Source organism: Neofelis nebulosa, chromosome 4 (assembly GCF_028018385.1).
Source record: "Neofelis nebulosa isolate mNeoNeb1 chromosome 4, mNeoNeb1.pri, whole genome shotgun sequence".
NCBI classification, from domain to species: Eukaryota; Metazoa; Chordata; class Mammalia; order Carnivora; family Felidae; genus Neofelis; species Neofelis nebulosa.
Genome location: NC_080785.1, coordinates 21735304 through 21976424, shown reverse-complemented (window position 1 = coordinate 21976424; position 241121 = coordinate 21735304). Strand labels below are relative to the sequence as shown.

General features: G+C 47.0%; 2 long non-coding RNA genes across 2 annotated transcripts in view; both read left to right on the top strand.

Moving 5' to 3' along the window:
* The first annotated feature begins 6206 nt into the window (after positions 1-6206).
* LOC131508973 (uncharacterized) lies at positions 6207-140391 on the top strand. The gene is made up of 4 exons (XR_009260239.1): positions 6207-6342; positions 97030-97190; positions 138892-138947; positions 140156-140391. It is a non-coding gene; the product is annotated as an uncharacterized LOC131508973 (long non-coding RNA).
* Positions 140392-239028: 98637 nt separating this feature from the next.
* The window catches only part of LOC131508381 (uncharacterized), a 2737-nt gene continuing 644 nt past the window's right edge, over positions 239029-241121 (top strand). Inside the window, exons 1-2 of the long non-coding RNA XR_009259986.1 lie at positions 239029-239125; positions 240466-240561. This is a non-coding gene — a long non-coding RNA (uncharacterized LOC131508381). The remainder of the gene's footprint in view (positions 239126-240465; positions 240562-241121) is intronic.

Here is a 241121-nt window from a genome sequence, read left to right as displayed (position 1 = left end):
GGAAAGAGCTTGTCTCAGAGGAAGGCCTGAGGTTCCTGAGGAGAAACAGTCTCACTTCCTCATTTCTCCAGTTGAAATGCTGTTAGAGCCCCTGGGCCCGGCCCACAGAAGTCTGAGAGGTCCTAACGCAGGGGATTGGAGGTGAGGTGGTCTGCAGGAATGCAGTTGCCCCCCATGCCCTAATCCCCAGGGCCTGGGGGAGAGGCAGAGTGTGGCTGGTACCAGCCGGGACTGCAGTTTCACCACCACAGCCCCTCTGAAGCCAGGCCAGAGTGTATGAGTTATAGGCCAAGCCCAGCTGGGTGAGGGGGCTGAGCTGGGGAGTTCTGGGCCTCACAGTGCTCTAGGGTAGATAAGGATGGATCAAAGGGGCCAAGGCCTCCTACACCACTAAGTCGGGATCCACCACCGGGTGGGTGGAGTGACAAGACAGATCATATGTATATACATGGAGGGGATTTTGTGTTTCCTTTTGAAGCCCTTTGCACAAACATCTTGTGTGTGAAGCAGCCTGTGCACCTTCTGCTGCACAGCCCCCCACCCCTCTGCTGTTGGGTCTTACCCCCCTGCCCTCCCCCAGGTCTTCCTGTGAGGCTGGTCCTGTGTCCTTTCAGGTTTATCCCCGGGGGCCCAAGTTGGCTTGAAGTTAACATCATGAGCAGCTTTTGTGAGCCTCAGTAAGACCCCCGGGGGGCCCTGTGCCCACCCATGCCAGTCTTGGGGTCAGTGGACACTTTGTTACAGCCTGTAATCTAGCCTCTAAATCCTGGAGGAAGAGTGGATTTTCCTGGACGTTTTGTGGAGGTCAGGAAGAGGGCATTTCACACACCAGTCCCCCAGCAACTCTTCCCTGCCCAGTAGACATCCTGGCCCTCTCTGCATCCTTGTTCCTCAGCACTGGCTGCCAGCCCCTTCTTCCCTTTCTGTTCCTTACTCAGACTCTAAAACCCCCTCTCTTCTCCAGTGCAACGGGGCCTTTCCCAGGTCCTTCCCTCAGGCCTCCTCGGGATTTCCCTGCAGTCTGTAGACTACAGGTTTCACCCAGCGAACAGATTCAGAGTCGCCTCAGTCAGCAGCTGCCCTATAAATAGCTGTGCTTTGAGTGCCTCCTTAAACCTGCCCAGGGTGCATCTGGCCTGCCTCATCCCACCACTCCTTTGTTGTTGTTGTTGTTTTTTTTAATTAAAAATTTTTTTTCTCTTAAAAAAATATTTTTATTTTGTTTTAGTAATCTCTATACCCAGTGTGGGGTTTGAACTCAACAACCCCGAGATCAAGAGTCACATGTTTTACCGACTAAGCCAGTCAGGCACTCCCTTCGTCCCACCACTCCTAAAGCAGAGAAGAGTTTAATTGTGGGGTGTGCAGTCTCCTTTGCAGGGTGCAGGGCCCAGCTGGGTGGATGGCCGTCCCAAGTTCCTGCATGCTCTGGGGATATTTCCAAAGCTCAGGGCTAGGGTCTTTGTCTGCTCTCAGGTTCCAGGAACCCATCCCTGCCTCCCCTAAACCCTAACAATCTTTCCTTCCTCCAAACAAAGAGCGCTTTTGATCTTTATCACTCTCTTGGAACATACATGCCAAGTGTCTTGGGTAATAAAAATAAGATTATCAGCAAACACACAGAGAGCACTTACTATGTTCCAGGTACTATTCTAAGCACTTTATAGTTACTAGTTCATTTAATCTCAGTAGTTGGGGTTGAGGGAGTCTGTCTAATTTCTTTAATTATATAGTGAAGTCCTCAAGGACAGAGACTAGGGTAACACATCTTTATATCCCCCAAATTCCTTGCGCTCCAGGAATGTTTGCTGATTGACTCGGTCTGTCCTTGGGAGGTGACATCCCATCCTGGTTACTCACTTTCCCTTTCTCTTCAAGTGGGACTAGGATTTCCTTTCTTACTCCCTTGGGTAATAGAAAGTGACCTGGGGAGGCTTTGGGGTCATTGGGACTTTCTTCCTTTGACTGCAGATGGCACACCTTCCCTATCAAGGAAGGCACATGCCAGAGAGGAGCAGAAGAAGACAGGTGAGCTTTCTGAGCAGGAGGGGAGAGAGGTGCCGTGTGTGTGTGTGTGTGTGTGTGTGTTTGTGTGTGTGTGTTTGTGTGTGTGTGTGTGTGTGTGTTCATGGTGGTTGTCTCTGGATGGTGGATTGTGGATGATTTTGGTTTTCTTTTTATGCTTTCTTGCATTTTCTACCATGAGCAAACATTACTTTTACACTCTCAAAAGAGGAACTAGAGATGTAAAAAGAGAAATGTTTATTGAGTATTTTGTTGAGTAGTGACTGTTGAGGTGAGCTTTAAAGGATGAGCACAGAAGCCCCAGAAGCTGGGCTGGCATTCAGCAGGCATCCAGTGACCTGTTTTGACTGACCAGTGCCTGTCCCACACCCATTAATAAATACTTTAATGTCTGCCCTGCCCACGGGCACCTGGGCAGCTCATATGGTTAAGCATCTGACTCTTGATTTCGGCTCAGGGCATGATCTCATGGTTTGTGGGTTTGAGCCCTGCGTCGGGCTCTGTGCTGGCAGTGTGGACCCTGCTTGGGATTCTCTCTCCCCCTCTCTCTGCCCTTTCCCTGATCACTCTCTCTCAAAATAAATAAATAAACTTAAAAAAATATATTAAAAAAACCCTCCCCAGTCCAGAAATGATATCTCTTCTTTGAATAGGAGGAAGATTGTAATCTGGGGTCAGTTCCCTTCCCCAAGCCAGCATCTCCCATCCAGTGATGTTCTCTTTACTTCCTCTAACAGTGGCTGCAGGAAGGGTTTCTGCCTCCTCTTCCCTGGATTACCTGTTTCAACCTCCCAGCCTTTAGAGTGAGCAGTCTTTGACTCCAAGCTGGCTGCATGTTTTTAAAATGTCAAGGTCTTAAAAAATAAATAAATTAAAAGGCCAAGGTCTGAGTCCCATGCCACACCACTTAAATCAGAACCTCTGGGGTGAGCCCTCAAACAGGGGTGATTTTTAGGTTCCCAGGATGCCTCCAATGTGTGGCCAGGGTTGAGGACCACTGAGGCAGATGCAGAAAGTCCCCGGAGTGGACAAAGGGGCCAGTACAGAGATGCCTGCCCGGCCTCTGGGGACTTGTAGTTGACCACAATGTTGGTGAGCAAGCTAGAACCTGTGTACAAAGATACAGGAACACTCGGTGTGATGCCCACCGTATCCAACTTGTGCCAATTCAGACATGGCTGTTGAAGATGCTGAGGAAGGAGGCAGTTCGGGTGTCCTGAGGGTAATCAGGCTGGTCTTTCTGGAAGAAGTTCTGGAGGCAGTTTTGTGGCGGGGAGAGGCCTTCACAATGTTGCACTGACTCTTCTGGTCCTTTCTAAGGGTTTTCTCTCAGGTTCCTTATCTGATGAACCAGCTTCTTTGTAACTCTGGTCCCAATTGGGTGTGGCTGGCCACTCTTCAGTCACTACCCCAGCTCTCCAGGACACCCCGGCAGACTAGGCTCTGACAGATAAGAACTGTGCTTGTTAGCACAGCTGTTCTCTGCAACACCCAGTGTTGTTTTCAAGCCTACGGAAATTTGGGTGCGGAAGTGTGGCTACATCCACCCAACTTCAGAGTTGGGCTTGGTTCCAAATAAAAGGAAATTTAGTCAGTTTTCCCAGACACAGGGACAAAAATAGAGTTGACAGGAACCTCAAAGGGTCTGCTGAGGTACGAGGGTTACACCTAGAAAAATCAACTGGATCTTTGGTCTGGATGCTGTCAGATGCCCTGGTCAAAACTGGACTTTGAGCATCAACAACTGATGTCTGGTGCTGTACAGGTGCTGTCTCACAAGAAAGTGATTTTGTTCCTGCTGCTGTTAAGTGTCTTAGAGATCTGTGTGCTTTTTGGGCCTTTTTGGTCAATAACCTGGATTCTGGGGTTAATGAGGTTCAGATTAGCTACATGTGTGGCCGAGGAGATTGTACCTGAGGGGGAAAGGAACTAGGTGGTATAACTCATGTTTGGATAGATGGGACCTGGCATGATTTGTTATGCCCGCCTTCAGCCTTGGATCTTGCCTCAGGTATGTGGGGGTGTCCTCTGTAAGCTCATGCTGTAGAATGGGGCCTCTCGGGAGAACTGGTTCTGCCTTGACATCCCCAGCAGGACTGTGCCGAACCAGTGTTGATGTCACCGGTGTCCTTCCTCACTCTGTGGAAAGTGTCCTTCTTTTTCCTGTGCTTTCACTAGCTCAACTCAGCTCCAGGTGCTTTATACACAGTGGCCGGGAGGGGGTCTCCCACTCATCACGGGCCTTTCGAACACTCCTCTGTGAGCAGGTTTCCCGGCACCCAACACATGGAGTTACGCTGCTGGTGAGCAGCAGAACTGAGCTGCAATTCAGATCTCTGGATCGCCACCCTGCCCTCCTCCAGGTGGTGAACTGCCGGCCCAGAGACTCCAGAAACTGTGGCCGTTGCGTAAAGCAGAAGGTGTGTAATCAGGGTCGGAAGAGGACAGCACAATTCCCACATCTCTGTACATTTGTCGTTGTGTCCATGCTGTATGTGGCCTGGCCGGGCCAGAGGTGGTCCCTGTAGGCAAAACAGATACCCCCATCCCCTGCGAAGATTTCACATGGCTCCAGGCTCCTGCTTGTGTCGATGGTGACGAGAACGGGTGTAAGGTGGCAAGGCTGAGCTCATTTTCCTTTAAAATTAGAAATGCTGCACTGAAGTGACTGGGGCGATTTGACCCTTCTGAGCTTTATTTCCTCATCTGTAAAGTGGGAACAAGAAAGGAACTGGCTTCATAGGGTGTGGCGGAGGTTCAACTGAGATGATATTTACAAAGTGCCCAGGGAGCACAGAGCACAGGAAACTTACTAAGGCTGAGAAACCATTTTTCCTAAAGGGTGCTCCTTCGGAGCCAGCCTGCCTTCTTCCTTGCCCTTGTCTATCTCCTCACAGCCTGTGAGGATGGGTGTGGGTGACTGTCCTTTGGAGACAAAGCTGTCCCTAGGGGAAGTGACAGGTCCCTGAGACATAGTGAGTCAACGGCTTGGGGGTCCTGGAGCCTACATCTCCCTGTGGGCTGGTCTGCTTGCTAGTATACTGAGTTTCTGCTTTCCACAGGTCAGCCTGGGGCCCTGCCTCCCGTCTTGCTGTCGTCCCTTGCCGGAAACCCCGCCCCATTGTCCCAGGCAGCCTGGGCCTGGGGAGCCCAGCTGCTGGGCTGACAGTTTCCTTTTGAGGCCGAGATAACTTTGAGAGATGTCTATCTATCAGGTTCAGGGAAAGGGTGGAGGGTCTGAGTGAGCCCTTTGCTGCCCTGAGATATCTGGTGGGCCATACTTAGAGAGATCATTTAACCTCCCAGCCTGTCTTCTGCCACTTTCTCCCTTCTTCCTTCTCCCCTCATCCTCACCCTTACCCCTCAAGGCTTTGATGAATTTCTGGGAAGCTTTGGTTGAGGCTGGACAGGCCTCATTAACTCCATCAGTGCTGTCGGTATAGTGGGTAGGAAAAGTACCTGGGGGAGGGAAGGGGGTTGTAGGGATGGTCTAGTTGCTCTCGTTTTGTCCCTTGAAAAAGCTTCAAGAGTCCAGGCTCTCTCTAGGGGCACCTGGGTGGCTCAGTTGGTTAAGCATCCGACTTCGCCTCAGGTCACGATCTCACGGTTAGTGAATTTGAGTTCCGTGCCGGGCTCTGTGCTGACAGCTCAGACCCTGGATTCTGCTTCAGATTCTGTGTCTGCCCTTCTCCTACTCGCACTTTCTCTTTCTTTCTCAAAATAAGTAAATAAACTTAAAAAAAAAGCATATTGGGGTGCCTGGGTGGCTCAGTCAGTTAATTGTCTGAATTCAGCTCAGGTCATGATCTCATGGTTCATGAGTTTGAGCCCCATTTCGGGCTCTGTGCCGATGGCTCAGAGCCTGGAGCCTGCTTCGGGTTCTGTGTCTCCCTTGCTCTCTGCCCCTCTCCCACTCACACTCTGTTTCTGTCTCTCACACACAAAAAATAAACAAAAAAAAGAAAAAGAAAAAAAAAAGAATCCAGGCTCCATCATGGATTAACTCAGTGAGATGGGAAACTGAAAGTTTCTTCTCTGCGCCCTGGTTTTATCATTTGTTAAATGGGGATGAAAATGCCGCATGTGTAAGGTTGACTACAAGGAGGAAAAGATCTATTACGTGTAGGGAACCTGGTAGAGGGCCTGGCACAAGGAGACTAGTATGATGGTCATTCCTGTGCTGCCATCTGGTAGGTGGCCTTGTGACATCAGTGAATAGGAATTCTCTCACCTCACCCTTTACTGGAAATGGCAGCTATTCTGATGTAAGTCAGATGGGTCATCTTGGCGTGGAAGGAATGACACTTCATTCATTCAGTAAGTAAATACCTATTTATTCAAAGTTACTATGTAGCAGGTACTTGGGATCTTGTATGTATCAGGCATCTTGGGAAACAACAGTGAGCAAGACAGTCCCTGTCCTTTGGGGTGCACACATGTGCAGGGCTGGGGCTTGGGGCAGGGGTGGCTGGGGAGGTGGGAACAGTAACAGATTAGCAAAACATAAACATATAATATTCACATAGATGTGGGTGCTTAGAAGAAAATGAAAATAGAACCAAGGGTTCGATGCTGGAGGGCCGCACGTGTGCTATTTTAAACAGGGCATGTAAGGAAGGCCTTTCTAAGGAGGTGATTTTTGAGTGGAGCAGTGAGGAAATGAGGCAGGAATGTTTTCCAGCCATTGAGAGCAGCAAATTTGGAAGCCCTGAGGTAGAGACCCAGCTTGGCAGGTTCTAGAACGTGAAGACCGGAGAAGATGGGCTGAAGGGAGAGAGGGTGCACAGGACCCTAAGTGGGCACACTTGGAGCTGGGGAGCCCCTTTCCTCCCAGGGCTGTGACCTCCGTCCGTCCACAGGTGGCTGTTGCCTGTGTGTGTGGGGGGGTGCCAGGGAGGCAGAAGGCTGACTGGCCGTGGTGGGCTGCATGTTTATTTTAATTATGGTGATGGCAGGCAGCTGTCACTGGTTTCTTTTTATTTATTTATTTTGTCCCTGGTCTGTGATGGAACTTTCTGGTGCTATTTGCTGATGCCAGAGGCAATCCTGAGTTCTGAAAACACAGCAGGGCCCAGCTGCTCCCTTTGGGCTGGCCCTGGTTGGGGACCAGCTCACGTGAAACAGCCGGCAGCCAGGGCCATGCCCTCCATGTGCTAACAGCTCCAAGCTCTGTGTGGCAGCCTAGAGCCCTGATTAGGACCATAATTCAGGGAGAAGAAAGTCCCTTCAGTCCCCAAGTTGAACCTACTACTTAACTAAACTGACTGATACTTTCTTTCGACCTCAAGTCAGTTCAAAGCAACAAATATTTCCTGGGGCTGAGCATGGCTTGGGATACAAACCCAGCTGGTAGCTGTGGGTGTGGCGTGCTGGCTGACAGCTGTTCTGATGGGTTTTTACATCTATAACTTAAAATATCTAAAAACCCATCAGTGCAGGGTGAACCAAAGATGTTCCCTGCCCTCCAAGAGCATGCACCTTGTCAGACCACTCATCTTACTGTCCATCTTGCCTGGTGAAGCAGCTGTTTTGACAACTGGATAAACTAAGCATCAGGACATAAAGTGCATCAAGAAACTGACTTTCCCCAGTATTTACCTTCCTGAGCGAAACCCTCACGTTGCCCACCCCCTCTGCCCCTACTCACCTAGGAAAACCCATTTCCAAGACCTGTACTGTTTTTCTTTTATTTCTTCTGGGTCTTTTCCCCTCTGAAAAAGTGGTGCTTGGGCTGGATTGCCAACCTTTGCCCTCCAAGGACCTCTTCTTGCATACACCTCGGGGCCTTTTGGGGTTTTCATTCCTCAGATCCCCCACTCATACCGCTCCCTCCTTCTCCCTGCAAAACTTCATGTTACAATGCTTGGCTTCTGGACCTCTCTGGGGAACTTATTCCTTCCTCCTGTGAGTATGCCTCTCCCTGCCCATCCCAACTCTTGTTCTGTTCCAGGGTCTCCTTGGAAAGCCCTCTGGTCTCAGGGGACCATCACGGCTGCTGTTTTGCAGCCCGCAGACTCTGTGGGCTCCCAGGGACCTCCGGGCATCCCCTTCCCTGCTCAGTGTCCCAGCTCCCCAATTTGAGCCATGATGAAGTAAAGTGACTTTATGCACTGCCAGCCATCTGGGGCAAGGAGAGAGCAAAAGGGGCAGTGGCATGTGTCATGGGGTTTTAGAAAGTCCCCCAGTTCCAGGGGTGGGTGGAGCGTCCCTGTGATAACCCTCAGGCTGGGCAGGCCCAGCATTTCAGTGATGAGCCTGGGGCAGGGAAGCCGGTGGGCAGTGGCCAAAAATAGAGCCTGGATTCATTCTGGGGCATCTGGAAAGTGCGGTGGTGTGGAGCAGGGTGGGCCGGCACTTTCCTCATCTCATCCCGGGTCTGTTTTCCTTTGTCTCCCAGTGCGGGGCTGCCCCTGCTGCCTTTTATCAGGGCCTGCTCACACCAGGACAGCTGTGGGCTGCCCCTTTTCCTGTCCATTTTCTCAACCTGGGCCCTGGGAGCAGGCGGGGTAGGACTGGACTGTCCCCTATGAGTGGGGGCTCGTCAGAAAGCCCGTTGTGGCTGAGGGTGTGTACTGGGAGGTGGTCCCAAACTTCCCTTTCAGACTCTCCTTGAACTGGACAGTGACTCGCCCAGAACAGTCCTGTGATCGCAGGAGCGTATGTGGGGCTGAAGCCAGGTCCTCGGGTTGTAGGATGTGGGGTGCCCTGGGGCCATCTGAAAGACTCTCGGAGGGTTGCCCCCAGTGATAAGCCCACCAGGTGATGCAGACCAGAGTCTAGAGGAGGGTGCTGGATACAGAAGTAGCAAAGACAGAGGGGAGTGGGAGAGGATGACAAGACCTGAACCACACTGACCATGAAAAGTGCTAGCAAAGCACCACGAAGGTAAATTTGCATGGTGCAGCCGCTCTCCCTGCATGCTGGTGGGAGGCAGGGGAGGGGCTGTGAGTAGAGGTGGAACAGGCATCCACATCCATCCACCTCCTTGGGGCACAGAAGAGGAAACCGAGACCCACCCAGGGAGGTGAGGGGTTTGGCTCGTGGCCACCCTGCCATAGAGAGGCCGATGGCCCCGCCACTAAGCTCCTGGGGTCAGGCCTCTTTCAACCCCCGCTTCAGACACTACTTGAACTGGAAGGCTGAGAGGGTGGGGTTTCCTCATGGGGGACACTGAGGCCACAGCAGGAGACAGCAAGCAGGCCTTCATGGCCAACCTTGGAATGTCCTTATTTCTCTCTGTCATCCTCTGTGTTCACCTGTCTTGTCTTGTTTGTCACCTCTCTTGTCCCTCTCTTCCCTACTCGCCTGGTGAGCATCAGTGCCTCTTCCCTGCTCAGATCAGTTTCGGTTTGCAGTTGGCAAGCACAGATTGAGGGAGCAGAGTGAAGAACAAGGGAACCAGAGGACGGGGCGTCAGGGCTTCTACCCTTGATGGGGGTGGCACCCACAGACCTTCATGGAATGGCTAGCGTGTGCTGCGTTCTGGGCTAAGCACTGAGTTACACGTACAGGGGAGACCTGATCCCTGCCCTCAGCTCGCTCTTGAGTGGGGAGCCTGACAAATAAACGAATACCTCAAGTGTTAAGGAGAACCGGGGGGTGGGTGCTGCGCAGGTGACATAAGCTGTGTGGTGGCAGGAATCCATTCAGCTCCCCTCCTTCCTTCCCTGCCTTCTTCCCTCCCCTACTTTCTTTTTACAGTCCTGGGTGTGTCTGTTGAGCACTAGACCCTAATTGCCAGCTTCTTGCCAGGTACTTCGCTTGGATGTCCCACAGCCATCCCCGTTCAACATGACCTACCCATGTCACTCTTTCCCCCCCCCCCACCTGCTCCTCTGCATTTCCCATCTCACGTGAAAGCACTGCTCTGTGGCCCCAGCTAGAAACTTCTGGTGGTGTTTCCACGTCCTCCCTTTTCCTCATACGCACACATGGGGTATCAGATATTTGAGGGCTTACCTCCGAAACGTTTTCCAGCCCACCTGGCACTTGTCTGTCCACACGGCCACCGTTGACACGGGCTCTCACCGTCTCTGTCCCAGTCCTCTTCAGGGCTCTCCTGGCCCGTGACTTCACTTCCCTCCTTTAATGCACAGCCCTGCTAGGAACGTTTCTAAGACACAAATCAGGTTGTTTATTTGATAGCGTGTATATTGGAATCACCATTTGCCAGGCACCATTCTCAGTGGTTAATATAAATACCAGTTCCTTTGATCCTCCTAACAGTTGTGTGAGGCGTATGTGATGGGCTTGAAGATGCTGTCTGTTGTAAGATGCACCTTATGTTTGTAACACTGAGAAAGAAAAATTCTTTTTTAAAAATTTCTTAAAAATATTTATTTTTGAGGGGCGCCTGGGTGGCGCAGTTGGTTGGGCGTCCGACTTCAGCCAGGTCACGATCTCGCGGTCCGTGAGTTCGAGCCCCGCGTCTGGCTCTGGGCTGATGGCTCAGAGCCTGGAGCCTGTTTCCGATTCTGTGTCTCCCTCTCTGTCTGCCCCTCCCCCATTCATGCTCTGTCTCTCTCTGTCCCAAAAATAAATAAATGTTGAAAAAAAAAAATTTTAAAAAAAAATTTATTTTTGAAAGACAGAGAGAGACAGAGCATGAGCAGGGGAGGGGCAGAGAGAGAGGGAGACACAGAATCTGAAACAGGCTCCAGGCTCTGAGCTGTCAGCACAGAGCCTGACACAGGGCTCAAACTCAGGAACCATGAGATCATGACCTGAGCTGAAGTCAGATGCTCAACAGACTGAGCCACCCGGGCGCCACAAGAAAGAAAAATTCTGACACAATTCTTTTTTTTTTTTTTTTTTTTTTTTTTCAAAAATTTTTTTTTTTTCAATGTTTTTTTTTTTATTTATTTTTGGGACAGAGAGACACAGAGCATGAACGGGGGAGGGGCAGAGAGAGAGGGAGACACAGAATTGGAAACAGGCTCCAGGCTCCGAGCTGTCAGCACAGAGCCCGACGCGGGGCTCGAACTCACAGACGCGAGATCGTGACCTGGCTGAAGTCGGCCGCTTAACCGACTGCGCCACCCAGGCGCCCCTGACACAATTCTTTATCACTTCAAATTTTTATTATCTATTTAATGAAAGAGCTCTTTTATTTATTTAAAAAAAATTTTATGTTTATTTTTGAGAGAGAGAGAGAACGAGCACGTGCAAGGGGGAGTGGCAGAGAGAGAGGGGGAGACACAGAATCCAAAGCAGGCTCCAGGCTCTGAGCTGTCAGCACAGAGCCTGACATGGGACTTGAACTCACGAACTGTGAGATCATGACCTGAGCCAAAGTCGGATGCTTAACTGATTGAGCCACCCAGGCACCCGAAAGAGCTCTTTTAGACTTGTTTAGACATAAATTTTCAAAGTCATATATTTATCTAGCACATACTTAAGTTCACAATGAAGTAAATTAGTCTAGGTGTTCTCCACATTTTCTCATTTTCAGGCTTCCACCCTTCTGAATTATTTTAACACTCAGAGCCCTCAGAATCTATGTTCCGCCCCGCCCCCATAACATTCTCTGTGCCATTAGCAATGATGCAGTATTTCTTAAAAGCATGAATTTTCTGGGGCGCCCGTTGGCTCAGTTGGTTGAGCATCTGACTTCATCTCAGGTCATGATCTTGCAGTTCCTGAGTTGGAGCCCCACAGTGGGCTCACTGCTGTCAGCACAGAGCCCATTTTGGATCCTTTGCCCTCCTGTCTCTCTGCCCCTACCCTGCTCATGCTCACTCTCTCTCTCTCTCTCTCTCTCTCTCTCTCAAAAATAAACATTTAAGAAAAAAAGCATGAATTTTTTTCTAGACAGCTGACATTGATTTTGTAATATTTGCTGTGCATGCACAGCTGATGTTACTGTGTCATTCTTGCCACCTAGCCAACGATACTAAGATGATTTTACACATTTGATGTATGTGTGTTTGTACGTACGTATGTGTGTGTTTAGGCTCCATGCGTGGAGCTCAAAGTGGGGCTTGAACTCACGACCCTGAGACAAAGACCTGAACTGAGATCAAGAGTCAGATGCTTAACCGCCTGAGCCACCCAGGCACCCCTTTACAGATTTTAAAAGGTAGAAGAAAAAGGATGTATCTTGTAATTGATGAAATACATTATCCCACATTCATCCCAAATGATGAAATACATTTCCCAGGGCCCACATAGTAAGTGGCAGAGCTGCGACCTGAACCCAGGCTGTCAGCCTCTTGGATCTCTGCTTTACTAGAAAGCCTTTGCTGGAAACCCTCTTCCTGGAGCAAATGAAATTCAGACCCTCATCGCCACACTCCAGTCCTCTGTGAGCCGGTGCTTTTTCTGTAGGCTCGTCGGCTCTCAAGTAGCTCGCGCTGTAGCTGCTCTGCCTGCTTCCACGCAGGCTGTGGTGCCCTGGGCTCACACCCTCGTGCCTGCCTTGGGGGATAGTTCAGACCCTCCTCCGAGGTGAAGGCTTGGCCCCAGTGCCACCTCCTCTGGGGTACCTCCCTTTGACCCCTTGTAGGTGCTCTCATGGGATTCAGTTCGTTAGAGCCCCGCTGGCAGCCTCCTGTGTGTGGTGCTGGCTCCTCTCAAAGGCTGGGGGCCCCCGGGGGTCAGGGACCGGCTTCTTCCTCAGGGCCCCCATCTCAGCACAGTGCTCCGTCTGAGGACTTGCCTACACCAGCCACCTTTCCTCGCTCCGGGACTGACAGGAAGTGTGATGGTTTGAGGAGCATTTGGGAGATCTGGGATGTTTATAGTTGCCACTTGAACGTTGACCAGCTGGGGACTTACTGTTCACATAAGTAATATCCTGTCCGTGGGGGTGTGTTCCTAGCGTCATCCTGAGTTGTGGGAAAACACCTGATTTGGCATGTTCCAACCGGGGCACCTCCCTCGAAACCCCTCTCACTTATGAACTCATGGACACCATGACTCAGGCCCTGCTGGCTGGAGGACTCAGGGGCGTATGGGGCGCGCGCGCGTGCGGTTGTACACACAGGGCAGGCTGGAAGTGTTGGTGGACAGACCTCCTTCTTTTCTGCTAAAATCTCATTTCCTGTGGCTGATGGATTCCGGGGAGGCTCCAGGACCCTCTGTTCCCAGTTCTTGCCCTGGGGCTGTGGGCCAGCTGCCCCAGGAGGAGACACTCAGGCCAGCTAGCTTGGCACTCTCACCGTCCTCCTCCACGGAGGGAGATGGCAAGAGCCCATGTGGGAGAAGAGGAGGAGGAATGTTGCAGGCCTGCTCAGTTATTAAAGACCTCTCAAGATAATGAGGCACGGGGAAGAACAAAGAGACAGAAAGGCGGCAAAATGAAAAAACACCACCTTCTGTGCTTTGACCTTCAGGCCCGGGCAGAGGCATTTGGCCGATATTCAGCTGTTTGGAAGAGGGAATTTCTGGCCTCATCAGGCTGGAGGGTGTCCACGAGGGTATAGGAAATGCCATGTGGGCTAAGGTCTGTGGTCTTCTGATGAAGAGCTGTGTCTGATAAGGGAGCACCCTGGGTTTGTGGGTGATCATTCCCCTGATGTCACCCTTAGGATCAGAGACAGCCTCCAGATCCCATTTTGCTCTTAATATTCCACTATGGATAGGCTATCTATAACTTTATCCTAAACTTTTGCTGCCAGTTTATATACCTACCTGGACCCGTCTCTTCAGAGTACTGATTACTCAAGTGGTGTTTTCTTTTTTCTTTTCTTTTTTAAAAAATTTTAATGTTTATTATTGAGAGAGAGTGTGCAAGTCGGGGAGAGGTGGGGGTGGGCAGAGAAAGAGGGAGACACAGAATCCGAAGCAGGCTCCAGGCTCCGAGCTGTCAGCACAGAGCCTGATGTGGGGCTTGAACTCATGAACCGCGAGATCATGACCTAAGCTGAAGTCGTATGCTTAACCTACTGAGCCACCCAGCCGCCCCTCAAGTGGTGTTTTCTTTCCTGTTCTTTCCTCTCACTAAGCTTTCTTTTTTTTTTTTTTTTTCAACATTTTTAATTTATTTTTGGGACAGAGAGAGACAGAGCATGAACGGGGGAGGGGCACAGAGAGAGGGAGACACAGAATCGGAAACAGGCTCCAGGCTCCGAGCCATCAGCCCAGAGCCTGACGCGGGGCTCGAACTCACGGACCGCGAGATCGTGACCTGGCTGAAGTCGGACGCTTAACCGACTGCGCCACCCAGGCGCCCCTCACTAAGCTTTCTATTGGTGTCCTGGAATTTGGAGAACCAGCTAGCCATAGCATTGATCATAGCTGTCCTAGTTCGGACAGATTAAATAAAAAAAATATGGGGGTGCCTGGGTGACTCAGTCGGTTAAGTGTCTGACTTCGGCTCAGGTCATGATCTCTCAGTTCATGGGTTCAAGCCTCGCGTCGGAATCTGCTGACAGCTCAGAGCCTGGAGCCTGCTTCAGATTCTGTGTCTCCCTCTCTCTCTGCCCCTCCCCTGCTTGTGCTCTGTCCCTCTGTCTCTCAAAATAAATACACATTAAAAAAAAATTAAAAAAAACATGGGTGTGTATATGTTTGATTAAATGCGCTGCATCTGTATTTTAAGTTTGGATATTTTACATTTGATGTCAAGCCACGTCCCTTCAACCTCCTGAGAGGGTTCTGTGGTGGAGTTGGGGCAGTGATTTTTTAGGCATTAAGTCTTTCAGAAGAGCTAAATTGTGCTGAGGTACGAATCACTGGCAGATACACAAAGTCACAACCGTTTTCTGTCAGTGGTACGTCTGCACGCACGGTGGTTTCAGCGGGGCGTACCTGCAGACAGGGCTCACAGACGTCAGCCTCGCTCCCGCCTCCCTTCCCTGAATGACCATCACTTCCTCCCACCACCCCAACATTTACTAAAGAGACAGGACACCAACCCAGCACTTGGCAAGATTGAGGAAATCTTTAAGAAAAAAGCAACCCCTGACCTCCCCTTTGCCAAAGTGATTACAGATGAAAACGTGCCCGGATGTTCTTGAGAAATGGTAGAGGTCAGCTTTTAAAAACTGTTTTCTTGTGATGTCCTGGGGCTTAAGATTGATGGCATCTGCCCTGTGGAAGGGGGTGTTTGACGACCTCGGTGTTCTCCTGCTGGAGGACTCCGGTTGAGCCTTTTCACACAGAAAGTTCAGGGTGGCTTTGGGCTGGCATCTTTCTCTCCTGTCAGTTGGGAGCTGTTATGGGTGTGGGAGAGAGATCTAGAGCTGTCATGGCTGTTGACCAAAGTCAGGAAAGAAACTATATAGTTTGGTCTTGGCCTCTGTCCTCATGTGACCTTGGACTACTGGAAGGGGGATAGGGATCACCAAGGAGCCTGTGGGAAGTGGGGCTCCCTGGCCCAGAGTTGGCAAGGGTCTCGCAAGCCCAGGACTTGGGGTTTGGAAGTGCTGGAGGTGAAGGTGAAGGAGCTCAGGACTTGGGGCTGTGGGGAGGCCTGAGGAGAGGGCTCTAGGGCAGGCTGCTGGGCAGCAGCCGGGAGAGCAGCCCTGAGGGGAAGAGCAGCTGTGGCTCCCCAAGCCCAGCTCCCTCGGTGACACACAGGCGCGATGTGGCATTAGAGGTGGCTCCTGGAAAGTTCATGTCCAATGAAGGACAGACCCTGGTGGCAAAAGACCTTGCTCCTATATGAACTTGGGCTGGAAGACCATTTGATGCGGGGTGAGGGCCGAATCAGGTGTGGGTCAGAAGGAGGAATGAGACCTGTGGCTGGGGCCTGGTGGGAGGGGCCTGAGGGCCAGAGGGAAGAGGTGGGGGAGAATGGAAGCGACTATTGGATACGTTGAACTTGAGCTGCAAGGGGGAACGGCCCGCAGCCTGCCACAGGGCCTGCTGGGACTATGCCTCTCTGGTCCCCGAGGATCAGGACCTTTCATGGTGGAGCCTTGTGGCGCCGGGAGGAAGCCTGGAGACCACTCATCCACCTCCTCAGTTTAGAACTGGGGAAATGGAGACCCAGAGAGAGGAGCGACCTTCTTACGCTCACACAGCCTAGGATCCACAGCTGCTGATCCTTGGCTCCTGCTCTTTCCGTGACCGATTTGATCTCGATGGGGCCAGCCCACAGCAGCATCTCTTCAGTAGCGGGCCACAACCCCATCTGTGCTAGGACTCACGTACTCAGGCAAGGGCAAGATTATTGTCTCTGGAGAGCTGCCTTCGGGATGAACAATGAACATGTGGCCACTTGGAGGGAAGAGGGGGGCCGGTCACGCCTCTCTCTTAGAGAACTCCTGATGATTAAGTGTTTTAAGTGAAAAGAATGAAAGTCTGAGGGTGGAATTTCAGGCGTTGGCCAGTATGTGAGAGTGCGCTTCCTGGGTGCCTTCAAGCGTCTGCCCAGTCCTGGGCTTCTGCGCTGACAGTGACACAGGCCCTGGTGCTGCCGCGGTGCAGCCTGTCCATTCAGACCTCACACTTGACAAGGCCACACTGTGCATTGATGTGTGGCCTTAGAAGACAGAAGCAGCACACAGAACAGACAGGAGGGGACATGCTACAGAGGCCTGGGCATCCTGCTGGGGGGCTTGACCCCTGCGGGGCCGCCTGGGGCTCGCAGAGAAGAGCGGAGGGTTTGGGGAGAGCCTCAGATGAACCTGCTGACTGGGGTTTCCTTGCCACGAGCCCTGCGGGCTGCTCAGTGTAAGCACTTACAGGAGACCAGACAGAGCCTCACTCCCCCAGAGCCTCCCTTATCACCCAGAGCACCACCAGAGCTGCCGGGAGCAGGTACCTGGAACCGCGGCCCCGGGTCACATTCTTCTCATAAGTGGAATAACACAATGGCCTTTTTAACTTTCTTATTAATTGACTGTGTTGCAAAAAAAAAAAAAAAAAAGCAGTCCATCACCTCCTCTGCCTCCGTTCCCCACCCCCTTCTTAGGGCCCTGTTTATGGTGCTCGTGAGGCTGGGCTCTTGGCCGGCCTGACACGAAGGGCAAAGCCCCACACCCCCTGCGAGCTCTCATGTGGGGGCTGTGGCTGGAGCTGCCTTGTATCCAGGACTCTGCTGTTTAGAGAAACTTCAGGTAGACTTATGGGCTCCCGTCGTTCCTGGTACAACTTGGGGAGTGATGTCAAATAGTGTTGGTAAAGAGCCCTGGATTTCAGCGGCCCCTTTCCCGCAGCCTCCCTCTTAGACGTTTACAAGCCAGGTGATGTGCTTTCTCTCGGAAGGAGAAACATTGGCACCTCTAGAAAGGGGCAACATGGCCCCAGTGTTGCACAGCCCGGGTGCTGGGGGGCAGAGCCCAGAGTGTCTGAGTAAGTTAGGGCAAGCAGATGATAAATTCATGGCCAGCACTGGGTCTTGGCATCCGGCAGATGGGTTCCTCTCGGTCATCATCAGGGTCTGTATCAGCACTGGCATTTGGAGGAAGCACCTCCAGCTCCAGGTCACCTCTCTGGTCCTAAAGGTGCAGGACAGTGGGTGGCATGGGGGTGGGAGAGCGGGGGAAGAGGGTGGGAATAGAGCCTGGGTGCTGGCTAGGAATGCCAGCTCTGCCTGCGTGGATCCTGTTTGACCCCCACCTTCCAGGGTCCAGTGAGAGTCCTTTCCCTCAGCTCTTCAGTTCCAGGGTTGTGACAGAGCCCTGGGCATAGTCCCATCTCTTCTGGTTCCTCTCTAACCCGTCCCTCATTGAAAAACTCTCCTACAGTCATCCTCATGCGAGTGTGCTGTTTGTTCCCTGCGGGGTTACTGACTGATGTGAACAGCAGGACCAACAGAAAATAAGCAGCGGAGCGGAACTGTACACAACCCAGAGGAGTGTGAGCGCTATAGGAGTTTGGGGCCATGAAGGTTCAAGTGGTCTGGGGCAGACAGGGAGGACTTCAGAAAGGATAGGGGAGCTGAAGGATGGTGGGGGCCGAGAGGGCTCTGTGTGGCTCCTAGCATGGTGCCCCAAGAACTGAACAGGGCTGAACTGGGATGCTTGATGATGCTTGGAATTCATCAGTGCTTGCCAACCCCTTCCCCGCCCGGGGTCCCAGTGGGCCACTTGGATTGTTAAGGTGGAGGCAGCACCTGTGCTGGGAAGTTTCCATCCAGGGAGCCCCTGTGCCCGTCTCGTGGTGTCCGGTGGCGCAGGTATGAGGACACACGTCTTAGCTCCCTGGTAGATTCTGGGTCAAGAATCCTTGCACACCTCCCTCCCTCCAATGCCTAAGACTATGCTTTGCATAGAGCAGGGTCTAAATAGATATTTATTGACTGAATAAGTTAGCATATGAACAGATGAATCTAATTCTGCCAGGGTTTGAACATCAAACATACTCCATACCGAAAGGGGCCGGGGACACAGAGGCGGGACCAAGGCAGTGACATCCAGAAGAAAGAGTGGCCATCTGGGAATAGGGCTGGGCGGGTCTGAGAAAGCACCTCAGAGCTTCGACTTGGCCTAGTGGGAGGAGGGTGGAAGAGCAAGCCGGGCAGAGGTGCAGCATGAGAGAGATGCCTAAAGAGTGCATGGCTTTAGACAATGACTAGCGCGGGCTTGCTGGAGAGTAGGGTGCTTTTGGGGAGTGGTTCGAGCCAACACCGGAAGGTGGTGGAGTCGCATGAGGAAGGGCTAGAGGCTTGGGGAACCAGGAAGGGATCTGGAGTAAGGGAATAATATCACCAGATCTACGTCGTGGAAAAATACCTCTGGTAGTAGGTGTAGCAGAGGACTTGGAGGTTTAGGGACCATTTGAGATACACTGTAGTGATCCAGGCAACAGATGGCAAAGCCCGAGTGAGGGTCCTGATGGTGGGGACGGTGAGGACAGGAGAGAGGTATGAAGTATGTTGGAAGTAGAACTGACCTCATCTCGTGACCTCTCTTGGGAAGTGAGCACTGGCGAAGTCAGAGATGATGCATGTCTGGCTGCCACCCGATGTGACTTTTAAGGGAGATGGGGAACCCAAGAGAGGAGCCCATTTGGGGAAGGAAGTGACTACTTTCATGCCTGTCAGGCTAGGTTTAAGGTACATGAAGGACATTCTCTGACCAAGAACTGAATTAAGGATGGTGCTTTGGTTTTGGGCTCACCAGCAGAGGGGTGAGGGTTACAACCCAGGAGAGTGTAGAGTGAGGACCGGAGGGCCAAAGGTGGAGCCTTGACTCCCCCTCAACTTTTAAGGGGCAGCCATGATAGAAACCAGAGAACGCAGATGGCAGGAGAGTCAGGGGTTAGAGTGAGGAGAGCTCAGAGATGGGGTCACTGAGTATCAGGAAAGAGCAAATGATGAGCCCAGAGTCTGATCCCACAGGGAGCTTGCTCAGCACCCCCACTGACACTGGGTCATTTCCATGTAATCCATCATGGTGGTCAAGGAAAGCATTGCTTCTCCCCCATGCAGTTCTGACATTGTGGGTAGATGGAGAGAGGTGTAATAGCAGGGCTGGGAGCTGATAAAGAGGTCAGAAGGTCCTAAATGGGCCTTGGATGACAGCACGTGTCATAAGCACAAGACTGATCAATCTGGGAGTGCAGGCTCCTGCTTGCTGATGAGGTGGGCACAGGGGACCCTGGGCTGACATGCTGGAGGAGCGGAACACGTGGGTTCTATCAGTGATAAGGGGCTTCAGAACCTTTACTTCTGCACATCAGCTGTCTAGTGTGTCAACAGCTCCTGACTCTGTCGAGCTTTTTAGGAGGCTGAGGTTGATGGTGCTAAGAACACTCCACGTTTCAGTGAAAGAGCAGCTTATAACTTAGGGAAATCAATGCCCGTGTTCCTCCTTAACTCATAATTTATTAGGGATGAGCAATATGGAGAACTCATCCATACTGACCCCGTATTATAGATGGAGGAAGCCAAGGCTCGGAGCAGAGCATTTCCCCGTGACTCTGGGGTGGCGATGTTATCTCTAAGCCCCTCTGCTTTCCAGGGTGGCCCTGCGGAGATGTCAGTTTTCCCCCATTAGGCAGGTGTACAGAAAATCCTGGGCAGTGTGTGTGCCTCACAGGTCACTCTGAGAGGTCCTGATCTGAACCCTGAGCTCCATTGATTAGAGCCGAGTTTTGATGACACCCCATGGGAAAGTTAACTTCACATAGGGACACTGCCCACCTCAACTCAATAACCACGAGTTATTTCTAAAGCAAACATCAAACCATGTCTCCCTCTGCTTGCTATCCTCCAATTGCTTCCTATTATCCTTATAAAACCCAAGCTGTGCAGCAAGTCCTGTGAGGTCCTTGGTGACCCTGCCCTGCCCTCCGCCCCAATGTCTTAGCTCTTCTGTTCTCTTTCCCTCTGTGCCAGCCACTCTGGCCATCCCCTTACCAGCTTTGGAGCTTGTTCCTGGCTTAAAGTCTTTGTGTGAACTGTATCCTCTGGTTGGAATACCCTTTCCGGGTCAGTCTGTGGGACCTAGCTAAGATGTCCCCTCCTCAGAGAGCTCGTCCCTGACATGTCCAGCTGAAGCCACCTGTTCTTTCCTCCAACCCTCACTTATTTTCCTTTACACTCACAGTTACTCCTTTAACGGTTCTTATCACTGCCTATACTTTCCTTGGGTATGTATTTATGTACCTGTTGTCTGGCTCACCTCGCTAGAATGTAAATGCCATGAGGAAGGGTTCTGCTTTATTTATCCATCATTATGCCCTGCTGCCTAGCACAGAGCCTGGAAAAGTGCTTAGCAGGGACACATTGGTTAGCAGGTGCACGTGCCCGGAACTGTGCTGAGAGCTTGTCATCTAGGATGAGACTGCTCGCGCTAGCCAAGGGCACAAGCTAGGAAGGGAGTGTGGCTGACTCTACGAAAACCTTTGGCTCCAGGGAGGTTGGGTGCTTGAAAGCACATTTTCGCCCCAGGAGATGTGAGTTCAGATCTCAGTTCTGCCCCTCAGGAGAGTTCCTTTATTGGGATACTTCACTTCCCTCCTTTTCTTTTTAGTTTTAATTATGGTAATTAAACGTCACATGAAATTTACCATTTTAACCATTTTAAGTGTACATCTCGGTAGCGTCAAGTATATTATATATTCACATTGGTGTGCGACCAGTCTTCTGAACTCTGCGTCTTGCGAAAGGGAAACTGTGTGCCTGTTAAACAGCAGCTCCCCGTTCCTTCCTCCCCCCAGCCCCTGGCAGCCGCCATCCTACTTTCTGGTTCTGTGAATCTGACAACTCTGGGTACTTCATGTAAATGGAATCATACAATACGTATCTTTTTGTGACCGGCATAGTTCGCTTAGCATAATGTCCTCAAAGTTGATCTATGTTGTAGCATGTATCAGAATTTCCTTCCTTTTTATGGCCGAATAATATTCCATTGTATGTATGTACATTTTGTTCACCTGTTCATCTGTTGATGGATGCTTGGGTTTCTACCTTTTGGCTAGTGTGAGTCATGCTGCTGTGAGCACGAGTGTACACGTATCTTTTTGAGACCCCACTTTGAGTTCTTTTGGGTGTATACCCGGAAGTGGGATTGCTGGATCATATGGTAATCCTATTTTGAGTTTTTTGAGGAGCCACCATACTGTTTTCTGTAGTGGCTGTACCTTGTCACATTCCTACCAGCAGTGCCTGAGGGTTCCTTTTCTCCAAATCCTTGCTGCCACACCTGTTTTCTCCTTTCCTTCCTCCCTCCCTCCCTCCTTCCCTCCCTCCCTCCCTCCCTCCCTCCCTCATTCCCTTTCTTCCTCCCACCCTCTCTCTCTCCCTTCATCCTTCCTTTCTCCCTCCCTCACTTCCTTTCTTCCTTCTTCCCTCCCTTTTTCCCTCCCTTCTTCCTTCCTTTCTTCCTTCCTTCCTTCCTTCCTTCCTTCCTTCCTTCCTTCCTTCCTTCCTTCCTTCCTTATCTCTTTCTTCTCTTTTCCTGATAGTAGCCATCCTAATGGGTGAGGTGTTATCTCCTTGTGGTTTTGATGGGCATCCCCTGATGATTAGTGATGTTGAGCATTTTTCCTCATTTTTAAAGTGAGTGTGACACCAATCTCACAGGGTGGTTAGGAGGCTTAGAGGAGAAAAACATATGCAACATCCCTGTAAGTGCTCAGTAAAGGCCATCGATTACTATTTTTTTCTAACTTATCTTAGAGATTGAGCCTGAAGCCCAGGTTCTGAGGAGGCATGTATGAAGGGACTGTGTGTAGCACTGGGTCTCTCTGTTAGACGCTGGAGACTCATTCTGTCAGCACTATCCCCTGTAGCCTGGGAAGTTGAAAGGCTCTCAGTGAGACAAGAAACTTGTTTGGGTCGGGGGAGCGGGTGCAGAGAGATAGGCCCAGTGTGTCCCAGAGATCTCATTGCTCCATGAGCACTGGGTACCACCTGTCCCCTGCCTCAGTTTCTCTCTTTGTCACAAAAGAGGCTACCCTGGGAAGAGGCAAGATTCACAGTAATGACTAAATAGTAGTTCTGAAACCGGTCCTGAAAGCCTCGGTTCTGTGCATGGGGCTCAGGGTGACATGGGCAGGCTTCTGGCTCTGCTCCTTCTCATAGGTTTACTGCCTGCCCAGGGGGTAGGCTCTGACTGCCAGAACCCACAAAAAGGGCCCCTAAAAGCCCCTTTGAAGTGAAGCAACTACTTTTAAGTGCAATCAGCTCAAGATAACCCTAGACTCTCTGCCCCCAATCCAGGAATGTCTCCTGCCCCCGCCCAATGCCCATCCTTGGGAGGGGTTGCTCCCGGTGCTCTGGAATCATCTGTCTCTGTGTGTGGTGACTGTGCTGTTGTGTTTTGTGTTTCTCTTCTGTGAAAATGAGAGATGTGTTCCTGGTAGGAGAACTCTGAGCAGGATTACAGAGTGGTCCTATGAGTTGACAAGGAGAGGCCAGGGAAGAAAAGGAAAGAGGGAGGATCGGCAGACTCAGAGCTGAAGCAGAAGAAACTGGCAGGACGTGACATGTGGGGTCAGTTTTTCCCTAAGGCTGGGGGCATCTGAGGCTACACAGGGAGGAAGGTGAGGTCTGGAAACCTGAGGGCCTTTGGGAAGGTGGGGGGTAGGGAGCAGGAGTGAAGGAGCTTGGTTGTGAAGCTGTCAGTTTCGCACATCTACTGCCTGATGGGGGGGAGGGTGCTCTTCATGCTCTGAGCCTGCCCTGTCTGGGGATGCCACATTGGTGAGGTCACCACTGGTGAGGTCCAAGGCCCTGGACCGCCACAGCTGACTGTCCAAGTACAAGGCAGGGCGTGAGGGACAGTGCTGGGGCCTGAGGGGCAGACCTGACTTTCAGTTCCTCCTCTTACCCACCTTGGCTGTCTGGCTGTTTGTCAAGGTATCGGAGCCTTCGTCTCCACTTCTGTGAGATGGAGCATGCACACCCACCTCTTGGGGTGTTAAGAGGACTAAATAAGGTGAGCTGTGTAAAGGGTCTGCCGTATATCATGAGCTCTGGAAGCATTTCCTCCTTAAGTGGTAGGACCAGGGCCGGTGGTGATGGTTCTTGGCCTCCATCTCTAGCCCCTGGCTACCGCAACGGGCTTGCCTCTTCAAGCTCCCGCACAGGCTCTTTGCCCAAGGGGTCAGAGATGCCGTCACCACTTGTCTTACCGATAGGTCCACCCTGGTCCCACCTTGCCGGCGCACTTGCTATCCCAAAGACCAGGCGGTGATGTTCACGTTCCAGGATAGTGGCTTCAGGTGGACATAGGTGGAAGCTGTGCAGTCACTAGGGGGCGCGGGCTGGCCACCGATGGTGATCCCTCGGTAGGAGCTGCCGCTGAGGGACGCCTGGAACCACCAGTGTGTTGAGGAGCCCTGGCTGTGTGTCCCAGGCCTGTGCCGGGTGGGGAACTGGGCATCCAGGCAGTCATTCAGCACCGGGCCGGCACCTGCCAGTCCAGTCCAGTTTGGGGGCTGGACTGTGGGTGGCGGGCTGGCCGGTGTGCCAGGGAAGGAGGGACATGTTCAGCTGGTGCTTAAAATGGCCTTTGACCCATGTAACAGACCGTTGCCTCATAAATTCTCCCAAGCATCTCAGAAGCAAACTCCTGTCTCCTTCACGGTGCTCTTTGTGACTTCCTTTCCCCTTTGAAGTGGGTTGTGGGGTGGAGGGAGGGATGCTCTTGGCTGCCCCACTCAGATTTCAAACCCAGTGCTCTCTTGGGCCCCCCAAGAGAGTCTTTTATTTTTCTTTATTTTTAATTGTGGTAAAAACCTAAAGCTTACTACTTTTAAAATTTATTTCTTCATTTTAAGTAATCTCTATACCCATTATGGGGCTCGAACTCATGACCCCGAGATCAAGGGTCGTATATGCTCTTCTGACTGAGCCAGCCAGGTGCCCCTAAACTTTACTATTTTAACCATTAAAAAAATATTTTATTAAAATTTTTTTTAATGTTTATTTCTGGAGGAGAGACAGAGCATGAGTGGGGGAGGGGCAGAGAGAGAGGGAGACACAGAATCCAAAGCAGGCTCCAGGCTCTGAGCTGTCAGCATAGACACTCACGAGCTGTGAGATCATGACTTGAGCTGAAGTTGGACACTTAACCGACTGAGCCATCCAGGCACCCCTGAAAGATTTTATTTTTTTTTTAATTTTTTTTTTTCAACGTTTTTTATTTATTTTTGGGACAGAGAGAGACAGAGCATGAACGGGGGAGGGGCAGAGAGAGAGGGAGACACAGAATCGGAAACAGGCTCCAGGCTCTGAGCCATCAGCCCAGAGCCTGACGCGGGGCTCGAACTCACGGACCGCGAGATCGTGACCTGGCTGAAGTCGGACGCTTAACCGACTGCGCCACCCAGGTGCCCCGAAAGATTTTATTTTTAAGCAATCTCCATACCCAGCGTAGGGCTCGAACTTAACAACCACGAGATCAAGAGTTGCACGCTCCACTGACTGAGTGAGCCGGGGCCCGTTTTAACCATTTTAAGCATTCAGTGGTGTTAAGTGGATCCACATCACTGTGCAACAAATCTCCAGAATTTTTTCATCTTGAAGAACTTCTCCATTTCCACCTCTCCCAGGCCCTGGCAACCACCATTCTGCTTTCTGTCTCTATGAATTTGACTAGGGACCTCTTATAAGTGGAATCATACAGCATTTGTTTTTGTGACTGGCTTATTTCACTTAGCAGAATGTCTTCAAGGTTCACCCACATAGTGGTACATGACCTGATGGCCTTTTTTTAAAGGCTGAATACTATTCCATTGTAGGGATATACCACATTTACTTACCCATTCATCTGTCGGTGGAATGTTCAGCTTGGGTTTTGATTCTGATCCAGCTGGCCATTGTTGAGCACCGACTCCATAATGCTGCTGACTGTTGTGGTGTCTTGGGAACCCATTACTGGGATGTTCTCACACTGTCAGGAACATCCACTGCAGACGGACACAAGTGGGGTCTTTGTACTCTCCCACCTTCCTGACCCCTAAGATCCCTGTTGCCTTGCCAGAGGAACCTTCAAAGGATTTAGCTGTGAACCTGTACTGCTTTGATAAGCATTAAAAAGAATCATAAAGAAGAACAAACAATGGAATTTGTAGCTGAAAAAAGTTTGGAAACTTCAGCTTTATCTCCTTTGGTCGTCGCACCACCATGTGAGATTTGCACGGTCCCCATTTTTCAGAGGAGAAAACAGAAGGATTAAGATTCTGAGGAGTGGGAGGATGAAGACAAGAGGAGGCTGGGAAGGTGAAGGGAGGCTGTGGGGCTCAGCCAGGGTGAGCGCCCGCCTGAGGTGGGGGTGCCCCTGTGTGTTGTGCCGTAGGCATCTTGTTTCCCACCCTAGTCCAGGCCCCGGCTGGAGGCTGAGCCTGAGAGAGGCCTCCCGTGGTCGGGAGCAGCTGGCCACAGCCCTAGGGTCCGAGAGCCACCCTGAGATGGGTTGGAAGTCGGGGATTCCTCTGTGATCTGGGCTCCTGGTAAGCAGGGTTTGGCCTGAGAGCAGCAGAACCCCAGGACCTGCACGGTGCCTGAGTTCCAGGCACATTCTCTGCCTGTCCCTTGTGTGTCCCTGAGTACTGCTTCTCAGTGTCCCCGAGAGGGGCCGCCTGAAGGGGCTGCGGATGCAGATGAAGACTCTTGTGCCACGTAGAGCTTGTGCTCGTGCCTCATGCCTCCAGAAGGAGGTGTGGCCCTCTCTGTTGCATTTAAGCCATCTTGAAGTTAGGAACTGCAGGTGGAGGTCTCAGGCCCACGGAGCCCTCTCCCCAGCTTCTCCCTGTGCTGCGGCCAGGGCCCGAGGGAACCTCTGTGCCGTGGGGCCTCTGCTGAGTCATAAACACATGGGACGCATTTCTCAGTCTTTTCTGCTTCTATCCAAGACAGCCCCAGAGAATTTAGCTCTGGTCACAAGCACCTCTTTCCGAGGGCAGAGACTTCTGGAGAAGCAGGTCTGACCTCTCTTTGCCTCTCTCAGTCACGCCTCCTCTCCCACAAATGAATGGGGCTTGGGAGCCAGACCCTCAATCTCCTCACCCCTCCCACCCATCACATGGGGACAGAGGGCAGACATCCTGTGTCAGGAGAGGGGGATAGTGAGTGAGAATGTGGGTGTCAGCTGTGTGGAGGGACAAGTGCTGAGGTATTTGGGGGCTGCAGAGGCAAAGGGACATCCCGGGAGCCTGAGGAGTTGGCCTGTAGTCCTGACCACCGAGAGTGGGCAAGGAGCTCAACCTCTCAAGACTCTGTTTCCCCATGTATAAAGTGGCAGTAATAATATTTGCCTCTTCAGATTGTTGAGGCAATCAAATGAGAGGCAGGTGAGAAAGCACTTGACAGAGCAGAAAATGTGCTGGTGGGAGGCTTTATTTTTACCCCCTGAGGAATGGATGGTGGAGGGAAGACAAATGTTGGTATTTGGGGGGAGGATGGTAGGAGAGAAAGGCATGGGGTAGGAGTATTAGGGAAAAGATGATGAGAAATTTGGAAATTATAGATGCCGAGGAGAAAAGGGGAGGGCAAGAGGTAGATAAGCTGGAAAAGGGTCACGCCAGCATCTACCAAAATGGTGTGAAGGATGGTGTATGTGCATGGTGTGTGAGGTGTGTGTGTTGGGGGTGGTGGAGGTGATGTGTGTGTGGCATGTGGGAGGTGTATGTGTGGGTGTGTGTGTGGTATGTGTGATACGGGGTGTGTATGTGGTATATGTGTGTGGTGTGTGTGTTGGGGCGATGGTGTGTGTGTGTGTGTGTGTGTGTCCATCCCTCTTAGTCCGCTTCCCCCCCTGTTAGAGCTGCCTCGGCCTCAGGCTACACTTCGGGCCTCAGTTCGGTCAGTGGTTCAGTCGGCCTGGGCCCGCCACCTGGTGGCCGAGAGTGGCAGGGTGACGGGAGTCTCACCAAGGCTGTGGTTTGGACACATCCTCTTGCAGAGTCTGTTGCTGTCCTCCTCTCCTGTTTCTTTTTGCTTCTGCTCTTCGCGGCCTCTGTTTTGTACCCTGTGATTCCTCCAATTCTGTTCCAAGGAGGGTGGGTTTCTCTCTGGGTTCCCCTGAACTGCTCAAACATAAACGGGGGTGATAACTCCAAAGCTTTCTGCCTCCCAGCATAGTTGTGAGGATGAAATAAATGGGGGGGGGGATGAAAAGGATTTTGTAGATCTTAGGCCCCCCCTGCGAATGACTGTACCAGTGTGGCACCAGGGTGGAATCATTCTTAATCAGGTGGCCATTGTGGAACGATTCCTTTGGGACCCCAGAGGACTATCCATCCCTGCCAGGACTTCAAGCAGTGACTGGGTGATGGGGAAGGGTGGAGGATGTCACTGGGTTCAAGTATTTCTACTCCACACAGCACCCAACGGCTTTGTTTTTCCTAAGAAGGAGTTTTAAAGCAAACAAAGCGTGATTCCAGACTAACAAAATTACATTGTGCAGGTTTCCGAAATAATTGAACACACTGGGACTAACGGCAGGTGTGCTGCACAGGTGTTATTCTGCGTTTAACTCCTGCTCCCTGCTCCCTTAAGAGCTGGCCCTGGACCTTAAGACACAGCCAGTGAATGGTATTTTTGTCCTGCTCGCGCATTGATTCATTCACTCATTTGTTTCTGATGCAACAGATATTTACTAACTGCTCAGCACCCATCTGGCACTTCGCTAGATGAGCGAGGGTCAAAAAGATGAATGAAACACACCTTCCCCCGAGGGTCTTGACTGCAGGCTAGGAAGTTTCTTTAGGACAAACGCTCCCATGAGGCTGTTAGCAGGGGCCTCCACCTGCACTAAAGCCGTGGTCCCTGAAGGGCTCTGTTATGGGGGGTGGATTCAAGATTTGGCGGCTTAGTGGTACACGAGCACGGGTCTCAGCAGACTCATTTGTGTAAAAACTCATATCGTGATGCTCAGAGTTCTTAGTATATCAGGTCTGGGATTGGATTCAGGAATCAGGAGTCAGACTTCTATAAAGTTAATGGAAAACCAGGTTTATAACCCCTTCTCTAGGCCATGACTGGGATAGGATAGTGGAGACAAGGCAGTGGATTTCCAGGTGACTGCCTAGTGGCCTCACGGGGGAGGGTGACTCTCTAAACTGCCTGCATCTTGCTGGGGGACGGAGAACTGGGTCTGGGCTGTGTTTTCTCTGGGCCGACAGAGCTCTGCGGACTGGCTGGCCTGGCCTGACGGTATCAGGGAAAAAGCTGTTTATTCACCTTCGTGGCCAAACATCACCAGAAAGATGCGCTTCAGGGAAGAAAGCAGCTCTGTATCTATGGCAACATTTCCAAAAGTGTGTTCTGGAAGCACGAACTGAAAGTCATTTATAAATATTAACGCATAAAGAGTAATTTCAAATGTAGAGACAGAGAGAAGAGATACTGATTCATGTTCAAGTTAAGATGCACTGCTGTAAAAATAGTGTTGTTGTTTTTTTTTAAAGTAGCTACTCAGAGATTTTGATCAGATGACTTTCCAGGAGGGTAGGGTGGGGTTGCATTCAGCGTTTCCCAGACGTATTTGGCCAAGGGGCTCTTTTTGCGAACTGTCTCCTCTCTTCACGTAAGGGTTCTGGGGAGCGTTGGTTTGGAAGAAACTTCTTTATGGTTTTCCCATCCTTCCTCTCCACTTCCATCCAGTGCAAAGGGAACAAGTCAGTGAGGCCTCGGACCAGGCGGGCACTCCTAACTGGAATGCTGTCACCCTTGAGGGGATGAAATTGGTTGTTGAAGAAGGAAAAAGCCTTATTCTTTTTTTTTTTTTTTTTTGTATTTTTTTGAAAAGTTTGTTTATTTTGATTTGAGAGAGAGAATATCCCAAGCAGACTCCACACTGGCAGTGCAGAGCCCAGCACAGGGCTCGAACTCATGCACTGCGAGATCATGACCTGAGCCGAAACCGAGAGCCAGATGCCTAGCAGACCGAACCACCCAGGCACCCCAAAGCCTTATTCTTTTCATGTTTAATGCACAGATATCCTTATAATACATAAAGAGATATATGGTATATACCTGTGGCATTAAATTTCACTGCGCAGGGAGCAGTTAGGGAGGAAACTCTCTAAAGAGGCCCCTTAGAAGAGCAGTGCTGAGGAATGCGGACACAGACTTCCAGCAGGTCAGACTGGGATTGGCTGCCAGCTCTGCCTCTGGGTGACCTTGAGGTAGGTAATTTACCACGGAGCTTCAGATTCTTCGCCTGGGGACTAGAGATTCTCACCACCTCGTGAGATCTCTGTGAGCTTTACAGAAGGTGTTTGAAAAACAGAGGCTATGTACCTTTAGGCCTGAAACTTTGCTAGCCATGGTGGATTTGTGGCAGAGTTGGCTAATAGGCCATCGTGTTGGGCTTTTCTGCCTTTAGGCTGTAGACAGAAGCATAAAGATACCTGCAACTTCCTACAGCCGGGTCTAGGGGAAACGGAAATGGGAAAATACTTATTTTAAAGCTTGTAAGATAAACAGAAAATCAATTCCACCTGGGGTGGTGGTGGGGGGACCCCAGTATGTCAGAGCTGGCCATCAGAGATAGCTGTAGCACTACCTGCTGGGTGGGACACTGCTCCCCTGGGCATCAGGGTCCCAGACCCCAGGGAAGAGATACTTGGTCTTATAGGCCCACACTGCTGGATATCAGAGGCTGGGATAGACACTGAGGTGGGTGGGGCAGGCCAAGGCAGGAAATGTCCACTGCACCTAAAAATAGCGTGGGAGGGAACAGGAAACAGAAACTTTGGGCCAACGTGGAAATGCTTTCTGAATTATCAGGAAATCAGGATTAGAGCTGTGGGGGCAGCCACCACCCTGTGGCAAAACTGCAATTCCCTGTGAGTCCTCTCCATGGAAGGAAATGGAGGAAGCCAGAGTTGGGCTAGGGTGGGGAGCAGGGACTCACTGGGAAAGCATTAGGTTCAGTCCTTTGCTTCATTACTTACACAGTGTATCTGTGCCCCCTTGATCTTTAATTCCATGGAGAGGCAGGTTTTTACCAGGGTGGCCAACAGGCCCTTTGTTCTGCACTAAAGGGGTTCTCAGGAGGTGGAACTTTGAGTTTCAAAACCAGGGACATCCTGGGCAAACTGCTAAGTTGGTTACCTGACATTTAACACAGGATGCTTAAATCTCCGGAGCTTTAGTGCAGTGGGTACAATCTTGCCTACACACAGCATCACCTGGGAGGGTTCTTAAGAATCCTGGGGCCTGGGCTGCAATCAGACTAATTAATTTAGGTGGGACCGAGGCATCTGCATTAAAAAAAACTCTTCAGGGGCGCCTGGGTGGCGCAGTCGGTTAAGCGTCCGACTTCAGCCAGGTCACGATCTCGCGGTCCGTGAGTTCGAGCCCCACGTCGGGCTCTGGGCTGATGGCTCGGAGCCTGGAGCCTGTTTCCGGTTCTGTGTCTCCCTCTCTCTCTGCCCCTCCCCCGTTCATGCTATGTCTCTCTCTGTCCCAAAAATAAATAAAAAACGTTGAAAAAAAAAAAAAAAAAAAAACTCTTCAGGTGGGTGATTCCTATGTGCAGCCAAAGCGGAGGCTTTAGCGTGGATTAAGTATCACTTGGGGCCCGTTTTCTCGGCTTCACCCATAGAGATTCTAAGTGCATGGTCTGCAGTGGAGGCTGGGGACACTTCTCTCAAAACTGTCAGCAGTGATACCCATGCAAAGGTTCCCCGGGGCACATTTTGAGAAACTCTGGCCTAGGGTCTTACACTTTTGTGGATCTGTTAGCTCTGAACAGAAAGGAGTGTTCTGATCAATCAAAACATTTACTCAGCATCTACAGGCTGAAAGACTGTAGGGGTTACAAAGATGACTCAATCAAGGCCCCTTTTCTAAAGGCAATTAACTTCTAATAAGCAAGACAGACACACTTTAGGGCAGCTGGTGGCAAGTGATCCCTGCGGAAGAAATCTACACTTGAACCAGTGAACAGTATTGGATTGAGCACCAGAATTCCTGGGTTGTTATCACGACCCTTACACAATAATGAGCTGTGTGCAACCCTGGGAAAATGGTTTCCCTTTCCTTGTCCCTGTCTTCCTCATCTGTAAGTGGCCGAGTTTGGACGACCTGACTTCTAAGGCCCTGCCTTGTCTGAAATGGACCGTGAACCTGGCCAGCACATCTTGTTTGGAAAGCAGAGTATGTAGGGCTCTGTGCAAGCACTCCCCCATGTTCTGCGCAAACTCCTTGTATCCCGGGAGTAGGTAACGATACTTTTTGCTAAAAAGAAAACGGGGGTGCCTGGCTATACAGCATGTGACTCTTGATCTCAGGGTTGTGAGTTCAAGCCCCGTGTTGGGTGTACAGCTTACTGAAAAAAGATACACATTTGCATGGGAAGAAGAGCATTAAACTCCTAGGGTCCCATGTGTAGGGGGGAGGCCTAGGGGTGCCTGTTGACTGTAGGATTTGTTGCAGAGGGAGAAGGAGAGAACAAAGCCGTCCAGTGGATGTGCTAGCTTGCTAAGGCTGCCATAACAAAGTACCACAAACTGGGTGGTTTAAACAACAGAAAATTTTTTGGAGATCATGGTGTGGGACCGTGTTCCCTTGGAAGGCACTCAGGAAGACTCTGTCCCAGTCTTTTCTCCTAGCTTCTGGTAATTGCTTGGTTTGTAGAACCATAATACCAATCTTTACACAAAGTTCTCCCTCTGTTCAAATTTCTCCCTTTTATAAGGTTATCAATCATATTGGATTGGGGCCCACCTACTGCAGGAATGACTCACATTAACTGATTATATCTGCTGTGACCGTACTCCCAAATAAGGTCACATTTTGAGGTACTAGGAATTAGGACTTCAGCACATGACCTGTGGTGACACAATTCAACCCACAAGAGTTGAATGGGGAACACACTTGAACAGGGCAACAGGGGATGCGCTCAGAGTAGCAGCTGAACAAATTCGAGGACTAAGGAGGGCTCAGAGGTCCAAAGTGATAGCCCTTGCAAACCTACAACTTATCATAGCACAGCAACATCATCCAAGTAGAGATACCATCACAGCCAAAGGCCGTTTACCGCAAGGGGCCTGGAGAAGCCAAGGCCCAGATCCTGTTGCCTCCCTCTGTTAGGGGCCATGGCAGGACATGCTCTTTCAAATTAGGAACCACCAACGGGTACGTGGAATATTTCAGGGCCCCAGAGTCCTGGCCCAGGTTTCTCATAATGTTGACACGCAGGCATCGTCTCACTATGTAACCACCTCTAAATGATAGAGCCTCGGGTGCATTGTGGGGCGGGGTGGGGGGGGGGGTGCTCATCTAAACCAGGTGTAAATCATCAATCTCAATGCTACCAAAGCACATTCTGACAAGCTTGTACAAACCACTCCAAACTCCTCGGGGGCATCGTTACAAAGCAACACTATTAATCAGTGTGCTCATGTCTTAACCCAGGTCAGTCCCAGGTGAATCCCACACCTGCTGGACGAGGTGAATCCCACACCTGCTGGAATTAACCCTTCAGCCCAGGGGCTGGAGGAAATCACACAGGTGATCCTCCACACTGGGTGCTGAGTTTCTCCTTCTGTGTTTCAGTATGTATGAAATTCACGTGGAGCTCAAGGATAAAAATCTGAGGCTATTTGAGAGACCGTGCCATGCTTTGTCACTGGCCTTCGTTTAGGGGCTGGTGGTTTAAATCTAGTTTGTATGTGCATGTTAAAAAATTTTTTTTTAGTATTTATTTTTGAGAGAGAGAGAGAGAGAGAGAGGGAGAGGGAGAGGGAGAGAGGCAGAGAGAGGGAGACACAGAATCTGAAGCAGTCTCCAGGCTCTGAGCTGTCAGCACTGAGCCTAACGCAAGGCTTGAACCCACAAACTGTGAGATCAAGACCTGAGCTGAAGTTGGAGGCCTAACCGACTGAGCCACCCAGGCCCCATTATGTGTATATTTTTTAGTTCTTCTGTAACTCCAGCTACTGGAATCCCTTCATCCTTCTTTCTGCTTTCCTGAATCACTGCCCAGGCATTTTGGGCCCAAGATGCCCTCAGCATATTATGTGTGGGACAGAGGTCTACATGCCCGACCCCTGGAGCTATGCAGGCAGTCCCATGCTGTCACAGGGAAGTGAGGATGAAGGGAAGTCTATTGAGGTGAGCCCAGTGGCCTGGGTGGGTGCTGATGGGTTATTGCCATGGGCATCTAGCTTCAGGAGGGCCATCCAGAAGTGGGGGTACAAAGAGCCTGGGCAGCCCTTGGGAGCAGGAACAAGAATGAGTTGGAGTCCTGGTGCAGTTGGCTGATGGCCTGTGCAGGAAGCAGCATGCCAAAGGCTCCTGTAGGTTCAAGTAGCAGTAAGAGCCCCAGATCCCAGGTCTAGGGGAACCAGAGGATCCAGCTGGTTTCCACAGCCATTTCTTCCACATGGAGCTAGAGCGAGAACCAGAATTGGAAGTGAAGCCTGCAGAGTGGATAGTGGAAGGAGGCAGAGCAAGACAGCTGGCAGGGCTGATGGATGCTGAGTCCCCAGAGGGTCTCCTTTGTTTCCAGCCCACCAGGAACAGGGTCAGCCCAGAGCTTTGGGGCCTGGCTGAATCCACAGAGATGGTAAGGCGCAAAGGGAGAGGTTACAGGGAAGGAAACCAGGCAGGCCCTGTGGTCAGAAGGCCCTGAGACAGGGGCAGAGAAGACTGAGGCCTCAGTGATGTTTCCTGACAGTGCTGAAGCAGTGCCAGGCTGGAAGATGTCAGGAGCCAGAGGGAGTCTTGCTCCTTCTGGGAACGCTGGCAGCCCCGGCTGGGAGCGGCCTGCCTGACCTTCCCGGGGCCCCAGCTCCACCCATCCCACCCACATTTTCTTTGCCTCTACTTCATGGTGCCTATAGCCCAGCCTTATTGGCCCCTGTTCACTTCCACCCCTAACCTGGACAGACACAACCGCACTGTTGATGAATTTAAATTTTGTGGTCAGGAAGACCAAAGTAACAAAAAGGCATTGGAGAGGGTTTGGAAAAATAGATAGATTTAGGTGGTCTCAGTGCAGTTTTGCATTTCCTCCAGTGGAGTGAATGATTGTCCATGAAGCCTTTATGTTGATGGTGTAGCAGTTTTGGATACGGAGCTTTGTGGTAGGTAATAATGATTATTTATGTGTTCTATGCCTGCTTTATAGTTCAGGGGTCTCTTGAGTAATGAGTATGCTCATTTGCCAGTTTTATGTGACTTAAGAGTAAAATTTTACAATTTTAAACAGTTGTGCAGGCTTAAGTTCTAGAAGCTTTGCATTTGATGAACTTTTCGTTAGGTGTATGATTCAGTTGAAGCTGAGACCTGACTTAGTTAAGGGGATGTTGGAAAGGCTGCTGAAGTAGGCAGGTCCCTATTAGCCATGTGACCTCGAGCAAAACACTTTTTTAAGCCTCAGTTTCTTCCATCTGTGCAATGAAGAGAACATGTTGCCTACCTTCCAGGACTAAAGGCAACAGTGTATGTGAAAGTCCTTTTTGAACTGCAAACGTTTTTGCAAGTGCCTGATACTATTCCCGCTGTTATTATTCAATATAACATTGTTTCCATGGGAAAGCGCAACTTGCTTTATGACAATTGGATTTACAATGTCGTTTCCAGGAATGCATTTATCTCGAAGCAGTCTTTGGCCAAAAGCAACATAACCTGACCCAAGGATAAAATGCACTGTGGCAAAAGACAGGAACTGCCCAAGCAGGTTTTGAAATAAAAAGAAAAAATGAAAACTTTCCCCAGCTATGATGCTCATCTCACTCCACCTTGCCCACCTGCAGAGAAGTCCTTGTGTTAGGTTTCTCCAGAGAAATAGAAAAAACAGGATGCATGCGTGTGTGTGTGTGTGTGTGCGCGCGCGCGTGTGTGTCTGTGTTTATTTCTTTATAGGAATTGGCTCATGCAACTGTGGAGGTTTGGCAAGTTCAGCATCTGCCGGGTAGGCCAGTGGGCTAGAGACCCCTGGAAGAGCCAATGTTGTGGGTCAAGTCCCAAGGCAGTCTTCTGGAAGAATTCCCTCTTCTTTGGGGGAGCTCAGTGTTTTTCTGTTAAGATCTTTAAGTGATGGCGTGAGGCCCACCCATATGATGGGGGGTAATCTGCTTTCTCCAAAGTCTATTATTGATTTAAATGTTAATTTCATCTAAAAACACCTTCACAGAAATGGCTAGGATAATGTGTGACAAAATATCATGTGGCTTAGCCAAGTTGACACATGAAATTCACCATCACACAACCCCCTCTGTCCCTCTTGGATGCTCTTCTCTTTCTTTACCTCCTTCCCAGGGCTGTAGCAACCATCCTGAAGTTGGTGTGTTCCTTCCCCATGTTTTAATTTTTTTAAATTTTAATGTTTATTATTTATTTTTGAGAGAGAGAGAGAGAGAGAGAGAGAGAGAGAGAGAGAGACAGAGTGTGAGCAAGGGAGGGGCAGAGAGAGAGGGAGACACAGAATCCGAAGCAGGCTCCAGGCTCTGAGCTGTCAGCACAGAGCCCGGCATGGGGCTTGAACTCACGAACTTCGAGATCATGACCTGAGCTGAAGTGAGATGCTTAACCCACTGAGCCGTCCAGGCACTCCTCCCCCATGTTTTCATACTGTTACTGCATAGGTTTGTGTATCAGGGTAAGGTGGAAGGTTCAGTTGAGGCACCCAGACAGCAGATGAAGTGTGAGGCCATGTTAAAGAATTTACAAAGGAAAACCAGCTGCAGAACCCTTAACCCTCATCTACCATGACAGTATAAATGAGTCAGGGGTTCAGGATTCAAGGAGGACTTAGGGCATCAGCTGTTGTTAGTGAGCTCTGAGCTGTGGGCACCATTCTCTCACCGTAAATCCAAAAGGCATCAACTAGAACTCTGAAGATCCCCAAAGACCCCGGAGAACCCAAGGAAGGGAGTGTTGGTGAGTCACCATGAAGTATCTCCTGGCTCAGAGACACTGATGCCAGTCTTAGGCAAGTAAGAGCTCTCCTGCCCCTTTCTTCTCCTCCTTCCTTTGCATCGAGGACTTTCCTCTTGTACTTCTGCCGTCCTCAGGAAAACATGCCCCAGGTAGTGTGGTTTCGAAAGGATGAGAGACATGGGCAGCCCCGGACAGAGCTCGCAGCCTGGAGCCAAGCGCAACTGAGATCAGCAGAACCACCACAGACTTGCGAACGAGAAATAGTGCTTATTTCCGTGTGCCACTGGTCTTGGAATAGTTTATTATGTGGCGTTAATCCTGAGAACAATGGCAGTAATTGACAAAAGGAGTAATCAAGTAAAGTTGAAAATTGTAATGATTACACTAAGGTAGACATTATTTACTGACTAGAACCGCCTAAATTTCATTCTGGGTTGGGCAAGAATATGCCTAACCAAATAAATTTAAAAAAATTTGTATTAAAAATTTTTTTAAATGTTTATTTATTTTTGAGAGAGAGAGAGAGCGAGAGCGAGCATGAGTGGGGGAGGGGCAGAGAGAGAGGGAGACGCAGAATCCGAAACAGCTCCAAATAAATTTAAAGGAGCATCAATAGGGGCGCCTGGGTGGCGCAGTCGGTTAAGCGTCCGACTTCAGCCAGGTCACGATCTCGCGGTCCGTGAGTTTGAGCCCCGTGTCGGGCTCTGGGCTGATGGCTCGGAGCCTGTTTCCGATTCTGTGTCTCCCTCTCTCTCTGCCCCTCCCCCATTCATGCTCTGTCTCTCTCTGTCCCAAAAATAAATAAAAAACGTTGAAAAAAAAATTAAAAAAAAAAAAAGGAGCATTAATAGACAAGAATAAAGTTGTTTTCTGATTGTCCCCATGAGTCCTGCTTGGTCAACTTAACAGTTACATGTATTTCCATTAACAGTATATAATGATACTATATATGTTTAAAAATTTACACAAATAGCATCACGTTACATTCTGCAAATTGCACTTTTCACTCAATGTTATGTTTTTGAGATTCATCCAGGCTGATGCTTGTAGTTCAAGTTTTTTATTTAAATTAAAAAAAATTTTTTTTAACATTTACTTATTATTGAGAGACAGAGAGAGACAGAGCATGAGCATGGGCAGGGCAGAGAGAGGAGGAGATTCAGAATCCGAAGCAGGCTTCAGGCTCTGAGCTGTCAGCACAGAGCCCAACGCAGGGCTCCAACCCACAAACTGCGAGATTATGACCTGAGCTGGAGTTGGATGCTTAACCGACTGAGCCACCCAGGCACCCCTCATTTAAATTTTTGAAGGAGTGTCTGGCTGGCTCAGTAGTTGGAGCATGTGACTCTTGATATTGGGGTTGTAAGTTCGATCCCCCATTGGCTGTAGTGATTACTTAAAAATAAAATCTAGGGGCGCCTGGGTAGCTCAGCCGGTTAAGTGTCTGACTCTTGAGCTTGGCTCAGGTCATGATCTCATGGTTCCTGAGTTTGAGTCCCATGTTGGGCTCTGTGCTGACAGCACAGAGCCTGCTTGAGAATCTGTCTCTTCCTCTCTCTGCCCCCCCCCCCCCCCGCTTATGCTTGCTCTCTCTCTCTCTTTCAAAATAAATAAACTTAAAAAAAATCTAAAAAACCAAAAAAATCAACTGTTGACAAATATCTCATTATATGAAAATTATATGAATACACCACAAATGAATATAATATTCACCATCTGAATATACCACAATTTTTAAAAATCCATTTTCCTAATAATGGAGAGATTGTTCCCCCATTTACTATTTTTGTTATTACAAACTCTGTATCAAGAAATGGGCTTGTAGTTGAGTCTTCCTGTTCATAGATGTGACTCTTTCAAGGACATACGCTACAATGGAATGGTAATCACTTGTGCTATTTATCACTCACCAGTATTTCCATTGTCCCCCTGCGGGGCACAGGGCAGAACTGCACTCCCTCTCCCCCTGATGTTAGTCCTCGCTGTGTGACTTTTTTGACCAACAGATAGAAGTGGTGGTGGTGCATGCCACTTACAGGTGACAGCTTTGGACAGCTAGTGAGTGGCTTGCCCTTTGTCTCCTGCTGCCGCGGCGACCAGCATTGTTCCGGGTGCTGAGGTCCGTCAGCCAGCTTCTTGGAGTGAGAATGATGTGGGGCCCAACCCCTAGGATCCCATGATGGTTGTGTAGCCTGAGGAAGGGATTAACCTTAATCTGAATCCCTGAAATTTAGGTTAGTTTTAAAAGCCAACACAACTTTTCTATCCTGTCTGAAATATGAATCAGTACTAGGAGGGTATTCTTGACACGGGCATCCCTTAACAAGACACCTGACTATGGTTACTGGCTTGGTAGCTGCGTGATGTGTAGTGAAGAAACTTACTACCAGCTGGAAAAATAGCCATTTGCATTATGCAGTGGAGAGAGACTTTTTTATTTTTTCAACGTTTTTTTTTTTTTTTTTTTTAAATTTATTTTTGGGACAGAGAGAGACAGAGCATGAACGGGGGAGGGGCAGAGAGAGGGAGACACAGAATCGGAAACAGGCTCCAGGCTCCGAGCCGTCAGCCCAGAGCCTGACGCGGGGCTCGAACTCACAGACCGCGAGATCGTGACCTGGCTGAAGTCGGACGCTTAACCGACTGCGCCACCCAGGCGCCCCTGAGAGAGACTTTTTTAAACTGCACTTGTAGGAATGTGGGAGGCAGATAATGAACTTGGAGATTTAGGAAAAGAGTTTGGAAAGCAGAGTATTCGTTGGGTTAGTCACTCTTGACAGTGTTTGGTGAGCTATTACAAGAAAAAGATGAGGTCAGGGAAGAGTTGGCCAGTTTGCAACACTTTATTTATTTTATTTATTTATTTATATATTTTTAAAGTTTATTTATTTTGAGAGAGACAACAGCATGAGTTGGAGAGAGGGAGAGAGAGAGAATACTAAGCAAGCTCTGCACTGTCAGGGTAGAGCCTGATGTGGAGCTTGAACTCACGAACCATGAGATCATGAACTGAGCCGAAGACGGATGCTTAAGCAACTGAACCACCCAGGCACCCCTATTTTATTTTATTTTTTGAAAATTCATGTATTTAACTAATCTTTACCCCCAGTATGGGGCTCGAACTCACAAACCCAAGATCAAGAGTCCGACTGAGCCAGCCAGGCACTCCATGTGCAACACTTTTAGGGCTAGAAAAAGCAAGTGCTTCTGATTTTGAAACAGTAAGAGAAAGGCTTAGAGAGACAAAGGATGATTGAAATTCAGTTTCGTAAGCAAGGGTTGCATCAACGCTATAGATATCACATCTATATTTATTTATTGAAGAAATTTTTAATGTTTTATTTTTATTTTTGAGAGACAAGAGTGGGAGTGGGAGTGGGGGAGGGGCAGAGAGAGAGGGAGACACAGAATCTGAAGTAGGCTCCAGGCTCCGAGCTGTCAGCACAGAGACTGATGCAGGGCTCGAACTCAAGAACCATGAGATCATGACCTGAGCCGAAGTTGGACGCTTAACCGACTGAGCCACCCAGGTGCCCCTACCCAGGTTCTTTCAATTGAACAAAATGTATGGGGTGGGGGGGAAGACTAAGGGTCTAGACCAAAATACCTTCAATTAAATCCAGAGTGGCATGGTAGTTAGGAAGCAAAGAAATACAGCAAATAGATTTATGTATGTACATATGTATATATGTATATTTATTTTAGGAGATTTATTTATAAAGGAAATTGGAGTGTGTCTGTTGGTACTTAGTGCTTCCTGGAATCATAAAATAAGAGACTGTAGGTTTTAAGAGAATTATACTGCCCCCAAACCCACTGGCCTGATCTTGACTTTGAATCTTAAAACAGCATCTGGGTCCCCCAGGAAGTATACTGGAAGGATGTTCAGTCCACGGGGAGAGCAGATTCTCTGGTGTCTGCTTTAGCTTTGGCCAAGGAGCGTAAGGAGAAAGGGAAATCTCTTGGAGGTTAGGGCCAGAGCCTACAGAAAACATTTCAGGAGGTGGGATCAGGATCTAATCAAAGAATATTCTTCATTCATGGGGAAGAATGTTCTGAGATTTTGGAATTGCTATGGACCAGTGTCTGCTACGTCCCATTGTTCTTCTTTTCTGAATGGGAGTGTTTATTTCTATTTTCCTATCCCATGTTCTGTCATTAAGTATTGGTATGTTGGAGAAGATAACTGGCCTTCTTAGTCTCCTGATGAACAGGCATCACATCTAGATGTGGAGACAACTGCCCACTGATGTTGAAATTATTGTGAAAAATTGGATATCTTAGACTTCAAGCTTAGTGTTGTGCTGGAATGGGGCTTTTGGGTTGTCTCCCTTGGGGAATGGGTGAATATATTTTGCATCCAGAATGAGAGTAATCAAATATTGGGTGTTTGGCTAGGCAGTTGTTACTGCTGTTCACCAAGATTTCTGATTCTCCCGGTCTGAGCTCTTATACTAGGTGGGTCCCTCTAGTCTGACATTCGTCAGAAATGAATCCCACAGTTCACAAGACATGCATAAGGAAATAGGCTTGGGGCAGCCCAGGTGGTTCAGTCAGTTAAGTGTCTGACTCTTGATTTCGGCTCAGGTCACGATCTCATGGTTCTTGAGCTCAAGCCCTGCATTGGGCTCTGTACTGATGGTGTGGAGTCTGCTTGGGATCCCCTCTCTCCCCCTTTCTCTGCCCCTCCCATGAGCCCCCACTCAAAATAAGTAATAAACATTAAAAAAAAAAAGAAATAGGTTTTACTGAAAAAAGGAAAACCTCACAAGACCAGGCTCAGCAAGGCAGAGCTGCATGTGCCTTCTCTTTCCCCATCACCTCTGGGAGAGGCATGCCAGGCCAGGCCACCTGCCGGTCATGGTGTGGGTTTCATTCCAACACGGTTTCCCTTCACACCGAAGTCTCCCTTTTCGTAGGGAGTTTGACAATGTGCCCTTCTTGCAGAAGAAGACGCAGGGTGTCTGATGTTGGGCAGTCTGGATTTGGGATGCTGGCATTACTGGGTTTCTCTAACAACCTTGAGCCTGTGAGAAGTTCCATCTTCTCTGCTGAGGGAGGAAGGTTCCAGTCCAGGAAACAGAACTCAGGTGCTATCTTTCCATTTGAGAGAAGGGGTCATCTCCCCACTACCAACCCATGGGAGAACCTAGGATTGCTCTTCCCTGTCCTCTTGCAGATTGATGAGTCCATGTGACTGATGTGCTTTGGCCAATGGCTGAGCATTTGAAGCCTCCTCAAGCCTGTGTGTGTCACTTGACCTTTCCTTCTCCGTGCTACACTGACTGTTGAAGTTCTGGGTAAGGAGGCTCTGTCAGTGTTCCGGAGTGAGGACTGTGTGGGTCAGACATCCCAGCTGAGCTGTGATGACAGGTAGCATGAGATAGAAATAAACCTTTGTTGTTTTAAGCCATTGACACTTGTGAGTTGTTTTTAGCTGCTGCAAACTGTCTTAATCTATCCTGACTGCCACAAATGGATCTTCTGGGTGATTGGGGTGCACACATCCTTGGTTTCACTAGACATTGCCAAATTGCCTTCCGGAGTAATTGTTTCAGTCGATACTGTTCCTTATGGGAGAGAGAATGCAGGGCTTTGTCTTGGGTGTTCCCTTAAACTCCCTGAAGTGGCCATTGTTGACTTCTGGCTGGTCATTGAGCTGCTACTTGTTATCTGGGACTCAGCCAGGAATTAGATTTATTGAGGAAGAAGCAGGAGAATCTAGGCGGATAGGAGGAAGACTGAAAGGCGGACATGTCTGAAGTAAAATGGGGAGGTCAGCCAAGACTGGGAGAAATGAGTGAGTCCCAGGTCTGGTAATAGAGGGCCAGCCCACTTCAGCTGAGGCAGCTGCCTGGAACCCATGCTTGGAGCCTGGAGAACAAAAGAAGGATCAGATGCCAAGACCATGGGCCTGGGCAGCTAGGTGTCAGAATTCTGGCAGTGTATTCCCAGCTGGCATGGAACGCATGCTAAACCAGCCACCTTCTGGGTTGGTAGCTTCTTACATGGCACCCAAGTAGATCAGTTTGTGGAAAGATAGACATCTGAGTGGAACAGAGGTTTGAGGAGAAGAGTCTGTGCTGGCTTTAATACATATTTTTTAAAGTTTTTATATTTTGAGAGAGACAGAAACAGCCTGAGTGTGGGAGGGGCAGAGAGAGAGAGAGGGAGCGAGAGAATCCCAAGCAGGCTCCACACTGTCAGCACAAGAGCCCAATGTGAGGCTTGAACTCATGAACCTGTGAGATCAGGACCTGATCCAAAACCAACAGTCAGATGCTTAACCAACTGAGCCACCCAGGTACCCTGTACTGCTTTAATGAAACCGGCTAAGAGTTGGCTCAGTCTAGATGCTTTTCTTTCTTTGACCTCTCTGGTCCAGCCCTCACTGGGGCTTGGGCATTTCTCCTCTGCATAGAACTTTTCTCTGCAGTCATCATTTTTTATTCTTTAGATCTTCGTTGGTACCTGGCCCATTAGGGAGAAGGAAGGCGAAGGGACGTCACATTTATAAAGTACCAAGTACTAGGTGTAGGTGTTGAACCAGGTGCCCGATATGTACTGTCCCACTTAATCTTCACATTACGCCCTTGCAGCTGCTGTTTGTATTATTCCTGTTTGATAGTTGAGGAACCTGGGGCTTGGAGAGATGAGTGATTTAACCTGAGGTCTTAAGAGCAGAAAGTCTGTGTGGCAGCAGAGCCCGTGCTCCTCACCTCGGCGCTGCATCTGTTCTTATTAGTGGAATGACTGTCCTTCAGTCCTGCGTCATTACCCTTGAAGTCCCCTCTGGAGTCCCTAGATCATTTGCATAGGGCCCGACCTGCCTCTGGTCTAGTTCACAGTTCACCTGCTCTCTCAGGTGGGAAGGCTCACCCTCACTGGCACCAGAGTCCCTGGGGAACAAGCGTTGCCCACATTTCCCCCCAATACTCGCATGGCATGTTTCAGTGTATGATTAGCAAGCCCACATAAGTGTCACCAGGAAGGAGGAGCTGCTCCCTCACTTGGCCCCCAGTGGGTTCTGTCGCCCTGGCAAAGTATTTTTGGGAGCCGTGGGGGAGTGAGTGATAGTCAGGACAGGAGAGGAGGGGGTGTGGTGCCTAGGTGGCTTCCTCAGTTAAGTGTCTGACTCTTGATTTCAGCTCAGGGCTCAGGTCATGATCTCACGGTTCGTGAGCTTGAACCCCGAATCGGACTGTGTGCTGGCAGTGCAGGGCCTGCTTGGGATCCTCTCTCTCCCTCTCTCTCTGCCCCTCCCCTGCTCTCACACACACACTCTCTCAAAATAAATAAATAAAGTTAAAAAAAAAAAAAAGACAGGAGAGGATAGGTACAGAACAGGATAACAGCTGCTCCTAAACTAGCCCGTTCTTTTCCAGATCCTTGGTGGGCTTGCTGCAGGCTGCCTGACTGGCTTATCTCCTTGTAGGCATTGCTTTATTCCTTTCCCCCTTTCCAGTCCTCCCTTTTACATTCTTTTACTAGAATTGGCTTGCTGAGAGGTTAGATAGGGTCACTTAAACGTGGGCTGAGGGATGGAGGGGGGTACTTAAAGCTCTTACCTTTCTCTTCCTGTTCTTAGGAAGTTTTACCATTAGAGATTAATTCTTTTACTAGAATGCAACTTGAAGTAGTCTTATCAGCAAAATGTATCAGATTTTCCTCTGAAGACAGTATATTTGCAACACACACAAATAGAATTATCATATAATTCTACTACTGTGTAGTGTAATGATGTCAGGTAATAAGGTTGCCTCCTGCCACTGTTACTCCCCCAGCCCCTGTGCCCTATAGTCATCATTTTTTCTTCTTTAAATCTTTATTGGCCCATTAGGGAGAAGGAAGATGAAGGGATGTCACATTTATCAAGTACCAAGTGTTATGTGTAGGCATTGAACCAGGTGCCTGATATGTACTGTCCCATTTATTTATTAAATATTTTTAATGTTTATTTATTTTTGAGAGAGAGAGAGAGAGAGAGAGCGAGCCAGAAGGGGAGGGGCAGAGAGAGAGAGGGAAACACAGAGAGTGACGCAGGCTCCAGGCTCTGAGCTATCAGCTCAGAGCCTGATGTGGGGCTCGAACCCATGAACCGTGAGATCATGACCTGAGCTGAAGTCGGACACTCAATCGACTGAGCCACCCAGGTGCCCCTGTCCCATCCCATTTAATCTTCACATTACGCCTTTGCAGCTGATAGAGGGAAGGAGCATCAGGGCTCTGAGTTGAGAGGTCGAGGAGGGACTCCGACAGAGGGAGGCAGCAGAAAGGGCCGTCTGGGCCATCCAGACAAGTCGGCTCTCAGCCAGCTCTGCCTGGCACTGGAGCTGGAAAACTCATCTGAGCCTCACCTCTTTCACAAACTTGGTGCGGGAAGAAGCCGAGAACTGCTTCTTCCCGGGCCTCTGTTTTCTTCCCCTCCTGCCTGGCCGACCGTGGGGTGAGTCTACGATTTTTCTCCGCAAGGTCTGCACCGCAGAGCGGCTCTCGGAGTCTTGGCGTTTGCTGGCTCAGCACTGTAGCTGTCTCTGGTGAAAACTAATCTGTGCCCCACAATTGATCTTAAAAACAAGGCAGAACACCAACCAGCTGCTTTCCTTATTAACTCTGCAAACAACAGAGGCAGTCTGGGAAGGGGCTGCTGCCAGGTCGTGTGATGGAACTGGGCGCTCCTCCAAGGTGCAGGGTGGCGGACGCCCTCCCGGGGGTGGCCTCGGCTGCACCTAGTGTCTACCTGCGGCAGTTGGCTTTCTGCATTTTTGACGTTGTCTAGGAGACCCTTTGGGGGTCCTGTCTGCCTGGGGTCCTACCAGTTAGCCCATCACTCGGACCTGAGTTCTCATTGGAGTCTTTTCCAGGGTAGCTCATTTCTGTCATGGTGTGTGCTGCTTTTATATTTTCAGTTACTCCTCTTATGTCTCACCATTTTAAATAATCCCAGTTTTATTGTCTCTATCAGTTTTCCCTTTATCTGAAAATTTTGGGTTTCTAGTACTCTTGTGCGTTTTTCTTGCTGGCTTCTGCTCATCAGGAGCTCTCACTTTCAGAGAGCTCGATTTGTGGGTTCAGTGCATGTTCCTTCAGAGTAGTTTTGTAGGTGCTTCTTCGGGGTTCCTGGGTTGGATCTGGCCATGGAACCAATTTCATGTTAATGTCTCTCCATGGGGATTCCCCGTGTAATTTCAGATCCCAGACCCTTGTGAGTCACAGCCCTGGTGCCTAGGATTCTCAGGGGAACTTCCCTAGCAGGCTAGGAAGGAGCAGACACGTGTCCTTGCGGTCTCCCTCATGTCCCATCTACTAGGCGTCGATTCTTCTGACCTCTCCCTTTACTGAGGCTCCAACTCTTTGGGAGTCCAGGCTTTCCGCAGGGATCTTAGTTCCCACTCCCCAGCCTGTACCATACAAAGTCTTGGGTGTGGGAAGCTCCTGAGCTGTGACAAACAGCTCAGATTTAACTGGGGCAGATTAACAGCCTCGCATTAACTGGGGCAGCAGCCGTGTCAGCTCAGACTTGTACCGCCAACACATTTCAGCTCCCTCTTGGTTTCTGTCACTGGGGGATTCCCTTTACTTTTTCTTATGTGTTCAGCTAAACCAAAAATATTTTGTTACATTTTCTCCAGAAGTTTTAAGAGTTTCTAGGTTATTTTAGTCCCCACCTTGCTGGAATCTGAATCTTCCAGGCCCTCCCTTCTGCTGGATAGGAATTGTGCTTCCTGCATACGTGAGAAGGGAAGGCAGGACCAGAATTGGTTGTGTTAACTTGCAGACAGCCTCTTTGGAACAGGGGGATGTCATCCATTGCAGTGGTCTTTACCTCTTTTACCTACAAGAATTTTGAAAAATGATGTGTTTTGTAGCTCATTTTTAAGTTCAATAATGAATATTTTCACAGTATGGTGAAATAAATGCAAAAGATATAACTTCCAGCATATTTGAAATGTTTTCATTTAAAAATAACACTGTTATATGGCTTTTAGAAATGCTAGTGATTTGATACCTACCATTATTCATTTAAACATGCACATAAAACCTCTTTTTTAAACGTTGGAAACTTTACATCAGCTTCCGCTTTGAACTCATTTCTTTTCTGCACCATTTCCTCCTAAATAATTTTATCCTGATGTAATGTTTTGCCTTTAAAAGTGTTTTGTTGATATCCTCTTATACTTCTCAGCAACGCAAAGATGTTTATGAAATTAAAGTTTAATTTTTTAATGTTTATTTATTTTTGAGAGAGAAGGAGAGACAGAGCATGAGCAGGGGAGGGGCAGAGAGAGAGGGAGACACAGAATCTGAAGCAGGCTCTGGGGCTCAAACTCATGAACCACGAGATCATGACCTGAGCTGAAGTCAGACGCTTAACAGATTGAGCCACCCAGGGGCCCCTGAAATTAAACTTTATTTCCTGCAATCTTAAGTCACTAAGTGTTGAACACGTTTCTTCTGGGTTGAGTTATTTTTGCAATTATTATTAATATGCTGTTGATCAAAATAACATGAATGCATTGCAAAATTTGATAAGTAATTACTTAAAAATGGAAATATTCCATGAGATGAGACTGACAAATTAAGTCATTATCTAACGGCAGACATCACCACTGCTTGAATGAGGCAGGATTCAGTATACATTTTGCTTTTATTTTTTCATTCTTATACATGTAAACACTAAGGAGCTTCGTTCACATAAATAAGAGGATAAGAAAAGGAAGGAGTTTGGGTCTGCACATGATTCAATCCTCTAATTTTCTTCTGATTTTTAAGCCAAAAATCACATTGGGACTACCATCAGCAATTATTTTTAGCAATCTATCAATTGACTTGGTTAGGTCTTCCACTGGTTTTGCAGACAGCAAAGAATTGACAAACCACATGACTTCCAAAAGCAAACGGAGTCACTTATTTTCTCAGCATGTAAACCAGTGGTTCAGAATTTTTTTTTTTTAATGTTTATTTATTTTTGAAGGAGAGAGAGTGAACAGGGGAGGGGCAGAGAGAGAGGGAAACACAGAATCTGAAACAGGCTCCCGGCTCTGAGCTGTCAGCACAAAGTCTGTCACCAGGCTTCAACCCACAAACAGTGAGATCATGACCTGAGCTGGAGTTGGACACTTCACCGAGTGAGCCACCCAGCCCTCCCAGGATTGTTGTTTTGTTAGGCGCCCCCGGGGTTTGCACATCTGAGAGCAGAGCGGCACGGTGAGACTCTGGGCAGGTGAGAGGCACACCTTACTGCTGTAAAGTTTGAGAAGAGAGACCATGTTGGAAAATTATCTGCTTGTAGGTGTTTTCAGGTAGATCAGTTTTAGCGGGGAGTACATTTGGAAATTGAGTATTTGGAATGGAAACGGATTCCCCTAGCGACTGACAGTCTTGATGATCACCTTCTGAAAAGTTTTCTGGACTCTCAGTCATTTGATGGAGGTGGGCTTTCTGGAGGAGGAAGGCTTTGCAGCTCTGTGGGTGGGGGCCACGTTTCCTACTTTGTCCTCATGGTGGTGAGGGCAGCGCTCAGCAAATTCAAGGCGGGCAGTGGTCAGCTGACATTTGCTGTGTGCTTGCCAGGTGCTGGCACCTCAGCGGTGTTGTATGAACCTTAGCCTGGTCAGCCCACAAATAAATACACTGCGTGAGGAGCTTATTCACTTTAACTCTGTCTGCCGTGACACGGTATGAAGTGAGGGGCTAAGCAATTTGTTGTAGATTGTGTGAGTGGTAGGTAGTAGAACTGGGGCTCAGGCTCCGCAGGGTCTTTCTGGTGTCACAGCCCACAGTCTCAACAATTGCTACGAGGGACGAGCAGCAAAGAGAAGTCTTGGGATGGACCCGTGAATCCACTTCCCTCCACTTAAGTCAGGGAGAGAGGAGAAAAGAGATTGCTTCTTGGATCGTTAAAAATAATAGAGTGGTACTGTTGGAAATAGCTTTTAAAATTTTTTTTAATGTTTATTTTTATTTTTGAGACAGAGAGAGATAGAGCATGAACGGGGGAGGGGCAGAGAGAGAGGGAGACACAGAATCGGAAGCAGGTTCCGGACTCTGAGCTGTCAGCACAGAACCCGATGCGGGGCTGGAACTCACGGACCGTGAGATCGTGACCTGAGCCGAAGTCGGACGCTTAACCGACTAAGCCACCCAGGCGCCCTGGAAATAGCTTTTTAAAATGAGCAAATGCCATGGGGTGAGTTAGCTTGTCTCAGTGCTAGTAGCGTCATTTGTAAACGGGAACGGACGTGGTGGTGGTGGTGGTGGTGGTGACGACGATGGCCGTAGGGGTGATATCTGCTGTGTAAGGGAGCAGTGATCTCATAGCCACTACCTTCCATTACTGGACACTCTTAGCTCTCTCTTCTGTTTAGGCAAAATTCGCCCTCTGTCTTCTAGTCTACAGAACACTCTCTTCATAACAAGCCTTCAGCTGTTTGATGTTTGAATACCTCTGCCCTTGGTTGTCCCTTCTTCAGGATAAATCTCCTGAGCTCTTAGTTTAAATGGGATTTATAATTTTAAGACTCCTTATCCTCCTGATCACTCTCCTGGATATATTCTCATTTGTCAAAATAACTTTTAAAATGTGGTGCCCAGATTTTATCATCGTGTCTTGACCAGGGCAGAATGCTGTGAAATTGCTCTTTCCCTTCATCTTTAGATGTCTTCTGAACACCTAATAGTATTTCCTAAGTATCCTCACTGTTGACTCGATAAACTTCTTTAAGTTTACTCCTAGTAAACCTTGTACGAGGTGGTATGTACCAGTGAAAGTGAATCTCAGACTGAATTCTGTTACGTGTGCGAATTTTTATCAGCCAGCAGGCACAAAAGGGTCATAAAGCCCACTCCTGTAAGCTCCATGACACCCCAGCTCCTTGTCCCTTGGGTAGTCTTCTGAGCACTTCATATACTGGGGTAGATGCTTGAGCATCTTTAGTGAGCTTTCTGTTAGGGTCAGGTGACAGTCCTCCACAGGCACTGGATGAAGCCTAAGGTCTGGGGTGCTCCCCTGCAAGGCATGGGCTGCTGGGCTGGTTGGATTCATGTCCCTCACTCAACACATGGCAGAGAATACCTGTGAAATATGTTTAGCCAATCTGTGCATCTCGAATAGCATTTATTTCAGTAATGAAAATATTTTCTGACATCCATTATACCAGTTTACAAAAGTGGTAGTGTTTCGTTTTGTTTTTTTGAGAGGGGGAGAGTGAGAGGGCACAAGTGAGCAAGGGGCAGAGGGACAGAGAGAGAATCCTACAAGGGGCCGAGAGAGAGAAGTGGGTCTCACCTGAAGCTCATGTTTTATCCAAAGTGGGACCTGAGCTCACCAATGGGGCTCGGGCTCACCCGAAGTAGGACTTGAAGTCACGAACTGTGAGATCATGACCTGAGCCAAAGTCAGATACTTAATGACTGAGCCACCCAGGTGCCCAAAGTGGTGGTGTTGATCAGAAATTAAGTTGGTTGTGGGGCTGGGTGGCTCAGTTGGTTAAGTGTACAACTCTTGATTTTGGTTCAGGTCATGATCTCATGGTTGTAGGATCAAGCCCTGAGTTGGGCTCCGTGCTGAGTGTGGAGCCTGCTTGGGATTCTCTCTCTCCCTGTCTGTCTCTTCCCCTTCCTCTTTCTCTCTCTCAAAATAAATAAACATTAAAAAAAAAGAAGACATTAAGTTGGTTGGGATGCTCATAAGAGACTACCTTTTGAGTGTGGGTTTTCATGAGACTATTCCAGATGCTAACTCCTGGCCCCTGGAGTGTGTTTTCCCCATTAAAGAACTTCAAATGTTAAATAACCTCCCCCAGGCTATCCATGAATAACCATGGCGTATGTTATGGTGTGGTTAATTTTATGTGTCAGCTTGACTGGGTCATGGGGTGTCCAGGTATCTGGTTAAACATTTTTTCTGGGTGTGTCTGTGAGGGTGTTTATGGATAAGATTAACATAAAAAAATTTTTTTTTTTAGTTTAAGTAGGCTGTACGCCCAACATGGGGCTTGAACTTAAGACCCTGAGATCAAGAGTCACATGCTTTACTGACTGAGCCAGCCAGGGGCCCCAATATTAACATTTGAATTGGTAGAGTGAGTAAAGCAGATTGCCCTCCCTAAGGTAGACCTCATCCAATCTGTTGAAGATCTGAATAGAATGAAAAAGGCTGAGGAAGAGGGACCCTCTGCCTGACTGCTGGGCTGGGCTGTTGGTCTTTTCCTGCCTTCAGAATGGAACTGAAAAATTGGCTCTTTTTGGAACCTGAACCTACTAGCTTTTGGATTAGAACTTGTACTATTGGCTCTCCTGGGTCTCCAGTTTTCCAACTGCAGATCGTGGGACTTGTCAGATTCCATAATCATGTGGGCCAGTTCCTTGCAGTAAATCTCTTGATCTCCATCTATATCAGTGTGTGTATTTATTTCCTATTGGTTCTGTTTCCCTGGAGAACCCTAATACAGTTATGTGTGTATTACCATCTATACAGAAATGCTATGGAGTAAGCTATGATGATGTAGCAGATTGGAAGTTAGGCACCTTGGTTTTCTTCCCAACTCTTTCAACTGGTTCTGCATGGCACAAGGTGGTCCTGTTAGGGTCACCAGAGTCACATGGGGAGTTTCCATCTGGGTGTTCCCCTGTTCATGCAGCAGGACTCAGTACCCGTTCCACAATGTCATGTGGTATGGGTTAAGAAATAGACTTCTCTTGGGGGTGGGGGTGGATATAAAGAACCTACAAGGCTGAGTCAGCAGAAAGAAAAGGTACAGACCTCCTTCCTCCCTCTATCCCTCCAAAGGGGCCCAGCAGCACCAGGTGCTATGCTGGACGTGCAGCATGGCTTTGCATTCCAACAGAGGGACCTTACCACTTGGGGTCAGCCTCTTTGTGCGGGCGAGTGTGAGAGCAACTTGACAGTGGGCAGGGGAAGCCTCATTGCCTGGCACAGGGCAGTCGGGGTTTTAGCATCAGCCCTGACTGAGAGTTTTTTTGGAAACACCGGCTGCCCAGGACCTGGAGATCTGGGGCCCCTGGGAAGTTGCATCTCCTTTACAGAGGTATGGGTGCAGGGTGGGGGTGGGGTGGGGTGGGGGAGGCAGCCTACTGATCCCATGGGAAGCTGGGTTTGGCTGCAGCACTTTGCACTGGGAGAAGGGGGTGGGGAGGGCTCTTCCCAGCCGGCTCAGTGCCCAGGAAACCCAAAGTGAGGTCTCAGGCTCACTTTTAGACAGTCTTGCCCCTTGCTTCACATTTTGTGACTGTGAAGGCTGTGCCCCTCCTAGGCCTCCATCTTCTCATCTTTCAGACCGAAGAAACTGGTTTTTGGTGTCTCTCAGGCTTTGCATTCTAAATAGGGATAGAAGCCTTTTTTCTCCACACTAAACAAAAACAGCTACGTAGATACTTGATGCAGAAATGGTACGTGTCAAATATGTAAAACTCCAAGATTCAAAATATTGAGAAATTTCCCTTCAAGTTTTCTTGCACAAATGAGTAAAATCATGTAGATTTCGATATTTTGCTAATAATGATGCTCAGTGACTTGAATGTGTAAAGAGATTTTAAGAAATGCTCACAAACAACTGATAAAGGCTTTGCATCGCTGAGTGACTCAGTGAGCCTTTGTAGGACAGTGACGTTTCTATTGTTTTCCTGAACTCATTAGCAAAGGCGTATGGAAATTTTGTGTTCACAGAGTTCTGTCTTTTTTCTCCCCAAAACCATTGCATTTGTTTTAACTCTCTGTGTGACTACATTTTGGAGATACAAAGCCCCTTTCAAAAGCGCGGGCCTTCTTGACTTGAGAACACTTGTAGATCCAGTCTTCACTTCATGACCAAGTAGAGGGGCAGAACCTTGGAAATGTTTTTTGCCCACTGGTATGGGCAATGCCAGGGGGAGAATCAGGAGAGGGGGCCGTGGGAGGGGTGTCGATGCACACTGCTGAAGGTTTGGCCTTCCCATATCGACTCGGCCACCGTGTGGTTGAATAATTATGATGGCATCATTTTCCTGCATTCGGCAAAAATTGCACGCAGAGCAATCTGACAATGCACATTGGTCTAGACCATTTTTCTTTCTAAAAGCTACTGCCTTTGTCTCCTCTTACAAATGACTCTGTGACTCATTTCAGAGGCAGACAACTTACTTCTAAGGGACGGATGCTCCCCTTTTCAAAATCCTTGGAAAATTTCTCCTCAAGTTTTCCTTTCCTGCACCTAGCAAAGTGTCCTGCATGTAACGGACAGTCAATAAATATCTGTTGTGGCTGATGATGATGGGGAGTGAAATCGAGGAAGCCTTTCATGTGTTTATAATGGCGATGCTGTGCAATAGATTGGTGTGAGGGGTTGCAGAAACATCCGGTGATTACTGCTACAGCCCCATCTCCCTGCACGGACTTGGTGAGCCTTTGATTGAATGGTGATAAAGGTATCATTTTGCTGCATTAGGAGGGAAAGGTATATGGAGATTTGACATGCGTGGTGTTTCATAACTTTCGATAAAATAGCGACATTTGTCTTCTTTCATCTAAGGCAGAATCATTTCTGAAATGGAGACCTAAATTTTAAGGTATGGAACATTTCAAGTTAAGCATCCTTGAGAAAGCTTGCTTCATGTTTTTCTGCCCAAATGGGGAGTAAGACTATGGAAACCCGTTACCTTTTGATAACGGCAGTTCTGAGTCGGAGCATGGGGAGCGCCTCTGCAGACAGCTGCCTGGCATTGCTGGCTTGTTTTGCTTCTGTTTCATGTCAAGTGCTGTATGTAGCTAAGTTGGTGGAAACTGCTGAGGGTGAATGGTAAATGGGGAGCCAGGGGGTGGTTTTGAGGAGTGAGGATAAAGGAAAATCCTCTTGGATATCCATCAAGTACCAGGCACTATACCAGGCAGTGGGGATCCAAAGGCGAATGTGGTCTCTGTCCCCAAGGAGCTCCTGGCTAAGTGAGGGAAATGACGAGAAAGCAGGAGTTTGTAGCACAGAGAGGTCCAGGCTGAGACAGAGGGAGCGCGCTGGACACAGCGGAAGGGCAGGGTATGGGGACCTCATCCAGCTCTGGGGAGTCAGGGCAGCTTCCCGGGGGAGGCGCTGTTTGCATTGGGTCCATAAGAGATGCTAGGAGTTAGCCGGGCAAAGGTGGTGTGGGGCTGGAAGGGGGTCTCAGCAGAGAGAGAAGCATGTGTGGGGGATAGAGGCAGGAGAGGTCTTGGCAAAGGGATTTGGCATCTGGGAAAGGAGAGGTCCTGAAGAGGAGAAGTTGGACGAGGAAGAAGTCAGATCTAGAAGTGAAATAGTAAATAGAATAGGTTGGGGCGCCTGGGGGACTCAGTGGGTTAAGCGTCCGACTTCGGCTCAGGTCATGATCTTACAGTTCGTGGGTTCGAGCCCCGCACTGGGCTCTCTGCTGTCAGTGCAGAGCCTGCTTCAGATCCTCTGTAACCCCCTCTCTCTGCCCCTCCCCCCCCAAAATAAATAAACATTTAAAAAAGTAAAAAACAACCAGATAAATAGAAAAGGACAGCCTGTCTCAAATACTCCATTCTGCTGGCAACTTAATGCCGTGCTGGTCTTCCACCCTCGTGCCCACATCCATTCAGACACCTAGTCCTGTTGGTGTTTCCTCCACAATGTCTCTGCAGCCCACCCCTCCCCCTCCTCCCTGCCATGGCCTCGGACTCTTCCTTCTGGCCCACACCCTTCCAGTGGAGACATCACAAATAACAACAGCGTAAACGTGAGAATTTATTTCTCTTTCACAAGTAGCAGTCTGAGCACGAGCGGTCCCGGGACAGCACTGCAACTCCGTGGTGTCAGGGATGCAGGTGTCTTCTGTTGCTGCTCTGTTGTTCTTATGGTGGCACCACCCATACATCTCACCAGCTCGTCTGCAGTCCAGCCAGTGGGAAGAGGCAGAGGAGGAAGGGAAGGCCTGCTCCTTCCTTTAAAGCCATCACCCGGAAGTTGTTTACATAGGCTCTGCTCACATCCCTTGGCCGTGGGTCACATCTGTCAGCAAGGAAGGCTGGGAAGTGTAGCTTTTATTTAGAGCGGCCAAGAACTAAGACGAAAACCAAGGGTCCTATTATCATAGAGGGAACGATCAGCCACCCCTAGTCTTACCCTCTTCACCCTCCGTCTGCAAATCTCTGCAAGTGTAGGTCATGCCACCTCCCGCTACTATAAAATCATGCTCCCAAAGCTTTGTTTTGGCCTGTCGGGAAACACTCTCATTCCTGAGTGTGCCAACACTTCCACGCCCTTACGTGTTGGCTCAACGCTCTGCCTACTGCTAGAGAAGCAACAGAATACAGTGCAAGGGAGGTGAGACCAGGTTCAAATAGCCCTCCAGCTGTGGGAGCTGGGGCAAACTACTCTAATGCTCTGAGGCTCTATCATCTGATAATAGTTTAACTTCAGGATAATAATTAAATTTCAGGGCCAGGATGAAGGCAGAAGGTAACGTAGGTCAAGACCGTGCTCAGTAGATGACAGTCATTGCCGCCAGCCTCCACACTGTTTTCCCTTGGGTGAAACTTCTCACCCATCAGCATAGACTGACTACTGTCCCCGCAGAGCCTCCCTCTAGTGGCTTCCAGATTGCTGTCCCCATAAGGTCTTGGTTCAGAACCCAGAGTACTCTACTGTGGTGAGTAGACTTCTCTGTGGTCTTCCCATTGCTCCTGGCACAGTACCTGCTAAAGCTAAAGTCAGTATTGGTTAAAGTGGGTTGAACTGGGGCCAAGAAACAAGTCAAGCTGACCCAGAGGAGCAGAAGCTCAGAAACAGGCATCCCAGGGCCTTGAAGCTGGTGGTCACAGCTGGGCCTCTGGGGCCAGGTCAGCCCTTACCCAAGGTCAGAGCCTTCTTTGGGCGAGGAGATCATACTGACAGGCCGATGGCAGGGATGGTGTCTGGATAAGGAGACCGGGGAGGAGGGGTCACAGTGCAGTGGAGGCCCAGTAGCATCAGGGGCAGGGTGCCAGCCACATGGAAGGATCTGGACACGAAGCCAGGCAGTACTGAGTGCTGGGGTCAGAAAGGAGCCGGTCCTCATCTGTAGGAAGAGGTAAAAGGAGCGGGAGTTGGGAGCAGAGAGCAGATTCACCGGCCCTCATACAGACACAGCGTCCTGTGGGAAAAAGCAAAGGTCAGAGGGGGGTGGGAAGACAAGTGATTTCTGTATTTGGACCGAGCAGGGATGTGGTTGCACTGCTGCGGTCTGTCCACCAGAGGGAAGGAGAGGCCCGCGCATGAGGCTCGTAGTGGCACCGGTGGCAGAGCTTCCGGGAAGGTCGTTGGCCTTGGCTGGGGGCTGGGTGGTCAGGAAGATGCCGAGAGGATGGGGGAGGAAAGTCTAGGCTCTAGTCTTCTTGTTCTCCCTAAGATGGATTCTTTAGGTGGATGCTTCCCAGTCCCTGGGCTATACAGAACGATGCGGAAGTCGTGGTATGGGGTGACATTTAAAGGGTGACCCCAGGCAGCACCAGTGAGGACCTGGTTCTGGATGTCTGGTTCAGGCAGCCTCACCTGTCCAGTCTGCTTCTAGCCCGTTGCTCAGAAACAGGCAATTATCTGTGCCCCCCCTTCCCAGTCTGGGGTGCTCTTTGGAGAGGACACATGGTTTGTGAGAAGCACTCATGTGGACAGAGAGCCCCACGCCCTACAGCTGCATCCTCAGGCCTGAGGACCGCAACCAATGGTCCTGTCCCTGTCTGGGGACCATCAGACCCTACTCATGCCTGGGACCAGTGGAAGAACCCTGCCTTGCCATGCAGGGGTGGCTGGTAGAGTGCAGGAGCGTTGGGCAGAAGTCTTGGGGTCAGGCTCTGGCTGCTCAGTCTCCTCTCTGTGAGACTGTTTCCTCCTCTGTGAAGCAGAGATTCGAAAGCCAGCTCTTACCCAGGGCCGTTAGGTATCTGAAATGAGATAATTGCATAAATACTCTTCTGCACAGTTATATGAGAAATGCGGCTTTTTGGTCATCGGTCAGCTCTCTCAAGCAGGGAGGTTTTGTGAAGGACAAGGGTGGGGTCTTACCTCCCTGCCCCCATGGGGCTGAGCACAGTTTCAGCATGGAGGGTGGTCCCTGAGAGCAGGCAGGTGAGTCGGCACCACTGGGTCAGCACCGGCTCTCACAGGACAGGATGAGGAGGGGTGACAGAGGAGGCCATGAGGGACAGGGCTACCCGGCCTGACCTGCTCCGAGACTGCCTGCTGTGAGGCTGGGCGGTAATGACCCAGCATCCCTACAGAGGCAGCACCTCCTGGGAGGTTTTCTTGGAGGTTTGGCCCCTATGCAAGCTGCCGTAGCCCCACTCACCCTGGGGCGGCACGGAGGGTCAGGGATGGTCAGCAAGGACTGTGACTGGAAATGAGCCCCAGAGCAGCCAGGACTGAGGGCAGCAGTGGGCGGCGGGCTTCATTTTCTCCTCTGGTAGCTCCCCTTTCTAGCTGGGGAAAGCGTCTGATTGGAGCCCCTGCTTGGGTGCACATTTTATTTCCGGAGAGATTGCTCCATAGCTCACCAGGGGTCTTGGATTCCTTAACTTGTCTTTCTTCTTCCTTGAGAGCAGACATGTGTGGGGGCGTTCATAGGCTCCGACAAGTCCCATTTCCTTACTAATAAATATTCCTCCTCTCTTCTCTAAGCATTAAAAAAAATCCAGAGGAAGTACAAGTTGCCCATTTGTCACCTGCTCCTCGGTCCAGAGCAGGGGACGCATTTTGCTGTTGCCTGTGGCTGACTCAGAGAAGCAAGGATGAGGGATATGCTTGGAAGTTTAATCCTGCTTGGAAGGGCCAGTGGTGCCCTTGACCCTGGCTATAGTCTGGGGGAGGGAAGGAGGGGGGCAGCACAGGGCAGTGGCTAGGGCAGTGGCTGTGGGAGACCAAAAAGAAACAGGGAGGATGGAGCAGAAGGTGGATAGTTTGGGGACACTGAGCCGGGCATAATCTGTCTCCAGCAGAGAAGAGGAACAAGGTTTCCAAACCACAGAGGATGTGGGCATGTGGTGAGCTCAGAGCCTCCAACTGCCTTTATCTAAGGCCTTGGCTTCTCCTTGGTGATGGCCTTGCTGGTCACTTGTTGGAAGCAGCAGGGTCATGGTGTTAAGCAAACCAATCATATGAGCTGCAGCTGTGTGGTGGCTAGCCCAGCATGTAAGCATCCTGGGGGCCGTCTACCTGGTGTGCTGGGGGGGGTGGTCTCCATGTTCCCAGATGCTCTGTTTTCTCGGACCTCTGCTCATCTCTGTTTAGTGTGCTTTTCAGCCAATGACAGAGAACACAGATGGTGGCCAGACCCAGCCTCTCCCAGACCATGTCTGGCTGTTGCCAAACGACGGGTCAGGTCTAGGGTTGGGGGGCATGTGCTTTTTTCAGTACAAGGTCTTGTGATTGCAGACTTTGTGGGATGTCACAGGGGATGTCACAGGGGACCAGAAACACTTGTTTAATATTGTATGTCAGAGTCTGAACAAGGAAGGCAGACCCTGTGTTGTGGGTCTTATTCCACGCCAGGCTGTGTGACTGTGGGTGAGGGACACCAACCCTTCGGGCCTCTACCTTTCTCTTCTGCAAGATGGAAGGAACCCATACCTTCCCTGCCATGCCTTTTGGGGTTGTCCTGTTTGACACGGTGTCCGGTGTGTTGGAGTGGGACAACTCTCTATCTTTGCAGGATAGAGAGAAAGATGATGTAAACAGAAGGGGCTGTTGTTAAGGTCATCCCTCGGGAGGTTGGTGAGCTTCCTTTTTTCTGCTCTCCTCTTCCTCTCTCATCTTCTGTGCTGTTCTCTCTGCAAGCTGGCTGACTCTCCTGGGTGTGGCCGGTTCTATGGCCCCGTGGGAAGGGCCAGTCCTGTGTGTCCCCCAGTGGAAGGATGAGTGCAAGGAGGGAGGATGCCCTTTCTGGCCTGTTCGGCCTTCTCTTTGGCATTGGCCTGGAATATTTGGAAGCTGCCAGCAGAGGGCAGTAGCACCTCATGCCTCAATTTGTCCCTTGTGCTTCCTGGCCTTGGCCGGAAGGCCACCCTCAGTGAGCTGGTGGTGTAGGTGCGGCAGGCAGGTCGGGGATGTCTTAATGACCTGTGCTGTGTGCGGTGGGTTAACTGAGGGCCTGATGTGGCAGGGCCACCTTGAGAGCCAAACCTGGCTCAGCCAGTGCTGATTTGCTTCCGGGAGCCCAGGTGGAGGAGGGTGATGTTCGGGATCGATGCTGACTAATGCTGAGGATCCCGTCAGGGGCTGCTTGCATCCACCAAGCTTCCTGCGCAGAGGGAGGGGCCACAGATGTGGCTCAGATGGGCACTGAGGGTGGGGTGGGGAACAGGCAGGTGGATCTTACCTGGCTAGGCCCTCTAGGGTACCCTGTTGAACCCAGGTGGTGCAAACAGCAAGGGGGCACCGTCCCAGTAGGTCCCCTGGCATGGACCCTTGCCCTCAGCCTCCACTCCTGGTATGAACCCTGGCCCCCTCCTGGCCCAGCTCCTGGAAGTGCCAGCTGCTTCCTACACTCAGCCATTCTCCATTTCTCTGGATTCCTGGGGACCACTGACCTGAGCCTGAAGGCGGATACCAGCTTTCATTCACAGCAGTTATTCCCCCTTGCCCAGTGTTTGGGTGCATTGCAGGATGATGTTGCAGGATGAGCTTACTGATCACAAAGGACTTGGCCCAGGGTTTCTAGGGAGTTAGAGCCCCCTGAGGAAAGACAGAATGACAAGAATCTTGTGTTTCTGTTGTGGTTTACCCAGAGGGAGTTATGAGGGCACAGGGGACTTTAAGGCAGGTGGAGTCATTGCTCCCGCAGGGTCATCGTTCTCTCCCCCATCTGAAACAACTCAGGCTTCCCCTGGGTGATGGCATGACCTCTCTTGCAGGATCCCTCTCCCCAGAAAGTAGGAATCATCCACACTGTGTGCTCATACCTGAGAAATACTCTGTGCTGCAGAATATTCTAGGATGAGTGGCACGTGGGTGGCTCAGTTGGTTGAGTGTCCGACTCTTGATCTTGGCTCAGGTCATGATCTCACGGTTTGTGGGATCGAGGCCTGTGTTGGGCTCTGTGCTGACAGTGAGGGGCCTGCTTGGGATTCTCTCTCTCCTCTCTCTCTGCCCCTCCCCTGCTTGCACTTTCTCTCTCTCTCAAAATAAATACATAAAAACATTTAAAAAATTAAAAAAAGAAAAAGACTATGCTGGATTGAGGATGTCAGGTATCCTGTCCACTCCTGTGCTTTCCGATGTTATTGTTACCACATTACTTATTCAGTACTACTCATTCAGGCACTCACTGGTTTGTTGGTATTTACCGAGCACCTGTGATTGTACCAGGTACATTTTTTAATGTTAGGAAGGGGGATTGACATCCCATTTCAGTCCCCATGAATAGTCTCACCCCTCTCCCTCCTGATGAGAACCCGATGTGGTTCCAGATGTGGGATAGAGGAGTGAGCAGGATGGAGCCAGAGGACAGAGTAACAGCCCCAAAGACCGAGTAGGGGCACATAGCAAGGCAGAACTGAGTGGGAGAAGTGTTGTGACAGATCTGGGGGAGAAGAAGGACAGATCAGGTAGGAGGGAGGGCAGACTGGGGAAGGGGACAAGACAGATGGGCAGGCCTGGAGAGGGAAAGAGACAGGAGCAGGGAGGAGGACAGCAGGGGTCTTCATGGGGCAGAGGCAGGGAGAGATGCTGGACAGATGTGGGCTGGACGGGTAGAGGGTGGTGAGAGGACAGGCTGGTCTTGGAGAGATTCTGCCGTTCAGATTTGGGACTGAAAGCCGTGGGGCAGGAAGTGATGAAGAACAACCTAGACAGAGGCCCCTGGGACCTGGAGGTCACAGCTGCAGCTGCAGAGCTGGCCTTGTGTGCCTAGCAGCACATGTGAGAGTGTGCCCACATGGGGGTGGGCGTGCGCTCTTACAGACCAAAGAATAAAGTCATACAGACCAAGTCCCCGCCTTCCCGGAGCTGCCCTGAGTGGACAGAGCTTGCTGAAAGCGGGGTGAGTGGAAGATTGCAGGGACGAGGTTTGTCTTCTGGCCCCTCTCTGCTCCAAGCAGAGCTCCCTCCAGGGCTGCCAGGCCCCTTCCCTGTTGGTCTGCAGCCAGGTGGTTCCCTGCCTTTCTTTTGTTTAAGTTTCACAACATACCTGTTCTGTGTCCCTTTCCTGGGTATTTCACTGGGTGGCAGGAGCTCGTTTAATGAGTCATAGTGTTAAAGACCTAATGACTCAACAGATAATGTCTTGGGGGTAGCATTTATCCTCTGGAGCCATAAATGGCTTAACACAACATAATGCGTAAAACTGGACCCTGGGGACAGCCAGACAGGGCCAGTGAAGAAGATTATGTGGAAATTTGAACTCACGGGCATCAAAGTCCACCATACTGGCGGCCAGGCTTTTGCTCAGAAGACCAGCTCCTCCTTGTCCATGTGTTGGTATCCTGTGTTCTATGATCCCCAAGGAAATCTCTAGGGAAAGGGTTCTACTCCTCTCTCACTGGCTCCAGGATTCCCAATAGCCATGCAGACGCCCCCATGCCTAATCGGTCCTCCTGTCCCCAGCTGGGGTCAGGGTGGCGCCCCTTCCAGCCATGGACAATGGCTGAGTTTTCTCCTTACTTCCCGAAGGTTCCAAGCCTCTCAGCTTTTTCCTCCTCGAGTTCATAGAAAATCGGTTCCTTTAACCTTTCTCAAGCATCTTGCTTTTTAACTGTTAATGATTTTTACAATTTGTATCCTCTAAATCTTTTCCTATTCTTCTCAAGTGAAATCTTAAATAGGACGTGTTAGGAATTTGGGGACTTTAGTGGGATAACTGTTCTTTGCTTCCCATATGTTTTTTAATATTACAACATAATAATGATAAATAAATAAAATGCTTTTCATTCTTTTTCCCTATGTTAGGTTCTGTGTTTAGGACTTCTTTTATTCATCTTAATTTAATCTTCTTAACAGCAAGTCTATGAGGAAGGCATTATTATTCCATTTCATATCCCTAAATTAGGCTTAGAGAATGTAAGTAACTTGTCCAAAGCCACACAGTGGGTTAATGAAAGAGCCAGGTAGGGTTGGGGGGAGGGTGCTATAGAGCTCTAAGTTGACTTTTTAAAAAAAGAATTAAAAAAAAATTTTAGAGAGCGAGAGTGAGCGAGAGAGCGAGCAAATAGTGGAGAGGGGCAGGGGGCAAGAGGGTGAGAATGGGCATGGAACCTGATACGTGGCTTGATCCCATGACCCTGGCATCGTGACCTGAGCTTAAATCAAGAGTTGGACACTCAGCAGAGTGAGCCATCCAGGCGCCCCTCTAAACTGACTTCTAAAATTTGGAAATTCCTATAAATATGGAAAAACCCACATTTGTTTTAGTATAAGAATAACACCTTTTATTTCTATGAACCTCAGGACAGAATCAGTGCTCTGGGGAGCCATGCCATATGTATGCTGGCTATGGCCTCGGGTCTCCCAGGCACATCCTACATACTCCTAGGTGTCAAATACCCCAGTGGGAAAATTTCTGTGCTGAGTCATGAGATCTGTCTTCTGGCATTACCACATAGCTGTGTGGCTTTGGGGCCATCGTTTCTTCTCCTGGAGCACCAGTTCCTCACCTTCTAAGATGGAATGACTTCTTTCTTAGAGTTGTTATGAAGATAATGTGAAATAATAGACCCAAAAGGGGCTGCAGAGTGCAAAAGCATGACGTCCTTGGTTAACAGTTACCTTTTGACATCAGGAGGCCATTTGAACCTCACTGAGCTTCTGATTTACTCTGGCCCCAGATTTATTCTACTGCATTTTGACAGATTCATTTTACTTAGAGTGTCTAGCTTCTCAGGGTTTAATTGAAGTCTGGGTCTCCCTGACTCGATTTCTCTGTCTGATTAATGGAATTTTTCTTCAAGTGAGGAAGTGGTCGTGGTGGTTGCAGGGCAAGCGATGTCCCCGCCCATGAGAAGAGACAAGGCTGTGGCAGCCCTTGATGTTGAAGCTTTCACAGACCACTCCCACCCCCTCCCCCCCGCAAGCACCAGCACCTTTCAAGTACCCGAATGAAGGTGTGATGTAGGGATGCTGCTTCTAGAAATGAGGGCTGAATGGAATACTACTCAGTGATGAAAAAGAATGAAATCTTGCCTTTGCAATAATGTGGATGGAACTGGAGAGTATTATGCTAAGCAAAATAAGTCAGAAAAAGATATCATATGATTTCACTCATATGTGGAATTTGAGAAACTTAACAGATGAACATAGGAGAAGGGAAGGTAAAATTAAGATGAAAAGAGAGAGGGAGGCAAACCATAAGAGACTCTTAAATATAGGGAACAAACTGAGGGTTGATGGGAGTGGGTTAAGCAGGTGACAGGCATTAAGGAAGGAGGGCACTTGTTGGGATGAATCACTGGGTTCTACTCCTGAAGACGACTATACTGAAGTCTTGAAGTCAACACTATGCAGTGTGTTAACTAACTTGAGAATAAAAAAACAAATGAGGGCTCATTCCAAGTTGATGCAACCGTCAGTAGATATTTATGCGGTGCCTGCCCTGAGCCAGACCCTGATCTAGGGCTTTGGAGAGATCAGTGAGCCCAGCAGGCAAAGATTCTTGCCCTTGGGAGCTCGGATTCCAGGGGAATATATATACATATACATACATATATATATGTGTGTGTATATAAGAATGAGCAGATTATAGAGTCTGTTAGAGAAAAGTGATCTGTTACAAGGAGAGAGTGAGGGGCATCGGGAATGCTGAGCTGGTGGTGTGTGCCAGCAGTAAAGGGGGGCTCAAGATAAGCCTTGCTGAAAAAGTGAGATTTGCACAAACTCCTTTAGGTCTCCATCTGGAGTCAGTCAAATGGATGTCTGAGGGAAGGGTGGTCTGGCAGAGGGACCAGATAGAGTAAGGGCATTAAGATGAGATTACCCCTGGCAAGTCCGAAGAATCAAAGCAGCCAGTGTGGCTGACGTATACAGGAAAAGAAAAGGTCAAAAAGGAAGGGAAGGCAAGATCTGTCCAGAGCTTTCTAGGCTTCTCCTTTAAATGAAACGGGAGCCGTTTTAGGGTTTTAGGTAGAGAAATGACATGGTGTGACTTTCTTCCAGTTTAGCCATTCCCCAAATTCCACACAAGTTCCTTGGCTGAGGCATGCAGGCTCTGTGAGCCAGGGTGGGAGTTAGTTTTACTAGAACCACCTAGCCAGAGAACGGAGAGCGAATCCTCAATTAGCTGGTGGGGGAAGTAGGACTTGGGCATAAATAACATTCCAATAAAAGACTCTGGGAGTTATAAGAAGGATGAGACTAATATGAATTCTGAGGATTCGAGGTTTAATTATGGAAGATGCCATTTAATCCGAGACTTAGATAATAGGGTTTGGACAGGTGAATATGGGAGTAGGGGTCCCCTGCATGCTGAAATACGATCTGGGGTGGAAAAGTAGAGCAACAGGCAGTGAAAAGCAGGGTAACAAGCAATGGTAACTAGTTCTACTTTGCTGGATTGTGAACGGAAGGGTAGGAAAGTTGAGACTGGCTCATGAGGTCCTCAGATACCATTCTGGATGCCATGAGGAAAGAAATATAGCAGTGTGATTCTCTGTTAAAAGGATCAAGATATAGGCTGCCTGGCTGGCTCAGCTGGAAGAGCATACAACTCTTGATCCTCAGGTTGTGAGTTCAAGCCCCACGTTGAATGTACAGATAACTTAAATAAAAGGAACAGGATATAAACTTGTTAGAATTCTAGAAAAGTGTCACTTGGTAAGGAGGGAGAGGTTAAGAAAACTAAATTCAGTGGTGCCTGGCTGGCTCAGTTGGTGGAGCATGTGACTTTTGATCTCAGGGTTGTAAATTTGAGCCCCCATTGGGTGTAGAGATTACTTAAAATCTTAAAAAAAAAAGAAAAATTCGGAGAAGTGAGTGGAATTAAGGGCCTAGTTGGGAAATGATCACGCTATTATTAGGGTTCAAGTATGTGAGTTATCTCAGGAAACAAGACCACATGACCGAAACATGGAGAAAAAAACCAGATAATAGAGATAAACTTGTAGAAGACACAGATGTTAGAAAGAGCATCACTGGGCTTTAAAACAAATAACGTATTCAGGAAGTTTCATGAGAACATGGAGGATTTCAACAGAGAACTGGAATCTATAAACAAAAAAGAGGGAAATTCTAGAACCCACAAATCTAGAACAGTAGATTTGGCACACCTGAAAAGAATAGTGATCTGGAAGATAGAAGAAAATATCCAGACTAAAGATGAAAATGTAAACTTCAAAAAAGAGTATAACAAAAAGCATGATGAAGAAGTCTAACATACATGCATGGAGAATCCCAGAAGGAGAGAAGAGAGACAAGGGGACAAAAACAGTATTTGAAGAGACAACCAATGATTTTTTTTTTAATTAAAAAAATTTTGGGGGCACCTGAGTGGCTCAGTCAGTTAAACATCCAACTTCAGCTCAGGTCATGATCTCACAGTTAGTGAGTTTGAGGCCTGTTTGGGCCGTGTGCTGACAGCTCAGAGCCTGGAGCCTGCTTCGGATTCTATGTTTCCCTTTCTCTGCCTGTCCCCCACTTGCATGCTCTCTTGTTTTATTTATTTTTGAGAGAGAAAGAGAGCACGTGCATGCGAGTGAGGGAGGGGCAGAGAGCGGGAGACAGAGTATTTGAAGCGGGCTCTGCGCTGACAGCAGAGAGCCCGACGCAGGGTTCAAACTCACAAACCATGAGATCATGACCTGAGCCAAAAGCCCAAAAGCCAAAAGCTTAACCTACTGAGCCACCCAGGTGCCCCACAGAAATAACCAAGAATTTTATGAAAGTGATAAAGCACATCACACTATGGGTTCAAGACACACTTTGAACCTTAAGCAAGATAAATCCAAAGAAAACCATAAATCTAATCTCATCATAGTAAAAAGGCCAGAAACAAAAGAAAAAACTTGTGAAGGCAGCCAAAGAGGAGAAAATGTACATTTCAAACAAATAGCAGTAAGATCAACAGCTGGCTTCTCACCAGAAATGATGGCAGCCAGAAGACAATGTGACGATATCTTCAAAGTGCTACAAGAAAATCTTTACTAATCTAGAATTCTACACCATTGACGATATCCTTCAAAAGTTAAGGTGAAAGAAAGCATCTTTGGGCATACAAAAACAGAGAGAATTCTTCACTAGCAGACCTATCCTAAAAGAAACACTAAAACAATTCTTTGGACTGAAGGAAAAGGATTATCGATGGGAGTACAAGGAGTGAGAGTGACTATGTGGCTGAATTGTCGTAAATATTGATTGTATAAAACAATAACAAGAGTTATTTTTTATGAAGTGTGCATTATATTCCAGGCAATGTGTATGCATTTTTTAATTTATTCTTCACAACAACCCTATGAGTTTGGTACCTTTATCAGTCCCATTTGGAGCACAAGGTGAGAGGCTTAGAGAGTAAAAGGGGCTTGCTTGAAGTCATTTAAGCAGCGAACTTGAGTTGGTCTTACTGCCAAGTCTGTGTTTCTTTCACTAGGTTGTGCTTTTCCTGAAGTGTCAGTGGCTGGTTCCCTCAAGTTCTAAGGAGGGCTAGTGAAGGGGGCATACATCTGGTCCAGCTGCGGTGGCTGCCATTTCCATGTGCTTCCCACTCATGGTGGAAGAGTAACCCAATATAGTTCTGGATGTGGGTGTAACAGCTAGTTGGACTGCTCCTTCTCTCTGTGGGGCTGGCGAGTTCCTTCTACTTCAAACTCCTTCTGTACTTCTCTCTACCCGCTAAATCACCAGCCATTCTGCAAGACCCAGAAAATAATCTTGCCCTGGTCCATGAAGTCTTTCTTGACATATTCCTATGTGGTGGTCACTCCCCTTTTAACTTTCCTGCAAATGTAGACATCAGTACGTTATTGAAGAGTTCTCAGTTGTTTCTTATGTGATGACTTTCTCTCCTGCCGTTAGATTATAAGATCATGGAAAGGAGAGGCCATAACTGGTTTGACATTTTACCTACCAGTGTGCTTAGTATGGGTACTCAGGTGTTAAATACACATTGATTCATTACAGTTCATCCTGTCCACCACTGGCAGTGAAGCCAGGAGCCAGTGTTTTGGCTATGAGTACCATGTGAACACAGACAATTGTAGAGTGTTTCAAAAAAAAATTTTTTTTTTGATGTTTATTCATTTTTTGAGAGAAAGAGAGAGAGACAGAACACAAGCGGGGGAACGCTAGAGAGGGAGGGAGTCACAGAATCTGAAGCAGGCTCCGGGCTCTGAGCTGTCAGCACAGAGCCCGATGCGGGGCTCGAACCCACAAACTGAGAGATCATGACCTGAGCTGAAGTTGGCCGCTCAACCAACTGAGTCACCCAGGTGCCCCATTTGTAGAGTGTTTTAAGTTGAACTCTGAATTTAGCAGAGTTACAGAACTCAGTCGGGTCCAAGATCACCACCTCTGGATTGAAGTATGAACAATGAAGTCTGCTGGGTTATATTTGGATTATCAACCAACCAAATTCCCAAGCACCACTAAGAGCGGTTGTTTAATGGAATTTGGCTTTCTCATAAGGTCTTGTGTCAGACTGACTTTTGAGTGCCACCACCGCCAAACCCCTCCAGCTGTCCCCCAGCCCCAACACTCTGGGTCCCACTGCAGAGCTCTGTGCCCTTCCTGTTGATTCATCACTAATTTTTAATGTATTTTTCTCACTGTTGATGTTCATGGAAGTCTAGACACATCTGTGGGTAGAGAGGACACCCACCGGGTACCCATGGTGAATATTAATGAGTGTTCCATAATGAGACCGGGACACCTGTGTGCCAGTGGGAGCATAGAGGCAGAAAACAATGTTGAGGAAGCTGGAAGAATCAATGGAATTCTTGGGCGGGCAGGATTCCTGCATGGGAAGAGTGCTGCGTGGATCTAAAACAACTTGAGTGGGCATTGGATTTCTCTTAGCTTGGCAGAGGCCAAGAGGAAAGCGATGCAGGATAGTGACGAGATTAAGAGTCAGTTCTGGAATTTTTTGAGAACCTTGTCTGTGCTCAGCATTGTGCTGAGAGGCAGCTGTGAGGGAGAGAAGTATCTCCTGTGTTGGCCTCAGGTGAGGGTGAAGGAAGAAAAGGCAAAGTAAAAGTGTCCCTGGACACAAGATGTCACATATGGTGGTCCATATACCTCTTTGTTTCATGTGTAATTCTTTTATATTTCATATAAAGTGAGCTTCATTGAGGAGGAAGTGATTTTTTTTTTTTTTTAATTTTTTTTTTCAACGTTTTTTATTTATTTTTGGGACAGAGAGAGACAGAGCATGAACGGGGGAGGGGCAGAGAAAGAGGGAGACACAGAATCGGAAACAGGCTCTAGGCTCCGAGCCATCAGCCCAGAGCCTGACGCGGGGCTCGAACTCACGGACCGCGAGATCGTGACCTGGCTGAAGTCGGACGCTTAACCGACTGCGCCACCCAGGCGCCCCGAGGAGGAAGTGATTTTTAATCACTCCCCCTCCCCCCCCCCCCCCCCCCCGACCATCATGAATAGCCAAGTATAACATTGGATTGTACTTCACTGAATTGAATTAAGGCCTTATCTTACACACATATACATACATGCACACACATATTCATTCTTTCAGTTGAAATCTATAAAAACTGGTAGACCTAAGAAATTTTTTAAAAGTAATCTCTACATCCAGTGTCGGGCTCAAACTTGCAACCCTGAGATCAAGAGTTGCACGCTTTGCCCACTGTGCCAGCCAAGTGCTGCAGAAATTTTTAAAAATTATATAACACTGACAAAAATTCTTGTTGGGATTTTGCTAGGAATTTATTATACGTGTATATCAGTTTGGCAAGAATTGACATCTTTATTTTGCTGAGTGTTCTAATCTATGAACACAGTGTGTCTTTCCATTTAATTAGATCTTCTTTGATTTCTTTCACTGGTGTTTTGTGGTTTTCAGCATACAAGTCCTGTACATTTTTTTTAGATTCATATCTAAGTATTTCATTTATTTTTGAGTGGCATTGTATTTAAAATTTTTTTTTAACATTTATTTATTTTTGAGAGAGAGAGAGAGAGGGAGAGACAGCATGAGTGGGGGAGGGGCAGAGAGAGAGGGTGACACAGAATCCGAAGCAGCTCCAGGCTCTAAGCTGTCAACACAGAGCCTGACGTGGGGGTTGAACCCACAAACCACGAGATCATGACCTGAGCTGAAGTCGGACGCTTAACTGATTGAACCAGGCACCCCTTGAGTGGCATTGTATTTTAAATTTTGGTTTGTGTGTGTTCATGGCTGGTGTATAGAAATATGATTGATTTTCATATGTAGATCTTGTATCCTTTGACCTTGTTGGACTTACTTATTAGTTCTGGGAGTTTTGTTTTGTTTTTGTAGATTCTGGAATTTTCTGCCCAGATGAACATGTCATGAGCAGATAGGGACAGTTTAATTTCTTTCTTTCTGATCTGTATATCTTTCCTTTCCTTCCTGTCCCTGCCCTTCTCCTCCCCTGCCCCTTCGCCTTCCCCTCCCCTTTCTCTTCCCTTCCCCTTCCCCTTTCCTTGCTGGAGTGTGCTTGCTAAAACTTCCAGTGTTATGTTGGAGAGCAGTGGTGTGAATGGACAGCCTTGTTTTGTTCTTGTTCTGAGAGGGAAAGCATTTAATCCTTTAGTAGGTCTGAAACTTTCAGACTTTAAGTAAGGCTGATGTTAGTTGTATCTTATTTGTAGATGTCCTTTATCAGGTTGAGGAGATTTCCTTCTCTTTCCAGTTTTGCGAGAGTTTTTATTTTATTTTTATTTATTTATTTATTTTATTTTATTTTATTTTTTGAAATTTACTGTCAAATTGGTTTCCATACAACACCCAGTGCTCATCCCAAAAGGTGCCCTCCTCAATACTCGTCACCCACCCTCCCCTCCCTCCCACCCCCCATCAGCCCTCAGTTTGTTCTCAGTTTTTAAGAGTCTCTTATGCTTTGGCTCTCTCCCACTCTAACCTTTTTTTTTGTTTTTTTTTTTTTCCCCTTCCCTCCCCCATGGGTTTCTGTTAAGTTTCTTAGGATCCACATAAGAGTGAAAACATATGGTATCTGTCTTTCTCTGTATGGCTTATTTCACTTAGCATCACACTCTCCAGTTCCATCCACGTTGCTACAAAGGGCCATATTTTGTTCTTTCTCATGGCCACGGAGTACTCCATTGTGTATATAAACCACAATTTCTTTATCCATTCATCAGTTGATGGACATTTAGGCTCTTTCCGTAACTTGGCTATTGTTGAGAGTGCTGCTATAAACATTGGGGTACAAGTGCCCCTCTGCATCAGCACTCCTGTATCCCTTGGGTAAATTCCTAGCAGTGCTACTGCTGGGTCATAGGGTAGGTCTATTTTTAATTTTTTGAGGAACCTCCACACTGTTTTCCAGAGTGGCTGCACCAGTTTGCATTCCCACCAACAGTGCAAGCGGGTTCCCATTTCTCCACATCCTCTCCAGCATCTGTAGTCTCCTGATTTGTTCATTTTGGCCACTCTGACTGGTGTGAGGTGATATCTGAGTGTGGTTTTAATTTGTATTTCCCTGATGAGGAGCGACGTTGAGCATCTTTTCATGTGCCCGTTGGCCATCTGGATGTCTTCTTTAGAGAAGTGTCTGTTCATGTTTTCTGCCCATTTCTTCACTGGATTATTTGCTTTTTGGGTGTGGAGTTTGGTGAGCTCTTTATAGATTTTGGATACTAGCCCTTTGTCTGATATGTCATTTGAAGATATCTTTTCCCATTCCGTTGGTTGCCTTTTAGTTTTGTTGGTTGTTTCCTTTGCTGTGCAGAAGCTTTTTATCTTCATGAGGTCCGAGTAGTTCATTTTTGCTTTTAATTCCCTTGCCTTTGGGGATGTGTCAAGTAAGAAATTGCTACGACTGAGGTCAGAGAGGTCTTTTCCTGCTTTCTCCTCTAGGGTTTTGATGGTTTCCTGTCTCACATTCAGGTCCTTTATCCACTTTGAGTTTATTTCTGTGAATGGTGTGAGAAAGCGGTCTAGTTTCAACCTTCTGCATGTTGCTGTCCAGTTCTCCCAGCACCATTTGTTAAAGAGACTGTCTTTTTTCCATTGGATGTTCTTTCCTGCTTTGTCAAAGATGAGTTGGCCATACATTTGTGGGTCTAGTTCTGGGGTATCTATTCTATCCCATTGGTCTGTGTGTCTGTTTTTGTGCCAATACCATGCTGTCTTGTTGATTACAGCTTTGTAATAGAGGCTAAAGTCTGGGATTGTGATGCCTCCTGCTTTGGTCTTCTTCAAAATTACTTTGGCTATTCGGGGCCTTTTGTGGTTCCATATGAATTTTAGGATTGCTTGTTCTAGCTTCGAGAAGAATGCTGGTGCAATTTTGATTGCGATTGCATTGAATGTGTAGATAGCTTTGGGTGGTATTGACATTTTGACAATATTTATTCTTCCAATCCATGAGCATGGAATGTTTTTCCATTTCTTTATATCTTCTTCAATTTCCTTCGTAAGCTTTCTATAGTTTTCAGCATACAGATCTTTTACATCTTTGGTTAGATTTATCCCTAGGTGTTTTATGCTTCTTGGTGCAATTGCGAATGGGATCAGTTTCTTTATTTGTCTTTCTGTTGCTTCATTATTAGTGTATAAGAATGTGAGAGTTTTTAATCATAAACGGGTATTGAATTGGTCAAATGCCTTTTCTGAATCAATTTATATGATCATATAATTTTTCTTCTTTAGCTTTTTAAAATACATATTTTTATTTTAGAGAGAGAAAGAGAGCAAGTCGGGGAGAGGGGCAAAGGGAGAGAGAGAGGGAATGTTAAGCAGGCTCCACGCTCAGCATAGAGTCTGACTCAGGGCTTTATCCCATGACCCTGGAATCATGACCTGACCTGAGCCGAAATCAAGAGTCGGATGCTCAACTGACTGATCTGCCCAGGTGCCCCTCTTCTTTAGCTCTTTGGTGTATTTATTACATTGAATGATTTTTAAACATTGAACCATTTTGTGTATATTGCGATTTACAGTTAATAGTGGTAGTAACCAAGGCAGTGTGCTGTTGGTAGAGGGATAGGCACATAGATCAATGAAATAGAATAGAGAACCAAGAAATAGTCCCATGCAAATATGGCCAGCCGGTTTTTGACAAAGGTGCACAGATAATTCAATGGAGGAAGTATAGTGTTTTCAACAAATAGTGCTGTGCAATTGGATATCCATAGGCAAAAAAGCTCCCCCAAAACAAAATCAAAAAGAGCCTTGACTTAAACTTTACACCTATGTAAAAATCAACTAAAAATGACTACAGATTTAACATTGAATATTTTTCAAAAATTTTACATCATCTTTAATGGCGTTAAGTACTGTTTTATAATTTATCTATAAAGATCTTGCGCACCTATTATTAAATTTATTCTTAGATTCTTTATGGTTCTATTTGCCATTGTAAGTTGTAGTTTTGAAATTAAATATTCTAGATATTTGTTGTTGATGTATAGGACAGTTCGTATCTTTAAAGAAATATTTTATTTTTAAGTAATCTGTACACCCAGCGTGGGCCTCACAACTCGAAGATCGAGAGTCACAAGCTCTACCGACTGAGTCATCCAGGTGCCCCTTGGATAATTTAGTTTTGTACAAAAATTTTGTATCTCATGACTTTGCTGAATTCCCTCATTAATTTTAATTATTTTAAAATAGTTTTGGGCCTTCTATATGGAAATCATATTATTTGTGAGTAATTACAGTTTTATACTTTTAGTAAAATGCTCAGTAGAGGCAATAAAAGTGGTCCTCTTACTTGTCCCTGATTTTAAAAAGAAATACTTCTATTTCATCATAAAGTCCAATATTTGATAAAGTTTTTGGTGGCTATTAAGAAGATCCCTTCTATTTCCAGTTTGATAAAAGTTTTAAAGTCCCTAATGCTTTTTTAATCAAAAGATTTTCTGTCTCTATTGAGTTGATTATGTAGTTTATCTCGCTTCTTCTTTTAATGTGATTTTATGTTGGTAGATATTCCAGTATTGAACTTTCCTTGCTTTTGAGAGATAATCTTACATGGTTGTAATGTATTAGGATTTTAAACATTATTTGATTCAGTTTGTTAAAATTTTATTTAACATTTTTACATCTATTTTCATGAGTTTGGCCTGAAATGTTTCCTTCTTATAGAATCCTCATTTAATTTTGGAATCAGCATTTTAGAAGCCTCAGAAGTTGATGAGTTTTATTCTTTTTTTCTCTTCTTCAAAACAATTGGAGTAAGATTGAAATTCTTTCTTTCTTTCTTTTTTAATGTTTATTTGTTTATTTTTGAGAGAGAGAGAGTGAGTGAGCAGAGGAGGGGCAGAGGGAGGGGGAGACAGAGAATCTGAAGCGGGATCCTCTCTGTCAGTGCAGAGCCTGACGTAGGGCTTGAACTCACGAACTGTGAGATCATGTCCTGAGCTGAAGTGAAATGCTTAACCGACTGAGCCGCTCAGGTGCCCCCAAATGAGTTTTAACCATTGATTTAGTTGCTCTAATGATTGGTGTATATTCTGTTTTTCTCGAGTCAGGTTTTGTAAGTTTTGTAAGAAAACTGTCCATTTTATTTGACTTTCAATTTTGTGGTTATAAAGTTTCCACCCTGTCTTCTTAGCTCATATATGCATTTAAAACTAGAACTATTCCTCTGGCTTAGTTTCCAGAAATTTTGATTTGTGGTGTTCTCATTGTCAAAATTCACTCATTTCACATTACTTTGTTTAAAAATATTTTCCTTTGGGGCGCCTGGGTGGCTCAGTCCGTTGAGCATCCAACTCCTGATTTCAGCTCAGGTCATGATTCTGGGGTCATGGGATTGAGCTCTGCGTTGGGCGCTGCACTGAGCGTGGAGCCTGCTTGAGATTCTCTTTTTCTACCTACGCCCCTCTTCTCCACTCGCTCTTTCTCTCACTCTCTCTTTCTCTCTCTCAAATAAAAGGAAAAGAATTTCTTTTTTCAGATTTATTGAGGTATAATTGACAAATAAAATTGTAATATATTTAAAGTGCACAGTGTGATGATTTGATATGTGTATACATCATGAGAGAATGTACACATTTGATTTAATTAAGACCTCTGTGACCTCACATGTGTACTTTCTTTCTTTTTTTGGTGACAACACTTTAGTTCTGTTCTCTTAGCAAATTTCAGTTACACAAGACAGTGTTCTTAGTTATAGTCTCATGTTCTGCATGAGATCCTCAGGCTTATTCATCTTATACCTGAAAGTTTGTACCCTTTAATGGCCCCTCATTTCCCTGGCCTCCAGTACCCTGTGACCTCAACTCTCTGGGCTCAACAAAAATAGTCAATTTTCACATTGCTTGGTGATTTTTTTTCTTGTAAGTGTGGGAATGAGCCTCTTTCCAACTTTCTATATTGTAAGCGGCAGCCTGAGGTCCTTCCATTTCTTTTTCCGTAAACTGTTCGTATCTCTGTCCCGTTTTTCCATGGAATTTCTTCCTTCCAAAACATCTTCTACTTTACTAATTCTCTCTTCAGATTGTCTAAACTGCTGCTAAGTCCATCCACTGAAATTTTGATTCTAATTTATCTTTAATTGTAGAATTCTAATTTGGTTCTTTTTCAAATCTGCTTGGTCATTTGGAAAATAGTTTTCTGTTAGCCTGTAGACTTTTTCCAGGGTTGCTTTTTATTTATTTAAATCATGTGTATTTCTTTTATAATTTAACCCTATAATTTAAATATATGATGTCTTTACAGATCTGTTTCTGGAACTTGTTGTTTCTGCTTATTTTTATTCATGGAGCTCTCCTCCCTCGTGTGCCTGGTTATTTTTGACGATGAGATGCAAGTGTTTTACGGGTTCTTATTTGTGGTATTTTTTTGGGGATTAGATAGTAGACTCCTGAGTTTTAAAATTTAATGACTATATAAACTATTTATAGAAATTCCACACCATTCGTTTTTATTATCTTGTTCCTTTCTTGTTTTTGATTCTTTATTTTATTTTATAAATGATTTGAGTTTTTGATTTTATAGTCTGTGTCAAATTATTTTATGAACTAAAACTCCTGTGGGTCATGTTCTGCTGTTTGTTGTTTCCGATGACTCCTGCTCACTTTGTCTTTGTTTTCTCACATGTTTTGTGATTTGGACTGATCAGTGTTTATTTGATGGAGCTTAACAGTGATATTCTGTGCAATGTGTAGAAGAGTGTCCTTCTGAAGATGGTTTGCATTTGTTTCTATCCTGTGCTTGGAGCATTACAAGTGGGCCACTTCCATGTGGCTTTCTCATTCGGGAGGTTCTCAGACTGCAGACAGTAGAGGGCATATCTCTGGTTATGAGCTCTTAGGAAGACATTTTTTTGGCTACCTAGATCCTAGGCCCTGCTAGATAGGCTTCCGTGCCACCTCCCTCTGATAGTGGACAGAGTCCATAGCCCTCCACGTATCATGAATTTTCAGAAGTACTCCCCATTTCATCCAGGCTCCTAGCTTTATCTGTTGTCCTTATATGGTTATTTGATTTTAAATTTTAAATTTTAAATTTTAATTAATTAACTAACTAATTAATTAATTATTTGGCTTTACGCCCAGTGTGGAGCCCAAGGCAGGGCTCTGAAATCAAGACCTGAGCTGAGATCAAGAGTCAAATGCTTAACCAGCTGAGCCACCCAGGGACCCCTCAAACCCAAGCTTTTTTCTTTTTCTTTTCGTCAAGACCAGCAAATGCTCCAGGGGCAGCCACCGTCTGAGCACCACTTTACCACTCTAGTTTTCAGCGTCCTCGTTCCATTTTTTTGGGGGGGTGCCTAGGGATTTTTTGCTTTCTTATGAGATCATTGAGGCATTTAAAAGATGTTTGCTCTATTTTATCCAGCATTTCTAAGTATTTGGTTAACAGGAAATTCTTCTGCTATCTCATCTGCTGCATTGCTGGAAATTGATATTAATTCATTTTTAAGGAGTACATGGTGTCCAATATCTGGTCTGAATAATTTTTTAAAAAGTTCTGACTGATGTTTTTGAAGATCAAAGTAGTGAAGGCAAGGACCTTACCATATTTATTTTTATATTTGTCATCTCTAGATATAAAGTACCAATAATTGTTAAAAAAATGAAGCAATAGGAAGTTTATCTAGAGCGTATCATTTGCTATTCTCTCAAGACCGCACTGACTTCTAAACAATGATAAATAAAATGTCCCAGCTCATCTAAAAATTGTCCTCAAGCAGACAGATGATTAGAGTATCTTTGTTTGCCAGGAAAAGTTTCTCCTGACTTTGTGAGTATTAAGGCTTTCCCTACATTCAAACTAAGGTTGGCATATAGGATAAAAATCAGGTAGCTAGCAAGGCTGTGACTTATGTCCTGGCCAAGTTTATATGTGGCATTTTTTTTAATTGTAATTTTTAAATTTTTATTTTTTTTTTTTTCAACGTTTTTTATTTATTTTTGGGACAGAGAGAGACAGAGCATGAACGGGGGAGGGGCAGAGAGAGAGGGAGACACAGAATCGGAAACAGGCTCCGAGCCATCAGCCCAGAGCCCGACGCGGGGCTCGAACTCACGGACCGCGAGATCGTGACCTGGCTGAAGTCGGACGCTTAACCGACTGCGCCACCCAGGCGCCCCTAAATTTTTATTTTTTTAAAGTTTATTTTTGAGAGAGAGAGAGTGCGTGTGCAAGCTGGGGAGGGGCAGAGAGAGGGAGACAGAGGATCACAATCAGAGGCTCTGCACTGATAGCAGAGACCCCAATGAGAGGCTTGAACTCATGAGCCATGAGATCATGACCTGAGCCAAAGTCAGACGGTTAACAGATTGAGCCACCCAGGTGTCCCTGTGGCAGTTTTTAAAGTTTATTTATTTATTTTGAGAGAGAGAGAGAGAGAGAGAGAGAGAGAGAGAGAGAGGGAGAGAGAGCAGGCCCTGTGCTGTCAGTGCAGAGCCTGACACGGGGCTCCATCCCACAAACCACGAGATCGTGACCTGAGCTGAAATCAAGAGTCAGTTGCTGACCAACTGAGCCACCCAGGCGCCCTTACATGTGGCATTTTTATTCTGCAGTTGTTTATGGACTGGATGCCTCCCAATGCAGCATGATTACGTCACACAATATTGGTAACTGTTCAGTCCCCCTTCCCCTACTCGTGTGCCCACATGGTGGAACACATACACACCCAGAGGGTATATCAGAAGGGCATCACCCTCTGGGTGAATAATTATGGCTGCTGTTAGGAGTCTGCATGCCCAGAAGGAACGCATGGCTGGGTACTGTTAGCCTTGGGAAATGGGCACTCCAGTAACTTCCTGCCCTTCTGAAGCCCCTTCCTGTGGGGTTCGTACCCCCCCACCAAACAGGTATGGCTTTGTCCTCAAGCAGGCTCTGCTAGGCCTCACTGATGATTTGCTAACCAACGTGGGAGTTCGTCAGAGATTTCCAGGGCACTAGAGTGGAGGTTTGAGAGAAAACAGAGCGAGCAGCCACCAGACACGATCCTCTATCCACCTGTTCTCCCCAGGATGTCAGGAGATGAAGATTTGAAGGCGGCCTCTGAATGAGATGGTGTTGACCACACACCCTGTTGCTCAGGGCAACTCAAGAAGCAGCAAGTGGAGGGCAGAGAGATGGGAGGGGAGATGGTAGGGGAGGTGGGGGTGAGCCTTAGAGCTGAGAGTAGGAGCAGAGTGACACGGGGTTTGCTCTATGGGTGGTGGTGGCAGCCAGCATGGGGAGGCTACTTCTAGCTCAGAGACAGACAGACTCCTGGGAGCTGTGGTTTATAGTGTCTGTATATTTGCTTTTTGTGCTTCAGAAGAGAGTTTTAACCAAGGCAAATGGATGTAGCATTGACTGTTGGACAATAAGAAACCACAGACCCATTCCCCATTGTCTAGTTTTGTAATCAGAAGGGCAGACAGGCCAGACGTACACCAGGCCTTATACTGCAAGCATTGGCTATAACTCCATGGAGGAGCTAGACAGACATCAAACTGTGACTTCCCTGCCATGTTCTTTACGGAAATATATGTTGACCGTTTAGCCCGTAAATATGCATTATTGGTTACTATGATTGGGATTTGGTCCTAAACCCTCTGTAGGTCTCCAGGTCCCAGGAAATCATGTCAGTTCCCTTGTGTCCAAGCCCGAGCTTTCCTGCACATACCTCCTTTCTCTTGGCCCCACACTGGTTCCTGTTTAGTTTTCTTAGTAGGGCATGGGGAAAGGGGTTGGGGGAAGCCCTGGGCCCATTTCACTGCACCAGCCCTCCTGGAGGGCTGGAAGGTGAGAAGGTGCAGATGACCACCTTAAAGGAAAAGCCAGGCACCCCAACACTTGCGTTCTCCAGCAAGGAGGGTCAGGATTGCAGGTGTAAGTCTTGCTTTTTCTGGCATCATCTCCTTCCCCACCCCCTTAGCCTCTTTGGTCTCAGTTTTGATTGTGGCTTTTTGAGACAGAGGCAGAAGGGGAGAGTTCGTTCCCTTCTGGGTTGGAGTAAGTCAGTATTAAAGTCACCTGGAGGGTTTCCTTAGGTGCTCTGGTCTCAGGTGGGCTAGTAAGTTTGTCTAAGACCTTTTCCTCTTCATGCTGCTTTCCTGCTTGTTGGGAATTACCTGAGCAGACGTCCCATGCTGTGCCATTTTCCCTAAAACATCCCAGATCTCCGCCTTGGATTTTCTTCCACTTACTGTTATTTGGACTTCTGCCAGAGGTTGTTGTGTCCCTGAGATCTGGAGCTTGCTCTCTGGACAGAACTCTCTCTCCTGGTCCCTAAAGCAATAGTGCTTTCTCCAAATGGGGGCCTATTCTGCCCCCCCCCCCCCATTAGATGGGGGTTAGTGTTAGATCCTGGACCCTCCCTGTTTGCCTGGCCATCTGCAAGTGATTCTTCCCTCCTGGGCAATTCCTGAGGCGTGACAGCCTTCATCTAGGGTCCTTCTGGCTGCTGGGTTGAGAGCTACTGTAGGGGCAGGACTGGAAGCAGAGAGAACATTTTGGAATCTCTTGCAATGACCCACGTGAGAGAAGGTGGTTCTCTCAGAATCCTTGTGGTGGAGTGTGGAGGAGTGGTGGAGGGGTGAATTCTGATTATATTCTGTGGGTAGAGCCACTGGGATTTCTTGACAAGCTGGGTTTGGGGTGTGAGAAGAACGAGTAGTCAAGGATGACTTCAAGGTCTTAGGCCTCAGCCACTGGAAGGATTGTGTTGTCATGTATTGAGGTGGGGGATTTATGTGGGGAGCAAACTTGGGGTTGAGGGAAAGATTAGGAACTTAGCTTTAAATATGTTAAATTGAAATAAAGTTCTATATGTCCAAGTGGCAATATTGAGTAGACATTTGCATGTAAGTCTGGATTCAGGGGAGACCTAGGCTGGAGATGTACGTAGGGGAGTCATCAGTGGGTAGAGATGGAGAAGGTGAGAGGAGAGAAGACCGAGTCCCGGGGAATGAGCCCTAGGACACTCTAAGCCTAAGAGGCTGGGGAGATAAGATTTTGTTCACGTCTGTGCTTATTTTGTATTTTCTGTCTCCCGCTAGAATGTGAGCTCAGTGAGGGCAGTGACGTTTTCCATCACTGGCCCACACTCAATAATAAGCTGCAGGATGGATAAATGTAGAGCTTTAAACCACTGGTGCCATCTCTGACGGTGAAGGGGGCTGTTGGCAAGCTTGTCTGCTTGGGTGCCACTGATCCAAGCCAAGTCAGCCCTGAGGTCACAAGTAGATGTGCACGGTGAGGGGCGACTCTCGCACACCCCCACCCAGCCACCCCACTGTACTTTGAAGCCGCTTCTTGGAGGCCGGAAGATGAGGAAGGGGCTGCTCAGAGGATCCAGGAGCCCTGTAGGATGACCACAGAGACCACAGCTTTGGAAGGCGGCTGCTCCCATGTGCCCTGTGGGGTGTCTCTGGGGAAGGGGACCCTGAGGCTCCTCAGAGCCAGCGCCTGTGATCTCACTTTCCTGCTATGATTCTGTGTGTGTGTATGTTGAAGACACAGGAGGTGCTGTAATCCTGTTATCCCTGTCCCTCCCCTCCCAGGAGTCCAAAATCCAATTCCCCGAGAATATCAGCAAACATGATAGATGCAGACATGGGAGGAAATGCCAGAAGGCCTTGGATGTCTCTGCCAGCTCCCGGTGGAGCCCAGCTCAGATGAGGGCAGTCCTGATGGATGAACTTGAGAAAGGCTCAGCTCTGTCCCAGACCTTCACAACCCCATATTTTGCTTTCCTTTCTGGAATTGCTGTGTCCTCCACCAGGCTCAGGCATACCCCACTCTTTTGTACGTGCCCCTTTAATCCTGTACCCCACTGCTCCCTTCCTAGACCCAGCATCCGCTCCTCCAGTGGGATTTCTTGAGATCAGTGCTTTACTTTCTTAGCCTTCTTGGCTCCTCCCTGTTCTCAGCAAGGCTTTCTTTTTTGGTGTGATGTCCACCTGCAGTCTTCCAGGTATAGCACTGGGCCCAGCTCCGAGGGTACTGACCAGATGACCCTGTGTTCAGCCAGCAGCCGCCTGTCTCCTGTGTGTCTGGAGCTGCTTCCTGCGGTCGCAGTCTGTGTCTGTCTGCTCTTCACTCTTTCCTAAGAAGTTATCAACAACATGCTTTCAGACTGGTCATTGAAAATGCAACAAGAGCCTTTAGGCTTGAGGATTTATAGCATACAGACTCTTAAGAATAATAAAGTAATTAAGGGGGGGGTAGGGCTGATGGGGAAGATACATAAAAATCATCCACAATTCTATGACCTAGGGATAACCACTGCAGGCACTTAGGTACCTATGTTTCCTTCCAGTTTTTTCCATGCGTTTTTATAAAACATTGCTGTGATCAGACCGTTGATTTCACTTTTCCCCCAGTCTGCTTCTGGGTGGGCATTACAGGTACATGAGAAAGAGGCATTATTCTGCAGGTCCTGTGCAGAGAGCCGTAGCTCCTGGAGCATTGTTCCAGCCCCATCCCAGACCCACCTCTGCGGCACTGAGAAATCTGTATTTTGGGTTTCATCAGCTTCAGGATCTTACCCAAGCTGAGCTCTCCCTGCACTCACTTGCTTCTTGAGAGGGGAGTAGTTACTCTGTTCCCTGTTTTTTTCTGAGTATAACAACATTGCATCCCACACCCACTTGGCTTTAGGCAGCAAGGACCTCCTGGATCCCCCGTTGTGGGGAGGAGAGGGAGGCAGCTGACCACCCCTTCCTAGTCTAGTGGATGCCCCACCCTTTCTTTGATCTGTTTTTCCATTTGGAATTCAGAGCACTTCCTGCTTTTCTCCTTGGCAGAAAGGGCCAGAGGCTGTTTACTCTCCCATTACCAGTGAGATCTAGCAGAAGCAAGCAGCCACTTCCCAAGGATTCCCAGGAAAGCAGCCGCCAGACTCGCAATGTCACATGAGGGCACAGGTGGGCAGAGGCTTTTCTTTACAAAGTCAGAGTCTCTTCTCCAGCAGCGACTGAAGCCCTTGGAGGACAAGAAGGAAGGCTGCTCCTGCCCTTTGTGGCTCACCCCTAGGTCCCCCAGTGCTTCCCAGCACAGGGCAGAACCTCACCTGAGTGAACCGATTGTGTCAGATCTGTTTATGTCTTCTCTCTTTGTACCCGCTGACCCCCTCTGAAATGTCTCTGAATTATCTCTGTCCACTTTGGCCCTCCAGGTCCTGCTCACCCATGCACATCCACTCAACTTCCCCCTCCTCCGAGTAGCCTCCTCCTGACTCTTTGCTCCAGTCCCTTCAGCACACTTGGACCCTTAGCGCCACCCTTGGCACCAGAACTTGGCGCCTGGTTACGGCCCTGCTCTGGGCCTGCGCTTTGGAAGGCTTCTCTCTGGCCCTCCTCCCACCATACCCCTCCTCGAGGGCGTGGAAGTCCATAGTCCTGGTCTAATGAGTCACCCTTTTTCTCACCTTTGGAGGCAGCCTGTGGACAGCTGGCTCTCAGAGGGCAGGACCTATTTTATTCCCGTGTTCCTTGTAGATTTTGAAAGATTACTGGGTATGTAGTGGGGCTTCAAAAAATACTGGATGAGTAAATAAGAGAGTGATGCCACAGGGCATGATTCTTTCCAGGCAGAAGAACAGGGGGCACAGATTGGCTCAGGAAGTAGGTGAGGGATGGGACGGGGTGCCATGGGAACGACCCTTTAGGAATATAAAACAGGCCAGGGCGGAGCAGGCCTTAACAACAGTGAAAATGCTTTGGGCAGATTGCCTCGTGAAATGCTGTAATCCAGAGCTATATAAACTCAAGGGCACTTGGGCATCCCTGTGGGAAGGAAGCGTGGAGAATGAGGTGCCCTGCAGGGTGGCTCTGGGATAGGGTGGCTTGTCCTAGGGGCTGGAGACCTCACCTCTGGGGTGGGGGTTGCAAGGCCAGGAACCCCAGATCGCTCGAGATGCTGCTGGAGGTCCCCATCTCTCTGGCTGGACACCAGGTGTTGGAGTCCTGCTGTTTGCAGGGAATGGGGATAGAGTGGATGAGGAATCCTTTCTGAGCCTGCTGGCTGACTGGTTTTGGTCCCAGAGATGCTGTCGGGCCGTGTGTCCCAAGGAGCAGAGGGTGGAACCTGCTAGAATTTAAAATGGCCGAGCGCTGCCGCTGGGTCCTTAGGCTTTTTGGTGGCTCCTGCTCCCTTTCCCACTCCCTTTCTCTTAATCTAATGCACAAGACTAAAGTCAACTCAATTGGGAAGATTATATGTCTTATAAATTTAACATTGAATATTCAAGCAGAGGCTTTGCCCCCTCAGCATATTTATTAAAGGTGTCCCGAGGGGAATGTTAATGAGTCATGACGTCATAAATATTTGGAATGAAGGAGCTGGAAGCAGGAACGAGGGAAGAGGAGAGAGAGGAAAACAGATCATTTTAGGAACCAAAAGGGAATGAGATTTTCCTCTTGGATCGGGGCTTGTTGTGGAGGCAGCTTGGGCAGAAATACAATTTCAAGATTCAGAGCTGTGAGCTGTGTTCTTGTCCAAAGCCGAGGAGCGCTGGGGAGTGCCATGTGTGCTGGCTAAGTCAGCCTTGTTTTGCATCTGAGTGTGTGCTGTGCCTTCAGGAGGCCAAAGCACACATTTTAAAGAATAATGGAAGAAAACACCCTAGCCAGATGTTGCACCCATTCTGTCTTCTCTGTGGTTATTTGGAAGTGGTGTTGGTGTAGATTCAGCATTAGCATGACTGACCTTAGTGCTGCACTGTGATCCAGCTACTTAATAATTTATAATCAAAATAACACAGGGAGGGGAGCGATGGGGCAGAGAGGAAGAGGAGGAGCCTGGAAACTCGTCACCTGACCTTCGGAGGAACTCTTCTGTGGTTACACTCCCTGCCGGCCTTATTTCTCCAGACCCACATGAGGCACAAATTACGTTCTTTCCTGATGGATCTGGTATACTGAACAATCTGAATTGAGAGGGATACAAAGAAACCAGGACGAGTCTCCTCTCCCATCCCCTGATGCCTGGCTTTCCAGCCCCTTAGGGAATTAAAAGGCAGCTTGGTCTCGTCCAATGTGTACCTCATCCCACTGTCCATCCGGGTCGGCCTCCCTCCCGTTCTCCTCTCAGAGCTGCTGCAGTGGCGCTGGGCACGGGCTGCTTTTCCAGGAATGGCATTAAGCAAATAAGAAACAAGATGGCTTTCAAATCTGCCCGCTTTTCTCTGGTCCGTTTGCCACCAGCTCAGTCCAGGCCACCAACTTCTGTCCCCTGGACTAGGCTGTCCCCTGGACGGCAGACAGAGCCAGAAAACTGTGGCAGCAGCCTGCTGACCAGTCCCCCTGGCACCTGGAGCAGCATTACGATCCCTTCTCCACCCACAGCCACTCTCTGTTTTGTAGCTGGTGAGAGGGTTTTATCTGCTCCTGCTAGACACCCTCTCGAAACCACCTTTGTCCTGAGGATAAAGTCCCCTCCTGGGACCAGGCCCTTCGTGAGCAGGTTCTAGCCAACTCTCCAGTCTTAGCCATCCCTTTGTCCCTCACCCCCACCCAACTCTGTGTGATCCAGTCACTCTGAACTTCCTGTAATTCCCCAAACATACTTTCCTCTGTCCTCTGGGCATTTGCATGTCCTATTCTCTTTGCCTAGATTTCTTATCCTCCTTTTCTAGCTAATCCCTATTCAACCTTCAGAGCTCACCTGAGGTACCCCTTACTCTGGAGAGCCTTCCCTAATACCCCCACTAACTAAGCTGGGCGCCCCTCCATGCTCTCCTGTGCTGATCCTTCCCGTCTTTGAGGATATATCACATGTATTAGCTGGTTTACCTCCCCACCTGACGGTAAGCTCCCTGAAGGCAGGGATTGTCTTTATTCACACCTGTGTCTCTAACACTGAGCCTCCTGAAGGACACAGAGCTGAGGAATTCAATGTGTGACTGCTTGACAGACTGACTGACCGAACAACAAGACATGGAAATGGGGGGAAGCCTCTGCACGTGAGACTGTTGGCACGTCATTTCAGTTACAGAAAGTTAATGTAAGAGTTTGCTGAGTGATATTTGTCCAGTGGCCTCAGCTTGTAGAATCACAGGTAGGTCCTCAACCCCGAAAATAATAGGTACTCTCACTATGCTTACAGAGGCTTCCAGAAGACCCCATCCGCAACTACTGTCACAGCCCCGTCCGTATCCCTAATTTATTTAAGCAAGATACAAGAGAGAAGTCAAGATAATTTTCAGAGATACGGAGTTACAGGCCTGGAGGGAGAGTACCGTGGATTTCCCTCACCCCCCTTCTCTGTGGAAAATGTGCCCCTGAATCTGAGTGAAGTGAAGGTGGCCCCAGAGGAATCAGCGGTGGAGACTGGAAGTGCCCACGTGAAGGGGGTGCTGGAGCTCATCCACCCCCGGGAGGAGGAGATGGGCTGGGTGTGCCCCGGTGTGTTTGGACATTGCTTACCCCTCTCCCCCACCTTCAGGGCACAGGCAGCAAGGGCACACTCAGCAGCAGGTAAAAAGTACGCAGCGGGGGCTGATAGACCCCATTTCTATTCCAAAATGCCCCTTGGCTGCGGGTGGAGAAGGGATCGTAATGCTGCTCCTGGTGCCAGGGGGACTGGTCAGCAGGCTGCTGCCACAGTTTTCTGGTTCTGTCTGCCGTCAGCCTAGTCCAGGGGACAGTAGTTGGTGGCCTGGACTGAGCCGGTGCCAAACGGACCAGAGAAAAGTAGGCAGATTTGGAAAATGTCTTGTTTCTTATCTGCCTGTGTGGATTTTTTATTACAGGAATATTTTATTGGAGAAACCTCCTGCAGGGCCAGCACCAGCTCCATAGGTGCTCTCACCTCCATGTCCTGCCTATCTGGGGGCCTCAGTGGTGGCCAGCCCGAAGATTTGAAAGCACAAACCCTAGTCCTTTAGCTCTAGGGTCAAGGTGCATGTGATGGGGAAATGAGTTACTATGGCAACCCAGAGCAAGTTTGGGTTTTGCCTGGCAGATGGGAGGTAATCGGGGCAAAAATGCAGGGATGAGCAAAGGCATTTGGCTCAGATAATAGGCCTTTGTGACTCTGAGCCACCCTAACCCAGAGCAGAGGAAAAGGGAACTGTGGATGCTTAACAAAATGCACCTGTCGGGCTGGGGCGTGTGGCCCAGCAGCCCTGGGAGAAGGCAAGTCTGAGTTCTGACCTAGTGGAGCTTCTAGGAGAGGTTGTCGTAACTATGGGAACCAGAAATGCATGAGGTCTTGAAAAATGGGCCTGGGCCCTGCCACACCTGTGGGACATACAAAGTGGCTTGTGATCTGAGATCTGCAGGGCAAGGAGGACACTGAAGGTGCTGAGGGAGTTGCAGCAGGCAGGACAGAAGCAGATGAGGCATTGTCACTGCAGACCCGGAGAGAGTTTTCACGGAGGGGCAGGGGAGGTTGTGGGAGCACCTTGGTACTGCCCACTGGTAGTGTCACTGCAGCACCCTGGGGCCTCAGCTCTGTGCGGTCTTCTCATATCATCCAGGAAAACCTCCCCTTCCTGCCCTCTCCCTCCACACCCCCCACACCACCCTGTACTCTGATCCACGACTCTGCTCTGCTCTGACAGTGCTAGTGAGTTCCAGCACATTGCTGCGTTTCTCCCAGTGGTTCTACTTCCCTTGTCCCCCTGTTGGTCCTCAGACTCCTTGCAGGGCTTTGGTGACATCCTGGGGGGGAAGGCTTCCGATGTTTCGAAGCCTGGGAAAAAAGAAGCCGGCAGTGGCTAGAACCCCAAAAGGCTTCCAGATCTCTTCCCCGCTCCCTGCCCTTCTTTCCTTGGTTTTCTTTTGACATTTGAAGAGTAGGAGAGGGACTAGCTGAATATCTAATGCTACTTACTCGTAGCTGTCATTTGTTGAGTATTTGCCATTGCCAGGCACAGTGACAGGCACCTGGAATTACTGTTTTCGACACAATAGCTCATCACAGCCACCAAGTGAGATAGGTTCTGTGTTATCCCTGCTGGACAAATGGAGAAAATAGTGCCTGGAGAGTTGTGGTCTCATCCAGACCACCCAGTGAGTTAGTGGCAAAGCATTAGCTAAGTCCGATGTCCGGGACTTCTCCCTCATCATGGCTGATCAGCAGCAGTGGGCACCACTGACCACTGTCTCCTGTTTAAAACGCTTAACTTGGCTTCTGGACACCTCCTCCCTTAATGACTGCTCCTTCCAGACTCTTGTTGGTTTCTCCTTATCTTCTGGACTTCCAGCCATTGAAGGCTCTGTTCTGGGTCTCTTCTCTCCCTGTGCTCATTCCCTTGGTGACCTCGTTTAATCTCCTGAAAGTGCCAGCTTTATGCTGACCATTCCATATTGCGTCAGGTGTATATTGTAATCCGCTGGACTCTTTGATAACTCCGCTTAGATATCTACTAGGCATCCCAAAGTTACCGTGACAAACCTGAACTCCACATCTTCTGTTCCAAACCTGCTCCTCCTGCAATTTTCCCATCATAATAAATGACAACTCCATCTTTCCGATTGCTTAGGCCAAAAATCATTGAATCTTCCTTGACTCCTTTTCTCTTTGTCCACATCCAGTCACCAGCTCTACCTTTAAAGAATATCTAGATACCTCTTTCACCCTTTCTTTCACCCACCCTGGTCCAGGTCTCGTTCATCTCTTGACAGTTGCATAGTCCTCTGGCTTCCCCATCTCCCCCCACATCTGTTTCTTACACAAATGCCTGACCAATTTCTTTATATATGACCCAGGTCACATTACTTCTTAGTTCAAAACCTTGCAGTTCAAAACCTTTCTCCTCACTTAGGAGAGAGTCAACAGCTTCACAATGGTCTCTGAGGTGCAGCGTGAGGTGGTCCTGCCACTTCTCAGACCCTAACCTTTTATTGACCTCCCCAGACCTGTGACTGCAGCCACCCAGGCCTCTTTGCTGCGGTTTGGATATGCCAAACACCTTCCTGCCTCAGGGCCTTTGCTCTTGCTGTTCTCTTTGCCTGGAATGTTCTTCCCCCAGATAAGTGTATGGTTGTGCACTGCACAAGGGAACCTGCTTGGGGTTAAGGAAGGATTGAAACACAGCCTGTGTTCTGCTCACCAAGTGGTGCACCATGGGACTTTATCCACTCTTGGGGGGCACTGTTTTCTAATTTGCAGACAGGCTTGCTGTGGTCCAGCTGTTGTGTGGTCCCCTAAACTCTGTGGGCCCCAGAGACCCGTGGGGGTGCACTAGAGAGTGAATTCAGGCTACAGTGGTACGGGAAGGTAGCCCTGACAGGGAGAGAGAGTGAGGATCCTGCCAAGATCTGCTTTAAAGTTGTTGATTGCCTTTGGAGGCTTGCCTGGTATCCCGGAAGTCTTATTGACAACAGGAGGATGTTGAGTGAATAGAGGTCTCTCACATGCTTCCTGGAGCAGGTTAACAGAGTTCACAGAGCTACCTAGTCACTTTCACATACCTGAGACTCTAAGAGGTCCCTTGGCAGGACCTGCATGGGGCTTGGCACGAAATGCGTTTTTGATCTCTCTCTTTCCAGAGTCCTACCTTTGTCCAAGTTTCTGGGTCCCAGAAGGCTCATTGTGTGCCAAGGACAGAGGTAGGACTGAAGCTAAGAGCATGGACTTTTGAGCCAGACTGCTGGGTTCAAATCCTGGTGTCTCCATCTATCAGCTATGTGTGACCTGACTGAAGCTAAGAGCATGGACTTTTGAGCCAGACTGCTGGGTTCAAATCCTGGTGTCTCCATCTATCAGCTATGTGTGACCTTGGACTAGTTACCTAACTTCTTGTGCCTCTTTCCTAGCTATCAAATGAGAATAAGAATTGTACACATTAAATGAGTTATTATGTATTTCACATAAAAAAGTAGGGGCGCCTGGGTGGCGCAGTCGGTTAAGCGTCCGACTTCAGCCAGGTCACGATCTCCCGGTCCGTGAGTTCGAGCCCCGCGTCAGGCTCTGGGCTGATGGCTCAGAGCCTGGAGCCTGTTTCCGATTCTGTGTCTCCCTCTCTCTCTGCCCCTCCCCCGTTCATGCTCTGTCTCTGTCTGTCCCAAAAATAAATAAAAAACGTTGAAAAAAAAAATTTAAAAAGTGGGGGCTGGAAAACCTGGTAGCCTAATTTACTCCTTGGGGAAACACAAAAGAATGTGCAGTTTGCTGCAGGAAGAGGGCGGGAAACTGCAGTTAGCAGGGACCCCTCTATACAGAGAGCCCATTCCTGTAGCCTTGAGCTGCCTAGATAGGGGGCTTTGGGGGTTGGAAGAACCCAGTGTAGGAGGAGTCCTTTAGGTATCTGGCTGCAGCTTACACATGACTGGGCCAGCGGTGAGGACTGTGGGACTGTCTGGGGGCATTGGTGGTTCCAGGAAGGAAGCAGCTCTCAGAGTGGCTCTTTCTTTGGCTGATCGTGCATTTGAGTTACAGACAGGGGTAAAGCTGGAGGCAGAGGAACCCTGCGGGCAGTGGGGAGCTTGGGCAGAGGCAAAGAGGAGGCTCACCATTCACATATTCTATCTGCCTGGCTGGTGCCTGACTCAGAGCTGAGAGATTTCTTGAGAGAGGACAGGCTTGGTTCTGAGATGGCACTCATATCTCACACACTCCCTGAGAGCTTCCTTGGGGACAATGACTGACGTGAACTGTGCCAAAGCTGTTGGTTTATGTGTGGAAGGAGCTGGTATAGGCGGGCAGGAAGGTGGGACCCTCTGAGTGTGATGGGATCTTAGGTGCCTATCATTTTCTTAGAAAGGTGGCTAGGGTCAGTAGCCTTCTGATTCTGGCTCCCTGCCACGTTATGAAAAAGGTGCTGGAGGCAGGCTCCTGAGAGGAGAGCATGAAAGAAGCTACTTTGGGTTTCTCCCATTAGTCTTACAGAGGTGGGGGCTGAGCTGTGGCCTCTATACTGTGCTCCAGTAAAAAGTGAAAATCAACCAACCTACCAATTGGGACTAACATGAAGGAGCTGATTTCTTTTGTTAGTGGGCATTGAAACAATTTTTTTTAATGTTTATTATTTTTAGAGAGAGAGAGACAGAGAGCAAGCAGGGGAGGGGCAGAGAGGGTGGGGGAGACAGAATCAGAAGCAGGCTCCAGACTCTGAGCTGTCAGCATAGAGACCGACATGAGGCTCAAACCCACAGACTGCGAGATCATGACCTGAGCTGAAGTCGGACACTTAACTGACTGAGCCTCCCAAGCGCCCTGAGCATTTTTTTAAAAAGTAAACTCTATAACCAATGTGGGGCTTGAACTCACATGCTCTACTGACAGAGCCAGCCAGGTACCCCTGTCAAGTGAGAATTTAAAACAAGAAAAGGAAGGGTGCCTGGGTGGCTTAGATGGTTAAGTGTCTGCCTTTCACTCCGGTCTTGATTCCAGGTTTATGGGTTTGAGCTCCGCATTGGGCTCCACACTGACAGTGTGGAGCCTGCTCGGGCTTCTTTCTCTCTGTCTCTGTCTCTGTCTGTCTCTCTCTGTGTGTGTCGCTCTCTCTGCCCCTCCCTCACTTGCACTCTCTCAGAATAAGTAAACTTAAAAAAAAAAAAAGAAAACAAAAGGAAAAGAAACATTGCCTTAAAGCAATAACAATAATAAAAACACCATTACCATTATTACCAATTCACAAAGGATATTTTAACATGAAAAAGGGACTGTTCTCAGGAGGGGAATAATCTCAGAGTAAAAAGGTCATTCTGAAAGGACAGTTGGCAACAACCACACACACACACACACACACACACACACGCACGCACACGCACATCCTGCATTATCCTTATTTTAGTTTCCTCATTTTGATAAAGTCTGATGAAAGTGTTCTCCTGAGTAGGCCTGGTCTATAGATTGGCCTTGAAGACAAAGGACTCTGGGTCTCACCGAACTGTGGGGTCTGGAGAAGGATAGGGGAGGGCTGGAGTAGGAAGTTACCCTTTGGGCTGAGAGATGGCCTGCCCCAGCTCCAGGGGCTGGTAGAGCTGGGGAATTTTCTTGAAGCAGGCCAGGTTGATTCTTCTAGTGCAACACTTCTTAGAAAAGGAGAACTGGAGGAGGAAGAGAATAATAATGGCCTACTCCCTGGTGGGATCTCCTTCCATTTCCCCTCTTCCACGTGCTCTTCCCCTGTTTGCTGTTCCAGTGGTCACTGTTCTCTCTCTAGGGTGGATTGAGTTTCCGTTCTTGGAAGGAAGCTCAGCTGAAGACAAAGGCTTGGCCACAGCTTCCTAAAGTCCAAGGGGGATCCCTGCTGGAAACCTACATCCAGTGCCTGGGGACCAGTCTATGGGAACCCTGTCTAAGTTTGACTTTGGCTGGTAGATCTCTCCCCTGGGCCCCAGGTGACAGGCTGTTAAGAGTTCCCCCAGAGAGACATGTTTTTTACCTGCGTCACCTTCAGAGACTTTTTTCATTGGTTCAGCTTTTTTATTTGTTGCTCTCAGCTGCTGACTTACATTGTCTTTATCTGCTCTTACCGTGAGTTTTGACCATCTCTCAAGTGGGAAAATGCCTAGCAAAACATCAATTTCCTCTGAACAGAGATTCTGAATTGTCCATGAAATGAAAGCTTGTTCCCTGAAAGAACTTTAATAGAGTCACAGCACAAAGGTTGCAGCTGAGCCACTTGGACCTTTGGTGGCTGTAGGAACCAAGCACCTCAGTACAGGCATGTTCTGCGTTAATGTGTGCCAGCACACATACAGCTCTGCCTGTGTGTTTACACACGCCCTCACGTGCACACACACACCACTGATGGGGGCTGGAGGGCAGGGCTTGGGGGAGCAAGGAAAGGGAGTTTGAAGGAGACAGCCACTTTTCTCTTCACCTGCCACTGACATGAACTTTGGATTAGAGTAGAAGCTTGAATCCAGTCCCTGCTCTGTCTCTAGGTGCTGTAGGACCTTGGAGAAGTCACTTCACTTCTCGGAGCTTTATTTGCAAAATGGATATGAAGACCTCTAGAGACTCTGTGTCAGTCAGCATTTGAGGCAGGAAACAGAAACCATTGTAGATATTTCAAGCAGAGAGGAATTTTATGCAGAGAATTAGGACTTTACAAAATCACTGGAAGAGCTAGGAGAATGAAGTCAAGGCCAGGGTCAGAAAGCTCCTGCCATCGTGCTTGCCTTTGCTGTCACTGTCATTGTCACAGCTTCTCCACACCCTTGACGCTGGTGATGTGACTGTGGACCCTGGAGTCCAGCCTCCACCAACAGTTGTGTCTGCCTGGCCCTGCTTGTCTGAGTTCTGCAGAGACATGGTTTCCTGTGGGCCCCACTCTCCAAATGCAACAGAAATGCATCAAATCGGCAGAACCTAAGCTGAGCTCTGAGACCGTCTGGGAGGTGTAATTTTTAGCTTTGCAAGCCCTGGAGATGGGAGAAATGGAAATTGAGACTCAAGAGGAGCATCTGGCACAGTCTTCCTGTTCCAGAGTTCCATGATTCTGCTGGGGATATTAGCCCTGGGGAGTTTCAGCAGAAACATCAGATTTTGAAAGTTGTTGGTCTTGCTGCACTTTCCCCAGGCTCCTGTGTGCCCCACACGCCCAAAGGGTGAGGTGCCTTGCCTGCCGGTGCAGTGGGCATGGAAGACCCTTGAGTTCTACTTTCGGCCTCCACTCTCTGTGGCAAAGAAATCTGCCAATTGCCTTCTCTTCCCTGGGTCCATTTTGCCCCAGCTCCTGTCCTCAGGTGAAGCTCCTGTCCTCAGGTGAGAATCTGGAGGACAAAGTTCGGGAGGAACTTTAGGAGTTCTCCTAAACCAAGAGTTCTCCTCTGGAGTCACATGGCCGAGGCCTGAGCCCTATCACCTAAGCACAGATGGTGCCCTTCTCTGCTGGGAGGGGTCTGGGCAGAGTCTGAGTTCAGTGGGACTGTGACATGGAGCAGGGATGGAGGGAACAGCCTCAATTTCCTTCCTCTTCCCTGCTTTCCTGACATGGCAACTTGGGATCATGACCAGAATGGAGGCTGGGAGGCTGGCTGCTGCTGCTGGGGTACCAGGAACAGGAGACAGAAAGGAAGGACAGAATTTTATACATTGTTCAATGAGAGACTTCCCCCATGCCCGCATTCCTCCTCTATGTTGGGGTCAATTGCATCCCTCATCCATTCATCTCAGTAGAGCAGCAGGGAGGGGAGATGCCACGGAGTGGGAAGATGCCCCTCCTTCAAAAGCTGGGCTCCAGATCCAAGAGACAGTAGTGGTGACAGTGCATGGGGAAAGCAGGAGAGGGTGGCAGGGTCGATCTGGTGGAGACCTGCGGATGCCCACAGGGCTCCAATCTCTTTCCCCTGGTGCATCCTTAGGACTTTGTCCCATGGAAACTGCCTGGGAAAGGCCTGGGAAACAGTAAACAGTTTTTTGAGGCAGTGGCATCCAGAGGTAGGTGGATAAATAGTTTTGAGCACTTGGGTGGCACCATAACTACCCTGGTCCCCTCGGAGCAGGCGTGTGACTTATGGGCGGGCACAGCTTGTCATCAGTGTTCTACTTGGGAAGGCTTCCAGAGACCAATCCCCTTTCCTGATGGGGAAATTTATGGGCTAAAAAGAAGAGTCCATGGGTCCTTTTGGGTATGGGCCCCTCTAGTGGCAAGAGCACTGCATATGTCAGTGGGAAGTTCTCCAGTCCAGTTGGGCAGGAGGTCTGGCCTTGTCTCGGCCCCATCACTTCACTTCTGGGGGCCAGTGCTGTCAGGGGACATAATGGCCGTGTCTGCTGAGGGCTCTCTTGGCTCTGATGGTCTGTGATTCCAGGTCTCCTGCTCACCTGTTCCCTCACCTTTCCTGCAGGCTGTGTGTTCCTGCTCCTACTTGCCTCAGAGTGAAGCGGAGTCGCCCCCACACTCTTTTCTCAGGCAGGTGGAGGGGCGGTCTTGCATGTCCAAAAGACCCCCTTTGGCTTTTGGGAAAGAGCCGGATGTGCGCTGAATACAACCCCCGATGTTGTTATTCAGCAGGAAGAAAGACCAGAAAGAAAAGCAAAGGGAGAAGATATTGTTTGGGTACAATCTGTGTTTGCAATTTTCCACATCGGTTCTTTTTATGAACGCTCCAAAAACAAGACAACAGCGGCGGCTGATTCAATATGCACCATGCAGGAAAACAATAAGGAAAAAAAATAAGGGTTTTTAATAAGCACTTGGAAAGGCTGTAATTAAATCTCGGGCTCTGTTTGGAAAACAAGAATCTCATTTAGTGCTTTTGCCCCAGCGCTCCCTAACATCTGCACCCGTGTTTTCTGCTGGGCAATTACTGCGTCCTCTGCGGCTTGATTAACAAATACAGGTGCAGGGATGCCTCGGGAGGGGGATCCCAGGATGGAGGGAGGGGCAGGTGCGGGAGAAGACTTGGCACTCACCCCAACAGGTGTCGGGGACCTGAGGGAGGAGGAGGCCTGGCTCTGCCCAGAGTCTCAGGGCGGGGAAGGAGGAGTGAAGGAAAGGAGAGTCCCCCTGCCTCTCCTGCCTGCTTTGCTTAGAGCCTGATTTCACCAAGGAGCCCAGGGGTTATGGGAACACTGGAGGCCCTCTGGCCTAGGATTCAAGGACTTTAAAAGAGGTGACCCGAGAGAGAAGGTGCATTCAGGAAGAGAATGGGAAGCCCAAATAAGTGGGGGTTGTGTGCCCACAAGCATTATTTCTTTTTAGGAAATTTGCTAAATGTATAGGAAGAATGGTTGTCTCCTATGCCTTCTGCAGTTCAAAACCTCCTCCTTCTTGACCATGGTCCTCCTCCTGTCCCGTGGAAATGACCCTTTCCCCCAATAGTGTACTATTACTGTACTGCTGCAAGGCACCAGACATCTGTTGGGCACTGCCCTGTGCTCTTACTTGAGTGGCTCAACCTTGCCGGGTCATCAGTGCTGCTGTTAGTATCTGTTTTCTGGAAGGGGAGGTTAAGGCACAGAGGTTAGATAATGCAACACAAGTACATAGCTGGTAGGAATGGAGCTAGTTCTTTTTTTTTTTTTTTTTTAAAGCTTATTTATTTATTTTGAGAGAGAGAGAGACAGTGAGGGAGGGAGGGGCAGAGAGTGAGGGAGGAGAGAATCTCAAACAGGCTCTGCACTGCCAGCGCAGAGCCCAACGTGGGGCTTGAACTCATGAAAAATGTGAGATCGTGACCTGAGCTGAAACCAAGAGTCAGATGCTTAACTGACTGAGTCACCCAGGCACCCTTGGAGCTAGTTCTTGAGCCCAGGATGTCTGGTTCCAGAGGTCACTATTAACCCCTCCCTGCCTCAGTTCCCCTGCTATTTATCAGAGACACTTTCACACTTCTCTGTCCTACAGATGTTTTAGCAGAGTGCCTGCTGGGAGAGGGGAAGAGGGCGTCTTGGTCAGGTCTGAGGTAGGGGAGCGGCTGAGATTCCTTTCCTGGAGCCCAGGGTTTCAGGGATGTGATGTTGGGGAAAGGTACGCAAGAACAGCCAGGTCCAAAGAGATGTTGGGGCTTGTACCAATAGGCGATGTTTCAGTGGGAAGCAGGGTCTGCAATCGTGGGCAAAGCTACCAATACTTAACAACCTTTTCTAGAAGGCTTTTCCAAATCTAATGCATTATCCAAATGTTATGTACTATGAAGATATGTACTACTTACAAATATTTTTTAATGTTTGTTTACTTTTGAGAGAGAGAGAGCGAGAGCGAGTGCACACGCGTGCGTGCAAGAGAGAGAGAGGGAGACACAGAATCTGGAGCAGGCTCTAGGCTCTGAGCTGTCAGCACAGAGCCTGACACAGGGCTCGAACTCACAAGCTGTGAGATCATAACCTGAGCCGAAGTTGGATGCTTAGCTGACTGAGCCACCCAGGTGCCCCTGAAGATCTGTAATAATGATTGGGTGCTTTGTCCAGAAGCATGGCTCAGGTCGGCTCAACCCAGAGGGCTGAGCGAATCTGTTTACTTTTGGTGTTTTGTGTTTATTTGCTGGCTGTCTCGGTTTTCAGTTCTCTGAAGCAGAGACCAAGTCCTTTGGAAAAGTTTGGCTTTTCCTTTCTATCACCATGTGACCTTCAGGAAAGGATTCTCCCTCCCTGAGTCTCAAGGACAGATGGATTTCCTTGTTAGAGACTGGGTCCAACTCCATGGTGCTACCTTATGGCTTTGAGATCCCCCACTCTTGTCATGGCTACGTCTCAGCTCTAGCCAGAAGCTGGCTCTGGCCCCTTCCTTCCCAGCTCCTCCCAACAGTGCTGAGGGTACTACTCTCAGTGCCAGCTGGAAGTTGCCCTGTTGGTGTGTGTATTCATGGCAACTCCTATTCCCAGTGCCAGACTCCTGGAGGAGAGCTGAGATTCTACAGCAGCCAGCCCCCTCCCCATCAGTTGGCATTGCTTCTCTCACTCTTTGAAATGAAGAGAAGGGAAAGCTTCTGATGCTCTGCTCACCGCTGCCTCTTCTGCTATTGAGGCTGCTGTTGCTTGCTGCTGCTGTAGCCGTTGGGGCTACAACTGCTGAGGTGGTGCTGGTATCATCTTGACCAAGAAGGGCAGGGGAGAGAGGAGGGGGGAAAGATTGAGAGAGATCGAGAGAGGTGAGCAAGTGAGCATTACCAAACAGGGAAGTCAGCCTATATCCTTGGGACCAACTGACTTAATAATATCTCCTGCCATCAGGCAGCCAATGCAAATACTGCAAATCCAGATGAAGATGAAAGCAGGCTATTCCTTTAATTCCAGAACATTCTGCGTGACATAGTTTTGAAGAGAGGAAATGGTTAGTCAGTACCCATTAATACTAATTCCAAACTTTAGAAAGCACCTGAGTATGTCATTGGCAACACAACCTTGCATACATATCACACTCTCTTCAGAGAGCTCTGATGATAGTAGTGAAGACATGATTTCATTTATCCTCACTGCCAAGCCCCCCATTTTTTTTTTTTTTAAATTTTTTTTTTTCAACGTTTTTAATTTATTTTTGGGACAGAGAGAGACAGAGCATGAACGGGGGAGGGGCAGAGAGAGAGGGAGACACAGAATCGGAAACAGGCTCCAGGCTCCGAGCCATCAGCCCAGAGCCTGACGCGGGGCTCGAACTCACGGACCGCGAGATCGTGACCTGGCTGAAGTCGGACGCTTAACCGACTGCGCCACCCAGGCGCCCCCAAGCCCCCCATTTTTAAGATTCAGATAGAGACCAGGGAGAACACAGCATGTTAATGGCCAAATTAGGTGTCTAGTTCCAAGCCATTGCTCCTTCATTGAAATTCCTTAATTCAATGGGATACTGAATATAATCCTCTTTCAAGACACCCTGTGTCACCAAGACTTCTTAGCATGCTCAACAAATGGTTCTTATTCGTGGTGTTTGCTGAACTGGTGACTGTGCTGGTTGGTGTCTGTGAGGGTGGTTGAAGCAACTGTGGTGGCCCAGTCTTTCTTCCATATGGCACAGGTGAGAAATTGGTCTAAGCTGTGGCTTCTACATTTTTTGTCAGGCCTGACTGGCAAGTTCTGCAGCTTAGTTCTTGCACGTTGTCTTCGTTGATTATTTGTAAAGGATCCAACCATGGCCTAAATAGACACGGTTGATGCACCTAAACAGACATGGTGCTGCCCTTGACGAGTGGGTGCTCTGAATGAACAAAAGAGCACATGACTTGGGTGTCAGACATATCTGCAGTGATGAAGGTCAACGCTGAGAAGACTAGGCTTTGATCTTTGACCATTCCCTTTCCATGCTCCTACAAGTGTAGGAGCAGTGACTTTCTGTGACACCCATGGTCCCTGATGGTAGTTAGAGGTGATGAGCTGAATTCAGAACTGACTCCACTTCTACTATTAGTGCTTTTTGGGTAGCAAAGTTTGAAAGCATGATTGAAGGACATCAAAATAGTTGAGGGAATATAACATGCTTCCACTATTCCCTGGGGGAAGCTGGTCTTCCAGTCTTTTAGGTCTTTCCTGGGTAAGTGGAGGCAGCTCTGCTAGCCATTTCGGTGCCAGACTTTGGGTGTACCAGGTCCTCACTGTTGATATGGATCAACAACCTTTTTGGTGCTAAGTAGTGCAGATGGGTGCATGCCTTTTTTGTGTGAATCTGAGCAGACCTCACGGTTAGTAGGGGAGGAGAAGACAACAGAGAAGTGAAGGACAGGACTGTATTGGGTGGGGCCTGAGTTGGATCACCTCTAAAGTTCCTTCTGCACGTGAGTGTCTGATTCTGTAAATAGTTGAATAGAAAGAGATAAATATGAATGTGATAAATGTGGTGAGAGGTAGGAGTGGGTCAGAACCAGTTTCTCAGGGTGACCTGGCCCTTCCCTCTTACCCACCTGTTGCCCCCACAGTGCACTGAAGATGCGCTCCTGTCTGATGCAAAATCTAAGGTCTGATAACTTACCAATTTCTAATTCTAGAGGCAGCTCTCCTGAACTGAGCAACGTTTCTTCTTTTGCCCTAATTCATGAAGCTTCTCAGCTGATGCATCCAGCCTTCCCTGGGATCTACTCCCTACCATTATATGGATAGGAGGCCACACAAGTCATCCGCACCCCACAAAACTGCATATGCCAAGAAGGTCAGCTGCTAGTGCAGAGTCCAGAGCATGGAAGGCTTCATGAAAGGTTTGCTGGAGTGGTTTGAATTGTTCTGCGTCAACAGAACAATTTATGGCAATGCTTACAGAACTCAGTATGGATGAGAATCATCTGGGCAGGATGTTAAAATGCACATTCCTAGGCCCATCCCCAGAGATTCTCATTCACCAAACTCTCCAGTTGGTGCTATACAAATCATAGCCTGCCATTCTTTTGTGTGATGTGGAGCCAATGGCTTTTGGACCGTGGAGGTTCTCCTTTGACTTCTTCATTAGTGGAAGGTGGTCCTTTGTGCCTGGCATGGGAATAGGGACCTGCGTTGTGACTCTGTCTTCCTGCTCCTTACAAGACTCAGTTTTACTGGATTGAACCTGGTTTTAAAGGTTCTCCCATAGCATAGCCAGTGCTTCCTGTCACTTACCTATTTCTTAACTTGTCCTGTTTCTTTTTAAAAACCTTTATTTAATTAATTAGTTGAATAATTAATTTAGAATGTGAGCCTGACGCAGGGCTTGATCTCATGAGCCTTGAGACCATGACATGAGCTAAAATTAGGAATTGGACGCTTAACCAACTGAGCCACCCAGGCACCCCCAACTTGTCTTGTTCTGATGTTCTCATATCATTCCCAGACTCAGTGTTCAGAAAAACTAACTGCTCAGATTGGCTTTAGCAGCTCACATTTGGAATTTTCTGTCCCTACCAAGCTCCTTCTTCACTAGGACAATCATGGTGCAGGAGTTTTCATGTGACCTCATCCTGAGATCAGGCTTGTCTTCTTTTGTGCTCATCTGTCCCTCAGCTTGGCTCTGAGACAAGAACTTACATAAAAAGGATAGATTGAGGATTCTGGCCATTTCAGAAGCAAGCTTTGCAGGAGATTCAGAATGATGCATACTCTGTGCCCTTCATGTTGATAATCTGCTGGCTAAAGAAGGAACATTAGTCTCACATTCACTGACTCTCCCTAGAGGACAGAAGGGCAACAACAAGGTTCATGAGCAGAATGGTTCATGGAAACACTGTTTGCTGTAAAAGAGGTAAGCCTTGACTTATTGCAACTCTGGAGGACAGACTTCTCCGTGCTGAGCCCTGTCTAGCTATTTTTAGCCAGGTGCCATGTCAAGGTCTGGAGCCAGGCAGCACCATGAGAAGTGGGATTCTTAAGTGTGCCCCCCCCCCCCCCCCCCCCCCGCCAGGACAGGACGTCTTAAAGCTTTGCCACCCTTCAGCAGTCTCCCCAGAGCCCCAGGCTAGCCTCTGGGTGGGAATGCAAAAGATGAAAACTTACGCAAGGATTCTCCCTGAGCTGTGGGGACCTCCTTCTCAGGCTGTGTCTGAATAGCACATCAGTTTATGAGCTATTCTAGTGAAATGGATTGAAAGGTTGTTTTTCAATTCATTATTCTCTGGACATCTAGTGACTTACATTTTACATGTAGGCCACATTCTTTTAATGTCTCAGTTTGTTCCTGTATGAAATAGAAAAAAAATTCTGAATAATCATCTTGATAATAATAATAATGCATTTGATAAGTAGTTTTGAGCGTTAATGCTATGCCAGGTACTGTTTAATGGCTCTGGGGATATAAAAGTGAACAAAATCTGTAATCTCATGGAGCCTATATTCTAAAAAGGGAAAGAGAAAATAAAAACATAAAGATCCTCTTTCATGCTTCAGAATGTGGTATATTTTAGAAAGAGAAGGCAGGAGTGGAGGTAGGGCATAGTAGAGAGGGAAGTATTATTTTATGGAGTGTGGCCAGGGAAGGCCTCACTGATAACCTGAAGGAAGTGACAAAGTAAGCCATGTGGATATTTGGGGAGAAAGCTTCTAAGCATAGGAAATAGCCAATGAAAAGGCTCTGAGGCAGCAGTATACCCAACCAACAGTGTGGCCAGATAACAGTAATGAGAGTAACAGTAATAACAGCAAAACACTTTATGGAGTAATTTCTATGTTCCTAACACTGTGCTTGTATACAGTGGCGTGTAGACATCCTATTTTTAGTTCTTATTGATCCAGTAAGGTGATAATATTATCATCTCCATTTTGCAGATGAGGGATCTGAAGTTTAGGGAGGTTATATAACTCGCCCAAGGTTACAGAGCCACTATGTGGGGGAACTTAGTCCAGACAGCTCAACTCCAGAGCCTGCTCTCTTAGTCACCAAACGGCAGAGGGTGGGAAGGAGTTTGCAGTTGTTGTCAAACACAGTCAGCTTCTTAGAGAGGGGAATGGAGCTATGAATATATGTAGTGCAGGGATTGGAGTGCTTTCCCTTCTCCTTCCCTACCGGTTAATCCGTAAATATGTTAGCAGAACACAGCCAATCTTCATGGTCACCTGGACACAGTGGTCCTGAGTGGACTCTGGGGAAGAAGCATCAGAGACAAGAGAAAGAATCAGGAGGCCCCATGGTTAACCAGGTAGAGAATGATTCCATTTCCCTGGCTGCCCTTTCTGCTGCCTCAGGCGCTGGCCATGGTGCTGAATGCTGATGTGCTGAATGCTGGGAGAAGTCATCTGTGGCTGGTGATTTTAGCTGGTGCAGCAGTCAGTGTAGGGGGTGTTTGTGTGCTTGATACAGGATATTGATATGGACAGGTGGTGCGAGCTGAAAGGAAGAAGGTGTGGCAGGAGTGACGGTTGGAGAGCCCATTTCTGATTCTAAGATTGGTCCACGGTGAACTAAATATAATGGTCTTAGTGGTCCCTTACTGGGATGATGCTAGGTGGCTGTGCCGGGATAGCAGTTGGGAGCACCTACCAGCCTCCTAGTGCCCAGTTGTGATTGCTGTTTACATCAGCAATGCTGCCTTTTCTGGGATCCCAGACCATGTACATTTCCACATTCCTACCTTTGTGCTTTTCTTTTTTCTATCAATTTTCCTAGCCCCATTTGTGGAATTCAGATCTGTGGTGTCACTTCTGTTGCAGTATACATGGGTGTATTCTACTTTTGTGCTTTGATTGTTTCTCCATTCAGTAATGTTTAAAACCTGACTTAAATCATTATTGACTTTCTGAAGCCACATTCCCTATTTCTTTATGTGTGGCTTATTTCACATGATCCAACAGTCATTGATTCTTATTCTATTGTCTAATCAACATTTCTTGAAGTTATTCTTCACAGAAGTTATTCTTCATTTCTTTTGTACTTTTCACTGCATGTTTCTGGGCACATGATAGATTCACAAAAAATATCAGATCTTTTTGGGTCTTGGTGCTTTTCAAAAGCTCCTTGTACCTTTCCTGGATTTTTTTGCACAACAGTCATGCCAGGCTTTGTGGCTAAAATGTCATTAAAATTTTTTTAAATGTTTATTTCTTTTTGAGAGAGAGAGAGAATGTGAGAGTGGGGGGTGATAGAGAGAGAGAAGGACAGAGGATCTGAAGCAGGCTCTGCACTGCTAACAGCGAGCCCGAAGTGGGGCTTGAACTCACAAACTGTGAGATCATGACCTGAGCCGAAGTTGGATGCCTAACTGACTGTGCCACCCAGGTGCCCCTAACATTTTATTTGGTAAGCCAGTTGATTTTTAAAAAAGTAAAAGAGCCATGCATGTACTGGGCATTATAGAGGAGGGCTAGGGAAATGTGACTGAATGATGAAGGGTCAAGGGTGGGTAAAATAAAAGAGATACTATTGATGCTTCTTAGCAAGGAGAGTAACTGTGTTGCATTTTGTGGGTTAATTATGAAAACTACGGATTACTTTGGCTTCTTTCAAACTGCTGCCCCAGATGGCAGCCTGCCAGGTTTTTGGTCTTACATGGATGCATAGATTAAGCACTTGAGTTACTGGCATTTGGCCATATATATTTTTAAGTAGATATTACCTCATTGTTCTAGTCTTTGGCCTGCATATTTGAGTAGTGCCAGTAAGCACTATCCTGCCTTGGAGGAATCTAGATTTATATTCTCCTGGAGTCAGAGAGAAAGGAGCAGAATGGAAGAAGCACCACTGATCAGCATGACCCCTTCCCCACCAGATCTGCCCCACATGGTCACCCAGGTAAATGCTGCCAATATCTTTCTCCACCATCTTTTTCAGGGGCTTGGCAGCTGCTTTTGTAACTTGGACAGCAACGGCATCCTAAGTAATAGAACTTTTTCTTAGCTCTGGGAGAAACTTGGAGATGTTTGATGACTGTGGGGATATCTCAGAAAAATCATTAAACTTTCCAACATGGCTGGGCCAAATATTAATCATCTGTCAGCCAGGAATCACAGTGAGCAGGAAGGAGAGAATGAGTTGGCGGGGGTGGGGGAGAGGCTGAGAGATAGCACTTCACGTGCTAGGTAGGATGAAGAGTGGAAGGTGGGGGAGGAAGGAGGAATGCTGAGAAGATAGCCGAGTGGGAAGAAAAGGAGATGAATTTGAGAGGAAAGTGAAAGAAATGAAAGGTGTATGGAGAAAACAAAAGGGAAGGGGAGAAAAAGCAAGATGGATGTGAAAATTCTTTAAATAGGGTAAGGGTCTGGACAAGTGCAGCATCATTACAGGCAGAGGTATGGGAGAGGAGATGGCAGAGAGAGGTAGAAGAAGAAGGAAAGCGTGGACGTGGAGATAGACTGAGAACAGACAGGCAGAGGCAGACACACACAGACAAAAAGGAAACGAATATTCCAGGGCCATAAGAAGCCAGGGACTACAGGTATTGTGACATCAACAGAAGGCAAAGACTGCAAGACAAAAGACAACTTAAGCCATTTTCTGGTCTGCTAAGTCACCCACGGCAGCACAATGTGCTGGGAAATGCTGTCTGCCTGTGATCATTGTTTACTTAGAAAGCCGACTGACATGAGATGAAATTAACACAATAGGATGGAAAATTGCTAATAAAACAAAAATCCCCGCCGTTAGATTTCATAGCCTAATTATTCAGCACGTTACTCACTAATGGCACGAGACATTACCATGCTAATGTGCAGTCTGCATATGTCAGAGGAGGAAGAATTGGAGGGACTTTTACTCTCTGTAAGTGGAAAAATTCCTTATTCCCAGATGGAAGATGGATGACTGGGGCACTGGTGGCCCGGGAAGGGAAGTAGCCATAGACTTTTCTAGACCTGGGCAGGAATTAGAGCCCTAAGGCTTGTTTCTCTCTACTAATCAAAGCACCATGAGCCCTTCTAATCCAAGATGCTCTTTGCCTCCACCATGTGTCCCTCTCATTTGAGGATCACATCACTGATAGTGATTAAGATTTGAGCACAAATGACAAGAAGCAAACGCTGTCTCTAAGTGAACTCCGTAACTGTGAAAACCTGACTTTCTTTATGTAGTTACTTGGCGTCCTCTGATCACGATTGGGTTCAAATCATACGGAGTTAATTTATACTTGTTGCTGCTTTTATTTGTAAATCTGTTATGTTCTGTTATGTTAAAAGGCATTCTAAGTAAAAAGATCCTAGAGTCAGAGACATGCCTTTTTTTTTTTTTAATTTTAAAAGTTTTTTTTTTAGTGTTTACTTATTGTTGGTAGAGAGACAGAGCACAAGTAGGGGAGGGGCAGAGAGAGAGGGAGACACAGAATCTGAAGCAGGCTCCAGGCTCTGAGCTGTCAGCACAGAGCCCAACGCGGGGCTCGAACCCAGGAACCATGAGATCATGACCTGAGCTGAAGTCGGGTCAGGTGAGCCACCCAGGTGCCCCCATGTCTTCTATTTTCTTAAAAACTCCTTATTCTGTCTATCCATGCATCCATAGACGCAGGCATCCATTCAGTGCTGGTCGAATGACTATTTCTGGGCCATGTGATGGAATGCAAAGAAAAACACAGACTAATGTTTTCTTCAAGGTACGCATGGGGCTTTTGGTGGGCATGGGGTTCATATGCATGCTATAAATGGGTTCAACCAAGGGGAAGCTGGGTGTCCACAGTTAGTCCCATCTTCATGGGGGATGGGAGCAGGGCTGTAGCTTTGGAGGAATGATTCTATCATCTTCAGCCTTAGAAGATCCTGGAGCCATAACATATATTCAAGATGGGCAATTTGGGGATGGAAGGACTGTTCGAGTGTGTGTGTGTTCATGTGTGTGTGTGTTTGCATGAGCCGCTTCCCTCATTTCTATAGACTCTGATAGTGATAGTGTTAGTCTCTTCCCTTCTTCTTTCCTATGGAAACAAATCCCTTTTCTAACAAGAAGCCTGTTCCATGTGGATCCAGTGAGATCAGAATACAGTGACCGTGGCGATTGGTCCGAGGATGGTCATGTGACATAGGCTGGATCAATCAACATCCATCAGGTACTTTTATTGGAACCAGTGACAGAAGTATTCTCTGTCTCTGACTCCTTTCCTGCAAGAACTAACAGTCTGGGATAGTTTAAACTCACTAAGTTTAGAGGTGCGAGTGGCCAGTTTTGTAGCATATGGGGGAAAATTACCCGAGAATGAAATCAACACAGAAAAGCAAAGTCAGTCAGCCAGGGTGGAGTTTGAGGGTGGGCAGGGGGTGGGGGGAAGAGAGAGAGAGGAAGGGAGAAAGGGAGAATCTGATGACATTGTTTAAATCAATCCCTGAATCTAGACATTTCTGAGATGAATCCTGCCCTTTGGACTTCCTGTTTATACAGACAAGCTCGTTCTTTTTTTTGTTTAAGCTGGTTAGAGTGGAAAAAAATTTTTTTTAAGTAGTCTGTCTGCCCAACATGGGGCTTGAACTCACAACCCCCAGATCAAGAGTCACATGCTCTACCGACTGAGCCAGCCAGGTGCCCCTGGTTAGAGTCAGATTTTTGTCACATGTTCATCACGTAGTCTATACCACCTTTTCTTCACTGATCTCAGCTTTAGAATTCTTAAGGCATTCTTGGCTACCATGAGCAGAACAAAAGTTTACAGTTCTTTACCATTAATGTGTCCTTTTGTAGCCTGCCATCCACTTTTGTGACAGCAGGTGAAGAGACGGGTCCAGTAGCTTGCAGAACAATACTGGGTGGAGTGAAATCTGGTCCTGAGGCCCTTTTGGTCTTCTTACCTCCAAAGGCTTTTGCAAACACACAGTTTTCTCAGCCTTGCTTCTGTCTCTCTTTAGACTCCCTTGTGTAAATTGATCCTGAGAGTGTGAAGCCAGGGGAGATCTTCATAAAAGAGCTAGGTTTTTCAGGGGGGATTTCAGAGTGAAGAAGCAATTAAGCAGGTGGAACTTGCTTGAGGTACAGAAATGCCACTAGTAGGGATTAGTGGGCTTGCAGAGCCTCTGTCTCAGAGCAGCCACTGTTTCCTTACACTGGCCCTGAAATTTCTTGTGCACAAGTGTCTTGCCCTGTGTCCTTGTGAAGATGCTAAGCCAGGGAGATGGAACTAGCAGTAGTTCCAAGTAGTCCAAAGAAAGCAGTAGGAGCCTTTAGGACTAATAATGACTAGTATTCTGATTTTTCTTCTTGTGGGCATGTGTTAAGAGTTCATTACCCACCCCGTGAAGGGAATTGTGGCTATATGACTTGCTCACAGTGAAGTATGAGCAGAACCAATGCACTCCTGGGAAGAAAGCTTTAAGAGCTATTGCATGATTTTCTGTTTTATTTCTGCCATGGTGCCTGGTGATATTAAAGATGGGGAGGCCCCATCAAATAGGCTGTCCCTGATGAGGAAAATGCAGCCGACCTGCCATGGACGTGAAGTGGGAGTGAGAAAGAAACCACTATTGTTTTAAGCCACCAAGTATTTTATTTTATTTTGTTTTAAAGTTTTTAAAATTTATTTTGAGAGGGAGTGAGAGAGAGAGAGAGAGAGAGAGAGAGCAAGCGAGTGAGCGAGGGAGGGGCAGAAAGACAGGGAGAGAGAGAATTCCAGGCAGGCTCTGCACTGTCAATGCAGGGAGCCCAATATGGGGCTTGAACTCACGAACCATGAGATTGTGACCTGAACCAAAATCAAGAATCAGTTGTGTAACTGACTGAGCCACCCAGGTATTTTAAAGAAAATCAATTGGTTTTATTTTTTTTTTAAATTTTTTTTTTCAACGTTTTTTATTTATTTTTGGGACAGAGAGAGACAGAGCATGAACGGGGGAGGGGCAGAGAGAGAGGGAGACACAGAATCGGAAACAGGCTCCAGGCTCCGAGCCATCAGCCCAGAGCCTGACGCGGGGCTCGAACTCACGGACCGCGAGATCGTGACCTGGCTGAAGTCGGACGCTTAACCGACTGCGCCACCCAGGCGCCCCCAATTGGTTTTATTTTTTAGCACAGTTTCAGATTTACAGAATTGAGAAGATAGTTCAGAGAATTCCATATACCTCCCTTCTCCCAGGTTCGTCTATTATTAACATCATGCAGTAGTGTGGTGTATTTATTATAATTAATGAACCAATATTGATATGTTATTTTTTTAATGTATATTTACCTTTGAGAGCAAGAGAGACAGAGCACGAGTTGGATAAGGGCAGAGAGAGAGGGAGACACAGAATCCGAAGCAGGCTCTAAGGCTCCGAGCTGTCAGCACAGGGCCCGATGCGGGGCTCAAACTCAAAAACTGTGGAATCATGGCCTGAGCTGAAGTCAGACGCTTAACTGAGTGAGCTACCCAGGCACCCCAGATATATTATTGTCAACCAAAGTCCACAGTTTACATTAGATTTACCCTTTGCATCGTATCATTTTATGGGCTCGACAAATGGATGTCATATGTCCCTCACTACACGGTCGTACAGAATAGTTTCACTGACCTAAAAATCCTGTGCTTCAGCTATTAATTTCTCCCCTTTGTCCTGAACTCTTGGTGATCATTGGTATTTTTAATGTCTCTGTGGTTTTTCCTTGTCTAGAATGTCATGTCATTGGAATCCTTGCAGCGTTTAGCCTTTTTATAGTAGGTTCTTTTCACTTAGCAGTGTGCATTTTAGTTTCCTCTGTGTCTTCTCACGGCGTTATAGCTGACTTATTTTTATCACTGAATAATATTCCATTATATGGGATGCAAGTTGCTTATCCATTCACCTGTTTTTTAAAAAAAATATTTATTTAAGTAATCGCTACACCCAACGTGAGGCTCGAACTCATGACCCTGAGATCAAGAGCCGAATGCTCTTCCAACTGAGCCAGCCAGGCTCCCCTCCATTCACCTGTTAAAGGACATCTTGATCGCTTTCAGTTTTGGGAAGTTGTAAATAAGGCTGCTGTAATCATCCTTGTGCAGGTTTTATGTCGATGTCAGTTTTCATTTCAATTGGGTAAATACATAGGAGTGCATTTGCTGAAGAGTATGGTAAAACTATATTTAGCTTTGTGTGAAGCTGCCAAACTGTCTCCCAAAGTGGCTGTACCATTTTGCATTCCCAGCAGCAATGAATGAGAGTTCTGGGTGCTCCACATCCTCTCCAACATTTGGTGTTGTCAAGTTTCTTTTAGACAGCCATTCTTCTAGGTATGTGGTGGTATCTCGTTGTTTTTACCTGCATTCCCTAGTGACATATAATGTTCAGCGTCTGTTCATATGCTTGTCTGTCCTCTGTGTATCTTCTTTGGTGAGATGTCTGTCTAGAGCTTTCTTAAGTACTTATTTATTTCTCGGTATTTTTTAAAATTAAGCTTGTTACTTTAATTCCGGTATAGTTAACATACAGTGTTATATTAGTTTAGGTATACAAGATAGTGCTTCAGCAATTCCGTACATGACTCAATGCTCTTCGTGACAAGTGCACTCCTTCATCCTCATCACCTATTTCACCCATTCTCTCACCACCTCCCCTCTGGTAACCATCAGTTTGTTCTCTGTAGTTAGGAGTCTTTTCCTTGGTTTCTCTCTCTCTCTCTCTCTCTCTCTCTCTCTCTCTCTCTCTTTCCTTTGTTTGGTTTCTTAAATTCCACATATGAGTGACATCATATGATATTTGCCTTTCTCTGACTGATCCTCCCCAACCCTTGTTATTTCTGATGTTTTTGATTTTAGCCATTCTGACTGGTGTGAGGTGATATCTCATTGCATTTGTTTTTAAAGTAAGGTTTATGCCCTATGTGGGGCTTGAACTCACGACCCCAAAATCAAGAGTTACATACTCTACTGACTGAGCCAGCAGGCACCCCTTGTAGTTTAGATTTGCGTTTTCCTGATGATGAGTAATGTTGAGCATATTTTCATGTGTCTCTTGACCATCTGGATGTCTTCTTTGGAGAAATGCCTGCTCATGTTTTCTGCCCATTAAAAAAATTTTTTTTAATGTTTGTTTATTTTTGAGAGAGAGAGAGAGAGAGAGAGAGAGGGAGAGAGAGCGCAAGTATGAGTGGGGGAGGGGCAGAGAGAGAGGGAGACACAGAATCTGAAGCAGGCTCCAAGCTTTGAGCTGTCAGCACAGAGCGTGATGTGGGGCTTGAACTCATAAACCGTGAGATCATGATATGAGCTGAAGTTGGACACTTAACCGACTGAGCCACCCAGGTGCCCCTCTGCCCATTTTTTAAAAATCATTAAAAAAATTTTTTTTAATGTTTTGTTTTTTTTTGAGAGAGAGAGAGAGACAGAGCGTGAGTGGGGGAGAGTCAGAGAGAGAGAGAGGGAGGCACAGAATCTGAAGCAGGCTCCAGGCTCTGAGCTATCAGCAGAGCCTGATGTGGGGCTTGAACTCACGGACCTCGAGATCATGACCTGAGCTGAAGTCAGATGCCTAACTGACTGAGCCACTCAGGCGCACCGTCCCCCCATCACCCACCCCCCGCTCAGTTTTTAAATTAGACTATTTGTTTTTTTTGGTGTTGAGTTGTATAAGTTCTTTATATATTTTGGATACTAACCCTTTATCACATATGTCATCTGCAGATACCTTCTCCCATTCAGTAGGCTGTCTTTTAGTTTTGTTGGTTGTTTCCTTTGCTGTCAATAAGCTTTTTATTTTTATGTAGTCCCAATAGCTTATTTTTATTTTTATTTCCCTTGCCTTAGGAGACATATCTAGAAAAATATTGTTACAGCCAGTGTCAGAGAAATTACTGCCTGTGCTCTCTTCTAGCATTTTTATGGTTTCAAGTCTTCCACTTAGGTCCTTAATCCATTTTGAGTTTATGTTGGTGCCTGGTGTAAGAAAGTGGTCCTGTTTCATTCTTTTGCACGTAGCTGTCCAGTTTTCCCAACAGTTTTTGTTGAAAAGACTTTTTCCCATTGTATATTCTTGCCTCTTTTGTCAAAGATTAATTGGCCATATAATCATGGGTTTGTTTCTGGACTTTCTATCCTGTTCTGTTGATCTATGTGTCTGTTTTTGTGCCAATACCATACTGTTTTGATGACTACAGCTTTGTAATATAACTTGAAATCTGGGTTTGTGATACCTCCAGCTTTGTTTTTCTTTTTCAAGATTGTTTTGGCTCTTCAGGGGTCTTTGTGGTTGCATATACATTTTAGGATTATTTGTTCTAGTTCTGTGAAAATTGCCGTTAGTATCTTTCACCTATTTTTAATAATTTTTTTTAATGTTTATTTATTTTTGGGAGATAGAAAGACAGAGTGGGGGAGGGGCAGAGAGAGAGGGAGACACAGAATCTGAAGCAGGTTTCAGGCTCTGAGCCTGTCAGCACAGAGTCTGACCTGGGGCTCGAACCCATGAAGCATGGGATCATGACCTGGGCTGAAGTCAGACGCTCAACCGACTGAGCCACCCAAGTGCCCCTCTTTCACCCATTTTTAAATCAGGTTGTTTATTATTGTTGAGTTTTAAGAGCTCTTTTTCTATTTGGGATACAAGAGCTCTATCAGATGGTGTTTTGCAAATGTATTCTCCCTGGCTGTGATTTGTCTTTTTCTTTTTTTTTTTTTAATTTTTTTTTAATGTTTATTTATTTTTGAGACAGAGAGAGACAGAGCACGAATGGGGGAGGGGCAGAGAGAGAGGGAGACACAGAATCTGAAACAGGCTCCAGGCTCCCAGCTGTCAGCACAGAGCCTGACACGGGGCTCGAACTCACGAACCGTGAGATCGTGACCTGAGCTGAAGTTGGACGCTCAACCGACTGAGCCACCCAGGCGCCCCTGTCTTTTTATTTCTTAACAGTGTCTTTTGCAGAAGTTCTTAATTTTGATAAAGTACAGTTTATCAATTTTTTCCTTTCATGCATTGCCCTTTTGGTGTTGTATGGGAAAACTCATTTCCAAATTCAAAGTAGATTTTTCTTCTGTGGTATTTTCTAGAAGTTTTATAGGTTTGCCTTTTATGTTTATGTTTTATGATCCATTTTGAATTAATTTTTGTGAAAGGTGGAAAGTCTATATTTAGATTAAATTTTTGCATAAGGACGTCCAGTTATTCCAGTACCATTTGTTGAAAAGACTATTGTTTCTTCACTGGATTTCCTTTATTCTTTTGTCAAACACCAGTGGCTTATATTTGTGTGGGTCTGTTTCTGGACTCTGTTATATTTCATTGATCTATTTGTCTGTTTTTTTTTTCTGTTGTACCAAGCTGTCTTCATTACTGTACCTTTAGAGTAACCTTGAAGTCAGGTCACGTCAGTCTTTAGACTTTGTTTTTCTTTAGTATTGTGTTGACTATTCTGTGTCTTTGGCCTTTTGGTATATACTTTAGAATCACTTTGTTGATAATCACCTTGTTGATATTCACAAAATAACTTGGCTGGGATTTTGATTAGGATTCTGTCAAATCTATGATCAAATTGATCATAGATAAAATTGACACCTTAACAATATTGAGTCTTTCTATCCAGGAACATAGAATATTTTACCATTTATTTGGATCTTTGTTTTACTTCAGCAGAATTATGTAGTTTTCCTCATATAGGTTCTGTACTTTGTTAGATTTATATCTAAGTATTTCAGTTTTTTTGGTGCTTATGTGGGTAATACTGTGTTTTTAACATCAAAGTCCAATTGTGCATTGCTGCTATATAGAAAAACAATCAACTTCTATATACTAATCTGTTACCCTGAAACCTTTCTATAGTTGTTTATTAGTTCCTGAGTAGAGGTTTTTGGGGTAGCCAATTCTTTGGGATTTTTAGACATCATGGACAATCAGGTAATCTGCAAACTAAAATAGTTTTATTTATTCCTCTCTTATCTATATAAATTTGATGTCCTTCATTAGCTAGGACATTCAGTATGAAATTGGTAAGAGGAGACATTGTTTCCTTGTTACTGATTATAGTGGGAAGGCATCTAGTTTCTCATAATATTAGCTGGCAGGGTTTGTAGATTATTTTTTAAGTTAAGAAAGTTGTCCTCTATTCTTAGCTTGCTTGTGGTTTCTATTCTGAGTGGGTACTGGGGGGAGGTTTTTGCAAATGCTTTTTTCCCATCTGTTGATATGATCATATAGTTTTTCTTCTTTTTTTATTTTTATTTTTTACATTTATTTATTTTGAGAGAGAGAGAGAACACAAGTGGACGAGGGGCAGAAAGAGGGGGAGAGAGAGAATCCCGAGTAGGCTCTGCACTGTCAGCACAGAGCCTGACACGGGGCTTGATCCCATGAACTGCGAGATCATGATCTGAGCCGAAACCAAGAGTTGGATGGTTAACCGACTGAGCCATCCAGGTGCCTCTAATTTTTCTTCTTTAGCTTGTTGATGTTATAATAGTTGATTGTATTAATTGGTTTTTGAATGATGAAGCTTTGCATATCTGGAATAAATCTCATTTAACTATGGTGTATAATTATATTTATCTATCTTTTTATTTACTTATTTTTAAATGTTTATTTATTTTGTGGGGGGAGGGGCAGAGAGAGAAAGAGAATCCGAAGCAGACTCCAGGCTCTGAGCTATCAGCACAGAGCCCTATGTAGGGCTTGAACTCAGGCACTGAGATCATGACCTGAGCCGAAGTCGGGTGCTTAACCATTGAGCCACCCAGGTGCCCCATGGTGTATGATTTTTTAAATACATTGTTGGATTTGATTTTCTAATATTTTGTTCAATATTTTTGCATCTGTATTAATGAGGAATATTTATCTGCAGTTTTCCTTTCTTGGAATTAAAATTTTTTTATTTTTATTTTTAAGTAATCTCTACACCCAGTATGGGCGCGAACTCATAACCCCAAGATCAAGAGTTGTATGCTCTACTGACTAAGCCAGCCAGGCACTCCTCTTGGAATGTTTTTGTTTGGTTTTGGTGTTAGGGCAAGGCTGACCTTGCAGAAAGAGTTAGGAAATATTCCCTTTGCTTTTATTTTCTGGAAGAAACGATAGAGAATTAGTATTTCTCTATGAAATATTTGGTAAAATTCACCAGTGAAACCATCTGGATTTAGTGCTTTCTTTTTCTTTTGAAGGTTATTAATTATTCATTCAATTTCTTTGGTTATGTAGGACTATCCATATTATCTATTTCTCCTTGTATGAGCTTTTGTAGCTTATATCTTTGAAGGAATTAACCCATTTTATGTAAGTTATCAAATTTGTATGAAATAGAGTTGTTCATAATAGTCCTTTATTATGGCTTTATATCCATGGGATCAGTAGAGGTAACCCCTATTTCATTTTTGATGTTAATAATTTGTGTCTTCTTTCTCTTTTTCTTGGTTAGCCTGACTAGAGGCTTATCAATATTACTGATCTTTGAAAGAACAAGCTTTTGGTTTTGTTGACTTTTCCCTATTGATTTCCTGTTTTCAATTTCATTAATTTCTGCTCTAGTTTGATTATTTCTCTTATTCTGCTTCTTTAGGTTTATGTTGTCTCTTTTCTTTTATTTCCTAAGGTGGAAGCTTGGTAACTGACTTTCAGTTGTTCTTGTTTTCTAATATGTACACTCAGTGTTACAAATCTCCTTTTAAATCATGCTTTTGCTGCATCCCGCAAATTTTGGTAAGTTAGTGTATTTTCATTCAGTTCAAAATATTTTTAAGTTTCTCTAGGAAAAATCCCCCCAATCTGATGCACAAGAAGTGTGATCAAGATAGAAACTATTGTTGTTTTGAGCCACTAGGGAGTTTTTTTTTTTCAACTGTAGAAAGACTAGCCTGTCCTGTAGGTAAATGGAGACAAAGGATCAGCAGTTATAGTTCTTAGTTTTAGGCAACAGAGGTCAAATACAGTTAATTTCAACGGAAAGAGAATTTATTAAAAGGAGCATTGGGGAGTTCAAAATAACTTCAGGAGGGGGTCACCTGGATTGTAGGTTACACACCTGGGAACACTGTTCCAAAACACACACCGAAACTAAGGCAGCAAAGACACCATGTTGCTGCCATGGGCACTGACGCTGTAGATTGCCCTGAAGTCACCACCAACGCTGGATGCTGTCTTGGTTAACTAGAAACAGCCGCCACACATGGGCAGAATGGATTCTCTCAGCTCCTGCCTCTTCTCCGTCCTTGCTTCCAGTATAAAGTCAGGGAGAGCTCCTATAGGGTAGTTCCACAGAGTGATAGCACTTGCTGTATTAAGTAAGAGAGGGATATAACTGGAAGACCAGTAGACAAGCAGATGACTTGGGTCAGAGCATAGACTTCCAGCGAGGTGAGCCTGAGCAGGCCCCTTTAGCTTTGTGAACTTGTTGGGTGGTGTGAGGATGAAAGGAGCTTCGTGCTTTGGGAGTCATAAAACTCTCTGTAGAGTATGTTATTGTGTGTTTGTGTGGCCAGATATGGTAAGCATAGAGCCCAGCAACTAATCCAGCACTAGGCACAGACTGGTTACTCAATACGCAGGGCACATGAAGGGTCTGGATGTGTATAGGTTAAAGACCTTGGCCTCTCAGTATACATCTGTCTCCTCCACTGGAATGTCTGCTGTGTTCAAGGACGTAACCCCAGCAACTAGAGCAGACGTAGAAGAGTGAGTCCTCGCTGAGTGTTGGTTGAATGAGTAAATGAGGAAGTGAATGAATGAACATCTCTGTTCTGTCGTCTGAGACCAGAATTTTCCCAACTGAGACTTACACTTCTGTGTTTATCTGAAAAGCTTCTTCCTCACGTGGTTCCACCTTTCTTCAGCTTTAGCAAAGGGACGTCACAAAAGCATCCAGCTGTATAAACCACCAGCTTCTGTCATCGTTTCTCCAAGTCTTGTGATAAGGATCGGATGGCCGCTTGGAAGGAAGCTGGTGCCAGTCTCCACAATCCCATTTTTAGCCCACCACCCAATTATTTCTTTTCTTTTTCAACCATACTTTTTTGTTCTTTCTGGTCTCTGTTCTTATTTTCCCATTGCTCAATTGGGCCCCAGCAAAACTAGTCTAACTAGATCATTCGCTACCTCTTAATGACAGTAATCAGCCCATCAAAGAACTGTCACTTGACTTATCCCAGTGACATACATAAAAGTCGTAAAGAATACGAGGTAATGACTGTTGGAGCTAAAAAGAATTTAAGAAACCATCTGAGCTTGCTCCTTTGGGGCAGCCTTGGCATTTTTTTGTTTCTTCTGCCTGTACAGCATCTCCCCTTGATCTTTCTATGGCTGGCTTCTTGCCGTTGGAGGCCTCATTATAAAAATCACCTCGTCACATGGGTCTTCCCTGAGCACTCAATCTAAAGTGGTCTCCCAGTACTTCTCCATCATGAGACTATATTTTAATTATCTTCTTATTACCCCTACTTCACATATGTATTTATTAATTTTTTGACCATGCAAGCAGATGAACAGTACCTGGTACAAACAAAAGCTTGATAACATTTGTTGGATAGATGAATTTAGTTCAAGTCCCTCTGGAAACTGAGAAGTAAAGTGACCTTAAAAAGGTCACAAAGCTTGGGGTGCCTAGGTGGCTCAATCAGTCAAGCATTCAACTCTTGATTTCAGCTCAGGTCGTAATCTCACAGTTTGTGGGATTGAGCCCCACGTTGGGCTGAGCGTGGAGCCTGCTTGAGATTTTCTCTGTCCCTCTGTCCCTCTCTCCTACGTGTGTGCTCTCTCTCTAAAAAAAAAAAAAAAAAAAAAAAAAAAAGGTCACATAGCTCATTAATGGATGGGCAGGATCTAGAATCCATGGCCCTTACTCTTGTCCGGTACTTTTCCTACTGTACCTTCATGGTGATAAAGGTAAAAAGAATGAATATTTCCTGAGTCCCCGCCCCCCCCCCCCCCCCCGCCATGTGTCAGTCTCTGTGTTAGTTGTTCTCTACATATCAGTCAGTCCATCCTTTTTTTTTAAAATTTTTTTCAACTTTTTAATTTATTTTTGGGACAGAGAGAGACATAGCATGAACGGGGAAGGGTCAGAGAGAGAGGGAGACACAGAATCGGAAACGGGCTCCAGGCTCTGGGCCATCAGCCCAGCCCAGAGCCTGACGCGGGGCTCGAACTCACGGACCGTGAGATCGTGACCTGGCTGAAGTCGGACGCTTAACCGACTGCGCCACCCAGGCGCCCCTCAGTCAGTCCATCCTTAATAACAACACTGCAAATTTGATAGATTTCATATTTTTATAAATAAGGATACAGAGTCTTTGGGATTCTAAGTAATTTGCCAGGTATCACACTGCGATATAGAGAGCTGGGATCTGAACCCAGCTTGGTCTGATTCTCAAGTTTTTGAACCACCTCTGTTGCATGACTCCCTTCAGATAAAATTTGTGCTTTATTAGTATTTCTGTTTAGTAAACCTGAGCAGTGAAAAATAACGGGGAAATTTCGGGCACTATGGCAGGGTGGCAACAGGCATGGGTGAGGAGGCTATGCAGCTTTGCCCTCGCCCTTCACATCTCACTGTGGAGTTGCGATATCTGTCTGTCTTTCTCACACATGAGGCCCATCCACTCTAGAGTCCTGGGACGGAGCTGTCGCACTGCAGAAGCAGCTCCCAAAGGTATGTAGTGCAAATGGAAACTGCCCGGCTCAATTGCACTTTCTCCTTGGGTCGACAAAGATGGGATGTATATAAATGGGGCCCAAATGGCTAGAAATAATAAACTGTCCCATCACTGATTCCTGTATGTCCAAATGTAAAACTCTTGGACCAAATGCTAACAGAGATCACAAGCCCCTGGTTTCTCCCCACTCTGCATGCAGCCCGGACTCTGTGTTTATTCTGGCTCCACCCACTTCTTGTTCTCTTGAGCCTGTGCTGCACTTGTTTGGTTGACTCTTGACCTTGGACAAACTCAGTTATCCCATTTCTCTTGCTCTTCCTCCAGGTGGCAGAGTATTTCTGGAGAAATCACATAGCTCTCCTGTCTGGCCTCTGTACAGTCTGTGTCCTCTTGCCCCAGCCAGGCCTGTGATGCAGCTCCATGATCCTTTTGCTCTGCTCTGGTTGCTTTGCTCTGCTCAGCCCTTTCCCGTCCTCATTGATGTAGTAAAACCATCCATGATGCATTTAAAACTGCCAGTCCGAATGCACATGCCTGGTTTGACCACATAGAGGGGGCTGTAGCTCTGGGGTAAGGTAGTCTCAGCACCTATAATGGCTTCTGAGGTAGTGACAGTCATGGAGGTACTGACAGCCACCTGGGCTTTTACAGAAATGAAAAAATTGTCTTTGTGTTCAGATGCTTGCCCCTGCACCTCTGATCAAGGATTTGAAGGTCACTGTATCACACAGTATGGACTTCATGTTTCCTTTTTTCTTCCTTGCTATCTCACCTCCTTTCTTTCTTTCAACAAGAACCAAGCACCTACTGTGTGCCAAGCGCTGGCCAGGCTCTGTAGAAGGAGGGCTGAAACCTTTGATATCCTGGAACTGCCATGTAAGCAGTAGTTGGCTTCCATGACATATCTTCCAAGGGTAAAGTGCCTCCCGGGCAACCTCCATCCCTATGCACTTCTGTTGGTCTTTCCTCCATGTGTGGAGGAAATGTGTCTACATGCTTATTAAACTTAGTTATATTCGTGGGCTGAAGCAACCTCTTGGGGCTCAAGTCCAGCTCACTAGATTTCTTTCTGAGACAGGGAAGAACAAAGGCAAAGGCAATAAGGAGAAGATACACCTGTTCAAGACGGAGACCCTCAAAGCAGCTCTTGTAGCAAACCATACATTAAAAGTAATTTTGGTTGAGCCGAGATCTCCCTGAACTCCAAAGCACAGGTGTAGGGAGATGAGAGGGAAGAATTATCTTGGAGATACAGTAATAAGCCAATACAGCATGCATGACAACTTAGGGACCAAGGATTCATAAATATATTCATGTTTTCTCCCTAGTAAGATTGATTAAATGCCCAAGCACCAAGTTAGAGTAAAAGAGAGATTGAAAGAGCAAGAGTGAGAAAGGGGGAGTGAGCTCCAGAAGATCTGCTAAAACATATCAACTCCGGACAAAGAATACTTCATCAAACACATAAACAGCCACTGCCTGGTACATTAGAATCTGGAAGTATCATAAATTAACCTGCCAAGAAACTTTGCAAAAGGTCATATTTAACATTAATCAGGCTCTGGAAAGCAGTGTGTATTTTCATGGCTAGGAGGAAAAAAAAGACCGCTCTCTTTGCATTGCATTTTCAAAATCACTTCCAAATTATTCAGCAGGAGAGGAAAGAACCATTTCTAGCTGATTTAGGGACAGAGAATCGATTCCGTTGTCACCTAGGCATCCCTCGAATGTGGTGTCGGGGCATATAAATGGGAGGGAACATTACCTGGACCTGACCGCCCTTTCTCTGGCTTTCAACGGCGTGGTGGTCGTATTTTGAAAAGTGACCTCCCAGAGGTGAAAGGTACTTGTGAGAGCCACACAATAACACAGCAGCTCCAGAGGAGGGGCAGAAAGTTTTAGGTGGAACAAAATGAGCAATTACCCCAGTGGCAGCTCGTTTGAAGAATAAGCCTGCTTTCTTTTAGGCTGTAGACCCTAAGTCTGGGCTGAGTTTTGAATCATTTAGTAAGACCATGTGAGATACTAGACTCACCATTGCTGGTAATTAGTTTTCCTGTCCACTGAATGGGTATGCTGACACTCGTCTGCAGAATCGCTAGAGAACGTATTTACTCATCTAGCTAGGAAGGGTATAACATGAATCTAGGTCGTTAATTTTCCGTGTCTTCTCTCAGAAGGCCCGTTTCCTTGATCTGACTTAATGTGGATGCTTCTGTCTTGCTGGTTACGCCAGATTCTTATCTATTCCTTTCCTGTCAACTGCCTTTCCTAATTGGCAATTCTAATTTGCCCCAAGACAGAGCTACATTAATATATACATTTCTTCAACAAATATTTATGAAGCATTTGCTGTGTGTGTCAGGCTCTGTGCTAGGTGCTGAGGGTGTAGCTGTGAACACAACAGACCCAAATCCCTGCCCTCAAAACACATAAATAAATAAAGATGAGAAGTGAATAAATTGCATGGCAGTATGCCAAGCATAATGAATAAATGTAATAAAGAACTAAAGGGTATGGTAGGTTAGAAGATGAGGAGTACTCCGGGAAGGCAGAAGAGGGTGCCAGTGTTGGGGGTGCCATGGTTACAATCTTAAATAGAGTAGTCCATGTAGGCCTCACTGAGAAGGTGATATTTATTTATTTATTTAAATTTATTTAAAAACATTTTTTTAAATGTTTTTATTTTTGAAGGAGAGAGAGAGAGAGCATGAGCGGGGGAGGAGCAGAGAGAGAGGGGGAGACACAGAATCCGAAGCAGGTTCCAGGCTCTGAGCTGTCAGCCCAGAGCCCCACGTGGGGCTCGAACTCATGAACTGTGAGATCCTGACCTGAGCCGAAGTCAGACGTCCAACTAACTGAGCCACCCTGGCACCCCGAGGAGGTGATATTGAAATAAAGCCTGGTAGGAAGTGAGGATGAACTGTTGGGGTATCTGGGAAAGGAGCATTCCAGGTACGAGGACAGCAAGTGCAAAGACCCTGAGGTTGAAATGTATGTGCATGTTTGAGGAGCAGCAAAGAGGCTGGTGTGCTAGGAGTAGAGTGAGTGGGGGGGAGTAGAATGGAGCGATGACACAAAAGAGGTGCCTGGAGGGATTATGCGGGGCCTGGCAGATCAGTGTGACGACTCTGGCTTTTACTGTGAAAGAAATGGGGCACTTGTGGAGGGTGTAGAGCAGAAGAGACAATCTGACTTAGAAACTGACTTTCAAAGGTGTCATTTCAGTATTGCTCAGATCTGCCCTAATCGGAGCAAGGAGCAGGAATTCAACCTCCAAACCCTAAGGGCACCTAGTCAGGCCGTGGACAATGTGGGGCCCACCCAGAGCAGCCCCTCCTTTGCTCACTCTTTCGTTCTACAGAGTCTTGTAGAAGGCATGTCTAGGGGTGTTGAGACTCCCATTCTGGACCAGGGTGTGCCACTGGGGCAGCCATAGGCAGAGAAGGGGAGCATCTGGATTCTCCCTTAAGAGCTCCTGGATGGGAAGTAGGTGCAAGGGGTGACTTGACTTAATTTGTTATCATAGAGAGTGTGGCTACAAAGTCAAGACTGTTCATTTCCGTTTCAGTATCTGTCTCCTTTGCAACCCAACCCTGGATTTCTCGGGTGCTGTTTGACTCCCTTTGCAGCCAGGGTGGGCAATCATGAGCAAAAGTTACAGAATGGGGTTCGAGGAAGTCTTTGGGAAGGGGGCTGACTCTACTGGGAGGAGTGCCTCATTGCTTCTTTTCATTCCATTTCCTGCCAGTGACAGGAGCCCCAGCAGCCATCTTGTGACCTTGAGGATGTAAGCCAAGAGCTCAGGATGGCAGAAAAATAGGAGGCTGTGTTCATGGGCCCCCCCTTGCTAGTGCTGTGCTTCTAACATTTGGTCTTCTTTTTTTTTTTTTTAATTTTTTTTTAATGTTTGTTTATTTTTGAGAGAGAGAGACAGAGACAGAGAGTGGAAGGGGGTGAGGGCAGAGAGAGAAGGAGACACAGAATCTGAAGGAGGCTCCAGGCTCTGAGCTGTCAGCACAGAGCCTGACGCTGGGCTTGAACTCACAGACCGCGAGATAATGACCTGAGCCGAAGTTAGATGCTCAACTGACTGAGCCACCCAGGCACCCGTTTGGTTTTACTTCTATGAAAGACTGTACCTCCAGTTTCTTAAGCCACTGTGTCCAGCAGAGGAATGGAGGTCCTAATTGACACAGAAAGTGTCAGGGACTTGAAGTCCCTGACCATCTGATGATGAACACTGATGTAGAAATACAAAGAACTGAATTTGAGTCTTACCTCTGAGATGCATTCTCTGAGTGATTTTGGCCAAATTACTTAATGGTGGTAATTGTTACCATTAATTATGCAGTTACTGTGCTTTATTTACTTCATTATCCCACGTGAGCGTCACAAACCATCATATGAGGTGGGTTTTATTATAGGCATTTTAAAGATGAGAGAGATTCATAGAAATTAGGTCAAAGACCATAGAGTGCAAGCGAGTTGTACAGCTGGGCTACAACCAAGTCCCCAAACCCTTGTTCTTAACTACTGTGTAATACTCTTACTTATTTTCTTTGGACCTCAGTTTTCTCATCTGTACAGTGGGTTGCAGGACTGGATGGCTTTTGAACTCCCTTTTCATCTCTGAAACTCTCCGGAATAGGTCTAGTCCTTTTTTGTTCAGTCTTGCCTGTCTGGCTTGACCTCGATGCCACCGCTACCTCTCCCCAGTGCCCGTATTTCTAAGTGGTGCCTTTGTTAAAGATGCTGTGATCTGGGCTTTTGTCCGCTCCCTCCATCCTGGGGAGAGAACCTCATTAGACAGTCTGAGGAGGCAGCCCCGGCGTGGGAGTGCAGACGGTGTGCAGAGGAGGCCGCCTGCCTCAGATGGCTGGTGAACCTTCTGTCAGCCACTGAGCCGGCTCACTGGGGGAGGCCGCATCTCCGCAGAGCTAGACAATCTGTCTGTTCTGATGATCGAGGAGGGACTTGGTGAGAGCAGCGGCTGAGGGCCCTCCCAGGTGATAAAATTTCCTGGGAGCCCTCAGGAGAGGGGGGCTGCTGGCTACACATGAAGAACAAGACCTGTGCTGTGTAAATACATTTACCGGACGGAGCCGTTCCTTGCCCCCCTGGGACCCATTGCCCGAACTGTGTGGAAGGAACTGTCTTCCTCGGAACAATTGACAGGGCCAGTGGGGAAAGCTAAGCAGATCTTGATTTCTTTCTTTGTGTTGGCACATTTACCTAATGAGCAAAAAGAACAGGCCTGGAGAGGCACCGAAACTGAGGACAACAGGTGGCCTCGGAGCAAAAAACTTGTGCTCATCTTGCAGTGTGAAGAATTCTGCCCTCTTTCTTCATTTTCCACTTCTCATTGGTCCAGGTCCTGTAGGACCTTCGCTTTCCTTCATGGGGCAGACAGGAAGGTCCCTTCGGGTCATGCCTGCATGGGTGGTGTTTCGCTGCTGCAGTTAAGAAGACACCCCCCCCCCCCCCCCCGGCTTACCTGGGAGGATTACAGGGGGTGTGAGTGGGTGAGGAGGGTGGGCGAGAGGTGGTGGCACAAATGATAAAGGTGTGGTGGCAACTCTGTTAGCTCGGACCAGCCCCTTGCATTTAGACGGTGGGATTCCGGAATTCTTTCTGTGTGCAGCCCAGGGGCCAAGAAGCTCTCAGCAAGTCACCAAGGGAGAAGGCGGCCCCTTCGCAATGGGTGTTGAGGGCACTCAGCCAGGCCATATACGGAAATATTTCAGATTCAGTCAGTGTGTCTGGGATGTGCGAAAACATCTCCCCAGTTGGGCCTGAGACCAGGCCCTGGTGCTCCCAGTGGGCCTGAGTGTGAGGGTCTCAACTTTGTCCCCGTCTCCTCCAGGGCCGAGAATGGTACTTTGTTCTCCTTACATTGAGTGGTGATTGGGCTTGAGTCCCTTCTCAGAGGTGGGCCTGTGATTCCCAGTTCTCTGGCATCTCTCTTTCCAGGGTGGGCTCTCAGTAAGGGCTTGCTGATGTGGGAGAATGTAGCTCTCAGCAAATCTATGCGAACAGTTGGGAAGAAACTACTGTTTGGCAGTGTGGGGGATTGGGGGGGGTGGTGGCTGTGGTTTGCTTGTTGAGCTTCTTTTTCTGAGATGAGCAGCCCTGTCATCCTTCTGTTTGGTATCCTGGGGAGGAAGAATTCCTGGTGCTGAGGCATGTTAGACTGCAGATTCCCGCCCTTCAAGAGAAGTAGCAGACGCGCCAGCTTTTGACTCATTCCAGGAGGGATTGGAGCAGTCCTTGGAGATGAGTGTGGAGACGTGCTCGCCCTACCAGTCTCCCCAGGGATGAGGTGCCTGACCCACTGGGCTGTTTCCACCTTGAATTTCCACAAGCGATCAGTTTGGTCTCGAGGGGAAGGAAGCCCGGCAGGTGGAAGGCTCTGAGCTGCGCCCCTTGGGATAGCTATTGCTACAATGTTGGCATCTTCATTCACAGCTTTGCAAGCGTTCGGCCTTCTGATCACCCGGCTTCTTTTTCTTCTCTCGGCCCTGAGGACAGCTGATGGGCAAAGCTGCCGGGCCATCATCCCCTGTGGGGATTCTTTTCTATTAGTTGGTGCTGGAGGCACTCGGAAAAGGATGAGTTTTGCTCCGAACTGCAGGCCCAGCTTAGGTTTCTTCTAGCTCACAGGTTCAAACAGTGGAGGGATTATAACTGGGGACTTTGTAAGTGTCTGTGGAGGATGCCTGGAGGAATGTAGAGGCTGCCCATGGAGGAAGTCAGGATGAGCCCCGGGTGGAGGGAGCAGGTTTCTAACACTGATGACAAATGAGGCGGCACGTTCTTCTTCCCATCTCCCTCGCCCAGCCAGAGGAGCGTCTTGCAACTCTTCCCTATAGAAACAGGCTGGATCTGAGGTCCTGCCCAGTGGGTACTCCAGAACTGAAACTCAGAGATTAAACATGGCATTAAATTCCTACCCCAATTTTCCATTCAATAACAGAGGAAGGAGGAATCTCAATAATCATCTCTTTTTAACATCCTTATTTTACAGAGAAGGTAACTGGGTCCCAGTGAAAATAATAATAATAATAATAATAATAATAATAATAATAGTAATAATAATGGCAGCAAATGACTTTACATTATTTACTACGTACCCATTACTATTCTTTGTTGTTGTTGTTGTTTTTTAAATATTTATTTATTTTGGGAGGGGCAGAGAAAGAGGGAGAGCGAGAATCCCAAGCAGGCTGACATCGGCACAGAGCCCGTTGTGGGGGCTTGATCTCACAAACCGTGAGATCATGACCTAAGATGAAACCAAGAGCTGGACGCTCAACTGACTGAGCCACCCAGGCGCCCCTGTGTCCATTACTGTTCTAAACGCTTCTTTTTTTTTTTTTTTTTTTATCCTTAAAGAACCCTTTGAGGTAGATATTGTCACCTTCATGTTACAGAGGAGGTGACAAAGGCTGAGTAACTTGCCCAAGGACATACAGCTGGCATGTGGTAGAACTGAAATTCAAAGGCAGGCAGTTCTGACTCCGGGGTCCAACCTCTCACCATTATGCTAAACCACCATGGTAGTTGGTCAGTTGAGGACCCACCATGCAAGCTTTCCAAGCCTCCTTCCACACACTGTTTTTCCACATCTGTGCTATCCAGTGTGGTAGCTTCTAGCCACGTGTGGCTATCGAGCACTTGAAATGTGGCTTGTCTAAATGGATGTGTGCTGTAAGTGTAAAATACTCTCTGGGTTTCAAAGACCTAGTACAGAATAGAGAATGTAAGATACTCATTAATATTTTTTATATTGACTATATGCCGAAATGATAATCTGCTGCATGTATGGGTTTAAATAAAGTACATTGTTATAATTAATTTCACATGTTTCTTTTTACTTATTTTATGAACTACTGGACATTTTAAGATTACCCATATGGCTTGCATCTGTGGTTCACATTACATATATTTTTTCCAGTTTTATTGAGAAATAATTGACACACATCACTGTGTAAATTTAAGGTATATGGTAGCAAATTGGTTTGATTTGCGTATATTATGACATGATTACCACGACAAGTTTAGTTAACATGCATTATCTCACAGAGATACAATAAAAAGAAAAAAAAATTCTCCCTGTGATGAGAACTTCTAGGATCTACTCTCTTAACAGCTTTCTTGTATATCATAAAGCAGTGTTAGCTGTAATCCTGTTGTACATCACATCCCTAGTACTTATTTACCTGATAAATGGAAGTTTGGACCTTTTGACCAACTTCCTTCAGTTTCCCCACCCCTCACTTTAGTTAACCACAGATATGATCACTTTTTCTAACAGTTTGGTGTTTAAAAAAAAAACTTCTTTAGATTCCATATATAAGTGAGATCATCCAGTGTTTGTCATTTTCTGTCCGACTTACCTCACTTAGCGTAATGCTTTCCAGGTTCATCTGTGTTGTTGCAAATGGTAGGATTTCTTTAAGTGGCTGAATAATATTCCCTTGGATGCCTGTCACGACTTCTTAATCCGTTTATCCATTGGTGGACACTTAGATTGTCTTCATGTCTTGGCTATCGTGAGTCATGCTGCAATGAACGTGGGGGTGCAGATATCTTTTCGAGTTAGTGTTTCCATTTCCTTTGGACATACTTCCAGAAGTGGATTTGCTAGATCATATGGTAGTTCTGTTTTTAATTTTTTCAGGCCCTTCCATACTGTTTTTCTTTTTAATTTTTTTTTAAAATTTTTAACGTTTATTTATTTTTGAGACAGAGAGAGACAGAGCATGAATGGGGGAGGGGCAGAGAGAGAGAGGGAGACACAGAATCTGAAACAGGCTCCAGGCACTGAGTTGTCAGCACAGAGCCCGACGCGGGGCTCGAACCCACGGACTGCGAGATCATGACCTGAGCCGAAGTCGGACACCCAACCGGCTGAGCCACCCAGGCGCCCCTCCATACTGTTTTTCATAGTGGCTGCACCAGTTTGCATTCCCACCATCAGTGCACAAGGGTTCTCTTTTCTCCACATCCAACACCAGCAATTTTTTTCATGGGACTTGTGTTTGTGGACAGCACTGTTCTGTACTGTCAGGTGCCAGCTGGAAAGCAAAGCCTGAGAGTGCCAGTGCTGTTGAGGCTGCATCCCAGGCCCAGGCCCAGTGCCTGCAGTGCCTTGTGAAGAGGGCCTCTTGCCCACACATGGGCCTGCCTGCGTCTGTGACTCACATCTCTGCTCTGATCATAAGCCAGAAGCTTCCCCTGCCACCACTGGGATGACATCATCAGGAGAAGGGCACACCATCAGACTCTTTAGAGGAAGTTAGTGAAGCTTAATGCAAAGGGTATGAGCCCCACAGATCCATGTCTGAATCCTGGCTTTATTGCCTATTAGCTCTGCTGTTTGGACTCTGAGCATCACTTTCTTTGTGTGGAGAGTGGGAATAATAATAGCTATACCTCTGGGTGTGGGCATAAATGAGATGTTGCATACAAAGCACTTACAACAGTAAGGTTCCACTGAAGACGCTGGTCCTTTCCCTTCCAATGCTGATTTTCAGAGAATGGCTTTCTCTACCAGTGGATATATCACATTCTAAATCTAGATTAGAGAAAACATGAGGGAAAATAGTCTCTGCTGCGTTTCCACTTGCTGATTTCCTTGGTAGCTTGGGGCAAGGTCTGTACCTCAGTTTTTCTCTCTGTGAAGAATGTGAGGCCCCCAGAAGACAGACCCAACCCATGCTGCTGGTGATGGTTGGAACTCCCATGCCAGCTAGTGGTGTTCAGTGTAGGTGGGAGAAGACTGCACTGGGGCAGCTTGCGGGTTATCATCTTCTGTCTTCCCTTTGTTTCCTGTTCATGGAACTCAGCTGGTTCTGCCACCAGCTCAGGCCTTGGTCAGACAAGTGTGTGAATCTAGGGCAGGAGAAGGCTCAAACTATCCTGGGGCTCAGAGTGGCCCGAGACAGGGCCAGGTCCAGTGGATTTGTCCAGGGAGACGGGGGGAAATAGCACTCACCCTGGGCTGTCATTTGGAATGTGTGTGTGTGCGCGCGCATGCGTGTGTGTGTAGCCCCAGGTTGGTTTTAGTATTTTTAAAGGTCTCTAGGCTATGACTCTAGCACCCCCATTGTGTGGGAGAGTGAAGTCACGTCAGGAAAACATGGTAGGAATGTACAACTTTTCAAATCAGCAAAAATGCATTCAAATCCTGAGCCCAAAATTTATTACTTACATGACCATGGATAAGTCATACAATCTCTTGTTACAAGGAAATAATACCTCACGTAGTAGTTGTAAGGTAAATGACAAAGTGTATTGAAGTGCACATTGAAAATGCACATTTTGGAGTCACTAAATGTCAGTGATTAACATGAGTCCTGTCGTTTGGTTCTGGTGCAGTAATGGCAGGAAGGTTTTCGCCTCCGTGTTGTCAAGAACCCTGTATCTTTTCATAAGAACATGGGTAGAGCAGCCCACTGAAGGAAAAGTGAAATGCCAGACACTTGCTAACCTTGTCCTTTCTGTAGCTCACACCCGGCCCTAGACACTGGCTGTCTGATGGCCTGAATCACAAACGCAAGGCTGAGGAACAGAATCATTTCCTTTTCAGAAGTCTGTAGGTAAAAATCAGCAAGTATAAGGACAGTTTGGGACTAATTTCAGTCCCTGCGTGGTTTTGAGCAAATAAATGACTCACCATATCCCCTTGGCCAATCCGTGTATCCTCTTGGGGTATCTGCTTCCTCTTTCATAAAATAGGATGTGTAATCCTTGCCTCTGCTTCATTTTACAAGCATGTAACAAGGATGGATCCAGTAATGGCTGCCGAATCCTTTGAGGTCCTTGGAGAAATAGTTGCTATATAAATGCAAAGTATGATGTCTGTTTCTATTACATTGTGTTTTGCAAATAAATATGTAAGCCTATATCACATCCATGTCAATGCGGGTCTGGCTAGCTAGCTATTTGCCATGTGCATTTTTTCAGTGAAATAATCATCCCCATACATTATTTCTTGAAAGCATAACTCTAAATCCATAAAGTGTGAGATTGTTATTATTTTTCTTTTTTGGAAGCCCACTGTTCTGCCTCATTTCAGCTTCTGGTGTTTCTGACGGATCAGCCATTGATGATGTGTACATGGTGTGTGTTTCTCAAGATCTTCAAGGACCTGAATCGAGACCAGTGAGGGTTTCATGCTCATTGTCCTTCCCCTTCCCTTACCCGACCTTCTTAGTCAAGCCCTGTCATTCATTTGAAAAATGGCTTGCTTGTCCCATCCTTAGAAGTTTTACCAGGTTGCTCCCTGATTCAGGAGTTAAGATAATAGATTGTGGAACTTACTTTGATTCATATAACACTTTAGAGGCCATCAGATGTCATCGCTGAACTCAGCAAAAGTGACTCTGTGAGGTCCTGGTAATCAAGCCTAAAGATGTGTGAGGTAGTAATTTCCTAGACATGTTTCTGAAGCGTCCGTCACAGCTCACACTGAGGTGAATCACAACTCATCAGGACTGAATTTTTTTCTTTTTTAATAAAAATACACAGAATTTTGGCCCATGGGAGAAAAGTGAGTATTGATCCTGAATTGAACGGGAAACATTTCTTTGTTCGAGAAGTCTCCTGGGTCTTGTACGCAGATGTAGACAGTTGGGATCTTCTGGGCTTGTGTCTCCTGGGGTCACCCATATCTACTGCATATCGACCCTTCTCTAAAAAGCTTTGTGAGACTTGATTCATGTTCACGGAATCCCCAGGAGCTGAAGAATTGGATGGACCTTCTGAATCTTCTACTTTTACAGAAAGCACAAAAGAAATTCTAGTTCAGTGTTCCCTTGAAAGGCTTGGACCCCAAGGGTCCTGTTGCCCAACCCACTGTCTGATCAGTTCAACTAAATGTTGGCATACTTTGGGTACACCTCTGACCATTCAAAATTCCAAGTCTCCTTTATTGAAGTCTTTTCCTCCTCTCCCTTCCCTTTTTAATATAAATATAAATATATTTATATATAATAAATGTTTATATGTGTTTATATATATTTAATGCATATATTTATATTTATATATATTTTATATTTATATCATATACTTTTAATACATATATGTTTATATATTTAATACACACACACACACACACACACACATGTTTTTTTTTAATGAAGTAAACTCTGTGCCCACCATGGGGCTTGAACTCATGACCACAAGATCAAGAGTCGCACACTCCACCGACTGAGACAGCCAAGCACCTCACTCCCTTCCCTTTTTAGATGTAGGTCTTCTCCCAGATTTTCTTCCTTCTTCAGACCGATCTCTTTGAGTGAGCTTATCTGCTCCCATGTCTTTTGCTACCATGTTTATTTTTCTAATTTATTTTTCTTTTTTTAGCTCCAGATCCATACTTCTAACTGCCTATTGTATATCTCCCTCTGTCCTAAAGGCCCCCTAGACTCTGAATGTCTAAAATAAGACGCACTATCTTTCCTTTTATATCAGCTTCACCTCCTACATTCATTGCCTTGGTTTGTGGCAATTAGTAAACAAACTAAGCCAGAAACATCGGGGTCATCTTATATTCCTCTGCTCCATCCAGTTTTGAAGTTATGTTGATTTCTTTCGAGTCCTCTTTTCCATCCACTCCATTGCTCTTGGAAGACTCGAAGCTCTTGGAACTTCTTACTTGGATTCTATGATCGCGTTATATCCACCACACCTTTTCAGGTCTCAGTGCCACCACGTCTCCTCAATGCACTCTTTAAGTTTTTTAAAGTTTATTTAAACTTTTTAAAAGTTTATTTATAGACAGAGAGAGAGAGAGGAGGAGGAGGGACAGAGAGAGAGAGGGGGAGACAAAGAGGATCTGAAGTGGGCTCTATGCTGACAGCAGAGAGCCTGATGCACAGTTTAAATTCACGAACTGTGAGATCATGACCTGAGCCAAAGCTGAAGTTGGATGCTCAACCAACTGAGCACCCCGTCTCTTCAAGATCTTTTCAAGAGCAACCCGGTCATCTGATCATGGACTTCAGTTCCACAGTATTTTTAAGGATAGAGTTCCGTTTCCTAGCTCTCCAACTTGACCATGAAATCCCTGAGGACAGAAGTTCTTTGTTATGCTGTTTGTAGAACTCAGATTTCAATTTTAGTACTGAGTGAGCACTAAACAAATGCTCAGTAATCAAAGGGTTCAGCACAAATTACCATGACAAAAAACAAAACAAAAAAACCACACACACACACACACACACACACACACACACACCACACACCCACACACCCCTCTGGGTGCTGTCCATGGTCCTCACCTTGGCCTTTATGTCAGAAGCAGAATTTGATCCACATGTGTACCATTTAGCTCTGTATAATAAAATACCTATATTATCTAACTCGTGACTCCCCTCCCCCACCTCCCTAAATCCCCTGAGGTCTTCTTGAAAAAGAAGCCATGTGTTTTGTGCATCAAAGGACAGAGTCAACAGAGTGAAAAGGCAACCTGTGAAATGGGGAAAAAAATGTTTGTGAATCATATATCTGATAGGGGGTTAATGTCCAGAATATATAAAGAACTCCTACAACTCAACAATAGCAACAGGAACAAAAACAATAGCAGCAATGAAAACAACTTGATTAAAGAATGGGCAAAAAGACTGGAGTAGACATTTCTCCAAAGAATTTATACAAATAGCTAATACACACACAAAAAGATGCTCAACATCACTAATCATTAGGAAATGCAACTCAAAACCACAGTTAGATATGACCTCCCACACATTTGGATAGCTACTATATAAATAAAGAAACACAACAGCCAACGATACATTTTGGTGAGGATGTTGAGAAATTGGAACCTTGGGCTTCGTTGGCGGGAATGTAAAACACTGCAGTCACTGTATAAAACATTATGGAAGTTGTTCAAAAATGTCCAGAGGTGGGATTACTGGATCATGTAACAATCCTGTTTTTAATTTTTGCACCCCTATTCATAGCAGCATTATTCACAGTAGCCAAAAGGTTGGAGCAACTTAAGTGTCCATCAGTGGGTGGATGGATAAACAAAATAGGGTATAGACAGACAATGGAATATTATTCAGCCATAAGAAGCAAGGAAATCCTGGCACATGCTATTACATGGATCAACTTTGAAGGTATTATGGTAAGTGAAATAAGCCAGTCATGAAAGATAAATACTATATGATCCATTTGCAGGAAGTAGACAGAATAGTCAACAGAAAATAGACAAAGAATATGAACAAAAAGTAGAATGATGGTTGCCAGCGACCAAGGAGGGAGAATGGGAAATTATTGTTTAGAGTTTCAGTTTTTTTTTTTTAATTTTTTTTTTAACATTTATTTATTTTTGAGACAGAGAGAGACAGAGCATGAACGGGGGAGGGTCAGAGAGAGAGGGAGACACAGAATCTGAAATGGGCTCCAGGCTCTGAGCAGTCAGCACAGAGCCCAATGCGGGGCTCGAACTCACATACCGCGAGATCGTGACCTGAGCCAAAGTCGGATGCTTAACCGACTGAGCCACCCAGGCGCCCCGCAGAGTTTCGGTTTTATAAAGTGAAGAGATACTGGGGCTGGAGAGCAGTGCTGGTTGCACAATGATGTGAATGTATCTAATAGTATTGAACTGTATGCTTAAAAATGAGTAAGAGGGTAAATTTTATGTTGTGTGTATTTTACCACAATTAAAAAAAAATGTGTTCTGGTGAAACAGTAATGGGCTAGAATTTAGGAGCCTTGTTTTTAAAGAGGCTTTGTTTTCAGCCAGCTCTGCACCTAGGATTGTCATCTGCAAGATGAAGGAATTGGGCTAGGTGATCTCCCAGGCCCGTGTGCCCTCTAACATTCTGGGATTTGGAATGTGGATCACTGGCCTCAGGGAGAGCCAGGTGGAGGGCTGTGGGAACTTGCTGGGAAAATGGCCCTGCGCACATGCTACATGTGGATGGATTATCCTCACATACAAAAGAGAGCCTTTGTATTTCCTTGTCTAGGCCAACTCCACTCCATACTCTGCCCTGTAAGCTGAGCCACAGAGTCAGGACATCGTGCCCCAGACACGAGGGTTGATTTAAGAGGACAGTTCTAGCATTCACTTCCCTCCTGTTTGCCACTCTGCCTTTTATTCCCAGATCACATCTTCCTAGGTCATCGATAATCTGACTTTCTCTAGTTTCTGATTCTAGAATTTATGTGGGAATGCAAAGAACTCATAAGAGCCAAAACAACTTTCAAAAAAAAAAGTCGAAGGAATGACAGTGTCTGAGTGTGGGATTTAGTAAACAGCTTTATTGGTGACTGTGTAGACAAACATACGATAGAATAGAGCCCAGAGAGAATCTATCACATACGTGACCATTTTTTTTCAATCAGGTATGGTCCCTGACTTTGTGTTCTCTCCTGCCTGGTGAAACCATGAAAATTGAGGCTCAGGTTCACTTGGTTAGGCCCATGTAGGCAAGCAGAAGCCAGTTTCAGGACTCCACCTACCTCTTTGACTTCTACTTTGACCTACAATTTGAAGGTTCCTTTCTAGCCCTGTAAACTAAATGGTACACTTAAAAAGATATTTTAAAATATTTTTTCAAGCATTTTTAGTTGTTTTCAAGTGGGACAGTTGGCCAGGAGGCCTAAATTGCCATACTGTCAGAAGTGGAAATTACATATTGTATTCTCTAAAGATAAATATTAAAACTGTATGTACAATTCTGAGGCTTGTCTTTTCATTCATAGTAAGCTTTAAAATGTAGCCACCTTGGGGCGCCTGGATGGCTCAGTCAGTTAAGTGTCTGACTTTGGCTCAGGTCATGATCTCGCAGTTCATGAATTCGGGCCTCACGTCGGGCTCTGTGCTGACAGCTTGGAGCCTGGAGCCCACTTTGGATTCTGTGTCTCCCTCTCTCTCTGCCCCTCCCCCACTCTCTTTGTCTCTTTCATTCTCTCTCTCTCTCTCTCTCTCTCTCTCTCTCTCTCTCTCAAAAATAAATAAACATTAAGGGGCGCCTGGGGGGCTCAGTCAAGCATTCGACTCTTTGTTTTGGCTCAGGTCATGATCTCATGGTTTGTGAGTTCAAGCCCTACATTGGGCTCCATGCTGACAGTGCAAGAGCCTGCTTGAGATTCTCTCTCTCCCTCTCTCTCTCTCCCCCTCCCCTTCTCACTCTCTCTGTCTCTCTCTCAAAAGTAAATAAATAAACGTAAAAAAAATAAACGTTAGCAAAATATAACCACTTTGATGCCTATGGTTGTAATTTATTCCTTTAACTGCTGTTAGCACTCTGTCGAATGCTATGTCATATCTGGTCATTTACCAATGGGTAATTAGGTTGTTTCCAAATTCCAAACTTTTTTTTATCTTAAGTAATGTTGTAATAAACACCCACGGGTATGTCTTTTTGTCATATATGTTTCTTTAGAGTAAATATCAAGGAGAATGTCGTTAGGTCATAGATCATGTACATTTAAAAATTCGAATAGACATTGCCACATTGCTCTTTGAAGTGGGTGTGCCAATTTATGTTCCTAGAGGCTTCATTTTTTGATTCCACTAAGATTTGAGATTTTGATAAACCTAGTATGACTCCATGGAGCAAATTCTCTTTCTTCAATCTGCTGTAAAGACCACCGTGTAGCTTATGGATTGGCTGTTACTGGGCCAGGTGCCCGTCCCTGTTTCAGTCATGGGTGAGGGGTGGAGTGGGGGGTCAGGTGGTATGAAACTCACTTAGTGGCTGCCACAGGCAGATCTGAGCCAGGTTTCCCTTAGAAGGAGCTTGACAGGGCACCCAGGTGGCTCAGTCGGTTTAGCGTCCAACTTCGGCTCAGGTCATGATCTCACGGTTCGTGGGTTTGAGCCCCGTGTTGGCCTCTGTGCTGACAGCTCAGAGCCCGGAGCCTGCTTCAGATTCTGTGTCTCCCTCTCTTTCTTCCCCTTCCCTGCTCATGGTCTGTCTCTTTCTCAAGAGTAAACATTAAAAAAAAAAGTAGCTTGGCAAGTCTGCTATAATTCCAAAGCACTTTTACATCTAATGTTTCACTATGTTCCCTGGGGTTACCTGCTACGTCTGGATTCATATGTTTACTGGGAAGTTCAAATGAGATATTAATAAGACAATATTTTCAGTTAAAATACATAATGGTATCATCATTATTATTTATAAAATATTTTTGAAACAACTCTGCTAGGTATGTGGGGAGATATTTTATTAGCATGTCACAGATAAGAGGTGCTAATGGTTTCCAGAGTATTTCCTTTATGACAGGCACTGACCTCAGTGCTTTGCATGTATTGACATGTTTATTTCTCCTGATGGTCCTCTGAGGTAACATTATTTTATCTCCGTTTCACACCTGAGGCAACCGGGCCCCAGAGAGGTTAATTGACTTTCCTGGGATCACACAGCTTGCAGATGGCAAAGGTGGAGTTCGTGCCCAGGCTGTGTGATTGCTGCTGCTATGCCTCAACCCCAACTCCATTCTGACTTTGAACAGAGACTGGGAAAGAGCCAGTGGCTTGTTCCGTTTTGCCGTCACCAACGTGAGAACATGACCTATGCCGCCCCCGGGCTTGTGCTCTGCGCCCTCTCTGAGCTGCCTGCTACAGCCCTCCCCTGGGCTGCCCTTGTGTGCCATCGGAGCTGGAACCCTGCACACTCTGCCCTTTCCCTGCTGCCTTCGTCTGGGGCCTGTGGTCAGCTGACCCCTCTTCTTGATTCTTTCATCTCTCCCTGAGTCAAAGAGCACTTTTCTTCTCGAGCTGGATCTCAGGCTTATCCTGTCCTTTTATTTACCAAGTACCTAATTCAAGTGATGGAAATAACAGATGCTTATCAAAGCCTTTGCATCAGCTAATCCTTGGGAAGATGGGAGGGGAGGGAGTTTGCCAAGGGTCACAAGCAAGGCTGGTCTTGGTGGTGGGACAACAGAAGAGCGGTCATTTAGGGGGAGTTGGGGAGTGGGCTGCAGGCATCCACGACGTGTCTTTGCCGAGGGAACTAGGGGGCTGCAGGTCTTCCTGTGTGCTGGGCTGTGTTCAGTTTCTTCCTATCAGTTCATCCTTTTTCTGAGTCTTCTGGACTCACTCAGTTCTTTGGGAACGGAAGGTTTAAAAAACAACTTCCGAGTCAGTCTGCCATCCCTAACACGCATATGTCTATTTGGTAATAAAAGAAAGGAACGGGGGTGCCCACCATCGCCCAGAGCGTAAACAACATCTAAACCTCAGAGGCCAACGTGTTGCTTGAGTTTTTGGTTCGTGGACGACACTGGGTAATGACTTCTCTGAAAGGAAAACATTTTTACCTTTACTCCCTTCAGTATTTAGTCAACGATTTTTAATTGAGCACCTACTGTGTTCCAGGCCCTAATACTCCGTGGGAGGGTCATGATGAGTCACCAAGAGGGCAGTGCTCCTCAGACTTCAACGGAATCACTAACGGCTCTGGCTCAAATGCAGATGTAGCTCAGTAGGCTTGGGGTGGGGTCTGAGATTCTGGGGTCTCACTGGCCCCAGGGTTGCAGGTCGTTCTGTGGGAAAACACAGGTTGCAGTAGCGTTGTCTCTGGATTCTGGCTTGCTCTTTGGGCCTACGTGTTCTTAAGCAACCCAGGACCCCAGGGCCAAACTGGGGCCCTGCCTGGCTCTTGGTCATTCCCCACCTCCGAGGCTGGGGACTGGCCCCTCACTGACAGAATTCCCTGATGGTGCCCGTCTGGTAGCCTGTGTGGATCTCAGAGTGGCTCTGTTTCTGAGTACCCTCACTGCCGGGCCCCTGCTGTGCCCGTCCAGTGTCCACCTGCTGCTTCCTGGGCCTCCCTGGTCCAGGTCCAGGCTTCCTCAGGATATCCGTACTGTGGAAGGACGTTGCCCAAGCAGTAGGGATCCCTGGCTAACCAGGAGTGATATCTGGAGATCTCATGGGAGTCCTAGATAAGCAAGGCCTCCCTCAGTTTTGCAAGACTTCTTGCATAATCTTCTGCTGCTCGCCCACTGGGTGAGCTGCACTGGACCTGCCTTCTTCCATGTTAAGCCTGTGTTAGTTAAGTAGGGCTGCCATAACAAAATACTAAACGCTGGGTCTTACGCTTCTGGACGCTGAGAAGTTCAAGATCAAGGTGTTGGGTATTTCCTTCCCAGTGAGAACTCTCTTCCAGCGTACAGATGGCCACCTTCTCCCTGTGTTCTTATATGGCAGAAAGAGAGAGGAAGAGAGAGAGAGAGAGAGAGAGAGAGGGAGAGAGAGAGTGAGTTTACTCTCTGGTGCCTCCTCTTATGAGGACAGTAATCTCATTGGATCAGGGTTCCACCCTCATGACCTCAGTTAACCTTAAGTACTTCCTTACTCCAAATACAGCCACACTGCGAATCAGGGATTCAGCATATGGTTTTAGGGAGGATATAATTCGGTTCATAGCAGGGCCTTCGCCCTCACTGGTGGTTCTCTCTACCTAGAATGCTTTTCCCAGTTTTCTCAATGGGTAAGTCCTTGTCATTTCCACCTCTGTTAAAATGTCATCTGCTCAGAGAGCCTGCCATAACCACCGCCTAAAGTAGCTGTATTGTCGCTGTCAGGTCGCTGTGTTTGTAAATAATATTACACATAGTATTTATCATTCTGATGCTTTTAGAAAATTAATTTATTTTAGGATGTCTGTCCATCTCCCATCTCCTCCAAGAACATAAGTTCCACAGAAACAGTGGCCTTGCCTGTCTCTCTTTTGAGAGCCTGGAACAGTGCCTGGCCCATAGCAGGTCCTCGCTAAATACTTGTTGAAAAGCAGTTGAATGAATGAATGCGTGGCTGAAAGACCTGGTCGCTGCCATCAGGAGGGTGGCAGTGTGGTATGGGAGCCACAAGAGCACGTGCTGTCCACCCTGGCAGGAAAGTATGTGTCCTGGGAATGAGGGAAGGGAATGCCTGCTTCTCTGTGGGGCAGGGAGGGGGAGGATTGGGAAAGACTTCACAAAAGAGGTGCCCCTGTGTCGCATCTCACAGTGACGCAGAAGAGACGAGAAGAAAGTTAATAATACTCTACAGAGAGAGAAGAGCATATACAAAGTCTTGGAGGACAGAGAACGCCATTTTCAGGTGCTTGGGAGTGGGTCAGTGTGGCCGAAGGGTGACCTGTACAGGGAGGGCCAGCAAACTTGAGGCCACGGAGTGCCTTGGGTTTCATCTAAAGAATCTGGGCTTTATCCTACGAGAGATAGGCACCCACCAAAGGAGGTGAAGTCCCCTGATGATAGATGTGCATGCTCTGCCCTCAGGTGTTGTGTGGTCTGTATTCTAGATGTTTCCCATGGTGCCACCTCAGTCTACCTGGTGTCATAAGATTTGTGTGTTTCTCACGGTTCCCTTACAGGACTACGAGCTCCCTGAGGGCAGGCACTCTACTCTGTTCAGTTTTATATCTTCCTCATGGAGCTCACTCAGTATCTGCAGGTGGCTCAGCAGCTGGTTTTACCATTCTAGTAGGAGTCACAAAGCCAGTTCTGAGCCAGGCATCCTGAGTAGTCGGTGTCTCGTTTTGGGGGCAACAGGGTGGGGCCCTGGCCTAAACTATGTCACGTGGCCTACTACAAGCGTGTGTGGTTCCACAGAGAGTGACAGGTGGGGGAAACGCCCTGGCTGTGGCAACAGGTGGGTACATCATCGTGCTGGAGAGGGCAGGGAGAAAAAGATTCATGGAGAGTTTCGTGGCTGTACTCTGTACTTTCTTCTCAGCCAGCACTCGGAGAAAGGCTTTTCCTCTTTAGAGAGGCCGGCGATCATTTACAAACGAAACCTCCAGAACGTGACACTGTCATTCCGGTAAATTTCAGATGGCAAAGTGAGGTGTGGAAAAGCGATCCGTGTGAGCTCCAGCCTGGAGATTCCACCGTGGCCTCTGTTGACCTGGACACGACCCTCGGCACACTGCTCCCTCCAGGCAGTTTTCCTTTGCTGCCGGGTCAGGGAGGAGGGAGGCCTTGGGAGCATTACTTGGAAGGCCCTTCGGATGCCCCCTGGCTGGCCTGCGCGTTTGGTCCATACCCGGGCCCGAGGGCTCAGGCTTGCATGCACATCCTTGGCCAGGAACTGGGGTGACTCTTGTCTGGCTGCCTTGCTAGACCGGACAAGGGGTCTTTTAAGGGCAGTATCTGCTCTGGATCCGTAAAGTAGCATGACCTGGCTTTTGTGGAGACTGTTGTGCCGATTAGCAAATAAAGCAAAGGCACAGGTACTCTGGCAGTGGCCTGTGACATTGGGATGGGTGTTCTGTGACTGCCAGGCTCACACCAAGAGAGCCAGTCATCATCTGTTTGCGTCCCTGAACACTAGGTCATTTCGTTTTCTCCTTAGCCTTTAGAGTAGTGGTTCTCAACTTTGGCTGTAAGTTGGAATCTTTGGGAAAAATTTAAAAAGTCTTGATGCTCAGGACACATCTCAGACCGATTAAATAATATATATGGGATATCAATGTTTAAAAAAAATAAGTATTTTAAAATCTAATTTATTGGGGTATAATTTATACACAACATAATGTACCTTTTTAAAAAAAAATTTTTTTTTTAACATTTATTTATTTTTGAGACAGAGAGAGACAGAGCATGAACAGGGGAGGGGCAGAGAGAGAGGGAGACACAGAATCTGAAACAGGCTCCAGGCTCTGAGCTGTCAGCACAGAGCCCGACGCGGGGCTCGAACTCACAGACCGTGAGATCATGACTCACGGACCGTGAGATCATGACCTGAGCCGAAGTCGGACGCTCAACCGACCAAGCCACCCAGGTGCCCCAATGTACCTTTTTAAACATGGTTTGATGAGTGTTGACAAATATATATGCCTGTGTAATTGTCATCATTATAATCAAGATCGAACCTTTTCAGAAAATTCCCTTATGCCCCTTTGCAGCCAGTCCCCTTCTCTCTCTCTCCCAGGAAGCCACTAACTCTGCTTTCTGCCACTTAGATTGCTTTTGCCTTTGCCAGAATTCCATAAAATGAAATCTTACCTAGTCTTCTTTTGCACAGAAAACTGTTTTTGAGATTCATCTGTGTTGATTCCTTTTTATTGCTGAGTAGTGTTCTTTGATGGGATGTCACAAAATGGCGCTTTTTAGTTGCCTATTGTTGGACATTTGTCTTTTTAGTTTTCACCTCTTATGAATATACTCCTGTACATGTTTGTGTACATCTTGTGGGAACCCAGATTTTCAGTCCTCTTGAGTAAAAACTTTGGAGTAGAATGAATAGGTCATATATTAAAGTGTATGTTTATAAGAAACTGCCTAATTATTTTCCAAAGTGGTTAATCCATTTTACATTCTTACTAGCAGGTGTCCGAGAGTCCCAGTTAGTCTGCATTCTTGCCAACAGGCTTCTCAATTTTAGCCATTTTAGTGAATGTGTAGTGCTCATCTAATTTTGGTTCCAGTTTACGTTTCTCTGATGACTAATGGTATCAAGTATCTACTAATATGCTTACTTGCTTTTGTGACGTATCTTTCTTTTCTTTGAATTGTTCTCTTATTACTGTTCTAAGAGTTCTTTTCATATTCTTGATAAGACTTTGGTATAGATTTATATTTACATTTACACACACACCCACACACCCACATCAAATATTTTCTCCATGGGCTTGCCTATTCATTTTCTTAACACTGTCTTTCAAAGAGCATAAGTTTAAAATTTTGATGATGTTTATCAGTTTTTTGAGATTCATGTTTTTTTGTGTCCTGACTGAAAGACTTACCCATCCCAAGTCACAAAGGCCTTATTTTGTATTTTCTTCTAGATGTTTTGTAATTTAACTTTTTTGTTTAGGCCTATGATCAGTTTTAAGTCAGTGTGTGTATGGTGTGAGGAACAGGCCAAAGCTTTCTTTTTTTTTTTTTTAATATGGATATTCAGTTATCCCAAACTATTTATGAAAAGACTATCCTTTCTCTATTGAATTATGTTGTTACCTTTGTTAAAAAAAAAAAATCAATTGGCCATTTATTTGTGGGTCTATTTCTGAATTTGCTCTTCTGGTCCATAAACATTGCCTTAATTATTGTAACCTTACAGGAAATCTTAAAATCAGTCAGCACAAAACCTCTAAGTTTATTCTTTTTCAAAATTGTTTTGGTTATTTTAGATCCTTTGCATTTCCATATGAATTTTAGAACCAGCTTGTCAATTTCCACAAAATAAGCCTGCTGGGAATTTGATTGAGATTACATTGATGCTACAAATTAGTTTGGGGAGAATTGATATCTTAATATTGAGTATTCCAAACAGAACATAGGTCATCTCCATTTATTTGGGTCTTATTTATGTCAGCAGTGTTTTGTAATTTTCAGTGTGTGTGTGGCTTCGCCAACTTTTACTAGATTTATTCCTAGTATTTTATGGTTTTGGTGCTACTGTCTATGGAATTATTTTAAAATTTCATTTTTTGATTGATTGCTGTTGATATAAAAGACTGCAGCTTCACTCATATGAGGACTTTAAGAGACAAAACAGATGGACATAAGTGAAGGGAAACAAAAATAATATAAAAACAGGAAGGGGGACAAAACAGAAGAGACTCTTAAATATGGAGAACAAACTGAGGGTTGCTGGAGGGGTTGTGGGAGGGGGGATGGGCTAAATAGATAAGGGGCACTAAGGAATCTACTCCTGAAATCATTGTGGCACTATATGCTAACTAATTTGGATGTAAATTAAAAAATAAAATTAAATGAAAAGTAAAAAAAAAAAAGACTGCAGTTGATTTTTGTATACTAACCTTGCAGTTTATGACCTTGCTAAATTCTAATAAAACTAAGTATTAGTTCTGTTACTTGTCATGGGATATCTACATTTCTCATGGCAGTGTTTATGATCTTCAATGTACAGATCTCACACGTATTCAAATTTTTTTCTTAAGAATTTTTTTTTTTTTGAGAATGCTACTGTCAATGGTCTTTTAACGTCATTTCCTTTTCCGATCATTTTTTGCTCAGGTGTAGCTGAGGTTGAGCTCCTCTGGCCTGAGGACTGATCATGAATGCTGCTAGAGGTGGGACCACTAATTTTATTTGGTTTTCTTGTTTTGTTGTGGTGCATGTGGATGGCTCAGATCACTCAAAAAACAGAGTCCCATCAACAAGCAGAATCATTTGCCCCTCTGGCAAAGAGTAAACCCTTGTGATTCCTCTTAATGGAAAGTGCTGTTGGGCTTTAAGGTGACAGGATCCTACAAGGGACTTAATGGATCTTGAAGTATGTCATTGATCTAGTGTGGACCTGACCATGCTGATTATCTAGATTTGAACTTCAGCTTCTCAGGACAGGTTGTATGCTGGGTATTGGTCTGGCAGGTGAACTTTGTAGATCAGTGGGCTACCTATTTCCCCTGAGGTTATACATGGTGTAGGTGGTGGGAATGGGTTGGAGAGAACATATAGGAGTTGTTTTTGCAACTTTTTTTTTAATTAGGAGAAAAGAGATGCAAGCTGGGATGTGAGTCTGTAACCCATTCTTCATTCTCCCCAGTGCTCCGGGTAATGGTATTTAACAGAAAGACAAATCCATTCATCTTCCCAGCATCCTGGCACATGGAAGCCGTGTAGGCTGCTATCAGAAGAGATATTAGGGGCTATAAAAAGCCATTTTATTCCCTCCCCTCCCTATTGTCACTTTGTAACTCCCCTTTCCTAGGGAGATTGGTACCGTGCTTGCTGACTCTCCATCGCCTGAAAGTCTTAGTCCCTGTGGGCGTTTTATTGAGATTCAGATTGGCTTTACCATCCTATTCTTTTTTCTTTTATTGCCATCATTTCTCTTCCAGGGGTGGCAACATCATGGAAGGATTTTTCTTTCTGCATCATCCTGCTGATTTTCAAAAGAGCTGGTTGATGTGCCCCTGGGTAGTGGAGAGCGCACCAGTCCTTTAGGACAGGTAGCTGCTGAAGTGATGCTTCTAGCACAGGGCTCTGGGTTTCTGAGCCATGTTAGGGCAAACAGGTGCCCCTTGCCTTTCTTGTTGTTTTCAGCCTTGGCACCTGCACCATGTGCCCTCTCCTGGTAGTACCAGTGCCGTGGTGGGTAAGCTGAGCAGCATGTGTCTGTTTTGGTCATAAAAGTGTTCTGGAGGAGAGCTCTGTTTCCTCAGGATTTTCTCCCTCTGCACTTTGTTCTTTCATACTTCTAGGTTGCTCTGCCCTCTATGACTCTGTCCACATCCCTCTTATCCCATTTTCATGTTTTTTTTTTTTTTCATGGCAGCTTAGGCAGCTTAAGACAATTCAATCTACGCCTGGTTATTGAGCACGGACTCCATACCAGGGACTGTGGTGGACAGGAGGGATGCAGCTGGAAACAGGATGTGGTCTCTGCTCACAAGAAGCTAGTCTCCTGGAGGAGATGGACATACATAGATGCAAACACCTGTCACTCAAGGTCAGGAATTACACACTCATAACAGAAGTATGAATAAAGCACTTTTTGGAGATGCATTCGAAAAAGAGCAAGCTTCACATACATGCTGGCATTTTATCTGGGCCTCGAAGGATGAGTGAGGTTTCAATAGTCACAGAGGATGTGGGGGTGGGAAGGGTGGAGTAGGACATTTATTTTTATTATTTTTTTTTTTTTATTTTATTTTTTTTTAAATTTTTTTTTTTTTTTTTTTTAACGCTTTTTTTAAAATTTATTTTTGGGACAGAGAGAGACAGAGCATGAATGGGGGAGGGGCAGAGAGAGAGGGAGACACAGAATCGGAAACAGGCTCCAGGCTCCGAGCCATCAGCCCAGAGCCTGATGCGGGGCTCGAACTCAGGGACCGCGAGATCGTGACCTGGCTGAAGTCGGACGCTTAACCGACTGCGCCACCCAGGCGCCCCTAGAGTAGGACATTTAAACTAAGGGAGCCATGTTAGCCAAGGTCCCGTGGTATGAACTTGCATGTTGGGAGTGTGAGAGTTGTCTAGTACAGCTGGAAGGCAGCAGGCGTGGTGTAGGAGGACTAACAAGGCCAGAGAGGAGACTAGAAAGGCAAGTTGGGGCCGTTGTGGAGGGCCTTGATGACAACCAAGGAGCCTGCATGCATTCTCTAGTAGCTCATGGGAGCTGACATTGATGAACAGGAAATGGCATTATCCGAGCTTTTTACCTCTTCAACTTGATTTCCTCTCTGTTTCAATTGAGTCCTGTCTGACCCACGCCTAAGACCTTTCTCAAGTCAGCCAGTCCTTTCCTTTCCAACCCTCAAGACTGATGCCTGTGTCCAGATCTTGGTCAATGCTAATCTGAGCCACTTTGAAATAGGCTCCTCTTGGTTCTCCCTCCGTCTCTTTCCTCTCTCATTCAGCCTTTCCGTGACCCCAGAAGGTTCCCTCTGCCCCTTCGTGGTCAGTACCTCCACCATACATATCAGAAGTAATCACTGTTCTGACTTTTACCGCCACAGATTAGTTTGTCTGTTCTTGAACTTCACATAAATCTTACCCTTCAGTATTTTTTTTTTTTTTGAGTGTGGCTTCTTTTGCTTGACATTATGTCAGAGAGTTATTCACGTTATTGCATTAAGCGTAAGGTTGGTTTTTTCTTGCTGTGTAATACTCTTAAAAAATTTTTTTTAACGTTTATTTGTTTTATTTTGTTTTATTTTTTATTTTTTTATAAAAATTTTTTTTTTTAACGTTTATTTATTTTTGAGACAGAGAGAGACAGAGCATGAACGGGGGAGGGTCAGAGAGAGGGAGACACAGAATCCGAAACAGGCTTCAGGCTCTGAGCTGTCAGCACAGAGCCCGACGCGGGGCTCGAACTCATGGACCGCGAGATCATGACCTGAGCTGAAGTTGGCCGCCCAACCGACTGAGCCACCCACGCGCCCCAAACGTTTATTTGTTTTAGAGAGAGACAGACAGATAGCATGTGAGTGGGGGAGGAGCAGAGAGTGAGGGGGGACACAGAATCCCAAGCAGTCTACAGTTTCTGAGTTGTCAGCACAGAGCCCGACGCGGGGCTCAAACTCTGAGCCGTGAGATCATGATGTGAGCTGAAGTCGGACGCTCAACCGACTGAGCCACCCAGGTACCCCTTGCTGTGTAATATTCTTTTAAATAGATATGCCGCAATTTATCTATTATCCCATTGATGGACATTTGGGTTTTTTAAAAAAGTCATGGCTATTATGAATAAAACTGCTATGGAATTTCTTGCACATGACCTTTACTGACATATTTACTAATTTCTCCAGAATACATACATACTCAGGAGTGGAATTGCTGAGTTCAAGGATACATATGTTTAATTTTAGTAGATACTTCCAGTTTTCCAAAGCGATTGTACCATTTTACACACTTACCCCCCGCCCCCCCCCGCCCAGTAACGTAAAAGAGTTCAAGTTGCTCTACCTCCTCGCTAAACATTGGTGTTGTCAGTCTTAAATTTTAACTGTTTCGTTGGATGTATAGTGGTATTTCATGTGGTGTTTGGTTTTTTTTTGTTGTTTATTTATTTTGACAGAGAGTACATGTGTGCCTCATCCCATGTGGGACTTCATCCCATGAATCTGCGAAGTCATGACCTGAGCTGAAACCCAGAGTCAGTCACTTAACCGACTGAGCCACTCCGATGCCCCTCACGTGGTGTTACTTTGGATTTCCCATGTGACTAATCATATTGAGCACATTTTCATCCACATGTTGGCTATTTGAATATTTGTGTGTCAATTTGTGTGTGAAGTGCATGTTTAAGTCTTTTGCCTGCTTTTTTGGTTTTTGTTCTTATTTTCTGTAGTTAGGAATTCTGGGTACACGTCCTTAGTTGAATATATGTTTTGTGAATAACTTGTTCCAGTCCGGTTTGTCTTTTCTCTTGATAATGTCTTTTGATAAACACAAGTTTTTTAAATTGAATTTTTTACTGAAGTCTAATTAACATACAGTGTTATATTTTCAGGTAGACAGCATATTGACTCATCAATTCTGTACATTTCCTCAGTGCTCACCACGACGAGTGTAGTCACCATCTGTCACCATATAACATTATTACAGTATTATTGACTGTAGTCCCTATGGCTGTGACTTATTTATTTTAGAACTGGAAGTTTTTGCCTTTTTTTTTTTTTTTAATTTTTTTTAATGTTTTTAATTTATTTTTGGGACAGAGAGAGACAGAGCATGAACGGGCGGGAGAGGGGCAGAGAGAGAGGGAGACACAGAATCGGAAACAGGCTCCAGGCTCCGAGCCATCAGCCCAGAGCCTGACGCGGGGCTCGAACTCACGGACCGCAAGATCGTGACCTGGCTGAAGTCGGACGCTTAACCGACTGCGCCACCGAGGCGCCCCAATGGAAGTTTTTGCCTTTTAATTCCCTTTATCTATTTTAGGTATCTCCCCTCACCTCCCCCATCAACCTCTCCCAGCAACCACCAATTTATTCTATGTATTTCAGAATCTATTTTTGTTTGTTTTTTGGATTCCATATATAAGCGAAATCATATAGTATTTGTCTTTCTCTGTCTGACTTACTTCACTTAGCATAATACCCTCTAGGTCCATCCACGTTCCTCATCCTTCTTACTTGTTTTCAGCACAAACACAAGTTTCTAGTTTCAATTATCAATTGTTTATTTTACAGTTGGTGGCTTTTCTGCCCTGTACGGGAAATATTTGCCTACCATATGCTGCCATTCTCAGTTTGGAGATAAAAAGATAGTATCCAGAGGCAGAAAATGGCTCAGGGTTACGCACTAAGTGACAAGGCCAGGACGAGGCCCGTGCTCTACTCACTGGGAGCCCGCAGCGTGTTCTCCTGTTCACTAAGGAAGGTGTTGCAGAGACAGCAACCATCCTCTTTTTATCACTGTGATTTCCTCCCACCACAGTTAGAGGGAATCAGCTTTAAGATGACATTGTTCCAAATGTACTGAGTACCTTGAAAATATCCCTGCTCTTTGGTGCAGTTGTTCCTTTTCTGGGAATCAAAAATAGAGACAAAGCTTTATGCACACAGATGTTCATCGCAATGTTTTTTTCAGTGGCAAAAAAGAAAATAACCTAAGTGTTCGGCTGTAATGGACCAGCCAATTAAGTGGTGGCACATCTATAACATTGAATAGTATAGCTGCATAATATTCAAATTAAGGTACTTTTGAAAAGTATTTAATGGCCTGTGAAAATGAGCACAATATAATGTATATTTTTTCCCATTAAAAAATTCAACTTTATTGAAGTACAATTTACATACCGAAAATGCACCTATTTTACGTGTATAGTTTGATGAATTTTCTCCTTATTTTTTAAAATAAACATCATTGATGTATAATTTATATACAATTAAGGTGGAACAATTTGAAGTGTATAATCTGATGAATTTGGGAGAATGTGCACAGTCACGTGACCACGCCCACAGTCATGACATAGAATATTTCTGTTACTCCCCTCAGATGCCCTCATGCTGTTTTATGCTCTGCAGCTTTTCCCTGCTCTCGGGAAACCAGCAGTTCGTTTTCTGTAGGATTCTCCTTTTCTGGGCCCTTTCACGTAGATGGAACAACGCGTATTTTTTTCTGTATTGTTTCTTTCACTTGGCGCAGCGGTCTTGAGATTCATTTACGTTATGCTGCTGTTGATGGTTCTTTTCAATTGCTGCATAGTAGTCCATGGAATAAATATTCCTCATTCATTTATCCATTCTCCTGTGGATGAATGTTTGTGTCATTTCTAGTTTGGGTTAACACGAATGAAGCCTCTCTGAACACTTGTTTATGGGTTTTTGTGTGGACGCATGCTTTCATTTCTCCTGGGTAAATATCTAGGAGCGGGATGGTCAGGTTGTAGGGTGGGTGTGTGGTTAAATTTCTAGGAAAATGCCAAACACTTTTCCAAAGTGGCTGCACCGTTTTTGTATTCCCGTAAGAATTCCAGTTAGTGTATGCCCTTATTAGTATTTGGAAGTGTCAGTTGTTTTTAAAAAAATTTTTTTTTTATGTTTTCATTTTATTTTTTTTGAGAGAGACAGAGATACAGAGTGCAGGCAGGGGAGGGGCACAGAGAGAGAGGGAGACACAGAATCTGAAGCAGGCTCCAGGCTCCGAGCTGTCAGCACAGAGCCCGAAACAGGGCTCGAACTCACGAGCTGTGAGATCATGACCTGAGCTGAAGTTGGATGCTCGACCGGCTGAGCCACCCAGGTGCCCCAGGAAGTGTCAGTTTTTATAAAATCAGTTTATGTTTTTGTTTTCAATCTTAGCCATTCTAATAGGTATGTAGTGGTATCTCCTAGTTTTTTTTTTTTTTTTTTAGGAAATAGCTTTACTGGGGGACATGGGTGGCTTAGTCAGTTAAGTATCTGTCTCTTGATTTTGGCTAAGGTCATGATCTCATGGTTGGTGGGTTTGAGCCCCACGTCAGGCTCCATGCAGACAGTGCAGAGCCAGCTTGAGATTCTGTCTCTCCCTTGCTCTCTGCCCCTCCCCGCTCCTCTCTCTCAAAATTAAAAAAACAAAACAAAACAAAACCCAGCTCTATTGACATATTATCTATGTGCTTAAAGTGTATAGTTAAGTGTTTTTAGTATATTTAAAAATTTGTGCAACCATTGACATGATCTAATTTTAAAGTATTTATATGTCGACTAAAGAAATCTTGTACCTTTTAGCAGTCTCTCCCCCATGCCTCCATGCAATATAATAATCAGGTTACAAAAAAGCAAAACAGAAGGCATTAACCCATATATGTATATAGGGAATGAAAAGTCTCTCCGTCTCTCTCTCTCTCTCTCTCTCTCTCTCTATATATATATATATATATATATATATATATATATATAGAAAAAAGACTAGAAGGAAATATGTCAACCTTAGGTGTCTCTTGATGGTAGTATTTATAAGTAGCTTTATTTTCTTCTCCATACATTTTGGAATTTCAAAATTCCCCACTGTGAGCACATACTACCTTTGCCATAAAAAAATATTATTTGTACGAAAAAAAGAAGACATTTCTTCAGGCTACGTGTATTGAAGGGGGAAGCACCATTCCAGCTGCTATCACTCTGTATTTTCAGTCTGATTTCTTTTGGGAAGAGAACTTGTAAAACCTTATCCTTTTGGGTTTCTGCAGTGAGTTGGCAGTATAAACTTGATGTTTGCAATATTTACGTGAACTGCCTGGGGGTGTCCTGTAAACTACTCTATGAGTTGGTTTCTCTATCGGCAGACTGTTGAATGCTTAGAAAATGTGCTCTGGAAAGCAAATCCACATGGGAGTCAACTCAAGGGATACATACTGCCTTGTGATGCATCAAGAGAAGTGGAGAGAGGCCGCTATTTGCTCGGGACCTCATTTTCCTTGCTTGTGAAGTGTTTGTGGCCATATACGTATGTGAGTGTGTAAATGCACATTTGTGTGAGTGTGTAACGTTTTTGCATTTTAAGTTATTGCGGGATTAGAGGACTAAGTCTTCTAGTTCTGTTTCATGACCATTGTGCAGTTTGATTTAGGATAAGTCATATTCCTGTTCCTTTAGTCACATTTTCCCCTGGATTCATGGAGACAACAATAACCATCTTAATACAGGCTTATGGAAATGAATTGAGTCACATCTATACCTTGAACAAAAATGTACTTTGCTTGGAATCTGCACATTATTTCACATCTCAAAGGTCACTTTCTGGGGTGAAATTGAACTGATATTAACCATTTTCTAGAAGAAGAAATAGACTGAGGAGGACTTGGCTGAGTCAGAGATCGATTGTAAAGAAATGAAACCTACTTAGCTCAAAAAGAGGATGGGAGTGTACACTGTAAGATTGAATAAATAGGAAAAATTAAAGGAGGCAAAGCCTGAGGCAGTTTCTTTCTGTTTCTGTCTCTGTTTCAGGCCTTATGATCTCTTGTCTTTGTATCTCCCTCTATATACCTCTCTAGGCTCTTCTTTGCAGGTTGGCTCCTCCCGCTTATGTGGAAACCATGAAGTTTCTGTTCTTCATGACTTCAGCTTGAGCATGGCTTTGCTCAGTACACCATGTTGGCTCTGGCCTTGCTTCTACATCACCATTTGGTTTAACTTTGTATACCTAAATGACTCATTGGCTGGAGGGGGGTCTGATTGGCCCTGTTTTGGTCAGATTCCCTAACAGTGTCGTATAAAGGAAGACCGGTATCTGGGCCTACCTACCCCTTCACACAGGCTTGATGGGGGTGGTTGACCACTCTTGGCATCTAGTCAGACGTTGCTGGGTTGTTGTTTGTCAGTTCCCACAATAGGGACATGTAAATGAAGAGGGTAATATGTAGCCTGTGGTAAGCAGCCTTTCAGTGGCCCTATAATGAGCCCCATCTCCTGAATTTATACTCTTGTGCAACCCCCTTCCATTGAGTGTGGGCTGGATTTAGGACTCACTGAGATGTCACTTCTGAGTTAGATTATCAAAGACTGGTTTCCATCCTCTGTGTCCTTTCTTACCTTCTCCCTTGCTGCCTCTGATGGAAAAAATGTTACCTTGTGAGCTGCCCTAAGGTGAGGCCCATGTGGCAAGGAATGGGTCTCTGGCCAACAGCCTTGAAGACGTGATTACTGCCAACAACATGTGAGCCCATGTGGGGAGCTGGGAGTACTTCTCATCTGAGCTTGTGGTGATGACTCCAGCCCTGGTGACATCTTGGTTGTAGACTGTGAGGCACCTTCAGGTAGAAACACCCAGCTGAGCCATGCCTCGGTTCCCTATCCATAGAAACTGTGAGATACTGTTTCAAGTGGCTACGTTTTGGGCTAATTTGTTACAGCAATAGACATGGTCCTTTAAATAATGCTATTGTTGAAGCACAGGACCCAGGCTTACCTCAAAACAACTTGTAAGAGGTCATATGACCCAAGGAGTTACCCTGGAGAACTTGTTTGGACCAAAGAGTCCGTCTCTCCCAGCATGGTGAGCAAGTTCAAGTGCAGCAGTACCATATCTCTCACGTGGCCAGCTGGACAGAAGTTAGTTTCTAACGATGACATTGTGGATCTACAAAATGCAGACAGGAAGGACTCCTTTTTAGAGCACCCCAGGTGACAGCCAAATGTTTCAGCCTGTGCTGTAGTACCTGAGATGTGTAGAGGGTTGCGCTTGGCACATTCTAGTGTCCTATTCAACTCCAAATGGCAGAGAATTTGAGTATGTGCCCATGGATGCCAGACCCCTGTGGCCAGTTCCCCATATGGCTGGTGTGGGCCATATGAGAAGCCTCAGGCTTTTGGACATCCCTGGGATGGAAGGTCAGACACGGGAGACGGTTACATCTCAGAGTCTCACCGCAGGCATGATTAGGCTCAGACGTCTTGACCCAGTAGTCAAGCTGCTCTCCTGAGCTGTTTCACAGGGAGGGCATTTCAGGAAGGCTCCGTATAGATGCCTCAAAATCCTGTATCCTCCAGTAGACTCCACAGATCTGTTAGGATGTTCTTTTGTTGGGGAGTAAGCTCACAGAGAGGGTGTTCAGAGAGAAGAGTTTCTTGCTGCTTCTACCCTCAGGGCATAGTTTTCCTTAAATATCCTGGAATACCAGGAAAATGTTTGCAGGGCTCTTCAGTGTTTACTGCTCCCCCGTTGGCCTCAGCTCCACAAAACTCATGTACCTAACTATTTCCTCTTAGGGAGACCCTCATCTGCCTCACAGATGTTCCCCTAATTCTTCATCTGTGTTCTTCTGTGGGTCTACAGTTTGCAGCCCAATGGCAACATATATTTGAAATATTTAAGTACAATTAAAAAAGTATATTTATTATTATTTATTCATAATTAATTAATTATCTTTATTTTTTTAATTAAAAATTTTAAAATGTTTATTCATTTTTGAGGGAGAGAGAGAGACAGAGCATGAGCGGGGGTGGGGTACAGAGAGAGAGGGAGACACAGAATCTGAAGCAGGCTCCAGGCTCTGAGCTGTCAGCACAGAGCCTGACATGGGGCTCCAACTCACGAACCCAGAAATCATGACCTGAGCTGAAGTCGGATGCTAAACCGACTCAGCCACCCAGGCACCCCTAAGTACAGTTTTATTGATGCAAACATCCTGTCCCCATAGAAGGACTTGTGAAGAAATTATGCAATACTGGAGGGACCTTTCCTTTGTTGTTTCAAAAGCAGAATTCCTCATGCTGCTATCTGTAACCTTCAGTTTGGGTGGCTGGTCCTTGTGGGATAATAGGTTGGAAATCTCCCTTTCTGTCACAGGTGTTCCCACCCAGAAGTCAGCAGCATCCCGGGACAAGCAAGGGTGGCCGCTGATGTGACAGTAGGACAGGGTCTAGCCCAGCCAGCAGCCGTGATTGCTGTGTGCACAGGAGGTGTCATTAGTCTCATTACGTGAAAAAGGCTCTTCGTGGAGAAGCGTGCTTTCGGAGGAATGGTGGGGAAGAGGAGAATCAGAACTGAGGAGAAGGACAGCAACTCTGCCTGATTTTCAAGGTTACGTGTTGAGATAGGACTGTAGCTCCCTCATGGCCCGGTAGAACGGTTTCTTTCCAACAGCTTTATAATAAAGAAGAAAGACCCTTTTGTTAACGGTGCCTTGTATTTATCTCACGTCTTTCTCCAGAGGAGCTACGAGTGCTTCAGAGATTCCATCTTTATGAAAAGTTGACCAATAGGTGTGAAGACCTTCTGGTGAACTCAGTCAGGCTGTCCCTGATCCACTCATTTTGCCCACGGTCCTCCGACTTCCTTCTGGTTATGATGATTGCCACGAATGGGGCCGAGCCCGCCCTTGCAGTGGTGCCATGTACCAGGGTCCTGGATAGCCCACCTGTCCCTAGGACCCTTCAGTATCTCTTATTCACAAGGGCCCTGACCAGAATCCCCCTGCAGCAGTCTAAAACTAAGGAGACTTCCGTCAAAGGAATTGAGAGTATTTCACAGGATTCAAGACCGTCCAGAAAAGCTGAGCCTTTGAGGGTCTAGAACTGGGTCCCGCAAAGCTCTTATTCTTTCTCCTTGCTTGGGAATCACACGGTTTCCTGAGGCTGCCCCTCTCTGTGTACTAATATCCTTCCACTCTAAGGACCTCTTTCTCTGTTTGCCTCTCTGGATCCGTGTTCCCAGATGGCAATCTTGGCTTTTGAGTTCCAGCTTCAGGGCAGGCAATCCATTGAGTCTGGTTATCCTGTATGAAGAAACCCGACTGGCTCAGCTTGTTGCTCGGACTGGCGTCCACCACTGCTTCGTGTCATTCTTGGTGGAGGCAGGGAAATGGTGGTAGGAAGGGCTTCCTCCTCTGGGGCGTAGAAGGTTTTGTGCCTTTGTATCCCTGCTTAGGTGGTTCCCTTTACTTGGAAGGACCTTCCAAGTCATTGCCAGAGGGTCCTTAGCCCCCATATATTGTAGCAGGATTCTCCGAGGCTTTTCTGTCCAGGAAGCAACTGTATTTCTGCCGGCACCGCTCGGTTGGGTTCGTGCCCAAAGAACTGAGCCCCGAACGCCACGTGGTGTAGTTTTTAATACATTTTTTACTTCTTTGTCTCCCATATATGGTAACACACAAACATGTAGTCTGATTAAGTGGTCTCATGTGGCAAGGTTGTGAGGGATGTTGTGTAAAGTACTTGAATAGCAAGGTTGCCTTGAGGTTTTTTTTTTTTTTCCTTAGGGAGGGGACCCTCCCACAGTATCTTTCTCTGAGAGGTCATCAGATTCTACCTCCTCTGCACAACCTATCAGTCCCTCTTCTCCTTCACTGTCCTATCACTGTTTGCTTCTTTGGGTCCCTAACTGTGTCCTACCAGCGTGGGAGTGCCTCGAGGGCAAGACTTTCTGTCTCTCTCCTTTTTGTACCTTGAAAGCTGGCACAGTGCTCAGTAAATGTCTGTTGAGTGAATGAATGCATGAAAAACAATAGATTTTATCAAACAACGGTTTTGCACTCTTGTTTTTGCACCGTTTCGTTAGATGCAGAAGAAATGATCTTTTTAGGAAGCATCTACTGCGACCAAATACAGAAATTTGGGGATAAAGTGCCACTGGGTCCTTTCCCTTTGGGGGATTAGAGAGGACACATCAAGGCTGCACCATAGCGTCCATTGTTTGGCTGTGTGTTCTGGGGTTCTTGGCCTTTGTTCGCAATCGGTCTTATGGCTACCCAAGTGCGGGCGTTGGGGAGTCAGTATTCGTGCTGTGTACATTCTTTCATTTTATTTTATAATATGTATGTATAGAGTAGTGATTATGTTAGGTATGGCAGTATTGATTTATGATCATGTGCCTCACAGATTTACATGAGTTAGGATCATTTTGCTTTCGGATTTGCAACAATAACCAAACGCGGCAAAATCACCATAAGCCAGTAGGTGGGAGCAGGGGAGGGGGGTGGGAAGGTGGTGTGGCAAACTGGACTCACCTGAAGAGTTCCAAGTATCCCATCTCCCACCATCACCTGACACCCACCCAATCCTACCTTATTTCTGGGTGCATCTGGTCCTTCCATAGCCCATCTCTTTGCTCATTGCTTCTGTCTCATTCCCCCAGGCTCTGGTGGAAGTGGCGTGTTAGAGGAAAGAATGAGGGAAACAGGTGGCTGAGCGCTCTCCCTCTCCCTATTTTTTAAAAAAAGTAAGCTCCATGTTTAATGTGGGGCTTGAACTCATGGCCCCGAGATCAAGAGTTGCATGCTTTACCGACTGAGCCGGCCAGGTGCCCCTCCTATTTTTTTCAGTGCTTCCAAATACCCCATTATCCCATGCTGGGGAACCTGTTATGTTTCCAAGTCTCCTGTCATCCTCCTTAGTGACAAACCAGTATCTTTGCTGGTGTGTGGCAGCTGTGGAGCCCACATTGAGGTGTTTGGACATAAATACCTTCTACTCCGCTATTAAGTCCTTCAGTTTGTGTTCTCATAACATTAGCCATAATGAACTCTTCACATACTGATGTCAGTTTAATATGCAGCTTCCCCAGGAAGGGCCTGGTAATTTAGCATTAATTAATGATGACTTATTGCAAATTATGTTACTGACTACCGGAAGCTCCTGGGTGACATACACATCTTTCAGATGAAACCATAACATTATTACTTAGCATTCACATAACACTTCACACGCTCAGAACACTTGGTAATTGAGTTAGCTGCATTGTCGCTATTCCCCATGCTGATCCCGTCATACAGGTTAGCAGAAGTGTTCCTCATTACAGGTAAACTTGTCACACTGAATTTTAAACTTGCAAATTGCTAACATGGAGGAATGATGTGTTATTTACCTCCGAGTCTAGAACGTAAGCTATCTGGGGGCTGGGGTGGATCAGGTGATCTGTGGGTGTAGCTACCTGTGAGGCATAACACTGCAGGTTGGCTCCATCCAGCATGGATGGAAAGAACAAACCAGGGAGCTGAGATCTAGGAGATGATGTGCCACCAAATCCTTAGATAGGGGAGGAGGTGACAGAGGTAGCAGTAATATAGAAATATTGAAATATATCTGAAATATAGAAAAAGCTACAAAAGAAAAATAAGCCACTAACTTGGACGGTATTGCTAACAGATTGGACCTAAGTCAAGTTTTTGTTGCCAGAATTTTCAACCTATAATACAGGGTGGTGTTTTCAGTGGGAAACATCTTAGTTTCTGTGTGACCAAAATCACTTGGAATCATTGGGAATTTGCTTCATACAGTAGATGTTAAAAATCAGTGTTATCGGACCATAGCTCTACTGTAGAGTAGGGGAGGGAAATCCAATTTGTTATTTTCTCCATTTTCAGGATTGAGGAAGTTTAAGAATGAGGAGATGGCCAATAAGCCAGGCCTCATAGAACAAGGGGGGCGGGGCGCAGATTGGAGAGAAGCCTTCGGTCATGCGATTCCGGATCCTTTTTCATATCTTCTGTACCCTTTGTTGCCTGTCTAGTGATGTTGCCCTTTTGTGCTGGACACATTATGTAGTCTGAAATATTAAACACATCCATTTGAAACAATATTTTGATTTCTAATAACTGATAAGGAGAGGGGAAATGAGATTCCCCTCTGGCCAGAAAAAGGGCAATCTTCACTCTCCATGGGAGAAAGATAAGCCCAGTCGATTTGCGGAGATGGTGTCAAAATTAAATTATTTTCCCAGAAACTTACATGTATATAAAAATCCAACTCGTCTTTCTTGGAAGAAACACTATTACCATCTTTCCTTTGTCCCTGTTCTGTGGCAAACTCCCTTAATTAATCCTTGCTCTTGATTTTATTGGTTCATTTCTGTCTCGTCCTTGCCTTGCTTGCCAACCCCGTTTGAAAATCCAGAAATCGGCTCCCACAACAGACAACTAAGAATTCATTTCAAGCTCAAATACGAGTAGAACTCATATCAGAAACTTTTACTTATTATTCCTCAATTCTTGTATCAAAACCTTTTGATGAAGCCCAAACAAACCAGTGACGCGTTCAGATCAGATTAGCAATTTGCACCTTCATGGAGGGCTTAGCAGAGCGCCTTTGTTCTGATGTCTTTAAAAAAATCCATTTGTATATGTCGGGGAAATGTAACCTTATTTGTGTCTGTGGCTGTGTCCCTGGGTGGGTAATGATGATAAATCAACTCAAGTCTCAAGGAAGCTGGAGGTTCTTGATATTAGGTTCACTTAGGAGGAGAGGATGTGCCCTTGGATGTGACCTCTGTCTCCCCAGCCCACCACCACCTTGCAGAAGTTTCTGGGTGGTGGAAGGGAAGACCAACCAGGGACACGAGGCAGCATGGTGAATGGTTAGCAGAGACAGCTCTAGAGTCCGACTGTTTGAAATTCAAATTCTGACTCTTCGCTTTCTAGACATGTTAGCTTGGGCAAGTCATTTGACCTCATTGAGCCTCAGTTTCCTCAGCGGGAAAATGGCCATAATAATATCAGACCTGTAGGGTTGTTGTAGAGACTAAATTAGATGAGATGATGTACTTGCCACGTGGTGAGCACCCAGTCAAGGGTCCTTCTCTTATCTTCATATGCAGAGATGATATATGGCAACAAGTGGAAGGCAGGGTAACAGGTGCTTGTGAACCACAGACATGGAGACTGAACTGCTGCCATCTTGTTTGATATCCGTTAGAGCATATACATTAAATCTCCATGCCATCCTCATCTGCTAGGTTCATGGACAGCGTAATGAAGCTCCTGTGCGGGAAGACCTGTGAGTGGGGCGTGTGGGCAACAGAAGAAGCTATGTCAGTTTTCCTAGGTCACCAGCTGGCAAGTGCTGGAATTTGTGTCCAGGTTTCTCACTCCAGAACATTGATTATCAGCGTTCTCTGCACATTAACATCACCTGGAGAACCCCTAAATGTCCAGGTCCCCAGTCTGGGCCTCAGGTCAGTCAAACCAGAGCCTCTGAGGGTGGGACCCAGGTAGCAGCAAGTTTTAAAGCTCCCCAGGTGATGACAGGGCGCAGCAAGGCTGAGAAAAACCTTTCTAGACTAGAGCAGTGGTCCTCAAAGTTTGGTCCCTGAGCCAGCAGCATCAGCATCCATCGGGAACTTGCGAGAAATGCAAATTCTCTTGCCCCATCCCAGACCTTCCAAATTAGCAACTCTGTAAGTGGGGGTCTAGCAATCTGTATTGTAACAGGCTGTCTGGGTGCTTGTGGTTCATGCTCCTTGAGAACCGCAGGGCTGTGCATCTCAAACTGTAGTGTGCCTACGAATTACCTAGGGATCTTGCTAAATAAACGTAGATATAGATTCAATACTTCCGGGCTGGGGCCGGAGCTTTCACTGATGATAAAAATGCTGCTGGTGCACTCATCATGTTGGAGGGGTGAGGAGCTCTGCTGTCCTCGCCAGGCTGCCTCCAGAGGCCTCAGGCTCCCTGTGTTACAATCACCTGGGATGTTTATTAACATGCAAATGCCTGGGCTCCTATCCAGACTTACTGAATTCTAATGTCTGAGGATGGGATCAGGCAGCACATTTAACCAAACACCAAGGATGATTTTTTTAATGTCCTGGTAAGTTGGAGAACCAGGGTTCCCAAGGGGCCTGTTGTGACGTCCCCTGATTTTCTCCCAAAAGTCCCTTTCAGTCCATAGGGCTGGCCAGCCAGGCAGAGTCTGGATAGCAGGTTTTAGGTGCTGTAGTTTTTTTTTTTTTTTTTTTTTTAAATAAAGAGACCAGCGGCAGAAACCCTCAGGCTGCTGTCAGCACACTTCCAGCTAAGAATCCCGTCTTGCTGTGTCCACAGGCTGTAGAGAACAGGGCCGTATTAATATCCTGGTCTCTGACACTGTCCTGTGCACACACATTGCACCCTGAGGCTAGAAATAGAACTCTCCTGGGGCGCCTGGGTGGCGCAGTCGGTTAAGCGTCCGACTTCAGCCAGGTCACGATCTCGCGGTCTGTGAGTTCGAGCCCCGCGTCGGGCTCTGGGCTGATGGCTCGGATCCTGGAGCCTGTTTCCGATTCTGTGTCTCCCTCTCTCTCTGCCCCTCCCCCGTTCATGCTCTGTCTCTCTCTGTCCCAAAAATAAATAAAAAACGTTGAAAAAAAAAAATTTAGAAATAGAACTCTCCTCCCCGTTTTGGATTTGTGGTGACTTGCCTGGTCTGCCCAAACATGCCACCGACCTGTGGCCAGCTCACGGTCCAGGAGGTTAGGAGCTGACATGACCCTCCTTGGACTTACAGCCCGCTGTGGTGCCACAGGTGGTAGCCAGGCCTTTCAGCTCAATGAGCACAGAATAGTGGAAACCCCCAAAGCTAGTTTCCCTTCAGCATGAGGAAGCATTATGTTCACACGGGTTGGGTGCAGAGCTAGAAGTAGGTTCTCCACTGACAGCTCTTATGTCTGGGGTGACTCAGGCTGGTTCTGCCACAGGGCACACAAATGTCCTTGAACCTCTGCTCTGGGAAGCACGTCAGTCCTGTTACTGCAGGGTGGGCAGAGCCAGCTTCGGCTGACATAGTTTGTACAGCAGGGGCCCAGGAATAACCGTACGCCCAGCATCCTCGTCCATTCCCTTCAAGTAGAGCATCGGTCTCATGACCTCACAGGGAGCTTGGGGCTCCACCCTTAACTCCTGATTCCTTCAGATCTCATGGGCTTCCTGATCACAGAAGCCTCTCTGAAAATCTAAAATATAAATACGCCTGAGCTGTTTCCTCACCTCTGAAATGGGCAACCCTTATTAAGACCAGGGTGAGGATTTAGTGGTTAATACATGAAAAGAAAAGCAGTTGGGAGAAAGCCTGGTGCAGAGTAAAGGCTGTGGAAGCTGTGAGCTGCTATTATTGATATTCTTACCAGGTAAGGTAAATAACTGGTACCTTTTTTGGGGAGGAGTTTTACCTGCCTTTCTTCTCGATCATTGGTAAACAGACCACTAGGTAGATAGCCGGAGACCAACAGTGCCCAAGCCATGCTGATCATTAAGGAGCTAGGTGCAGGCAGAAGGGGCGATTAAATAACTTCCCTCCCGAGGAGTAAGGGACTCTGAGGTCCTGTCATCTAGGAGAAAGTGCCTAATGTGGTAACATGGGCTTGTCTGAGAATTTTATTTGACCAACAGAAGTGACCAGCCGATTGTTGACCTGAATTACATTGACTTCCTGCAGACTAGCAGCAGATGTCTCTGTTGGGCTGTAGACAGCTTGGTATTGCTTGGGGTGGCCCTTGATGACCTAGCACACGGCTGCTTCCTCCGCATCCTCCTTCTGCTCCAAGGCCTCTGGATGAAATAATAGCCATTAAAAAGGCATTTTTGCGGGTCTAGTTGAGGTCTCCTTAATAAAGTGCAATGAAACAGAAGGGACAAGTCTCAGCCTCCAGGTGCGTTTGTAATGCAATGGGGCTTCCTATACTGGCCCTACCTGGGGCCCTATCTGGAACTCAAAGGACCACCAGCCAGGTCTCTGCCCCTTGCAGAGCCAGCCTGTTCGGGCCCCGTGGCTTCAAAGCTGCCGTCTGAGGCCCATGCTCACTAGCATCAAAGGCAATGCTATTATTGTCCACTGAGCATCCAGGACATTCTGTGCAGGACAGGAAGCTGAGGGGAACAGGCAAGTAATGCAGGCAGCCAGAGGCATTGATTGGGAACTAGTACTTTGCATACCAGCATACACATTCCACCTCCCCTGCACTTATTATAAGTACAGAATGCGCCCGAACATTTGCAGAGCTCATTTGTGTTTGCTTTCTTGTTGCTGTCATCATTTTACTTGGCTCCTTCTACACCCCGCCCCCTTCCCTCTGCTCTTCGTCTAACACTGCTCTGGGATCCTGGAGAGGGGGAGGGGGAGAGAGATGAAGCGGGGCTCAGAAAAAAGTGACGGTCTTCACTTACCTTTCTGACAGCTTTTGCAGAGGTCTGTGATCTTCCATAACCCAGAGAAGGAGGAGAGGTAGTGTCCTCTTCGACATGCTTTTCTAACTTTATGTATGGGGCTACTAGAGGATCCTAGAGGTCAAGTAACTTATCTAACGTCACTGGTTGGGTCTTGACTGATACAACTCATTAATAATATATACGAGGACGATATGCATTTCTTGCACATCAACCCTGCTTACCTGAGCTTGGTGTAAGTACCTTAGGGATGGACCTAGGGACTTCAAAGGCATTTGCTTGCTGATTGAAATATGCCAGCTTTGCTGTTTTCTTACATTTTCCTAATTTTATATGTTAGCTGTTGAGTGACAGAGAAGATAGCATGCATTGGGATGTTAAGACAGTGGGTTTTACTGGAAATCAAAAAGTTGGAGGTCTTGCTTTACATATTCCCATGTAAGAAGGCCTAGGAGATTCCAGGACAGGTTGAACTCCATCCGTCTGTCATTCTGTGGGGCCATCTCCTTGCCTGTTTCCCATTCACCCTGTGGTTTCCTCTCAGGGTACAGGAGATCATAGAAGTGGATGACAGAGAAGTAAGAATGGAGGGAGTAGAGAATAAGGAGCCCAGGAGAAGGGGAGCGCAATGAATCATGCTGTTGATTTGGAGCAGACTAAGATGCTAAAATAGAGAGCATTAATGAATAGAGACTTCCTACCTTTAAAAAACGAAGGAGGATTGGGGCGGGGTGCCTGGGTGCCTGTTGGTTGAGCGTCCGACTTTGGCTCAGGTCATGATCTCACGGTTCGTGAGTTTGATCCTTGCATCGGGCTTGCTGCTGTCAGTGTGGAGCCCACTTTGGCTCCTCTGTCTCCCTCTCTCTCTCTGCCCCTCCCCTGCTTGTATTCTCCCTCAAAAATAAAATAAAACATTAAAAAACCGAGAGAGGATGGAGGAGTGGTGACCCAGGCAGAGCCCCCAGAGCATGACCATCTGTCAGCAACAGTAGGTCAGGGTTTCCTTCAGAATCTTCGACCTTAGAAGTATCCCTTCCTCCAGTTTTCAGAGCCGCATATACACTCCTGCCCATTCTAGCAGGATCTGTTGACCTGAGTTCACAATTTCTCTTTTACTTTCCAAGATTCCCTCTGCTTTCTTAGAGAGGGGCTCTGCCCCAGAGTTGTCTTCAGAGCTGTCTTCATCCTGGAGCTAAAAGGGAGGGGGTGGGTTTGCTCCTCGAAGAAGGATGTCCTCCCTCATGTGTCTGTGGTCCTTGCTCAGATACTTGAGACTGTGAGGCCTGGAGACAGCAAGCCACATGCATGCCAAGGACAGGGAGACTGAATTGTGTTATATTGCCCATGGCAACCTATTCCCAGGCTGATTCTCCTCTGGCTTGGTCACGCCTGTGTTTGAGAACTGTTGCACTTTCTTTGGGGTGTTGAGAGTCTGTGGGTTTTCCTCTCTGTACAAGAGGTGGTATTTTTCTTTCCTGGCAAGATTCACATGCACATGCACGTGTACGCATGCACCCCCCCCCCCCCATGTGAATAGTCCCTTCCTGCATCTTGGTTAACATATGAATATGTATCCTCAGCTGTTGATGTTGGAGGAGTTTCCTGGATGTGTCCTAGCCTGTGGAGTTAGGAGACTCCAGTTATGGAGAAGCTGAGGTACAGCTGTGCAGATAATACTCACTTGGAATCAGAGACCTGGGTCCCCCTGGTTTTGTTTCCAAGGAGCTGTGAGCAAGTCACATATTGTCGATGAGCCCCCTTTCCTTATCCATTAACTGGGCTAAAATACTTATCTTTCAAGGTTACTGTGAAGATTACATGACGTTAAATAAAATGATGGCTGTGGAAATGCCTACAATGAGTGATACAAACGTCCTGCTGAAGAATGGGGTAGCATCTTTGTGCATGGTAAGAGGCGTCACTGGGGAATCTAACAAAAGAAACAAAAGATGTGGACGGATCTCTTCTTGTTAAATTGTGGTGTAACACACATCATACAAATTTTACCATCTTAACCCGTTTTTAAGTGTTTTAACTCAGTAGTGTTAAGTACATTCGCACTGTTGTACGACAAATCTCCAGAACTTTTTTCTCTTGTAAAACTGGAGCTCTGTATCTGTGAAACAAAAACTCCCCGCTTCCCCTCTGTGGCCCATGGCAACCGTCATGCCACTTTCTGTGTCTGTGTCTGTGTCTGTGAATCGAACTACTCTGGATACCTCCTGTGAGTGAATCACGCAGTATTTGTCTTTCTGGTGTCTGACTTCTTTCACTAGCACTGCGTCCTCCAGTTCATCCGTGTGGTAGTAGGTATGAGCATTCCCTTCTTTTTTGAGGCTGAATAATATTCGAAGGACGTGGCCTTTTAAAAATTCCTGGATCACGTAAAAACAGCACATACGCGGAGCCGTAAAAAAATGACAAAGCAGCTTGTCACACAAGGCCCCCTGTGCACTATAGAATAGTGGAAGGGATGGCCCCTGTCCTCCCTGGGTCTGGTTCTGCATCTCAGGACCCAGCATTCCTGAACAGCAGCATCTGGGCCCTGCTGATTAGTTATATTCATTAGAACCCTGTGGTTCAAGACAGCCATTCCTAAACAAATGGTACCAAAGAGTGGGGAACAATTTAAATTTGCTCCTGGGTCTTACAGTAGGAGTTGGGGACAGAGAGAAGGGAGCGGCACTTGTCTTGGCCGAGGAGAGATTTAGGAGCAGAGGGTGATGGTAAAACGTTTTCTTGACTCTCTGGCATTTAAGGAGGAATGGCTTATTTCCATTTTGTAGATGAAGGTAATACTTGTAAAACTTTTAAGTCCGAGCCTTGTGGGTTTAGCCAACCAGCTGCATGGGTGAGGGTGGTCTGCCCAACACCATCAGGGCCTGGGTAGAATAGAGAGTGCATTCATAAATTGCTTTCAGTTCAGTGACCTGGCTTCTAGGGAAGAAGGCTTTATGTGATCCCAGACTCTGACCCAGCGGACTAGTGCCCCTCGTCCTCTGGGGGGAGAAAGAAGGCCTCCTTCATTCTGGGCCGGTGGAGAAATCTGAAGAGAGGAACACAGCATACCTCGTTGCCTACCGTGTTTCCCTCCAGCAACGGTAAGGCTAATTCTCTGAGTCATGCTGCTATGTGTTCCTGTGGTCTTGCTCACTCTTCCTTAAGTTAACAGTACACCCTGGGGCAGGCATTCACAATCCAGCCTTGGCTAGGGTAGATCTAAAGTTTTGTTTTTGTTTTTGGTTTTGTTTTGTTTTGTTTTGTTTTTTTTAGTCCTAATGAGGTGAGCCATTGCAAGGTCCCAGTTGACCATATCTATTTGGTATTTCTCATGCAGTATATTTAACTCATTGCTATTCATTAGTAGATCGAAAAGAAATGTTGGTTTCATCCCTCCCTGCTCTGGGTCTCCAGGAACAGTGAAATAATATAATAAGCTAAATGATAGGATGAGAGGTAGAAGGAGAAATTTGGAGGAGAATTGGTCCAGCGGGAACTGAGATCAGAGGATCATTGCTTTGCAGGAGGTTGGGTTGTTTGGTGGACATTTCTTTCTGGTCTGAGTAGGGGCAGGTGGCAGAAGGGATGTCATACATCTTGGACATTAAACTAACGTTTTATTGTGTTCAGACTGTAACTTTAAATGTTCAGAGAGTGAATGCTTAAGAAACTTTCCCTTTAAGAAAAATGTGTGACCAGAGCGGTGTCTGTCTGAAGTCTGAGCCAGGTTGTCAAGGTTGGAAAACCAACCCTTGCAGCGAAGGCTACTGGGAGAACTAGGTTGAATGAATGAACTTTCAAGTGGGTTGCTAATAGTAACTTGTCTGATGGACAAAGAAAGGAACTCAGGTATGCCTATGAGCCAGCACACTTTTGCCCAGCTTTGAGTTTTGGTACACGAACATTTTCTATATAAGTGATACAGTGTAGCCCCAAGCAGGAAAGGAGAGAAGTCCTAGTTAAGATAACTGAAGCAAGCTAGGAATTCTTGGCTCTGTCTCTTTCCTTCCCTTCCTTCCTCAAGCCCCGCTGACTTGAAATTTCAATATAGCTAGTGCTGACAGCAGCCATAGGTAGGTGCTCTGGCCACGGAGCTGAAGACAAGGGAAGTTGGCATAAATCAAGGGCAATTCTTGTAGAAAAGGGAACTGGAGTTACTGACTAGACAGTGATTGTTTCTCTTGAGGTTGTCGATAATATCTATGACTTGCACCTGGGTGTCATATCTCTTTTAACTTTGTTCTGAATTTATTAGACAACTACTCATTAATTATAAAACAATGAATGTGATATTTTAATAAAAAATTCAATAGGGGGCACTTGGGTGGCTCAGTCGGTTAAGCCTCCGACTTCGGCTCGGGTCATGATCTCACGGGTTCCTGAGTTTGAGGATCTCTGCTGACAGTGCATTTCAGATCCTCTGTCTCACTCTCTCCCAGCCCCTCCCCGGCTCACATTCTCATTCTCTCTCAAAAGAAATAAACATTTAAAAAAATGAAATAGATGAAAATTGACTTGACTATAAACCTGACTTCATCTTTCTCATTAATGGCTGTGGTATGATAAGAACCACTATTTGGTCTTTGCCCTGGCTTGTGGGATTTTTTAATGTTTTCTGGATCCTAGTAAGAAGGAACATTTTTTTCGTATATTTCTTGGCTATCTAGGATTCCTCATCTGTGAATTGCTTCATCTTTTTCCTTTGACTATTTTTAGTGACTTGTTTATCTTTTTTTGTTCAAGTTTATTTAGTTTGAGAGAGCGTATGCACAGACCTCCTAAAACCCTTGGAATTTCCTGAGTGCTAGGGGCATCTTTGGTTATGTGCGATGAACCCCCCGTTACCAAACCTGACTTTATGCTAACGAGGTGGCTCTTGGTGGGCCCCTGGATAGCTTTAGGATGGGGCTGGTCGTCTGAGAAGCAACCATGGAGTTGGGGGATTGCGCCCCCACCCTCCTGGGAGGAGAGAGGAGCTAGAGATTTTCAATCACCATTAACCAACGATTTAAGTAATCATGCCTGGATGATGGAACTGCTGTCACCCCCTAAATAATCAAGTTTGGAGAGCTTCTGGGTTGGTGAACACGCTGAGTTGCTGGGATGGTATTGTGCCCGGGGAGGGCAGGGAAGCTCCCCATTTCTCTCTTGTGCCATACTGTGCTGTGTGCATCACTTGCATTTGGTTTTTCCTGAGTTGTATCCTTTAGGATAAACCAGTACTGGTAAGTAAAGTACTTTTCTGAGTTCTGTGAGTTGTTCTAGCAAGTTATAGAACCGGAGGGGGCCTTGTGGAACTCTTGAATTTATATCCATGCCACACAGAAGCGTGGGTGTGCTGGTGGCCTGATACTTAGAACTGGTGTCTGAAGCGCGGGCCTTCTTGTGGGACTGATCCCTTAGAAGAATTCTGGGGAGATAGTGCCAGAATTGAATTGTAGGACACCCAGTTGGTGTCGAAGAATTAGAACTGGCTGGTGTGGGGTGGGGAGAAACCCTGCATGGTTTAATCCTTGAATTACCAATCATAAAAAAATAAAACAACCCAAACCCAACCCAAACCAAACCAAAACACCTACTGTGGAAGTTACTAGAATTGCAGACTCCATGCCAAAGATAAAAACAAGCAATCACCAAAATACTTGCTTGGTAAAACCATGCCTTGCGACAGCGGATATCACAGGTGATTTGGGAAGAGTGGCTTAGTGTGGAGTGAGAATAGCCTCAGAACAGAGCTAGAGAGAAAGGGAAGTCCTAAGTGGGAGAAGATATTTGCATACACAACTCATCTAAGATAAATATCCACAATATATGAAGAATTCTATAAATCAGTAGTTCTTATAAAAGATAAACAGGCGCACCTGGGTGGCTCAGTCGGTTAAGCCTCCAGCTCTTGATCACAGCTCAGGTCGTGATCTCACGGTTTGTGAGATCGAGCTCCATGTTGGGCTCTGAGCTGACAGCACGGAGCCTGCCTGGGATTCTCCCTCTCTCCTTGCCCCTTCCCTCCCTGCGCACGTGCATACTCTCTCTCAAAATAAATAAACTTAAAAAAAAAAAAAAGATAAACAAGTCACTAAAAATAGTCAAAGGAAAAAGATGAAGCAATTCACAGATGAGGAATCCTAGATAGCCAAGAAATATACGAAAAAACGTTCCTTCTTACTAGGACCCAGAAAACAAAAAGTCCCACAATGACAAGATGTTATTTCCTGGCTACCAGTTTTGCAAAAATGTAAAGTTTGATAATACTAACTAGCAGCAAGAGGGTAGGATAATGGGAACTGTCTTATAATGCTTGTGGTTATGGCCAGTTCATCAGTATCTAGTAAAATTTAAGATATGCAGACTTGATGATATAACAGTTCTACCTCTAGATGTATATGCTCTAGAGACAGTCACACATGGACAAGGAGATGTTACAGAGATGACTGTTCAAAATGGTCTCCTAAGTAAGCAGTTCGCAGAGTATCATACATAGCATGAATCCCGTTCAGTAAAATTTAAAAGCATAAAACAGTACTGTATACTTTTTTGGAAAACACATGTAGTAAGACTCATAGGAAGTGGGACAGGGCAGGGGTGAGGACTTTAACTGTACCTGTCATGTTTTATTTCTCTTAAAAAATCGTCCAGAAATCCATAGTGCACAATTTAGCAATTGTTAACCCTTTGTGGCAGATACATGGGTATTTGTTTTATTATTCGCTGTGCTTTTTGTATGTTTGAAATATTTCATGACTGCATTAGTTTAAATAAAAAAGATAACGAAATCATTCCTAATCTGGGCAAAACTGGATTTTGTAATTACTCTATGTTCTGGCACTTGCTTACATGTGTATTATTTCCTTCCCAGATCTGTGATTCGGGAAGCTCATGTTGGACTAGGCAGAAATGAGAGAGAAAGTGTGACCTTCATGGTCCCTGACCATGAAGGGCATGTGAAGTCACCCGGTGCATCCTGGGAGATGGTCACTAAGCAACTGCTGGTCTGACTCTAGCAGCAGAAATTCACTACCTCCTGCACCCCTGACTATTCCTCCACTGGGGACATCTTCAGGGGAAGGCAGAGAGCTTTCTCCCATGGAGGCTGGTAGTTGTGGCTTTTTACTTGGTCGCTCTAGCACGAGAGCAGTGACAGCATGAACGTCTCTTTGTCCAGAGGCTGGATGGGAAGTTTTCCACATCTCTCGCTGTTTTGTTTATCCTTCTTTAGATGCTCTCAGATAAGCAGTGGCATCGAATGATGAAGCAAATGACAAGGATCTGATCAGATCACATCAGAGCACGGAAGGGCTGTCCCTCACATGGACTGGATACTGTACTTTAATAAGTTTGCATTAGCTCTTTAAACGGGCACGCCATATTATTGTCTCGTATTAGGCTTGTGATCAATGACTACCTAACTGCCTCTCTTGTGCCACAAAATCCTTTTCACATAAATTGCTGCCAAACCACTACTCCCTCTGCAACCATTCTGCATTTGTGCAAGTGAATTTCAGAGATTGCTGCTGGGCTATGCATTTATACTTGTTACATTTTATCTTCCTGGCTTCAGCCAAGCATTGTAGACTTGAGATCATTCTGAATTTTGATTATGTCATCTATGGCATGTGCTCTCCCCACCAGGTTGGTGTTATCTGAATAATTGATTGACATATTTTCAAAAGGACGGGGCCAAGGACAGAATCTTGTAGCAATGCAGTGAGAACTTTTCTCTGGATTGATACAGAACCATTAATCAGCAATCTTTGGTTAAAGCAGTTCGATTTGCCATAACTCTGCCTCAGATTATTTTCGTCTGATGCTGTGGGAGTGCAAGAGATGGAGTGCTTGGAAAGACTCAGTGTTGTAAAGATGTCAATTATCTCCAGATCAAACTGGATGCAATTCAAGGCAAAATCCCAAGAACTTTTTTTCATACAACCTGAGTAGCTGACTCTAAAATTTATTTGGGACAGCAAAGGAAGGACCAGGAATATACAAGAGAATTTTGAGGAAAAAGAACAAGAATGATGGGAATTGAGTTACCAAAAATCAAGGCTGATTATAAAGCTGTAATGATTAGGGGGGTTGGTATTGGCAAAGAAACAGAAGAGAGATCCCAGAAATAAAATCGTGACTGTAGGGGAATTTCGGAGGTGACGCAGTGCCTTACCAGTGTTAGGAATGCACGGGCTATTTTAAAAAATGGCAGTGGTATATCTGGTCATTTGTAATGGAAAAAAAAAAAATTCTGTGTCTATTTCAGACTGATACTAAATAGATTCCAGGATGTTCCAAGACCTAAATGTGAAAAGGAGAACTTCAGAATACTGGGGGAGACTGTCAGGAAATATCTTTCTGACCTTGGAAGTAGGCAGGTTTTCTTAAACAAGATGCCAAAAGCAGTAACCAAAAGAAGTTTGATAGATTTTGACTATATTATAATTTAAAATATTCATGTATCAAAATACACACTTAAAGTCAAGATACAGACTTGGAAAAGATGTTTGTAAAGCTTATAAAAGATACGTAATTAGTAACCAGAATATGAGAAAACCTCTTACAAATCAATATGAACATTACAAATAATGTAACAGAAAATGAGACAAAGGATATGGCCAGGGAGTTGGACAAAAGGGATGTCTAAATAACCAGTGAACACATGAGAAAATGCTCAACCTCACTAGTAAACAGGCAAATGCAAATCGCACTGAGAGCCCTTTCTGACCCATCAGATTGGCCAAATTTCGCAAGTCTGCTGATACTGAGGTTTGATCGGTAAGAGTGTGGAGCAAGGGGAACCACCACACTCTGATGGAAGGTCTCACGGGTACGGTCATGGAGAGAAAGTTGGGAAACATCCAGCAAAGCTGAATATGCGGTAACTTCACTCTCGGTTGTGAATTCTAGAGACACTCATATGCATTGGTGGGCATTTCCATGAGTGTTGGTTGGAACACTGTGACACTTTTGTGAGATGGACATAATTAGACACAACGTGGATGTCCATCCCAGAGGAATGAATGAATAAATTGTGAAACATTCATTCAGTGCTATTGTTTATAGTGATAGAAATGATTAAATCTACATGTGTAACATGGATGAAACTCCAAAACATAATGTTGAGTGAAGAAAGCAAGTAGCAGAAGGATGCATATAGACCATTTACATAGAGTCTAAAAACATGTAAATGATACTGTATATCAGGGGTGGCACACTGTTGCCCGTGGGCCAAAGTTTTATTGGAACACAGCCACACCCATTTATTGTCTCTGGCTGCTTTTGTGCTACAAAGGCAGAGGTGAATAGTTGCAACAGAGAGAGAACGGCCTGCAAAGTCTAAAATATTTTCCACCTGGCTCTCTTCCTAAAAAGTTTGCTGTCCCCTGGCACATATGTGTATTGGTCAGGCTAATCTATAGTATTCGTTGTTTACAGAAAACAGAAGTTCATTTTTTCCTAGGCTAGGTAAGCCTCCCAGGGCTTCTGGGGTAGCTCCACGTTTACTGAAGATGCAAGATATTGCCCTGGGCGTTTTGTGTCATCCTCTGTGTGCCATGTTTATCCCATGATCCAAGATGGCACCCAGCACTCATCATCACATCCCTCTTCCAGCCAGTGGGAGGGGAGTTAGAAGGAAGGGTTCATTTTACGCATGTGCCCTAGAAATTATACACATCCCATCGGTCAGAATTTTTTCACAGGGTCACCTCCACCTGCAAGGAGATACAGACTTCACCAAGGCTATCATGTATGAGCTGAAAATCCCATTACCATGAACACATAAAGAATAGCTGTTGGGGAACAAATAGAAGCTACTGCGACTAGCCCATTTGTAATAAAGACATGAAGAACACCAACTGGTTCTCCACCTTTAGGCAGGAGGGAGTGCAATTAGAGAGCAGTACAGTAAAAAGAGGCCTGGAAAAGAGCTGTGTGCCCCAGGACTAGACAGTTTTATGCTTTGAGTTCTTGGCAGCAGAAGCCGAGTCAAATCCATACATGTTACAGTTATTCATATGCACATATGCATATGTTTAATTAGAAGAGAGTAGAATAATAAAAGGAAAATATCAGTGGTAGAATAAGATGGACATCAGAAGATAACTCCCTATAAGAAAGACCACACGCTATACTAAATAAAACACCAACCTAAAGGACAGTGTGTTAGTAAACAGTCTTACTGGACTAATGAAGCTATAGTTAATGCAGTTGAGGGTTTTGAATAGTTACTTTATTAGGGCTGTCTACAGATGCCAGCAGTTGGAGCCAGTAGGTCGAGGGGCTTGGGGCAGGCTAGAAACATGTTGCCTGAAAATATGCCTTGGTTATTTTGTGCTTTGAAACCCTGACAATGAGGAGGGAACATTTAGGTAGGGCTAGAAGAATTTTCACAGCTGTGGGCAAACATACATTCTCTTGGGACACTTATGTGGTCACCTGGGGAAGAAGTTGATGATGATTTTATTTGACTCTCTGACTGATATTAGGTGCAGAAAGAGATGAGCTGAAAGGGGCAGAGCCTGATCTTCAAAAGAGAGCCCTCAGATACAGGAACTGGCCTTCCCTGCTGGTGGGCACATAGATTTTGCAGCCGTTCTGGAGAGCCATCTTGCACTGTTCAGTTAAAATAAGAATCCGTTTTCCATGAGATCCAGCAATTCCTGGGCACATATCCCAAAGACATTCTTTCACAAGTCCCTAGTGGCAGGATGTGAGGGTACCCATAGCCCCATTGTTTGGAGGTGGGGGTGGGGGGAGCTGGAGTCAGTCTGGGTGACCATCATCAGGGGGTGCATGGCACAGTGTAGCAGATGCTCCCTATGGGCCACTGTGCAGTGGTTGGAAACAGAGGCTGGGTGTGTACATATCAGTGTGGGAGGGGTTTTTTGAATATTTATTTTTGAGAGAGAGAGAGAGAGAGAGAGGCAGGCATAGGGAGAGGGAGAAGCAGGGTCCAGGCTCTGAGCTGTCAGCACATAGCCTGATGTGGGGCTCAAACCCGTGGACCTGCGAGATCATGACCTGAGCTAAAGTCAGATGCTTAACCGACTGAGCCACCCAGGCACCCCTCAATGTGGGAGGGTTTTAAAAACAGAGTGGTGTTGAAAAGAATGAAGAAAAAGGGAATGAGATCTATATAGCACAGTCATGTTCATATAAATGAAACAATGCATGCATACAGAACCACGGTATGAATTTTCTGGGAATATATACAAATTAAAAAAATTAAAGAGGCTTGTTACCACATTAAAATGGTGCTTATTGAGGGCATGAGAGACCCTCGTGACTCTATGAGAGCTCTCTTGGACTGTCTTTCCATTCGATCTCAGTATCTCGCGCTCCTACCAGCTCCTGCCAGCCTCCCCTCAGATGGGCCAACTTCGACTCCTATACCCTTACTGGATTCAGCATCTTTTGTTTTGCTCTCTCGGTGTCCAGCCGTGGTCATGCCCTGTACTCCTCTCTGCCACAGAGACTTGCTTTGACATCTTGCTCTTTCTCTCTGAGTTTCGGACCACACTGCTCACCTTCTGGTCTTGCTTTCATTACTCCCAGCTCACTGCTGACAGCTTGTAGTGGTCTTGCTCTGCTAACGGCCATGCAGGTCAACTAGCGTGTAGAAGATGGGCCTGTCTGAACTTGTGTGATGGATCAGTGGTGGCCAAATAAAGTCATGCTTGCCTCAATCTGTTGTCTCCCCAGATCGTCATTTGTCTGCCCTCCACCCTCTCTTCTGCAGGGTTGGAGCTCTTGCTCTGGAGGACAGGAGCCCTTTTTCTTCTAACTCCAACACAGAGAGCCTTTGATTTGTATTGAATACCTTGACATGTGCTGCTATATTTTAGTAGAAACTTCCTTTTACTTCGAAAGCAAAGAGCTAATTCATTTCATGTATATCAAAATACATAGGACTTATGGCAGCGCAGGGGAGGAAGCCTAGAACTATAGGCCACATGTCCTGTGCCTCTTGTGGCATGAGCACCATGCTTCATCCAACAGAGTGAGGCAGCTTTCAGGAAGCTGGTGACATTAATTAAAGGCTCCATTGTCAAGGGGTTCCTGGAGGACAGATACTCGTAGGAGAAGGTACAACTCTCTGCTTCCATTGAGAACCAATCATTTGGAACCACTGGTCACCATGGCTTTTGACCAAGGATATTTTTCCATGTTTCTTGGACATGACAGAGAGGAGCTTTGTGTAAATGCATATGAAAGGGGTGGGTAAGGTGGTGTGCAGTCCATATAAACTCCAGGACCAACAGAATGCCTGGCCACATGTGTTCCTGGCACCAGTTCAGGCCTCCAGGCTGTGTGACCTGGCCAGTTTTTATAGGGCTTGGAGCCATGGCACAGTAGCCCGGCATGGGGAGTGGTGAGGTCTTGCTTCGGTGCTTTATGACAATCTGCTGTCTGTTCTCTAGGGGAGAAAAATCAGGCTGCTGGAAAACAGTAGTACCACCACCAGAAGTCCATATGAATAAGAATTGGCTCAGTGATGATGCTTGCAGTCAATAGGTATATGGAGGCTAATTAAACACCAGAGCCTGTGACTGGAAGCTGCTTTGACTCAGCTGTGGTGATTATACCACGTGGTACAGTGGGTTTGCTAAAGTGTAAATTAGCCTCGGCTGTAAGAAGTGAGCCAAAACTCCTCCGTCAACATGGTATCATGACTGTGTTTTCAGAGTCCGAGGAATTTTGACAAAGGAAATCTAATAAAGGAATTTGGGACTCTCGTGGATGTAAGAAACAGAGTGGGGAACCTATTTGGGATGTGACTGTACCATGATTTCTCTAATGTTGTGTGGCTTCTGTAAAGCATAGGTCACAATATTGAAATCAAGATTACTCTGGAAAATCCAGGCCATATGGGCATTACAGTATTATAAAACAGCTGATAGAAGATGTTTTGGGAGAGTGGTAATAACACATCAATAAAATGCCAGCAATAGATCGATAGTCTGCTGTTTGATGGGTCCATTAAACAGTGGATCTTTTTGATGTGGCTGATTCTCTGAGCAGAAGCAGCCTGAGAATATAGGCCAAGAAGATACGTTCTGATTATGGCTGGAGAGACGAATTAAATCTAGAGGGCACGGATGTTAAGGTTTTGTCATGAACAGGTAGCAGCATGCCTGTATGAGACACGCAATCTGGGTTTATATCTAGACTTTAGCACTTGATTGTGTGATCTTGGGCAAACCCCTCAACTTCTCTTAGTTTTCTTTGCTATAATAGATTTTATTAGTACCTTCCTCATTGCGGGGTTGAAAACATTAAATGAGATAGTTCATATTAGGTGTTTAGCACAGTGGCTGGAACATAGAGAGTGCTAAATAAAATTTTCTATTTTAATCGTTCGTCTCCCCCCCCCCCCCCCCCATTAAATATCTTAACAAATAAGGCATTTGTTTTTTGTCTAGTTGGACTCCTGGATGTATAAAACTCCAATCTCAATAAGGACAGAGATGGTCCATAATAATTGACCGAGAAGTATGTGGTAATGAAGTCATATGACCAGATCTCTAAGCTGCACCTGAAAATCAATCTCCTTAAACTAGAGTTCAAAAAGAGCAGGGGATTTTGCCCATGTGTTAAGGTTTGTGGGGTTGAAGCCGAGGCGGTGGTGTGGTGACGACCCCTATGGCTGGTGACCATCCCCACATTGTTGCCTCTAGCCACATTCCTGCTCCTGCAGACCATGTCCGCCCTTGCTCTGGCACGGTTTGGGATTGACCCAGGAGAGCGCAGTATGGGCACATCCGTTAGAAAGGGCCTGTTGGTGTGATGAAGCGGGATTTTTGAAAACCCTGGGAGGGAATAGGCACAGCCGTTGCCCGAGGACTGCCTGACACGTGGTGTGTGGAGCCTGCAGAGGGGGAGGGACCGTCTTGCCATCCCCCATCGACCTTACCCAGTGTTAGGGGGCACACAGGGTAAGGATGCCCGCTGCCGCTCCATCACACCGGGGCAGATTGCAGACGCACAGGCTCCTACGTGCCGCTCAGGCCCAAGACGTGGCGGTAGCTCGTGGGTATCCCAGAGTCCTGAACTCCTCCTGTGCCGATCTGAGGGACAGTCCGCCCCAAATCAGCACCGTTCCGGCTTCCTGATCTCACACAATCCTGTGGAAGCACTGCCACACCGGTCAGCAGGAATGGTCCACTTGACAGGTCTCGACCCTCCTGGGAGCCTGGTCACGTGACAGCCTGTGGCCATGAGTCCCAGAGCTCCAGTGGGGAGGGGAGTCCTCGTGGGTCTTCGTTCTGGCTTGGAGTGTCCTGTCCAGACCGCACTACTGGCCCAGCTAGTCCTGGGCATCAGGCAGGTACTTAGACAGTTTTGATGAAGTCACTTGTCCGGGGCCTGGAGCCAGGGTCTCTGTTTGCCCCGGCACAGTGCTAGGCACTGCCTGCTGTGGAACAGTCTGGCAGCAGTGGGACTCGGAGACCTGGTTCTAGTCTTTGCTCTGCTGACAGGCGGCTCTGTGACCACCGGCAAAGTAGTGAAGGTCTCTGCGGCGCTGGCTCCCTGGGCGTCCGACTAATGCAGTAGCACAGGGCCCTGGGCTAAGAAGGGGGGTTACCGTCTTGAGATTTCAAGACTTTTCTCTTCAAATTGGTGTTTTGCGAGTGAAATCCATGGGGCAATGGTGTGTACACTGGGGGCTGGGAATCTTGGCTCATGCATGTCCTGTCTCTTGCCATCTCCTCACCTCCCTTCTTCCTCCCCGCAGTGGGTTCTCAGCTGCCTGCTCCCCGCTCCAGCCCAGGGACCTCTACTGCTCTCCTCTTCTGGGTGTGGGGCCAGTGAGGGTTGGTACTGGTGTATACACCCCACCAATGAGTATAGTGAGTATCTCGTGCCCCAGGGAATGTGACATTAAATAGCACATATAAACACCAAGACAGGCTGAGAAAGAACCTGCAGAAGAAGGGAAGAAGGGGCCCAGTTTTTTCATTTTGCACTGGGGCCTGCAAATTATGTAGCTGGTCTGGGTCTTGAATCTCAGCTCTCTCCTTTGTCACAAGGTGGGGTTTGCATTTGATGATTTCTGAGGTACTTCCCAGGCCTCATGTTCCAGGATTCATTCCTTTGCTGAAGGAACATCGTGGCTGATCACATTTTCCCAAAGGAGGTCTGTAGAGATTAACCAGCCAGCCCATGATTCCTAGTGCTCAGAGGCTTCTGGTCTCTCTGTTTTTTTGTTTGTTTGTTTGTTTGAGTTCTTTTTGTCAAAGAAAAATTGCACCAGGCAGAGTTAAACAGGCAAGGAAGACTTTATTCATGACTATGGCAATAGGTGAGAGAGATTGGACTCAGTTTTGTGGAAACAAAGGCCGGGGAGTTTTAAGCACTGGGGTGAACTAGTGGAACGTGCTGGAGGATGTTGGGGGGGGTTGGTTAATGTGATTAGACATCTTGTGTTTGCTAATGGTCCCTTAAGGTAGGCACCCATGCTCCCACAGAGAAGGGGGATTGGGGATACAGTCTCCTTAGGTGACTACATTTCTGAGGGATGCCTCCCAAGCCTTGGAGAAAGACATTCCTGGGTTGTAAAAGTGGCCAGCGGCTGGGAGAAGACTTACATGCTAAAATGGCAGGGAAAAAATTTACAATGGCAAGTTTTCTAGAGTAAATGGGAAGGGAGGTGGGGCTGCGTTCAGGAAGAACCCCATCTGAAGTTGAGTCTAGCTGGGGAAACGACAAGGCCGTCTGGTCTGTGCTGTTGGAGGTGAGGACTGCAAGGAGCCCCGCTTTAGCATCTTTTGGGCAGCGGCTTTTCTTCCCCACTTCGCAGAAGCAGATGCTGTGCTGAGAGATGGTGCCAGGCTCCACGTCCCACAGCTTTCTAGTGGAGGAGCTGGTGTCTTCACGACTTGCCCAGGCCCTCCGTGGGTGCTAACGTGCTTCTTGTATCTGCATCGGCTTCTCCATCACCACCCACCCACTCTCTGCCCTCAGACCCTGGCTCTGTCTGTGTCCACTGCCGAATCTCGAGCCCCCAGCTCTGGGCAGCTCTCTCCCCACCAACGGGCCTCCCATGAGGTTTGGCATCAGCAAGCTTTCATAAGTATTTATTGCTGGGATGAGAGCCTGCTGCCCCTGATGGGTCCTTGGCTGCCAGGAGCTGACGTCTGGAGCAGGCAGTTTGTATGCTAATACTGCTGATTGCCTGCGCCTTGTGAGGATTCTGCTTTAGCCTTTCTATCTGCCCCTGGAGAGAGACCCAGGAGCTGTTACCCATCTGCCCTCCCCCTCCCCCTCCTCCTCTGCCTTCAGCCCCCAATTCCGTCTTCCCAGAGAGACCCATAAAATTTTATTCAATCCATTATGTCCCAGGCAAAAACCGATCCTTCATTTTGAGATTAAGCCACATTCAAATGGGCTGTCTGAGGCTGAGTTGGAGAGACGGATGAGGGGGCCTGGTATGAGTTACCAGGAGGGGCTGCACTTAGGCTGGTGCTGGGGCAGGGTGTGAGGGTGTGAAGGAAGAGGGCCTTCGCCTTTCCTGTGGGGTGGCAGGCGAAGCCTTGGTTTGAGCCCAGTGTTCCCCTCCAAGAATCAGGAGGGTGCTGTTGTCGGTGGGAGTGCGCCTAGCCATGGGGACTGGACCCTGAGCCCCAGATGTTGTAGGATCAGGTGTTTAATTTTATAGAGTCTGTTAGATGCAGCCTTGCTGGCTCACCTCAATCCAGTGGTTCATGACCTTCGGGAGCATTGTCATCGCTTGGGGAGCTATAAGAAATAGAGATGCTTGGGTCACAGTCCCTGAGATTTGGATTTAATTGGTCCGGAGCATGGCTGTAGCACTGGGATTTTTAAAGGCGGATCTAAGAAGCCAAGGCCATGAACTGTGAACCCAACCTCGGTCATAACAGACTGACACATCAACCTGGATGTGCATTTATTAATGCAGAGTGAGAAATAGAATCACCAAGGGAGGTGAGCCATTCTCTTGTCCATGAGTTTTCTTCCTGGAAGAAAAGTCAACACAGAGAGCCAAACTCTTCCCAGAAAGTAGTGTAGCATTCTTAGAGAGAAGTGGGCTTTGTGGTGGCTGAGAACACAGACTCTGGGATGACACGGGACTCGCTTTAGTTTCCTTTGCTTTGGGCTCCGTGGCAGGGAGCAAGTTTCTTCCAAGCTTCATCTTCATCATCCCTAAGGTGGGGATAGTAATAGCTACCTCCACGGAGTTGTGAGGATTCAGGGAGCTAATAGAGTTTGCACGTAAAGAAGCTAGTAGAATGTGCTTATATATAGTGATTAAGGTTCTCATTTGCATGGCAATTATTATTATCGTAATAAAACCCGGTGTCTTGGAGCTTGGATGGGCTGGTGCTCCACTCTCCTCTTTCGGGTAATAATAATAATGCTGACTAATAACGCACTCATTATTTGCTGAGCGTGAGTCTAAGCCCTTTGCCTATGTTAGCTGAGGCACAGAGAGGTTAGGTGACCTGCCCAGGGCCCACAGCTAATGAACAGTGGCGGCGGTGGTTAGAGTAGCCAGTCTGGTTCCAGAGCTTGGCCCTGATGACCATGTTCAACGGCATCTCCAGCTCTTCATGTCTTTCACTGTGTGGATCAGAATGCTTGGGAGTGGTCGGAGCCCCTCTCTCCTGGCCAGTGCTGTCAGAATCCTTGAAGGGGAGATGTGTTCACAGAAATGTGATCCTGTGTGGAGAATCTGGAAAAGGGAGCATGGCTTTGTGATGGTGGTGGGCATAATGCTGTGTCGTTGATTACATTGCAGCCTTCGTTAGCTGCGTGCCCGTCCTTTGGATTGCTTGGTCACCTAGGTCAGATCTGGCTAGATCAAGTCCTTGGTCTCCTTGATCAGATCTGGCCAGATCAGCCTCCAAGCCTCTGTTCAAGGCATGGGCACTTACGCTGATGGTCAGGCTCGCCCACCTTGTGTCAGTCTTCATGTGGCAAACTGACTTCTTGGATTTTTGGCACTGATATTCTAAATGCTAATGACCAGCTCTGAAGGGGGTGGTGCCTGATTAGGGCCTCTGTGTGCTAGTTGACCAGCCTGGAGTGTTAGTTTTAGGGTACTTCAAATGCTAACCACCTCTAAACGGAACTAGGAGATAGTCTTATACACATATCATCTTGTTTATACTGACATGTGCTAAATTACCTCATAAACAATATAATACTCTTCTTGGAGGATGATCTTTTCCTTGAACCGGTTCCTAAATATTCTAAGGAGATGTGTGTGCAGGTGGAAGCCGCACAGGTTCTGCGGAAGAATGCGGAAAAATGAAGTTCTTATGGGAAAGCTCTGTGTCATCCACTTTACCGGAATTGTACTGAGCCTCTTTGCCAGTTCACATTATTTGTACAAGCTATGTTCCACCAGCGCTGGCAGAGGGAATCAGTAAGATTCTCCATGCCAACCCCAAACCCTGTCCTCGGATCCTGTGTGGTACGTGCTGTCACTGTCTTGAGACTGTAGGGATCCTGTCCTGCCCCTGTGTTCCCACCAAGCGGAATGTGTAGAAGAATGTGTTGTTCAGTGTTCAAGGTCAGGGGTTTCCAGGGGTGGCTGGCCCGGAGTGTTTCCTTGGTAAGGAGGACTGTCCGGATGGCAGGCCTTGATCTCCTTGGAATGCTGGCCATGCGAGGAGGGGAGGGCTAAGTTGCCACACCAGTAAAGCTTGCTGCATGTAGACCCCAGCAGTGGATGCTTTATCCAGTCAGCCACTCCTGGACTCCCCGTACATAAGTTCCCCTAATAAACCTATGTCTCGAGTGTTATCCCTGGGTCTTTTCTCAGGCCTCCCCAGACCACTACCTGTCATTGGCTGGGAGTCCGTTGGGGTTGGCTATACAGATTCCTCCCTCCCTGCTTCTCTGGGCTATTTGCAGAGGAGGGTGGATGAGGAAAATGTGGCTGGAGGAGGCCTCTACTGAGATTGCGCCTGGTGTGGAGTTAAAGAGGCCAGGGGGAGAGCCGAGCATGCCCTGCCCCTTCCAGCCCTGTCCGTTGTCACTTCTTCATCAGCTTCCCACACTTGCCGTATCATTGTCTCTACTAGCAGTTATTCTCTTAACTGAAAACTCTCTTTCTCTGAAGAGTCTTCCATGATGTACTGGAAGGAAGAAGGCAGAGTGCCCTGGCCCTACCTGGCATAGCGTGGGACTCCCAGGATGTGGCCTGCTCTTGTCTCTACCTGATTTCTCTCCTTTTGTGCCTGTCTCTCTTGCCTTCCCTGTCATTATGGTCTTCCTGGCTGTTCGTTCCCAGCCCTCTGAGATCTAAAGGCCAACCCCTTTTCCAAGGCAAACTTATGGCTGGGACAAAAGAAGGACCAATTATTTATGTTGGCCCATCATGCACCAGGCACAGCTAAAAGCTGTCTCGTGCATTATATTCCATATCTTCAGTGTACGTGACGAAACCAAAGCTCTGAGAGAGTTTGAAACAGTTGCCCAAGGCAAACAGCTATTCTTAGTAGAGCCTACATTCAAATCCAGGTCTTTGGGCTCTAAATCTAGCGCTCTTTTCCATGACGCCACACAGTCCCTGTATTCTGACTTCTGATATTAAACATTAAATGCCCCTCTCCTTACTCCATCAACATGGGGGAGCATCCCTGACTCTCCCATCCCTGTTAGCATGCTTTCTCTTGTGGCCCAAGGAGAAGTGACCCAATAGGGAAAGTGTGGGGCAAGTGTGCCCATCAGAACTGGGGACCCTGGCTCGGACACTCACGGTGCCAGGGTGCAGTTGGCTGGGAGTCCGGTGGTACCCACTCTCAGCCGGCATGGTTCCTTGTCTGCCTCCTTTAACTTTGCAGGGAATTCCAGGAACTCCAAGTAACAAACGACAGCAAATTAGGAGCTGAAGTAACATAGCAACAGCAAATGTGATCGGTCAGGTGACCCTCAGAGGCTGGCTGGCATTCTGGGGAAGATTACCGTTTATCCAAGTAAATACCCAGCCCTCACGATGGTGGTTTGTGCAGCAGGGAGTGAAAAAGCTCTATCATTCCTGCCTCAGGGTACTCAGAGCAGTGGAGATTGGGGCCATTTTATTCCTTTATTAAAACTTAAGGTGTTTTTGAGTGTGTGCATTGAAGTTTAATGGGCAAAGCTGACTTTTGGGCACAAGCCCTTTGTTCTTTTGTGGAGAAGCTGGTGTAGCATAATTAGCATGGAACCGAACGCAGAGTTCTGGACTTTAATTCTGGTTCTACCGTGAGTAAGCTGTGTGACCGTGGACAAGCAACTTATCTTCTCTGGGCCTCAGTGAGGGGATTGGAGTAAAAATGAAGAATTGTGTATTAGTTTGCTAGAGTCGTCCTAACAAAATAGCACACACTGGGTGGCTTAAACAACAGAGTTTTATTTTCTCACAGTTCTAGAGGCTAGAAGTACAAGGATAAGGTTTGGTTTTTCCTGAGGCCTCTCTTCTTGGCTCACAGATGGCTGCCTTTTCACTGTGTCCTCACATGGCCTTTCCTCTGTGTGCACATTCTCTTCTTACAAGGATACCGGTCAAGGACATGAGGGATTATTGGACCATATTGGACCTTATTTAATCTTAGTTACCTCCTGAAAGGCCCTGTCTCCTCACATAGTCACTTTGGGGGTTTTGCTTTCAACACATGGATTTTGGTGGGGAACACAGTTCAGCTCATAACAGATGGTTAATGACTCTCACTCCACAGACTTAAAATTATTTATTTATTTACTTTGTGAGGACTAGCAAAGTTCTCTTTGCCTTACTCCAGAAAAACTGAAACAGGAACCAAGGATTTCATTCTGTCCCTGCAAGGGCTCAGCTCGTCAGAAAGCATCTGTCTCAGCTGTCCTGAGTCAGGACCCCATTCAGAGGCTGGGGGCAGGTGGCCTCAAAAGGCTGTAGGACACCTCTTTGGAGTGTCACTCTGTGCTTGTTGGCCTGCCCAGACCCCCCCCCCCCCCCCACCACCCGCCAGGCATTCTCCGCTGCCCCGGGAGCACTTGCTGTCGTTGTCATATGTGTATGTCACATGGACCTGCAGAGCCCAACCTCTCAGGTCAGGTGTGGGTTGCTCCCACTGCCTATCACTTTCCTTTTCTTTTTTTTTTTTTTAAATGTTTGTTTGATGTTTATTTTTGAGAAACAGAACGCAAGAGGCAGAGGGGCAGAGAGAGAAGGAGTCACAGAATCCGAAGCAGGCTCCGGGTCTGAGCTGTCAGCACAGAGCCCGACGCGGGGCTCGAACTCACGGAGTGTAAGATCATGACCTGAGCTGCAGTCGGACGCTTAACCGACTGAGCCACCCAGGCGCCCCCGCCTGCCACTTTCTAGCTGGAAATTCTCCATGTCTGTCTCCCCTCGTCTGGGCAGGCTGTGGGCCAGGAACACCCTCCTTTACCGACAGGTTGTAAAGCTGGGATTTGACCAGAAGGGACTGGGATCTGGGATCTCCCGCCATCTGAGGCAGGGCAACGGCAGGAAGATCTTATTAACACCTTCCCACAAAGGGGAAGAATAATATTTCAGCGTGTTCTCTTTGTGTCTTCAAGCGGTGATAAGGTGCCACCAAAGTGCCAGTCTGAGCTGCGTTCAAATGAAGGATTATTCTGATAAGATGAGGAGGAGAGACGCTGGGGGAGGGACGCTCTGGGAGTGGAGGGGGGCCACCGGTTTAAGGTTATTAAACAGGAAATGCCTGGCCTCGGCAGATCAAGGGGAAATCACACATTCTGTCACATTTGCTTATTGAATCTCGGTTCTATTGAAGCTCGAAAGGGGGAGAAAGAATCACGCCATCCCCATCAACCTCCTTGTAGCTCTTATTAGATTTCACAACCTTTCAATATTAAAATGCTAGTGCCGGTGGCAAAATTCCTTGTCAGTTTTTAATATCAGTAAGGGATTGTGGTATTAGGTTTAAGGGGGATGGAGGTGGGGGCAGGGAGGGTGCAGGCAATCCACAGAGGCCTCCCGCCTGGGCCGCAGCTGTCTTTGCCTCTCAGCCCGGTGCAGACCCAGTAGCTCCTGTCCTCGTGCTTCGTGCGGGGCTGCTGAGGTGGGGGTGACCATGTCAGGGGCACCATGCGCCCCTCTGAGCTTCATAACAAGAGCCACTGACCCCCAGACTCAGGCTTGGCCTCCCCTCATACTCTGCTATCAGGTGCTGGCTTAGTTGTCTAGCCTGCCATAACAAAGGTGCCCCAAACAACAGACATTTCTTGGCTCATGTTCTGGAGGCTGGCCATTCAAAAGTCAGGTGCAGGCAGGGCCGCGCTCCCTCTGAAACACTCCCGTAGGGGAGAATCTCTCCTCGCCTCTCCTGGCTTCTGGTGTCTGTGGGTGTTCCTTGGCCTCCAGACGTATCACTGAAATCTCTTCTTCCGTTGCCCCATGACTGTTTTCTCCCTGTGTGTCCCTCTCCTCCTCCTGTAAAGACATCAGTCATTGGGCTAAGGACCACTCGATTCTGGTATGACCTATTCGTAACTAATCACATCTTTAATGGTCCTGTGTTCAAACAGGGTCACATTCTAAGGTCCTGGGGGTTGAGACTTCAACATACCTTTTTGGGGGACAGAGTTTAATCCATGATGGATGTCTTAGTTTGGATTCCTCCCCAAACAAACTCTGAGACCAGTGTTTTGGTGCAAGTGGTTTCTTTGGGAGGTGACCCCAGGATGCATGGTGAGGGGAAATGATCAACAAAGAATGAGTTAATGGGGCGCCTGGGTGCCTCCATCAGTCGAGCGTCCGACTTTGGCTTAGGTTATGATCTCGTGGTTCGTGGGTTCGAGCCCCACATCAGGCTCTGCGTTGATAGTGCAGAGCCTGCTTGGGATTCTGTCTGTCTCCTCTCTCTCTGCCCCTCCTGCACTCATGCTTTCTCTCTCTCTCTCAAAGTAAATAAACTAAAAAAAAAAAAATGAGTTAACGAGTGGGTTATCACTGGGACAACTGAGACTCAATCCCTCTGGAACCCTCTGAGGGGCTGTGGGAATGAGCCTTGGAATTGTATCCCTAAGGGCAAAGAAGTGAGAGGGCTTACCTCTCAGACGAGGGTCCCTCAGAAAGCATGAGCTCCTGGCAATGCCACCCACCTCAGGAGGAGCGTCGCAACTCCTGTAACCACAGGGTGACCTTGGTAGGGAGATGCCGGGCCACGGCTGTCTAAGAACTGGCTCCAGTGGTGACCTCTCGGTGAAGGTCAAAGAAACACGCAGCAAAGACATTGGAAGAGGCTGCTCGCCAGGACCAAGGAGCCTAGGCCAGAAGTTTGGAGATTTAAGCCTGTCGGCTTGAGGTGGCCTTCTGTCCTGCTGGCCAAAGTGGCCCCTTTCCTGTTTGCTGTGACCAGGCTTGTTCCTCTGGGGCTGAGTTTCTGCCTGGTCTCCTGATAGATACCCTGTTTCTTCCAGGCTGGGGGTCAGCCTGGCCTCCTGCTTCTCCTTCCTGGGAACTGCAGTCCTGTCTCCAGCCTCTGACCCCAAGTGTCAGGTAGAATTACTATCTACTCTAGTCTAGCTCAGCTCCAGAGCAGGCCAGTTTATCAGCCCACTGCCACCGTGAGGTCTACCTCCCACTTCCCTTTCCTCTCCTTTTCCCCTGGTTGTGACTGTCTCTGCCCCCAGCACTGGTGGCATCCCTCTCTTTCCTCCTGGAGCTACTTACTTACTTACTTACTTGGTGAGCTCGGACATCTAAGGATTTGGGGACACTAGGGTGTTAAAATCAAAGAGGAGGCTCTAAGCCAAATATTTCCAGAAATCAGCCCAGCAGAGGCCCTTCTGGGCCAAAGGCTTCCCAGCTCTCAGACAAGCACTCCCAAGAGGCAGGGCCTGCCCTGGACCGTGACTACCTCCTGCCCACCTCAACTGCTCTGCTCCAGGCCCCTCTGCGCTGGCCTGCTGGCCACAAGGCCTGGGCATCTTTGAGAGCTTACAGATGCTGCTGAATCTCTCTGCCGACATTTTTAGGGTCTTGACCATCCTGCCCTCCAGGTGCTGGGCTTCCCCAGAGTCCTGTTTCTACTGCTAGTTTCCAGCCTTGTCCGTTCACATGCAGAACACCCACAGCATATCAGCAAGTCCATGTGATGAGCTTGAACAAAGCTATGAGGTCTTCATAAATAGCCGGGCATTGGCACAGGGGCATGTGTGTCACATCCTTAGCCATCTTTGATGTTCTGTGAGGGGAAGGCAGAGTCAAAGAAATGAAAGATAATCACAGTTGAGTAGGCTGTGCATGGCCGGCCATGGGAAGCAAAGGGCTAGGAGTCTGGAGACGTAGGTTCCAGTCCTGCATCTGTAAAGTTGTTTGTTTTATTTTATTTTATTCTAACATCCTTGTGTCTCAGTTTCCTCTTGGCCAGATGAGGATAATAACATACCAAAAGACCCAACATCCCCCCAGGTTTGAGGCAACAATAAAATGAGATAACGTCTCACCCCAGGAAAATGGTCCTTCCCTGATACACTCACGTAAAGCAAACTTATCGCCAAGTTGATAATGGGATAGAAAAGTAATTGACCTAATTTGGAAGAAGGTTGTGGCAGGTGAGTGATCCAGGTGGCATGACATGTCTACATGGAATATATGAGGTTTCAAGGCAGGTAGAGGGAGGTCTGGGTGAGGTCGGGCTCAGAGCTTGGGGGAGGAGGCTCTGCCTTCGACAGGCGTGTGGCCTGTCAATTCCATTCATTACCTGCCTTTCCCTGAACACCACGCTCTACCTGCCCCGGGAGGGCTCCAGGGGACTTCCCCCAACCCTCCCCGGGAAACACACACACACACACACACACACACACACACACACACACGGCACATCAATCATCCCTTTCTTTCCATCCTTGGCAAAGCCACAGCCTCTATGTTCAGAGAAGTTTCTGTGCTTGACACTGTTTTTGTAGTCTGGGGCTGGGGTGGAGCCAGCTAAGGGAGGGTCCTTTGGGAATATAGTTTGTGAAGTGGGGGTCGGGGTAAGAAGTGGTCCAGTGGTCCAATACTGCTCTTTCTTTGGCTTCCTGAGATATGAGGAGGATCAGGGAGAAACCAATCGGCTTTGACCTCACCGTTTCATGCAGGCTCGCTGTTTTTCAGAGCCAGTAGAGGCTCATCCATCTGAATTAGTTCAAGTTGATCGAGACGATTTACACCGGTCTCTTTTTGATACGTAATTTTTGTTTTAGTGCCAACTTGAGAAACTGTACTTTGGGGACAGGTGTGAAACATGGCCCTCCCAGTGTCTTCCTGGCGAGATTGCTCACATCTGAGTGGGGCTCAGTGACGGGCCGAGTGGAGCTCGTGTACTTGGTCCATCTTGAGGAGCCCCTTCGTGGAGCTCCTTAACCTCCTGCGGAGGTCTGGGCAGCCTGGGGCAGGCAAGTCAACAGGGGCCCGTCTGAAGGTCGTTCGTGTGCTTGTCTGGCTCCCCACTGGCTGTTGAGCTCCTTGGGGGGCTGGACCTGCCCTTCTTTGTGTCCCGGGAATTCTGCGCAGCATCTGGCCATGTCAGCGCTGCTTGCCTGTTAAGTGAGTCAAACCCTGCCGCTTGGCCTTGGAAACTGGAGGCCCCATTGAGAACCTGGGGGGAAGCCAGGTTGACAGCTGAGCGGCTCTCTCCCAGAAGCAGCCTTATAAATCTGTTCTCATTAGCAAGAGGCCCTGGGGGGAGGGGACGAGAGTGAGTGGGTGTATGTACGTCAGAAAGCTGGGGAGAGCGCTGCCATTAACCTGTCAGCACCCCCTCTAATATATGACGCCTCGCTTCTGCTTCTGGGCAGGCTGTTTGCAAGTGGTTGCTTTTCAGGATTCTGGCGAAATCCTGACCCTGAACCCCAGTGTCCTGCGAACCAACACCGAGCCCTGTCCAGAAAGTCACGCTTTCCCTGCTCAGTTACATTTTTGGGTGCACTAATTGGCCTATTCCTTTTTGTGTAAGGGATGGGGGAGGAGCTGGAAAGTTTCGTTCAGCCTTGGTGGTGGGTCTCCTTTGTCCTGAGTGCTCTGTCAGCGTCCTGGCAGGCAGCCTCAGCTGCAGTTGTCATTTGGCCCTTGGTCTTTAGGCCACAGGACTTTTATGTCAGATAAGGGGGAAGTTTTTAACAACGATGTCTCCATCCCACCCATGAAAGACAATTTATTGCCACAGGCCCAGCATTCAGGACCTTGAAGGAATGAGGTCTGCAACAGGGGAGGCCTTCCTTGGGGCAGTGCAATCTCCGGGCCCCTCCTTGCCCGTCCACACAGCCAGCCCTCTGCATGAGGCATGAAGCGGGCAGGGTGACCGGTTAGCTGCTGCCGTGCCTCTCCGAGGCTCGGAACCCACGCCTATGCCGGCTGTCACAGTAAAACACGCTTGCTTCCTCCTCCTGATTTCCCAATTTTCTTTTATTTATGCATTTTTAAGTGTTTATTCATTTCTGAGAGAGTGTGAATGGGAGAGGGGCAGAGAGCGAGGGGGACAGAGGATCCGAAGCGGTCTCCATGCTGACAGCAGTGAGCCCGATGAGGGGTTTGAAGTCATAAACCTGTGAGATCACAACCTGAGCTAAATTCAGATGCTCAACGGACTGAGCCACCCAGGCGCCCCTGGATTTCCCAATTTTCAATTTAAATTGGCCATTAAGTAATAAAACATATTCCTTTGTTGAAGGCCACATAAAACTAGTTGAGGCACGGAGGCAATAAGGGACACAAGGTTAAGAGAAAATACAGGGGCGCCTGGGTGGCTCAGTCGGTTGAGCCTCTGACGTCGGCTCAGGTCATGATCTCGAGGTTGACAAGTTCGAGCCCCGCGTCGGGCTGTGTGCTGACTGCTCAGAGCCTGGAGTCTGCTTTGGATTCTGTGTGTGTCTCTCTCTGCCCCTCTCCCCACTCATGCTCTGTCTCTCTCTGTCTCACAAATAAAATAAACATTAAAAAAAATTTAAAAAAAACAAGAGAAAATACAAACGGGGGTGCGGGTCTCAGGTGGAGACCCTACCAAACGCTCTGCTTGAGCCTCAGCTTCTAGACTGGCGTTATTAGCATCATTATTGTTACGGTCTCAGTCTCAACGTGTCATAAACCTCATGCTCCCACCTTTATCCTCTGAAGATTTTTGTTAACTGGAAAGACAGGTCTCAGCTCTTTTCTTGGCGCCCAGATCTACACGAGTTCTCCGATTGGCCCCAGCTGCAGCTGCCAGACAGGGGAGGTTGTGGGATGCAAACTGTGCAGACCTCACAGGGCCTGTACATGGGAGTCGTGGCTGTGGAAGTACCAGGCTGCTTCTGAAGCACCCTTGACTTTGTACAATCACTTTGCCCATGTTCCGCTTGGGGCCCCCATTGGTTCTTCTGAGCAAAAGGATGAGCTACTCGCAAAACACTCTGAAAATGCTTTTGTTTTGAAAACAGCTTTGTTTGCCAGCCCTTGGAGAACAGCGTTTTGGATTCGGAGGGTCTCCAGGCAGATTGTCCCTGCTGGGACCTAAAAGTCACAGAGAAGTGGGGGAGAAGGGTCCTCGCTAAAGACCTGGGCTCGGGTCTTGTTCTGCTATAGCACTGGCATCAAGTCAACGCCAGAGTCAAGTTCACGTCCAGCCCCCACCCATAAAGGGGAAAAGAGATTATGTCTGCAAAAATGCTTTCTGCAGTGCTTAGCATGTGGAAAGCTCGCAGTGAAAATGTTTGTTTTTATTATTACTGCCCCACTAGTATACATTGAAGCAAGTTGTTGTAGCTCTACTTGTAAAGTGAGGAGAGCAGGGCCTGCCTTATTGAGTTGTTTGTATTAAACGAACTAATGACGTGAAATAAGGCGTGATGTGAAATAAATGATAAAATATCTCAGGCATCGGCCTTCCCCAGGTGAATGGTGCAGCTTGCCTAAAAGAGTTGGCATGACCCAGCGTGTGAATTATTGGAATGGAAGAGAAATGCACCATTTGATCAAGCCCCTTCTCCATTTTCCTCCAGAAACATAACTCTTTGTTAATGTAATTACCAGTTCTTAATTATGAGCTAAAACAAGGGGAAACAATATAGAACAATATTAAGAGAAATTAAAATGTCTGTCTTCAAATTAAGTACCTTTTCATCACATCCTCTTATGCCCTTAATTGCCACTTTCCCCTCTTCTTGCTCTCCTCACGCATCCTCAAGGAGAACACTTAACTTCCTTTTGGTGGTTCAAGTGTCAAAAAGGCCCTTAGCCTGGTGTGTAGTTTTTCTTTTTCTTTTTCTTTCTTTTTTTTTAGAAAATCACGTTTAACTCTTCTTCTGTGGATCCCTCTAATAACCCTACTTAGGATTTACTGGAGGAGGCAAAGTGTTAAGTGTTTCACCACTTCTGTAAATTAGTTCTAGAGGCTAATAATAGCTCCTTCACAAAAATAAACCGCTTTCCAAAAAATTTCTCTAGGTTTTGCTCCTATAAGGCCTTTCCTATCTTTCTTTCTCTTGAGCAAACTATCTAATGCAAATTTGTGCTGGAGTATAATGGAATAGCTGTAGCAGCCAGTGTTTTTGTGAGTGCTTAGTTTATTGGTAGGGGCCTTTTTAAGTGCTTTTACATGTTAACTGTTACTTAATTATCACAAAACCCCTGAGAGGTAGGTTGCTATTACCCCCTTTTTAAAGATGGGGATATTGAGTATCTTTAAGTATCTGTTCAAGGTCTTTAGACATTTTTCCTTTATTTTATTTTATTGTTTTAAGTAAGCTCTATGCCCAGTGTGGCCTTGAACTTAGGACCCTGAGATCAGGAATTGTATGCTGTGTGGATTGATCTAGCCAAGAACCGGCCAGGTGCCCCTATAGATAGAGCCAGAATTCAAATGTGGGCAGTGTCACTCAGAACCTGTCCTTTCCACCAGGTGGCGCTGTCAGGCGCTGTGCATGCCTGTGGGCACAAATACAGAATGTGTTACAGGCTGCCAGGAAGGATGCCCAAGACCTTGGAGTTGAGAAATGGCAATCAAGCCCATGCCCCTAACTGCCTCCCAAAGGGCAAGTGAGGTAGGAGATGTTGGGTTCAAATCCAGCTCTTCCCAATCTATAATCATGAGCTGTGTTCCTGAGCTCTATTCTTCTATTTCCCTGGGTTGCTCCCACTCTTATGCAAAGAGAGAGAAAAAACCCTTGGAGGCCGAGTCTTTGAGCTTACGATAGAAGTCCCCAAGCAACTTTTCTTTTCTGTCTTTACCAACATGTCTTTTACATTAATGGAAATTTTGGAAAATCATGGGTTTCTGCTAATCTTTTTGTAAAAGATGTTTGGTCCCAGAGACTCATGAAAGGAACCATTTATTTATCTGCAGAATAGTTTGCATATGAGAACAATACAGAAGAGTTTGAAGACAGTTATTCTGTGAACACTAATTAAGAGATTTGTTTGTTTTCAAATAGCACAAACCAATTCTGGCGGGTTTAAGCAAAAGGGAATTTTTTTGCAGGGATAATGGGGAATCCCATGGCTCAAAGAAGCATGTTAAACAATTAAGACCCATAAAGGGGAAAAAACTGGGGCATCTGGATACCCCACATTAGAAGATCCTGAACATCCTCCCCTGGTTGGTCACTGCCATCATGTGACTCAGTTCTCGAATTTCCCAGCCTGGGCTCTGACTACCCTACCCCATAAGGTAAATCCCGAGTTGGAAGAAAAATGTGATCGCACAGATGTACTCCGGGGTCTCCGGATGGATCCATCAGCCATGGCCAGGCGCCATGGGTCAAATCTCCATGTTTCAGGAGTGCTTCCATGCAGGGGACAACCGTGAATCACCACTCCTTTGTGTTTTACCCCAGTGTGGTTTCTTTACATTGCCTCGATGAGGAATTACATGGCCCAGGACACACAACCTATTGGAGGAGAGAGAGAGAAACTCATTGGAGCCCTAGAAACTCTTTCATGCCTTCTTTCTCCCTTATACAACCTGTGATACAGGTGGACAGTTCAAAAACCCAAGTGTGGAGAGCAAGTGGTATTGGCCGCTGAATGTCCCCAGAGTCTCTTCAGATAGTTTGGCAACAAGCTAACTGGGGCCAGGGTCTCCCTTCTCCCATGCGCTCAGCCTCCTCAGTCTCCATAGGCTCCGGGTGCCAGACAGCCAGTATTCCTAGAGACTCCTGTAAATAGCTGGTACCCAAGCGGAGAGCATTTGGTACCCAAACTCAGACAGGTTTTGCCTTACCTTCAAGCCACTGTCATACTTGCCCCATAAAAGGAGAACCCCAGGGTGTGGGGGTCCCTCTGCTATTACACAGCGCTGCCCTGTGTTAATCTACAACCCAGCCCCCACATGCCTCTGTTCAAGACGCCTAGGGCATGGAGGACCCATGCAAATCCAGCACCTTCTGCCCATGAACTTCAGCCAGCCCCAAGCCACACCGCCTTGTGTTCACCCCAAGCCTTTTGCCGAACCCCCAAGTCTGAAGCAGTGTGATAAACTTGGTGCAAGCCTGGAGTATGGGGGGACTATTAAACGAAAGGGGCGTAGATAACTCTAGGTGACAGCAACTCTCAGCAACTCTCTGACGGCAGAGTTCGAGCCCTCAGTCGGGGAGGAATTTAGGAGGCATTGCAAAGGGATGGGTACAGGGTTCAGGAGCCAGTTTGGGGGCTTCCATGGCTGGAGCAGACTGCCATTCTTGCCCTCGCTCTGCCAGCTGCTTAGTGCTCGATCTGGGGCAAATCCCTTGACCCTGATTTCCTCATTATTATACAGAAGTGTAATAATATCCATGCCATCTTGGAGAACTTGTGTGAGACAAAAAAACAGAAGCTAGGAGTGTTGTAAAATTTGAGCTATTGTTGGTCTGGGGAAACTGAGCCACGGAAGGTGTTTCTGTGGCTAGCTTGAATGGGAGGAATGGATGCGGCCCTGGGACAAGCAGAGGACAGAGGAGGCCACGAGCTGCCCCACAGCCCCTTTGCTGTACTTTGTAGTGAAGGGCGATTGCGACTTCTAACTTTCCTCAAGATCACAGATTTCTCTGAGCACAACTGTAGCCAGAATAACTTAGCAGGCTCCACTGGATCGATACCTCTGAAATCTAAGGGCCATTCAGTTGCTAAAGGCTTTCTATTTAGTCTTTGTGTTTGCTATTAATGTTATCCCCATGGCATCTAAGTGGCAGAGCTATTTATGGATTGGCAGTCAATCTGACAGTGTGGCTCCTGCCCATCCATCATGGGTAGGAGAGAAAAATCCAGGTGAGCAAAACTTCTAGGGTAAGCAGGACAGATGGGGATATTTAATGCTTGCTGATGCCATGAATTCTACCTAATTTCTTTGTAAGCAACAGTAGCAAAGGGCGATAGAGAAAGAGCATCATTCTTTGAAAATGTTAGAGGTCAAGTACTCAATGTCACACTTGAGTTATAACTTCTACAGCATCTAAGTTACGGTAAAGACAACACTGATGTGTATTGGTGCTTTTCCACCTTTTTTGAGGATGTGGAGTCCTTTAATTGAAAAAAAAAAAAAAAAAAAGGAAACTCAACATGGGAATAGCCATAGTCTGAATGCTCACTGGGAAAATATATAAAAAATATAAAGTACACTGTGTTCACTACTAGTTTTCAATGAATTTGGAGTTAATCCATTAAAACACACTTGAAAATGGTGCATATATGTTTAAAATATACTTTTTCTATGGTTTATGGGTATAATATGTATGTGGCTGCTGATGACAATAACACACCTAATACTTTCTGAGCATTACTATGTCCCGGGCACCATTCTAAGCATTAAAAAAAAAATTTTTTTTTTTAACATTTATTCATTTTTGAGAGTGAGAGAGACAGAGCATGAGCGGGGGAGGGGCAGAGAGAGAGAGGGAGACACAGAATCAGAAGCAGGCTCCAGGCTCTGAGCTGTCAGCCCAGAGCCCAATGCGGGGCTCAGACACACGGACCATGAGATCATGACCTGAGCCGAAGTCGGACGCCCAACCGACTGAGCTACCCAGGCACCCCAGCATTTTAAAGACACTATCTTACTTACTCCTCATGACAACTCTGTGAGATCAGTAACAATCACTCTTCCCATTTTATAGGTGAGGAAACTGAAGATCACAGATGTTAAGTGACTGCTAATGATCATTCAGCTGGTAAGTGATGGCATGAATGCTTGTTCCTGAGTTGTTTAGCACTGTTATCCATTATTGTGCCTTGATCAGCTGTGATCTGTGAGACTCTCCCAGTGCAGAGCTTTCCAACCAGCTAATGTGGAGGTGGGGGTGGTGGGGAAGAGCTCACATGCTCTGTTTAGCTGCTTTCGAAGTCTGCCTCCCAGGTGGGAGCAGGCGCCAGCCTCTGTTGACGGCACCTCCCGCTTTATTCTCTTCTCCCCTGCCTTCTCCCTTTGTCTCTTCTGTTTGGCTTTTACAAGTACAGGTTCAGGAGAGAGTGAGCTGACTGGTCATAGTCGGGTGGCGGGGTGCGGAGAGTTGAAGGAGTGTCAGGGATTTGGATGGACTGTTTGGATGGAGTCACGTTCTTCACCATGCTTCCCTTTCAAGGCTCCTGATGGAGGAAGGGTATTTGCAAGGCACGCAGAGCCAGTTGGGAAAGCATATCACTTTCTTAGTGGCTTGGTAAGCCACTGATTACTCCAAAGGCAGGCCTTCTTTAGAAAAAACCTGGTTTTGGGGCGCCTGGGTGGCTCAGTCGGTTGGGTGTCCGACTTCGGCTCAGGTCATGATCTCGCGGTCCGTGAGTTCAAGCCCTGCGTCGGGCTCTGTGCTGACCACTCAGAGCCTGGAGCCTGCTTCTGCTTCTGTGTCTCCCTCTCTCTCTCTCTGCCCCTAACCCACTCGCATTCTGTCTCTGTCTCTCTCAAAAATAAATAAACGTTAAAAAAAAATTAAAAAAAAAAAAAGAAAGAAAAATCTGGTTTTGAAAGTATGAATTGGGCCAGGAGGCCCAAGTTTGGCTTCCTACCTCCTATTCCTTGAACCTAGAACATAAAACATTGGGTAGAAAATTCTGAATCTGGTGTGTGGTTTTTTTGTTTGTTTGTTTTTAACCAATTCATGAAGCGAGAATTGCTAGGTTGTCTTTGTGTGTGTACATCTATTGCATTTGTCTCTGTTGTTTTCTGGCAATGGCACTGCCATTTCTTTTGGGAAACGGGTCTCTTTCATTTCTGGTCATTCTGGTGGATTCCAGTATCTACATCCATCTCCCACCATAGACGCATTGACTGGGCAAGGAGTGTGGACGTGGCTCAAACAAGGCTCATCTACGGACTGGGAGAGGGGAGTCTTCTTCCTTTTTGCACGTCACTCTGGAAGCTGTGTGAGTTAGAGCCACTAACCATTTCGTGGGAGAAGACCATATACAGTAGGAAAGAGGTTGAAGACAGCACATAAAAGCAGAGCTGATAGATGGAAGGGCTGGAGCGAGAGAGAGAGAGAGAGAGAGAGAGAGAGCGAAGGAGGGAGGGAGAGAGGGAAGCTGGACTGGGTGTTAGAAAATCTGAATTCTTGCTACTGACCAGCGTGTGACTCTCTGTAAGGCACTTAAAATTTTCCCGAAGCGTCAGTTTTCCCATGTGGGGAGTGAGAAAGTGGGATTCAGTAACCATCCCCTTCCCTCTGGCTGGTCACCGCAGCACCTGTCACCACCCTCAGCATTGGCTGCTTCTCTTGGGAGTCTTTGGTCCCTTCTTCTCAGACACTTCCAACCTCATTGCCTCTCCTCTCCCTTCCTCTGCCAGCTGCTTAGATGAAAGAGCACCTGTGTGTTTCTGAAACAGGGGAATGAAAAGAAAAAGGGGTTTCTCTGCACACTATTTTTGCTGTCAGAACAAACGCCAGGCTTGAGGCACCGTGGGCCCGAGAGCATTTGTTAGCTTCCGTACCATGCTGTTCTCTGTGCCCACTGTGGGACCACCTTGCCCTCAATTTGCCAAGGGCCTTTCCAGGCTGCCCTTGAAGAGTTCTAATGACCCTCCATCTACTGAAATTCACTTTTTTGCAGTCAACATAGAGCAGGGTCCCAGGCTTTGATGGCCACTGTTCTGAAAAGTACCTTATAGTTTAAACACATAAGCCGGGAGCTGAGTGGTTTGGTCTCTTTGGCCCTGACCTCTTCTGTGATCAGGAAGCAAGCCAGATTTCCCAGGAAAGATCTTGAGCTTCTGCAGAAGTTGCAAAGGAATAAAGGGGTTTTTCTGGCCAAGGTGATCAAGCATGAGTTTAGAGGGTCCATGTTGGTGGTGACCTTCTGTGGACATCTGGCGAAATGAACACATCCTTGGGAGCCGGGCCACAGTCACAGACCGCATTTTCCCTCCTGAGTGACGTTGGGCCAACTGTTCATTTAAACTCTGTGAGAGGCTCCTGGGCGGCTCAGTCAGTAAAAAGCATCCGACTCTTGATTTCGGCTGATGATCTTGTGTGCGGTTTGTGAGTTTGAGCCCCGCATTGGGCTTTGTGTTGACAGCTCGGAGCCTGCTTGGGATTCTCTCTCTCTCCCTCTCTCTCTCTCTCTCTCTCTCTCTCCCTCTCTCTCTCTCTCTCTCTCTCTCCCCCCCCCCCGCCCCTCCCCTGCTTGCACACTCTTTCTCAAAATAAATACATAAACTTAAAAAAGAAAGTTAGACTCTGTGCATCTCTGCTTCCTTGTTTGTAAATTGGAGCAATAATTCCCATTTCACGGGCCGGTGGGGGGGGGGGGGTTGTCATGACGATTGAATGATATAATACGTGTTTGTGCTATGTTGCTGGCACTTGTAGCTGTCGTTGGGATGCTGTGAAGACTGCGTGAGCTACTGACATGAAAGCCATTTGATGATCAGGAAGGCTAGGGCAGGACGGGGCTGACCGAGGAAACTCATGCACCTGGTGATCTAAGGACAGGACCTGGCTCCCCCTTCTCAGCCCTTCTCAGGCTCTGGAGGTTGGGGGTGCTGACCTTGCTGATGTTGGATCGGGTGGGTTTTGATGGAGGTGTGCAGACCCCTGGGGTGGGGAGTTGTCTTCTCACTGCCTCCATCTCTCCTCATGTCCCAGGCAGGGAGTAGCTCAGCCTCAGTACCTCCTTTCTCATCGCTCAAAGTCAAGTGGTGTTTCATGACAAAGGCAGATGAGCATGTCTAAATATTTAACTGGCAGATCAATCTGTGGCGACAAGGAGCGGCATTAGAAAAAAAAAAAAGACGAGACATTCCAATGACGTCTTTGTGACTGGCAGCACGCCATGGGGAGGCGGCCGGGCTCCGTCTAGGATATTTTGTTCTGTTGCGGCTCAGAAGGGGAGACAGGGGTGAGGTAAACAAACACTGGCCTAGAAGTCCTGCCTCTGGCTGATAATTGGAGCCAGCATGCTCGGAGCACTGGAGAATGGGCAGGCAGGAGATTAACGCCATGTAGCTCTAGAGCCTGAGCCAGCTCCGTAGCACGCAGAGCTCCTGTCATTGTTCCTGCCCTGGTGGAGCGTGCGTGGAGGGGTGATGTCAGATGGGAGGAATGAGGAATGACAAAGAGTAAGTCCAAATGACTAACCGTGTTTTACATGCTTGATGGGAGGCAGTGCTGGGTTTGCTGGCAAGATGGTGGCTGTCTTCGGCGGTTCCAGTGGAGACTTGGTCGTGGCCTCCCCAGGACAGGATATGGTGGATCTTGCTGTGAAAGAGGCAGGTGGCAGCTCCAGGCTGCAGCAGGACGTGATGCTACGGAGAAGTGATTGGGAAGCTTTATTTTTGTATAACTGCGGGTGAAGATGTGTCCTGCAGAAATGCAATAGCGGACGATGCAGCACGGAGGAGCCAGCCTCGCCATCAACTCAGATTGTCATAATGAAGGCAGCAAGAGTAATGACACAGAGTACTTACTGAGTGCCCATTGCGTGCTAGATCCTTTGCTAGGGAATTTATGTATTTAGCCCTTGAAGTAACCCTGGGATAAACAAAACATGGCAGTGGATATAGGAATGCATGCACATATACACACACATATATAAACACAAACACACATACGTATGCATGCATACACACATATAAACACACATATACATATTTATTATTTTTTTAAAGTTTTAATTTATTTTGAGAGAGCAAGTGTGTGTGCACATGCAAGTTTGGGAAGGACAGAGAGAGAGAGAGAGAGAGAGAGAGAGAGAGAATCCCGAGCAGGCTCTGTACTATCAGTGCAGAGCCTGATGGAAGGCTTAAACTTACAAACCAAGATCATGACCTGGGCTAAAGGTGGACACTTAACCGACTGAGCCACCCAGGCGCCCTTACACATGTTTAGATGAATACACACACACACACACACACACACACACACACACACACACATTTTTGTAATTGCAAATCACCTATCCTCTCTTTATCTCTCTTTTTTAAAATTTGGAAATGCCTGTTTCTACTCATTTATATACTTAATTTTTTGTAATGCCCTGTAAACGTTCCTTCCTTTCTAATGACACAAAATACATCTAATACTCAACTATCTGGAGCAGGGAGAAGCTGTGAAAAACAGACTCTTTAAAAAAAAATTTTTTTTAAATTTTTTTTTTAACATTTATTTATTTTTGAGACAGAGAGAGACAGAGCATGAACGGGGGAGGGGCAGAGAGAGAGGGAGACACAGAATCGGAAGCAGGCTCCAGGCTCTGAGCCATCAGCCCAGAGCCTGACGCGGGGCTCGAACTCACGGACCGCGAGATCGTGACCTGAGCCGAAGTCGGACGCTCAAACCGACTGAGCCACCCAGGCGCCCCTAAAAAAATTTTTTTAATGTTTATTTATTTTTGAGAGAGAGAGAGAGAGAGAGAGAGAGATGAGCGCGAGCAGGTGGGGGAGGGGCAGAGAGAGAGAGAGGGAGACACAGACTCTGAATCAGGCTCCAGGCTCTGAGCTGTCAGTGCAGAGCCCGATGCAGGGCTTGAAGCCACGAACTGTGAGGTCATGACCTGAGGTCTGGTGCTTAACTGACTGAGCCACTTAGGCACCCCAAGAACAGACTCTTGACCTGGAAGAGCTGCCTATTCAACTAGGGGAAACCCTAAGCCAACCTCATGAGGCAGCCCCCATGGACTGGTGGTCACTGACGTTCCTGCCATGATGCCTGGCATCTCTTGTGTTAAAGTTGTAACAGCATCCGCTGTGGCTCAGATGTGTTCAGATGCATTTCTACTTCCTTGTTCACCACTGTCTTCAAGGCTTCAAGCAATGGCTGGCATGGAGTAGACGATAAATGTTGGTTGATTGAATGAATGAGGAGAAGTGGGTGTTTCTGTATTACAGGTGAGGGAAGGGAGTGCAGGATCAACAAATTCTACAAGGTCACAGAGTAGGTGTGTGGCCAAGTGAACCTGCTGCATCGCGTCCCTGGTGAATACCATTCGCTACCAGGCCTGGATCCAAAGAGCAGACAGTTTTTATCTGAGGCTGGTTTAGTACTGTTAGGATTACAGCCCTTGTTTTCTGTGAAATGAAATTCTCTTCATCTGTGAAATTCTTAGAAATGCTCCCGAGATACAGGGATTTCCTTCATGTGGTTTTCCTCTCTCCTTCTGAGCACCGTGCACAGTCAGCTTTTAAACCGCGTTGGAGGAGAGGTGGATGCCGTTGTCCGGTGGCATCGTGTGTGCGCATGCGTGTGCGTGCGTGTGCGTGCGCACACCCAAGTTGCCGAGCGCCTTGGTCTTGTTTGCCCGCAAGCTTGCCGGCCCCACGATTGTGTAATTAGGGAGGATGCTAATGTTCCCTGATTGGAAAATGTCACCCTGCATGACTAATTTGCCAGCAGGGCCTAATTGAAGTTCAGCGTCATCTGCGGCTCCCGTCAGTCTTTCTTCTGAGGTGTGGGGGCAGAGGCAGTGGCGGTGGCAGTGGTCCAGGGCCGGGCACGTGGATGCCGATTTATTGCCCCTCATCTCTCAACAGTGCCGAGGGTCAGATGGGAGATCAGCTGTGGTTGAAACGGGGTTGGCCGTAAAGGAGAAATCCAGGGCTGGATTAACCCATGTGGCAGGTGGCACTCAATAAGTAGCTGGGCTTTCTCCAGGGAAGACTTTTCTTTCTTTCTTTCTTTCTCTCTTTCTCTCTTCTCTCTCTTTCTCTCTTTCTCTCTTTCTCTCTTTCTCTCTTTCTCTCTTTCTCTCTTTCTCTCTTTCTTTCTTTCTTTCTTTCTTTCTTTCTTTCTTTCTTTCTTTCTTTCTTTCTTTCTTTCTTTCTTTCTTTCTTCTCTCTTCTCTCTCTCTCTCTCTCTCTCTCCCTCCCTCCCTCCCTCCCTCCCTCCCTTCCTTCCTTCCTTCCTCCTTTTCTTTCTTTCTTTTCTTTCTTTCTTTCTCTTTTCTTCCCCCTTCCCTTCCCTTCCCTTTCCTTTTCCTTTTCCTTTTCCTTTTCCTTTTCCTTTTCCTTTTCCTTTTCCTTTCCTTTCTTCTGTGAGGGGATTCTTTTGTGTGGATGCAGATGCCACCAGCAGCAGGGCCCAGAGCAGGCTTAGGCCAAGTGCAAGTCCCCGGAGTTTGTTGCCATGGCACTCTTGCTTTTTGCAGTGGCCGTGTTTGGATGTTCTGGGGACCCTAGGCTATGTTTGACAGCCGCCCTGTCCTGAAGGGCTCAGGCAGGGAACAGCAAGAGGCACGTGAATAAATGGTAATGCTGTGTGCTACCTGCTTAAGTGCAGAGTGGGCAGAAAGTACCTGTTACCTGGTCCTGTGCTGTCATTAATCTAAACCCTGCTGCTTGGCCACCCTGCCCTGCTCAGATATCCCCTATGCTCCTGTGTCATCCACAAGTATTCAATGTTTTGTTTTAAGGTTTTGTTTTGTGTGCATAGCTTCCACTAGGCTAGGGATTCCTGGAGGCCAAGGGTTGTGTGTAGATGAATCCTGTGTTCTCAGCAGGCATCATCATGCTGGGCACAGAGTGGGTCTCCAGTCATTGTTTCCTGCATGCTAAGGGGGGGGGGATGATAACCTCTGTTCATCGAAGTCAGGGATGATTTTGTACTGGATTCTTGACCTGGATCTTAGGGAATGAGTAGGAGTAGGAGGAGGATAGCAGATAAGGTATCTGAGAGCTTCACTGGTCAAATAAATATTTATTAGGCATCTTCTATGTGTAAGACACTAACTAGATACAGGGTATACAGGGATCAACAAACTGTCATGCTTTCTGTTCTTGTGGAGGTTATATTCTAGTGGGAGAGTCAGACAGCCAATAAATAGACAAAGAAATAAGCCAACCCCCTGTATTACAAATTCGAAACAGTGTTACGATGCAAGATGACAGTGGGTTGAAGGAGGACAGTGAAGTGTGTGTGCCAGTACGATCATGACCTAGGGATTAGGGAAGGCCTCTTGGAGGAGGTGGCGTAAAGCTGACTCTTGAGCAGTGAGAAGGAGCTGCCCTGTGAGGAAGGAGGGAAGGGCATTCCAGACAGGGAACAGTATGTGAGAAGAGTTTGCATCAGGAAAGAGGTTGACCTGTGTGAAGACATGAGAGAAGACCTGTGGTTTGGGTATTGACAGGAGGAAGGACGCATAAGACTGAGAGGCAGGTGATGAGGACTAGTAGGGTCTGGGGAGGAATTTGAATTTTATTCCAAGTATAATAGAGATCCATTAATGAGTGGTAAGCAGGGGACACAACGTGATATATGCTACTTGGTATATGGAGGGTACACAGTTTTTGTCCTAGCTCTAGGGAATGGCTCATGGGGTGGGCAGGTCAAGATTGGGACCAGGGACTCCAGTTAGGAAGCTGCTGGAGTAATCAGAGATGGTGGGTTTATGGGGGGATGCTGAGGAGTCTTTTTTCATAGGCAGTGGGGTACCAGTGAAGGGTTTGAATAAGTTGGTGGGGCATATGTATTTTTTAATGATTGCTGTGGTGGCAGTGTGGAGGGTGGATTGGAGAGGGAGGAAGAAACACCAAATTTCTCATTAAGTTATAGGAACCATACTTTAAAGGGGACACAAACTGTAGTTGACCAGGGTGGCCAGAAATCAGGAAAACATGGTATATGAGTCCAGTTGGCTAAATGTTTGTGTCTTCCCCAAATCTATAGGTTGAAATCCTAACTCCCAATGTGATGATAGTAAGAGGTGGGGCCTTTGGGAGTACCCTTTGGGGTCATGAGGGTGGAGCTTTCATGAATGGGATTAGTGACCTTATTAGTGACCCAGAGAGCTGTCACTCCCCTTTCCACCATGTCAGGACACAGCAAGAAGATGTCAGTTTGCAACTTAGAAGAAGGTGCTGACCCTGATTTGGGACTTACAGCTTCCAGAACTATTAGAAATAGATTTCTGTTGTTTGTAAGCCACTCAGTCTATGGTACTTTGTTATAGCAGCCTGAGCTAAGACAGTGGCAAAGAGTCAAGGTACCCAGCTTTATTTATATGTAGAAGCATATAGGGGCAATACACCCACTTTCCAGTATGTATGGGAGCAGCTGTCGTCTAGAAGGTGGAGTGGACATCCAGTGGGTGGAAATTATGGGGATCCTGGCTGGAGCTCAACATCGAGAAGGAATCATTGTCTTACACTTAGAGTGATCTGACAATGGGACAGGTCTTAACATACATACATAAAATGACTTCTCCCCTAGCCCCTTACCACATCATGAGAAAACAGCAAGGTGAGTTCTCACTGAATTTGGAGGGTATGTTTGGGATGTTGTGCCTTCAAATAGATGCTACGGGATATACTCAAATCTCACTTTGAGGGGTCTCCAGAACATCCCAAAGAGCGTGTACTGCCCCCAACAGGGAGGAACAAAGGACACCCGTGGCATTAACACATGTAAATTGAAACTTTGGGAAGAGACTGTTCTCATGCCCTCCTCGTTTCCTAGATGGAAACCCAACCAAACAAAAACCCCAAAACCAAAGTACTTGGCTTTTGTTTAATCTTTTAGTTCGGGAAATGGGGCAGAACAGCCCTAATCCGATTCTCAACTTTCGAGCCACACATGAGAGATTCCTTTTTTCCTTTTTCCCTCTGCTTTTCCCCCTTTAACTTTTCATGCTTTGCCAACAAGCCCAAACTCTAGTGCTAAACTAGGAGAAACTAAAATAAAAAAGAAACACTCCTGGAAAACCCCATGGTCACCAGCACCCCCCCGACCTGCCCCGGTCACTCCCCAGGTTTATTCAGGAGAGGAAGCCATGAGCTAATGTCACATGTAGTCTGAGGCATGATTATTGTGTTTCTTCCAATCCTTTCTTGCCTAAGCCGGCCCAGCTGTCACCCCACCCCCTCTACACCAACTCCTGTGTTACTTCCCGGCCAGTCTTTCCCAATGTGATTTCTCTACCTTCTAACATTTAATTTTAATCCAAAGCCCTCCCCCCCACCCCCCGCCCCCCACTCCCCGCCCTTGCAAATCCTCTGACTCTGCAGACCAAGCAGATTCTCCTCTCCCTTTTTCATTATCAGTGGGTCAGATTAGCATCTGACAAGAGAGTAGGATTGACTATTCCACCTTGGTTTCAAAACCTAAGGCGGATTATTGCCCCTGTTATAAACATAAAGGACATTTTAATTTGCTGGGAGCCAAGAACAAGCAAATCACCCAGAGTCAGGATTGAACAGGGGCTCTTCCAGGCCCCGCCACCTGTTTTCCGCAGCTCTGGGAAAGAGCACAATGGTGGGCTTTGGAAGAGCCTCCCCTCCCCTCTCCTGCCGTCCCCCATACCCTTCACCCCTCTCCCCACATCCACAGGAAGAAGCACTCCCCTCTGGGCCTACAGACACCACTTGGCCCTGGGCAGGCCAGGCAGACCTCCACGTGGTAATTCTGGCAGCAATACCAACCTCCAAAGGGCTCAGAGGCCAGGCCAAAATGCAGGCCTGGGGTATGTTAAGTTCAAAGTGGGGGTCATACCCAGCCTGGAGACCCCCTCCTCACAACTCCCAAAGGCCCTCCCACCCTTCCTGCCTGGCTCAGGATCAAGCAAAAGCCAGCTCCGAGGAGTGTTGAGTTTCCTCAGGGGCACTAAGGGCTGGGTGGTGGGGCAGGCCTCCAGCTTTGGGCACACAGCCTTGAAACCTGCATTTCCAGGCCTTAGGCAGCTACTGGCCTGAAGAAATGTCCATCTGGTAGGATACGGGGAGTGTGTCTGCCACCCCCTGGAGAGTCGGCTTCTCTTCAGAACCTGAGGGGTGTCCCTGCTCTGGAGAATAGGGCTGCCCTGTCTTCCTCTGGATGGAGCTGCAGTTCAGGAGGTCCTTTGATTTGGAGGCATTGGCAGCCTGGCCCGCCTTTGAAGCCCCGATAGTCCTGTCTTAGCATGGCCTTCTTTATTTCAGTCTTACAGAGTCCTCTTGAGGGCAGGGACCGTGTCTTGTATTGCTTTATATCTCAGAAACCCCAGGTCTGGCCTCTTCCCCGTGCAAAATGTCCACGTGATACTTTTTCTCTAGATGACCAAGGCAGTGCGGTATAGTGGGGAGCCCGGGGCTGGCCAGCTGCAGACCTGCCCTGTAGGCTCTGGGCCGCTCCACGGTTTGCAGCGTGTGAGCGTGAGAAGGTGCTGTAACGAAGTACAATGCAGTGGGTGACTTAAAACCCCAGAGGTTTCTTCTCTCACACTTCTGGAGGCTAGAAGTCAAGGGGTTGATAGGATTGGTTCCTTCCGGAGGCTCTGAAAGAGAACTTGTTCCCTCCTGCCCTCCCGGCTTCCGGTGGCTGGTGCCCTTGGCTTCTTGCTTGCAGCTGCATTGCCCTGTCTCTGCTTGCGCTGTCACGTGGCCTTCTTATTGTGTGTGTCCGTGTGTCTGTGTCTCCACATAGCCTTCTTTACAGATACCGGTGGCGGGATTTAGGGCCTGCCCTACTCCAGGATGACCTCATCTTAACTTAATTACATCTGCTAAACCCCTATTTCCAAATAAGGTCACGTCCACAGGGAAGAGGAGGGAGGTCGGTTAAGAGGTGGATAAATTATTTGGGGGGACACAATTCACCTCACAACAGAAAGCCACTCACCTTATGAAATTATGCCATACCTAATGAGAAGGCGTTTGATACAGTGGAAAGGGGACCGAATTTGGAGAGAGAGAGGAGATTGGACACCCGCCTAAGTGCTAGAAACCGTGTTATCCTGACCGAGTCCCTTCACTTTTATGTGCCTCAGTTTCTTTGTTTGCAAAGCGATTTCTGAGGCACCTCCCCGTTCAAACGTTCCGTGATTTTAAAATTTATTTTTGATTGAGCTGTTTTTCTGCCTCATAGAGAAAGACAAAAGAAGGAATAATAAGAAAACCAAGACAGGACAGAAATAGAAAATAAAAGGGAAAAGAAAATAAACAGGATAAAGCATAATGAGCAGGAGGAAAGAAAGGACAAGGAGAAAAAAATGGAAGCAAGAGAAATAGTCAAAACAAAGGCAAAGGAGGAAATTTGAGGCAGCAGGTCGTGGAGTAGAAAATTGAGGCCTATTTTCCTGTGTGTGTGTTTGTGTTTGTGTGTGCATTTAACCTTGTTTGCTCATAATCTGCCTCCAAACAAAATATAGCTGTATAATAAGGAGCAGAACATTTTCCTTGGTTGCATACAAACTCCTGCTTTATAAACCATTATCTCCCTGAAGCTATTAATTTAGAGCATATTGTGTGAGGGACTGCTGAGGCACGACCACAGGAAGGTGCTGTGTGTGTGTGTGTGTGTGTGTGTGTGTGTGTGTGTAAAGAGAGCGCCTTCTTTTTCTCCTCCTCTAAATACAGCAGTTTTCCGGCACAGATGGGGTCAGGGAGAGAACGATTTTTCAGAGTCTGTGGCATCAGCCTGTCCTCAGCTGCTCCCTTCACGTCCCACCTGGACAGACTGCACAGGGAGCCGCCGTCCCTCACCAGAGTTGTGTGGCTCTGTCCATCTCTTTGCTGGTGATCCCAGCGCATGCCCAGAGCCCTGTGCCCCAACGTGGCCTCTGTCAGAGCCACCTCAGTATCTCTGCATCTCTCTGTGGCTTTCTCGAGGGTGGGGATCTGGTTGGTAGGAGCTGCAGCCCTGCCTCATTCCACTGGTGCCCTCAGTTTCCTGCACACCAAGTCTGTGCCCCTCAATTCATCTTTGCCCTCCAAACGGTACGGCTGCTGCCCTTCTCTTAATAGCTGCTCTGCAATGACTGCAGCATGCACGGTCGCCAGCCTGAGCAAATTCGAATCCACGATGCGCGTTCAGAGTTGCAGAGCGACAATGTGTTCAGTGTAAATGTGTCCCAAATATCTCATGGGACACACTTTTTTATACTGAACTGATTATTTGTTGTTTATTGGAAATTCAGATTTAACTAGGCATCTTGTGTCTTATCTGGCGATCCTAGAGGCAGAGGAACTGATCATGAAAAGCCCCCTTCCTCTTCTGGTTTTTATTCTCCTTGGGTCTTGAGCAGCTAAGTCACTCCACTATTGGCAACCTCCTCTTCCCCACCCCCTCTGACATTTTCATATGATATATTAGTTCTTCTTGTTCTAGGTCAGTCCCCTTTGGAAGAAGGGGTCAGGTAAATGCCAGGAATAAATAAATAGTCTTGCCTGTCACCCAGATTAGCCCATGGGAAGTGTCTCCTCTCTGCTCAGATCTGTAAGTCAGTGTTCACTTAGAGCTCCTTTTTTCCCCCACCCGCGTCCTTTCATGGGCATTTATCTTTTGCCACTAGGACACCAGGCAGGGGGAACAGTGCAACACAAAATCCATCAAAATGGCAAACATCCCAGCAATCACACTTCTTGGAATCTGCCCCAAGGAAATAATCAGAGATGTGCACAGAGATTTATGTGCAAGGATGTGCATTACAGTGCTATTTATAATAGTGAAATATTGGCAACTCCCTAAGTGTCCAACAAAAGGAGAATGGTAAATTATGGGACATTCTTAGAGTGGAATATTATGTGACAACTAAAAATCGTGTTTATAGAAAAATGTTTTATGACACAGCAGTATGAACAATACAGAGAGCGGGGGGGGGGGGAGATACATGGCAGTGTGGTCCTAATGCCCACAGGGAAAAGTCTAGAAGGAAAGCCACCCAAATGTTAGGTGCTTGGAAGAGTGTGGGACCCCACCTGCAGGGCTGCATGGAATTCGCTTAAGAATTTCTCCCTCTCTGGGGTGCCTGGGTGGCTCAGTCGGTTAAGTGTCTGACTTCGCTCAAGTCACGATCTCGTGCTTCACGGGTTCGAGTCCTGCGTTGGGCTCTGAGCTGACAGCTCAGAGCCTGGAGCCTGCTTCGCATTCTCTGTCTCCCTCTCTCTTTCCCTCCCCTGCCGGTGCTCTGTCTCTCAAAAATAAATAAACATTAAAAAGAATTAAAAAAATAATTTCTCCCTCTGATGGTCAGGACACGGTGATTGAAAATCAGCATGGAAGTGAAGTTTGGACCACCTTTACCCATGGGGCATGAGTTACTTGTTTTGCAGAGCTGGGGTAGGATGTGCAGACAGCAGGGGCTGAGATCAGTGCCTCTGTTCATAAGATCGCATCTCCCATGACCGAGGACACCTCTGTCCCTGCACCGTGGACACCCATACACGACTGGCCTTCTTGCTGATCCCTTTCAGTCCACCTTTGTCCAGTCTGCACATTAGCTGGTGGTGAACTCCCTAACACCCAAATCCTGTCAAAATCAGCCGCTGCTCACCCCGCTTCTGTGGCTTCTTACTACCTTTGGTGCCATCCACAGAGGACGCTTGGGAGAGCTGGGTCTCTGTAACGCCCAGGTGGTCCCTGCACTGTCCATACAGCCAGCAGACAGCATGTCATTTTTTAACACAGGTTTACACTCTTATCATCAGTGCAGCACAAAACAGATTCTTCTAAAGAGCATTGTGTATGTGATAAAGTTACACTTCTCTCATGTTTTCTAATGAACCAACTTAAAAAGTATACTTACCAAATCCTGGCCAGTGGGACACAGAGAAGTGATTTGTTTCTCAAATTGTGGTTGCTGATCTTTCTCTGTTTCATGTTTCTGGAGTAAAAATATGGATTTCACATTTTTTTTTTTTTTTTGGACTTCACCGTTTTATGCATTCTGTGTGAATATTTGATCTTCATGCAGCTTGTTTATGAGGAGTCTTTAAGATGGGGAGAGATTGTTGCCACTTGAATAGCTCGGGAACTGTCGGCCTGTAGAACAAAATGAAGCTTCCAAGCATGACCTGGCCTCACGCAGCTGTTCCAGTCACATCACCCCACCCTTCTACTTGTTGGGCTCTTTCCTGAAAATGCCATCTGCCTGCAAACTATTCCTTGTCTGATGGTCTTTCCCCACTTCTCCACCGTCTAGTTTTACTTCCATCTTTATTTCAAGACCAGATCCAGACTTGACATCCTCTCCAAAGACTTCCAGCTTCCTGCTTTGTACGTCTAAAGCATCTTGCCTGCACCTTGTTGTGTGTTATCACGGTAATTTGTTTGTGCTTCTGTCTCCCATGAATCTGTGGGCAGTTTTGGGGGAAGGTGCATGCTTTATGCCTTTTAAAAATTTCCCCAGACTTTTGCACGTGACTGGAAATGTTTGTTGATTGAAACAGTTACCCTGTCCCAGCCCAAACAGAGGTCCCAGCTCCAGGATTCTCAAACATTCATTCTTGTGTCCATTCGTGCAATAGCTCGTTACTAAGCACCTACTATGGGTCAGATGCTATTTGTTCTAGGCACTAAGGACATGGTGGGAACAAGACAGACAAATGTCTGCTCTCAGGGAATTCTCACTCTCATGGGGGAGATAGGTAGTAAACCGATAAATGAGAGAATCTTTGAACAAAACAGGGTAATGTTACCCATTCCTCCAACAAATACTTACTGCGTACCTATGGCATGTTAGACCTTTGCTCTGTTGCTGGGGATACAGAGGGGACAAAACAAAGATTCTGTCTTCAAGGACATTCTGATGACAGAAAAGGACCTGGTGGGTAGGATGCAGTATTAGATGGGATGGGCCGGCTGGCATCCATAAATGGGTTGCTTGGGACCTCAGGAGGAGGATACTTGAATAAACAATTATTTTGTAAATAAAGAAGAGGAACCAGCCGTGAATAGATCAGGAAAAGAATTGCTTCAGGCAGAGGGAGGAATAAGTGCAAAGGCCCTGAGGCAGGAATGAGTTTTGCAGGAGGGATTAGTGTGTCTGCAGTGGGGGTCAGAGGAGTGATAGGAAGTGAGCCCGGGAGCTCCTGTAGGGCCCTCAAGGTGGTGCGAAGTCATTTGGATTTTATTTCATTTCATTGACTTTAAGCGCATGGGAAGCGACTTATTTTATTTACTTAAAGTACATGGGAAGCTGTTGGTTTAGGACGAATAAATCTACATAATTTCTTGGGCCTCCCTCTTGAAGATGTTTCTGTTAGTGAATCTGGTATAAAGCCTTGGAATCTGCAAAACACTCCCCAGGTGGTTCTGGAGTAGGACGTCTGTGAACAGTTCTTGGTGGTGGATCTTAGAAACACTACTAAAACTTTTAGCCCAATGCCTGCCGTTTAGAGTAGAAATCAGCATGGAGGAGGGTTTGGGTCAAGTACGTGGCTGAACTCCAGGCCGGAGAACTGTGGCTCTCAGCAGCACCTTGGATCCCAGCTCTCCACTGGCTTCGCGCTGAGACTTCTTTTGTTCTGTGACAAAGTCTTGCAGAGTTCTGTAGGTCTCCCGCTTTCTGTGCAGCCCCCATACCTGGGGCGTGCACCACAGGCCCCCCCCCCCCCTGGCTTTCTGTGCAGCCCCCATACCTGGGGCGTGCACCACAGGGCCCCCCCTGGCTTAGGGAGCAGAGTTCTGAAGTTTATAGCGCTTATCTTCTCTGAGTTCTGCTTTTCTTTCTTTCTTTTTTTTTTTTAATTTTTTTTTCAACATTTTTTATTTATTTTTGGGACAGAGAGAGACAGAGCATGAACGGGGGAGGGGCAGAGAGAGAGGGAGACACAGAATCGGAAACAGGCTCCAGGCTCCGAGCCATCAGCCCAGAGCCTGACGCGGGCTCGAACTCACGGACTGCGAGATTGTGACCTGGCTGAAGTCGGACGCTTAACCGACTGCGCCACCCAGGAGCCCCTGAGTTCTGCTTTTCTAAAGTGGTCCTAACATAAAGGAGTGGGATGAAATTTACTCTGAGAGTCTCCTCTCTAGAAAGAAAGTAAAATGCAACTTTGGGTTCTGTTATTTCACCAAATCTTCATGATTGTCTTAGAAAGCAGGTAGGCCAGGCTTGTGGTCCACAAAGGGCATTAATGATGGAGTCGTCTAGAATCTGGAGTCCCCTGGCCCACAGCTCCAGGCTCATCTAAGACATCCAGAATCAGCCCCTTACTCCATGTTCAGTGCATACCGAAACTCCTCATTCCTAAAATCTTGTGGGTGAAGTACACCGACTCCCAATGTTTCTTGTTCTGTCCCTCTGTTGATGGACAAGATTGCACGTAGGCAGGTGGAGAGCTACATTTCTTGTACAAGGACTGAGCTCTGGAGACCTGAGCCCCAGCCTACCTTTGCCACTTACTAGCTGTGTGATTTTAGGCAAATCCTTTCCATCTCTGGGCCTGGGTTTGCCCCTGTGCAAAGTGAACTGGCGAGGTGAAATGCATTTCTGACTTTCCATGATTATTTAGTCACTGGCTTTACAGAGCCGGGTAAATTGAGGTTCAGTGTCAGACAGAGGCTTCTTACGACCTCTGAGAATATTGCCGTTGGAATACAGAACGGAACTACAATCGCTCTCCGGTTTCCCACTCAGCCCACTGGCTGCTGCCTGACCACGCTTCGCCCCCAGCAAGCTTTTGTTCCCAGCAGCATGCAGAGAGGCTGGAATAAGCCCATGGCCCCTGCATCCCGCTCCTCCTTTCCCACTCCAGTGTCATTTAGACGGAAGCTTTTATGATCTCTTTTTCCCCTTGGATTCCTTTCTGTCCTACTCTGATGTTGCTGCAAACACAGCTAGAAAAAAAAATACTAATTTCATCGAGACCTGGAGACCAAATTTTTAAAAAATGGGGTAGGGTCCACGGAGGGAGGACATTTTTTTTTTCTTTTTGCAGCATCAGTGAACCAGAAGAAGGAGGAGGGGATGCAGTGATTCTGGGAGCTGTGCCCCCTGCTCTTGGCGTGGAAGAGAAGTAGACTTGACTGTCCCCGCCTGAAGTGACATTACATTTGTACAGGCGGCAGGATCCATTGACTGGAAAACGTGGGGACGTGCCAGGGAATAGCTCACCGTCTCAAAGCAGTTTTAACACAGGCGCTGATTGTGGCCGCGGACACCTAGAGAGCGTTGCCATAGCTCCATTGCTCTTTCTTTGGAGTTCTGCAATTTGCACAGGGCTAGCTGCGGACGACGTGGCAAGTTTGTCCAGTGGAGGGCGCCAGCGGCCTCCACCCACAGAGCAGCCTCCATGTGAACACTGCTGGCTTTCCCGGTGAGGGTTTACCGGCAGGGGGCTGGGCTGCCTTCGTCTGTTGAGCGGCTTGGGCATGGCTTCCATCCATTCACGGCAAAGAGCTGTGGCCCAGCCTTGGGTTTTAGTCTTGGCTCTGAGACCCCGGGAAAGCCATACATCTTGGCCTTAGTTTTCTTATCTTCAAAATTTGTAATAATGATCTCAGAGGTGCCTTTCTTGAACACCCTGCAGTTCTATGACTCATAAGTATGACTGAAGCTCTGAACGGAAAGTGAGATTAACTTGAAATGTTCTTGAAGGTTGGGCTTCAAGTAGGGATGATTTGTGGAGAATTTTACTTAGGGGAACAAGGAAATGGCATTATCTCCTCCCCCCCCCCCCCCCCCCCCCCCCCGCAATCCCCAGCCTTCATCCACTTGAATCAGAACCTTATTGCTTTTAACCATAGGTCATTTGAATTTTTTCAGCCAGGCCTATTAAAAGGAAACAAGATAGTTTGGGCTTGCATTAGGGTAAGTCAATACGTAGCATAACACATGACCCCAAAATGTCAGGGGCCTAAATACAATAGAATTATATTTTTTATTCCTATCACAGTCCCATGCAGTCTGAAGGAGATGGAGTGCCTTCAGCGCCACTGTCTTTCAGGGACTCAAGACTCCTTCCAATTCATGATTCCATCCTTCCCTCACCCTCAGAGTATCCTTTGCAGGTGGTGGGTGGGGAGAGAGTCGAGAACTGCACAGAGTTTACATTGGACATACACGATGCTTGCCCTCATTCCTTCAACAGAAGCAGTCCCATGCCCCACCTACATGCGTGGGCACCGGGAGATACGGTCCGGTGCTGTGGCCCAGAAAGAGAGGCACAACAAGGATCATGGTGAGATTAGTAGTCTCTCCTATCTCAGGGCTGTCTCTAAGAATGAAGTAGAAGGGTTTCTAGCCTTGCCCTTCCAATAGCTTATGCTCTACTCACACGAAGACACTGCCCCTGTCCTGCAAGATTGTGTCTTCCCAGGGGGCCTTACTCTGTTTTCCACAAAAGCACTGTATAGGCTAACAGTGGCTTGATACATGACCGAAGTCAGTTATATCTTGTATCTAATTTCACTTCCACTAATTAACCATGAGAACTGAAATAAGAAACCTGTTCCCAGATTACAGATGAGGCGACTGAGGGTTATAGGGACTGATTGAACTGATTTCATAGGCTTGTGGGGATTAAATGAAATAAGATATTTAAGGTGACTGGGACAGAGAAGGCACTCAATAAGTAATATTGGAGTTCTCTTTTCAATTCCCTTTTGGGATCATTCTAACACTGTAAGGACTCTGACTAGGAATATTGGTCTGTGGTTCAGCTCCTTAATAATTTGGGCCACTTCTAGCAACCTAAAACAGTAAGATACTCTCCATCCCTGCTGAAATGGAGGGTAAATGTTAGCTCTGAGCCTGGCGCGTGTTCAATAAGACATAAGATAGAAGCTCAAAACCACCTAGTGGGAGCAGAGATAATTGTCCTAGAAGTTAAGTCTACCTAAGTGACTCTAATGGAATATCAAACTTGGTTTTGAGATGTCTGGCAGCCACAGCAAAAAAGGGCAATAGAACGGATGACACACATCTCATTATCTAATTTAAGATGGCAGGCCTATGGTAAGGGCGTCCTAACTGTTTATGGGAATAATAAGTGTAAAAAAATCACCAGGAGCTTATTAGACAAGAATTGCTGAGGGGCATAGTGGTCCTACCCCTTCTCTCTATGTAATTGCCTCTGAAAACTGTCTTTGGGGTTTTGAAAGCTTATCTGGGGCAGGATGAAGAGAGACACCTGCTCTCAGGACTACGTAGCAGTAGGCTGGTGCCTTTCATAAGTAAATAGATGCCTCCCCATTGGGTGAGATTTGAGGAGGTCCCCAGAAGGACACATGAAAGGATCCCACCTCTTCCAGGATTCTAAGAGCCAGGAATCCCCCCCACTCAGCATCACAGGGACTGTGAATGCCCTGAGGACAAGCCAGAAGCTCTGCCGCCATATTCTCCCTCCCACTCCTCCCTTTCCCATTGCTCTGCTGGATGATGTACAAGGTTGCAGCTGACCTGTCCAAGGCCTGCTTTGCCCTGTTTATCTTATGCTGAATGTAAATCCTCCTGAAATGATTTTACATTTGCTTTAGAAGCCAATTTGCCTAATGGTAACGCTAAAACAACATTTATGCAGATGTCTCACTCTTTTTAAAAACCCAGTGTGCTTTTAATGAATGCTTGACATGGCATTTAGTGGTGGCAAGCAAGGGGTGTTGGGGCCAGGAGACGGAGCTATTGAAATGGGAGAACCACGAGGCAAAATTGTTATTTTATTTTCTTTTAATCAAATTTTTAAGGGAGAGGATCAAGTTAAAATCTACAGGAAATGTTCCCATCCAGGGATCTTTTAAAGCTCATGCCAACCTCAACAATGAGGAGCACATTTGGAAAGCGCTTTGCAAACCTCCCAGTTCACAGAGTGCTCCACATCGCTAACGTGGTGATATTGGCTGGTATTTATAGAACATCCATCGAGAAAGAGCTGTTATTACTGGGTATTTATTTTTCAGTGTTACTCGTTGACACAGTTGTCCTGGGACCTTGAGGTGACAGGAATCATTCTCCTTTTTAATAAACAGGGAAACTGAGTCACAGTAACCAGTCAGACCGACTTCATTAAAGCTTGGATTCTGTCTTACGGTATTGGTGTGGGTTTTAGAGGTCGACCTCCATGCAAGTTTATGGGTTGACCACTTGACCTGGGATCATAGACACAGCTTCCATGAAGACACATCCAGACCTGGAATCATAGACACAGCTTCCATGAAAACCACATCCAGCTAGTGGTGGAACTGGGCATAGAAATAAAGCAGCCAGGATGACTTCTTGTAAACCTTTCCTGCCTACAGAATTTGGCCTAAGTGGCTACCAGGCTTCTTCCAATTTCACACATCTGGCCCTGCTTCCCTTCCTTTTCTTTGAAAAGCTTTTGATATTAGGTAACTTCAGGGCCAGCTCTGAACACTTCACCCACATTGGGTTCAGTCCCCAGGGGACCATGAGACAGCAAGGAACTGGTGCAGGATTTGGAATCACCAGACTTAGGTTTGAATCTCAGCACAGGTGTTTTAAAATTGTGTCGCTGTGGGTAGATGACCCTTGGTAGATGACTTCATTTGAATGGAATCTCTTCTGAACACCTCACTTAGGAGCTGTCTGTGTGTGTTTTTTCAGTGGCAGCTGGTAAATTGTTAGAAATACAAATTCTTGAGGCCTACTGTAGACTGAATTATAAACTCAGGGGGTGGGGCCCTGCAATCTGGGTTTCAAAAGCCCTGCAGGTGCTTCTGGAACATGCTTAAGTGTGAGAAGTAATGCTCTAACTAATAGTACCGTCAACCTTCTAAGGGTGTTGTAGAGCTTATCATTTGAACAGGTCAAGTTTATAGCACATGTGAGCTATTCAGTAAGCAAAGGTCATTAGAGTCGCTCATCACCAGGACCCTCATCGTGTCTTCTCTTGAGCTCCTTTGAGCTTGAGAGACATATGGCTCACAACTCTGAAGAGTATAGGGCTTGAATGACCACCTGGACCATGCTTTCTCTGCGAGTGCTCATGACCTGGGGAGACAGATTTGGTTTTATACATTCTTATTTTCTTGGCTGTTTATCCAAATTCAAGACCTGTGGGTAGAGTTCCATGACAAGAAGGAGGGTCAGATCCTACAGGGATTGTCTGGGCAGCATGTTGATCCTGACATACCTTTACCTCCCCTTTGATGAAGGTAACATTTGAGAGAGGAACCATCCAGAGGATGTGGGAACATTCTAGGTCCCTAGATCCTAGAGGGGTTTTTTGTTTGTTTTGTTTTGTCCCCCCCCCCAAGTCTTACTACTACTGCTTCTACTATTTTTCCCTAACTTTTAGTAGGACAGTGGGACCCCTAAAGAGATCTTTTCCTCACTTCAAAGTGATCATACCCAAAGTAATAAAAGAGAAAGGAGTTAAAAAATCTTTGCAAATAGCATACATTTAAATAACACTTTTTCACCAGAGGTACCTTCGTTTTGCTTCTCACAATGTCCCTTGGAATTAAGCAAGACAGAGATTATTGTCCATATTTCACAGATGCAGAAACTGAAGCAGAGAGGGAACTGATTTACCCCAGATCTGGGTGGCCCCAGAGTTGGGAATCCAGGCTCCCGACACTCCCTGCTTTCTGGAGGGGAAACTCAGATGGCCCTGGGCTCCCAGAGGCCGCAGTGGACACAGGGAACCAAGAGTGCTGTTCATCAGGCAAGGGAACAGAGCCACGTGAGTAGGAGAGCCCCCTTGCCTTGGTCTCCATGGGAGGCCTGGGGAGACAGAGCCTAGGAGAGCAGGAGATTCAGCACATGCAGGCCTAGGATGGGAGGTCTGGAATGGAAAGAGATACCAGTGAGTTGCTTGACCTGCTTCACGGAGGAGATCTGAAGTTCCATGTGAGGTGCCCCCTAGGAGTGATGGGCAGACGGATGGCCCTGGCGGAGGCCTCTGTGTTCAAATCCTGCAATGAATGTGGCAGATTGGCCCTGGCGCTACTGCCTTGAAATAAGTTTGTAGGTCCTGATGGCCTCATCTTGAGGTTTGGGATTGGCTCTCTAAACCATCTTTATACTATGTGTATGTTATCTCAATTTTGAGCACCCCGTGGGAGGGCCTGAACAACCAGTGTAAAGCCTATCCAGGGAACTGAGGCCCAAGGAGGCTGGTTGAATGACAGTGAGCCAGAGTTTAGGCTCACTTCGAACACAGTCTCCTGTTTCCACCTTCCTCAGTGAGCATCTCACCGTTGGACTTCCTTCTGCACTGGGGAGACAAGGCCAAACATGGGCTTCCCAGGTCAGGGGCCCTTGTGCCTCCCACCCTCTGCCTCCATTCCAGCTCAGCCTGGGTGTCAGCCTGAATTTGACCTAAATGTTTGGGTTAGAGAAAGCTGAGCAAGACAACTGGAGTAAGATCTACTTTCTCTCTCTTCTTCTTCTTCCTGCCAGAAATCCAGCTGTTTTCCATTTCCAGACAATTTGTGGGAGGGTTAACAGCATCTTTCACCAGCTGGTGCAGACATTGCCCCCAGAGGAGGCTTAAATCATCCTGTCCTGTGCATTGGAGTCATCAGGCTCCAAGAGGAGGCACGCGCGCGCGCGCGCGCGCGCGCGCGCGTGCGTGTGTGTGTACAATGGGGCACTCTCCCATCATTCCAGTGCCTCCCATCCCATGCAAGTTGGGGCGGCCTCATGCAGGAGGGAAGAATGTGAACTAGAGGAAGATTGGCTGGGCAGGATTACGACAGTCCGTTCCAAGCAGAGTTTCCTCCTCTCCCAAGGAAGTGCAGATGATGTACATCTTCCCTGTGTCTTCCTCCCCCGGCACATGGACACCGTGTCAGAGCTGGAAGGGACTTCTAAGAGTGTGTAGTCTAACCCACATCATGGAGAAGGAAGTGGGCTGGGCCCAGGCAGACACAGTCATGGAGGCAGCTCTCATCAAGTGGTATCACAGGAGGCCTAGGTGCAAAAGCCAATTTTATAGCATTCATTTCGGTGCCACTCCGCTGACCTGTGACAACATGGATTTCATCATAACAGTGAACATGCACAATCCTAACCAATTAGCCCAATTGTTTTCAAATTGTGACAAAAATCTAATAACCATAACTTCTGTTGAGTGGCTTCTGTGCCAGCTGCTTTACAGTGATTGGTGTGTTTAACATCCCTACACTTCTTTATGGTAGATCCCATCATTGCCCCATTTTGTGGATGAGGAAATTGAGGCTTGGGTTAGATGCTTGCTCCAGGTTCACAGCTTTCATTGAGATCTGGCTGCTCTCTGATGCATAAAATATCTGAAGATCTGGGATGAAGTCAGTTGGCTTAAGATGCTTTTAGACTCTTCAGACCCAAACAGGAGGTGGTGGAAGCAGGGTTTGGGTCCCAGCTCATGGGTTTTAGTCACAACACTGTATTGTTCCCCACACCCCCATTCATTAGTCCATCCCCTTGGACTTCATTGTGATGGAATTTGTACAAAGCTTTGTATGACTTTCTAAGTGGTTCTTTTACAAGTCTAGAGTCTAGTGGCCCAAGCAATTGTTGTGGCACATGGGTTTTCCTGAGCTGTGGAAGAAGGCAAGCAATGTGCCCTATTAGCTGATGAGTGTTGAATCAGTCAAAAAGGAGATCAGGGGAAAAAATATTGGATATTGGAAATGGATTGTTCTTTGCTGATGGTAAATAATCTCTGGAGTCAGTACCTCTGATGGTAAGGTGAAAAAAACTAAAATTATGTATCCCTCTGAAGTGCTTGCTCTCAGTAACTCGCTTTCACGCCAAGAGCAATGAAACAATAAAGAAGCTGATGTCTTGTGTTATTAGAAGTGCTTTTGTTGCTGTTTTCCCCAAATTTATGTAACTAGCTTTCATTAAGATCTAGCTGTTATTTAATGCATAAAATATCTGAAGAGCTAAGATGAAGTCAAGTGGTTTAAGATGCTTTTTCACTGTTGAGACGCAGCTCCAGCTGAGAATTGGAGTTCTTAGCTCTATGTCATCGCCTGTTTAAACTCTCACAGTTTCCTCCGTGGGAGGCTTTGCCTGCTCCAGATCTGGCTCTCAGGGTTTCTCTGTATGACTGAAGAATTTGGATAGTGAGCCCCGGATAAGTGGGGAGCCCATGGGGACAGGAATGTCCACTGGTCTTCTCACTAAAGGGATTGGAGCCCAGGCTGGTGGGGATGTAGTACGGCAGGGTCTGGTGTCATGTTTTGGGCCCCAATTGATTAAAAACCCCAACCTGTGTCTGCTTGCTCTGCTCACCCTGGTTCTTCAGCCTCCTCTGCCCTTGGCTGTCCCTCCTTCTTTCATTCTGCCTTTCCTCCCACTAGCTCCATATCAATGGGTAAAAAGGTGCCTTCAGCACTAAAGACCAGCATGAAGGTGGAGATTGTCTTCAGGACATGTCCCCAAAGCTTTTCTACAGCCACAGAGATTTAGCTCCATGGAAACCCATGGCCAGGAGAAAAAGGGGCTGGTGAAGCAGAATAGGGTGGCTCAGCCCTGTCCCTGTGAGTGTTGGTGCTACCCTAGGCTGGTGGTTTCTAAGAAATGGCCACTGAGATTGTGTCCAATGACATGGGAAGTTGAGTCCAAGAGACTTGGGGGCACATCTCCTTACTAGATGTGACCCTGGACAAATTATTCAACTTCTCTGAGCTTAGGTCTGCTTACATAAAAAATGAACAGGATCGGGATGCCTGGGTGGCTCAGTCGGTTGAGCCTCCAACTTTGGCTCAGGTCCTGATCTCACGGTTCATGGGTTTGAGCCCCACATCAGGCTCTGTGCTGACAGTGTAGAGCCCGCTTCAGATTCTCTGTCTCCCTGTCTCTCTGTTCCTCTCCCACTCCCACTCTGCCTCAGTAATGAGTAATTAAAAAAAATAAAATGAGCAGGATTGTCAAGAAGGTAAAATGAGGTCGTAGATGCCTTTAGCAGAGGGTCTGGTACATTGTAGGTACTCAATAAGTGAAAGATGTCATCATCATATCATCATCATATCATTATCATCACTGCCTTCAAAACTGGGAAATGTGCTTCTGTGTCCCCACTGTGCAGTTTCATGAAGACACATCAGTCTCTTCCTCCCTTCCTCTCTTCCTCCTTCTCTTCCTTCCTTCTTTCCTTCCCAGTTGAACAAATATTCATTGAGAGGCTAGTCTCCATAAAGAGCAGTCCTAGGCTTTTAGACTTTTAGGGTCCCTGTTCTCCCAGGAGTCTAACCTGTCCACCAACCACCATGCACCCCTCTCCGCTCACCCACTCCCAGGGATGCGGCTCCTGGCCGCCCACTGGCAGCCCTCCCCTCTGCTCTGGTGTTGCTCTGGCCTGGGATGGATCTGGCTTCCCTGGAGAGGATTAGACAGTGTGACCGTAATGAGTCTGTGGCGTAATTTCTCCCTTGGACTGTCTTGCAGGCATCAGAATGAAGCTGTCATTGCTCTGTGGCCAGAATGGCCCCTAGAAAAATCTGTGAATAACCTTCCCCTGAGCAGCAGCATTTGGGGCTTAATTGTATTTTGTTAATCAGGAAAACAATTAATTTGGCCACTGCCTCTTCGGTGGTTTTTTTTTTTTTTTCCTTTCTCTTTTTTTAATATCGGAGATGCTGCTCAGATGATCCATGTGACGTCTCTAGATTCAATTTCTCTCTCTCCCCAAGGCTAGGAATGACTCCTCTCTGTATCCATGACATCCGGAGACAGCAGGGTGAGGCGTTGCATTTTCCAGAGAAGGCTGGTTTCTAAAACTTAAGTGTCTGCTTCCTGGCAATAAAAGGGCTTCTTTCCCCAGGCTCTCACAGTCTGGGGAGGGGGAGGGAAACAGGCACCAGAGTGATAAAACTGGCTCTCTGTGGCTCAGAATCCACATTGTAGGGCTTGCTGGGGGTTGGTGAGATAGGGTGTGGTGCTGTGTTCCTTGGGTAAGTTCTTTCACTCCAGGTGTTCATGACGGGTAAGGGCATAACTCGAGGCCGTGCAGTGGGATGGATGTTCTCCTAGAGCAGGAGAACGACTCCAGGGTGGAGGATGTGGAGGGTGGTTATCCAGCCCCCTGGAATGTTCCATAGGCTCAGAAAAGACCTGGGGATAGGTGAATACGACCCTGGAGAATAATCAGTAGTGAAGCAGACCCAGTTTGCTGTTGGGTTAGAATGCACCCTTTGCAGGAGGGCAAATCTGCCTTTGTCTTGCTCACTGATGAGTCCAGCAGTTTGGGACAGCACATGGTGGGTGCTCCACGGGTTGAAGGGAACTTGTGGAGCCAGGTTCAGTGCAGAGAGTAGCAAGCCCCTTGCTAGGTGTGCCAGTCGCCCGAGCGCCTGGAGATACCAGTTGCCTCTTACTAAGCCGCTGGCTTGGGGGATGATTTCTGACAGGGCAGGGAGATTCTTTCCTGTTGAGGCATTAGTGATGAGGATTTTGACAGGAAGTGGGGAAAAGGGAAGAGAATCAATATCCCTGGCACCATGCTAGGCATTTTACCACAAACGTGTTCTCATTTTTCCCTTAAAATATGTCGTGTGAGGTGTGTTCACACTTTCACAGTAGAAGAAACAAAGGATTAGGGGAGTAAGTGACTTACCTATGATCACATAGCGTGTTGGCAGAAGGAGCCAGGATTCGCAGCTAAGTACAACTGAGGTCAGCGCTTACGCTCTTTCCATGACTCTGTAGCGCTCCTCGTCTTGGGAGCGCTCGCGTAGCGGGAGTGGGCACGTCTGTGGGCTCAGCCATGTATGGCAGGAGGAGGGCAGCAATTTGAATGAGCTGGACTCAGTTCTTCTCCTCAAGACCTCACGCGCTTTGGCTTTGACTCCTGGTCTGGCCCCTCACTGGATGTGACCCTTGGACAACTTGGGTGACCTCTCTGTGCTTCAGTGTCCTCACCTGCAATGAGATAGCAATGGTACCGATCGCATAGGTTGTTGTGAGGAGGACGTGGGTGCAGCACGTATGGCCGTGCCTGGTCCCCAGCATGACTGCCCTAGGTTAGAGGTATTACTAGGGCACGCTTTATATTTTGTAGGTCTGTGTCAGTCAAGGGTCACTGTATGGTATATGGCTCTTAACCTATCAAGAAAAGTCTGGTCCCCATGTGCCCTCTCCAAAAAATTAAATTTCTGACCAGGTTCTACTGAAATGTTGCTTATTAAGCACTGGGAAAGCACACCTTCATCTAGATTGCTTTTTATCACCGTAGCACAGGCAGGTAGGGTATTATTACCTTAGCTGAAAACCTGTGTTTAGCTAAGTGTTTGTGCTGGAGGTTCAGCCCTGCGTGCTGTTGTTAAGCTGCCCTGAATGGGCTTTGGGGAGGAGAGAGAGAGTGAACACACTGGCCACGGAGGATTACCTACCCACCCCCACCCCCCGACCTGCTTGTGAGGGGCTGTGTCGTTCCCTCCTGCTACCCACTCCCCTTCCCAGGGAAGAGTAGGGGGAACTGAAGTCCAGTGGAGCAGTGGTGGAGATGGTCAATGCCAAAAGCAGGCTCTGGAATCGTTGCACTTGTGGTGGCAGAATCAAGGAAGAAGCCTGTGTTGGTTTGCTACGGCTGCCATAACAAAATGCCACAGAGCTGCTGGCTTAAACAACAGAAAGGTACTGTCTCACGGTGATGGAGGCTAGAAGCCCACAACGGAGGTGCCAGTGGGGTTGGTTTCTTCTGAGGCCTCCCGTTGGCTCACAGATGGCCACCTTTTCGTTGGGATCTGACGTGGTCCTTCCCCTGTGCACACACACAAAGTGTCTCTTTGTCCCCTTGTTCTCTTCTTAGGAGGACACCATCAGATTGGATTAGGGCCAACCTACTGGCCTCATTTTAACTTAATTACCTCTTGAAAGGCCCTATCTCCACAAAAGTCACCTTCTGAGGTACTGGGAGGGGGGGTTCAGGCTTCAACATATGAATTTTTAGCTGGTGGGGTGGGGGGAGACACAGTTTGGTCTACAACCAGGCGTTTATGGTGTTTATCATTGGATTAATCCTAGCTGCTTTGACCCATGGCTAATTCCCTCCACCTTCCAATGGCTTTTACTAAGTAAACCGGAACCCTTATATTCTGGCTCATAATCTATCTTCACATCATTGCTGTAAGACATACATCATCCCTGCTTCGTGGATAGAACGACTAAGGCTCCAGGAAGCTGTAAGTATGGCCTCAGTGTGCATAGTGGGTCAGCAGCAGAGCTGGCCCGAGGCCAGCAGGGCCTTCTGCATCCAGGCTTCCACCCTTTCCACTAGACCAGTGGTTCTCCACTGGGGAGACTTTGTCCCCCAGGGCCTTTGGCAATGTCTGGAGACATTTTTGGTTGCTATAGCTGGGTTGGGGGTGCTCCTGGCATTGAGCGGTTAGAAGCCAGGGATGCTGCTAAACATCTTGCCGTGCACGGGACAGCCCCCACAGCAAAGAATTATCTGCCCTCAAAGGTCAGTAATGCCAAGGGTGAGAAATCCTGCTCTAAGATGGAACTTCTTGTCACCTGGAGAGGCTCAAGGATAGCTTTAAAGGAGGAAGTGCTGAGGTGGAGTCCAGTCATGCCTGAGTAACCACCCTGCCCTGTGGAGAACCACTGCCTTGAGCAATTTCCCCAGAACTTCTGTGATGATGAGAATCATGGAGGCACTGGTTGAAGCTGTTGTTTCTCCATCCCCTCTCCTGGAGATTCTGATTCAGGTTTTTTTCTTTTTCTTAAAAAATTTTATAATGAATTTGTGGGGACGCCTGGGTGGCTCAGTCGGTTAAGTGTCTGACTCTTGATTTTGATTCAGGTCATGATCCCACGGTCGTGAGATTGATCCCCACGTCTGCTTGGGATTCTTTTTCTCTTCCTCTCTCTGCCCATCCCCCCCCCCCTTTTCAAAATAAATAAGGAAACATTTAAAAACAATAAAAAGAATTTGCACTTTGAGTAAGTGTCCCAGATGATTTTTATCATCAGAAGTTTGGAAATGTCCTGATAACAGCTTCAGTGATCATGTACCTCTCTTGGGCGGAGCTGGTCTTCCACTGACACTGCTCGTGGTTTGGAAAGATAACCTTGGTTTCATTGATTGCCTTCTCTTCCACAGTGATGTAGAAGCCTGACATGACTGAACACTGTAAGAGCATGTTAAGTTATGTAAGGTGTGAATGACTCAAAGTCTCCACCCTCCTAGGAGGCACATTTTGGTACTTCCCAGTGTCCTCCTCATACTCCTTCTGATGGGAAGTGTGGGCAGTGTGTCGGCATGGGGGAGTGTGAACCAGTCGACTATAGACCTGGATTTTGCTCTTAGGTCTAGGCTAAGCTACATGTGCTGCCCTAGATAAGCCATGTAGGTGTCCTGAGCCTCAGTTTTCTCATCTACAATTTGGGAATAACAGTACGTGTCCTCTATCTTTCAGGGAAGTCTTTCTTTCTTCAAGGAAGTAATGAGACGGTGCTCTCAATTCTGTCTCAGTTCTTTAGAATCCTGTGTGGACCTTCTTAAAACTACGAAAAGCCCAGGTCACACCCCAGAGCTACTCATTCAGAGTCTTGAGGATGGGATCCACATTTAAAAGTAGTGCTTCTTTTAAAAGTTCCACAGCCAAGTCTCTTGGAAACTGTAAAGCTCCCCAGAAAGTGCCTTGCAAACTGGAAAGTGCCGTTTTGCCAGAAGTTGCTGCTCCCAGCAGTAAATGGTGCGATCGCAGTTTCCTATTTGGCCTTGTCAGATCATCAGACACATTTGACTACCTAAGCAGATGGTGGCATTTCTCGTGGATATTTTGAAAAAATAGGACAGTTTCCCATCTGCCCGCAGTGACTCAGGAGCTGCCTGTCCTTCCCAGAGGCAGGAGCAGTTGTTGAATGTCCTCCGAGGATCCCTCTAGCCTCAGGGAGCTTTGACTGTGCCTCCTTCCAGGGCAGGGGCTGTCACGGGAGCACACGGCACACCAGCACGTGGGAAGGCACAGCCAACCAAGGGCCACAGTGCAAGCATGGAGATAGGGGCCCGACCCTGTGTGGCCCGTCTTCCTCTGTCAGTGGAGATGCCTGGGTCTGGGCAGATGAGGGATGAGTCAGAGGGACTTTCCTCTGTTACCCGGCCCACCACCCGGGAACGTGGGGTTGACAGTAGAAATGAAAGGGTCTTGCTAGCTAAAAGGCTCTGCGCAGGTAGGAAGAATCATTGTGATTCCTTTTGTTATTATAGTTAATATGACTGTGAGTTTTCAGCTTTCCCAGCAGCAACTGGACTCAAGGTGACACTGGCCCCATCTGACTGTGCCCCAGGCTCATCCCTTCTCTAGCCCTCAGCCTAGAAGCAGGAGGAGGCCTGCGTGCTGGTGAGAGGCTGGCTAGTGAGGTTTTTCCCCTGCAGAAGGGAAAGTGATAACACCTTCGACTTTGCAAGCCGGAGCCTACCCAGTGCTCCTCTTCATCTGGGGACAGAGTGGGGTCACCTAGAAGTAACCTTAGCATCTCTCTGAGGGGCCTGCAGTTGGCAAGAGTTCATCATGCCTTGCAGTAGGTTCCTTCTAGCCTTGGAACCAAACACCTTGGATCCTGTTCTTTGCCTAAAAATATTGAAAACTCATGGGCCCCTGAGCTTATAACTACTGCTTGGTTGCTTGTCTGCAGTTCATTCCTCCAGTGCGAGCCTGTTCTTTTCCAGCCTCCTGTGAGGACATCCCACTCACCCTGAGTTTATAAAGGTGTGCAAGATCTTCTATCTGCTTGGCACTTTCTTTCCTGTTTTCCCTGTACCCCAGTGCTATTTGCTGGTCTGTTCTATGGGAAATGGTTCAGTCCACACCAGTTATGCTGTAGGCTTTGAGGCCCATGTGTGTAGGTCTTTGAGGAAGCACTGAAACAGAAAGCTTTCCTTTCAGCTCCTTGTGGGGCCTGGACTACTGGGCACTGTGCCCCACCCAGTCATATCTGCCATTTTCTCCCTGTTGGATGGAGAAGTAGGAAATGATGAGATACTAAGACATTGGGTTAGAGGACTATGGGAGTGAGTTTTACAAACTCTAACAAGTAGCTGAGTTATTCTGGGTAGGAATCTAAGGGTAAGAGAAAATATTAAAGGAAGAGAGAAAGTTAGACCTGTAGATCAAGATAGTCCAGCGCTTTGGACTTTAAGATAGAGAGGAAATGCTCATGTTAGTTGAGAATGTTTAGTAGTCCCAACTATCCTTTATTATCCTCTCTTTCTCTCTTACCTGGCCACACACTCAAGCATGTGCATATCTGCATGTGTGTGCATACACACCTTCAAACACACACACACACACACACACACACACACACACACACACACACACCCATGTTGTGGGGCCCTCTGCTCACTGATAGGTGCCGCCATATGTCACCCGCAGGTTTCCACCAGTCCCTGTGTGCATGAATCCCTTTTCTTATTATCTGTGTTGCAACTGATGAGTACACAGGGGCTAGGTTTCCTCATACCCAAACCCTATGATGTGGGTCTCAGTTGCTCTCTACAGTGAGTACCTCCCCTGAGTAGGGACCCTCAAGGGCAGGGACTCTGTCTTACTTGTCTCTGAATCTCTAATTCCTAGTACGGTGCCTGGCACATGGTAGGTGCTCAATAATTGCTTGTGAACCTGAAGTTTGGAATGTGACTCTAGGTAATAAATGCAGTGGAGACTGCTATCTGTCCGTCTTCTTCCTGGGCATGCAGCTAGAATAAATTCCCTCTCCTGCTGTTAGGTTTGGACATGGGACTGAGATCTAGTAACAGAACGTGAGCAGAAATCATGAGTGCCCCTTCTGGACCTGGCCCATCAAAACCTCCCAGAGTGCTTGCTCTGTGCCCTTTCTCCCTTCTGGCTGACTAGAATGACAATGGCCCAAGGAAACCTTGAAAGTCAGGCACTGAAGACAGTAGGACAGCTGCTGGCCAGGGTCCTGAATGGTGATGTGGCATAGAGCTGGAATTCAACCTGAAAACTCACCCTGGACTATTACCTGAGGGAGAAATAGACTGCTTATTCTTCAAGTCACTGAATGCTTTGGGTCTGTTACCATAACTAACACCATGGGACTGTGGGCCTTGTTTATCAGCACGTTGGCCCCAGCACCCAAGGAAAAGTTGTGTGCTTACGGAGCCCATGGTGCTAGATTAGGCAGGAGAGCCCGTTTGCTCTTAGATATACATTCCTCCCACCCTTTAGACTTCTGCTTTCAAGACCTGTACAGCAGGCTCTAGGTTCTGGTTCCCAAAGGAATAAGGGAAAGACAGAGAGAGGAATAAGGTCAGGGAGTTTTCTCATGGAAAACAGATCTCCCAGATTTACAGCTGCAACATGACCCCTGGTGTCTCTCTCCCTGGGTCCTTACACTGCTCTGCCTGTTTTCCCATTTGAAAAACTAAAATAATCAGGGTGATCGGTGTCCCTGTGGTATAAGAAGGAAGGGCTTATTAAGGACAGCATCTTAGGGACTTAAAATAAACTATTTAAAGGGGGAGAGAATGAAACAATGTGGTGCAGAAAGAAAGAGCCCTGGGGAGAATCCAGAGGACATGACAGGAATGCTAATATAATGGGCCTGTCAGTCAGGGATGCAGAAAGACACTGTTCCCTCTGTAAAGCCACACACTTATTTTAGTTACAGTGTTTGGCCCCATCCCAGGGCCCAGGGTCACTTTTTGTCTTGTCACTGGTACCCCATAAGTGGTAGGGTACCACAGTCAGTGGTGGGGATGGACGATTCACATGGTCCAGGATGCTCAGAACATTTTTTGTTTTGGAGATGGCAGTGGCCTGGGCAGAGACATTTCACAGCTGTTGCCTGACCTCAACTATCCTTTCTCAAAGGGCTAAGGACCAACCCCTGAAGAGGGACCCAGGCAGGACCTCCAGCTGCCATTTTGTTTTTAGGGAATGTAATAAATGAGTAGACATATTCCCGGCAAATGGGAGAGTGCATTTAAAGATTAAAATAACTTTAATATTATAAAAGAATGCATGGTTACTGAAGAGAATGGGAAAATTCACATACTTACAAAGAAAAAAAATTAAATGCCTGCAATTCCATCCTTCAGAGATAACCACTATCAACACTTTGATATATGCTTTTTTCTTTGTCCTCTTCTTACCTCCCTCCCTCCCTTCCTTTCCACCTCCCCCCTTCCTTCCCTCCTTCCTCTCATCCCCCTTCCTTCCCTCCTTCTTCCCTTTTCCTCTCCCTCCCTCCTTTCCCTCCTTCCTTCCTTCTCTCCCTCATCTGTTAAGTTCTCTCATTCTATCTAGTTATATTTAAACAATATGGGATTCTATTTCCCTTCCTTCCTTCCTTCCTTCCTCCCTTCCTTCCTTCCTTCCTTCCTTCCTTCCTTCCTTCCTTCCTTCTCTCCCTCATCTATCTGATAATTTCTGTCATTCTATCTATCTATCTAGTTATATTTAAACAATATGAGATTCTATTCTACATCTTTTCTATACCTGTTCACTTAGCATAGTCCATATCATTAAATAGAATATCATTTAAAATAGCTGAAATATGTTGTTACATGATTGAACAATGGACACAGTTCTTTTGTTTATTTATTCCTCACCTGTGGAATCTCTGTGTCTTCACAGCTGAAAGTGTGGTCAACATGATGCATGGTTAATGCATCAACATCACCTGGGAGCTTGATAGAAATGCAGAATGTACACTGAGTCAGAATGTGCATTTTAATACAATTCCAAGGTAATTCACCTGCATTATAAGGCTTGAAAAGCTTGGGTCCAGTCTTGTGGTCTTAGTCTGATGAACATTCATTCATTCATTCATTCATTCATTCATCGTGTAGTCATTATACCCCAGGCCCATGCAGGAGAAGAGGAAAACAGAAATGACCAAGAAACCATAGTCCCAGGCATTGAGAAGCTCAGAGCTCCCCATCTAAAGGGAAGACAGACTTTGGGAACAAAATAAACATAATCTGTACTGGAGGTCTGTGGGAGCACAGAGGAGAGAAGCATACAATTATACCTGCATCCAAAAGTATTTCACAGAGGAGGGGATATTAGAGCCGGTTATTGAAGGATGCATAGGAGTTTGTTGGGAAGGGAAGAACATCTATGCAAGGGGACTGCTTGTGCAAACACACAGGCATGTGGAGCGGTTGGTGAGAAGTGCAATGTGCTGGAGTGTGGGTCCGTGCAGGCTGACCTGTGTGAGGTGACGTTGGAGAGAAAACTGTGGCCACCTCCTTAGAGGCCTTGCTTGCCACATGGAGGAGTGATGGCATTGTCCTTTAGGTTAAATGGAACCTCAGTTTAGCAGGTGAGTGATAGATACCACATGGTTTGATATTTAGTCTGGTTCCTCTGGCAAGTGAGGGAGGATGGACTGATTCGGGGTGATCACAAAGGTGGACTCCTGAGTGGGAAATGGCCAGGGCCCCGTGAGGCAGTGAGGGTGTGGATGATGGGGCATTCAAGGGCATTTCTGGGGTAGGACCAGCAGGGCTTGGTGACCAATCTGATGTGGAGGTGAGGGAAAAGGAGGCATCCAGGAGGCATTGGAGATGATCCCTGCCAGATTTCTCTCCGCAAGGTGTGAGTAGATGGTAGTTGTCTTCTTGAGATGGGAACCCAGGGCAAAGAACCAGGTTTAAGTGGCGGCGGGGGGGTGGGGTGGGGTGGTGATGAGTCCTATGGTGCTCTCTGGCTCCCGCCATCATCATGGCATCTTCTCTCAGCTCCATTTGCCTGGAATGCATGCCTCACATTAATTGTCTGCCAAATACCCAGCCTTTCTTCCTGGAACAGCCTCTAGAAATCATGTAGGTGACCTGAGCTAAGTGCAAGCGACTGATAGCTGTTCCCCTCGCACGACCCTGGAACTGCCCAATGTGAATGTGCTGGGGCCCTGTTTTACCTTGACTTGCTGTGATAGAAGGAAAGCCTGAGTAGGGCCCAGGCAGGCACTTCGCAAAAACCAGAAGGATCTTATTACAGGGAAGTTTTGACCTGTGAGATGGCCCCACGGCAGGGGTCCCCAAAACGGAGGCCTGGCAAGGTTTCAATTTATCCTACACCCCAACGTCTGTGCACACTGGGGTTTAATTGTTATCTTCTTCTTTTTCACAGCATCAAATCCCTGCAGGACTTAAGTGGAAAATGACAGGGTTCCAGGCTCTCTGTTCTGCAAGCCTGCTGAGTACATTTCCCCAGCCCTGTGCCCACTCTTCCTGCTCGTTGAGCTGGCCTGGAAGTGCAGGCATTTCTTCCCCTATGTTTTTCTTGTGTCATGTCACTGACGCCTGGAAGTTTTAACAGGAAAAGGGCACTGAGTGGAGACTTTAGATACCCTTGGGAAGCTGTCCATTTTGATCAAAAGGGACTTTGAATTCCCTTGATAAGCTGTCTTCCCTTGGTGTTTTCCTCTTGGGGTGGGGGTAGCACGTTATTCCCCTATTACTTGGTGCCCACTGGTACTGGCTGTGGGAGGACTTACGTTTTCCTGCCTTGTCCCGTAGGCCATTGGCCACATGCGGCTGTTTAAATTTAAATTTTGACTTATTAAGATTAAATAAAGCTAAAAATTCAGTTCTTTAGTTGCTCTAGCTCCCTAGGTGGCTGGTGACTATGTATTGAACAGCACGCAGGCGGAACATTTCCATCATCACAGAAAGTTTTATTGGACAGCACAGTTTTATTCCAATGTGCCCAGGTGTTTCTTGAAAGCTATAGGACCAGAGGTGTGTGAGCTAGGATCTTTTCACTTCCTTCCTTCCTTCCTTTCTTTTTCTTTCTTTCTTTCTTTCTTTCTTTCTTTCTTTCTTTCTTTCTTTCTTTCTTTCTTTCTTTCTTTCTTTCTTTCTTTCTTTCTTTCATGCTTATTTATTTGAAAGAGAGAGAGAGAGAGAGCGCGCAAGCACGCAGGGGAGGGGCAGAGAGAGGGAGACACAGAATCCAAAGCAGGCTCCAGGCTCTGAGCTGTCAGCACAGGGCCCAGCGTGGGGCTCAAACTCACGACCCGTGAGATTATGACCTGAGCCAAAGTTGGACACTTAACTGACTGAGCCACCCAAGCACCCTAGATCTTTCCACTTTAAAATGATGCTTCTTAGACACTGGGAACCACCAGGCACCTTAAGTTAGGGAAGGACAGGTAGCCCACAGCTCTTCAGAGCCCTCATGGATATGAGAGGGAGCGTTCCAGGAGCCAAATGGATTCAGTCTAGTGGAACCAAAATAGGGAACGTGACTCCCTGAGCTAGCCATGCAAAGGGTTGGTTGCATTCTGGCAGCTTTACCTCCAGGGCAAGAGGTGCCACTGCATTTGGGGAGCATGTGGGTGGGTTTGGTCATGGCATGGCCCTCTGGCTCACTGCAGAAAAATCAGTCGACCTGCCTTCACCTTCCTGTACCTTTTCCGTAGGGTCATCAGACCTGTGGCCTGCACTTGGAACAGGGTCGGTTCTTATGCTGTCTTTCTCTCATCTATGTGTGCACAAGGTGGCTGCTGATGTTGTCTGGTCTTCTAGCATCAGGCACCTGCTCACTGAGCCCTTCCCATCTGCTCCATGCTCTCTAAAAACCACCGATGGGCTGGGCAAGTGGCAGAGCCATCAGGGCGGTCTGCCAGCCCAACGGGAATCCCAGCTCCTCTCTGAAGCTCTGACTTGCTCCAGGAGAAGCACTGCCTGAAGTTGTCGTTGCCCTTTCTTTAAAGATACTTCGTAAGCTGAACTGAGTCTAGATGTGGGATGAAGAGCAGAGCACCGCTTTGGGGAAGGGCTGCCGAGATGAACTGGGTAGACACTTACAGGAGAAGCCTCCACACTGGGACTCGTGCTTAGAAGGTGATGACCTTCCCCTCTTGCCTGAGCTTTTTCCCCTCCCTTCTGCTGTGAAAGCTTAATAGTAGGCAGAGGAGCCTGTGTCTCTTCCTCACCATTATCTTGTCTCCCTGGCAACAGTTATGCGTCTTCAGCGAACCCCTCTCCTGGGTCTTTTTGAGGCTGGACTTTCACAGCAGGGCCGCAAGGGAGATGTAGAAATGCAGGACACAGGACCTGCGGCCAACGGCCTCCTCCTTTCCCTGAAGCCAGGGCAATGCTGAAGGAGGGCTGTTACGCTCGTGAGCTTCCTGACTCTGCTGAGGGCAGGCCAGAGTGTTGTGGCCACTCCACTGCATTAGCTGAAGTGACTACTTCTTGTTTCTTCCTGCTTCCTGGAGGGGATGAGGGCGTGGGTCACTGCCAGACCCAGACCCATGCCTGCAGGCCTTCTTTCCCCCCTTCCTTCCCCCTTCACTAGCTAGGACCTTTTTAATTGGGGCAAACACAAACGTTCACTGACCAGTGGGGTCAGCTAAAATCTGCCTAAGGGCAGAGTTGTAGGCAAAGAGTCCTGACAGCTAGCATAAGCCTAGCTGTCACAGCAGAGTAAGGCAGGAGTGAGGCCTGCTTTCAAGCGGGAGAAATTGGTTGAATATGGTGGGATTTTAGCAACATCACTCTGTGTAAAAGTGCACCATCTAGAATTTGATAAGGTCTGAAATTCTACCATTACAAATTCACTCTTTTGGCTATATATATTGTCTTTCAAAATAATTAAAATGCAAGTATCCCTATTCACGGGTAGGCCCCTTTCTTGAGCATGAAATAGGTTATAGAAAATGGGGCAGAGAACAATTTGCCTGGGATGAACTTGTCACCGAAGAGTTGAGCAAATTTATATGCAGAATAATTGTGGTTCACCAAAGACAAACTTTTCTTATGTCTTGATTTTATTTGGTATTTGTTCCAACTAGGTGGTCTAGATTGAGTTTCTTTCATTCATAATGCAACAGAGATCAAGATTTTCCTCCTTAATGCCTTAGTTTCTCATATTCCATCCGGTCAGTCACAGTCAGGGACAGAATGAGAACGGGACCTCAGAAATATCTGGACACCTCTATTATTTTCTGTTGGGCCACTCATATTCCTTATAAACAGTCCAGTTAGCTCAGTTCCAGCAGTACCTACTGCTCGCCTGCCCAGTGCCCAACATTTATTCAGAGAAAACTTATAAAGCAAATCTGATAGGCACAACCCTGTTAATCATTTAGGATGTTTTTGGCTACAAAGAAACAGAAAACTTAAGTAAATGATGTATTAAGTGATAAATTTGTTCAGTTACATACCAAGAATCCTGTAAGTAGGTAGGGTGGTTCCAGGTTGGTTAATGTCTATTTAACCATGTGATCAGGGACCATTTGTGCACAGGAGTCTCTTTTTTTATCAATTGAAAAAAAAATTTTTTTTTTTTGTGGCAGCTACCCCATCATTCCTGTCACATCTCATTGGCCAAGACTAGGTCACATGACCCTTTTAACCCTATGGTGGAAGAAGAATGGGCTTAACACAGACCAAGATCCATGTCTTGCCCTCCTGGGTAAGGAGGACAGACGTAAGGTTACCTTTCTCAAGGACATGGACCCAGAGAACAGTGTGAATATGGAAGCAAAATTAGGATCTGCTGGCCTGGAAGAAGAGGGTGATGGGTTTGCGTGGTCGGCAAACTATACCTGCTGCATCCAGCACAGTGATGAGGGTGCAAGAGAAAACAGACCCCAGGTCTCTGTGTGAACTTCCTATCAAGCCAAGAAGCCTGTAATCCTTGGAATAACTGAAGAACACAAATAGTCACAGAAACACCTGAGTCCCCAGGTGGATGTGGCATGGAGGCAGCTCAGTGGGGCGGCACAGAGGAGTGATCCATATGGAGTTAGATCGGAAAGGACTCCTGGTAGAAATCTATTTTGAGCTTGATTCTGGAGAACAAGTTAACTAGGCATGGGCCGGCAGAAAAGAGGAGTAGACATTCGAGATGGGATAGCAACAGGTTCCAAGGCACGAATGTGGGAATTTGACCTCTCCTCATGATTGTGCATGTGAATGTAGGTGGCATTTGGGTCTCACTTGTGATGAGACCATAAGATCCATGAACGTATAGACTGATCTCTTCCCACTGGGTCCCCATTGCCCAGCACAGCCTGGAGTAATCTATTAATGCTTGTTGTTGAAATGGATTAATGATGATTATCTGGAAGAGTGGAGAAGTAGGGAGGAAGCAGGAATGAGCAGCAGACTAGTGCAGTCCCATGCTCCTTTAATGGGTACATTAGAAGTCTAGGACCAGGGAAATAAATCACTCTCAACTCACTCAGGGCTTCTGCACAAAGGAAGTGACTTCAACTATTAAGAGCCCCATCCAGACAAAAATCTTTGTGCTTCTGTTTGTTCCATCACTTTGTGAATGGGCCAGGCTAGGTTGTCTGCTGAGGTCAGGAAGGTTGGCATCAGGTTGTGTCCTGACTAACAGGATTTACCCCTCTTCTATGTGTCAGGGCCATGGAGAGTGCTGGGGACCTGTGTGAATACCAGAGGAGGCAGAGATGGTGTGATGGATTAACTACTGGGTGGATTTGTCTCGCTATGTCTCCTTTGCCACAGAGTCAGTTGACATCCTGGCCAAACCTGACTCAGGGAAACAGATAAAATTTGCAGGGCCAAGTGCTAAAATGAAAATGGGGCCCCTTGTTAAAAAACTATTGAGAAGTTCTAGAGAGTGACTACGGAGACTTAAAGCAAGTGGAGGGCATTTCTGACCATGGGAACCTTCTCAGCATGGGACAGCTGTGAAGCCAGGACGGGGAGTGGGGGGAAGCCCCCACAACCCATTTCCTAAAGGGGCAGAAGGAGAGGTTGCTGGTGCTGTCTCGATCAAGAGCTTTGTCTCCTTTCGTAAATTTATTTATGAATTTGTCTCCAAATTCATAAATGTATAACCGCATCGTGTTGGTGAAAGTCCGTATTTTACAGACTGCGAGGGCTCCTTCTTTTCAGAGGAATGAGGAGGGAAATAACAGGGTGCTTAAAAGCAATTAGTTGCAGCAACAAAAGAACAAAGGGAACAAGAAAGCTATTATGCAAATGTGCGTCCATTCACTGCCATTCAGCCTTGGGGAGCCTCACGGTATATTCAGAAGTTTCTGCCTGTCTGAAGTATTAGTCCCTCTATACTTAATATCATGCCTCTGTACAATTATTTATGTTTCCCTCCCCTCAGCACATTAGCAATTGGCAATTGGCCTCTTCCATCTCCTGGTCTCATGTGGGCTTAACTGCTATCTTGACTAAAAGCAGCAAAGAATGGCAAAGGTAGCTTGGATCCTGCAGGAGGCTCCCCCAGACAGAGGCACCCACGATTCAAGTCTGACTCCATTTTGTTCTGTAAGGGCTTTGGGAAAGAGGAAGCTGAGAAGTACCTTCCAGAGGGTCCTGGGCAGCAGGATTCAGGGTAGTGCATGCTAGTGGGTTATGCTGCTGTCTGTGGTCCTGAATCATGATCTGTGCCTACTCCTTTCAGACATGACCTAGCCAGAGATTATGGAACTGGGTGACCTTGGCCCTTACTGCTAAAGACCCAACCAACACATTTCAGACCGCATTTATGCCTACATTAAAAAACACTGCATTACATTCAAAATACATCTTCCTGCGTTTTAACATAATAAACATGGGGTTCAACTAAATGACCAAAGGGGAAAAGTTGTGTTTCTGGCCTCTTAAGAGAGTTCAAACCACAGAATGTGTTGGTCTGGGGCCCTCATCCACTAGACTTCACTTTAGTAACTCCTTGCTCATGTGTCTCCATGGTCTGGCTTAAATCAGGGCTCAGCCAGCTGGCTGTCCCACCACTGGGTGAATGCCACCACTGAGGGTGTGGCATGTTGATGTCAAGAAGGTGAGATCCATTTCTTATCAGCTTTGAAATATTTTATAAATGAATATGAATGAATGAGTGAAGGGCTCAGACTCAGAGGGAGGGACTGGATTATGAATGTTTAGATGATTCGCTGGGGTTCAGATGCTGGAACAGGTCTTACGATTAAAGAAGCATTCCAGACTCTGCTACTTACTGACTTTGTGACTTTGGGCATATCACATGTCACATGACTTTGGGCATCTCTTAACCTGTCTGCTGGAGGCAGGATGGAAATGAATGTTCTGCCACCACCACAAGGAGGGAGCCGGTCATGGATAGCAGGGCACTGCACCTCAGTTTAGGAATCATTGTTCGCTTCTCCATACACCTGCATCTGGGCTGTGGCTATGCACATGTCCCTTTTCACCGCCCCAGGGGGAGGGCCTGCCGGGACAAGACAATCAGAGTCTATTGCAGAGGCTTCTGAGGGCTTCTGGTAGTCAGTACTGCCTAAAGATTGGGAGCTGTGGAAGATCAGTCATGACCCTGTGCATAGAGGGCACGTGAGCGTATGCAGGACACTGGTCCTCTCCAGGGTTGTCCCAATATCTGGGACAAGTGCTTCTGCTCTTCCTCCAACTGAGGCAGGCCTGGCTTTAGGAGAAAGGGGAACATGGACCCTGGTCTTCCTCCAGGTGGTGCTTCTCACACTTCAGCCCTTTGTCTGCATTCCACCTCATCGCTGTCCACCCATGTGCCCACCACCAAATTTTCTGATCTGATAAAAAAAAAAAAAATCGAGTCTGGCTATTGAGCATTGCCATTTTCTCAGGGAGGCAGCCAGTCTGACAAATTAATCAGGAAGAAGGTGCTTGAGGAGACTGCTGAGAGGTTAATTTGTAACCCTTCTCAAGGAGCACATTCGCTTTCTGGCAGGAGCCTTCTGCAGACAGCGCCACGAGAGCTCAGGCACCACGGAGCTGTCCCCTCCGCTGCTGCAGAGGCTGGCCCTGGACAGGGCCACGTGGGAGGTGCCGAAAGTAGCTTCAGTGGCAGCATGTGGATTCTCATGCTGAGGTCTTGACTTAGGAACAAGCCCCTAAGTTGCATCTTGGGGGGGGAGGGTCATGTTTCTCCTCCTCTGCTCCCTGCCTTCTCCCTTCTCTGCTGGAATGTGACCTGTGGTTCCTCACCTCAAATCTGGGTCTCTGTCCTCAAGATGCTTATTTACCCTGCTGCTGCCTCAGCCTCCCCAGGAATGGGGAGGGGGGCGGGACCAGCAGGTAGAAAGCAGGCTCAGCATGGCTGATGGGCTTCATTTAGAAGACGAGACTGGGGAATGGATGGTCCCCCACCCCTGCAGCTCAGCCTCAATCCTTAATGGATCCTAATTACCCCTGTCCTGCTTGTGGCTTCTCTCTAGGGCTCACCTGTCTGGATGATGGATGAGGTGAATGAGAGAGGTGGCCAGCTGGGGCTGAGGAATCCTCCCTTGCTCTCCAAGGGGGTGGTGGGAGTGTGTGTGTGGGAACTTTAAATCAAGCTCAAAGATTCAGAGGACAGGAAGGGACCATTGCAGAATGAGTTCTTCTCCCCTCTTGTCCCCTAATACTTGGCCCAGTTGATTTTAGCTTAGAAGGAGGGTGGTAGGTGGGGAAAATTGGCCCTTTTGGTGTGAAGCTACAGCAATACGTGGTAAGGGAAGAGGGAAAGACTGGCAGCCCCATGGAGGACTGACTCCAAGGCAGGACAGAGAGCTGTGCTTCCTGACGTCAGTGCCAGGTCATTAACACGCCCACGTCTACCTGGAGAAGGCCAGCCTCCACCAGAGCTGAGTAGCTCTTTCTAAGTCAGGCTTGTGCTGGGACTAATCTCGAGCTTACTGTACATTTCTACAGACACATACCCAGCGATGACTCCGTGAATGAATTACATATCATCCCGGCTCCCAGACACAGATCTTTGACCTCCATGCCAGTAGGTTACCTAGCAGACGTTAGATGGCAGTGATTCTGTCTCTCTGCAGATTAACCAGATAAGAGAGAAAGAATAGCATGATTCTGCTTTTAAGTCACATCCATTCAGGACGAAGGAATAGAGCCCCCTCCTTCCGGCCACGATAAAGGTCAGTGTGCTCTGGGAGTGAACAGTCCGGATCTAACTGGTGAGCTGTTGTTATTTCGTCACTTGTTCTATGCCGTGGCTACGTTATGGCTCCTCGAAGACATTGTGTATCTCATTTATCTGCGTCCACTTGGCAATGTCCACTCTGCCTGAGCCTTGGCCGATGCTGCTCGTGGCAGACACACAGAAGAGCAGATGGGGGAGCCAGGGGCCAGAACTGAGCCTCTCTTCACAGTGGGGACGTTAGCCTCAGGTTGCCATTGAGGGAATGGAAGTTTTATTCCCCAGGAGGTAATAGTATGAGAGGCACTTCCAGCCCTTTTTCCTTGCTCCCTCTCTGGACCCACCTTGCCTGCCGGGTGAGGGTGAGAGAAGCCTGGGCAGTGGGACTTGGCGCCCCTGGGTTCCCTCTTCCTGAGGAGGTTGTTCTTCTCATGCACGGGATCCCCTCCTCTGCGTGTGATAATGTGGGACAAGGCCTTTATTTGTGCAGCTGTGGTGGCTGGCCTCTAGGCGGGCGCCCACGCATCCTGGCCTCCTGGAATTCATGTCTTTACGTGGCATCTTTCACACTGAATAGGGCCGACCTGTGTCAGCGGCAGGAGGGTCCAGAAGTGATGTGGTGTGGCTTCTGAGCCTAGGCCATAGAAGACATTGCAGCCTCAGCTGGTCTCTGGGATCACCCCTTCTGGGGGAAGCCAGCCACCATTCCCACAGACACCTGTTATGGGCTGAATTGTGTCCCCTCCCCGCCCCCCATTCATATGTCGAAGTCCTAACTTGCAATACCCCAGAATGTGGCTGCGTTTGGTCGTAGGGCCTTTACCAAGGGAATTAAGGTGGAAGGGGGTCTTTGGAGTGGGCCCTAATCTGATATGAGTACTGTCCTTTTAAGAGGAGGAGATGAGGGGCGCCTGGGTGGCGCAGTCGGTTAAGCGTCCGACTTCAGCCAGGTCACGATCTCGCGGTCCGTGAGTTCGAGCCCCGCGTCAGGCTCTGGGCCGATGGCTCGGAGCCTGGAGCCTGTTTCCGATTCTGTGTCTCCCTCTCTCTCTGCCCCTCCCCCGTTCATGCTCTGTCTCTCTCTGTCCCAAAAATAAATAAAAAATGTTGAAAAAAAAAAAATTTAAAAAAAAGAGGAGGAGATGAGGACACATAAGCAGAGGAAAGATCATGTGCAGCCACAGAGAGAGAGCACATTTACAGCCAAGGACAGAGGCCTCAGAAGAAAGTAATCATGCTGGTACCTTGATGCTGGATTTCTAGCTTCCAGAATTGTGAAGAAAATTCGTTTCTATTGTTTAAGGTCCCGATCTGAGGTACTTTGCTGTGGAAGCTCAAGAAAACTAATATACCACTCAGCCAGCCCTGCAAAGCTCTCCATGTGGAGAGGAACCTCGTTGGTAGTCATGTGCGTGAACCACCTTGAACATGGATCTTCTTGCTCCAATAAAGCCATCAGATGATTCCAGCCTCTTAGCCTTCGAGTTCTCCAATTGAGGCTCCTGGTGTCATGGGGCAGAGTGAAGATTTCCCTTCTGTGTATCTGAATCCCTAACTGACCCAAACCATGAGATAATACATGATTACTGTTTTATTAAGGCTTTACATTTGGGACGATTTGTTCTGTGGCATTAGATAGCCTATATAAGGTCTGCTGAGACAGTTAAGTCAAGGTAAAGGAGGAATGCCATTTTGAGGAGCTCATTTGGCCACTGAGCTAAGCTGTGCACCAGCAGAGAAGTGTGTCCCCAGTTACGTGGCCAAGCCTTCCTTGGGAGGGGCACAGGCCCTGCCCGCACTGGAGAGTGGTCTCACATGTGTACACAGGCCGATGTGGTCTGTGGCCAGGGTGGTTGGTGGGATATCAGGGCCAGGGGAGGAGAGCGGTTTAAGCCCCTGCTCTTGAAGAGAGAGCCAGGATATTGGGAAAGGATCAGCAAGAGGAACCTGGGAACAGAGACCACAGAAGAGAGAGAGGCTGGGATGCCAAGCCAGGGAGGTGAAACCAGATCCCAGAATGTGGCCTGGGCTTTCTTGCCCCAGATCAGAAGGCCTCCCTTTGCAGTGAGGATTAAGGGACACTAGTCCCTCAATATGGAAACTAATACCTATTGAACATCCGCACTGTACTTTATTTCATTTTATTTTTGCAACAACTCTGAGATAGTATTATCTCTACTTTTCACATAAGGAAAGAGGAGACTCAGAGAAATAGGTTGAGAACCTTGGCCATCACATCACTGGTGAGTAGCAGCTAGATTCAGTCAAGAACACCTACTTCCAGAGGTTCTGTTTTTTTCCCAGGTGGTGAAATACCTTGGAAGGTGGCTTGATATGGCGGTGTAGACCACAGATTCTAGAACTAGACTACCTGCGTTCAACCTCTGGCTCCCCTGCTTACTAGCCTTGTGACCCTGGGCAAGTCACTTAACCTCTCTGTGCTTCAGTTTCCTCATCTCTGAGGTAGAGACCATAGCATGTCCCTGGGTTATTGTGAGGATTCAGAGTTGTAAGAGTGCTTGGAGCAGAGCCTAGCGCAAAGGAAGCACTTTGTGAGTGTTGGCTGTTGCTGTTCCTTCAACTCTGCAACCTGACCTTTCAAGAACAAAAGGATGTGATTCTCAGAACCAGCCTGGACCTGATAGTGCCTAGACTAGACACGGAGCACAACCAAGGCTGTTGAATCAACCACCTGTGTGTAAACACCTCCGCTTTCCCACTTCTCCTTCCTGATTCCAAACTAAGAAGCTCAAGGTTATGGGACAGTTAATGGCTCCCAACGGATCCAGAACAGTCTCCCCTTAGCCATTGTGGGCTGCCCAAGTCTGAGCTCCCAGGACAAGAGCCCTTTCCTGGAGATGGAGCTTAACAGTCACATTCTAGTGGGAGATGGGGGGCTTGGGCTGCAGACAGAGGGGCGGTCAGTCCTTTGTAGATACACTGTTTCACTCCTGCACCCACACTCCATGGCGGGTTGGGGACCAGCAAGAATCTGTGAGGGTGGGCTTGGGGGCTATCAGAACAGCATCTCCCTGAGGGGAAGGGCCCAGGCTGGGTTTCCAGCCGCTTGCCTTCTAAGTTGAAAAGGAGCAGCTAAGTGTTATTGATCCAAACTCCAGCGGGAAGATTTGCTAGGAGTTCGCTGGCACCAGCCCATCACTTAGCTGGTATTCATTATTCAGTGATGGGGATGGAGAACAGAGAAGGGCTGGCACTCTGCCGACGAACCTGGCCTCCCGGGGGAGGAGATGACGTGGGGACTGGCAGAGACAGGCAGCCGGCAAAGGGTCAAGGGCGACTTGTTCACATCCTGGGAGAAAGGATGCTTGGTGATGGTACTAGGAGGAGTCCTACCTCCCTGGCAGCCCCGGGACCTCTAACCTGTGGCTAGAGAAGGGGAATAGGAACTTTGGAGATGGCACCAGGCCTGGCCTCTCTCCGATGAGCTTTGTGGATGGATTCCTGTTTCCTCAAATGCCCACTGACATAAAATGTCCCACCAATTTTGAATGATATATTGTGATAAAACTAGCTTTTACAGTGGCAGAAATGATAATTAAATCCTGAGGCCCTGAAGTGGGTCCGAGTAATGCATTCAATGAGATCCGGAAACCATGGATTTGGCTACTTCCCAACCCTGTGATAGGTTGGCCTGTGCCTAGAGTTGTCGAATTGGATCAGGTTGATGAAAGTGCTTTATCACAGGTAACACGTTAGACAAATGTCTGCTGTCACCATCACATTGTTATTATTATTATTATACTCATTATCACATTCCCAGAAATACATGTCCAGAAACAATACAGTCTTAATGATAGCTGGGAGAAGTGATGGGTGTTAGGACATGAATAAGAATGCTTACAGAAGCACTGTTTGGAAACAACCCAGAAGCCCGCAGAATAAAAAATGGGTAAATAAATTATGATATCTTTACAGAGTGGAATATTTTATAGCAGTGGAAATGACTCACAAGTAACTGCATGGGTGAATCTTAGTAACATAACGAGTGGGAAAAAAGCAAGCCCTAGAAATCCGTATATGGTACGGCATCCTTTTCTAAACTTCAAAATTAAAACAAAACAACGTAATACAAAGCCTACACATATAGGTGATACAACTGGAAAATAAAGCAAAGGAATGAGAAACACAAGCATCGCTATAATGATTACCTGTGGCACAGGTGGAGAGCAGTGGGGGCAGGGGCCAGGCTAGGTGAGGAACACACAGATGTGTTATTCATATTGTTCTAGATTTGGAATTGGATGGTGAGCAAAGATGAATGAATATGTAATGAATGAATGAATGAGCAAACATGCAGGCCATGCACGAAATAATGCTGGTTGAGGGTCATAAGCAAGGATGATGACTAGTCCAAGTTGAGTACCTAGAATCCAAAGTGCAGTGTTTTCTTTCTTTTTTTTCATTTAAAGAAAAGCATGATGTTGAATGGGTATTTGGCACTAGTTCCCCATGTTGATATTCTAGAAAGTCCATAAGTTTTTTCTAAGGGTGTTGGGGATGCCTCTGTAGCATACTAGGCCCAGAGGATAGTAGCATCTTACATCCTTCTGGGGAGAGGCATGTTCTGGCCTCTCTTACATCCTGGTGTAGGTATGTGAAGGATGCACAAAGTATATATACTATTGGACAGGACTTCCCTCTATAACTAGTACTGAACTATGACCAATGGTGCTTCTGTAAACATTCTTCCATATGTCTTTTGGCGTACATACGCATCCATTTCCTGTGGCTGTATGTCTGTGGTGAAATCGCTGGGCCATACACTACATGTATGTTCAACTTTGGTAGATATTGCTAGTATTCTGAAGTGATTGTACCAATCTGCACTCTCACCAACACGTTTCAGATTCTGCTTGCTCTGCATCCTTGCCAACACTTGGTATTGTCAGCCATTGAAGTGTTCATCATTGTGTTGGGTGTGAGATCATATCTCACTATGGTTTGATTTTGTGTTCCTTTGGACATTAATGAGGTTGAGCATCTTTTCGTATATTTATTGGTCACTTGGATATTTCTTCTTATGAAGTATTTGAGTCTTTTGCTCACTTTTCTTGTGTCTTTTATGTTCCTTCTGAATTTTGATACTCTTTATATATTCTGAATATGAGACCTTTGGAGGATTTGTATATTCAAGATATGTGTATTTGGGAGAATATATATATATATTCAAGATTGTCCTGGCTATTCTTGGATCTTTGCATTTCCATTTAAATTTTAAAATAGACTTAGATTTTATTTATTAATGAAAAAAACCCTAATGTCCATGAACAGGAGAGCAGCAGATGCATAAACTATGATATAATCACACAAAGGAATATTACACAGCAGCCTAGATGAATGAATCTCTTTCTGTAACATGAAGCAGTATGGGTGAATCTTAGCAAAGTAATTAATATTAAGTTGGGGAAGAAAAAGTTCAGAAGAGTACATACAGCATAATGCTCTTTTTCACAATGCAAAAAACAACTAAAATAAAAATCTTTGCTTTAAGAAATCTATAGAGAGTTAGCACCATATTAAAAGGAAGTAAGAAACATCAGACTTGTGATTCAGGATGATGGCTACCTTAGGTGGGGATAGCAGGAGGATGAGATGGGGAATGGCTGCACAGCTAGGTGGTAGTTACTGTGGAGGTCTAGATTTCTCATTGGGTGGTGGATTTATGAGTGCTTATTGCATTGTTAAAAAATATGTATTTATTTTTGAAAGAGAGCGAGCATACATGAGTGGGGGAGGGGCAGAGAGAGAGAGAGAGAAAGAGAGAGAGAGACGATGATACCGAGCAGGCTCCATGATATCGGTGTAGAGCCCAACACAGGTCTCAATCCGATGAACCCGGAGATCATGACCTGAGCAGAAATCAAGAGTCAGATGCTCAGTTCACTCAGCCACCCAGGTGGCCCGCATTGTTAAAATACATATAAATACTCAAATGAATAAATGACTAATGATGAAATGTTATGTGGATTGAGGATTATGATTAATCTGGACTTAATGCAGTTTAGGTCAATCATACAAAAAAGGGCTGAAAACCAAGGATTACATGAAGATACCACTGTCAGTCCCTTTGTTGTGAGGCTCCCCCGGTCTACCAAGACATTTCATGGACTGAGGAGAGGTACCAATGTCAAGATGCCTATTACTTATTAGTAGAGCTTAATTGCTTCTAAGTTTGTTTGTTTTTAGAAAAATAAAGTGAAATAGAAGTTTTATTTTTTTTCTTTCTGCACCCCAATGTATCTTGTGTATTCCTTGGGGTATATACATGCCTCTGCCCTAAGCAATTGGAATTTTAAGCCAACTTTCATTTTAGATGGATCACCCAGTTGGCATGGGGAAGATGAATCGGCATTTTAGATGAATCACTCAGTTGGCATGGGAAAATCAAATTCTCTCTAGAGCATTTAGGAGGCTATCAATACACTCACTCCCAGTCAGAAAGGACAAGAGCCTACAGAGTAGGCTACTCCTACAGAGTAGGCTCTTGTGGGAGCATGTGTGGGAAAGGGAAGGAAGCAAGGAATATGAGAAGTCTGTAAGAGAAGGAATTCTCGGGGCTTGGTTTCCTTCAGAGTAGAACACCCAGGAGCTAAAAGAACTGTGTATGTATTACTCTCCACTAGCGACTACCATTGTCTTAGAGCCAGAATCTCTATTTGCTCCAAACTGTTGGGCCTGTTACCTTCTTACAGAATCCCTATAGAATGTTGACACTTTTATGTGGGTCCCAGGGCAATTACGGCCTTAAATCTGGTTCTCACTCACTGAAGGACTAATTGGTAGTGCTGACCACCTGCAGATGTTGAAGGGAAATCCAGCAGCCCATGATGGAAACTGAAATCTGGAGGAGAGTATGGCTTGAGGGTGAGGGCTTTTTGTTTGTTTGTTTTGTTTTTAGATTTTATTTTTAAGTAATCTCTACACCCAATGTGGGGTGTGAACCTGCAACCCTGGGATCAAAAGTCACATGCTCTACTGACTGAGCCAGCCTGGCGCTCCTGAGGGTGAGGTTTGACTTTCAGGAAAGTGTGATAGAGCTGCCTCTCAGATCCCTGAGCTTGGACTTTTCTGTTTCCTCTGACAGCAGCCCATCAGTCAACGGCCTTGGATGCTTCCACAGCTGATTTTTAATTGAGAGCTTCAGATGGATTATAGAGAGGGCTTAGAGGAACCACAGTCCGTGAGGTAATTTGGCAACAGGCAAGTTCTCAATGCTTGGATTTTGGGAAAGAAGACCAAGTATTAGGCCACAGAGACAAAGGCTTAAAGTATTTTGGGCTAGAAGGAGGTCACATGCCACCTCAGGGAAAACAAAGGCTTGCCTCGTCGGGGCACCAAGTCAACTGCCTGCCTATGTGCTCCCCCTTCCTGGGCCTTCACTTACCGACCTATAACATGGTGGTATACAACTAAATGAGTCTTAAGGTGGGGGCGAACCTGCTGCTGTGAAGAAACCAAGTGACACTGCTGTTGAGCAGCCCATCCCCCCACTGGGGAGTTACGTGACCCCAGCTGAGTTATGCGGGGAGCCCTCGTCTCCTGGTCTCTAATGGCCTCATAGATGGGGGATTATGTAAGTGAGCATGTGTGACAATGCCTAGCCCATGGAGGACTCTCCCAGAACATCATTTTTCTTCCCCCTTGCCTTTTGGTTTCCAAATAGTAGAAGCAGTGGTCCGGGCTGGGTATGGATATATGCAGGATTACCATTCTAACATGGCTCCTGCATGCCTATGTGGCCCACTGGCACTGTTTCTCTACAGCTGGACTGCTTTCCCTTCGCCCAGGCCAGAGCTGGGAAAGAGGTGGATTAACAAGGAGCTTGCATGACATAAAGGAGCAGTCTGGGTTTCTGGAGTCAGAAACTGTGGGCAAGTTACTTACCTCTCAAGCTTCAGTTTTCTCTCACATAAAAGCAATGTGTCCTAGCCCTTGGGCTCATTGTGGAGGGTAAAATGAAAAACAGGGTACATAAGGCTTCTGGAACACAGTAGGTGATCTCTAAATGTGAGGTGAATCCCCACCCACCTTCCCAGCCTTCCCCCTTAGAACACACTTGTGGGACTTCCTGCGAACTTTATTGTGTGGGATGGTGGTTCTCTATGTGTGCTTCTGGGCACAAGGGGCCTGAGAGAATTCATCAAAAATCAAGTCATGGAAAGTCAATTCATCACTTTTATTTTGCCAACTGGCCATTTGGCTTCCCATCCATTGAGTGTTGGGAAAATTAGTTTTGGCAAGTGAGCCTGCCTCCTAGAGGAATTCTCTGGGTGGACTGGGCTGATCCAAATGCAAGTTTAGTAAATGCTCTGCTCAGGAGTAGGAAGCAGTGTGCGATATGTTGAAAGCTGAGCCCTGCAGTTTGCGGCCGATGTCAGAGCTGCCTCTCCCGATTTCTGCTTCTGCGTCAGCCACCACTGTGGTCATCACCATGAAGAAGTTCTTGTCGGAGAGGAGGGAGGCTGCCGAAGGGGAAGCCGAGCCTCCAGGAAGGGAAGACTGATGTTATTGGTGTTTCTCCCCAGGCCCCTGGAGACTCTCTCATCTCCTCCTCTAACCGTTCTTTTCGCTGCCAAACAAAAGAGAAGGGGCCAGGTGGCACATGGAGTCAGAAGGCAAAGGTAATGGCTGCAGGAGGTGACAGATTAGAAGTTCGTGTCATGAAGAGGCATCTGAACCCTGAATTCCTCTTGTAGGGGGCCATGATTCTTTGCTTGTAAGCAAAGGAAACAAACTAGTTAATTCACCTAAGGGGTGCCCCCAGCATGGAAAGGAGGCTGGAGAAGGGGCTCAAGGATGGACGAGCACCAGGGCAGTGCTCCGAGGCCTGCCTGAAAGCAGCCACCATATGGTCACAACGCAACTACAACCAGTTGTTTTCAGTCTCTTTGTTCTGTTGCTCAAGATACAAATTCCAGAGAGGGGTATCTGATGGCATAGTTTCCATTATATGCTCTTTTGTTGCCTGGAAAGAGTGGAGCTTCTAATTACCTAGCCCCCAGGTTGTACCTAGTGGACAGGAAGCAATTCCGATTCAGGAACTGAATTGAAGAGAAAATAGTTAGTAGGAAGCCAGATAATACAAATCATGGCAACAGCATATAGGCATATACCACTTAGAACAAGCTAGCCACTCTTCTAAGTGCATTACATATGTTAACTCCTTTAATCTTCCTTTGTG